The sequence below is a fragment of the Saccopteryx leptura genome, chromosome 10, assembly GCF_036850995.1.
Source record: "Saccopteryx leptura isolate mSacLep1 chromosome 10, mSacLep1_pri_phased_curated, whole genome shotgun sequence".
NCBI classification, from domain to species: Eukaryota; Metazoa; Chordata; class Mammalia; order Chiroptera; family Emballonuridae; genus Saccopteryx; species Saccopteryx leptura.
The window spans coordinates 46,705,373-46,993,730 of NC_089512.1; the positions used below are offsets into that span (position 1 = coordinate 46,705,373).

A 288,358-nucleotide genomic window follows, 5' to 3' on the forward strand; every position below is an offset into this window, starting at 1 on the left:
ACTGGCAGTTTGGTGGAGAAACCCCATTCTGGTAGGCCATCAGTCAGTGACGAGTCTGTACATAGAGGCTATACGGGATAGCTACCTAAGGAGCCCTAAAAAATCTGTGCGTGCGTGTGCTCGACAATTACACCTAAGCAAGACTACAGTTTGTAAGGTGTTAAAGAAACATCTCTATTTTATGGGGTACAAATTGCGGCTGTTGCACGCTATCAAACTGGTGGATAGACCCACACGATGCACGTTTGCTACAGATATGTTTCATGAGATCGACAATGATGCAAGATTTTTGCAGAAGATTGTGTTTAGCAATGAGGCAACCTTCCATATTTGTGGACATGTTCATTGCCATAACATTCGAATATGAGCTGCTGAACATCCTCATGCCTACATTGAGTACAAACGTAACACCCCTAAAGTGAACGTGTGGTGTGGCCTGATGCATGATAAGGTGATAGGCCCTTTTTTTTTTTCACAGAGCAGTCTGTGATGGCAAAGTCCTATCTTGACATGTTGGAATTGTATGCAGTGCCACAATTTCCAGAAGGTGTCATCTTTCAACAGGACGTCGCTCCTCCACACTACGCCACCGTTGTTCATGAGTTTCTGGATAGAACATTCCCCCAGCAGTGGATAGGCAGGGGTTCTGTCAAGCCATGGCCACCACGATCCCTGGATCTGATGCCCTTAGACTTTTATTTTGGGGGTTATGTGAAGCAACATGTGTACATTGAACATATCAATGACATTAATCACTTAAAACAGAGACTCACAGACGTTATTCACTCTGTTACACAAGACGTCCTTAACCGTGTGTGGCAAGAACTTCACTATTGTTTGGATGTGTGTAGGGCAACAAATGGAGCCCACATTGAACTGCACTGAATAGGTATGAAACTGGGACAGCTTTCATTTTATTTGGTGCAGATTTCACATTTCTATCGTCTTTTGTTGCTTTCCTGTGACCGGTCAAAAGTGCACCATGACTTTACAGACACACTGTATAATAGAGGCTTATTCTGTACCCTAAACCTGTTTTTTTTTTTTTTTTTTTTGTACAAACTGCTTAGAACCTGCACAAACCTGCAACTTACATAAACCCTTAGCTTTCATGAACTTTCTTATCTATTCAGAAATAACTAGCTTGCATAGCAACTTTTTCTTTTAATTTATTGTTTACATAGATTCTAGTGTCCCCCCGAATGCATCCTCCCTCCCCCGTGTTCCCCACAACATCTCCCTTGCTCCCCTCCCCGTTTCCCTCCAGGACTTGCTTTTCTGCTCTCTATAACATTGTGTTATGTGTGTATAATGTCCCATCCTATCATCCCCTTTCCCTCTGTCCACTTTTCCTCTGGACCCTTTGATCCCGCCTCTGTCTCTATTCTGTTCCTCAGTTCATATTGTTCATTGGATTCCTCAGGTGAGTGAGATCATATGATATTTTTCTTTCTCTGCCTGGCCTATTTCACTTAACATAATCGTTTCCAGGTCCATTCATGTTGTCGCAAAAGGTAAGATTTCCTTCTTTTTCATGGCCCCATAGTATTTCATTGTGTATATATACTTCTGCTTTTTAATCCACTCATCCAATGACGGACATTTGGGCTGTTTCCAGATCTTGGCTATTGTAACAATACTGCCATAAACATGGGGGTGCATTTCTTCTTTTGAATCATTGATGTGGTGTTCCTAGGATGACTGGGTCCAAAGGAAGTTATAATTTTTTGAGGAATCTCCATACTGTTTTCCACAGTGGCTGTATCAGTCTGCATTCCCATCAGCAATGCAGAAGAGTTCCCTTTTCTCCACATCCTCGCCAGCACTTATTATGTGTTATATTGTTAATAAGCGCCATTCTGACTGGTGTGAGGTGATATCTCACTGTGGTTTTAATTTGCATTTCTCTAATGATTAGTGATGTTGAGCTTGTTTTAATCTGCCTATTGGCCATTTGTATGTCTTCTGTGGAGAAGTGTCTATTCATTTCTTTTGCCCATTTTTTGATTGGATTGTTCATCTTCCCGGTGTTGAGTTTTACAAGTTCTTTATAAATTTCAGTTATTAACCCCTTATCAGACATATTGTCCAATATGTTCTCCCATTGTGTGGTTTGTCTTTTTATTTTGTTCATGTTGTCTTTAGCTGTGCAAAAGCTTTTTAGTTTGATATAGTCCTGTTTGTTTATCCTGTTTTTCATTTCCCTTGCCTGTGGAGATGAGTCAGCAAATATATTGCTGCAAGTGATGTCAGAGAGCTTATTGCCTATGTTTTCTTCTAGGATGCTTATGGTTTCACGACTTATATTTAAGTCTTTTATCCATTTTGAGGTTATTTTTGTGAATGGTGTAAGTTGGTGGTCTAGTTTCATTTTTTGCAGGTCGCTGTCCAATTTTCCCAACACCATTTGTTAAAGACACTGTCTTAAAAAAAAAAAAAAAGAGAGACTGTCTTTACTCCATTGTATATTACCTCCTTTGTCAAATATCAATTGTCCATAAAGGTGTGGGTTTATATCTGGGTTTTCTGTTCTGTTCCATTAATCTATGCCTGTTCTTATTCCAGTACCAAAATGTTTTGAGTACAATGGCCTTGTAGTATAACTTGTTATCAGGAAGTGTGATACCATCCACTTTATTCTTCTTTTTCAAGATTGCTGAGGCTATTTGTGTTATTTTTTGGTTCCATATGAATTTTTGGAATATTTGTTCTAAATCTTTAAAGTAAGTCATTGGTATTTTAATAGGAATTGCATTGAATTTATAAATTGCTTTGGGTAATATAGACATTTTAATGATGTTTATTCTTCCTAACCATGAGCACGGTATATGCTTCCACTTGCTTGTATCTTCCTTGATTTTTTTAATCAATGTTTTATAATTTTCCGAGTACAAGTCTTTAACCTTCTTGGTTAAATTTACTCCAGGGTACTTTACCTTTTTTTTGTTGCAATAGTGAAGGGGATTGTTTTTCTTAATTTCTCTTTCAGACAGATCATCGTTGGTGTATAAAAATTTGATATACATCTCTGATTTCTGAGTATTAATTTTATATCCTGCCACCTTGCTGAATCAATTTATCAGATTTAGTAGTTTTTTGACTGAGATTTTAGGGTTTTCTATGTACAGTATCATATCATCAGCAAATAATGATAGTTTTACTTCTTCTTTTCCAACTTGAATGCCTTTTATTTCTTCTTCTTGTCTGATAGCTGTGGCTAGGACTTCCAGAACTATGTTGAATAAGAGTGGTGAGCCTGACCTGTGGTGGTGCAGTGGATAAAGTGTTGATCTGGAAATGCTGAGGTTGCCGGTTCGAAACCCTGGGCTTGCCTGGTCAAGGCACATATGGGAGTTGATGTTTCCAGCTCTTCCCCCGTCTCTCTCTCCTCTCTAAAATGAATAAATAAAATTAAATAAAATTTTTTAAAAAAGTGGTGAAAGGTGGCACCCCTGCCTTGTCCTGATCTTAAGGTGATTGCTTTTATCTTTTGCCCATTGAGTATGATGATGTTGGCTGTGGGTCTGTCATAGACGGCCTTTATCATGTTGAGGTATGTTCCCTGTATTCCCATTTTGCTGAGAGTTTTAATCATAAATGGGTGCTGGATTTTATCAAATGCTTTTTCTGCATCTATTGATATTATCATGTGATTTTTCTCCTTCCTTTTGTTTATGTGATGAATCACATCGATTGATCTGTGAATATTGTACCAGCCTTGCCTCCCCAGAATAAATCCCACTTGATCATGATGTATGATTTTTTTCATGTATTGCTGGATCCAGCTTGCTAATATTTTGTTGAGAATTTTAGCGTCTAAATTTATCAGGGATATTGGCCTATGGTTTTCTTTCTTTGTGTTATCTTTGCCTGGTTTTGGAATCAGAATTATGCTTGCCTCATAAAAGAGCTTGGAAGTCTTCCCTCCTCTTGAATTTTTTTAAATAGCTTGAGAAGGATAGGAGGTTAGTTCTTTTTTGAATATTTGGTAGAATTCTCCTGTGAAGCCATCTGGTCCAGGGCTTTTGTTTGTTGGGAGTTTTTTTGATAACTGTTTCAATCTCATTTGTTGTAATCGGTCTATTTAGGTTTTCTGATTCTTCCAGATTAATTTTTGAAAGATTATATTTTTCAAGGAATTTGTCCATTTCACCTAGATTGTCTAATTTTTTTTTCAGAGACAGAGAGAGTCAGAGAGAGGGATAGATAGGGACAGACAGACAGAACGAAGAGAGATGAGAAGTATCAATCATTAGTTTTTTGTTGTGACACTTTAGTTGTTCATTGATTGCTTTCTCATATGTGCCTTGACCAGGGGGCCCTTGCTTGAGCCAGTGACCTTGGGTCCAAGCTGGTGAGCTTTTTGCTCAAGCCAGATGAGCCCACACTCAAGCTGGCAACCTTGGGGCCTCGAACCTGGGTCCTTCCGCTTCCAGGTCCAATGCTCTATCCACTGCGCCACTGCCTGGTCAGGCTAGATTGTCTTAATTTTTTGGCATACAGTTCTTCATAGTATTTTCTTACAATCCTTTGTATTTCTGCTATGTCAGTTGTTACTTCTCCACTCTCATTTCTAATTTTATTTATTTGAGACCTCTTTTTTTGGTGAGTCTGGTTAAAGGTTCATTGATCTTGTTTACCTTTTCAAAGAACCAGCTCTTGGTTTAATTCAGGGGTCCCCAAACTTTTTACACAGGGGGCCAGTTCACTGTTCCTCAGACCATTGGAGGGCCAGACTATAAAAAAACTATGAACAAATCCCTATGCACACTGCACATATCTTATTTTAAAGTAAAAAAACAAAACGGGAACAAATACAATATTTAAAATAAAAAACAAGTAAATTTAAATCAACAAACTGACTAGTATTTCAATGGGAACTATGGGCCTGCTTTTGGCTAATGAGATGGTCAATGTCGGTTCCATATTTGTCACTGCTAGCCGTAACAAGTGATATGACACGCTTCCGGAGCTGTGACGCGTACGTCCCCGTCACCAGAAGTAGTACTGTACATGAGTGACACCGCGCTTTGCAGTGGAACCATATACAGTACTCCAGGAGCACAGGATGCATCTGCATCCTGTACTCCTCTCACTGACCACCAATGAAAGAGGTGCCCCTTCTGGAAGTGCGGTGGGGGCCGGATAAATGGACTCAGGGGGCCGCATGTGGCCCGCGGGCCGTAGTTTGGGGACCCCTGGTTTAATTGATCCTCTGTATTGATTTTTTAGCCTCTATGTTATTTCTTTTTGCTCTGATCTTTATTATTTCCTCCCTTCTACTTCCTGTGGGCTTTACTTGCTGTTCTTTTTCTAGTTCTTTTAGTTGCAAGGTGAAGTTCTTTATTTGAGCTTTTTCTAGCTTCTTAAGGTATGCTTGTAATGCTATGAACTTCCCTCTCAGGACTGCTTTTGCTGTGTCCCATAAATTTTGAGTTGATGTGCCTGGCCAGGCAGTGGCGCAGTGGATAGACTGACGGACTGGGATGCAGAGGACCCAGGTTCAAGACCCCAAGGTCGCCAGCTTGAGCGCGAGATCATCTGGTTTGAGCAAAGCTCACCAGCTTGGACCCAAGGTCACTGGCTTGAGCAAGGGGTTACTCGGTCTGCTGAAGGCCTACGGTCAAGGCACATATGAGAAAGCAATCAATGAACAACTAAGGTGTTGCAACAAAAAACTGATTATTGATGATTCTCATCTCTCCCTCTTCCTGTCTGTCTGTCCCTATCTGTTCCTCTCTCTGACTCTCTGTCTCTGTAAGAAAAAAATTGAGTTGTTGGTATGCTTATTTTCATTTGTCTCAAGGACATTTTTTATTTCTTCCTTGATCTCATTGTTGATCCATTCGTTATTTAATAACATGCTGTTTAGTTTCCAAGTCTTTGAGTGTTTTTCAGTTTTTCTATTGCAGTTGATTTCTAGTTTCATGCCGTTGTGGTCAGAGAAGATGCTTGATAAAATTTTAATCTTCTTAAATTTATTGAGACTTGTTTTATACCCTAACATGTGGTCTATCCTAGAAAATGTACCATGAGCACTTGAAAAAAATGTATATTCTGCTGCTTTAGGGTGAAAAGTTCTGAAGATATCTATTAAATCCAGTTGATAGTGTGTCCCTTAATTCTGCTTTTTCTTTGTTAATTTTCCTTCTTGAGGATCTATCCAGTGATGTTAGTGGGGTATTGAAATCCCCTACTATTATATAGTATTGCTGTTGATCTCGCCCTTTATGTCCATCAAAGTCTGCTTTATATATTTAGGTGCTCCTATATTAGGTGCATAGATATTTATAATGGTTATATCGTCCTGTTGGATTGCTCCCTTTATCATTATGTCGTGACCTTCTTTATGCCTTACTGTAGCCTTTGTTTTAAAGTCTATTTTGTCAGATAGAAGTATTGCTACCCCAGCTTTTTTTTGTTTCCATTTGCATGAAATATTTTCTTCCATCCTTTTACTTTCAGTCTATGTGTCTTTTTTGTTTTGAGGTGGGTCTCCTGTAGACAGCATATGTATGGGTCTTGTTTTCTTATTCATTCAGCTACCCTGTGTCTTTTGATTGGAGCATTTAATTCATTTACATTTAAGGTTATTATTGATATGTAGTTGTTTATTGCCATTTTTTTTCTTTAAATCTACATTCCTCTTTTTCTAGATATTTTTTCTCACTTTGTTCTTTCTACAGAAGGCCCCTTAACATTTCTTGCAGCATTGGTTTGGTTTTGATGAATTTCTTGAGGGTTTTTCGTTTGTTTGTTTGGGAAGCTTTTTATTTCTCCTTCAATTTTAAATGACAGCCTTGCTGGATAAAGAAGTTTTGGTTGCAGGTTCTTGTTCTGCATTACTTTGAATATTTTTTGCCATTCCCTTCTGACCTCAAGTGTTTCTGTTGAAAATTCAATGTCATCCTTATGGGGGTTCCTTTGTAGGTGATTTAATGCTTTTCTCTTGCAGCTTTTAGTATTCTTTATTTCTTGCTTTGATAGTTTGATTATGATGTGTCTTGGTGTAGGTCTCTTTGTGTTCTTTTTTAGTGGGATTCTCTCTGCTTCTTAAAACTGTGGGACTCTTTCCTGCATCAATTTAGGGAAATTTGCAGTTGTAATTTCCCTTTTTTTTTTTTTTTTGTATTTTTCTGAAGCTGGAAACAGGGAGGTAGTCAGACAGACTCCCGCATGCGCCCAACCGGGATCCATCTGGCACGCCCACCAGAGGGCGATGCTCTGCCCATCCAGGGTGTCGCTGTTGCGACCAGAGCCACTCTAGCACCTGGGGCAGAGGCCAAGGAGCCATCCCCAGCACCCAGGCCATCTTTTGCTTCAATGGAGCCTCAGCTGTGGGAGGGGAAGAGAGAGACAGAGAGGAAGGAGAGGGGGAGGGGTGGAGAAGCAAATGGGCTTTTCTCCTGGGTGCCCTGGATGGGAATCGAACCCGGGACTCCCGCACACCAGGCCAACGCTCTACCACTGAGCCAACCGGCCAGAGCCTTATAATTTCTTCAATCAGGTTCTCTATCCCTTGTTCTTTCTCTTCTCCTTCAGGAACCCCTATTATGCAAATATTGTTTCTCTTTATGTTGTCACAGAGCTCTCGTAGAGTTTCCTCAGACTTTTTGATTCTCTTTTCTTTTTGCTGTTCTGCTTCTGTGCTTTCACTTATCTTGTTCTCTAAGTTGCTGATTCGATCCTCCGCTTCATCCAGCCTGCTTTTAATTCCTTCTTGTGTAGTCTTTATTTCTGATACTGTGTTTGTCATTTCTGTCTGGTTCTTTTTTGATTTCAGTATCCTTTTTGATGCTTACAATTTTTTTTTTTGCTTACAATTTCTTTATTAGATGCTCATTAAGTCCATCCATTGTAGCTTTGAAATCCTTAAGCATCCTAACAATCATTATTTTATACTCTGCATCCAGTAATTTGATTACTTCCATTTCATCCAGATCTTTTTCTGGGGATTTTTCTTGTTGCTTCATATGGCTTAAGTTCCTCTGTCTTCCCATTGTTTCTTGTGTGGCTTGCAGGCTTTTTCGAGTTGTGGTCTCCTTAACTAGTAGAGCAGGCTTTAAAGTCTTAATTTGCCTGCTTTCAGTTTGCTTAACTCAGCAGGGTGCTTGTTTACTGATCTCAGCAGGGGGCTTATTTGAAACTGTATCCAGGAATGCAGTAGATGTGACCTCTGAGAATCTGAAGGGATCAACCCCTCCCCCAGCTATGGCTGCCTTTGCACTGGAGAATGAATCAGCTTCTCAGGTCAGCCCAGGCACTCTTCTCCCCATCACCATTTGTCTTGCTCTCCCCACTTTTCTCCTGCAAGATGAGTTAGTCCTATCAGCACTCCTTGCCCCCGGAGCCCCAGGCAAGTGGCTGTGAGCAATATTTTCTGCTCTGTCCCTTTAAGGCACCCCAGCCACTTCCCACATACAGAACTTTTGCTCTTCTCCCCATTCAATGCTGTCCGTCTGTCTCCTCCAGTCTCTGCATTTCTAGGCTAGGTCTGTGGTTCTAAGACTGAGGGCCCCTGTCTCTCAGGGTCTCTCTCCTTGTAATGAGAGCCCTTCTAGACCCTCAGCCTCAGCCTCCCCTCACTCCTGGGAGGAGGGGAGCCCCCACCGCATCCCCACACTCTCTACCAGCATCAGTGTGGATTCTTCTGTGTTCCTTGGTTTTTGAGACCTGTTCTTTTAGTCCAAAGTTGGTTTTTCACGATGATTGTTCCTAAATTAACTTGTAATCCAGTTTGGTGGTGGGAGCTGGCAGTCTGTGTGCCTGCCTACTTTATTGCCATCTTGGAATCCTCTCTTTTCTTAAAAGTATATTTATACCTTACAACTTCTATTAATAAAACTATACAATCCCTTTTTAATCAGACCTCTTAATTTTAAAGATCTCAACCTTCAGTGACAAGTTAATAAAAAGCATTTTTCTTTTAAAATATGCTTCTTTTTGGAGATGTCCTCGCTCTAAGTAGCTTTTCTGACACATGATTAATATTTATAGGTTAGCCTGACCTGTGGTGGTGCAGTGGATAAAGCGTCGACCTGGAAATGCTGAGGTCGCCGGTTTGAAACTCTGGGCTTGCCTGGTCAAGGCACATATGGGAGTTGATGCTTCCAGCTCCTCCCCCTTCTGTCTCTCTGTCTCTCCTCTCTCTGTCTCTCCCTCTCCTCTCTAAAATGAATAAATAAAAAAAAATAAAAAAATATTTATGGGTTACTATACAGGGGTAGCTATGAGTACATATATATTTTTTATTTATCTTGTAGCTTTTTTCTTAGCAAAGGGATTATTCCCGCCTTCAGCATGACCTACAGAGGTACATATATTAACTCTTAAGATGACCCACTCTGGAGCTTCCCCTGACCTGAGCTCCTCCCTTTCCCAAGGTTCAATTATAAAGAAGTCCCACGGCAAGGTTCATCAAACTTCTGTCATACATAGACCAGCCAGCTTCCGGTTTGTGGCTGGAGCAGGGCATGTCATCCTCAGGGTCAACTTACAGGGGTTGGTGGGATCCGTTTGCACCATCTCCATCTCTGAGGGGGTCTTCAAGGGAGCCTAGGGAGAAGAGGTGTCGCCCTGCCTAATACAATTCTATGTGGGGTGAATTCTTCCCAGTAGGGGTGGGTGTATTTAGCTTCTAGCAAAACTAGGGGGAGTAAGTTAGTCCAGTTTTTACCAGTTTCTAAAATGAATTTAGTTAGGACTTCAGAGCTCAGGACAAGTTGAAGGAATGAACCAAACTCTGAGGCCTGTAAGCACAATGTAATTTCTAATTAATGTTGAGTGCCTTTTCTACTAGCTGTGAGACCCTAGATACAAATGCAAGCCCATTATCGGACTCAATATTAATGAGCAAGCTAAATCTGGGAATAATTTTATATAGGAATTTCTTAACAACTGTTATTGTGGTTTTATTTCTAGTAGAAAAGGCCTCTACCTATCCTGAAAGGGTGTATCCCTGTGCTGGTGGCTTTATCTCAGTAAAATCTATCTCCTAATGTTCACCTGGGAAAGCTCCTTTATCACTATTTCTTTTTACAACTTCTCTATTTTGTTTAGCGTTTACTTGGGCACAAATAAGACACTTGGACACTATGCTTTTTGCAATAGCTTCTAATCCTGGTAAGTAGTAATTTTTCTTATATAATTCTATTAGCTTAGTTTGGCCTAAATGAGTAGCTTGATGTAGCTGACTGATAACCTCTCTGCCTAGGGCTTTAGATAAGAATGGTCTCTTGTCTGGCAATTCTAACCACCCTTCTGTATTTTTAGACATTCTTTTTCTTACAGAAAACTCCTCCTTTAGTTGGTTATAAAAAGGCATCTCTGGCAATAAGCGTTCTGGTAAAGTCACTAAGATTTCTAGAGGCCCTTCTGGTTTTAAGGTGACTTCTTTGGCTGCCTTATCTGCTGCCTGATTTCCTTTGCCTCTGTTGAGTCCCCTTTCTGGTATCCTGGGAAATGAATAAGTGCTACAGTTTCCGGCAACCAAACAGCTTCTAATAAAGCTAAAATCTCTGCTTTGTTTTTAATGTCCTTACCAGCAGATGTCAGGAATCCTCTCTCCTAATAGATTGCTGCATGAACATGGGCAGTAGTAAAAGCATACCTACTGTCAGTGTAAATGTTGACCTTCTTTCTTTTGGCCCACCTCAATGCCTGGGTGAGAACAGTAAGTTCTGCCTGCTGAACTGAGGTCCCGTGGGGCAAGGCTTGGGCCTGTAGTCTCATTAGAAGTTACTACAGCCACTCCAGTATATTGAATTCTATCTAGAGCAAAACTGCTGTCATCAGTGAATAGCTGTACTTCTGCATTAAATAGAAGTACATCAGTAAGGTCTGGTCTTGCAGTTTGAACAGAGTCTAACACTTCAGAGTAGTCATGCAAGGGGATGCTTGGTTCTTTGTCAGGCATCAGGCTTGCTGGGTTGATAGCCTGCATCTGAACAAACTTAACATGAGGCTGATCTATGAGCAGGGCTTGATACTGTGTGATCCTGGCATTAGATATCTACCTAAGCAAAGTCTCTGCTGCATGTGGGGCTATCAGAAACAATTCTTGCCCCATGGTTAGTTTATCTGCCTCTCTTACTCATATGGCAGTGGCTGCTATGGTTCTGAGACAGTTTGGCCATCTAGATGCAACAGGGTCCAGCCACTTAGAGAGGTAAGCAATAGGCCTGCTCTATGGTCATGGCCCTAAAGTTTGGGTCAAAACCCCTTTTGCTATTCCCTTGCTTTCTTGAACAAAGAGCTGAAAAGGCTTTGTAATATCAGGCAAAGCCAGGGCAGGAGTCTCAGTGAGGGCCTTTTTGAGGGTTTCAAAAGCTTCTTTTTTCTTATCTGTCCAAATTAACTCTTGGGTTCCTGCTGTACAGGAGTATAAAGGCTTGGCTATCTCTGCAAACCTAGGGGTCCACAACCTGCAGTATCTAATTGCCCCAAGAAATTCTCAAATTTGTCTCTTGCTAGTGGGGGTTGGAATTCAAAGGATTGCCTTTATAAGGCTAGAGGAGAGAGTATGCTTCTCCTCTCAATGTGGTAGCCTAGATAGGTCACTTTAAAGGTTCAGACAGAAAAGACCAGCAGGGCCCTGGAATGTCCCCTGCTGGGTTTCTGCCCCTAGCAGTTAGGCCGAGGAGGTCAGCTGGCCCGCTTGTGTTGCAAAGATAAAAAGACAAATGAGTCCAAAGGACTCTTATCTCGCTGGGGCCTCCATATGTTGTATCGGAACAGTGAGATAAAACGCCTTGCCACACAATCAATTAGCCAAATTAAGAAATTAAGGAGTCTTTTAATTAACTGGCTGCATCGACCACATAAAAACCTAAGTTGTTCAAATCATTGTGGCCCCATCTGCATTTTGGAGTTAGGTTTTATAGGTAGAATTACATACTGATTGAGGAATGGGGAGGGGAGAAAGATAGTAAAACAAAGAAAGCAGTGAAACAAGCTTTCTTACAATGTTTATCAATAGGGTTAATTCAGGGAGAAACATTCTGAGAATACCTGTGACCTTGCAACGCTAACCAAGGCCACAGGATAGAAGACCGGCCTCAAGGCCAGGAATAGTTTTTTTCAGAAAAAGTAAGTTCTGCTAAAAGTCTCTCTGTTTTAGAGAAAGTTTTTTTTTGTTCCAAAAATTATTCATGTTAAGAGCCTTTCTTTTCCATACTTCAGTAGTTCAGCTGCACCTTAAACAAGAATAAAAACTTAGCTTAGTTTTGGGCAGTGAACTCAGCTTGTTGCAAGACTGTGAGTCTGTGGTAGAAGTGCCAATTTACAGGGTGTTATCTGCAGTGAGTATTCAGATCCTTGGCTTAAGCAAAGTAAGACTCAAGAGTGTCTGAGACAATATAGGTATGAGAGCTGGCACTGATATCATCAGACAAGGTTACAAGACACCTCTTAGAATTTGACACTATGCCAAACATTGCAGGGAGAAATATATGGCCAAATTAGTGAACATTTGAGGGGAAAACCAGTCTAATTGAGCTAGACAAAGGACTGCCATAAAGGTGGTGCCCAACCAAAAAGTGTCCCCTTCAACAGAACTCTTTCTGGAGAAGCTTAATGACCATGACACTACTCTCGTGATGTCCTTCCTGGGGATCATGGGAGAGATTCTCCAGAATAAGTTCTCTCCATGGTCTCAATCTCTTCCTTGTACAGATAATTTGATGATGTCTCTCAGTAAAGGGCATTCTGTGTTTACAGAGCAGCATGACAACAGGCTTCATTCTCTACTCTGATCATCTTTCAAGGATGTCATTATGACAGCCAGTGTAGAGGCAACACTTCCCCAGGAGCAGAAGAAAAGGCTTATACAAAATAAAATCTGTATTAAGTACAAAAGAAAAAGAAAGGAAAGAAAGAGAGAAGGAGAGAGGAAGAGAGAGGAAGGAAGGAAGGAAGGATGGAAGATAGGAAGGAAGGAAGGAAGGAAGGAGGGAAGGAAGGAGGGAAAGAGAGAGGGAGGGATAAAGGGAGGGAGGGAGAGAGGAAGGAAGAAAGAAAGGAAGGAAGGAAGGAAGGATTAAAAAAGAAAAGAAAAAAAAAAGAAAGATGCCTGGCTTATAGTGGTACAGTGGATAGAGTGTCAACCTGGAGTGCTGAGGTCACAGGTTCAAAACTCTGGGCTAGCCTGGTCAAGGCATATAAAACAAGTAACAAGCAAGCAATGAACTAAAGTGAAGCAACAATGAGTCAATACTTATTGGTCCACCCCCACCTCTCTCTGTAAATTCAATAAATAAAATCTTTAAAAAGAAAAAAGAAATAACCATAAACAAGTTTTTTAGCCTTTTCAAATTCTGGGAGTGGATCCGTGCCAGTTGGCTTAGTGGTAAAACATCAGCCTGGCATGTGGATGTCTTGGGTTTGATTCCTGGTCAGGGTACACAGGAGAAGCAACCATCTGCTTCTCCACCCTTGCCCCTTCTCTCTCCCTCTCTCTATCTCTGTCTTCTCCTTCCACAGCCATAGCTCGATTGGTTAATAGGGGTTGGCCCTGGGCACTAAGGATGGCTCTGTGGCCTGACCTCAGGAGCTAAAAATAGCTTGTTGCTGAGCAACAGAGCAACACCCCATAGTGGGCTTGCGGGGTGGATCTGGTCAGGGCACATGCAGGAGTCTGTCTCTCTGCCTCCCCTCCTCTTAATTAAAAAAAAAAAATTCTGGAAGTGGGTTATGAATCAATGTAATGGATCACAACCAACACCCCGCCCCCAAGAACAGAGTAGAATATAACAGAGTATATCCATTGTACTCAATGTCTATTTTATGACATTTTTTTCAATCGTGTGTATATATGTATGATATACTGATTGTTGCTTCAAAATATGTTTATAGTAATAGACTGTGGTAAAAAAATTTTAAACCACTCAGAAAAAAATAGTACAAAGTTGCAGTTATATAAGTCCAAACAAAAGACTTTAAGGTCACATTCAAATGTGATGACACATTTCTAGTTTTTTGTTGGTTTTTTTTTTTTTTTTTGAATGCTTAAAAAGTACTATGGGGGGAGGGGACGGAGTATAAAATTCATGGTAAAGATACACATTTTGATCAGGAAATGGATACTGTAGTAATTAGAGAAAACTCTATTATAGGTATATGTAAATTTTAAATTATAAAATTCTCCAGGAGCTAAGAGTTGCAAATACTATAGAGCTTTAAAATAATGTTTTATGCCAGGGTCTCCAAAAGCATGTTTTCCACAGTGACTACTACTCTATGGCTGATATGAAGATTTCCCACTCAAGTGCAAACTGCCCTAAATGACCTCAAGTTCTCTTCAAAATTGGGATCTCACTTTCAAAAGTGCAATTCACATTCTATCCAAAGGTGGACTTGGAGGGAAGTATGCCTAAAACCTTCACCAATAGCTGTATCCAAAAATCTGTCTTGTGGTAAAGTGTAGGGAATAAACAAATTGTTCCTTAGAACTCCTCTTCAGTAACAGATACAAGATCAGGATTTCAAGGAATGTCCATCCCAGTAAACCTGTGGACTTTCAATTCCAGTGGCCAGGCCCTGGCCAGTTGGCTCAGTGGTAGAGTGTAGGCCTGGTGTGCAGGTGTCCTGGGTTCGATTCCCGGTCAGGGCACACAGGAGAAGTGCCCATCTGCTTCTCCACCCCTCCCCCTCTCCTTCCTCTCTGTCTCTCTCTTCCCCTCCTGTAGCAGAGGCTCCATTGGAGCAAAGGTGGCCCGGGCGCTAGGGGTGGCTCTATGGTCTCTGCCTCAGGCGCTAGAATGGCTCTGGTTGCAACAGAGCGATGCCCCAGATGGGCAGAGCATCGCCCCCTGGTGGGCATGCCAGGTGGATCCCGGTTGGGTGCATGTGGGAGTCTGTCTGACTGCCTCCCCATTTCCAACTTCAGAAAAATACAAAAAAAAAAAAAAATCCAGTGGCCAGTACTTAACAACCCCTATTTAGTACCACACCAGAATTCATGAATTTGTAATGGAGCTGTCCTGCTGTTAGCAGCATACATGAGAAAAATAAATTACCTCTTGATCTCTACAGTAATTGGCTATGTCCCAAAGCATGAGACTTGATTATTCCAATATGTATAATTATGCAAGTTATTATAGGCATAGATTAGACAGCTCTTTTAAAGATATGGGTACAATACCACACAGTGTGACCCTGAGTCTTATGGGGTAAGATGAAAAAATGACCATTAATTTTTACTATAGTAATTTGACTAATTTAAATATTAACCTTTCACCCTACTCAATAAAGATCTTCCATTTTTATAATGATCAAGATATCACTGTCTCATCCTATGGGTCCATTCTTTGCTACTAGGATCAGAAACTTACCCCGTCCTGACAAAAAGAAGTGAGGAAAATGGCCTTTTAAATAACATTTTAAAAGCTTTTCTTTGTGTAGATTTATGTCCTTGGACAATGTTAAGCTTTGTTAAATTTTTTTTTAATTCTTAAAAATTTATTGATTTAGAGAGGGAGATAAACATTGGTTATTCCACTTATTTATGCATTCATTGGTTGGTTCTTGTAGGTGCCCTGACCAGGGATCAAACAAACCCTCAACCTTGGCACATACAGATGACACTCTAATTGACTGAGCTATCTGGCCAGGGCCTTATTTGTGAAAACTTTTTTTTTTTTTTTTTTAGTGAGAGAGACGGACAGACAGTGACAGACAGAAAGGAAGGGAAATGAGAAGCAACAACTCATAGTTGCAGCCCCTTAGTTGATCACTGATTGTTTTCTTATATGTGCCTTGATGGGGGGTGGTGGGGGATGGCTTCAGCTGAGCCAGTGACCCCTTGCTCCAGCCAGCAACCCTGGGCTTCAAGCCAGCAGCCCTGGGCTCAAGCCAGCAACCATAGGGGCAAGTCTATGATTCTACACTCAAGCCAGCAACCCTGTACTCAAGCTGGTGAGTCTACGCTTAAGCTGGATGATCCTGCGCTCAAGCCAGCAATCTCGGTGTTTCAAACCTGGGTCTTCAGCATCCCAGACCAATGCTTTATCCACTGTGCCACCGCCTGGTCAGGCATTTGTAAAAAATTCTGAGAAAAATACTTGTCCTCTTTATTTAGAAAAACGATAGGGATAAAACTTCTAATAAAAGATATAACAGCCTGACCAGGCGGTGGCGCAGTGGATAGAGCGTCGGACTGGGATACAGAGGACCCAGGTTCGAGACCCCGAGGTCGCCAGCTTGAGCACGAGCCCACCAGCTTGAACCCAAGGTCGCTGGCTCCAGCAAGGGGTTACTCGGTCTGCTGAAGGCCCGTGGTCAAGGCACATATGAGAAAGCAATCAATGAACAACTAAGGTGTTGCAACGCGCAATGAAAAACTAATGATTGATGCGTCTCATCTCTCTCCGTTCCTGTCTGTCTGTCCCTGTCTATGCCTCTCTCTGACTCACTCTCTGTCTCTGTAAAAAATAAATAAATTAAAAAAAAAAAAAAGATATAACATAGTGTTTCCTGACAAGTTCTCTCTTTGGAAAAAAAATCACAATAGATAAAATATCTGCTAAATAGCTTATCCCAAATTTTTAAATACATTTAACATTGTGCATTAAACATTCAAAGTTTCTTATCTAAATAATTGAAGATGTTTAATTCAGGGCTTCAGTCAAGAGTTTTGAACTTTGTGGTTCAGCAGACTTTGTGAATGCCTCAGTTTCCCACTTACAGAAGTGCTTCCCCATGCTTCCTTCCACATTCACCCACTCTGGTATGTGGTACAGGCTCAACTAACCTCAGAGCAAAAAGACTTGGAAGAGTTGGATCTCTTGGCAGAAGTCCCACAATCAGTGACTGGCAAATCTGGAATGTGGTAAGACATCAAGAGTGTTATCTACTCTGCTACCACGGCCCTCCTCAGCTAAAAGATTTATCAATTTTCAGTTACTCTGGAAACTGACTCCACTGACTGAAACTCTAATACACAATTGAATGATAATGACTTTCCTAATACAGAGAAATGATTACCTAAGTCATAACCAAAACACCTATAAAGAAATCAAATTTCCTGTTAAAACCTGGAGCCTCAAGAAACACATTATATTTCCAGGATCAATTAACTAGAAAGAAAGGTTAATGTGATCTGGGTTGTGTTTCTTAGAGCTAGAAATTATCCCTGTTGGAATAAGAGGGGAAAATAAGTGGCTGAATGTTGTGTATGTAAGCCCATAAGAATGCTAAAGGACTTTGAATACTGCAAAACCCAGGTACCACTGTAGCAGTGACACCACACTTGCATAGTGCTAAGCACTAGATTCATGGTAATTTACTTTGCTCATAATCTGAAAAGTCAAGTACAAATGGCTCTAATTCTCTGTGGTAGAAACATGAGAAAAGTACTGTGGGAGAATGGATTAAAGTGAATACATTGTGCCTGAGACAGATTAGACCTGAAAGTGAGTTCTGATTTGGGGCTTGAGGTATGAGAGGATTTGCCCCAGTAGTGAGATTCAGCCAGTTTGCACTAGTTTGGCAGAACCAATAACTAATTTTTTGTTGAGTTTAGTGAACTGGTTGTTAAAATGGCACTTGTAATCATAGTTGAAGGTGGGTTTTTTCAAAGATGAACATAGGGAGTCCCGGGTTCGATCCCCGGCCAGGGCACACAGGAGAAGCACCCATCTGCTTCTCCACCCCTCCCCCTCTCCTTCCTCTCTGTCTCTCTCTTCCCCTCCCGCAGCCAAGGCTCCACTGGAGCAAAGATGGCCCAGGCGCTGAGGATGGCTCTATGGCCTCTGCCTCAGGCGCTAGAATGGCTCTGGTTGCAACAGAGCGACGCCCCAGATGGGCAGAGCATCGCCCCCTGGTGGGCGTGCCGGGTGGATCCCGGTCAGGCGCATGTGAGAGTCTGACTGCCTCCCCATTTCCAACTTCAGAAAAATACAAAAAAAACAAACAAACATAGTATGTTCAGAGAAGAGAAGTTACCTGTTTCTAATATATCAAACATAATGACTATTAGTCTAATTGGCCTACCTCTAAAGGAATGGGATCCTACTCCTACAGTGAAAAGATGGTAAGGATAAATCACACAGCTGACAATACTCAAATAAAAGTGAAGAAAATTGCAAGTGAGGACAATGCCAATCAAGAAGCAATATGGAAATATCTTAGTTTTATTTTTTTTGTCAGGTATTATTTAATATTTGTTCATTAATATTTTAAAACTTGTAACAATCTAGTTTTGTGTACCTTTTATGGTACATATTTAAGTATTAAATGCATGAAATGATAAACTACCTTTCAGTATATATTTTTTATATTTAAAACGGTCATGCCTGATCATGCGGTGGCGCAGTGGATGGAGCCTCGGACTGGGATGCGGAAGACCCAGGTTCGAGACCCTGAGGTCACCAGCTTGAGCGTGGGCTCATCTGGTTTGAGCAAAAATTCACCAGCTTGGACCCAAGGTCGCTGGCTCAAGCAAGGGGTTACTCGGTCTGCTGAAGACCCATGGTCAAGGCACATATGAGAAAACAATCAATGAACAACTAAGGTGTCATAATGCACAATGAAAAACTAATGATTGATGCTTCTCATCTCTCCATTCCTGTCTGTCTGTCCCTGTCTATCCCTCACTCCGACTTTCTGTCTCTGTAAAAAAACAAAATAAAATAAAAATTTAGACCTGTGGTGGCGCAGTGGATAAAGCGTCGACCTGGAAATGCTGAGGTCGCCGGTTCAAAACCCCAGGCTTGCCTGGTCAAGGCACATATGGGAGTTGATGCTTTCAGCTCCTCCCCCCTTCTCTCTCTCTGTCTCTCTCTCCTCTCTCTCCCTCTCTGTCTCTCTCCTCTCTAAAAATGAATAAATAATAAATTTAAAACGGTCATTAGGGCAGAGGACCAGTTGTTAAATTATTTGAACCCCACCACTGATTTGCCTTACAGTAAAAGGGGATTGAAGAGGTTCCTGGAGGCAGAGGGTAGAAAGAGAGAGGTGTGTGAGAATGAGTAGGACGATGCTATGAAACACACTCATAGAATGGAGTACTTCAGAATTGCCAGAATGCAGGGAGAAATAACAAAAGCAGATGAGAAAAGAAAGGCTGTTTAGGGTCAGGTAATTAAGGGCCATTGTACTTATCCTATATTTACCAGCAGACTGTGTGAACCATCAGATGCTTTAAAACAGATAGGTGACAAGAATAGATCTAAGTTTTAGAAACATCACTCAAGGCCCTGGTCGGCCTGGCATGTGGTTGTCCCAGGTGTGATTCAGTCAGTGCACACAGAAGCGACCATCTGCTTCACGCCCCCTCTCCTCTCTCTCTCTTCTCTTTCTGCAGCCATGGCTGGAGCAAGTGAACCCTGGGTACTGAGGATGGCTCCGTGGCCTCACCGCAAGCACTCAGCTGCTGAGCAATAGAGCAATGGCCCCAGATTGGCAGAGCATCACCCTATGGCAGGGGTCCCCAAACTTTTTACACAGGGGGCCAGTTCACTGTCCCTCAGACCGTTCGAGGGCCGGACTATAAAAAAAAAACTATGAACAAATCCCTATGCACACTGCACATATCTTATTTTAAAGTAAAAAACAAAACGGGAATACAATATTTAAAATAAAGAACAAGTAAATTTAAATCAACAAACTGACCAGTATTTCAATGGGAACTATACTCCTCTCACTGACCACCAATGAAAGAGATGCCCCTTCCGGAAGTGCTGCGAGGGCCAGATAAATGGCCTCAGGGGGCCGCATGTGGCCCGCGGGCCGTAGTTTGGGGACCCCTGCCCTATGGGGTGCTGGCTGAGTGGATCCCAGTTGGGCGCATGCGGGAATGTCTCTTTGCCTCCCTGCTTCTCATTCATGGAAAATAGGAGAAACAAAAAAACAAGAAACATCACTCTAACCTTCCATTTAAAGATGGAATTCAACACATGACCTGGGGTCTCTTCTGTCAAGGATGGCACAACAATAAATCCCCTCCTGCATATTCTTCTAACAGTGTGAATTTGACACTCTTCCCATTGAGTTGTGGAGTATGTATCCCTTTCCCATGATCCTGGACAGACCTTTTTTTTTTTTAAGCATGAGAGACAGACATACAGACTGGAAGGGAGATAAGAAGCATCAGTTTTTTCATTGCAGCACCTTAATTGTTCATTGGTTTCTCATATGTGCCTTGATGGGGGGACTCCAGCCACACCAGTGACCCCTTGCTCAAGCCAGTAATCTTTGGCTCAAGCCAGCAACCTCGGGGTTTTGAACCTAGGTTCTCAGCGTCCCAGTCTGACATTCTATCCACTGTGCCACTGCCTGGTCAGGCCTGGACAGACCTTTCTGATAGCTCAATAAGAAGCAAACAGAGGTAGTGTCTCCATTTAAATATCAGTTCTCTTGTGACACTTGCTTTTGGAATACATCATCCATGCTATAAGAAAGCCTAGGCCACAAGGCTAGGCCACACGTCAGTGTTCACACTGCCAGCCAGCCTCAACTACTATACAAGGAAGCCTTTCAGACTCCAGCTTCAGCCATTCACTATCTGACTTCACGAGAAGCCCTGAGAAAGAACTTCCTAACTGAGCCCCCTAGAACTGCAAAATAATAATAGGTGATTTTTGGTTTCTAAGCCAGTATTTGGATGTGATTAGTTATGAAGTGATAACCAGGACACATGCATTTCTTGGCTCCCTTCCAAAACCCACTAAAAGGGCAGTAAATGAATAAAGATATAACCTAAAGGACAAAGAAAATACAAGAGGCATAGAATATGAAAACTTAATTTTGGAGGGTCTAACATGTATGGATAGTAGCAGCTAACCTGGCAGAAGAGAAAGCTATCAACAAAGGGCCTGCAGGAAGGGACACCAATGAGATACAAGAAACCTGCTCCTGGAGAGGCTCAGAAACTGGAGCAACAGATGTCTGGGAAGGCGAGGGTGAGACTAAAAACAAAATCTCAGTACTCAGATCCCCTAGCCCTACCCTATACAGGCAAGTGACTGTCCTTCTCTAGAAAAAAACAAGAACTACAAGAGGAACATGCCCCAACCTCTGACACACATACACATACTGACTCCCTTTGGATTCAGTCTGTAGACATGGACTCCTGTTTCTGGTCTGCAAGCTACCTCTCCATGACAGATCAACATATATGCCCAACAGAATCAAAATTCTTACTGAATTCTACCACGTTTTTATCGGAAGACTATCATTAAATGATCCTCTAATCTCAAGGCAGCTGAAAAGACCAACTGTGAAGGACCTTCAATGGCCCTGGCTCAGAATTTGGATTTTATCTGACTGGTCAGAAGTCAGAAACTGGTTTTAAGGCCCAGAACTATGCTTAAGATGCTGATTGGCCTGCAGTTTAAAAGCCATTTGTAAATTGCCAGTACTTAAGAGATTTCACATGTACAAATCTGGATTTCTGCCTTCTCTTGAGAAATCATAAAATATATCATCTCTGGGCAACATTTCAAATGCTGATGGACTGCCCCTTTAAGAGTGTACTGAGATCTCCAGGTGTCACTTCAACTATTTAACATACTAATGGTGTTTACATCAGCTTCCTAACCTCCTTTAGATTACTCTGCTAGACTCAACCTTCCCCCAATTGACCCCCACTGCCCTCACCCTCATCCAAGTTTTCACTTCAGCCCTAAGCAATGCAGAATCGTTCAACAACTTTATAAATAGAAGAGGGCTAGGAATGGCTGTTTCAGGACACTAGGCAGCAGAAGGGAGAGAGGGAGGGAGGAAATGGAGAGGAAGGAAAGAATGGGTGGGGAGGTGGTAACTGGTCCCTGTGGTTAGGAAATCAATGCAGTGGGATAGATAAAACCACACTAGGAAATTGTGGGGGAGGGACCAGAGTAAGGGGAGAACCTAAAGGCTTTGGTGTTGTTTAGACCCTCAATTCTGACTGTACCCACAGCATCCTGAAAGTCAAAAGCCACAGGATAGCATCTCAACTCTCCCCAAGGTGAAAGGCAAAATCCAAAGCAAAGCCCAGAAAAGCCTTTTTCAGGGAACCTTCGGCTTCAAGGTGCATGTCCTGTCCTGTGGGGTTGAAATAATCTCTTCATTAAGAAACTCATACAAGGTCAATCAATGAATGCATAAGAACAAACAATGTTTTCTCCGGTAACAATTTTTTAAAAAGAATAAAACTCAAGGAACACTACTATTCAACTTTTAGATTTTGAGTGTAAGCCAGCAGTCCCAAAGTGGCTTAAATCTTGAGGTGGTGCTGGGCTAGTATAGAACTACCAAGCCTCAAGATTTTCTAATTAGATGACCTTTAAAAATGAAAACATCCTGTGCTGACCCACCCCTCGTTGGAGGAGCTACTCCCACTGGCCATCACACAATCTTCCCTAAAAAAGACTTTAGTTCCTTTTTTTGTTATGAAGCAAAAAGGTAAATGCCATCTGTTTTAACTGGCCGCATGTTCCAAGCAGATATTTTGAAACCTAAAAAGACTTGGCTTATATAGCAAGAACTTAAGTGACTCGTTTATACTTTGTGTCAAAGTGTCTCTTTAAAAAATAATAAAATTTGGGCCCTGGCTGGTTTGCTCAGTGGTGGAGCGTCGGCCTGGCGTGCAGAGGTCCCGGGTTCGATTCCCGGCCAGGGCACACAGGAGAAGCGCCCATGTGCTTTTCCACCCCTCCCCCTCTCCTTCCCCTCTGTCTCTCTTCCCCTCCTGCAGCCCAGACTCCATTGGAGCAGGGATGGCCCGGGCACTGGGGATGGCTCCTTGGCCTCTGCCCCAGGCGCTGGAGTGGCTCTGGTCAAGGCAGAGCGACACCCCGGAGGGGCAGAGCATGGCCCCCCGGTGGGCGTGCCGGGTGGATCCTGGTCGGGCGCATGCCGGAGTCTGTCTGTCTCTCCCCATTTCTAGCTTCGGAAAAATACAAATAAATAAATAAATAAATAAATAAATAAATAAAATAAAATTTGGCCCTGGCCAGTTGGCTCAGTGATGGAGCGTCGGCTGGGCGTGTGGAAGTCCCATGTTTGATCCTGGTCAGGGCACATGGGAGAAGTGCCCCTCTGCTTCTCCACCCTTCTCCCTCTCCTTCCTCTCTTATCTCTCTCTTCCTCTCCCACAGCCAAGGCTCCACTGGAGCAAAGTTGGCCTGGGCACAGAGGACGGCTCCATGGCCTCAGCCTCAGGTGCTGGAATTGCTTCGGTAGCAACAGAGCAATGCCCCAAATGGGCAGAGTATTGTCTCCTGGTGGGGATGCCAGGTGGATCCCCGGTTGGGCACATGCCAGAGTCTGACTGCCTCCCTGCTTCTAACTTCGGGGGGGGGGGGGAATAATAAAATAAAAAATAAAAGATTTTTATTTATTCATTTCAGAGAGGAGAGAGAGAGAAAGGGGGGAGGAACAGGAAGCATCAACTCCCAAATGTGCTTTGACCATGCAAGGCCAGGGCTTCAAACCAGCGACCTCAGCATTCCAGGTCATCACTTTATCCACTGTGCCACTACAGGTCAGGCAAATAAAATTTAAAAACAAAAGTCTTCTAGGCCCTGGCCGGTTGGCTCAGCGGTAGAGCGTCGGCCTGGTGTGCAGGGGACCCGGGTTCGATTCCCGGCCAGGGCACATAGGAGAAGCGCCCATTTGCTTCTCCACCCCCACCCTCCTTCCTCTCTGTCTCTCTCTTCCCCTCCCGCAGCCAAGGCTCCACTGGAGCAAGGATGGCCCCGGGCGCTGGGGATAGCTCCTTGGCCTCTGTCCCAGGCGCTAGAGTGGCTCTGGTCGCTGCAGAGCAACGCCCCGGAGGGGCAGAGCATCGCCCCCTGGTGGGCAGAGCGTCGCCCCCTGGTGGGCAGAGCGTCGCCCCTGGTGGGCATGCTGGGTGGATCCCGGTTGGGCGCATGCGGGAGTCTGTCTGACTGTCTCTCCCCGTTTCCAGCTTCAGGAAAAAAAAAAAAAAAAAAAAGTCTTCTAAACAATCCATAACTTAAACAGGGTACTGAGGGCAGGTGCATTTTTTGGGAAGATAATCTTTTTTTTTTTTTTGCATTTTTCCGAAGCTGGAAACGGGGAGGCAGTCAGACAGACTCCCGCATGCGCCCGACCGGGATCCACCCAGCATGCCCATCAGGGGGCGATGCTCTGCCCCTCTGGGGCATCGCTCTGTTGCATCCAGAGCCATTCTAGCACCTGAGGCAGAGGCCACAGAGCCATCCTCAGCGCCCGGGCCATCTTTGCTCCAATGGAGCCCTTGGCTGCGGGAGGGGAAGAGAGAGGCAGAGGTGGAGAAGCAGATGGGCGCCTCTCCTGTGTGCCCTGGCCGGTAATCGAACCCAGGACTCCTGCACGCCAGGCCGGCGCTCTACCACTAAGCCAACCGGCCAGGGCTGGGAAGATAATCTATTTTTAACATCATACTACAAGATATTTGAGCCAAGTACAACTTGGAAATAGCACCTTTTTTTTTTTTTTTTTTGTATTTTTCTGAAGCTGGAAACGGGGAGAGACAGTCAGACAGACTCCCGCATGCGCCCGACCGGGATCCACCTGGCACGCCCACCAGGGGGGCGACGCTCTGCCCACCAGGGGGCGACGCTCTGCCCCTCCGGGGCGTAGCTCTGTTGCGACCAGAGCCACTCTAGCGCCCGGGCCATCCTCGCTTCAATGGAGCCTCGCTGCGGGAGGGGAAGAGAGAGACAGAGAGGAAGGAGAGGGGGAGGGATGGAGAAGCAGATGGGCACTTCTCCTGTGTGCCCTGGCCGGGAATTGAACCCAGGACCTCTGCACGCCAGGCCGACACTCCACCACTGAGCCAACCGGCCAGGGCCGGAAATAGCACCTTTTTAAGACTCAGGAAAAGCCAGGTCAGAAACTAAACGGACAGGACTCTCGGTAGAAAGTCATGGTGGATGGGCGGGCCTCTGGCACTCACTCTTCCAGTGTTTCTGTGTACCACACCTCCCCCATGACCACTTCACCACAGGCTGTCTTCTCTTTTCTCTTCCTGGGAAGAACAAGGGCCATTTTTATAGAAGAACTCTCCAAGTAGTTTTTTACTGTGACAAAGCTTGACTATGACAGAATCATGGAAATGGATAGAAGTGGGTTTTCTTCTTCTCAAAGTCCTTAAGGACAGAAGAAATAATCAGAAACAATAAACATTCCACCACTTGCTAGCAGTGTGACTTTGGAGTCATTCTCCCTCTATGGTCTCAGCCTCTTTAATTGTGAAAACAAGATAATTATTGTGGAGGTTAAACAGGGTAATATGTAAGTATAAGGAACATGCAATCTGGCATTCTGCAATTACATCTGTTCAGATTCCTAACTGTTAAAAAATAAGGCTAGTAACAATTATAGGTTTAAAAGTTTATTTTATAGATATGTCATAATTATATGATATAAACAGAAGTTTCATAAATTATTATACATAGTAATAAAGCATAAGCCATTACAGAAAATTTGATACAAAGATGTATATAAGTACTTATGAAGGTAATTATTAAACCTTCCCAGTCTGTGAAAATAAAAAGGAAAACCATTAATACTACCACAAAAGCAGTACTCTTACAAATGAAATAAATCTCCTCTTGATAATAGTAACTTAGTGCATCTATAACTATCAATCAAAATTTGATTTTCATTAACTCAACATTTATCACTTAAATGCACATTTAAAATAAACAACCTTGGATAGCATAATAACATGTTTATTCTGTGCTACATACAAAACGAAACTATACAATAGTTCCTACTCTCTAAAGCTCAAAGTCAAGTCAATTAATGATTGCAGAACAGACTGGTTGTGTGGGAGAGAAAAAAAAATGACCTTTACATACGACCTCAGAACACCTGGGGTCTCATTCAGAGCCCCCACTCATATCCTAGCTCAGGGAAGTCATCAAACCTTTGTTAATCTGGTTGAAAAAAAAAAAGGGGTGGGAAGACAATGATATGAATATTGTTTTCCATGCACTGTTGCTGGGTAAAGCATTCTTTTCAACAATGTCCATTTCATATCACTTTGTACTAGGTACTGTGTTAAGGGCTGAGATCGAGAAGGGCAAGACACATTTGGATACAGGGCTCACAGTTCAGATAGGAGCCAGGACAATGTAAGCACACACAAGGGCTGGGTACTGTCAGATATGTCATCAATCCTATGGAGCCCCTGTCCCTGTGAATAATTTTCAGGCATTGTCTAAGAGCTGGAAAAAAAAAATTATTCTAACTTGCATTCCAAATAGTGAAACAAAAGGTCTTTTGTTTTTGTTTTGCCAGTTTTTGAAATTAGATCAGTGTTTAAGGCTTGGTAAAAGTGCTTAAATGCCAGGCCCTAACCAAAGCTTACTGCTTCAGAACCCCTGGGGGCAGGGCAGTTCCCCAGACAAAAACTCTTCATTTGAAAGGTGACAAATCAATGTTAAAAGTGTCATTAATGCAAATGTGAATACTGTACTTCTTAATAGTAAAAAAGGAAACAAAGGTACAGCTAGTAGAATACAACTTGAATTCTTTTGTGTGATTTCAAATCCATCAAGTGTTACAAAGCCACTTAAAGAGTTATTAGTAGGCCCTGGCTAGTTAGTTCAGTCAGTTAAGAGTGTGGCCTCAGGCCCTGGCCGGTTGGCTCAGTGGTAGAGCATCGGCCTGGCGTGCAGGAGTCCCGGGATCGATTCCCAGCCAGGGCACACAGGAGAAGCGCCCATCTGCTTCTCCACCCCTCCCCCTCTCCTTCCTCTCTGTCTCTCTCTTCCCCTCCCACAGCCAAGGCTCCATCGGAGCAAAGTTGGCCCGGGCGCTGAGGATGGCTCCATGGCCTCTGCCTCAGGCGCTAGAATGGCTCTGGTTGCAGCAGAGCAACGCCTCAGGTGGGCAGAGCCGGGGTGGATCCTGGTCGGGCACATGTGGGAGTCGGTCTGACTGCCTCCCTGTTTCCAGCTTCAGAAAAATACAAAAAAAAGAAAAAAAAGAGTGTGGCCTCAGAACACCAATGCTGTAGGTTTGATCCCTGGTTAGGGCCTATATGAGAAGCAATCGATGAATGCACAACTAAGTGAAACAACATGAATGCTTTCTTCTCTCTCCTTTTCTCTCTCTAAAAAAATTTGTTTCATTTAACTTTAGAGAGGAGAAGAGGAAGGAAAAGAGAGAGACAGGAACATCAATCTGTTCCTGTATGTGCCCTGCCTGGGGATCAAATGAGCTATCTGGCCAGTGCTTAATCAATAAATTTAAAATAAATAAATAAATAAATTACTAAAAAGACTTCTAGCAAAAACACAATGGAGCAAGATATAGCACTGCGGCAGTGCTGACCTCAGCTGCAGAGGGTTGTTACCCGCTGATGTTATTTGCAATCTGTTTTCAGGGGAAGAAAAGCTGCTCAAGTAGCTCAAGATTATGAACCGTTGCTACTATATTTAATATGAAACAATTAACGCTTAAATGAGAATTTACTCAATACTATTATAAACAGGAGAAACTGATATAGCAAAATTTACAGTATAAACCTTAATGTCAAACTAGATAGGAGCCTGGGGTTAACTTACTGCATCAGTAGCATTTGGGCATTGGGCAGGTCGCCTAACCTATCTGGGCCTCAGTTCCTGCACCTCAGTAAAATGGAAATGACAATGCCTTGTTCACAGAGCTGCTGAATGAAATCTATAAACCACCACAGAAACGTTAATTATTGGTTAGTATTCATTTCAAATCTAGTATAATTGTAATGTTTGCAAAAAAAAAAAAAAAAACCCCACCAAAATTCATTGGCAAATTTTTATACTATATATAGAAGCAACATTTGACATTAAAAAGTTGCTTTGAGCCTGACCTGTGGTGGCGCAGTGGATAAAGCGTTGACCTGGAAATGCTGAGGTCGCCGGTTCGAAACCCTGGGCTTGCCTGGTCAAGGCACATATGGGAGTTGATGCTTCCAGCTTCTCTCTCTCTCTCTCTCTCTCTGTCTCCCTCTCTCTCCTCTCTAAAATGAATAAATAAAAAAAAAAAAAAAAAAAAGTTGCTTTGAAGGCCCTGGCCAGTTGGCTCAGTGGTAGAGCGTTGGCCTGGCGTGCAGAGAAGTCCCGGGTTCAATTCCCGGCCAGGGCACACAGGAGAAGCACCCATCTGCTTCTCCACCCCTCCCCCTCTCCTTCCTCTCTGTCTCTCTCTTCCCCTCCCGCAGCCAAGGCTCCATTGGAGCAAAGATGGCCCGGGCGCTGGGGATGGCTCCTTGGCCTCTGCCCCAGGCACTAGAGTGGCTCTGGTCGCAGCAGAGCGTGGCCCCCTGGTGGGCGTGCCGGGTGGATCCCGGTCCGCCGCATCTGACTGTCTCTCCCCGTTTCCAGCCTCAGAAAAATACAAAAAAAAAAAAAAAAGTTGCTTTGAAAAAGAATCCACAATTGCAAAGCAGTTCACATTTACATGGACATATCATTAAAATACTGTTACCTTAGGCACATCACTTGACTTTCTGGTTCTTATGCATCTCTCCTGTAAAATCTTCTTTCCAGAAGAGGATTTGACCATATCATCTCTTGAGGCCCTCTTGAGGCCCCTTGCAGTTCGGGATCTGGGGTTCACCATGACATTACAAAATTTAACTGTTTCTCCATTCCCCTTACTTCCTTGCAAGATGAGAACAAAAAAGAAGAGAAAATTGAAGTCTAAAGCATTTCCTATCAAACAGAAATAAGATTAAGGACAAAATATTCAAAGTTTGGGTCACCCTGATAAAAGGCAAAATGACTAAGAAAAAAGATCTTGGAGACAGTACTTTCATAATAAACAAGAAAAAAATTAGTTAGCAGAGGATCTTTGGCCTACAAAGAATTATAATCAAGGAGAGTCCAGCCTAAATACATCAGGGCATCTGGGATAAATAAGTGGTCTGCACCCTCCACAAAGCAAGTCAAAACCATAACTCAAAAGAGAAATACCTAAGGAAAACCTACAACCCAAGGTTTTTAGGATCAAGAGAACTTCTTTATATATATATTTAAACAGTATTGCAAAGAATTGCTTTAATATATCACTGTATACTAGTTCCAAATCGCGAGGGAAAGAGGCATGGGCTTAAGACTTGAATTAAATGTTCGTTAAAAAATCATAAACAATAGGTTTGGGAGGGTCTGACCACTTTACCGGATACTACCAGAAGCTGGTGCATCCTCGGACCTGTAAAACTTCAGTAAAAAAACTATCTGTACGGAGTAGGGCCCAAACAATTAGATACCTACCCAAAATACCACCCCCTTCCGACCTACAGGCGCTCTGCTGAGTTTGATCTTCACTCAACAAAAACAGGGTTCAGTTCGGCGAGAGGCCCTGGTGGAGGACGTCACAACGAGAACACTGCTCCCGCCTATCCTCCAGGCTCGCAGTACCTCGGGAAACGCTGCCTCGCACCGAAATAACGGTGCCCCACATTTTTAGTTTTTTTTAAACGACCAATCCACCTTTTACCGTAAGAACGGCGGCAGCCGCGCCATTTAAATTCCGTATTCGTCTGACTGCAATGCCGACCGCGTCGCAGGGTCCCCAGGCGTTCGAGGTCCCCCAGCGGCCGCCGGGCAGCGGCGACGAACGGAACCGCGAGGGGCCGGAGGAAGCAGCGCCGGCCGCGGCGTTCCGGTGCGCGCGCGTGGCTCAGCCAATCGCGTGCTCGCCCGCCCCCCACGGCCACGGCGAGGCTGGCGCTGGGAAGAGGAAGAAGAACATTCGCCCTCCTCCTACCAGCGCACGGGCGGCGGCGGCGGCGGCACCGGGGTCACGAACTCTGACCTTTCACTGACAAAAACAATAACAAACCCCCCCCCATCCCTGCGACCCCAGCGGCGCCCCCGGGCCCGCCCCTGCTTCCACTTCGGCGTCTCGTCTCTCTCCTGCTGCCCCGCGAGCCTGCGGCCTCGGGGCTCCCGCCATCCGCCAACGCCGGGAGCCCGGCCTCCCCGCGCCCTGCCTCCGCGCCGGGGGTCGCCCGCCGCCGACACGGGACCAGCTTCGAGGCCGCTTTGGCGCCAAATCCTGAGGTAAAATTGAAAAAGGGCCGGGGCGGGGTCGGTCCGGCGGCGGAGGGGGCGGGCCTGGCGCGCGGACATGGAGGCGCCGTGGCTGCGGCTGAACCCGACCCTTTTACCTTTGCCATGGGGCGGTGGCGGCGCCGGACGCTTTGCATAGTGGGCCGGGCCGCTCCCCTCCCTTCCCCGCCCGCGCCGGGAGCAGCGAGCGGGCTCCCCCTGACCGGCCCGGCCGTCGCGAGGGTGGGGGAAGAGGGGGAATGGCCGCGGCCCCGCCTCACACTTGGCCCTTCGCCAGCGCCGCCATTTTGTTCTCGATGGAGATAGCTCTGGCTGGGCCGGACTTGCCTCTTCTTCCTGTCAGCCTCCTCCTCCTTGCAGTCCCTCCTTCCCTCATTCCCCGACTCCTCGCCCCTCCGCTTCTCTTGTGCCGTTGGTGGCCGCCGCGGCCCAACCGCTGTTTTTTCAGAAGGGGGGGGTGTAAGGCGGTGCGGAGTGCGACTTCGTGAGCGACGGCTTTTCCGACCAGTTGGTGCCCAGAAGGAGGGCCGGGGCCTGTGGCTCCGCCCACTGAAGCTTTGCTGACTGGCTCCTGCAGGAGAGGGCGGTCCTCGTGGGTCGCTGGTGTCCTGGCGGGCAGGAGCCGAGGCCCGGGGGCGCGGCCTGGGGCCCTGGGGGCGCGGCCGGGGCGAGAGTCTGGGGCGTTCGGGATCCGTGCAGGGGCCTGGCGGCTTCCCCTGACCTGGAGCGCGTCGGAATGAGAAATGAAGAACTGTATAGCAATAAGGGTGGGGAAGCATCTTGAATCCACGGCGCTGACTCGTGGGAAGGATTTTTTGGGATCTAGACACTTTTCAGGGCTCCTTCCGTATTTCTGGCGCAGCCGCGGGCAAATCCTCTGAAGTTCAATTTCATAGATTGTAAAATGAGGAGAATGGGCGTTTTGCCAGGTCGGACCTCCCTTCTCAGGATTGTTGAGGTGCTGTACTCAGGAAATGGAGTCCAGGCTGCTTTGTGAAACCCAAAGCAATGTAAAAATGGTGTTATTGTTGAAAATCGTTAGTAGAAGATCCAGGAGTGAAAAGCTATAGTGTATTGAGAGCTTGAGAGAACACAGGTGAATCAGGTAATTCTCTTTTCGCACGTTAATTAAATGCTTATTTGTTTAGTTTAGGGCACTGGGAATACATCCAGAGAACCAGCTAGACCCGGCCTCTCTGCCCTCCTAGAATTGGGGTTGGGGATGAATAGACAAATGAGATGATTTCAGGGAATGATGAATTTCCGGGAAAAAAATGAAATGAAACTGAATAGTGTATTAAAGACGGCATTAGGAGACAAATTTAGGTTGAGTAGTCAGAAAAGGCTTCTGTAAGGAGGTGATGTCTGAACGGAGGAACCCAAGGAAATACGTAATGAATAGAGAGAGAACCACAAGTGGTTCTCAAGGACCGGAGGGGAAGCATTTGGTGTGATTAAGAACAGGCCGGCTGTTGGCTAGAGAGTGGTTGAAACTAGTTGATTGTTTTTTTTTCATTATCCCACTCTGTCTTCCAGGCTAAGGTCTGTGAAATATGACAAGGGTAACAGTCAACTTAATAAAAAAGAATCAAGGAAAATATAGTTGTTAACTGAACTGCTGATGAATATGTGACTGGGGGAAAAGCCTCACAAAATCACTTCCAGATTTAAATCCTTCATCAGCCCCCTTATGACCATCTTCAATTTATTTGCTGAGCCCCAGGAACTAGGTGCTAGACTGGGAATTGCAGAGATGACTGAGACATTGATAGATCTTCTCAAGTATAGGAATGTGGTTCTGTACAGGAGTTGCCCCATACACACACACACACACACACACACAATGTTTTAAGCAAAAGCTAATTAGTGTGTTGGTTATCAGGGCCAACATTTACTAGCTGTGTGACTTTGGGTAAGTTAACTCTTTTGAGCTTTAGTTTCCTCATCTGGACAATAATAGGACCTTTCTTCTAGAATTGAGGATAAACTGAGTTAATACAAATAAAGAGTTTAGAAAAGTGCTTTGCATATAGTAAATACTCATAATTGGGGTTACTGTCACAGTGAAGCACTAGCTGTTAGAGATATCGGTCTAGTTTAAAGATATAAACAATGAAATTGTTAGGCAGTGTGGTATAGAGGCAAAACACTAGAACACTTGGGTTCTAGTTTTGACTCTTCTGCTTTTGGTTATTGGCATTCAGACCAAAAATTTATTTAGAAAACAAACTAGTGGAACTAACAAAAAGTATGGATGGGGTGGTTCACAATTTACAAGTCTTGAACAAGCATTACATTGTTCAAGCCCCAATAGAACCAGTGTAATTGTGGAGGTCCATTTCCTGCTCTCTATTTAAAAACCTTTCTAAGATGTTTCATCATTTCTTATCCCTGTACTCCTAGCCCCTTGTGCTATAAACATACTGATTTGCCTTGAACTTCCTTGGCGCTGTAGCTTACCTTAACCTCAGGCTCTTCCCTCAGCCTGGAATCCTCACATGCCCTCTCCCATCCCCAACTCCACGCCCACACATACCCCACTCCTGCAGATCTCGGCTCATTCATCACTTCCTCAGCGTAGCCCCCTCTGATGCCCAGTGCCAGTTTAGATCAGATTCTTTCTCTTAACTATGTTGTTTTTTTCTGTTATAACCTTTGTCTAACTTTTTAATTATACTCCATTATATGATTTAAAAAATATTTTAATTGAATTTGTTGGGGGTGACATTGGTTAATAAAATATACAGTTTTCAAGTGTACAATTCTTCTATATATACATCATCTGTATGTTGCATTGTGTGTTCACCACCCCAAGTCAAGTCTCCATCACCATCTGTCCCCCCTCTACCCTTCTCCACCTCCCTCCTGTACGATTGCTTGATATTTGTTCCCCCATCATATGATAAGCTTAATGAGAGCAGAAATTATTTTGCTCGTTATATTTTCAGCACTTAACAGAGTGCCTGGCACTATTTGTTGAATGAATGAATAGATAATGTATGATATAAATTATCAAACCTTTTTGTGTGTGGGCTTGTTTGGCAATAAAATGTCTGTTATACCATTTGGATGAATTTAGGAAGTGGTCCCTTACAGATGTAGCACTGAATGGATACATGAATATGCATCAGATAACCCAAATGAATCTCTTTTTACTCACTTATATGTTGATTTTATGTTTAGTTTTTTTCAAGAAAAGAAATAGATAACTTAATGATTATTTGAATCTCAAAGTTACATGAAAGTTAATGAGTTTATATGGAATTCATTAATAAACAGATAGCTCAAATATATTTGTGTCATTTACTTTAACTGAAGAAACAAAAGCACCAAAGTGATTTTCTTGAAATTAAAAAGGCTGGTCTTTGTTTCTCTATCAGTGGGGATAAGAGAACAGAAAAAAGCCTTTGGTAGGTTTGCAGGAAGTTGAGAACTGAAAGTCTCTGTAGCCATTGGTTTTGAATATTTATCTTTCCAAAGATAAATTGGTTCATATAACAGAATTTTTGAAAATCACTTTTAATTGTTTTACCAAAGTTAAAGCAGACTTCAGAAAGTATGTATATATCAAGCTCTTCTGCTGGGAAATCTGGTAAATAGAACATTTTTGTTGATATTTTATATATTAACTGATTTAAGAATAAAATGTTAAAGTATTATAAAACCAGTAACAGTCACACTTTTTTTTTTTTTTTTGTATTTTTCTGAAGTTGGAAACTGGGAGGCAGTCAGACTCCCGCGTGTGCCCAACCGGGATCCACCTGGCATGTCCACCAGGGGCGTTGCTCTGTTGTAACCAGAGCCATTCTAGCGCCTGAGGCAGAGGCCATAGAGCCATCCTCAGTGCCTGGACCAACTTTGCTCCAGTGGAGCCTCGGCTGCGGGAAGGGAAGAGAGAGACAGAGAGGAAGGAGAGGGGGAGGGATGGAGAAGCAGATGGGCGCTTCTCCCGTGTGCCCTGGCCGGGAATCGAACCCAGGACTCCTGCACGCCAGGCAGATGCTCTACCACTGAGCCAACTGGCCAGGGCCAACAGTCACACTTTTATTTAAACCTTTGGTTATGATTTTTTTTCTATCCTGTTACAGGATTTTTTTTGGTATCAGTTGTTTACTCAATAATTTTAATTCCTTGAATTAATTACCCAGTAACCAAAGAACTGACAGTTTAATGAAAAAGCTATATATTGTCTTACAACATTAAATTATTTATTGCTTTCAACAGATTTTTGTTGTTGTTGTTGGTTTTGTTTTTTTTTTCTTTTTCTTTCTGAAGCTGGAAAAGGGGAGAGACAGTCAGACAGACTCCCGCATGCGCCCAACCGGGATCCACCCGGCACGCTCACCAGGGGCGACGCTCTGCCCACCAGGGGGAGATGCTCTGCCCCTCCGGGGCGTCGCTCTGCCGCGACCAGAGCCACTCTAGCGCCTGGGGCAGAGGCCAAGGAGCCATCCCCAGCGCCCGGGCCATCTTTGCTCCAATGGAGCCTTGGCTGTGGGAGGGGAAGAGAGAGACAGAGAGGAAGGAGGGGGGGCGGGGGTGAAGAAGCAAATGGGCGCTTCTCCTATGTGCCCTGTCCGGGAATCGAACCTGGGTCCCCCGCACGCCAGGCCGACGCTCTACCGCTGAGCAAACTGGCCAGGGCTTCAACAGATTTTTTTTAAATGATTTTGAAATTTTGTTTTATGAATATGCCTTTACAGGAAAAAAAACCATATGTGTAATAACCTCACTTTATTAGGAATTTTAGGAAGTCTAACATTTGTCTCCAAGGAGTCAAGTAACAGTTCAGTGCCTGTTTCTACAACCTTGAGTGGGTAGCATCTTGGAGGCTTATACATTTCCCACTATTAAAATGGGATGGGGGAGCCAACACTGAGATTGGGGGCAGTAGTAGGGGTAACTTGTCCAAATGACATAGAGCAGTCATTTCAGCCGCCTGTCCGCCAGAAATTTCATGTCAGTCCACAAAAGAGTTAACCACCTTGATGTTGTATGAAGATTATAGACCTAATGCTCTTCGTTAAATTTGCTTATGTTCAGGGTAATTTCTGCCTTAGCTGTCTACAAAATAATTCTATTTTCACTGGTTCCCAAGTGTAAAAACATTGAAAACCACTGACATCAAGAACAAGGCAGGTGGGCCTGTGTGGAGCAGAATCCCTTCAACCTTGGCACTGAACCACTAACCTTTTGTGTCTAGCTGCTTTAATGTCTCCACATATTAAAGGCTCTGATTTGGAGGTTCACCTTTGTTGGTCTCTTACCTATGTGCCATATGCTCCTTTACTACCAAAGCATCTCTTAAAACAGATACTAATTTCCCTTAATACTACATAGGAGGACTCTGTGAAGGACTCCATCTTAGAGTTCAAATCCAGCCTCATACCTGATGCAAAACTCCTCTACCAGAGTTTAGATCTTTTCACTGGTTATGGGGAACTGAAATCCTGTTGACTTTTCCTCCATATATGATTATCTTTAACCTAATGGACACATTCGTGTTTCTGTCACACATTCCTTATTTGTTGGAGTTTAACTTGCTTGAAACCTAATGACTAGAGGCTAAGATCTTCTTTGTAATTCTGTCCCATCCTGTCATTCCTTCCCCATATCCTTGTCACTTTTTTCTGTTACCTGCTCCCTCACCCTTGTCTTCAGGTGCCCTGATTACTAGAGAGTTTTAAGCAAAAGGAGCTCTATACCAAAAGTCAGGACTGCCTAGGACCTGCAACTCAACTAGCAGAGCTCACAATGATGATGAGTAGTAGGTAGAGAGGATGAAAGTCCAGCTCAGGGTGTTGGCATAGCATTGTTATGTGGAGATTCATATCCCTGGTATCTGGGAGTCTTGGAACAGAGGGATGGGAAGTGAACTGTTAGGATGAGAAAGGAATAGGTGAGCTCAGACATTCAACTGTCTTTTCTGATATACTCCTGGACTCCAGGTAGCTTATAATGATGAAAGCCAATCTCAGGGACAAATAAAAATGATTTCTTCTACTGTAATAGGAGACCTGAAGCCCCTAAATAGGAGGTGAAACCTTTCATTCCATAATTATTTTTAAAATTTTTCCTTTGATTTGAGAGAGAGAGAAGCATCAATTCATTATTGCACTCAGTTCTTCCATTTAGTTATGCACTCACTCACTGGTCAGTTCCCTGACTGGGGTTTGAACCTGTGACTTTGGCATGTTTGGTATTACTACGCTCCATCCACTTAGCAACCTGGCCAGGCCCTCATTCCATAATTATTGACAGTAACTCCTAAGATTTTTTTTTTAAGCGTGCACCCAAGAGAGAGAGATGAGACGCATCAATTCGTAGTTTTGTCACTTTAGTTGTTCATTGATTGCTTTTCATACATGCCTTGACCAGGAGGCTCAATCCAGTGACCATGGGATCCGATCGATGATCCCATGCTCAAGCTGGCGACTTTGGGGTTTCAAACCTGGGACCTCAGCATCCCACTGGTCAGGCAGTAATCCCAAAGAGTCTAATTGCTGGAAATGTTAACATGTTGATTGAGAAGAATTTTGTTACAAGTATAAAAGAGAATCTCATTATGTTCTTTTTGGATTAGTGGGAAGTGTGAAAAAAGGTATGGGGGCCTGGAAAATTGGGTGAATGCGGCTGAAGGGTGAGGTGGAAAAATGAGAAGCTGGCAGTGCTAGACTCAAACTTGAAGGCTTTATGATTTTACTGGGAACCACCTCACTTAACTTTTATTGTTCATGTATTGATAGAAGCTATGCAAAAATAAAAATAAAAACATTTCTTACCTGGCTGCCCACAAATGCACTTCAGTAACTGTGCCTGCCTCTGTGTACCGCCTTCATTTTCTTTCTCTCACCCTCCTCTATTGCTTCTGTGATAGTGCATCTTTTTGGTAGGTTGATTAGGTGAGTAAACTTGGACTTACTGAAAATTCATGTTTACCAAGCGCATACTGCAGAGTCTAGGTCAGCCCTTGGCTGAAAAGCCTGGTAATTAGAACATGTTTGTTGACTTATTTAATGCAATGCAGATTTTTTAAAATGAAGTTTATGTTTAATTTCTGAAGTAAAAGACATTTTTAAAATTTTTATTTTATTGATTTTTAGAGAGAAGAAGGGAGGGAGAGAGGAACATCAATCTGTTTCCGTAGGCAGTGTCTGTACTTCGGGACAGTGGTCTAACCCAGTGGTCCCCAACCCCTGGGCCGCAGACCGGTACTGGTCCACAGAGAAAGAATAAATAACTTACGTTATTTCTGTTTTATTTATATTTAAGTCTGAACGATGTTTTATTTTTAAAAAATGACCAGATTCCCTCTGTTACATCCATCTAAGACTCACTCTTGATGCTTATCTCGGTCATGTGATACATTTATCCGTCCCACCCTAAAGGCCGGTCCGTGAAAATATTTTCTGACATTAAACCGGTCCGTGGCCCAAAAAAGGTTGGGGACCTCTGCTCTAACCAACCGAGCTATCTGGCCAGGGCTAAAAGACAACTTTTTTAGAAAGGAAAATTTTCAAATGAAAAGATAGCATTGCATCAGAAGGCATATTAAGGCCCTGACCCAGTAGTTCAGTTGGTTGGAACATTATTTTGCTAAGCCAAGGTTGTTGATTCAATCCCTGGTCAGGGCACATACAGGAAACAACCAACAAATGAATGGATAAGTCAAGCAGCTAATCAATATTTCCCTCTCCCTCTCTCTAAGTCAATAAAAAATTTTTACGGCATGTACAAAAATGTTTATATGGGTAGGAGTCCTAAGAGCTCCAAACTAGAAACAATCTAGATGTTCATTAGCTATAAAATGGATAAATTGTGGTATATGTACACACTGTAATACTACACACAATGAAAATGCACTAACTACTCACGGTTTTCACAAAAATAATGAGCTAAAGAAGCCAGATGCACAAAAAATATATTAGATAAACTCAAAAACAAGTAAAGTTGGTCTATGGTAATAAAAGTCAGGAAAGGAGAAGGGGAAATACAGTAATTGACTATAGGGAGAGGGAGTATAAAGGAGACTTTAGGGGTGCTAGTAATGTTTTACAGATCTGAGTGGTGTTTACATTTGTGTTCACTTAGTGAATATTCATTGAGCTGTTTCATTTATGATTTGTGCACCTTTATTTATTATTTATTTTTATTTTTTTTACAGGGATGGGGGGGGATAGACAGGAACAGACAGGAACGGAGAGAAATGAGAAGCATCGATCATTAGTATTTTTCGTTGTGACGCCTTAGTTGTTCATTGATTGCTTTCTCATATGTGCCTTGACCGCGGGCCTTCAGCAGACCGAGTAACCCCTTGCTCAAGCCAGCGACCTTGGGTCCAAGCTGATGAGCCTTGCTCAAACCAGATGAGCCTACGCTCAAGCTGGCTACCTCAGGTTCTTGAACCTGGGTCCTCTGCATCTCAGTCCGATCACTGCGCCACTGCCTGGTCAGGCGATTTGTGCACCTTTATATTTGCATGTTGTACTTCAATAACAATTTTCACTTTAAAAAAGACAGTAAAATTGCCTGGCCTGTGGTGGCGCAGTGGATAAACCTTTGGCCTGGAGTGCCAAGGTTGCCGGTTCGAAACCCTGGGCTGCCCTGGCCAAGGCACATACAACAAGCAAGCAATGAACAACTAACATGAAGCACCTATGAGTTGATACTTCCCAATCCATGCTCCCCTTTCTCTCCTGTCTCTGTAAAATCAATAAATAAAGTATTTAAAAAAAAAAAGACAGTAAAATTAATCTTACTATTTTAATCACTTTGATTATTATGTAGGTAAAATTTTACTGGAAAAGTATGTTCAAGTGTCAAAAGAATCATTGTATTACTTACTATCTTGATGAAGCTGGATCAGAAATTTCTGAGAGCAATACTGAAACATAAAGCACATACATTATTAAGTCCTCAACAGTTGTCAGTAGATTCTGCAACTTTAAGTGAAATATAATGAAACCAATTTTACCATAGATAGGTAATTTGATATAAACAAGAGTTAAGTTTGGGCATCTCATCAATGTTATAACAAAATGACATTATTTGAGGGCCTGCTATATTTAGGAATTAGTGGTTGTATAAACGAGTTATTAAATGATATAGTTTATTGATATGGGCAGTTTGTTCCCTAAGATAATTTAACTGGCCCCCTTTTACTTTTTAAAATCTTTTCCTGTTTTTTTTGGAAATAATTTTGAAGGGCACTGTGGTACAAATGGTATAGTGTGTTCTTAGAGTCAAAGAGGCCTGAGTTAGAATCCTAGGTATACTTCTTACAAGCTGGAAAACTTGAAACAGTGATTAAACTTGAGTCTACGTTTTTTTCTGTATGTATCAGGAAAGCTAACAATACCTCCTCAGAAGGTATTTTAAGGATTAAATGATGCCTAGTTTGATGTAAGGCACATTGTAGATTCTCAATAAGTCTATTGCTTTCCTTTCATCCATCTATCCTTGTCTCACACTAATGGAAATGAAGAGTTACACTTGAGCCCTTGGGAAGGAGAGGAAAATCATCTACAGTGTACAATGATTTTTTTTTCTTTGAGGAAAATCTCCACACAGAAAGTTGTAGCGTTGCTACTCCACTGCCCCAGCCCCCACACATGTATATCATTGCTGTCCCTTTCTTATAGTCCGGACTTATAATAAGTTTCTTGTGGAGGGCAGAAAGTCACCTGACCCAAAAGCAAGTTATGTTGGTCTAAGTAGTGGCAGGGTTTCTGATGATATAAAGATGTATACCGAACTTGACCTTAGAGGCATTCCTATGAGCCTCTTTTCTTTTGATGAACATTATACTAAATTATATTAAATCTGCCACTTGATTTCCATTTCCTGGTTTCAAGTCTTGAGCTATGTATTTCTCATTTTTTAAAATTCTTTCGGGTTATCTAGATTCTTTAGTTTTTATTTTCCCATGAGAATAAATAGAAAGACTGACAGTCACAGCATAACAGAATTTACATTGAATACCTTGGACCTATCAAGAATTCTGTACCCATGTACTATTTTGCAAATAGTTATTAGGTATTGGGTTTTTGTTTGTTTGTTTGTTTTTACTTAGAAAATTAAAGGGTTCACATCGATCTGTAAGAGTATATAGGTTTCACCAGACCAGGCAGTGGCGTAATGAATAGAGCATTGGCCTGGGATGCTGAGGACCCAGGTTCAAAACCCCAAGGTCACTGGCTTGAGCAAGGGGTTACTGGCTCGGCTGGAGGTCCTCGCTCTTGGTTAAGACACAAATAAGAAAGCAGTCAGTGACCAACTAAGATGCCACAACTACAAGTTGATGCTTCTCATCTCTCTCCCTTCCTGTCTGTCCTTGTCTGTCTTTGTCCCTCTCTCCCTCTCTCTCTCTTCTCTCTTCTCTCTTGCTCGCTTAAAAAAAAATGTTTCAGGTAAACATTTCTATAGTATTTGAACTGTTGATTATGTTGTGTACTCATCACCCAAAGTCAAATCATTTTCCGTCACTGTATATTTGTCCCTCTTTATTCCCCCCTTCCCGTAAGCACTTCACTTTTATCTATGTCTGTAAGTCTCAGTTTTATATGCTTCTGTGTGTGAAATCATATAGTTCTTGGCTTTTTCTGATTTACTTATTTCACTCATTATAATGTTCTCAAGGTCCATCCATGTTGTCATAAATGGCAATATGTCATCATTTCTTATGGCTGAGTAGTATTCCATTGAATATATGTACCACATCTTCTTTATCCAGTCCTCTATCAAAGGACACTTTGGGGCCCTGGCCGGTTGGCTCAGCGGTAGAGTGTTGGCCTGGCGTGCGGGGGACCCGGGTTCGATTCCCGGACAGGGCACATAGGAGAAGCGCCCATTTGCTTCTCCACCCCCCCCCCTCCTTCCTCTCTGTCTCTCTCTTCCCCTCCCGCAGCCAAGGCTCCATTGGAGCAAAGATGGCCCGGGCACTGGGGATGGCTCCTTGGCCTCTGCCCCAGGCGCTAGAGTGGCTCTGGTCGCAGCAGAGCGACGTCCTGGAGGGGCAGAGCATCTCCCCCTGGTGGGCAGAGCGTCGCCCCTGGTGGGCGTGCCGGGTGGATCCCAGTCGGGCGCATGCGGGAGTCTGTCTGACTGTCTCTCCCCGTTTCCAGCTTCAGAAAAATACAAAAAAAAAAAAAAAAAAAAAGGACACTTTGGTTGTTTCCATGTCTTGGCCACTGTGAATAATGCTGCGATGAACATGGGGGTATTGGTTTATTTTTCAATATTTGTGAGATTTATCCTAGTTCAGTCCTTCCATTTTAACCAGTTATACAACTTAACAATGAATTCCAAATGCTGTGTCAGCATGTGATACATAGAAATATAGTTAAATTTCATGTGCATCTTATGTCAAAATGAGAAACCTAGTCCTGAATAGAGTATGCATTTAATAGTTTGCATTATTGCTTTCAAATTTATTTGATAAAGTGGCACCATTTCCTTTTACTGATAGTAGCTTCCATGTTTTACATGTCTGCTGTGTGCCAGTCATCTGCATATTTAAGGTCTAATCTTCACAGTAACCTCATGTGGTCTAGTATCAGAGAGATCAGCTTAACGCCAGAACCTGAGAACATAGTTTATTTGTTTAGATGAGAATGATCAAGACAGTAGATTTTTTGATGTTATATAATTATGGGCCATGTAATACATAAATATGTGAATAAATTGATTGTGAAGGGAAAGGCAGACTCACTCATTCCTATCAATAAAGACAGAGTTTCTTTGTCTCCGTGCTTATTTATTGCTATTTGATATCCTGGCTACTAAACCTGCCCCTGTGGGGAACATAGCTGAGCTGTCCTGGCGAATTACTGAGTATTCAGGTGTTTCTAGTCAGAGCCCAGCTTTCACTGCAGTAGCTCTACTTTAATAAAGAAACCCTGGTTGCAAAGTTTGTTTAGCTGTACACATTATGTGAGTCTACAAGAGCTGATTCAAAGTCACCATAGTGTTCTCTGCTTCTTGTTAAAAGAGTAATTGATCTCATTGTATTTGAAAGAATTTGTTATAAAACCTACACCAGCATAGGCCAACCAATAATAGTTTTATTTCCATCATTCTGTGGTCTTCATTATAGTTTTTATATACTATGTCTTGTTGTCATAAGTGTGCTGTACCAGAAGAACATTCAAATCAAGTTTAAGACTACACCTTTATCCCTAATCTTTGTTGTCACCACTTTGTAACTGGTCGTCCATGTATAGTCTTTCCTTCTCTGTCATCTGCACACTGTTGCCTAAAAGATTTTTTGAAGATCCAGATCACTTCATTTTTCTGCCAAACCTCTGATAGTTCTCTGTTGTCTACAGTGTCAGCCTCTCTCCTCTCCTGACCTCTCTGACTTCCCCACCAGTTTTCCTGTTGTTCCTCAGATATGCCCTACTCCTTCATACCTGCCAGTTTGTATGAGCTGTCCTCTCTGCATAGTACTTTCCCTGTCTTCCTTCTCTTTGCTTGTTGAATTTCTACTCTTCCTTCAAGACCCAGCTCCTTTCCTGTAAAACTGTCATTGGCCCCCACAGGCAGAGGGAGATGCTTCTTCTTTGGACACTCTTTGTAGCATTTACATTGCATAGCTTTTCTTGGTTTCCTTGTAAAGTTCTTCAAGAAAAAGGACTTTCTCCTCCTCCTTCTCTTATTGTTGTTAATTCTCAGCAGTCAGTTCATTTACTATTTTATAGCAATGGCATAAAAAGGATTGGTGATGATTGAACTTGATTATTTTAAAGCTACCATAGAGAAATATTCTATTGCAGTTTGGGTCCTTTCCGGGAGCCTTATTGTGTGTGGAAGCAATCTTCAAGAGTTAGGGAGCTGAACAGGTCAAGGACCAATCTTTGAAGACCTCAGGTTTTTGTACCAAGTACTGTGTTGTTTTGTCCATAGTGCTTATTAATATAGTGCCTTGGTGTATTGTAATCAGTATATGTTAGTTACTATCAGTATTATCATGCTTAGCTCTACCAGCCACAAAGATTGTTTTTAAGTGCTTTATCTAGTTTGTGGTGTCAAAGCAATAGATTTTTTTCTTTTCAGACTTCAAATGCAAAGTTATATATGCTAGTGACTGGTTTTTCAAACTATGTATGGACACAACAGACTTTTCCCTGGAGCTTCTCATTCTAGGGGGATGCCTCCTAATTGACAGCTATTGTTAAAGTGCTCTACCTTTCCTTCCTACTATGTGGTCTTTTTGTCTTTAGGACTGCCTGTGGCTGTGATAGCAGTGAGAGAAGCCCTCAAGTGAGAGTCTTACCCCTGACATTCTCTTTGTTTTTAACCTATGCACTTGAGTTAAATGTTTTCCCTCACTTTCTGATATCACCTGAGAATTTTGTTTTTACGTTGAGATATCCTTGAAGAAGCCTCTGTCTTATTTATATGAGGATAGATTATGGTTTGTGACAATATATTTTCAAAAATGATGAAGTGGAATTTTTTTTTTTAATTAAGTGAAAGGCAGGGAGGCAGAGACAGACTCCCACCTGTACCCCGACCGGAATCCACCCAGCAAGCCCCCTACCCTGCGATGCTCTGCCTGTCGGGGCTCCTACTGCGTTGCTTGGCTCCTGAGCTATTTTAGTGCCTGAGGCGAGGCCATGGAACCATCCTCTGCACCCGAGGCCAACTTCACTGGAACCAATTCAAGCCATAGCTGCAAGAGGAGAAGAGAGAGAGACAGGGCGGAGGAGGGGTGGAAAAGCAGATGGTCACTTCTCCTATGTGCCCTGACCAGGAATCGAACCCGGGAAAATATTTTTTTGAAATTATCCTCTCACTTACCTGCTGTCACAGGATTTAAATCTTTATTGATGCCCTGGCTGGTTGGCTCAGTGGATAGAGCATTGGCCTGGTGTGCGGACGTCCTGGATTCGTTCATGGGTCAGGGAATACAGGAGAACGATCATCTGCTTCTCTTCCCCTCCTTCTCCTCCTTCTCTCTCTTCTTCTCTCTCTCCTTCTCTCTCTCCTCTCTCACAGCCAGTGGCTTGATTGGTTCCAGCTGTCAGCCTCAGCACTGGGGATAGCTCTCCTGGTCTGAGCTTTGGCCTTAGGCTCTAGGGATCTGCCCCAGATGGAGATTTTTAGGTGGATCCCAGTGGGGTGCATGCAGGAGTCAGTCTCTGTTTTCCCTCCTCTCACTTAAAAAAAAAAATCTTTATCGAAAATACTTGCTTTTCAGAGTTTCTCTTTCAACTTCTTTCTCTCACTGTTTTTCTTACTCTTTGTCTTTGCTTGTTTTTCCAGAAGATTTTTCTTACTCATTGTCTTTGCTTGTTTTTCCAGAAGGTGCACATTCCTTCTTGTTCATTTTTAAGCAGTTTCAAAGCTGCTGTTGATGTTGCCTGAAGCTGTTTTGGAGGCAGAAAACCAAGAGTGAAATCAAGAATTGGAAGAATTCAAGTGTATAAAGAAAGGTTGCTGCTCCAAGTCTTGAGTGTTCTAGATGGCCTAGAAAATTGGTGTAGGAAAGAGAGCAAGAGGACGGTGGGGCTGAGAGCAAGATTTATTATAAAGTTGCAGTAGTGAGATAATGATAGTGGCACTGAGAAAGATAAGTAGAACAGTAGTGGAATAGAATAGAGAACCTAGAATTACATCCACACATGGAGGGAAGCCTGAGGTAACAGGCAGAGGTAACATTGAAGATTAGTGGGAAAAAGGATAGATTGTTTTAAAACATTCTTCTAATCAAACTCAAGAATCAATTTTTAGCCTGACCTGTGGTGGCGCAGTGGATAAAAGCGTGGACCTGGAACGCTGAGGTTGCCTGACCGTGGACTTGCCTGGTCAAGGCAAAAATGGGAGTTGATGCTTCCTGCTTCTCTTCACCTTCTCTCTCTCTCCTCTCTGAAATAAATAAATAAAAAATAAAAATTAAACCATGTTTCTCTCACTACAATCTTTAAAAAAAAATTTAAAAATTAAAGTAATTACATAAAAAAATCAATTTTTAGATTGAGAACATAAATGTTAGAGACAAAATTCTTTTTTTTTTTTTTTTTTTTTTTTTTACGGAGACAGAGAGTCAGAGAGGGATGGATAGGGACAGACAGACAGGAATGGAGAGAGATGAGAAGCATCAATCATCAGCTTTTCGTTGCGACACGTTAGTTGTTCATTGATTGCTTTCTCATATGTGCCTGTGGGGGGGGGGGGCTACAGCAGACCAAGTAACCCCTTGCTGGAGCCAGTGGCCTTGGGTCCAAGCTGGTGACCTTGGGGTCTCGAACCTTGGTCCTCCACATCCCAGTCCTATGCTCTATCCACTGCGCCACCGCCTGGTCAGGCAGGACAAAATTTTTAAACATTTATAATATATAAAATGGTACTTTAGACCAGGGTAGTCAACCTTTTTATACCTACCGCCCACTTTTGTATCTCTGTTAGTAGTAAAATTTTCTAACCGCTCACCAGTTCCACAGTAATGGTGATTTATAAAGTAGGGAAGTAACTTTACTTTTTATAAAGCAGAGTTACAGCAAGTTAAAACATATAGTAATAATTACTTACCAAGTACTTTATGTCAGATTTTCGCTAAGTTTGGCAGAATAAATCTTTATAAAACAACTTACTATAGTTAAACCTATCTTTTTATTTATACTTTGGTTGCTCCGCTACCGCCCACCATGAAAGCTAGAACGCCCACTACTGGGCAGTAGGGACCAGGTTGACTACCAATGCTTTTGACCTTTGGGTAGAACAGGATTTTTATAAATAAAACATAAAAATACTAACTATAAAAGAAAATATTGCCTGACCTGTGGTGTTGCAGCATTGACCTGGAATGCTGAGGTCACTAGTTCGAAACCCCAGGCTTGCCTGGTCAAGGCACATATGGGAGTTGATGCTTCCTGCTCCTCCTCCCTTTTTTCTCTTTCCCCCTCTTTCCCTCTGCCCCTCCCTCTCTCCCCCTCCTCTCCCTTCTTAAATAAATAATAAATACATTTTAAAAAATATTGACAAATTCAGCCTTACTAAATTTAAGAACTTGCCCTGGCCAGGCAGCTCAGTTGTTTGAGCGGCGTTTGATACACCAAGGTTCCAAGTTTGATCCCAGTTAAGACACATACAATAATCAACCAATGAATTCACAAATAAGTGGAACTACAAATTTTTTATTTTTTTTTTTGTAATTTTCTGAAGCTGGAAACGGGGAGAGACAGACAGACTCCCGCATGCGCCCGACCGGGATCCACCAGGCACGCCCACCAGGAGCAACACTCTGCCCCTCCGGGGCGTCGCTCTGCCGCGACCAGAGCCACTCTAGCTCCTGGGGCAGAGACCAAGGAGCCATCCCCAGCGCCCGGGCCATCTTTGCTGCAATGGAGCCTTGGCTGCGGGAGGGGAAGAGAGAGACAGAGAGGAAGGAGGGGGGGGGGTGGAGAAGCAAATGGGCGCTTCTCCTATGTGCCCTGTCCGGGAATCAAACCCGGGTCCCCCGCACGCCAGGCCGACGCTCTACCGCTGAGCCAACGGCCAGGGCCTGGAACTACAAATTGATGTCTTTCTCTGTCTCTACCCCTCCCCCCTCTCCTTCCCCCTCCCTCCCTCTCTCTCTTCTCCTCCCTCCCCTCCCTCCCTCTCTCTCTTCTCCTCCCTCCCCTCCCTCCTCCTCCTTCTCTTCCTCTCCCTTCATAAAACCTAAAAACTTAATTTTGTTTAAATTAAAGAACTTCTGTTCACCAAAACACCATAATGTAAACAGATGTGCTACAGAGTAGAAGATATTTATAATTTATGTAATAATGAAGAATTACTATTTAGAATATTTAGCTTTTCTAAGCTAAATGTGTTAGTTACTACTTCTATGACCTAATATCTATAATCACTGGTTGTTAGCAATATCTTGTGAGGTTGATTGGTCCTGTAAATTTAGTGTTAAAGCGAGTCATAGACAGTTTTCTGAGTTACTAAGTTGTCTTTATCAAGCAGTCGGTCATCTATATATTACATCCACTTCAACCTAAAACTTGAAGAATCAACCTTCCTCTTTTAGGGAAACCCAACACAAAAATATTCCATTCTAGTACTCTTATTTCTATACTACTCAGTAATGACATTCCCTAATGATATTTCTGTGATATTCAAATTCATATATTCCTTTATCAAACTGCAGTTAATAACAGCAACAGATTTGCTTAACAACACCTAAAAGTGATAAAATTAAATGTTGCAGCTGCATGTTTGGATTTTATTTCTAAATATATAATATACCTATTGTATATATTTATCCATTTTGTTTGAAAAAGAAATGGAACTCTAGACTTCGTACATGTAATAATTGTGTTTTTAACAATAGTTAACTTTTCTGGTACATGTGAAGTGATGATTTTTTCCTCTATTTCTATTAGTTGGAACCAAATTGTAATTAAGGGAAGAGTCTAGAGCAGGGGTCGGGAACCTTTTTGGCTGAGAGAGCCATGAACGCCACATATTTTAAAATGTAATTCCGTGAGAGCTATACAACGACCTGTGTACGTTATGCATTATCCAATAAAAATTTGGTGTTGTCCCCGAGGACAGCTGTGATTGGCTCCAGCCACCCGCAACCATGAACATAAGCGGTAGGAAATGAATGGATTGTAATACATGAGAATGTTTTATATTTTTACGTTATTATTATTTTTATTAAAGATTTGCCTGCAAGCCAGATGCAGCCATAAAAAGAGCCACATCTGGCTTGCGAGCCTTAGGTTCCCAACCCCTGGAATAGAGTGTTTCTCTATGCTTTTTCTTCTGGAAACAAGGAAAAGTAAGCAAATAAAAGTTAAAAGTCTTAACTACTTATTAAAAAGAATAAATAACCAAAAACACTACCTCCATTATTTCACACCATGTACTGTTATGTGAAGATGAATCACTGACACTGGTGACCTTGTTTCTTGTGGCAGTTGGTACAGTACCTGCTCTTAAAGGATTTTGACTCCTTGAAAGCAGGGACCAATTATTTTATATTTGTCAATCACGGTTTCATGCTCCTATTTCTCTCTCATTACAATTTTGGTAATAAAATAATCTGAAGGAGAATTAAGATCATTGAAGGGGCTAATAGTGGATATAGAATAATGTAGAAAGTCACTAGAGAGTGAAAGATGTTCATAGAGATCAGTGATTATAAGACTTTAGGTAAGAACTATGGGAAAATGTAAAATAACATTGCAAAATAGTCCAACTTGTGATTGAGGAAGGGCCAAGCGAATGAACTGTATGCATTTGTGTATATTATACACTCTTGTACTAACATATAGTTTTTTATATAAATACATACTGGAAATAATAAATACCAGAGCTTTGTTCTCCTAGTAACCATGGGACCTGTGCAGTCAATAATGAAGTTCTTATTTGTTCAGGAATTAGGTGCAAAGTGGAATCCCTTTATCCTGAATTTTTTGTGGCTAGAGTATTATAATGGAAAGGGTTTAGGGACCATTCAGGATAGCTATGTATTATGACCTGAAGAGACTAGAGTGTCTGTTTAATTAAAAGTGCTCAATGATCAATGATCACTCAAATGATCTTGATCAGGAGACTAACACAATTTTTTATCCTTATATGCTCTTTCTCAATTTTTACAAATGATCACACTCCCCCCCCCCCCCATTTTTGGAAGAACGAATTGTCTATTTTTGTAATTTAATGGAGACTTAAAAATATAAATTGATGATAAATTTAGGAATACCGTGTTCTTAGCCTACTTTAGTAATGTAATGTCCTTACTTCTTTTCTTTGTTATAGTATTTGCCTTTTAACTTAAGAGTGAGGTGTGTTAACACCTGGCCAGCATTCTCACACTGCCACTAGTAATAGGAGTACGTTTAGTTGATGATAGCAATCTAGTGCTCTGTATTCAAAGTTGATCTCAGATAGCCACCTTCTTTTTCAGCCTAAGGTGACAGGGAGCTAAACAAAAGGGTGTGAGATTCCCACGTCCTTGAGAGGTGAAACAAGCTTTTTCAACCTGAGACCTGATCATTAAAGTTCCAAATTCTTCTTTGTCTATATTTACCAGAGGAAGTCTTGCTTCCAAATTGAAATGTTTCTATTAATTAATTTTGGTACCTGTAATTGAAGAAGTTAGTGCAGTATATCCAGCTACACTTAGCCTGCTAGCTCTGTCTTCTCTAGAGGGCAAAATATGCACAAAACAATACCAAAGATGAATTTTGATTGCTGATATTTTTCAAGTAGCCTGGTTTCTCCCCACCTGATAGAAGTTGCTGCATTTTTCCAAACAGGTTCTCTAATGATCTTGCTTCACCATGGCTACAAATATGGAGGGGCTGGTTCAGCACAGAGTGGGGACCCAGCAGGTGGCTGAGGTGAGTGACGGGCTAGCACAATAGCTGGCACCCTTGCTTTTGAAAGGATAAGTACATCAGTGTGTTCTGTTGTTTGAAAACAGTCCCAATGAAGTCAGCATGTAATCAAAATCCAAAGCAGGATGCTACCATGGAAAAAAATGAAAATGACAAGAACATTTACTCCTCCAGTTCTTTGCAAGAGTAGGGTGACCTGGCTGCATATAATAGGTAACTTTAAAATTTCACCTTGAACTAAAAGAATCTGATATTTATCAAACATGTGAGTACAGGTTTAACTCCAAGGCTTTCTCTTATTCCACATTTGACACTTTGTTAATATTTTGGTATGGTGGAAAACCTGATTCTGTGCATTCTGCAGTCATTATTGACCATCTACCATGTACGTACTGGGGATTTTGCTCAGTGCATTCTCAGAACCTGGTTAAAAGGTAATTATAAAACAGGCTGAGAACTATAGCTCTGTGTGAGGAATGTAATACTGGAATTTTTTTTTTTTTTTTTTTTTTTTTTTAGATTTTATTGATTTGAGAGAGAGAGAAAAGGGATGGGGGCGCTGAGCAAGAAGCTTCAACTTGTAGCAGTTGCTTTTCACATGTGCCCTGACTGGGCAAGCCCAGGGCCTTGAACTGGTGACCTTAGCACTCCAGGTCAACTCCCAGTCCACTGTGCCACCACAGGTCAGGTGGAAGTGGATCTTCAATGACAAGTAAACATTGGTCAGACAGACCTGAGGAAGAGGGGTGGCAGAAATCAGAAACCTGTAAAAGACATTAAATTACCTTGGTATGTTTAGGCAACTTGAGGTGTAAAGAAGGGAAATAGGGCCAGATCTTTTCACTCTGTACCAGGTCCTTTGTGTAAGGTCTTCAGCCATCAGTACAGCCTTATGAGGTTGGTTTGATCATTATTCCCATTTCACAAGTGAGGAAACCAAGGCTCAAAGACAAGTAATTGGCCAAGGGCACATTGATCCAGTTCTGTTTCACTTTTTCCAAAAGCTTCTCCAGTAAACCATGTATCATACTACTACCAGGAGCCATTAGGATTCAAATTTGTATTTTTGAACCAGTACTTATATTTCTAGAGTAAAGATGCAAATTTATCAAACAATGAGCATTTAAAGAAAGGATTTTTTAAAATAAAAACTAAGTACATCCATGCCCATTTAAACCAATAATAGTAGTGAGATTTTCCAGATTTTAGATCAACCATTACCTTGAAAGCAGCAGTGTAACTAATCATCCCCTTCCTCAAGCAAATAATGATTAATATTAACTAAAGATGATGATAGCAGATGGATTTCACACATTTTTTAGTATTATATTTTTATAAGCCTATCAGCTATTAAAAAGTTTGTGGTTATTTGTTGCTTTAGTTTCTGATTGGGATAATTACCTTGAACACCATTGGTTTTTCAAATATTTGCGATTATTTTGCATTTAATACAGTTTTCAGTTGAGGCTGATTCAGAGACTAGTTTTAGCTCTCTTCCGTAAAGAGGTCATCATTAATTCTTTAGAATAGTTTAGTAATCCATAGGGCTAACCTATAGTAACTTATAGGTTAATATATTTTGTGTGTGAATTCAGAAAGATTAGTAGCTAAAAATTTTTGTCAGGTACCTTATTTCCTTCAGGAAATGGAATTTCATATAGTATTAACTTAGTGCAGCTATTGTTTTCCCATCGTAAAAAGTGTAGTTTTAGGAGATACCCAAAATAATAGAAGGCATTCTTAACAGGAGTGCAAAAACAGTCTTTCTATTTAAAATATTTCCTAGGTATCTTTGTTGTTATTTTGAGGGATAAGTATGTAGGTGTGTTCTTTGAAAAAAAATATTCTTTTAAGTGAGAGGAGGGGAGATAGAGAAAGCCATGCACCCCAACCAGTATCCATCTGGCAACCCTCATCTAGGACCAATGCTTGAATCAGCTGAGCTGTCCTGGAGCCCCAGGGCTGATGCTTGAACCAGTCGAGCCACTGGCTATAAGAGGGGAAGAGAGAGAGGAGGATGGAGGAAGGAAAAGAGAAGCAGATGGTCACTTCTTATGTGTGCCCTGACTGGGGATCAAACCTAGGAATGTCCATGCCCTGGGCTGAAGCTCCATCCATTGAGCCAACTGGCCAGGGCCTCCTTTGAAATTTTGAGCTTGATAACTTTGAACTACATATCTTAATAACTACAATCATGCACCACTTAACAATGGGGAGTATGTTCTGAGATTTTTTTTTAAGCAAGAGGGAGAGACAGACAGAAAGGGAGAGAAATGAGAAACACCAACTTACAATTGCAGCACTTTAATTGTCCATTGATTGCTTTTCATACATACCTAGAGGGAAGTGGCTCCAGCTCAAATCAGTAACCCTTTGCTCAAGCCAGTGACCTGTGGGCTCAAGTCAGCAACCATGGATTATGTCTATGATCCCACGCTCAAGCTGGTGACCCCCCGTTGAAGCTGGTGAGCCTGTGCTCAAGCTGGGGACCTCGGAGTTTTGAACTTGAGACTTCTGTGTCCCAGGTCAATGCTCTGTTCACTGTGCCAACACTGGTCAAGTCATTTTGAGAAATTCTTTTAAATTTATATATTTATATATTTTATATATTTATATAGTTATATAGTTATATAAATTTATTTATTTTTATATAAATTTATATATTTTATTTATTGATTTTAGAGAGAGGATAGAGAGAGAAAGGCAGGGAGGAGGAGTGGGAAGCATCAACTCATAGTTGCTTCCTGTATTTTTCCTGACCAGGCTAGCCCAGGGTTTTGAACTGGCGACTTCAGCATTCTAGGTTGATGATTTATCTACTGCACCACCACAGGTTAGGCACGTTCTGAGAAATCTGTTAGGTGATTTTGTTGTACAAATATCATCATGTACTTACACAAACCTGGATGGTATAGCCTACATATTATGTGCACACCTGAGCTATATGTTACAGTCCAGTGATTTTTCAACCTCTTTCATCTCTTGGCACACAAATTCATTACCAAACTACTTCAGCAAACCAAAAAATTTATTTTTTGCCAATCTGATAAAAACTGATATAATTTTGATTCTTTCACACCAGATGGTTATTGTGTTTGCCGTTGTCATTTTTTTATTTGACAGTCTAAGGCAGGGGTCTCAAACTCGCGGCCCGCAGACTAATCCACGAAGTTCAAAATATTTTGGATAAAATTAAGTAAGCCTAGGGGCCTACTTGTATTTTTCATTTCTCTAGCATCCTAGCTAGATATTAGCTTAGTTAACAGCAGTTGTGATGCGAACTACAGTTTCTGGTCGTTTTGTGACACTGAGTAAATTGCATGTACGATTATGCTTGTTGTACTGATTTTTTTTTGTTTTCAACTGCAGTGAGAAAAGTGTTGCGTAACAGTTGCCTTTTGTAGACCTAGTGCGGCCCACATGCTGAGTTGAGTTTGAGACCCCTGCTCTAAGGGGAAAGAGATCAGTGTACCTGATTTAATAGTCAAGTATTGCCGGTTTCAAAAGTCATGCCGCACACCAGTTGAAAACCACTGGTATAGTCTATTGCTCCTAGACTACAAGTCTATACAGCATGTTACAAAATAACACAAAATTAAATCAAGAGAAAAGGATATAATCAAGAGAAATAGTAAACATGAGATGTATAAGGCTGCTGTAGGCATTAACACTCTTCTGTTTTACCAGCAGACTTTATAAGTAAAAAATGTATACTCTAAAATAATGATAGAAAGTATAGTAAATACATAAATCGATAACATAGTTGCTTATTATCATTATCAAGTATTAATTATTGTACATATTGTATGTGCCATACTTTGATACAACTGACAGTTTTTCACCAGCATCATCACGAACATGAGTAATGCAGTCACTAGGCAATAGGAATTTTTCACCTCCATTATAATTACTTGGGACCACTGTTTTATATTTTGGGACCAAAATATTGTCATGCAGTGTATGACTTTATATATGGGGTGGGCAAAAGTAGATCTACAGTTGTTTGTATTAAAATAATACAAATAAAGCCTGACCAAGTGGTGGCACAGTGGCTAGAGCATTGTACTGGGACACAGAGGACCTAGGTTTGAAACCCTGAGGTCACCCGCTCAAGCACAGGGTCGCTGGCTTGAGCATAGGATCATGGACATGACCCCGTGGTTGCTGGCTTGAGCCCAAGGTCACTGGCTTGAGCAAGGGACCACTCTCTTTGCTGTGCCCCCCCCATCAAGGCACATATGAGAAAGCAATCACTGAACAAATAAGGTGCCACAACGAAGACTTGATGCTTCTCATCTCTCTCCCTGTCTTTCTGTCTGTCCTTTCTGTCTGTCTCTCTCTTTGTCACAAAAAAAGAAATTAATACAATATTTAATAAAGATTTTGTGCACTCCAGCTGTAAGCCTACTTTTGCCCACCCCTGTATATTAGACCTATTCAACAAGTAAGAGAACCTACAGTTCATCATTTCAGTGCTTAATGGTAATTGAGTGGGAATAAAGTATCTAAACTGAGGTGTTTTTAACAAGTCAGTTTTGGATAACTGTTTATTTACTTTGCAAACAGTGAAGGAGCAAATCCCTTCTTTCCTGCTCATCAGCCAAAGAAGGCACACAGGTGAATAATAGGACTCAGTATTTGCTCACCAAGAGCTCTGTGTCACAGGGTCAAACATGAGATACGGGCCTCACTAGAGGTGTGGCTTTCTATAGTGGAAAGAAGACTATAGGGATTTGACAGATTGAGTTTAAATCCAGGCCCTCCCATTTGCTACCTGGGTGACTACCTTGGGCATAAATTTTCCCATCTAGAAAATGGGAGTAATAATAGTACCTATCTCATGGGATTGTTGTGAGACATCATTGAAATAAAAATATATAAAAAGCTGCCCTGCTTTTTTTGCTCCATTAGTGAAATGCAGTAACATTTTCAATTATGTAAGTTATTTTCTCTTGAGTCCCTAGATCAGCCTTTTTTGTATTCTACTGTGTGTCCGTAAAGTCATGGTGCACTTTTGACTGGTTACAGGAAAGCAACAAAAGACAATAGAAATGTGAAATCTGCACCAATTAAAGGGAAACTCTCCCAGTTTCACACCTATTCAGTGCAGTTCGATGCGGGCTCATGCACAGATTTTTTAGGGCTCCTTAGGTAGCTATCCCGTGTAGCCTCTACAGACTCATCACTGACTGATGGCCTACCAGAACGGGGTTTCTCCACCAAACTGCCGGTTTCCTTCAACTGCTTATTCCACCGAGTAATGTTATTCCTATGTGGTGGCGCTTCCTTATAAACGCGCCAATATTCACATTGCACTTTGGTCACGGATTTGAATTTAGCGAGCCACAGAACACACTGAACTTTCCTCTGTACTGTCCACATCTCGACTGGCATGGCCGTGGGCTGCTCCACTGTGTACACGGTGTTACGTCATCATCTGCGCATGTGCACATGCTGCCACATCATCCTACAGAAACTGGGAGGGCTTTCCTTTTATTTGATGCAGATTTCACATTTCTATCGTCTTTTGTTGCTTTCCTGTGACCGGTCAAAAGTGCACCATGACTTTACGGACACACTGTATATATAGACTAGGTAAATCACAGATTCCAAGGTAAAGTACAAAAGTTTATAATACAAGTTAATAAATTGATGTCCTGTAATGTGTTCAAATTTATTCAGTTATTCAGAGAGATGAGTAGACTCTGGAACCGGATTGCCTAGATTTAAATTCTGGCCTTGCCAAATTGCAAACTATGTGGCTTCTCTGTTTTTTGGAATTATTTATGAAGAATTTGTATCAATTTTTTAAAGTCAGATAATTTTTCATGGAAAGATGATAATTGAGTTGGGTTTTTATTTTAATACTCTTTTTTAAACGTCTGGCATAATTCAGTAAAGCCATCTGGGCACAGGCTTTTCTTTTTGGGTAGTTTTTTGGTTACTAATTCAGTCTGTTTGCTTGCTATAGGTCTATTTATACAGTCTATTTCTTCTTGAGACAGTTTCAGTAATTTGTGTCTTTTTGAGAATTTATTCATTTTATCAAAGTTATCTAATTTGTTGGCATACAATTTTTCACAGCATTTCTTTATAATCCATTTTATTCCTATAAGGTCAGTTGCAATTTCTCCTCATTCATTTCGGATTCTAGTATGGTAATTTGAATCTTTTTCTTGGTCACTCTAGTGAAAGGTTTGATGATTTGATCTTTTCAAAGAACTGGCTTTTGATGTCACTGATTTTTTTCCTCCATTGTTATTGTATCTTTTATTTCATTAGTTCCCACTCTAATCAAAACCACAATGAGATACAATTCCACATCCACTAGAATGGTTATAAATAAAAAGTCAGATAACAAGTATTGGTGAGGAAGTAAAGAAATTGGAAATCTACATCACTAGTGGGAATATAAAATGGCTGCAGCCACTTTGGAAAACAGCCTGACAGTTTCTCAAAAAGTTAAATATAGAGTTTTGTATCCTGCAACTTTGCTGAATTTGTTTATTGGTTCTAACTCTTGTGTGTATGTATCTCCAGGATTTTCTATATGGATGGTATCTGTGAAGAGAGATTTCACTTCCCCAGTTTGGATGCCTTGTATTTATTTTTCTTGCCTAATTGCTCTAACTAGGACTTATTTTTTTATCTTTATTTTTTATTTTAGAGGCAGGGGGAGTAGCAGGAAGCATCAACTTGTAGTAATTGCTTCTCATATGCGCCTTGACCAAACAAGCCCAGGGTTTCATGTTACATAATCTTTTAAATATGCTGCTATATCAGTTTGCTAGTATTTTGTTAAGGAATTTTACACAGTGTTCTTTTTTTTTTTTTTGTATTTTTTCTGAAGCTGGAAACGGGGAGAGACAGTCAGACAGACTCCCGCATGCGCCCGGCCGGGATCCACCCGGCACGCCCACCAGGGGGTGACGCTCTGCCCACCAGGGGGCGATGCTCTGCCCCTCCGGGGCTTCGCTCTGCCACGACCAGAGCCACTCTAGCGCCTGGGGCAGAGGCCAAGGAGCCATCCCCAGCGCCCGGGCCATCTTTGCTCCAATGGAGCCTTGGCTGCGGGAGGGGAAGAGAGAGACAGAGAGGAAGGAGAGGGGGAGGGGTGGAGAAGCAAATGGGCGCTTCTCCTATGTGCCCTGGCCGGGAATCGAACCCCGGGTCCCCCGCACGCCAGGCCAACGCTCTACCGCTGAGCCAACCGGCCAGGGCCTACACAGTGTTCTTAAGGAATATTGGTGTGTTTTCTTTTTTTGTGTGACAGAGAGAGGGACTGATAGGGACAGACAGACAGGAAGGGAGAGAGATGAGAAACATCAATTATTTGTTGTGGCACCTTAGTTGTTCATTGATTGCTTTCTCATAATGTGCCTTGAGAAGGTGGGTGCTACAGCAGAGCAAGTGACCCCTTGCCTCAACCCAGCGACCTTGGGCATCAAGCCAGCAAGCAACTATGGGGTCATTTCTATGATCCCACGCTCAAGCCAGTGACCCTGCACTCAAGCTGGTGAGCCCACGCTCAAGCCAGATGATCCTGTGCATCCCAGTCCAATGCTCTATCCACTGTGCCACCTCCTGGTCAGGCCCTTTTTTTAAAAAAATAAAGATTTTATTTATTGATTTTAGAGAGAGGGGAGAGAAAGGAGGTGGGGAAAGAGAAGGAAGCATCAACTCATAGCTATAGCTTCTCATAATGTGCCTTGACTGGGCAAGTCTGGGGTTTCAAACCAGCAACCTCAGCATTCCAGGTTGATGCTTTACCCACTGTACTACCACAGGTCAGGCTGGTGTGGTTTTCTTTTGTCTTGATCTGATGCTGGTGTCGTCAGGGCAGTACTGGCCTCATAAGAATAAGTTTAGGAGTGTTCTCTTTTCATTTTGGGGGAAGAGTTTGAGGAGGATTGGTGTTACAGTGGTCATTCGTCTATCATGGGAGTTAGGTTCCAGAACCCCCCACAATAGGTGAAAATCTGTGAAGTAACCACTTTATATTTATTTTATTATTTATATATATTTTAAGGCTTTATAAACCCTCCCCACACTCTTATAAACACTTCCTGTGCTCTTAAACACGTTCTACACTCTTAAACCTACGTAATTTTAACAACATATAAAATTCTATATGGGAAAATGATGAATTAGCTGTGCAGTTCTGATGATGATGAAGGTAGTGATGATGAGATGAATATACTGCACAGCCAAGAAGAACATTACAGTTCATCTGCTGTACGCTATGTATTTTATTTTGATTTAATATTCTTTTAATGTTTTAATATTTTTTATATTGTTTTCAGTTTTTTTAGGCTAGAAAATGCTTAATTTACTGCAAAAATCATTAAAATAATAAGTATATAAAAATACCTATATATTGCAAAATCCCGCGATATAGCAAAAAATCTGCAATGCAAAATTATATATATACAATTTAAATATCCATGAAAAGTGAACCATGACATGGCGAGGGACGACTGTAATTCTTCTTTAAATGTTTGGTAGAATTCACTAGGCCTGATCTTGGACTTGTGAGGGTAAAGAGTGAATACTGATTCAAATCTTCTTACTAGTCTATTCAGATTTTCTATTTCTTAATTATTCAATCTTGGTAGGTCATATGTTTCTAGGAATTCGTCCATTGTATCCAGGTTATCCAGTTTTTCAGGTATACTATTATCATACTTTTGTAGTCCTTTTTATTTCTGAAAAATCAGTAGTGTTTCTGTTTATTTATTTATTTTTATTTTAGAGAGAGAAGAGAGAGGTGGGGGGAAGAGCAAGAAGGATCAACTTGTAGTTGCTTCCTATATGTGCCTTGACCAGGCAAATCCAGGGTTTTGAACCGTAGACCTAAGCATTCCAAGTCAACACCTTATCCCACGGTGCCACCACAGGTCAGGCATGTTTCTGTTTTGATTTTGAGGGTTAGACACATATTTTTTGCCTTACCATTATGGATGAAGAAACTTTAGTTTTCTTTCAGTGCCTCACACTCCACATCTGTTCCCTTCATTTTCCCAATAAAATTAGATCCTCTTTGCATAAACTAATGTTTTATGACCTAATTATGACACTATCACGTACTTCCTACTATCTCCAAAACAGTTGTACAATACAATCCTCTAAATACTTTTTCTCATACAGATACATCAGAGGACTTTTTTTATTTTTTTATTTTTTTTTATTTTTTGTATTTTTCTGAAGGTGGAAATGGGGAGAGACAGTCAGACAGACTCCCGCATGCGCCCGACTGGGATCCACCCGGCACGCCCACCAGGGGCGATGCTCTGCCCACCAGGGGGCGATGCTCTGCCCCTCCGGGGTGTCGCTCTGCCGTGACCAGAGCCACTCTAGCGCCTGGGGCAGAGGCCAAGGAGCCATCCCCAGCGCCCGGGCCATCTTTGCTCCACTGGAGCCTTGGCTGCGGGAGGGGAAGAGAGAGACAGAGAGGAAGGAGGGGGTGGGGGTGGAGAAGCAAATGGGCACTTCTCCTATGTGCCCTGTCCGGGAATCGAACCCGGGTCCCCCGCATGCCAGGCCGACGCTCTACTGCTGAGCCAACCCGTCAGGGCTTTTTTTTTTTTTTTTTTTAATTTTTTTTATTTATTCATTTTTAGAGAGGAGAGAGAGAGAGAAGGGGGGAGGAGCTGGAAGCATCAACTCCCATATGTGCCTTGACCAGGCAAGCCCAGGGTTTCGAACCGGTGACCTCAACATTTCCAGGTCGACGCTTTATCCACTGCGCCACCACAGGTCAGGCACATCAGAGGACTTTTTAGTTTCCTTTGTTCCCCCTGTGAAAACATTCCTTCTAAAAGCCTTTTGACCTTCTTGTCTAGTCCTTACTAACTGTTTCTTAAGCTTGCTCTACAACTGTCATGCGTTACATCCCTTTTGTGTTGGACTCTGTTTCCTTAAACCAGGGGTTGGGAATCTATAGCTTGCGAGCCAGATCTGGCTCTTTTGATGGCTGCATTTGGCTCGCAGACAAATCTTTAATAAAAAAAATAATAACGTTAAAAATATAAAACATTCTCATGTGTTACAATCCATTCATTTCCTACCGCTCATGTTCATGGTTGTGGGTGGCTGGAGCCAATCACAGCTGTCCTCCGGGACAACACTAGATTTTTATTAGATAATGCGTAACGTACACGGGTCGTTGTATGGCTCTCACGGAATTACATTTTAAAATATGTGGCATTCATGACTCTCTCAGCCAAAAAGGTTCCCAACCCTGCCTTAAACCCATGTTTTTTCCCTTTTTTTTTTTAATGGCAATAAATGCTCTAATAGCTTCCTAAGGAAGTCTATATCAGAGGTGAAGTATTCTTAGATCTTATATGTCTAAATATGCCTTTACACAGATATGTCTGATTGATAGTTTGGGAATAGAAATCTAAGTTGAAAATAACTTAAACTCAATTTTTTTTTATAATATCTTTTTTTTTTTTACAGGGACAGAGAGAGAGTCAGAGAGAAGGATAGACAGGGACAGACAGACAAGAACGGAGAGAGATGTGAAGCAGCAATCATAAGTTTTTCGTTAAGACATCTTAGTTGTTCATTGATTGCTTTCTCATTTTTGCCTTGAATGCGGGCCTTCAGCAGACCGAGTAACCCCTTGCTTGAGCCAGCAACCTTGGGTCCAAGCTGGTGAGCTTTTTGCTCAAGCCAGATGAGCCCACACTCAAGCTGGTGACCTCGGGGTCTTGAACCTGGGTCCTCCGCGTCCCAGTCCGACGCTCTATCCACTGCGCCCCCTCCTGGTCAGGCTTTAACTCAAATTTTGAGGCATTATTTTATTGTCTTGCAGCTTTGTATTACTCTAGAGAAAGCCATTCATATTCTTGATTCTTGTAGGTTTGTGTGTCTGTGTCTTTATTTTTTTAATATATATTTTATTTTATTTTATTTTTTTGCGAGATAGAGAGGAAGGGGGGAGGGAGATGAGAAGCATCATCTTCCCAGCTGTTCATTGGTTCATCGATTGCCTCTCACACATTCCCTAACCAGGGACTCAAGCTGAGCCAGCTACTTTGGGCTAAAGCCAGAGACCCTGCACTCAAGCTGGTGACCCTGCACTCAAGCAGGATGAGCCCACACTTAAGCTGGCAATGTTGGGGCTTCAAACCTGAGACCCCAGCATCCCAGGTCAACACTTCATCCACTGCACCACCACCAGCCAGGCTGTCTTTCTCTTTTATTCTCTCTGCTTTTACCTCTCTACCCCTTTGTCAAGATCTTTTTCTTCATTCCTGTTTTTCTGAAATTTCACAATAATGTCTCATAGTGTACTTATTTTTCATACATTGTATTGGCACTTAGTGGGTCCTTTCAATCTAGAAACTCATGTCTTCATGTTCTAGGAAATTGTTCTATATTAGTTCTCTGATAGTTCCGTCCCTCAATATTTTTCTAATCTCTTTCCAAAATTCCTCATTGATTGGATGCTGGATCTCTTGAACTAATCCTTCCATTTCCTCATCTTTTCTGTCCAATTTCCCACTCCGTTGCTTCTATTTTCAGGGAGATTTCTTGATTTTTTTTAACTTATTCATTTTTTTAGAGAGGGGAGAGAGAGAGAGAAGCAGGGGAGCATCAACTCCCATATGTGCCTTGACCAGGCAAGCCTGGGATTTCGAACCGGCGACTCAGCGTTCTAGGTCTTCATTTTGTTTACTGTACCACCATGGGTCAGGCAGGTAGATCTCCTGGTTTATATCTCTCTTCAACACTTAACAGTTGCTTGGGTATTATTTAACCTTGCTGTGCCAGTTTCTCAAACTGACAAGTGGGGTAATTACTTATTTTAGAGTGTATTGTGAGAATCAAATAAGTTAATACATATTGAAGCATGACATATAGCAAATAGTAAATTGTGGCAAATAGTAAGTTCCTGCTGCTGCTGTTGTTTCTTAAAACTTTGTTTTCATTTTTTGCTAGCTTATTTTTTAATTTTAGAAATTTCTTTTATAGCAACTTTAAGAATTTTTTTAATAATTGAAATTTTAGTGGTTGTTTAGAATTATTACATAGACATTTTTCAACTTGAACATAATTCTAAATAGCTAAGAACCATATAAGTTGTGATTCTTTCCTAAACAGTTTTTCCAACTTAAAATTTGGAAGCAAATTTTCCTTTAGAGAAATTCAAGTACCAGTATCTTCAAATGTTGACAAGCTGTTTCATCATAAGTCACCATTTAATATCATATGTGTACTCATATTTTCAATCTTTCACAGTAACAAAGTTACTAGGAAAACTGGACTAGCACCACCCAAAGATGTAATAGAGTGCATGCAATTCTGACAGGGAGAGCCAAGAACAAGGAGTAGTTTTCTTTAGAAAACAATTCTAAAACAACATGGGAATAGGGACAAGTTAAAATGTTCAAGGCATAGTAAATGCAGGACTGTAACTTGCCATTTAGTGTATGCTTTGTATAACAGGATATAAAACTACCCTCGTCTATAAAATATGAAGCTGATATGCAAGGCAATCCAAGCTCCTACATTCAGTATCCCACTATTTTCTGGTTGTGCCAAAAAGGAATCAAATGATTTTACCTCTCAAAAATTTTTTTTTACACTTTAAAAATGGGATAAGATTAAAAGCGTTTCTAGAACTACTAAAAAACTTGCAACAAATTAGTAAAACTATCCCTCTTCATTTTCCAAGAAGGGAGACAAAGACCATTGATGAGAGCCAGGTTTATTGATTTTAATGAGACTTGGCTTCATTCCTGCTTCACCAGAGGCTGGACTCGCCTTGTTTTTAGATTCTCTTTTTCTGCAGGTGAACCTTTATATAGTTTCTTGTTTAGACACTTCTGCCTGTTTTCCCTTTTGTTTGTACTTTTTTTGTCTGCCTTTTTCTGCCTTTTTTGGGGGGAGCTTGTTTCCACTTTAGCAGGAGCAGATTTAGCTGAAAACCTTGCTGATCTCTTGGGCTTTTATGTCTCTGCTTCTTCCCCGGAGCTGACTTTCCTTCTGGCATGGTAGTGGCCAGGTGGGAGGTGAGGGCAGTCCTTGAGGGAGGAGCTAGTCTGGAGCCTGTGCCAGAGTTTTGGGGAAAGCTAGGCCTGTCCCGCTGCTGCGAAAATCTCGGCTGTGGGAGAACTAACTGGATGGAACCATATGACGATTTCTCCTTGTTTGATGGATGAATAGTTTAGCGTGTCTTATTTCTGTGAGGATGTTAACTGCAGGTTTTGGCTAGGGGAGATTGCTCTTTTTCATTTTCCTTTGCATCTTACATAGTTGCCATTTTATTCGTTTCTTTCGATCCTTTCCTGTGGAAGCTTTCTTTAAATGGCTTATGATTCTTTTTGTTGGTTCACATTTTAAAGAATGAAACACTTAAAACTAAAAACACAGAAGACTTTTTGTACACGGCTAAGACTTGTCAGCTAGTTTGGTATGACCTTAATTTGAGGTGATTAGATAGGCACCCACACATTTTGTTTAGTGGTGCCCCAGAAGTCACGATATGTTTCTTTTCTGGGGCTTTTTGGTTTTCCCAGGCAAATTCTTCAGTTTCCTGTCTGGGGGGGTATATGCCTTGTTGCCAGTATTTTTATTGTTTGTTTTAAAACTGTAGCCTTCCTCATCTTAAAAGGAATGCTTTCGACAATTTGTTATTAGGTATGATTTTGCTATGAGCCTTTATTCTGTTTCTAGTTCAAAGAAAAGTTCTATTTAGCAGGTGTTGGATTTTATGAAACACTTTTTTTTTTCATCTACTGAGATGCTCATAATTTCTCTCTTTTGATCACTTTAGTGTGGTGAGTTGGATTCATTTTGTAATGTTAAACACATCTTGGTCTGGGCTTAATCTCAATTTATGATTTTTACACACACATTTTAGATAAAGTTTACTAACATTTTGTTTAGGAATTTTCCATCTGTTCATGAGTGAGATTGACTTTTTTTTTATGTTTTGGTATCAAGGTTATACTAGCCTAATAAAATGAATTGTGAAAAGGTTCCTTCCTTTTCTATTTTCTGTAAAAATTTATATAAATTGGAATTATTTGGTCCTTGAATGCTTGTAGAACTCACCAGTAAAACTATTAGGACTTGGAAAGATTTTTAACCACTGAATTAATTTATTTAATGGTGAAAGGATTCCTTAGATACTTTATTTGTAAATTGACTGTTTTAATGTTACACCTTTTTTCTAAGAATTTCTGTGTTGCCTAAGTTTTCAAATTGATTAGTATATAGTTGTTCAGAATAACTTTATTTTTTAGTGCTTGAAGAATCTCTAAGTTATAGCCCTTTTCACTCTTAATATTATTTGTGTCATCTCTTTTTTTTTCATGATTGGTTTCATCAAAGTTGTTTTATCTTCAAATTTTTTATACTTTTCTAGTGTGTTTTTTTAACTGATTTTAGAGAGAAGGGAGAGAGCAGGAAATAGAAAGAAACATCTGTTTCTGTTTGTGCCCTGAAGGGGAATCGAACAGGCAATCTATGTGCTTCAGGACAATGCTCAACCAAGCTATCCGGCCAGGGCTACCCTCAGCTAATTTCTGTCTTTATTTTTCCTTCTACTTTCTTTACAATTATCTGGGTATTCTTTTTCTAAATTCTTAGAATGGATCTTTTCTTTTTTAAAATACTTTATTTATTGATTTTTAAAGAGGAGAGATAGAGAAAGGAGCAGCAAGTATCAACTCGTACTTGCTTCTCTTATGTGCCTTGACCTGGCAAGCCCCGGGTTCTGAACTGGTGACCTCAGCATTAATAGAGGTCTACTCTTTATCCACTGCTCTACCATAGGTGAGGCCTTAGGATGGATCTCAGCTTGTTGATTTCACAGCCTTTCTTCTTTTCTAATATAAGCACTGAACTGACATATATTATTGTCTTCTCAGTACAGCTCTAGCCACCAGTAATTATCTTTCTATTTTTATAGGTTATTTTGCATTTTCTAGAATTTTCTATGAAAGGAATCATATAATATGTACCCTTTTATGTCCTGGCTTTTTTCATTCAGCATAATTATTTGAGATTCATCCATGTTATTGTATGTATCAATAGTTCACTCTTGGCCCTGGCCGGTTGGCTCAGCGGTAGAGCGTCGGCCTGGCGTGCGGGGGACCCGGGTTCGATTCCCGGCCAGGGCACATAGGAGAAGTGCCCATTTGCTTCTCCACCACCCCCTTCCTCTCTGTCTCTCTCTTCCCCTCCCGCAGCCAAGGCTCCATTGGAGCAAAGGTGGCCCAGGCACTGGGGATGGCTCCTTGGCCTCTGCCCCAGGCGCTAGAGTGGCTCTGGTCGCAACAGAGCGACGCCCCGGAGGGGCAGAGCATCGCCCCCTGGTGGGCGTGCCGGGTGGATCCCGGTCGGGCACATGCGGGAGTCTGTCTGACTGTCTCTCCCCATTTCAAGCTTCAGGAAAAAAAAAAAAATAGTTCACTCTTTTTTATAGTAATTCATTGTATAGATACACAATTTCTTTTTTATCCATTTTCCTATTGATGGACATTTGAGTTGTTTTCATTTTACTATTAAAACTAAAGATGCTGTGAGCACTGTAATTGTGAGAACTCATTCTTTTATTTCTCTTGGGTAGATACCTAGGAATAGACTTGCTGGGTCACATGGTAATTTTTAAGAAACTGCCAGGTTGCTTTTCAAAGTAGTTGAACATTTTATATTTCTGTCATCAGTGTACAAAAGTTCTAGTTGGTCTGTGTCCTTGTCAACACTTGCTATGGTCAGTCTTTTTGATATTAGGCATTTTGGTAGATGTGTACTCATTTTTTTTTTTTTTTTTTTAGAGACAGAGAGTCAGAGAGAGGGATAGGGACAGACAGACAGGAACGGAGATAGATGAGAAGCATCAATCATTAGTTTCTTGTTGCGACACCTTAGTTGTTCATTGATTGCTTTCTCATATGTGCCTTGACCGCAGGCCTTCAGCAGACCGAGTAACCCCTTGTTTGAGCCAGCAACCTTGGGTCCAAGCTGGTGAGCTTTGCTCAAACCAGATGAGCCCACACTCAAGCTGGCGACCTTGGGGTCCCGAACCTGGGTCTTCGGCATCCCAGTCCGACGCTCTATCCACTGCGCCACCGCCTGGTCAGGCTGTACTCATTCTTCATTGTAGTTTTTATTTGCATTTCTCTAATGTCTAATGATGTAGAACATCTTTACATGTGCTTGTTTGCCATCCATGTCTCATCTTTGATGAATTGTCTGTTAAATCCTTTGCCTATTTTTTTAAATTAAGTTGTATGCTTTTTTATTGAGTGTTTTTTTAATTTTTAGATTTTATTTATTCATTTTTATAGAGAGAGGAGAGAGAGAGAGAGAAAGAGAGAGAGCGAAGGGGCAGGAGCAGGAAGCATCAACTCCCATATATGCCTTGACCAGGCAAGCCCAAGGTTTTGAACTGGTGACCTAAGTGTTCCAGGTCAACGCTTTATCCACTGCACCACCACAGGTCAGACTCTTTTATTGAGTTTTTACAGTTCTTTCTATATCTGTATACGTGTCCTTTGTCAGGTATATGGTTTCCAAGTATTTTCTCTCGGTCCTTTCATTCTCTTAACAGTGTCTTTTTTTTTTTTTTTTTTAATTTTTTTTTTTAAAATTTATTCATTTTAGAGAGGAGAGGGAGAGACAGAGAGAGAGAGAGAGAGAGAGAGAGAGGAGAGACAGAGAGAGAGAAGCGGGAGGAGCTGGAAGCATCAACTCCCATATGTGCCTTGACCAGGCAAGCCCAGGGTTTCGAACCGGCGACCTCAGCATTTCCAGGTCGACGCTTTATCCACTGTGCCACCACAGGTCAGGCAACAGTGTCTTTTGAAGAGCAGATTCTTATTTTTATATTGATGGTCTAATTCACCAATTTTTTAATTTTATAAATTATGCTTTTGATGTCATATTTAAAAATCTTTATTGTAACCCAAGGCCATAAGATTTTCTCCTGTGTTTTCTCTGGAAGTTTTTTTTTTAATGTTTGTTTTATTAATTTGAGAGGTAGAGGAAGGAGGGAGATAGATAAGAGACAGGAACATCAAGCTGTTCCTGTATATGCTCTGACCAGGAATTAAACTGGAAACCTCTGTGCTTCGGGATGATGCTCCAACCAACCGAGCTTTCCGGCCAGGGCTCTCTAGAAGTTTTATAGCTCTCGATTTTACATTTATAATTCTCTTTTTGTTATTTTTAAATTTTTTTACTTAATCACATTGTAATCAGAATATCTGATCTGGTGTGTTACCTCTCTAAGTATTTATGTTCATGAATATGTTACCATAGAACTTTATAGGTTTTAAAATTTAACATAAATGAAATCACACTAAATATGGTATATAAGTTGCTTTATTTTTTAATTTGGCTCAGATATACCAATGTATGTAGTTCTTTTTTACTATAATATAGAATTGCACATAGATTAGAGCTATTTAGCCACTTCAGTCTAGAAGCAAATTTAACTTCTTTCCATGTTTTCTTGAACATTAATAGTGCTACAACAAACATCTTTCTGTATGATGCCTCCTTGGGCTCACATGTGGGTGTATATGTCTATAGACTATGGAAATAGAATTGCTGAATAAAAAGTTATCTAGGTTGAATTTAATCTTCAAAGTTTTTACTTTTTTACTTTTGGGGGGGTATTTTCTGAAGTTGGAAACGGGGAGGTAGTCAGATAGACTCCCGATTGCACCCGACCGGGATCCACCCGGCATGCCCACCAGGGGGCGACGCTTTGCCCATCTGGGGCGTTGCTCTGTTGCAACCAGAGTCCTTCTAGCGCCTGAGGCAGAGGCCATAGAGCCATCCTCAGCGCCCGGACCAACTTTGCTCCAATGGAGTCTTGGCTGCGGGAGGGGAAGAGTGAGACAGGGAGGAAGGAGAGGGGGAGGGGTGGAGAAGCAGATGGGTGCTTCTCCTGTGTGCCCTGGCCAGAAATTGAACCCGGGAATTCTGCACGCCAGGCTGACACTCTACCACTGAGCCTACCGGCCAGGGCCACTTTTTAAACAAACTTTTAGCAATCATATAGCCATATGCAAGTAGCTGGACCATTGATTAGTTCAGTGATTTATTCAGCAAGCATTTATTGAGAACTGTTAGGGTTTTTTTAAGAAATTAAATTTAATGAGAACATACTATGTGATGCCTCCTTCTAGGGGTTTTCAATTTCTTCATAACCAGTGCCCCCTTTTTATTGCAGTATATATATATTTTAATGACTCTTTCTTTTTTTTATTTATTTATTTATTTTTTTTATTTATTCATTTTTAGAGAGGGGAGGAGAGAGATAGAGAGAGAGAGAGAAGGGGGAGGAGCAGGAAGCATCAACTCCCATATGTGCCTTGACCAGGCAAACCAGGGTTTTGAACCGGCAACCTCAGTGTTTCCAGGTTGACGCTTTATCCACTGCGCCACCTCAGGTCAGGCTTAATGACTCTTTCACTATAACAAAATGATATTCATAGGAAATAAAATTATTCATATACAAATAACTTCAAAAAATCAATATACAGGCCCTGACCGGTTGGCTCAGCGGTAGAGCGTCGGCCTGGTGTACGGGGGACCAGGGTTCGATTCCCGGCCAGGGCACATAGGAGAAGCGCCCATTTGCTTCTCCACCCCCCCCCTCCTTCCTCTCTGTCTCTCTCTTCCCCTCCCGCAGCCAAGGCTCCATTGGAGCAAAGATGGCCCGGGCGCTGGGGATGGCTCCTTGGCCTCTGCCCCAGGCGCTAGAGTGGCTCTGGTCGCGGCAGAGCGAAGCCCCGGAGGGGCAGAGCATCGCCCCCTGGTGGGCGTGCCAGGTGGATCCCGGTCGGGCGCATGTGGGAGTCTGTCTGACTGTCTCTCCCCGTTTCCAGCTTCAGAAAAATACAAAAAAAAAAAAATCAATATACAGTAGTACAATAACTATATGCAAGATAAATAAAAGGAAAGCAGTTTGTTATAAAGTAATGTGTATTATCTGTAAATGATCAGACACAGCTGTCTTAGAAGATATAGTGGAGAGGTCAGATGGTTGTTCATACTTAAATAAGATACGATTTTAAGAGTAGTAAGAAGGTGAAATTATTTTTGAGATAAAATATGAACAGTGCAACTGTAATGAAATTAGTGTTAGAATAAGAAAGACTAGTATTATTTGTAATATAGTAGAAAAAAAATAGTTGACGAGGAATTGTCAAAAAGGAGAAAATGAGGAAGTATAATGTCCTTGTACCTTATGTAGAAGTATTCCACCAAAATAATTTCCTATGTTATGTTTTGGGACAGATTAGTGATGATCTGTCACAGAAAGTATCTTTCTTAAAATCTCCCTGTATTCGAGGTATATACCTTTAATGCAGGGGTCCCCAAACTTTTCACACAGGGGGCCAGTTCACTGTCCCTCAGACCGTTGGAGGGCCACCACATACAATGCTCCTCTCACCACAAATGAAAGAGGTGCCCCTTCCGGAAGTGCGTCAGGAGGCCGGATAAATGGCCTCAGGGGGCTGCATGCAGCCAGCGGGCTGTAGTTTGGGGACGCCTGCTTTAATGTCTGATATTTTTAAAAGATTTAAGACACCAGCCTGACTGGTGGTTGCACAATGGATAGTGTCAACCCAGAATGCTGAGGACCTAGGTTGGAAACCCTGAGGTTACTGGTTTGAGTGCATGCTCACCAGCTTTTGCGCAGGAGTTGCTGACTTATGTGTGGGATTATACATATGATCCCATGGTCACTGGCCTGAGCCCAGAGGTCGCCAGCTTAAAGCTCAAGGGCGCTGGCTTGAGCCCAAGGTTGCTGGCTTCAGCAGTGGGTCACTGGCTCTGCTTGAACCCCCTGGTCAAGGCACATATGAGAAGCAATCAATGAACCACTAAAGTGATGCAGCTATGAGTTGATGTTTCTCAACTCCCTTCCAGTCTCTCTGGCTCAAAAAAAAAATTTTTAGAGACCTATTCTTCTATTGGTCTTAGGAAATAGAGAATTAGAAACAAAACCATTTTGTCCATCAATAAAACAAAACATTCAGCCCTGGCCGGTTTGCTCAGTGGTAGAGCGTCGGCCTGGCGTGCAGGAGTCCTGGGTTCGATTCCTGGCCAGGGCACACAGGAGAAGCGCCCATCTGCTTCTCTACCCTTCTCCCTCTCCTTCTCTGTCTCTCTCTTCTCCTTCCGCAGCCAAGGCTCCACTGGAGCAAAATTGGCCCGGGTGCTGAGGATGGCTCCATGGCCTCTGCCTCAGGCGCTAGAATGGCCCTGGTTGCAACAGAGCAATGCCCCAGATGGGCAGAGCATTGCCCCCTGGTGGGCATGCCGGGTGGATCCTGGTCGGGCGCATGTGGGAGTCTGTCTGACTGCCTCCCCGTTTCCAACTTCAGAAAAAAATAAAAATAAAAATAAAAATAAAATAAATAAACAAAACATTCACAAAAAGCAAGCATTTGTTATAGTGTTATAGGAGGAGATAACATCTCACATTCATAGATTTAGTACCGCACTTGATTTCCTCAGAGAAATTGTCATAGAAATGCTCCATAATTATATAATACAGAGGTTGGCAAAAGTAGGTTTACCATTGTGAGTAGACAAAACACACTTTATCCTTGTATTTTTATTTATTGTTGTATTTTTTATTTGTATTACAACTTTAAACTTACTTTTGCCCACCTCTGGTATATTCATTGCCTTATGTAAGCCTCACAGTATCCTGTGAGGTCAGAGATAATCAACCTCGGTTTCACAAATGAGTAAACAGAGACTTAGAACAATTAAGGGACTTGTCCAAAGCCAAACAATAAGAGCTGACATTTTATCTAAGTGTGTCTAACAGGATGATTCAGTTTAGATTTTTAGTTTCAGAAAATAGCCTAGTTTTAAAATATCATCAGTAGCAGTTCTTTAATAGGCAAGGAGGGCAAGGAGACTGAGAATTATTTTTCACAGTAGAGTTTTATCTCATCTTACAGAAAAAAAAATTTCCTTATTTTTTTCTTAAATGAGTAGGAGTTTTTCTTTTAAAAATGAGGAAAAGAAGTATAAGGTGTAAGGTATTTTTCCCCGCCAAGAAGGAAGGAAGGGTCCGGAGCCACGAAGTGTGAAATAGTAAAAGGCTTTATTGAGTACAAAGCACGCTTCCCGCCCGATGAGGTTCCCTGGCCCCGAGGAAAGATGGAGGCCAGGGAAGTTGCAAGGAGTGACTCGTGTGAGGGATATTTAAAGGGTCCCTAGGGTGGTTGAGCTAATATGACGTGGTGAAATCTCACTGGCTGGCAGACAGTCACTTTTCTCCAAAGGGCTCCTGGGAAGTTTCTTTTGGCATGCTTGGTTGTGGGCGGTCTTAGCCAAAGTTCACGGGTCTGACCTTTCCCCATTATCCACCGACCTTACATAAGGAATACTCATTATTTCATACTTGGGTTGAAAATAAGATCACTCATGCCTTGGCTTGTTGGCTCAGTGGTAGAGCATCAGCCCGATGTGTGTAAGTCCTGGGTTCGATTCCCAGTTAGGGCACATAAATGACCATCCGCTTCTCTACTCCTCCTCCTCCTTCTCTCCCCCTTCCTCTCCTGCAACCATGGCTCAAATGGGTTCAAGCAAGTTGGCCCGGGGTGCTGAGGATGGCTTCATGGCCTAAAGTTGCTCGGTTGCTAAGCAACAAAGCAGCGGCTCTAGATGGGCAGAGCATTGCCCTGTAGGCAGCTTGCCAGGTAGATCCTGGTCAGGTACATGTGCGAGTGTGTCTTTCTGCATCCCTGCCTCTCACTTAATAAAAAAATAATAATAATAAATCACTCATGATACCAATTTCTAGCAATATTTGCAGGTTTTAAAAGGTAACTTTGGGCCTGACCTGTGGTGGCGCAGTGGATAAAGCGTCGACGTGGAAATGCTGAGGTCGCCGGTTCGAAACCCTGGGCTTGCCTGGTCAAGGCACATATGGGAGTTGATGCTTCCAGCTCCTCCCCACCTTCTCTCGCTCTCTCTCCCTCTCTGTCTCTCTCTCTCCCTTTCTCTCCTCTCTAAAATGAATAAATAAAAATTAAAAAAAAAAGGTAACTTTGGGCCCTGGCCGGTTTGCTCAGTGGTAGAGCGTCAGCCTGGAAATGCTGAGGTCGCCTGTTCAAAACCCTGGGCTTGCCTGGTCAAGGCACATATGGGAGTTGATGCTTCCAGCTCCTCCCCACCTTCTCTCGCTCTCTCTCCCTCTCTGTCTCTCTCTCCTCTCTAAAATGAATAAAAATAAATTTAAAAAAAGGTAACTTTGGGCCCTGGCCGGTTTGCTCAGTGGTAGAGCGTCGGCCTGGCGTGCAGGAGTCCTGGGTTCGATTCCCGGCCAGGGCACACAGGAGAAGCGCCCATCTGCTTCTCCACCCCTCCCCCTCTCCTTCCTCTCTGTCTCTCTCTTCCCCTCCAGCAGCCAAGGCTCCATTGGAGCAAAATTGGCCTGGGCACTGAGGATGGCTCTATCGCCTCTGTCTCAGGCGCTAGAATGGCCCTGGTTGCAACAGAGCAATGACCCAGATGGGCAGAGCATCGCCCCCTGGTGGGCATGCCGGGTGGATCCTGGTCGGGCACATGCAGGAGTTTGTCTGCCTCCCCGTTTCCAACTTCAGAAAAATACAAAAAAAAAAAAAAAGAAAAGTAACTGTTTTGGAAACTTCTTTTTTACATTTATTATAAAAATGGTATGACATTCTGAAAAAATTTAAAAGGAAAAGAAAGCCATATTTCCACCATTTTAACACATCTATCACTATTAATTACTTTTTTACCTCTCTATATAAAATAACCATTCCCACTTCTACTTCTTTCACTCTTTTTTTTTTTTTTTTTTTTAGAGACAGAGAGAGAGAGTCAGAGAGAGGGATAGACAGGGACAGACAGACAGGAACGGAGAGATGAGAAGCATCAATCATTAGTTTTTCGTTGCGTGTTGCAACATCTTAGTTGTTCATTGATTGCTTTCTCATATGTGCCTTGACCGCGAGCCTTCAGCAGACCGAGTAACCCCTTGCTCAAGCCAATGACCTTGGCCTTGGGCTCAAGCTGGTGAGCTTTTTTTTTGCTCAAACCAGATGAGCCCGCGCTCAAGCTGGTGACCTCAGGGTCTCGAACCTGGGTCTTCTGCATCCCTGTCCAACGTTCTATCCACTGCGCCACCGCCTGGTCAGTCTACTTCTTTCACTCTTTATTCTCCTTAGTATTAGTTTTCTCCATGATGCTTATCACTATCTAACAAACATGTATACCTGTTATTTAGCACACCAGAATGTAAATTGTGAAGGCAGGAGCTTTGTTTTGTTAGCTGTTTGTTCCCAGTGTCTCAAACGGTGCCTGGAATCATTAAAGTTGCTTCTGTCCTTTCTCTGTTATAAATTAACACTGATAAATATATGCTTTACCAGTCAAGGGAACTAATTGCAAACCAGCTGTTTATGGTTTAAACCTGAAATGGGATTCTTAAAAGACATTTGAGATAAAATATGTGAGGAAGGAAGGACAGATGGGTGGGTGGGTGGGTGGATGGATAACTTGGCAGTTACCAGGAGGACTGGATAAATAGCTTTGTAGTTAGGAACTATACCCAGATCTTACTGAAGCGCCTGTCCGTTGAACCCACAAGTGGGTTCGCCACTTGTGGTGCTCTATTAAAAATGTGGTATTGCAAGGTCCTTTTATTTTCTTGAGCAAGTAAGGGAGACAAGATTCATATTCAAAGTTCTGCCTTCCTGAAGGGATGCTTAGCCATTGCTTATATACATACAGTATTTGGTTAATTACATATTGATTGATTTCTTGGCCACATTTATCCTATTGAGTTCCTGTTAGCTCATCTTGTTCTTACAGCTGTATCTGCAAAATACTGTTACATTTTAACATTAGGAAGAAATAACATTTAGTAAGAATGGCCCCGACCTTGAGACCCTTGTCCTACCTAACACTCCTGCTGCCAGTGCAAAGTCTCAGGCTTGTGCATCTGATTGACCCCCTGCCTTCTAAAAGACACCAGGCCTGCAAGTATCTGTCATTTTCTGCTTCTACTGGTGGAGGTGGGCTCTGCCTGATGTGGACCCACTGAGAGTGGGAATTCCTATGTTCCACAGAAAAATAATTTAGGACCACACATTGATAAAGTGTTAGATGGATTTCCCGAAGTAGAATTAGCAGGTCACAGGGTATGAACAAATTTTTATGACAAGAGGAGCAGCCCTATTGACCTCAACAGTTGAACCTTGGAGCTTTTTGCTTACTTGGATTAATCTTTCCTTTTATACATTATTTATTGGCTGTACTTAGTGAGTAGAGTATTATGTTTCTTCAAACTTGAAAAAGTTGAGATGGAGCCGGACTGTAGTCTCCCTTTTATTAGTTTTTTTTTTTTATGTGTGCATTGCAACACCTTAGTTGTTCATTGATTGCTTTCTCATATGTGCCTTAACCACGGGCCTTTAGCAGACCGAGTAACCCCTTGCTCAAGCCAGCAACCTTGGGTCCAAGCTGGTGAGCTTTTTACTCAAACCAGATGAGCCCTTGCTCAAGCTGGCGACCTCGGGGTCTTGAACCTGGGTCTTCGGCATCCCAGTCCGACACTCTTATCCACTGCGCCACTGCCTGGTCAGGCTGTAGTCTCCCTTTTAAAAGAGGAAAATCATCTCTTTTTTTCCATTTTGATTAGTTTTTCTCTTGTGGGTTGGGTGCCTAGGTTTGTGCTAGAATTTGAAAAATGGATGATGTATTCTCTCAACTTAGATTTTTTTTAAGTTAGTACATATACTGTACAAACTTTTAGCAGTGTGAAGAACTACTGTAGTTTTCTTCCTCTCTAGCCCCTCCCCCATCCTATATATAAAGTAAATATTCAGAAAACCTTTCTTTCCAGCCTTCCCCCAGACTTTTGGTGACTGACCAGTATTTGCTTCATGTTGTTTGTCAAGATGTTAAAACAGATGACTCTCCACGTCAAACAGGAGGCTACAGGTTGGTTTTAGTGGCAGGTGCTTTTGGCTGGTAGCCAGAGAATCTGGGTGTTAGTTCCAGCCCCACCTCTAATTTACTGTGACTTTGGGAGCTCCCTTTTCTCTTCAGCCTTATGGTAAAGGTGAGGCTTAAACACTTGAAGCTATTCCATGGCCTGTTACAGTGCTGTCTTTGCACTAACTGTCTATGCTTATCTTCCTGCCAGAATAGGAGGCTGCAGGAGCTAAAACTTTGGCCTGTATTCACATGCTAAGTGGATGTAGTAAAATATTTGTTAAGTGATTTCAGTTCTTTTATTCTTGTGGGGTTTTATTTGTTTGTTTTTACAGAGTGTATGTTGTTGACTTCCCTTTGAATGAACAAGGAACTTGCAAAGACCCCATATCTTTAAAAATATTGGTTTAATATACTGCGAAGTGAAAATGCTGTGTGCAGAATGTGATATTTTTGAGTTCTCCAAATCTTTCTTCCACTCCTTAATAGTTTAAAACTATTTTGAGTTGTTTGCACTCTATGGTAACATTCTTCTGAGCTCTAAGTTTCAGGAAAGGTGGTCTTTAAGGGGAAAGGCAGCGGGGGGGGGGGGGGTATTTAGCAAAGGCAACAATCTAGGTGAAGGGAGAACTTTTGTAAAGCAAAGTACATCTTTCCTTGAAGCAATTATTCATATTATTAGACAGACTGCTTCAGCAGCTGGTGAAACAGCAGAAACATGTCAATTTTGCTTCCTTAGTTACAGGGAGTGATAGTGTACTTGACCTTCAGCAGAGCAGGGTCATAGAAAGGACATCTTTAAACAGCTCTGTCTGGTTTTGGTGAATGGAATCTGCAGTGGCAGTTTGAAAGCAAATGCCTGTGAGTTCCCTCAACTAACCCCTGGCCATTTGGGTTGGACTCTCTGGTCTGGGAGGTTGCTGAGGGAAAATGTAAATAAAGCTGCAGGGAGCCATTAGCATGGTAAGTAAGTAAAGGGTCCTGAAGAAAACAAGACTGTGATATTTGAAACTTTTTCTCATTCTGTTTCTGTAGGGAAATCTTGTAATACAGTCTATTACATAGGCATTTTTTTAGAGCAGTTGGTAAAATAGCAGTGGATTTAGACACCTGGTTGAAAGAGTTTGTAATTTAGTGTCTATTGCTATGTTTTGCACCTAACAAATTATTTCTTTATAGGCGTTTATATACTGCTCACAAAAATTAGGGGATATTTCAAAATGAATATAAAGCAATAAAAAAAGCATTTGATTTTTTTATTAAACAAAAACATCAGAAAAGCAAACAAGTCAAAGAAAGTTGTTCGATTATGCAAATAAAATGCAAAACCAACTTTTATTTCATTTGTAAAAATGCACTATACGAAAGGCTGAAAGTACTAGAGTATCTGCATGTTCCCTGATCCCCTAATTTTTGTGAGCAGTGTATTTGAGTATGCTGGGTAATTTAGATGGGACAAAATTGTTTGTTTATTGGTTTTTTCAGAAGGTTAATCTGCCTATGAATACAGAGTTTGAACCATGTTGCTCTTAAACATTTCATTGTTTTATATAATTGTAGGTAATGGTTGTTGATTTTGGATCTTTGCTTTTGTGCCAGGAAATTTAGGGCTGTAGTTTACTCTTTTTAAGCATATTATCACCTGAAAAAATGGTTAATCAGTTTTGGTATAAATGAGGCTGATTTATAATGTTCAGCTTTGGTTCCTTCTTTGACTTCATTTATGCCCCTAAAGAAGAGCTGGAGTTATCAGTCATAAAGAGAAGTAATTCTTTAGGAACATGGTACAAAGGCATTATAAGGTTTTAATTTTTTGTGTGAGGTAAGGGTAAGCACTTTTAAAGACAGTTTCTATGGATTCTTCATTCTGTGATTCAAGTTGCAGCACAAAGAGGGCTTAACTCTGCCCATTGATCTTTCACTACATTTGTTATTTAATGGTCCTTTGAAATAAAAATATAAGGAGGATGTGGTACATTTCATTTCAGGCTGGAAGTATCTCAGTTAAACCCACTTCAGCATTTACATTGTTCATTTTTTCACTGGGAATGTTATGGAGAAGTCGGAAGTTTCTGATTGAGATTTGTAACATTCAGTCTGAGTGATCAGGTATTTTTCCCACAGAGTGTGGACTTTGTTTCCCTATTAATAACCTATGGAAATGTTGCAGCCAAAACCCATACTAAGTTACAGTTTAGAAACTCTTTTTTAGTATTTGCTCATTGGCCCATTACTGTCTGTGAACATTCTCTTCACTCTAGCTCAGAGGTCAGGAACCTATGGCTCGCGAGCCAGATGTGGCTCTTTTGATGGCTGCATCTGGCTCACAGACAAATCTTTAATAAAAAAATTAATAACGTTAAAAATATAAAACATGCCTGACTAGGCAGTGGTGCAGTGGATAGAGCGTCGGACTGGGATGTGGAGGACCCAGGTTCGAGACCCTGAAGTCCTCAGCTTGAGTGTGGGCTCATCTGGTTTGAGCAAAGCTCAGCAGCTTGGACCCAAGGTCGCTGGCTCGAGCAAGGGGTTTACTCAGTCTGCTGAAGGCCCGCGGTCAAGGCACATATGAGAAAGCAATCAATGAACAACTAAGGTGTCGCAACGAAAAACTGATGATTGATGCTTCTCATCTCTCTCCGTTCCTGTCTGTCTGTCCCTATCTATCCCTCCCTCTGACACTCTCTCTGTCTCTATATTTAAAAAAAATAAAACATTCTCATGTATTAAAATCCATTCATTTCCATGGTTGCAGGTGGCTGGAGCCAATCACAGCTGTCCTCCGGGACAACACCAAATTTTTATTGGATGATGCATAACATACACGGGTCGTTGTATGGCTCTCACGGAATTACATTTTAAAATATGTGGCGTTTATGGGTCTCAGCCAAAAAGGTTCCTGACCCCTGCTCTAATTTTTCATCTTTTAGCAAATGACTTTGTGTAAAACCACAGAAAATTTTCCTAAGAATTATTTCCTTTAAAAATGCTACTAAGACAATGTTATGTTATGATGGAATAGAGGTTCTCACTCCACACAGAAAATTTATGAACTTTCCCATCGACCTCATAAACCCAGGCATTATCAGTGGAAGGCAGTACTCCTTGGTTTATATAATAAACTTTGAAGGTAGGTGTTGTGCAGTACATACATACAGGATGTCTGTGTAGCAGACAGGCACAGAGTAGAGTAAAACAAAGAAAAGGCTAGGCAGAGTCCTAGGATCAAGTAGTGTAAAAAAAAAAAAAGACTTATTATTTGTTCCTAAAATTTAAGAATGTTCACTCACTAAGCAATCATTGTGGACCTAATATATGCCTGGCCTTGGGAATAAAAGAATTAGGAAATATACCCACCTGCCATCTGGGGTAGGCTTCAACAGGCAGTTACAGTTAGTGCCCTCGGGAGAGTGCTGTGATGCGGGAGCTCTGGGAGCTCACAGCAAGATGTGTATACCATCCTGAGGGATCAGGAAAGGCTGGCCAGAGGAGCAGGGCTTCTACATATTAAAAGTCTTCGGACAGTAAACATTTGTGTGTTTTCCTTACACACTAAACATTTGTGTTAGGCAAACATGGTTAACTCTAGAACAGATATGCAATGGCACCACTCATTTTATCCTTTAAGCACAAGTCAGAAACCATGCCTTGAAGACCTGTGTCTAAACATATATACTTTTACATCCAGCTTGCTCATAATTTAATTGAGTCCTTTGGACTAGCAGTTTTCTTGTCACAGTGCAAGTATTCTGGCCAGAGTACTTGGCCAGAAAACCTGGGTGTTTGTCAGGCATTTATCTTTCGGTGTGAACTAAAAGAACCTTTCTGTTGTAATTTGAGCAGGTTGAAGGAGTAGACAGTAGGATAAGGTAAGAGCCAAGATTGTTATCAGGCACTGAAATGTAGGCAGTAGAAAATGGAAAGCATATACTTCAAATAGTTGTAAATGCATCTAATATTTTAATGCCCTGTTACCAAATTGACTTTTTATCACTGTGCTAAATGATATTTAACAAGTGCTTCTGGGGAAAAAGTAATTTTTCACCTTGATGTCTGTTCATAATACTGGGCTCTAATCTGCAGAATTTTTGAGAGATCCCATCATAGCATCACTTTGCCTTCAAGCCAGATCATATCTAACTGCCCCTGGTGTGACTAGAACACACTTGTCTTTTTAAAGACCATAGGAGTAGGGGATCCCAAGTATTTTCCCATTAACCTGTCACTTCTCAAGTTAAGCATCTCTCTGCTGAATCCCAGGAATATTTAAGGCTGTTCACCCAGTCTAAATTGATTACTGAACTACAGAGGGCTCAATGCCAACATGACCCATACCCCTTCTTAGGCAAATTTGTATAGGTTTTTGGGCTTCTCATATAAAAGGAATCATGAAATCTGCAAGTGTATCCCTAAACAGGCGAGGAAGCCAGAATCCAGGGAGATTAAACTAGTGCAGACAAGGTTGCAAAGCTGGCAAATACCAGTCTCAGTGCCCAATCCACACCTCTTCTCCTGTAACCATCTATCCCTACCCAACTCCACCCACCCCAAGATAACTCGAAGAAAGCAAGGCCACTTTTGATTTGAATTTCCAAAATGACTAATGATGTTGAGCATCTTTTCGTGGACTTATTTGCCCTATGTATATATTTGGAGAAATGTCTATTCAACTCTGCCCATTTTTTGTTTTTGGTATGCTTATTATTAAATTATAAGGGTTCTTTATATATATATTCTCAATACAACTAACTCCCTTGTCATATATATGATTTGTAAATATTTTCTCCCATTCTGTAGGTTTCTTCTCACTTTGCACAAAAGTTTTCAATTTTGACAAAGTTCATCTTATCTATTTTTTTTTATTATTTATTGTGCTTTAAGTATAATAGCTAAGAAATCATTGCCTAATTCAAGGTCATGAAGATTTACATCTATGTTTTCTGATTCTTTTTATATGATGTGAAGTAGGGTTTAATATTATTTATAATAAAATAAGAATTTTCTGTTCAAAGAGAGCCTTGGTGAGCCTTACTAATACAGTTTATCATATGTAACAAAACATTTATACACTGTTTATAATTCAAGCTTTAGAAAAAATTTTAGGAAGTTTTTGACAGTATTATTAATTACTATGTACTAAATGGAATTAATACTTAACATATTATGCATTAACTCTCTCATCAGTCCCACAAAGTAATAACAATATATCCATGTTGAATTTGAGGAAACCAAAGTTTAGAGGGTTTGTGTGACTTGCTCATGGTGACAGTACGTGTTTCAGAGCCTGGGTCTATCTGATTCCATAGCCTATTGATTGCTTTAAAACTTCTTACAGGTAAAGTGAGTATCTAACTCAGAAAGTCGGCATATTATTCCATCAGTTAAGAATTCTAGCCTGACTAGGCGGTGGCGCAGTGGATAGAGCATGGGACTGGAATGCGGAGGACTCAGGTTTGAAACCCTGAGGTCTCTGGCTTGCACATGGGCTCATCTGGCTTGAGCAGAGGCTAACCAGCTTGAGTGAGGGATCATAGACATGACCCTGTGGTTGCTGGCTTGAGCCCAGAGGTTGCTGGCTTGAGCCCAAGGTCGCTGGCTTGAGCAAGGGGTCACTCGTTCTGCTGTAGCCCTCCCCCTTGGCCCCCCGCAGTTAAGGCACATGTGAGAAAGTAATCACTGAACAACTAAGGAGCTGCAATGAAAAATTGATGCTTCTCATCTCTCTCCCTTCCTGTCTGTCTGTCCCTATCTGTCCCTCTCTCTGACTCTCTCTTTGTCTCTGTAAAAAAAAAAAAAAAGCTAAATATAAAATTATAGAATTAATTTGCAGTATGATAATAGGCTCAACCAAAATTCTAAATGTTCATTTTTAAAATTTTTTTTACTTAAATGTTAATTATTATTATAATTATTTTTAAAGATTTTTAGTTATTGATTTTACAGGGGCAGGGTTAACAAGAAGTAGTTGCTTCACTCTAGCTGTTCATTGGTTGCTTGTCGTATGTGCCTTGACCCAGCAAGCCCAGGGTTTCAAACCAGCAACCACAGCATTCCAGATTGGCGCTATCCACTGTACCACCACAGGCCAGGCTTAAATGTTAATTATTAAAGAAGGATTTAATAAGTGTATTCTGATGAAGTAATCAGCCAGCCTTTTCTTCTTAATTACAAATAGTAAACAGAGCTAGCAAATATATATAAATGGATTGTATGGATTATAGAAAATATATTCTACAGGATTTGAGCCTCATCACACCTCCAAAGTAGTTTGTCTAGCCTACCTATGTCTTAGCTAGGAGAGAATTAATTTATATAAAGCATTTTGTAAACTGAAAATCACAGTAAGAATATTGGATTCAGTTGTCTTTATATTAGGTCTATAATAAATGAAGTTTTTGTTGATAAAATTAATGCTTATGAAAGAAAATATTTTTATAACTTCCAGTAATTAATGAATCATGATATGCTTTATAAAATTAAGCTATAATTCACTTACCATAAGATTCACCCTTTTAAAGTATACAGTTTAGTTTTTGGTATGTTCACAAAGATGTACAGCCATCACCTCCTTTTAATTCATAACATTTTCGTAATCAAAAAAAAACTTCATACATTTTAGCAGTTCTTTCCCCTTCTGTTTTACCCTCAGTCCTTGGCAATCACTAATCTACTTTCTATTCCTATGGGTTTACCTAGTCTGGACATTTTATATAAATGGATTCATAGAATATGTGATCTTTTGTGACTGTTTGTTTGTTTTTTGAGGGGTGGGGAGAGGCAGGAAAAGAGAGAGACAGGAACATCAGGCTGCTCCAGTATGTGCCTTTACTGGGAAATAGAACCAGCAACCTCTGTGCTCCAGGTCAGTGTTCCAGCCCAATGGAGTTCGACAGCCAGGGCTTAATATATATATATAAGCCCTGGATATATATTATAATATATATATTCAGGGCTTATATATATATTTTAAATTTTAAATATATATAAATTTTAAAATATATATATTTTAAGACTGAATAATATTCCATTTTGTTTATCTGTTATTTGTACATGGACAGGTGGGGCACTGCTACCCCTTGACCCTGGGGAATAATGCTACTATGAACTCGTGTGTACAAATACCTCTTTGGGGTACTGCTTTCAGTTCTTTTGTGCATGTACCCAGAAGTAGAATTGCTATATCATATGGTAGTTCTATGTGTGTTTTGTTTTGTTTTGTTTTTTACAGAGACAGAGCAAAAGTCAGAAAGAGGGATAGACAGGAATGCAGGGAGATGAGAAGCATCAATCATCAGTTTTTCGTTGTGGCACTGTATATAATATATATATTATAAACAGAGAGAAGAAGGAGAGAGATGAAAAGCATCAACTTGTAGTTGCGTCACTTTAGTTTATTGATTGCTTTTCATATGTACCTTGACCCAGGGGGCTCAAACCAAGCCAGTGACCTTGGGCTTCAAACCAGTGACCTTGGAACCATGTTGATGATCCTAGCTCAAATCAGATGAACCCACGCTCAAGCCGGTGACCTCGGGGTTTCAAACCTGGGGCCTCAGTATCCCAGGTTGATGACTATCTACTTCACCACCACCTGTAAGGCACTTTATTCCTTCTTGTTGCCAAATAATATTCTAGTGCATGGATATATACCACATTTTACTTATCCATTCATCACTTAATAGACATTTGAGTTGTTTCTACTTTTGAGCTATTATGAATAACAGGATGTGAACATTTTTGTACAGGTTTTTGTGTGGACATATAATTTGCCTTCCTCTTGAGTATATATATACCTAGGAATAGAATGGTTGGTTCATATGGCAACTCAATGTTTAACCTTTGAGGATTAGCCATTCTATATTTCTGCCAGCAGTGTATGAGAGTTCCAGTTTCTCCACATCCATGTCAACATTTGTTATTATCCATCTTTTTTATTGTAGCCATTCTGATGGATGTGAGGCAGTATCTCATTGTGGTTTTGATTTGCATTTTCTTAATAACTAATGATGTTCACTATCTCATGTGCTATTGGTCATTTGTAGATTGTCGGGGAACTTTTTGTTCAACTTCTTTGCCCATTTTTAATTTTTTTGTCTTTTTAATAAGTTGTAATACTTTATATTCTGTATAGGTGTGTCCATGTATCAGATATATAATTTGCAAAACTTTACTCCCTTTTGTAAGCTGTCTTTTCACTTTCTAGAAGGTGTCCTTTAAAGCACAAAATTTTAATTTTGATGATGTCCACTTTATCTAATTTTTCTTTTGTGCTTATGCTTTTGGTGTCATATCCAAGAAACCATCACCTAATCTAAGTCCACTAAGATTTATACCAATTTTTTCTTCTAGTTTTATATTGTACTTTTAGCACTTATATTTAAATCTTTGATTCATTTCAGTTTATTTTTCCTTTTAGTGATTACACATAAAATTTAACATCTTAACTATATTTAAGTATGCAGGTTAGTGGTATTAAATACATTATTAATATGCAAACCTTCACCATCATCTGTCTTCATAACTCTATGTTGTAAAACTCAAACTCTGCCCATTAATCACTGATATTCCCCCCCCCCTCCAGCCTCCAAGATTCTACTTTCCTTTTTTTTTTTTTTTTTTTTTTTAATTTATTCATTTTAGAGAGTAGAGAGAGAGAGACAGAGACAGGGGGGAGGAGCTGGAAGCATCAACTCTCATATGTGCCTTGACCAGGCAAGCCCAGGGTTTTGAACCGGCGACCTCAGCATTTCTAGGTCGACGCTTTATCCACTGCGCCACCACAGGTCAGGCAAGATTCTACTTTCTGTTTCTATGAATTTGAGTATTGGCACCTCACATAAGTAGTCATATGATATTTGTCTTTTCGTGACTGGCTTATTTCACTTGCCAGAATTTTAAGACTGAATAATATTCCATTTTGTTTATCTGTTATTTGTACATGGACAGGTGGGGCACTTCTACCCCTTGACCCTGGGGAATAATGCTACTATGAACTCGTGTGTACAAATACCTCTTTGGGGCACTGCTTTCAGTTCTTTTGTGCATGTACCCAGAAGTAGAATTGCTATATCATATGGTAGTTCTTGTGTGTTTTGTTTTGTTTTGTTTTTTACAGAGACAGAGCAAAAGTCAGAAAGAGGGATAGACAGGAATGCAGGGAGATGAGAAGCATCAATCATCAGTTTTTCGTTGTGGCACTTCAGTTGTTCATTGATTGTTTTTTCATATGTGCCTTGACTGTGGGGCTCCAGCAGACCGAGTAACCCCTTGCTCAAGCCAGTGACCTTGGGTCCAAGCTGGTGAGCTTTGCTGAAACCAGATGAGCCCGCGCTCAAGCTGAGACCTCGAGGTCTCGAACCTGGGTCCTCTGCATCCCAGTCTGACACTCTATCCACTGCGTCACCGCTTGGTCAGGCTCTATGTTTAATTTTTAAAGGGACTTCCATCTTGTTTGCCTCGCAGCTGTACCATTTTACATTCCCACAAACTAAACAAGTATCCCAGTTTCTCTACATCCTCACCAACACTTTATTTTCTGGGGTTTTTTATAGTAGCCATTCTAATGGATATGAGATGGTATCTCATTGTAGTTTTGATATTTATTTCCCTAGACTAGTGATGGTGAGCAGTTTTTCATGTGCTTATTAGCCATTTGTATATCTTCTTGGAGAAATGACTATTCAAATCCTCTGCCCATTCATTAATTAGCTTGGGTGTTTTTTTTTTATGTTGCGTTTTAGGAGTTCTCCATATGATTTGCAAATATTTTCTCCTGTTCTGTTGGTTGCCTTTTTTTACCGTTCATAATGTCTTTCAATGCACAAATATTTTTATAAAGTTCAACTTGTCTTTTTTGTTGTTGTTGTTGCCAGTGCCTTTGGTATCATATCCATGAAATCATTGCTAAATCCAATACTGTGATACTTTTCTCCTATATTTTCTTATAAGAATTTCATAATTTGGGCCTTAAATTTAGGTCTTTGATCCATTTTGAATTAACTTTTGTATAGGCTGTGTGTTAGGTAAGAATACAATTTATTCTTTTGTATATGGATATCCAGTTTTTCCAGCACATTTGTTGAAAAGGTTATCCTTTCCCCCATTGAATGGTCTTAGCACTCTTGTCAAAAATCTTTTAACCATATATGTGAGGGTTTATTTCTATTCTCTTTTATTTCTTTGGTCTATATGTCTGTCTTTATGCCAGTATCACACAGTGCTGATGACTAGCTTAGTGGCAAATGTTGAAGTCAGAAAGTGTGAGCCCTCCAGCTTTGTTCTTTTTTTTTTTTTCCTGTATTTTTCTGAAGCTGGAAACAGGGAGGCAGTCAAATAGAGTCCCGCATGCGCCCGACCGGGATCCACCTGGCATGCCCACCAGGGGGCGATGCTCCGCCCATCTGGGGCATTGCTCTGTTGCAACCAGAGCCATTCTAGTGTCTGAGGCAGAGGCCATAGAGCCATCCTCAGCGCCCGGGCCAACTTTGCTCCAATGGAGCCTTGGCTGCGGGAGGGGAAGAGAAAGACAGAGAGGAAGGAGAGGGGGAGGAGTGGAGAAGCAGATGGGCGCTTCTCCTATGTGCCCTGGCCAGGAATCGAACCCGGGACTCCTGCACGCCAGGCGGACACTCTACCACTGAGCCAACCGGCCAGGGCCAGCTTTGTTCTTTTTCAAAGTATTTTTGGCTATTTGGGTCCCTGAGATCTTAAGATGGGTTTCCTATTTCTGCAAAAAACATCATTGGGATTTTGAGAAGAATTGCATTTAATATGTAGATTACTTTGGATAGTATTGACATTTTAGCAACAATTAAGTCTCTCAATCCAGGAACATGGAATGTGTTTCTATTTATTTATGTCTTTAGTTTTTTTCAGCAGTTTTGTAGTCTTCATTGTACAAGTCTTGCACTTCCTTGGTTAATTCTGAAGTAGTTTATTCTTTTTGATGCTGTTAAAATGGAATTGTTCTTTAATTTCTTTTTCAGATTATTTATTGTTCATGCATACAAATACTGCTTTTTTTGAGAGTGAGAGAGAAACATCGATTTGTTCTTATTTATGAACTCATTGGTTGATTCTTTTTATCTTGGTGTGTGTGTGTATGTGTGTGTAATTTTCTGAAGTGAGAAGCAGGGAGGCAGAGAGAGACTCCCGCATGCACCCGACCGGGATCCACTTGACATACCCACCAGGGGCAATGCTCTGTTGCAACCGGAGCCATTCTAGCACCTGAGGCAGAGGCCATGGATCCATCCTCAGCGCCCAGGCCAACTTTGCTCCAATAGAGCCTTGGCTGCAGGAGGGGAAGAGAGAGAGAGAGAGAAAGGAGAGAGGGAAGGATGGAGAAGCAGATGGGCGCTTCTCCTGTGTGCCCTGACTGAGAATCAAACCCGAGACTTTGACACGCCGGGCTGATGCTCCACCGCTGAGCCAACTGGCCAGGGCCTCATTGGTTGATTCTTGTATGTGCCCTGACCAGGGATCAAACCCTCAACCTTGGTATATTGGGACGACATTCTAACAAACTGAACTACCCCGCCAGGGAGAATGCTACTAATTTTTGTGTGTTGATTTTCTATCCTGCTACTTTCCTAAATTTATTTATTCTAACAGGGTTTTGTGTGGGTGTGGGGATATGTGTATGTTGTATCCTGCTACTTTGCTGAACTCGTTTATATTAATAGGGTTTTGTATGGGTATGCTTGTGTGTAATTATGTTTTTTATGTATAAAATCGTATCATCTACAGACAATTTTACTTCTTTCCAATTTTGATGCCCCTCCCCTTTTTTTGTCTAATTGCTCTGACTAGAATTTTAAGTGCTATGTTAAGTAGAAGGGTTGAAAGGCATTCTTGTCTTGTTCCTCATCTTAGAGCAGTGGTCCCCAACCTTTTTTGGGCCACGGACCAGTTTAATGTCAGAAAATATTTTCACGGACCAGCCTTTAGGGTGGGACGGATAAATGCACAAAATAAAATTATGCGACCGGCGTAAAAACTGTGGTATTTTTAAATATAATTGTCGAACTTACGAGACAAGCATCAAGAGTGAGTCTTAGACAGATGTAACAGGGAATCTGGTCATTTAAAAAAAATAAAACATCGTTCAGACTTAAATATAAATAAAATGAAAATAATGTAAGTTATTTATTCTTTCTCTGCAAACCGGTACCAAATGGCCCATGGACCGCTACCGGTCCGCAGCCTGGGGGTTGGGGACCACTGTCTTAGAGGAAAAGCTTTCAGTCCTTCACAATTGAGTATGATGTATGCTGAGGGTTTTTCATACATGACTTTTACTATGTGAGGGTAGTTTTCTTCTGTTTCTAGTTTGTTGAGTGTTTATCATGACAGAATGCTGAATTTTGTCAAATGCTTTTTCTGCATCGAGATGAAAATTTGTTTATTTCCCCCTTTATTCTGTTAACATGGTGTATTATACTGATAATGGTTTTATATGTTGAATCATTCTTATATTCCAGGAATAAATCCCACTGGTTGTACTGTATAATTCTTTTAATGTACTACTGATACCAGTTTACTGGTATTTTGTTGAGTTCATGGGCGGTATTGGTCTGTAGTTTTCTTTTCTTTTAAGGTTTTTTCTGGTTTTGGTAACAGAGTGATGCTGCCCTTTTAGGATAAGTTAGAAAGTGTTCCTTTTTTCCCCACTTTCTGAATAAGTTTGAGAAACTTGGTATTAATTCTTCTTTAAATGTTTGATAGAAATTATCAGTAAAGCCATAGGTCTAGGAGTTTTCTTTGTGGGTAGTTATAGGTCTGTTTATATTTTCTGTTTTTTCATGATTTAGTCATGAAAGGTTTCTAGGAATTTGTCCATTTCATCTAAGTTATCCAATTGGTTGGGATACAATTGTTCATAGTATTTCTTATAATCCTTTATGTTTCTGTAGAATCAATAATAATGACCTCACTTGCATTTCTGATTTTATTAATTTGAGTATTTGTTTTTCCTTGGTCCATCTAGCTAAAGGTTTGTTGATTTTGTTATCTTTTCAAAGAACTAATTTTGATTTTGTTGAGTTTCTCTACTGTTTTTCTATATTTCTTATATCTCATCTGTGATCTTTATTATTTCCTTTCTCCTGCTAGCTTTGGGTTTATTTACTTTTATTTTTATTCTAGTTCCTTAAGTTGTAAGAAGTAACATTGTTCATTTGAGACCTTTCTTTTTTTAATGTAAACATTTATAGCTGATAAATTTCTTATTGTTTATTTTATTGATTTTTAGAGAGAGAAAGGGAGACAGCAGGAGAGAGACAGGAACATCTGTTACTCTATGTGCCCTGACTGGAGGTCATACAGGCAACCTCTGTGCTTCAGGGCAGTGCTCTAACCAATTGAGCTGTCTGGCCAGGGCATATATTTTTCTTTCTTTTTTTTTTGTTTTTTTTTGTTTTTTTGTGGCAGAGGCAGAGAGTCAGAGAGAGGGACAGATAGGGACAGACAGGAAGGGAGAGAGATGGGAAACATCAATTCTTCGTTGCGGTTCCTTAGTTGTTTATTGATTGACTAGAAAGCCCGGCCGTCATACGAAATGACCGCTGTTCTAGATATTATAAATTGTAATTAAAATGATTTGTGCAAAGGTGTCTGCTAATTCAAACTGAATTACCCAGGGCAGGCGGCGAGGACGCCCCTTTGCTTAGTGCCCCACGGGGTTTCCCCCTTCTACTTGCTTAATTGCTTAAAGTAGAGTGCAATGAAGGAAACCACTGGCGGTACATTTCTTAAGAGCCACCGCTAGCTCAATAAATAAAGGTGATTTAAATAATAAAATGTTAATTCACATGTCAAAGATCCTGGTCTAGGCAAGTCAATTGGTTTGTTTCCCATGGACGAAAAAGCAAACGAACTATTAATGGATCGAATGCTATCCATGTACTGTTTGCTATTTGGATGCTGATTAGTCAATAATTTATTCAAGAGTGGTAGATAATTCTCAATTAGTGGAACTACAATGTTTCTGTACTTGCAACATTGAGAAAATCCTTTCTTGCCATGGTCAAATCGATTATAGTTTCTAACTTGCAGTGTTCACATTTAATATTCATGTCACCAGAGGAATGCTCAAAAATTAAAGTTTCTCCGTTTGAAACTGTTTTAATCCTTTTTGTGTTTCAGTCAGCATTACTCTGTCGTTTTTTTTGCATTTCTCTCCTGCCTTTGTTCAAGGGACTCATTTTGTCAAGACAGGCTTTTTTGTCTTGCATCTGAGGCAAGCCTTGTTTCTCTATGCTCATCAGTCTCATTTTGCCGAGAAAGACGCATTTGCTCTGCGACTGAAGCAAGCCTTGTCTTTCTCTGCTCAGTGGTTTCTTTTTGTCGAGAAAGCCGTTTTTGTGCAGCTTTAGCTCCTTTTCTCTCCTCTTCAGTGCTGTATTTTCTAGGAGGCATTCTTAAAAGAAATTACATTAAGACGTAGTTTTTATGTAAAACAGATGATTGCCAATGCAAACAAATGTTCACCTTCCCCCTGACCCGCTCAATTTGCATTCAGCCGTGGCAACTTCACCCCATTGGCTAGTACAGTTACGCAAGCAACCAATAAGCTATCGGCGACAAACAGACACTTAAGCCACATATAATAAAGATTTCTCATATGTGCCTTGACCCGGGGGGCTACAGCAGACTGAGTAACTTCTTGCTTGAGCCAGTGACCTTGGGCTCAAACCAGTGAGCCTTGCTCAAACCAGATCAACCTGCACTCAAGCTGGCAACCTCGGGGTCTCGAACCTGGGTCCTCCACATCCCAGTCCAATGCTCTATCCACTGCGCCACCGCCTGGTCAGGCCATAAATTTCTTTCTTAACACCACTTATACTGTGTCCCATAATTTTTTTTTTATAATAGTGTGTGGGGGGGTTGTTGTTTTTATTGATTTTAGCAAGAGAGGATAAGAGGGTGAGAGAGAGAGAGAGAGAGAGAGAGAGAGAGAGAGAGGCAGGAACATCATCTGTTCTGTATGTGCTCTGACTGGAATCGAACTGGCAACCAAGCTATCTGGCCAGGGTCCACAATTATTTATATTATGTATTTCATTTATATTCATCTCAAGTTTTTTCTGATTTCCCTTGTGATATCCTCTTTGATTCATTGCTTGTTAATTGCCACAAATTTGTGAATATTCCAGTTTCCTTCTGTTGCTGATTTCTAACTATATCCTGTTTTGGTCGTAAAAGGTGCTTTGTATGATATATATCTTTTGAACTCTATTGAGATTCAATTTCTTGCCTAACATGTGGTCTGTCCTGAAGAATGTCCAGTGTGCCCTTGAGAAGATTATTTGTTGTTTCTGGGTAAATGTTCTGTATAATATGTTAGGTCTATTTTGCTTATTGTGTTAAGTTCTCTATTTCCTTATATAACTTCTCTGGTTATTCTGTCCATTATTTAGATTGCGGTATTGAATTCTCTAACTGGCCCTGGCCGGTTGGCTCAGCGGTAGAGCATCGGCCTAGCGTGCGGAGGACCCGGGTTCGATTCCCGGCCAGGGCACACAGGAGAAGCGCCCATTTGCTTCTCCACCCCTCCGCCGCGCTTTCCTCTCTGTCTCTCTCTTCCCCTCCCGCAGCCAAGGCTCCATTGGAGCAAAGATGGCCCGGGCGCTGGGGATGGCTCCTTGGCCTCTGCCTCAGGCGCTAGAGTGGCTCTGGTCGCAATATGGCGACGCCCAGGATGGGCAGAGCGTCGCCCCCTGGTGGGCGTGCCGGGTGGATCCCGGTCGGGCGAATGCGGGAGTCTGTCTGACTGTCTCTCCCTGTTTCCAGCTTCAGAAATGAAAAAAAAAACAAAAAAAAAAACAACAAGGAATTCTCTAACTATTATTGCAGAACTCTATTTCTGTTTTTCAGTTCTTTTAGTTTTTGCTTACATATTTTTCTGATTTGTTGTTAGGTGTGTAAATCTTATAATTGTTATATCTTAATGCTGTATTGAACCTTTTGTTAATGCATAGTGTCGTTTTTTGTTTCTTTTAACAGCTTAAAATTTTAAAGTCTGTTTTATTTTAAATTAGTACAGCCACCTCAGCTCTCTTTTGGTTATTATTTGCATGCATATCATGTCTTTCTTTCATTTTTAGTCTGCTTATGTCTTTGGTTCTAAAGTGAGTCTCTTGCCTGGCCTGTGGTGGTGCCATGAATTGTGTGGATCTAGAATACTGAGGTCACTGGTTCAAAACCCTGGGCTTGCCTAGTCACGGTACATATGATAAGAATAAATCAAATGAATAACTAAAGTGAAAGAACTATGAGTTGGTATTTCAAACTCCCTGTCCTTCTCTCTCTCTCTCTCTCTCTCTCAAATCAGTAAATCTTTAAAAAAATAAAATGAAAATAAAGTGAGTCTCTTGTAGACAGCATATAGTTGGATCATGGGTTTCTATACATTCTGCCAATTTTTCTTTTGATTAGAAAGTTTAATTTGCATTTAATTACAGATGAGAAGAAATTTATATCATTTTGTTATTTGTTTATATATAGCCTATAGCTCTTTTGTCTCATTTCCTGCATTTCTGTCTTTTGTCTTTAGTTGATTTTTTTTGTAGTGAAATATTTAATTCTTTTCATTTCCTTTTGTATGTATTCTAAAGCTATTTTCTTTGGGGTTAATATGGGGAGTACATTTCATATCCTAAAGTTATAACAAAACTAATTTGAATTTATTTTATTCCCGCTTAACTTCAGTGACATGCAAAAACTTTTCTCCTTTAAATCTCTGTCCCATCAATTTTGGTTGTTTATGTCACAAAATTCTATTTTTATACATTGTGTACCCCAAACTTAATGTAATGATTCTTTTAAATGCATTAGTCTACTAAATGATGTAGAGAAAAGATTTGGAGTCTCAAAGTTACTATAATACTATATTTTAAATTAACAGTTTTTTTTCTTTAACCATATTAGTCTCTTAATCATATAAGGAAAATATACAGTTCCAAGCCACCATTACAATAATACCAGCTTTTATAATTGCGCACATATTTTCCTTTATTGAGATCTTTATTTTTCCATTCAGCTTTGAATTACTGTGTAGGGTCCTTTTATTTCACTTTGCAGGACTTCCTTGAGTATTTTTATGGAACAGGTCTAATGATTGTGAACTCTCTCTGCTCTTGTTTATCTGGAAATGATTCAATTTCTCCCTCACTTTTGAAGAACAGTTTTGCCAGGTACAGAATTCTTGATTGATGGACTTTTTTCCTTTTTCTTTTTTTTTAAATTTATTGATTTTAGAGATAGGGAAAGAGACAGAAATATCAATCTGTTTCTGTACATGCCCTGACCAGGGATCGGATTGGCAACCTCTGTGCATTGGATGATGCTCTAGCCAACCAAGATATTCTGTCAGGGCTAGATATTTTTCTTTGAGTACTTTTAGTATATCAGACCACTATCTTCTGGCCTTCAAAATTTCTGCTGAGAAATCTGTAAATAATCTAACTGAGGATCCCTTGTATGTGATGAATTGCTTCTTGCTACTTTCTAGATTCTCCTTTTGTCTTTTAAAAGTTAGACTATAATGTCTTTTTTACTTACTTGGATGTCATTGAGCTTCTTGGATGTTTTTATTAATGTTTTTCTTTAAAATTGGGAAGTTTTCAGCTCTTCTTCAAATATTCTGTCTGCCCTGTCTTTCTTCTTCTTCCAGATTCCCACAAAGCATCTGTTGCCTCAGTTGTTGTCTACAAGCCCCTTAGGCTCTGGTTACTTTTCAGTTTTTTTCTTTCTGTTCTTTAGACTTAGTAATTTCTGTCATTCTGTCTTCAACATCACAAATTCTTCTGGCTGCTCAAATCTGCTTTTAAGCCCTAGCCCGTTGGCTCAGTGGTAGAGCGTCAGCCCAGTTTGTGGAAATCCCAGGTTCAATTCCTGGTCAGGGCACACAGGAGAAGCGCCTATCTACTTCTCCACCCTTCCCCCTCTCCTTTCTCTCTTCCTCTCTCTCTTTCTCTCTCTTCACCTTCCGCAGCCTAGGCTCCATTGGAGCAAAGTTGGCTCGGGTGCTGAGGAGGGCTCCATGGCCTCCACCTCAGGTGCTAGAATGGCTCCAATTGCAGCGGAGCATCACCCCAGATGGGCAGAGCGTCGCCCCCTAGTGGGCATGCGGGTGGATCTGGTCGGGCACATGTAGGAGTCTGTCTGACTGCCTCCCACTTCTCACTTTGGAAAAATACAAAAAAAAAAAAAAAAGAAAAAGAAAGAGAAAATCTTCTTTTAAATCTCTAAATGAATATTTTATATCAGTTATTTTACTTTTCAGCTTCAGAATTGGGGGGGGTCAGTTTTTATTGAAGTTTCCATTTTGTTAATACATCAGTTTTTGACTTTTTCTACATCTTCCTTTAGTTCTTTGAGCATCATTTAGACAGTTCTCTGAAAGTCTTTGCCTAGTATATCTGACATATCTTTTTCAGGGATAATTTCTGTTACTTTATCTTTTTCCTTTGAATAGGTCATAATTTCCTATTTTTTGTTGTTGTTGAAAACTGGACATTTCAATCTAGTAATGTGTAGTATCTCTGAAAATCAGATTCTCTCCCTTTCCCAGGATTTGCTGGGTTTTGTTACTATTTTTGTTGTTGTTGTTGTCATCAGATGTCTTTGTGCCAAGGATTATCCTGACATGTAAACTTAAGGCCTAAGGCCTTTTCAGACTTGTGTTTTCCCCTAGGCATGTACAGTCCCTTTCTAATTTCTTCCTTTATATGCAGTTGTTTTTGAATGTCCTAGTCTTTAATGTCTGGCTCCTAAAAAGGAAAAAGAGAAAAATGGAGAGATGGGGAGGTGGGAAGAAACAACCCAGTTCTTTAAGTCCCCTGGAATTCACTTCAGCCAAAGATGGAGGGGCTTGCAACAGTAGGGGGAAGTACAATGACAGCCTTCTCTGTGCCTGCACATCTGTAATCAGAAGCAGCAGGCAGCATATCTGGAGGACAAGGGTCCTTTTTGCCCACCTTGGCTGCCACAAGCTGTGTGCAGGCTGCTGCAGGAACACAGTGCACAGCTGCTTTCTTCAGCTGGGTGGGGTTGGGGGATAGGTAGCTGCTGTTGTTCTGAGAGCTGAAATTGAACAAAATTAACTGCAGTTTATTGTCCAGGCCTACTCTTTATCAGGTTGAGAGCATCCCTTCTAGTCATAGTTGAATGTTTTTTACCATGGAAAGGTGTTGGATTTTGTGAAATACTTTTTCTGTATTCAGCAAGATGATCATGTGGCTTTTGTCTAATTCTTTTAATGTGGTGTATTAACATTGTTTGATTCATATGTTGAACCACTTAGTCATGGTGTATAATCCTTTATATGCTTCTGTTTGATAGTGTTTTGTTGAAGATTGTTACGCCTATGTTCATAAGGAATATTGGTCTGTAGTTTTCTTGTGATATTTTAGAATTTGTAGGAGCACTGGTTCATGATATACTTTTATTCAAGGAAAAATACAATACCTGCTCATTTCAGGTGCCCAGGTGACCCCCTCACAACTTTGAGTCTTTTCTTTGATGAGTATTGACTAAGTTCCAGATCTTTGTGTTACTGATGGGGTTTTCTTAGCACCATCCCAGTAGGGCTGGGAGGTTGCCAGGACTCTTTTATAGGTACTAATCCCAATAGTTTTCAGTGCAGTGTCAGTTCTGTTTGCCATCTTCTACAGTTTTGTTAGAGCATTCCTTCAGAAACTGTCATCTTAAAGAAGTGATTTATAGCTGGCTTTGGAGACAGTGAAAATATCCAAAGATCATCTCTAAAAAGTCAATTTTGGTAACTTTTTGTTTGAAGTAGTACAGAGTAGAACTGAAATTTTCTTTGTGGTTTTTTTCTTGCGTTTACAACATTAGAAACAGCTGTTTTATGGTTGTATTTTCTTTGTGCCATCCTGTATCAATATCTCATTGATTCCTTTATCACCCTGGGTCCATACTCTAAAAATACACTAGTTTATCATTCAAAGCCACTGTGAAAGCAAAAGGCATTGCCCTCAGGCCACTGCTGGCATCTTTCTGAGCCCCCGTTTGATCCAGCCCACTTTTTTATTCACAGGTACCACGTACACAGACTTCTCGGCCAGAATCTCCAGGGATGACCAGCCCCTCCCCACGCATCCAGATAATCTCCACCGACTCTGCGGTAGCCTCACCTCAGCGCATTCAGGTACCTGCACCACTCCCACTTGGTTCTAGCTACCTGTCTAAGGGTTTCACTAAGTAGTTGTACCTTGGGCATCAAGTACAATACAACTTTTTTTTAAAAGATTTTATTTATTGATTTTAGAGAGAAAAGAGAGGGGCAGGGGAGCAGGAAGCATCATCTTGCAGTAGCTGCTTCTTGTGTATATGCTTTGACCGGGCAAGCACATGGTTTTGAACTAGTGACCTCAGCATTCTAGGTCGAGGCTTTATCCACTACACCAGCACAGGTCAGGCACAACTTGATTCTTTAAAAAATAAAAGAGGAGGCCTAACCTGTGGTAGTGCAGTGGGTAAAGTGTGGACCTGGAATGCTGAGGTTGCTGGTTTTGAAATTCTGGGCTTGCCTGGTTACGGCACATATGGGAGTTGATGCTTCCTGCTCCTCCCCGTCCCCCCTCCCTAAAGTGAATAAAGTCTTTAAAAATAAATAAATAAATAAAGAAGTTAACATTTTTTGAATTGTTTGAATTATGTACATAATAATAATACCTCAGGCCCTGGCCGGTTGGCTCAGTGGTAGAGCATCGGCCTGGTGTGCAGGAGTCCTGGGTTCGATTCCCGGCCAGGGCACACAGGAGAAGCGCCCATCTGCTTCTCTACCCATCCCCTCTCCTTCCTCTCTGTCTCTCTCTTTTCCTCCTGCAGCCAAGGCTCTATTGGAGCAAAGTTGCCTGGGCACTGAGGATGGCTCCATGGCCTCTGCCTCAGGTGCTAGAATGGCTCTGGTTGCAGCAGAGCAACGCCCCAGATGGGCAGAGCATCGCCCCCTTGTGGGCATACTAGGTGGATCCTGGTCAGGCACATGCGGGAGTCTGTCTGACTGCCTCCCCGTTTCCAGCTTTGGAAAAAGTACAATAAATAAACATCACATCACATCACATCACCATCACATCACCACCACCACCACCACCACCACCACCACCACCACCACCACACCTCACCTCACCTCATCACATCATCACATCATCACATCACATCATCACATCACACACAACAAACATAACATCACATAACACATAACATATAACATAACATAACATAACATAAAACATAACATAACATAACATAAAACATAACATAACATAAACATACAACAATATAATATAATATAATAATACAATATAATATAATAATACAATATAATACAATATAATAATACAATATAATATAATATATAATAATTTAATATAATTAATATAATATAATTAATATAATTAATATAATATAATATAATTAATATAATAATATAATATAATATAATATATATAATACCTCATAAGGTTTTTGTCAGGAATCAATAGTATATTGCTTGTAAAGTGCTTAGAATAGTGCCTGGCACATATTAATGGTTAGTTTGTACTTAATTCTATGTAATAACTATTATTACCAGTATTGTTGTTATTAACTAATCAATACTCACTTATAGGAAGTTTAATCTTCCCCAGGGCTCTGAACCTGCCCCTGGTTCACTGAACAAAGAGAAGCTTTACGTATTGAAAGTATTGTAGGATCAACAAACTGAGGTTAAAAATTCAGTTATCTCAACAAGCTGAATCAAAAGGCCCATCGCCCCAAAAAAACCATGAATAGAGATAAATGGCAGAAAAAAACATTACTTATGAGTTTGAGAGAATACCAGGGTGGACAGGTATTTGAGTGAATAAGTAAAAGAATTGCTTTCATTTACAATTTATTTCAAGCTCAGCACAAGTGAACAATATGGCAGAGTAACTAGATAATTTCTGTAGTGTTTGCTCACTCTGAAAAATGATTTTATGGACTATATTACAAACTAAGCATACTGTACTAATAAGTAAAATTGGGTAAGTTAAAAATTATAGTCCCATTATGTCTATATTGCATAATATTTTATTATAAATATAGGAGTTTATATACTTGTCATTATTTTAACTTTATACCAAGTAGAAAACACATATATGGTGTTTGGAAATTCATTAACAATGGCCTGACATTAATGTCTTACTATTCACCAGAATTAGGAACTTTATACACTGTAGCTAAATTATATTTTCTCTTTTACTTTTTCTTATTTGCTGATTGTGACTTCAAAATGGGTCCTTTATAGTTCTATACGTAGTAGGTGTTAGAATCCTGCCTACATAATTCTCCTGATTGGGAAAGGAGCTAACTGTACATTTAACCATGCTGTTAACATCATGGTCTCACATCCATCTGAGGGCAGATGAGAATGTAGTTCCCCCAAGAGACTCTGTCAGTTTCTAGTGTATGTTTCAAGAGTGTACATTTCCCCTGTATTGGTATAAGAAGAATCTTTATGCCTGGCCTGCAGTGACACAGTAGATAAAGCATCAATCTGGAATGCTGAGGTCCTCGCTTCAAAACCCTGGGTTTGCCTGGTCGAGGCACATACGAGAGCCAACTATGAACTGCTGCTTCCTGTTCCTCTCCACCCCCCACCTTTTTCTCTCTCTAAAAATCAAGAAATGAAACCTTAAAAATAAAAAATAGCGTCATTCTAGCATTGTATCCTGTACAGTTAAACTATTCCCATTGTCTGGTACTCAGCCCATGGTAACATTGCTGTCCTGGCTGGAATGTAGTAAGGTTGTGTAGACTAGATGCTTGGCGTTGGACTTTCAGTCTCCAGAGAAGATAACCTGTTAGCATGAATTTTCTGTATAACAAATAGAGTTGAAAATCTTTTTATTGAAAATTGTTAATAAAATTAGACATACCTAAGTGCAACTGAACTGATTGCATTTCAAAGTTTGGTTTATTTAAAGGAAAATTAAGGTTACAGGATGATTTCTAGGCCCTTGATGTTGGTGCTGATGGCTTTGCTGAAGTTTTTGTTTCTAGCCCTGACTTCAGTGATGATTCTCCCATGCCTTAGGGCAGGGGACAGGAACCTTTTTGGCTGAGAGAGCCATGAACGCCACATATTTTAAAATGTAATTCTGTGAGAGCCATACAACGACCCATGTACATTACGCATTATCCAATAAAAATTTGGTGTTGTCCAGGAGGACAGCTGTGATTGGCTCCAGCCACCCGCAACCATAAGCATGAGCTGTAGGAAATGAATGGATTGTAATACATGAGAATGTTTTATATTTTTAACATTATTTTTTTATTAAAAATTTGTCGGCCCTGGCTGGTTGGCTCAGTGGTAGAGTGTCGGCCTGGCGTGCAGAAGTCCCAGGTTCGATTCCTGGCCAGGTCACACAGGAGAGGCACCCATCTGCTTCTCCACCCCTCCCCCTCTCCTTCCTCTCTGTCTCTCTCTTCCCCTCCTGCAGCTGAGGCTCCGTTGGAGCAAAAAGACAGCCCGGGTGCTGGGGATGGCTCCTTGGCCTCTGCCCCAGGCGCTAGAGTGGCTCTGGTCATGACAGAGCAACGCCTGGGATGGGCAGAGCATCTCCCCCTGGTGGGCGTGCTGGGAGTCTGTCTGACTGCCTCCCCGTTTCCAGCTTCAGAAAAAATACAAAAAAAAAAATTTGTCTGTGAGCCAGATGCAGCCATCAAAAGAGCCACATCTGGCTCACTAGCCATAGGTTCCCAACCCCTACCCTAGGGCCTAGGAAGGAAATAAGTACTATGATGTTTAATGAATAACAATGCTTAGAAACCAAATAGTAGCTTCTGTAATAAGGTAGGGAGGGAAAGATGAAACAATAGAGTGACAGGCTAGGCAACATTTAGAAGCTTTGACTCTGAATGGAATAGATTTTTTAAAAGGATAAAATGAGGTAATTCCTTTAATCTTATAGAAGGTAACATCAATAAATGTTAGCAACTGAATTACAATTTAAAAAAAATTTTATAGAATAAATAAAATACTAAAAATAAAATAAACTCATGGAAAATAGTACATAGAAATCCATTATACCCTTCTTCCAGATTCACCAATTGTTTTTTGTACACATTCTGATTGTATGTATATATATATTTTCTGAATCATTTGAGAATTAGAGACATCATGCCTTTTTGCCATGGATACTTCAATACTTATAAGACATTCTCTTACATAATCACAGTAATAGTTATCAAAATCAGGAGATTTAATATTGAAACATGCCATTATTTAATCCACAGTCCATATATTAAAATGTATCAGTTATCCCAGTTAAATACTTTATAGCTATATTTTTCCATTCCAGGATATTTTTCCATTCCAGGATTTATATTACTGATTTTTAATAATGATAATTAAGGTGTGGCAATCAGTACAAGACCAAAATAATCTAGTTATGCAGGCCAGTGGAAGGTGAGCTGAAACATAGACTCATGTTCACCAGTATTGTTATCCTAATGGCTGTAAAAGGGCTTTGGGGCCAAGTAGGAAAGGTGTCAGTTCACAGAGTGAGATTGGGAGGTAGCCTTGTAGCTGGGGTTGAGAGCTGATGTTTTTTGGGATACAGGGTTCTAGCGTGGGAATTGTGGGAGGAGATGGGGGATTAAGAAGAGTCATAGGAGAACACCACTTATCTGAGAATGAAGCTTGATCTGTGTCATTGAATCACAACAAAGCTTTCAGTAAATCTCACAGGTTTTCATCATGTACATCATTCCAGGCCCGTGGTTTTCAAATTGTGTTCCTTATTGCTTCCCAGATTACATAAGCATTAGATTCAAATTTTATTTTTTAGTCTATCTTTCAAAGTGATTATGATAGATTTAAAGGAAAATATACTTGGACATGTCATGTAACAAATTTGACACTCTGGAGAGCATCAGTGCACTCACTTGTACTGCTGTGTTTATTCTCCTTGGGGAAGACCTTGGTTTAAAACTTCTCTTGCCACCTTTGTGTATTTTTTTCCTTCTTTTCCAAGTTGAGAAGAGGGGAGGGAGAGAGACAGACTCCTACATGCACCTTGACTGGGATCCGCCCAGCAGCCCCCATCTGGGGCTGATGCTCTGCCCATCTGGGGCCATGCTCGCAACTAAGCTGTTTTTAGTGCCTGAGGCAGAGGCTCCACAGAGCCATCCTCAGTGCTGTGGCCGATGTGCTAGAACCAAGTGAGCTATGGCTGTGAGAAGGAGAGGTGCGGGGTGAAAAAGCAGATGGTTGCTTCTCCTGTGTGCCCTGACCAGGAATCAAAATTGGGATATCTACATGCCAAGCCAACGCTCTACCACTGAGCTAACCAGCCAGGGCCTCCACGTTTGTGTTTTTAAGGTTTTCCCGAGATAGTTTTCCATACTCCCCATTTCAAGTTAGTATTTTTCAGGAGAGCATCATTGTACTCATTGTTTGACCTAAGGTAATGTTTAAATTTGAGCTTATAAAATACATATATATTATAAAATAGTTCTTTTAGCTACTTAAAAGGTTTCAAGTTTTACTAAAAGAACTTTTGCTGTTTATATATTTATTTTTAAATTTTTCAATCTTTATTACGATCCCCTGAGGAAGGCATCTTGGGCTCTTATAACACTCCCTTTTGCCTACGTCTCTCTTTTACCAGTTTTTTTATTCCTATACATCCCTTCTTTGAGCTACCTGTACCTGTTCTCTGCCATTTCCACATCCACAACCATCTTATGTTTCTTTCTCACTCTTATGTTCTAGTGGACCCCCTCAAGTACTGCTAGAAGCTGTTACTTGTTTGTAGGCATTGAATGGCTAATAGTGCATGCCATTAAAAAAATCACACCAAACAGGGTACAGAGTAAAAGATGAGTCTACTTTTCCTCTTCTTCCCTGTTTCCTAAGAGGTAACCACTGTTACCATATTACTATTTTCAGAGACAGGCTCTGCATATACACTAACAAGCACATATATAAAAACATACAGCATATATATATTTTTGTTTTGTTTGTATTTTTCTGAAGTTAGAAGCTGGGAGGCAGTCAGACAGACTCCAGCATGTGCCTGACTAGGATCCACGATCCACCCAGCATACCCACCAGGGGGCGATGCTCTGCTCATCTGGGGCGTTGCTCCATTGTGGCCAGAGCCATTCTAGTGCCTCAGGCAGAGGTCATGGAGCCATCCTCAGTGCCCGGGCCAACTTTGCTCCAGTGGAGCCTTGGCTGCGGGAGGGGAAGAGAGAGAGAGAAGAAGAAGGAGAAGGGGAAGGGTAGAGAAGCAGATGGTTGCTTCTCCTGTGTGCCCTGACTGGAAATCGAACGTGGGACTTCCACACACTGGGCCAACACTCTACTGCTGAGCCAACTGGCCAGGGCCTACAGCGTATTTTTAAATGTGTGTCAACGTTTTGCCCACATTTTTTTACACTTTACTCTTTTTCCTTAATCTCTTTTCCTCTTTTTCGTAAGTGGTGATTTGTTGTCCCATTTCATGGATACTGCAGTTGAATAACCTGCTTAATTTAGCACATGTGAGAGTATTTCTGTACAGTTAATTCCTCAAAGTAAGATTGCTGGGAGAAAAGGCATGTCCATGTGTAAATTTTTTTATTGAGTATACAGTAGGTCCTCACTTAACATCATCAATAGGTTCTGCAACTTTAAGTGAAACAATGTGTAACAAAACCAACTTTACCACAGGCTAATTGATAGAAACAAGAGTTTAATTCTTACAGCATTTCGTCAACATTTTAAGGAAACAACCTTGAATGTTGTTGGGGGGGGCACTGTAATTGACATATAGCATATTAGTTTTCAGGTGTGCAACATAATGATTTGATATTTGCCTGTATTGAGAAATGATCACCACAGTAAACCTAGTTATTATTTATTACCATACATAGTTACATTTTTTTCTTGTGATGAGAACTTTTAAGGTAACTTTCATACATACAATAAAGTATTATTAACAGTAGTCACTATGTTATACATTACATCCCCATGATTTACTTATTTTATAACTGCAAGTTTGTACCTTTTGACCAGCTTTACCCATAGCACTCACTCCAAACTGCTGCTTCTGGCAGTCATCAAACTGTGCTCTTTATCTATGAGTTTGTGGAGATTTTTTATTTGTTTTGTTTCTAAGATTCCACAGGTAAGTGAGAATATACAGTATTTGGACATTTTATTAATTTCTAATTCATGAGCATGTAATATCTTTCCATTTATTTATGTCTTTGATTATTTTTTTATTAGTGTCTTACAGTTTTCAGTATATAGATCTTTCACCTCCTTGGTTAAATTAATTCCTTGGTATTATATTCTTTTTGATGCAATTGGAAATGGGATTGTTTTCTTAATTTCTCTTTATGATAGTACATCATTAGTGTGTATAGAAATGCAACAGGTTTTTGTATATTGGTTGTCTGTCCTGCAACACTACTAAATTTGTTTATTATTTCTAACAGTTTTTTTGATGGGGTCTTTAGGATTTCTTATATATAATATAATGTCATCTGCAAATAGTGACAGTTTTTCTTCCTTTGCAATTTGGACGCTTTATTTTTTCCCTTGCCTAATTACACTGACCAGGACTACCAATTCCATGTGAGATAAAAATGATATGAGTAGGTATCCTTGTGTTGTTCCTGATCTTAGAGGAAAAGCTTTCAGCTTTCACGATTGAATATGCTGTTAGCTCTGTGTCCATGTGTAATTTTGACAGTCATTGCCAGTGTGCCTTCCAAAGAGGTTGTACCAACTTCTACCAGCCTGATACGAGAGTATTTCTTTCCCCACACACCCAACTGTATACTGTGTTTCATATGCTTTTTTAAAAAAAATCTTTATTTTTCTATTATAGTTGACATACAATGTATTAGTTTCAGGTGTACAACCCAGTGATTAGACATTATATGACTTACTAAGTGATCATCCTGATAACTCTCACATACATCTGACATCATATATAGTTATTACAATACTGTTAACTATTTTCCCTATGCTGTACTTTATATCCCTGTGACTATTCTGTAACTACCAATTTGTACTTCTAATCCTGTCCACTTTTTCACCCATCCCCCTAGCACCTCTCCTATCTGACAACTTTCAAAATGTTCTCCGAGTCTGTTTCTGTTCTGCTTGTTCATTTATTTTGTTTTTAGATTCAATTGTTAATATATTTGTATTTATTGCCATTTTATTGTTCATATTTTTTTATCTTTTTTCTTCTTCTTAAAGACCATTTTAACATTTCATGTATATTGTTTTGATTATGGTGAACTCTTTTAGCTTTCTGGGAAGCTCTTTATTTGTCCTTCAATTTTAAATGATGGCTTTGCTGGATAGAGTAATCTTGGTTGTAGGACCTTGCTTTTCATTACTTTGAATATTTCTCGCCAACCCCTTCTGTCCTGCAAAGTTTTTCTTCAGAAATCAGCTGACAGTCTTATGGGAGCTCCCTTGTAGGTAACTAACTGATTTCCTCTTGCTGCTTTTAGGATTCTCTCTTTGTCTTTAACCTTTTGCCTTGTAGTTATGTGTCTGGTGTGGAACTGTTTCTGTTAATTATTTGGGGGACTCTGTGTGCTTCCTGCACTTGTATGTCTATTTCCTAACCCCCTGGTTTGGGAAGTTTTCTGTCATTATTTTTTCAAATAGGTTTTCAGTTTCTTCTCTCTCTTCTCCATCCAGCACCTCTATGATACAAATGTTGGTGTGCTTGAAGTTGTCATAGAGGCTCCTTATACTATCTTCATTTTGGGGGTGTTTTATCTGTTTTGATTGGATGTTTTTTGCTTCCTTATATTCCAGACAGCTGATATGATACTTGGAACCATCTACATTACTGTTGATTCCCTCTAAATTATTTTTTTTTTTAAAAAAACGGATGGAGAGTCAGAGATAGGGACAGACAGACAAGAAGGGTGAGATGAGAAGCATCAATTCTTCGTTGTGGCACCTTGTTCATTGATTGCTCTCTCATATGTGCCTTGTCTGGGCACTACAGCAGAGCAAGTGACCCCTTGCTCAAGCCAATGACCTTGGGCCTAAGCCAGCGACCTTGGGCTTCAAGTCAGCGACCTTTAGGCACAAGCCAGTGACCATAGGGTCATATCTATGGCTCAAGCCAGCAACTCCGCGCTCAAGCCAGTGACCTCGGGGTTTCAAATCTGGGCCCTATGCATCCCAGTCTGACGCTCTATCCACTGTGCCACTGCCTAGTCTGGCCAAATTATTCTTCATCTCAATTAGTATAGCCTTCATTTCTGACTGATCCCTTTTTATGGTTTCTATATCCTTTTTCATGCTGCTGAAATTCTCCCTAAATTCCTGAGCATCCTTATAACCATTGTTTTGAACTCTGTATCTGGCAGCTTGGGTGCCTTCATTTCATTTAATTCTTTTGTTTGTTTGTTTTGTTTTTTTAAATGAGAGGAGGGGAGATAGTAAGACAGATTCCCGCATGCACCCCGACCAGGATCCACCTGGCAACCCCATCTGGGGCCAATGCTTGAATCAACCAATCTATCCTCAGTGCATGGGGCCAATGCTCGAACCATTCAAGCCATTTGCTGCAAGAATGGAAGAGAGAAAGAAACAGGGGAAGAGAAGCAGATGGTGTCTTCTCACCTGTGCCCTGACTAGGAATTGAACCTTGGACTTCTGCACACTGGGCCAACACTCTTATCCACTGAGCAAACCGGCCAGGGCTCATTTAGTTCTTTTTCTGAAGATTTCTTCTGTTCTTTCATTTGGGACATGTTTCCTGGTCTCTGCATTTTGGCTGCTTCCCTATATTTGTATCTATGTATTAGGTAGAGCTGCTATGTGTCCCAGACTTGACAGAATGGCCTTGTAGAGGAGGTGTCCTCTAGGCCCAATGGCACAGTCATCCAAGCTGGACACTCTAGGTACCCCTCTGTGTGGGCTGTGTGAACTTTCCTGTTGTAGTTGAGCCTTCATTGCTATTGGCATCACTGGGAGGGATTGACCCCCAGGCCAGTCAGCTGGGAGGACTGACTACAAGTACAGCAGAGGAGCTGCTGTGCAAGAGTCAAACCTACGGAGCAGGACTTCCTTCATGGGGCTTTGGTGTTCACCAAGCCCATCCTTTGAGTGTGTCACTCTTTGAGATGCTAAAGTTGTAATCTGACATAGTCTGAAGCTGTCAGCCATGTATACTGTCTTTGGGGCCGCCTCAGTTGAGCAAGGTCAGCCACCAGTTCTGCCCTGCCACCCAACTCAAGCCACAGAGTGATGTGCAGATGGCTGCTACTTCTGGGTTTGGAGGTGCCCAGGAAAGGCCAAGCTGTGAACCAAGGCTGGCTGCCACTAGTGCCAGGCATGAAGTAATGGGTTACACAGAGGCCAGATACTGCTTGTTTGAAAGGTTTTAGGAAAGTCAGAAGCATGAGACAAAAGAGGCCAAATGTATGGAACAGCCACTGGAAATGTCTTTGGGTAGGCCCGCAATTTGGGTTGGGCAGGGTGTCAGGGAATCAATCACCTAGGCAGGGTCAACATTGACAGCTAGTTTGAGGAAACTCAGATATGTTGCCCGCCTGCTGGCTCTGAGTGGATGGAGGTATCAGAAAAGGAACAGTCGCCTCTGCCAGCACTTTTGTCTGGCAGAAAGCTGCCCTCCCAGCTCTTACATTGATGCCAGACAATCTGGTTCCTCCCTGTATGTCCCTGGTTCCTTTCAAGCTGCTGCCCCAGTGCTTGAGCTCAGAAGGAATGAGTCCAAGTAAGTCCACATGTGGGTCCTTTAAGAGGACTGCCTGGGATTCCTGCAGCCCTTCATTTTACTTAGCCACAATCCCTGTTGGTTTTTACAGCCAAAAGTTATGGGGAATTTTCCTCCTGGCTCTAGAACCTCATCTGGGGGGCCTGGTGTGGGGCTGGGATCCATTGCTCCTCAGGAGGGACCTCTGTAGCAGAGATATCCCTCTTGATTTTTAAACCATCACACGTGGGTGTGGGACCAGCCCATTCCACGTTGCTACCCCTCTTACTAGTTTCCATGTGGCTTCTTCAATCCCCTAGTTCAGGGGTCGGGAACCTTTTTGGCTGAGAGAGCCATGAACGCCACATATTTTAAAATGTAATTCCGTGAGAGCCATACAACGACCCGTGTACGTTACATATTATCCAATAAAAATTTGGCGTTGTCCCGGAGGACAGCTGTGATTGGCTCCAGCCACCCACAACCATAACATGAGTGGTAGGAAATGAATGGATTGTAATACATGAGAATGTTTTATATTTTTAACGTTATTATTTTTTTAATTAAAGATCTGTCTGCGAGCCAGATGCAGCCATCAAAAAGCCACATCTGGCTCGCAAGCCATAGGTTCCCAAACCTTGCCCTAGGTGTAGGACTTTCGTTCAGCCAGATTTCAGGGGGTTCTGAATAATGGTTGTTCTGTAGTTACTTGTACTTTTGATGTGTTTGTGGAAAGATTGGAGTACCTTGTTTACCTAGGCTGCCATTTTGACTGGAAGTGTGTGTATGTGTGTGTATATATATGCCTTTTAATATTTATGTTTTCTAAGTGAAATGATACATCATTGCTTTATAAATTTTGCATTTCTATTATTTATTCTGTTTTTGAATATCCAAGCTGCTACTCAAATTTTATATAATTATAATAAGAGAAGGCTCTTTTCCCCATCCTTTTCTGTACCACTTCCTGTTTACTTTTCAATCAATAGGCTTCTTAAAATTTTGTCTTAATTTTATTTTGATTATCTTATTACATTAAATGTACTTTATAATCCAAAGGCAAGTATATATATATATCAAAATATTAGGTTTTTTCAGAACCACTGATCTGCAACATTTCAGATTAGTCAGTCAGCTAAGTATCTGTTTTATAGGAGAATTCATATTCATAAAACTTACAGGAAATAATTCTGGGCTAATTTTTATGGTATTGACTAATTATTTCTTGCACCTTTTCTGCTGGACTGCTCAATGTTGGTGTTTCTCAGAATTCTGTTCTGGGTCCACTTTCTCCTGTCTGTATTTTTCTAGCTGAACCCATGGCTTTTAAATGCCATTCTTTCTATGGTCCAGACCTCTGTTGTGAGCCCCATTTAGTTAAAAATATTTAAAATTTTTCTTTGAGACTTTTTTTTTTACCTATGTGTTATTCAAAAGCGTGTTAATTTCTAAATATTTGGGATTTTTCTAGCTATCTATTACTGCTTTTTTAAAGATGTATTTTGTGGCTCAGAATATGATGTCTTAGTGAATGTTCCGCACGAGCTTGAGAAGAATGTGTATTCTGATGTTATTAGATGGATTATTTTATAACTGTCAGCTATTAATAATGCTATTCTGGTCCACTATATCTTTATTTTCTGCCTGCTTTCTTATTAATTACTGACAGAGAAGCAGTGGCATCTCCAGCTGTAATATATACTTGATTTCTCTGTTTCTCCTTGGCAGTTCTATCAGTTTTTGCCTCACATATTTTGAAGCTTCACTGTTAGGTGCATACACATTTAGAGTTGTTATGTCTTTTGGGGGAATTGAGCTATTATCATCATGCAATGTCCCTCTTTATTCCTGATATTTTCCTTGTTCTGCCATTTTTTTTTCCTTTTTTTTTTTTTCTTTTTTCTGAAGCTGGAAACGGGGAGAGACAGTCAGACAGACTCCCGCATGCGCCCGACCGGGATCCACCCGGCACGCCCACCAGGGGGCGACGCTCTGCCCACCAGGGGGCGATGCTCTGCCCATCCTGGGCGTCGCCATGTTGCGACCAGAGCCACTCTAGCGCCTGAGGCAGAGGCCACAGAGCCATCCCCAGCACCCGGGCCATCCTTGCTCCAATGGAGCCTCGGCTGCGGGAGGGGAAGAGAGAGACAGAGAGGAAAGCGCAGCGGAGGGGTGGAGAAGCAAATGGGCGCTTCTCCTGTGTGCCCTGGCCGGGAATCGAACCCGGGTCCTCCGCACACTAGGCCGACGCTCTACCGCTGAGCCAACCGGCCAGGGCTAAATTAATTTTTAATATAGACACTCCAGCTGTCTTGTAGTCTTAGCATGGTATCTTTATCTCTGCACTTTTTTTTTTCTTTTTTTCTTTTTTTTTTTTTTTTGGATTTTCATTAGTGTTTTTTTTTGTTTTGTTTTTTTTATTGTATTTATTTTTAATGGGGTGACACTTTTTTTTTCTAATTCAGTGAGAGGAGAGGAGGCAGAGAGACAGACTCCCACATGTGCCCCGACTGGGATCCACCCGGCAAGGCCATGAGGGGCAATGCTCTGCCCATCTGGAATGTTGCTCCTCATTGAGCTTATCTTAGAGTCTGATGCCGAGGCCATGGAGCCATCATCAGGGCCACAAGCTAACTCGCTCCAATCGAGCCATGGCTGCAGGAGAGGAAGAAAGAGAGAGAGAGAGAAGCAAGAGGGGGAGTGGTAGAAAAACAAATGCGTGCTTCTCCTGTGTGCCCTGACAGGGAATCAAACTCTGGACTTCCACACACTAGACCAGTGCTCTACCACTGAGCCAACAGGCCAGGGCCTATCCCTTTGCTTTTAATTTATCTGTGTCTAGGGTTTCCCATAGATAATTTATAGTTGGGTCTTCTTTTTTTAGCCATATGCTGACCATTCACATTTGAAGTGATTTTGGATATACTTGGATTAATATTTTTTTATTAAATTTTTTATTTTATTGTGTTAACATGGATTCAAGTGTCCCACTCAATATAACACCCCCAACCACAAGCTCCCCATTACAAACCCTTTGCCCACTTCCCCCTAACTCCCTCCCGCCCCCCTTTCCTCTGGGATTTGCTCTCCTGTTATCTGTATCTATGTGTTATATAGATATAATTTCACTAATCCCTTCACCTTCTCTGATCCCGTCCCCTCATCCCCCTTCCCTCCGACAGCTGTCCCTCTGCTTCCCCTACCCTGCCTCTGCCTCTATTCTGTTCCTCAGTTCACCTTGTTCATTAGATTACTTGGATTAATATTAACACATATGTGTAACTGTTTTCTATTTGTTGCCAAAGGCTTCTTTTTCTGCCTTCTCTGGTTTTGATTGAGCAATTTTTTTAAATTTTATTATTTTTTTTTAGAGAGAGAGACAGGAAGGGAGAGAGATGAGAAGCATCAACTCATAATTGTATCACTTTAGTTGTTCATTGATTGCTTCTTATATGTGCCTTGACCAGGGGGCTAAGGCCAAACCAGTGTTCCCGAGCTCAAGCCAGTGACCTCAGGGTTTTGAACCTGGGTCCTCAATATTCCTGGTTGATGCTCTATCCACTGTGCCACCACCAGTCAGGCTGATTGAGCAATTTATATGATCTCTTTTATTTCTTCTGTTAGTGTATAAGATACACTTTACAAATGTTTTTAGTTGTTGTCCTAAAGTTTGCAATAAACACTTTTAACTAATCTAAGTCTACCTTCAAATAACACTATTCTGTTTCATATATAATACAGGTACAGTACCTTGTAACAGGATTTCCAGTTCCCTCCTCCCTCCCATTCCTTGTGACATTGTTGTCATTTATTTCACTTATCCACATGCTATAATTACCCAGTACATTGGTATTATTAACTTAATTTAAACAATTATTTTTAGATGATTAAGAATAAGAAAGAAAAGATTTTTACTTTATCTTCACTTAATTGAGAAAGGGAGACCAACTTCATTTTTTTTGCAAGGGAGAGATGAGAAGCATCATCTTGTAGTTGTGGCACTTTTCATTGTTCATTGATTTCAGTGGGGGGGTTTCCAGCTGGGCCAGTGACCCCTTGCTTAAGCCAGCGACCTGGGCTCAAGCTAGTGACCTTGGGATCATGTCAATGATCCCACACGTAGGTCAGGGACCCCGTGCTCCAGCTGACAATCTCAGGGTTTCGAACCTGGCACCTCATTGTCCCAGGTTGACACCCTATCCACTGCTACCCCACCAGTCAGGCAGAAACAAAATTCTTACATCTTTATGACGGGAAGTAGTTTAAAAATGGGAGCAAGTTGCCCACCTAGTTAGATTCTTTATCTTCCACAGGATGGCAAGGTAAGACAACTTTCTCTTTTGTAGTTTGCATTTTGAAAAGATGGCTTCCAAGTCCTTGAGAAAACATTCCTAAGGTTTAAGACTGATAAGAGACTTATCTAACCATTATGAAGATTTACTTATATATGAAAAGGATATAGCAGGAGTTCTAAAAGGAAAGGAAGAGGGGAGAGAAGTCTCTTCTCTTATTTTCAACAGGGAGAACTAAGCCTCTTATCTTGAATTTGTATTTGGCCTTATAAACAGGATGTGCCTAGATATAGTTTTCAGCATTTTTCTGTTTGGATGTCTTAAGCTTCATGGATCTCTGGTTTGATGGTCTTGCATTAATTTTATAAAGTTCTCAGTCATTATTACATCAAATATTTCTTCTTTATTCTCTTTCTGGTATTTCAGTTATATGTATGTTACTGTATTTCCCCATGTATAAGATGATCCCATGTATAAGATGCACCTTAATTTTGGGGCGCAAAATTTGAGAAGAAATTTTGTGTTATATAAAGTTATCGACCTCAAGTTTTATTCATCATAAAATTCATACAATTCTTCATCACTGTCAAAACTCCCATCCATTAGCTTGTCCTCATCTGTGTCTGATGACAAATCACTGTCTTCAGCAATGAGTGCAAAAACAAGTGCGAAAAAGCAGGAGATGCAAGTAAAAAAATCTACAACCACTGTATAAGATGCACCCAATTTTTAGACCCCACATTTTTTGAAAAGGGGTACGTCTTATACATGGGGAAATATGGTATACTTTTAAATTGTCCCATAGTTCTTGGATTTCCTGTTTCTTTTTTTTTTCTTATTTCATTTTTTTCCCTTTGCATTTTAGTTGGGAAGTTTCTATTGACCTATCTTCAGGCTCACTGATTCTTTCCTTGGTTGTATTTAGCGTGCTGATAAGCCATCAAAGCATTCTTTATTTCTATTACATTGTTTTTGAATTCTGCCATTTTCTACTTTCTGAGAATTTCCACTTCAGCTTACATTTCTCATCCATTTTTGTGTGTTGTCAACTTTTTTCCTTTAGAGGCCTTAACAGATTAATCATGGTTATTTTAAATTCCTGGTCTCATCATTCCAACATTTATGTCCTATCTGAGTCTGGTTCTGATGCTTATCTTGTCTCTTCAGAATATGTTTCTCTTGCCTTTTGGCATGTCTTGTACATTTTTTATTGAAGGATAGATATTATCAGCTATATTAGGTAATAGGAGCTGAGGTAAAGCCTCTAGTTATGAGAATCTGTGTTAATCTGGCTAGGAGTTGAGCTGTTTAAAGTTTGCTGTAGCTGTAGGTACCTGAAGCTTCAAATTCCTCTAGTGTCTTTGTTTTTGTCTTCCCTGTTGAGTTAGGGCTTCCTTTAGATATTTCTCCTCAGAGAGTCTATGTGTTGAAGCTCTTTGAGCTGTAACCTCTGTTATACTGTAGCCCTTTTGGTGTGATGGGAGAGGAAGCATTCTGTAATCTTGTGATGAAATCTCAGTTTTTTTGGTGGTCCTGTGTCCTTGGGATTTGACCTTTACAAGTGTTTCTTAATTACCCCTACCCACCCTTCATGAGTCAGCAAGGCTAGAGGGGCCTAGAGTTTTCCCAGATGGAATAAGACTGCTGTAAAGTCTTTCCCATTGGCGAATAGGCCTTGGTTATGGAGAACACTCTTGAGTTAATTTTACAAAAATTACTTTTCCCCTTCCCCTGCCAGAGCCACCAGGGGATCTTTCTCACCTCTTCCCAGTGAAAACCAAGTGGGGTCCCTGGAGCTAAGACTGTGACTCCCTATAGTCCATGCTAAATATCCAGCAATTCATTATAATTATCATTTGCATGTCCTTCCAGTTTAGCTTCTGCTCCAAGTACGCAGATCTCAGACTTTGTGAATTTACCTCTGCAGATTTCAGGATGGAGTTTGCTTTGCCCAAAGAAAGTCATTGATTGGCTGCAGTGATGACTTCTCTGTTTTTTACATGTTGAAGTTGAAACTAGAAGCTTACTTTGAGCTCCAAGCTCATTTATCTGGTAGTTTACTGCATATATGTACTTGGATATCTCATATTTGGCAAGCCAAAACCAGACATCTGAATTCTTACCAACACATGCCTCTCCACCACCCCATTACTCAGGCTAGAAACCTGAGAGTCATTCCTGAGTCTTCATTCTCCAATCGTCACATCTTCACCTACCTGCACATGTTGTCACTCTGCCCTCAAGTGTGTATATATCTCACAGTGATCCTCTTCTTTCCAGGCCCACTGTCAGCTTTCACTCTAGTGGCATGCCAACAGTTCCTCAGCTTCCACTTTTTTTGTTTTGCTATTTTTTTTCATCCAGCATCTAGGAAGATCTGTTTAAAATGTAAAGCATTTATCATTCCCTTAGTTAAAACACTGAATCTTTTTAGAAAACACTTTTATGTTATTATTATTATTATTATTATTATTTGTATTTTTCTGAAGCCGGAAACAGGGAGGCAGTCAGACAGACTCCTGTATGTGCCCGACTGGGATCCACCTGGCATGTCCACCAGGGGGCGATGCTCTGCCCATCTGGGGCGTCGTTCTGTCGCAACCAGAGCCATTCCAGTGCCCGAGGCAGAGGCCACAGAGCCATCCTCAGCGCCTGGGTCAACCTTGCTCCAGTGGAGCCTTGGCTACGGGAGGGGAAGAGAGAGACAGAGAGGAAGAAGAAGGGGAGGGGTGGAGAAGCAGATGGGTGCTTCTCCTGTGTGCCCCAGCCAGGAATCGAACCCGGGACTCCTGCACGCCAGGCCGATGCTCTACCACTGAGCCAACCGGCCAGGGCCTCTTTTATGTTATTCAGGGAAGAAAGTGTGTCAAATTACATATTTAGCCACGTAAACTTTGTAGGGATTGATTTAGTGGGGCTAAATGGAGAAGTTAACTTGTTTGATCATTGACTATGAGCAACACTATTCGTATGAGTTAAAATTTATACTTAAATAAGATTTATTTACCTTATTTTCAGTCTGTTGAGATTTTTAAACAGCTTGGTTTTTTAAAGTATTGATTTTAGAGAGAGAAAGAAACATCGATTTGTTGTACCACTTCTTTATGCATTCATTGGTTGATTCTTGTATGTGCCCTGAATAGGGATTGAACCCACAACCTTGTTGTTATCAGAACAGTGTTCCAGCCAACTGAGCTACCTGGCCTAGGCCTGATTTCATTTACCATTTTTTGCATAGGTCAAAAACATTTTTTGTTTCTTTTTTTCCCCTTAAGTGACAAGCAGGGAGTCAGAGTGACAGACTCCCGCACATGCCCTAACTGGGATCCACCCAGCAAGCCCCCTGCTGGGGTTTGCTCTGCCCATCTGGAGCACCTGAGGTGCCGCCAGGGAACCATCCTCAGCACCCGGGGCCAACTTGCTCCAACCAAGCCATGGCTGCAGGAGGGGAAGAGAGAGATATAGATAGAAGAGAAAGGAGGAGGGGTGGAGAAGCAGATGGTGGCTTCTCCTGTGTGCCCTGACTGGGAATTGAAACCCAGGATGTCCATACACCAGGCCAACACTTTACCACTAGCCAACCAGCCAGGGCCTCAAAAACATTTTAAAACAGATTTCTTTTACTCTTTATTTTTAATTTAATCATCTCTATTATTTTCTGTTATGCTCTAATATACTCTGACCTGTATGATCTGACAAATTTTGTATATATTTGTATACATGTGTGTGTTATGTAAGAGAGATATAAAATAGTAAAAGAAACTCAAAGACCTGATTTTAGGAGGGAAGATCCTCTTGAATAGCTCTCACTGTACTTTGAAATTCAAATTCCCAGCTGGGCAGCCCATATCCCTCTCTGGGCTCCTTGGGTCACTCTTAATTGTCCACGGGCTTTAGATCAACTCTGAGTTCCTTCCTCTTAGGGCTTTCTATATGTCAGAACATTTCCTATTTACTTCAATGGTTTTCCTTAAACCTTTATCTTCAGTCTTGAATCTTGTTTTAAACACCACTTCCTCCCAGAGGCCTTCCCTTGACCTCTCTAAAGTTAAGTGCCTGTGTTATTCTCTTACCCCAACCTGATCTTTTCACTCATGTATCATAAACTGAAATTGCTAACTACTTGATGTTTATTATTTTTTTCATCTTTTCCACTAAACTAAAAGCTTCATGAGAGCAGGAACCATCTTTATAATGCTTGTAATCTAGCAAAACACCTAGCCCAGAATAGACCCCTGTAAGTATTTGAGGAATGAATGAAAGAGTGAGGTGAGCTGCAGTAGCAAGTTTTGATTTTACCTCTGAGAGAGAAAGACATGAGCTGAAAAGGCTAAGACAAGACTTCCCAAGTGAGGAGAGAGTATTTGAGGGCTTAGAGAGAGGAAGTACTTTAATCAAGGTCCTATTATGTTCTGGGCAGTGTACCAACTACTTTTACACACATCTTATCATTTCACTTTCCTAGTAATCCTTTTTTTATAGCTATGTAAACAGAGGCTCAGACAGCTCGTATAACTAACTGCTCCACACCAACACAATTAGAAAGCCGTAGAGCAGCGGTTCTCAACTATGGGTCGCGACCCCGGCGGGGTTGCCTAAAGCCATCAGAAAATACATAATGCATATCAGGTATTTACATTCCGAATCATAACTGTAGCAAAATTACAGTTATGAAGTAGCCACCAAAATTATTTTTTGGTTTGGGGTCACCGCAACATGAGGAACTGTATTGCGGGGTCACAGCATTAGAAAGTTTGAGAACCACTGCCGTAGAGCAAGCATTTTCATCTGTGGCTCTAGCTGCAAAGCTCTATCTCAGAATCCCAAACTCAGGTGTTTATAGGACCAGGTGGCCAAGGTAGGGCTTGGGATGAACCAGAGAGCCTGTGCTCCATTTAAAGATCTAAAGAGGCAGCTATGCCCAGCCAACCAATGCCATGGGGGGGGGGGGGGGGGGGGGGGGACTTGGCCCTGGATGGCCAGAGCTTCCAGTTTGTCAGGAAAGCTGTAGATATGGTTTTTATAGTAAATACTCTATTTTTAGATTTTGGTAAGCAGTTTTTTAAATTTTTTAACTTTGGGAAATCAAAACAAAAGTTATCCATTGGCTGGATTTTGCCTTCAGCAGTCCATTTACAGGCTTTTCTTGACAACAAACATGATGAGCCCAGCCTGGCTGGAGCTGAGTGTGGAATAGAATAGCAGTGTGTCAGGTCACACTGAGGTTCTTTGAGAACGGAACTAGAGGGCCTTGGGCTAGTAGAAAACAGCTCTGCTGTAATGTGACAATGCATTTCTAAAATTTCCCACGCTATTCAAAATTGTGCAGTGGAAACCACTGAGTTTATGAGAACCTCTGTTGTCACATGACCTTTTTATAAGGACACCAGTCATTGGATTTAGGGCCCACCCTAACACCCTAATTCCAATGTGACCTCATACCAACTTTGATTACATCTGCAAAGGCCCTGTCTCCAAATAAGGTAACATTCACAGGTCCTGGCAGTTAGGACTTAACCATCCCTTTTTGAGGGAGCATGATTCACCCCACAGTACCGCTCCTCCACTCCTCCATAGGAGACTTAAATGTTAATGAGTCTGGATACATCCTCCCAATCTGGTTTTTCCTTGGTCCCATTAAACAGGCGTATACTTGGTCATGTTTGTTAGCAAGGTCTTGGTTTGCCTAGTGGTCGGTCACCTTAGGGTTCCATTAGGTTGTTTGGGGTTTGTTTGGTTTTTTTCTGCATACATGTTTAGTTTTTTTCATAGAGGTGATCTCTGAATGGAAGATGTAAATGTCTTGGGAGGGAAGAATAAAAAGATTTTTAAATGTTTGTAAATAATTCATTGAACTCATGTGAGCCTGAATCTTTGGGGAGAAAAAGTAAAATCTGGGCTTTGGGATATATTATATAGTCACCAACAGCAACTGTCTCTGTCTAGACCCAGTCACCCCCCCCCCCCCAGTCTAGCCCCATACCTGCCTTGCCTCAACCAAGAGTACTAGGGAATAGAATAAAAGGAAGTAACATCCCAGTTACTTTGTGTGCTCGGTTGCAGCATGCATTATTTCTGAACATGCGAAGGGCAAAGGACTTACTAGCCTTCCCTTGGTTGTAGTTGGTAACTGAAGACCCGTCTCAATTACCTGTTTCATTTCTCAACAGGGAAAACAGTTTAGGAAGAAAATAAGAAGTTATAGACTTGAAAAGGAAGGTCAGACATTTGACTCAGATCTCAATGTAATAAGGGCCTTTCAAAGACCATATGCTTATCTGTTAACTAAGGCACAAGTCCCTTCTGTGGAGTCTTGAGAGAAGTGTTTGTCATTCACTCTGCAGCCATTTAGTTGAGCATTGGGTAGGAAAAAATTTTTTAAAGAGAATTCTTTAATTATCTTTTTGTTTTATTTATTTATTTATTTATTTATTTATTTATTTACAGGGACAGAGAGAGAGTCAGAGAGAGGGACAGATAGGGATAGACAGACAGGAACGGAGAGAGATGAGAAGCATCAATCATCAGTTTTTTGTTGCGACACCTTAGTTGTTCATTGATTGCTTTCTCATATGTGCCTTGACCGTGGGCCTTCAGCAGACCGAGTAACCCCTTGCTGGAGCCAGCGACCTTGGGTCCAAGCTGGTAAGCTTTGCTCAAGCCAGATGAGCCCGCACTCAAGCTGGCGACCTCGGGGTCTCGAACCTGGATCCTTCCGCATCCCAGTCCAACGCTCTATCCACTGCGCCACTACGCCACCTCCTGGTCAGGCAAAGAGAATTCTTTTTTTAAATGATTTTGTCTGATGTTTTACTGTTCCGGGGGACTCTAGGTATGCCACAGATTATAAGAGTGAAAGGTACTTCTTTTGCTTCTGTCTAAATCTGTTCTTCTTCAGCCTTAAAGATTTTTTGACCTGTAAGTGGAAAATGATGATTTACTGAGATTTGTGCCCAGCCATCAGCTAAAGGTTTGTTTTGCCTCTGCTGTCCCCAGTCTGCTGTTCTTTCTGGTCTTGCATTTGCTCTGCCCTCAGCTTGTAGCACGCTTTGCCACATCTCTGCGCAGCTTCCTTCCTTCATTCAGGTCTTTGCTCAGTATCACTCCCTCAGAGAAGTCTTCCTAAAGTTGCCCCTTGGCTACTTCTCCATGGCACGCTCTGTCCATTTACCTAGCTTTTTAGTTTTCTCCATGGCACTTACACTGACTGATATTCTATAATATCAGTGTTCATGGTCTGTTTCCCTTGCTAAAAGTTTAGCTTCACAAGGTAGGACTTTAGTGGTATTCATGTTTCTATCCATAGTACTGAGAACAGTGCTTGACACACAGGGTGCTCAATAGATGTGTTAAGTGATTGCATCTTTTTTGCCTGTGTCATTTTCTTTTGAACCAACCAGCATCATCTTATTTTCCGTTTTGAACAGTTGGCAAAGCTCTGTGTTACATTCAAATTTCCTGCCCAACTCTGGAATTCCATATCACAAAGCAACATCTATAAAGATGTGGCACAGATGCCAGACCTGCCCATAAATGTGCTGCAGGGAACTAAGTTCAGCCTGAAATGCAGCACAATTCCGCTTGCCCAAGGCTGTGCCACAGCAACCCCAAGACTCCTGTTTGAGGTGAGGGCCTGTTGGTATCCTCAGGGAGAAGGTAGGCAGTGCTCTAAGCCAGGCACTTAGCCTGGGAGAGAGCAGGACGTGGCCTGTAACAGCTTCAAAGAACTTTATGAGTGGGAATAAGAGAAGTTACTCTTGGCCAGAGCAGCTGTTTTAATTGTGATTGATGCACGCAGCAGCGACTCTTGGAAGAGGCGGTCTCTGACAGCTGGGCTTCTGAGTGGAGGGAGTCCCAGGAGGAATAAGGGTCAGGACTTCAGCAGAGTTAGCACCTTCACTGCTTCCACATGTACACTATTATTAAAGTCTTCTTTCCATGTGCTGGCCCTAGGGAGACAGCCCTGAATGAGGCGTGATCCCTGTCCTTAAAGACCTCTGAGTCAGAAAGTGGGAGACGGTGGTATATGTCAGCAAGGGACTTCCTGTAGTCTGACACCGCAAGGCAAGGTTATTTACAGGGCCTTCCCTTCAGAAACAGCCCTTCTTGAAAGTGGTCATTTCCAGGTATTTTTATTTTGTTGGTCAGCATTATTTCAAAAAAGTTGTTTACATTTTTTATTAGGCCCAGAACCAGGAAATTATTTTTTAAGTCAAACCTATCACCTACTATTCATTACTGTCTTCATTTTATTTCTAAAAAGGCTTTTCTTTTTCCAGTTTTATTGAGATATCATTGACATGCAGCACTGTATAAGTTTAAGGTGCGCAACATAATGACTTGACTTCCATGTATTGTGAAATGATAACACTGTAAATTAACACTCATTATTGCATGTAGATTCAGAAAAAAAGAAAAAGAATGTATTTTTTCCTTGCAATGAGAACTCTTAGGATCTACTCTCTTAATAACTTTCAAATATACCGTTCAGCAGAGTTAACTGTACTTGTCATTACCAATGTACTTACCAATTCCCCTTCTCCTTACCCCCAAAAGACATCTTAATCCTAAAAATAGTGGGATTGATACCATCCTAGAATAAAGTTAGCTTTATGAAAATTATATTCTGAAAAGTTCACTTTGGGGTTTTTTCTCATTTCACTATGCACTGGTGAAACTGCATCTTGGACCAGCATTGAATCCAGGACAGCATTTGGGCAGTCACCACTTTGAGCATCACCTGCAAAGTGCATACGTGGCACGATGCTCCGTGAGAGCAGCCTCCATGTTGTGTCTTGTAGATTGTGACAGACCAGCAGACAGGACAGAAGATTCAGATAGTCACCGCAGTGGACACCTCTGGATCCCCCAAGCAGCAGTTCATCTTGACCAGCCCAGATGGAGCTGGAACTGGGAAGGTGATCCTGGCGTCACCAGAGACACCTAGTGCCAAGCAGCTCATATTCACCACCTCGGACAACCTCGTCCCTGGCAGGATTCAGGTAAGTAAGGCCTTTTGACAGGTTACTTTCCACACTTCTGCTACTAGACTTGTTCCTGACTCTAACCTCTGCCTTGGAGGCCAAATCCATCTCTGGAAGGTCCTTTGGGGACTGGCAAACATGCCAGGTTGCTGCTTTGGGTAAAGTAAAAAATCAGCTAATGAGGCCCTAGCCAATTGGCTCAGTGGTAGAGCATCGGCCTGGTGTGTGGAAATCCTAGATTCGATTCCCAGCCAAGGAACACAGGAGAAGCACCCCCTTTTCCCTCTCCTTTCTCTCTGTCTCTCTCTGTCTCTGTCTCTCTTCCCCTCCCACAGCCAAGGCTCCCTTGGAACAAAATTGGCCCAGGTGCTGAGAATGGCTCCATGGCCTCTACCTCAGGCGCTAGAACGGCTCCAGTTGCAACAGAGCAATGCCCCAGATGGGCAGAGCATCGCCCCCTGATGGGTTTGCCAGGTGGATCCTGGTTGGGCACAAGTGGGAGTCTGTCTCTCTGCTTCCCCGCTTCTCACTTCAGAAAATTACAAAAATAAATAAATTAATTAATTAATTAATTAATTTTAAAAATCAGCTAATGAATGGCAAGACCCAAAAGGCAGCCAGCTATAGTGCTTAGATGGGGTGAGAGTTGAGCTGGACAAAATTAGTGGTGCACAGGATGACTGTTACGAGCAAGCCGCACTGAGGCCACTTAGTTTTTAACCAAGGCCACATGGTGGCAGCCCTTAGCCCAAGATATTTTAGGGATACTACTTGGGGCTGACCAGTCAGACAAAGACTGACTTGTTTCTAACTTTCACCTTATCCATGTCAAGGTGGTCAGGCTGGGTCCAGCTCTTCATTGTGTCCACATTTGCCCCTTTGAACTGCTGTTTCTGAGACCCTCTGCTCTCATCTCCATCTCTGCCCTGCTTCTCCCTGCTCTGGCAGGGTGGGGTGGGCACAAGGGCAGGAATAAGAAGGGGAAGAGCAGGGCTTGAAGGAAAGCAGGGTTGTTGGGAAGCACTGAATTTCCTAGCTCAACACTTAAAGGAACAAGACACGTGAGGGCAGTGTCCCATTGTGGCCAAGCATGGAACGTGTTTAGTCAGGGTCAAGTTAGATAGAATTTATATTTTTGTTTGTTTTTAATTTGTTAAATTTTGTAGTAAAGTATAACAAAATTTACCATCTTAATCATTTTTAAATGTTCAGGTCAGTGGCATGTAGTACATTCACACTATTGTGCAACTACCACCACCATTCATCTCCAGAACTCTTTCTTATCTTCCCAAACTGAAACTTTGTGCCCATTAAACACTAACTCCCATTCCATCCTCCCCACTCCACCCCCAGCCTCTGGCAACTACCATTCTACTTTCTGTCTATGAATTTGTCTGCTCTGGGGACCTCATGTAAGTGGAATCCTAGAATAATTGTCCTTTTGTGAATGCCTTATTTTACTTATCGTAATGTTTCAAGATTCATCTGTATCATAACAGGTATCAGAATTTCTTTCCTTTTTAAGGCTAAATAACATTCTATTGTATGTATATACCTCACTTTATCTCTTCATCTGTTGGGGAACACTTGGGTTGCTTTTACCTTTGGGATGCTACAAATAATGCTGCTAAGAATCTATGTGTTTAGGGGTGGACTTTCTACTATGGAGAAAATTAAGGATGGAAAGGATTTTTTTTTCTTCTGATAGAGCTGGGTTTAGAACACCAATATGCTCAACTTTCAGAAATGTGCTTTTGAGACACTGCATAGTGCAGTTAGTAAATACTGCCTCCTCGTCCTTCCTTTCTCACAATACACTCTGATCATTTAAAGTCAGAATTCCTCACTGCTTTATAAAAAATTTTACTGATTGATTGATTTTAGAGAAACAGTGAGGAAGGGAGAGAGAGAGGTGGGGAGAGGGAAGCATTTTATTTGTTGTTCCCCTTAGTTGTGCATTTATTGGCCACTTCCTGTATGTGCCCTGAATGGGGATCAAACCCACAACCTTGGCATTTCAAGATGACACTTGAACTAACTGAGCTAACCAGCCAGGGCCTTCACTGCTTATTTAGACTACTACTTATTTGTGAAAGGATGGCTGTTGATCTTGCGGTGTGTTTTACGTAATGATTTCTGAATATCCTCCAACCATGCACATATATCATTCTAAGGCTTATATTTGGTACATTTTTTAACGGTGGCAGTTTTCACTTTCTCATGTTGGTATCAGTTACATATTCTTCTAGATGAGTAGCACTGTTTATCACATGGAAAGTCACCTACAAGTGAAAAAAATAGCAGGTTTTGGAAGTCACCTGTTTTTGTTATTCTACTCCCAGCTGCCTCAATGAGAGACCTACTTCATTAATGCAGTTTATTTTTCTGCCAAATGTACCTTTCTGCATACTTTTAAGTTGTTTCATGGGTATAGAGAGGCAACCAGGGAGACCTTCGGCATTTTCATATCGAGTCTTCTGTGTGTGATTCCCCACTTAGCTCTGATAGGAGAGCAGATAAGTGAAAACCAGTGCTTGACCCTGGACCAACCCTTCCAATGATGAGGTGCAGTTCAGATAAGCAGCAGGGCCATTCTGGGTGTCATATTAAGTGGTCACGTGGAATTTTTTCAGTTCTTCCCATATCATCTCTCCTGAGTATCAGGCAAGCATCTATAGAAGCTCTAGTTTCCCTCCCAGCTTATGACACCATTTGCCCTATGAGAGGTGTCCTGCTTAAAAACCCAAGATTTATAGTTAACCATTACTTTGCTTAGTAATCTATTTTTTATTATTATTGATTATAGAGAAAGAGGAAGGAAGACAGACAAAAACATCAATCTGTTCCTGTATGTACCCTGACCGAGGATTAAACCCACAACCCTGGGGTATTGGGACAATGTTCTAACTGACCAAGCTATCCAGCTAGAGCAGTTATCTAGATTTTAATCTGAATCCTGCTTGTTTCCTGATTCTTCTTAGATCGTCACAGACTCTGCTTCTGTGGAGCGTTTGCTGGGGAAGGCTGATGTCCAGCGACCCCAGGTGGTAGAGTACTGTGTGGTCTGTGGTGACAAAGCCTCTGGTAAGTAACCCTAGGTCATGCTAGGTGCACATTATGGACCAATGTTATAGACCAAATCAGTGGGGGGAGGGTGGAGAGAGAACATTTTCTATAGGGTTGTAGGTTTCAGAACGTGAACCCCACTTTTCTTACTGTGGTAATGATACATGTAAGCAAACCAGTTTGCAAGATTATTAGAATCAAACAGGAAAGTCAGAAAACTATTTCTGTGATTTGTAAATCATGGTTGAGTAGTACTGAATATGTATTACTAAGAAAGTAATCATTTTCTTGAATCTAGATAGTATTTGCACAGTGCTTCGCTATTTCACAAGATGTGTTATTTGTTCCTCCTTCATCCCATAAACTGTCTCTGTCATCCCTTCGCTGTAACCTAGTGTGATAGACTGCTGAAATGGAGGAGATGGACACATGTGATTCTGGCTGCAGTTTCAAGGTTAGGAAAGGCCCCCAAAGGCAGTCACATCTGTGAGCTTTGGAGGTTGAATGTGGTTGTGTCAGGCAAAGCAGAAGGGCATTCCAGCTGGTAGAGCCGGACTCAGTTTGAAGTCCACACTTACGGTGTCTTTGGGGAAAAGCTCCTGGACATATATGATGGGTACAAGGAGAATGTAGATGATGTCTAGCCCAAAAGTTCAGACTTTGGCCTGCTGACACTGAAGGCTGTAGAAGATAAGTGAGGCAGAGAGGAAGGAATGGAGAAATATTTAATAAATGTCCAGTTCCAGTGATACTAGTGCCACAGGCCTGAGTTCTGTGGTGGCTGCATGGTTCTATGTTATTCTGTGGTCACAAAATTCAAAGGGACTTTGGACACTTTGTAGTTTTGTTTGTTTGTTTTAAGGAGTCTGGACCAAGCCTCTTAGGAAGAGAGTATCAGGCAAGCATCTATAGAAGCTCTAGTTTCCCTCCTAGCTTATGACACCATTTGCCCTATGAGAGGTGTCCTGCCTCTGCTCCCACCCCTTTCTTGATAAACCTAGCCCATCCTACCCCTTTGAAGCCCTCACCTTGCTTCCTCTGTCCTCATCCCCCTTTTATACAGACCTTGATGAGCATTTGTTGCTTTCTTAAAGGCCTGTTTTGTTTCTTAAAGGCCTGTCTTTCCCACCAGAATATGCTCTTTTTGTTAGAGCAAGACCATGTCTGACCCCTCCTCTATTTCCCTACCTTCTTGCTCAGCAAGGAGAGACACTCTGCAAACTTTTGAACAAATGAATGAAGCATGAACATAAGGTAAAGGGCACAGGATCTGCTTAGCTTCCCTGTTTGTCCATCCCTTCTGGGGTATAGGAACAACCTAGTCACAGTGCCATTTTTTCCATATATTAGAGACCTCTCTAAGGGCCAGAAAGCTCAAGGAAATACCTGCAAAGAAGGAAAAATAATGCTTACATAGTAAGATTCTTTTAATACAACTGTTCATATATATATATAATTTATAAATAATCTTTTAAAGATTTTTATTGTTTTAGAAGAGGGAATGAGAGAGAAAGAGGAAGAGTAGGAGGAATGGGAAGGATCAACTTGCAGTAGTTGCTTCTTGTGTGTGCCTTGACTGGAGAAGTAGAGGGTTGCCATTTACCAGGTGTCATGTCACCTGTCTGGGTTTAAGTTTTTCAATCATGACCTCCCAGAGATGCTATAGAGATTATAGAGAAATTATGTGAAGGACCTGGGCTCCATGTTTAATGACCAGATCTGTGGCTGTCCACATAGCACTGGCATCTGACACTATATACATTGTCTTAAGAACAGGACCTGTGAGCCTAGCCTGCGATGGTGCAGTGGATCAAGTGTCAACCTGGAATACTGAAGTTGCCAGTTTGAAACCCTTGGCTTGCCCAGTCAAGGCACATACGACAAGCAACAAGCAAGCAATGAACAACTAAAGTGAAGCAACTATGAGTTGATACTTCTCGTTACTTCCTCCACCTCTGTAAAAATCAATAAATAAAATCTTAAAAAAAAAATAAAGAACAGGGCCTATGACAGGTCACTTCTCTTGGTGAACTGCTTCATGCACTCCTTATCCTTTTAGGTCGTCACTATGGGGCTGTCAGTTGTGAAGGATGCAAAGGTTTCTTCAAAAGGAGCGTAAGGAAAAATTTGACCTACAGCTGCCGGAGCAACCAAGACTGCATCATCAATAAGCACCACCGGAATCGCTGTCAGTTTTGCCGGCTGAAAAAGTGCTTAGAGATGGGCATGAAAATGGAATGTGAGTAGCAGTATAAAGAAGCCACATGAATTAACAAGGAGGGAGAAAGTGAACATGAGTCTATTAAATAAGGTTTCCAAATCTTGCTTTAAAATACTAAGAAAGCCTGACCTGTGGTGGCGCAGTGGATAAAGCGTCGACCTGGAAATGCTGAGGTCGCCGGTTCGAAACCCTGGGCTTGCCTGGTCAAGGCACATATGGGAGTTGATGCTTCCAGCTCCTCCCCCCTTCTCTCTCTCTGTCTCTCTCTCTCTCCCTCTCTCTCTCCTCTCTAAAAATGAATAAAGAAAAAAAGAAAAAAAAATACTAAGAAAAACTCATTTAGGCCCTGGACAGATAGCTTGGTTGGAGCACTGACCTGAAGCACAGAAGTTGCTGGTTTACTGCCCGGTCAGGGCACAAATGCTAACAGATCAGTGTTCCTGTCTCTCTCTCACTCTCTCCCTTCCTCTCTCTAAAATCAGTAAAATAAACACCAAAATATATATATACATATATACATATATACATATATATATGTATATATATATATATATATATATATATCCATCCATTCAGGCTTCATGTTTGTTTACCTCCTAGATCAGCTCAGTGCTTCAGCACCAACACTGCTGGTGTTGCTCAGTTCCCATGGTGTGTGGAAACCTATCCCCAGTAAACCAGGAGGCAGCACTGTGGAGTAGGGTAAATGCAGGCTTTGAAGTAAAGCTGATCAGATCAAACTACAGCTCTGCCACTTAGATGCTGTGAGGCTAGGGAAGACATGTAGCTTCTCTAAGCCACAGGGGCCACCTCTGTAAAATAGAACACCTTACCTTACTTAACATATTGGATCTGGGGTTCAATCTTTCTTTTAAAAGATCTTTATTTTCTCCAGTTGTTTCTGGCATGTATACCTTTTATTTTTCTTTTAAAATCTCATTTATTGATTTTATAGAAGGCAGGGGGAGCAAGAAGTAGTTGCTTCACTCTAGCTGATTCACTGGTTTCTTGTCATATGTGCCGTGACCAGGCAAGCCCAGGGCTTCGAACCGGCAACCTCCGTGTTCCACGTCAGCACTCTGTCCATTGTGCCATGACGGGCCAGGCATGCATATCTATTCTTATACCAGACTACTGAAGGGAGAAGTTGCTAGGTTGATAGAAAACTGACACCACTAAACAGTTTGCAGAAGTCATGCAGGTTTGAGGTGGACGTTAGAATTGTTCCTTTACTATGTATGGCATTGGACAAGCTCTCTGTTAGAGACCCACTTGAAGATGGGTATTTCTCATCCTGGAGAAAGTCTCTTTCGTTACTAAATTAAAGTAAAAGCCCAGAGGGCTCTGTATGCCCCACAGGGCTGTACAGATGCTGTGCCACAGTTCTTCGCAGGTAGTGCCCACCCTCTTGAGCTCTTTTTCACCACCTTTAGATTTGATGAGATTGCTTAGCTCTGACTCTTTCTTTCCTTTGGCTGAAAAGTCCACTGTGAAAATTGAGCTTGACTTTCTAAGTAAGACCCCTTTAAATGAAGGATATGGTTTTTATTGATTCAAATCTTTCCTCTAAATATGAATATTTATGTTATGATTTAAGCTGTACAGAGTGAACGGAAGCCCTTTGATGTACAACGGGAGAAACCAAGCAATTGTGCTGCTTCGACTGAGAAAATCTATATCCGCAAGGACCTGAGAAGTCCTCTGATTGCCACTCCCACATTTGTGGCAGATAAAGATGGAGCAAGGTCAGTCCGGTTTTGACAAAGGGTAACACTACCATCAGCCTCTGTTCTGATCAGAGGAGGAACCGATGTCTCTCAGAAAGGGGGCATATACGGCTCCCCGCCTGCCTGCCACAGCCATCAGCCTTGTCTTGCCTCATCCTACCCTTTTTGGAGTTGCTCCAGTCAAATCTGTATAGTCCTGAGGATGGCTGATGGGTCAGAATTTTTTAAGGGCTCAGATTATGTCCTGTAGTTGGCATTATTCATACAGGAAAACAGTTCTGTAATTCAAGATTGGGACTTTTTTGCAGTTTAAACAAAAGGTCTAGTCCCAGATAGTGCCACAAGTTAATTTATATGTTCTTTTAAATTAAATCTATTGAATTGAATTTAAAAGGAACTGAGAGAGGGGAAAAAAAGAAAGCCAAATATCTAGAACTAGAGTTGAGAATACCTTGATGATATTCTGAAGATCAAGTTAACGTTATTTGGCAGAGCAGCCAGAGTCCACAGTCAGCATAGAAGCCCTGGGGGTATGCATCTCTGTCATTCTGTCTCAGGCTATAGACCTGGCTGTGTGCACATCTCATTGCAGAGAGAAGGGGGGTTGTTCAGTCACTGGCTGGCTGAGTCTAGTTAGAGCCTTTCTGGTACTCAGCCCCACAGATGTAGAAGGGACAGGGAAATAGAGCATGATCATACTGTGCATTAAATGTTGGAAGCTACTCTGGGTTTCTTTATGTCTTAAATAGACAAACAGGTCTTCTTGATCCAGGGATGCTTGTGAACATCCAGCAACCTTTGATACGTGAGGATGGTACTGTGCTCCTGGCCACAGATTGCAAGGTGATCTTATGCCCTCTCCCCCACCCCTATGTTGCAGTGCACACTGCTTTTCTAAATGTGTGCGCCACCTTCTTGGCTTTCAGAGACCATGTTGAAAGCATGTCCTTCTGCTTCTCAATTTACTTCATGTGATTCAGCTCCCTGTGATTTGTTTTAGAAATGCTGATGGATTTTCAGAAAGTCAGTCAGGACTGGCTGGTCATAGTCATTATAACAGGGTCTAGAGTTCAGTTTGGTGAAAGTTCTATGGTTCTATTAAGATTTTTCCACCTGATACACACATTGGCAAACTACTAGCATGCTGAAAAAATAGCTATTTATCCTAAGATGGCCTTTTACAGAAGCCTTTAGTTCCTTTATATTAGATGATCAGCAGGAGCAAGTTTAGCCAGGATTCTAACAGTTCTAAAACTGCTAGGGCAAATCAGTCATACGGAATTTAACTTGTTGAGAACAGAGATGTTTGTCCGTCTGAAAGAGAAACATCTGGCTCCTTGAAGATAATGAAAGAAGAGGGTTTTATCCAGGCCATGGAATCCATTGTCTTTCTCATCTTGTTCCTGGTGTGATCCAAGTATTGAAGTATCAGCCAGCCACAGCTGAGGTTCGATTTTCCTTCTCTAAAAGGAGTGACTCGGTAACAAAGCACTACTGGCATTGCTGCTGTCCCTAGAGCCATAGCTATGCACATTGATGTGCACACTTAGTGCATTAAAAAGCTTCCTCTTTGGGGAAAGAAAAGGCAAAAATGAGAACCATTGGTTGGCACAGAGAGCTGCCCTCCACTCCGTGATCTTCAGGCTGGCTTTGAGCTTCCTGTCTTTGGTCAATGGTGGTATGTATGGCGTGGGAATTACAATTGGCTGATTGCTGTCACCAAGGAAACATTTGGACAGTTACTGACTGGCTAGTGGAGTGGGGAGGAAACTGAGACTGAAAGGAAGGTGCGAATAACCTTAAAACTCCTGACTACCAAAGGTTTTCACAGCAACTGTTATGTTGTGCCTTTTTATTAATAACATGATTTTAAATGGCTATACCACATTTTATTTATCCATTCATCAGCTAATGAATACTTGGGTTGTTTCTACTTTGTGTGTGTTATATATAGTGTTGCTATTAACATTTGTGTACAAGCTTTTTTTGTGGACATGTTTCCATTTCTCTTATGTATATACTTAGAAGTAGAATTTCTGGTCATATGGTAACTCTGTGTTTAAACTTTTGAGGAACTGTCAGACTGTTTTCCTCAGTGATTGCACCATTTTACATTCCCACCAGCTCTGTTTGAGGATTTCAGTTTCTCCACAGCCTCTCCAACACTTTGTTGTCTTGTCTTTTTTATTACAGCCATCCTAGTGGGTGTGAAGTGGTATCTCATTGTGGTTTTGATTGATATTCCCAGTGATGTTGGGCATCTTTTCATGACTTATTTCTATGTCTTCTCTGAAGAAATGTCTATTTAAATCCGTTGCCCATTGTTTAGCTGGATTATTTTTTTTTTAAGTTGTAAGAGTTGTTTTTCTTAGATATTTTGACAGCTAATTATCAGATGTATGATTTGCAAATACTTCCTCCCATTCTCTGGGTTGTCTTGTGTGTGTATGGGGTGGTCTTTTACTTTCTTCATGTCTTTTGAAGCACAAAAGTTGAAGTTTTGGTGATGTCTAGCTTATCTTTTTTTGATCTGTCATTTTATCACATGTGTAGGTCTGTGTAACTACCACCACAGTCAAGATATAGAACTAATCTATCACCGAAAAGATCTTCCTCCTGCCACCCCGATGTAGTCATACCCCTATAGAAGCTGTTTTTAAACCAACATTGTACATACTTCATTGGCCTGAGAGTCATTTGTGTGCGGCTGTGTGTATTCATCTTTAATCTTAATACTTTTTGTTTATAGGCTGAAACAAGCCAGGGAGCTTTGGGCACACTGGCAAATGTAGTAACCTCCCTTGCCAACCTAAGTGAATCCCTTAACAATGGTGACACTTCAGAAATGCAGCCGGAGGACCAGTCTGCAAGTGAGATTACTCGGTATGAACCCATGAGGGTAGAGGAGTCCCTCCTGACATTCATAGTCACTGCATTGTGAGGGTGGGTGGCAACAGCATTTTGACACCTATCCTTTATTTAGTCAAGGATTGTAAAATTGTCACAATATCCCTGCATATCTGTCTCCTTTCACATTTTAAGTATGGGAATATGGAAACACGTATATAAAAAAACAATCAAAATTGCTTTTCATTCCAAAGAGTGAAAAAGGACATTGAGTAACTCATTGGAAGAAGGGAGACATCTTCAGTGGACAGCTGTTACTTCTATCAGTCACTGTTTATTGTGCTTGAATATTAATAGCTCACCCCCTTTTCTCAATTCTGTCTTAACCTTTTTACTTTTCATGAATATTTTTTCCAGCTAGTAAGCCTAGAGCTTACATCTATTGGGATAGGTAGATACTACCTGACAAATAGTGTTAACTGGTTCCAGATGTCTGCAGCTGGCCTCTGAGGGTATTTCTTCTCTGCAGCATGGCTCTTGTGTTTGCGCCTTCCCTATGGGAGTGGCCATTCCTACCCATCTTACCAGGCCAAGCAGGCACACTTTTTTTTTTTTTTGTAATTTTCCAAAGTTAGAAGTGGGGAGGCAGTCAGACAGACTTCCCGCATGCACCCAACCAGGATCCACCCAGCAAGCCCACCAAGGGGCGATGCTCTGCCCATTTGGGCTGTTGCTGTGCTGCAACTGAAGCCATTCTAGCACCTGAGGTGGAGGTCATGGAGCTATCCGCAGTGCCCGGGCCAACTTTGCTCCTGTGGAGCCTTTGCTGTGGGAGGGAAAGAGAGAGACAGAGAGAAAGGAGAGGGGGTGGGGTGGAGAAGCAGATGGGCACTTCTCCTGTGTGCCCTGGCCGGGAATCAAACCCAGGACTTCCACACACCGGGCTAATGCTCTACCACTGAGCAAACCTGCCAGAGCCTAGGTGCACTCTTGACCACACAAGTGTGCTGGTTCTTACATTCACTTTTTTTGTTTGTTTGTTTTGGTTTGGTTTTTTGTATTTTTCTGAAGTTGGAAACGGGAAGGCCGTCAGACTCCTGCATGCACCCAACTGGGATCCACCCAGCATGCCCACCAGGGGGCGATGTTCTGCCCATCTGGGGCGTTGCTCTGTTGCGAACAGAGCCATTCTATCGCCTGAGGCAGAGGCCATGGAGCCATCCTCAGCACCTGGGCCAACTTTGCTCCAATGGAGCCTCAGCTGTGGGAGGGGAAGAGAGAGACAGAGAGGAAGGAGAGAGGGAGGGGTAGAGAAGCAGATGGGCGCTTCTCTTGTGTGCCCTGGCCGGGAATCGAACCCGGGACTCCTGCATGCCAGGCTGATGCTCTACCACTGAGCCAACCAGCCAGGGCCCTTACATTCACTTTTAATCTGATAGCAAAACTTAGATCTGATCCAAGGAAAGAGTATGGGATTTGAGTTAAGGTAGAATTCTGGTTCTACCACTTAAAATGTGGTTAGTCTTGGGAAAGTTACTTAGCCTTTTTAAACCTTAGCCTTCACATCTGTAAAATGGAAAAAATTCTACCTTGGAGAGTAGTGGTAAAAAATTAAAAATTTCATACAGAAATAGTAATATGTAGCTTAGTGCCCAAGGTGATCTATAGACAATACAAAGAAGCTTTCATTGTTAGCCCTTCTCTCAGCAGGTAGAACTTAATTATCTTTCCCCAGTGCATTGTTTTTTTAAATTATATCTAGCTAGAGTTCATGTCCCCTAAAAGCTGAGGATTTACAACACTTACTTGCTTCAATTTTGCTCACAGGGCATTTGATACCTTAGCTAAAGCACTTAATACCACAGACAGCTCCTCACCTCCAAGCCTGGCAGATGGGATAGACACTAGTGGAGGAGGAAGCATCCATGTCATCAGCAGAGACCAGTCCACCCCCATCATTGAAGTTGAAGGCCCCCTCCTTTCAGACACTCACGTCACATTTAAGGTGAGTGTATTAAACATAACCACATGCCCCCAGCCTGCTGACAGAGGGGCTCTATACCAAAGCTGATCTCAACTTAAAAGTCAATTTGAACCGAGCTCATTTTCATATTGTGGCATCTGATGAAGATATTGTATTCTAACCCTTTGAGTAGTGAGATTTTTTCATGTTCGCTGACCCCAGGAGTGAGGTTTGTTTTTTTTTCCAAAAAATGAGATTAGTTCCAGTTACAGTTTTATTAACTTAAAATCATGTTTGTTTGATAACCACTTTATGGAAACAAGAAGAACATACATTTGCCTTTTTTTAATGTTGCCTTACACATTTTTAAAATAAATTGATCTTACTCTGGATGGTCAGGAGGCCAAAGATGTACATGAACATTCGTACTACTCAAAGGGCTAGAACTGTATGCCCATTATGAAGCATTTTCACACATCTTTTGTTCATAGTGGCATTTGGCTCTAAAGGTAACCCTGACAAGCTGATGTGGCCTTCTGATGGTGACCTGGCTCCAGTATGGACTGAGGCAGGTCCCTTTGTCTGCCCACTGGTCCTGACCACTTGCCCTCTAGTACTGTAGAAGGTAGACTTCAGGTATTCTTGAAGGGTACTGCGAGGTCCTCATAGGTCTTCCTCATACTCCCCTCCACTAGCCTCACTTCTAAGGACACTTCCAGCTTCCCTGAAGCCCTCTTAGTCTGTAGGGCTCCAGATTGAATCTTCCTGTTCTCCCAGCGTTCTTTACTAGAAAGATCTGTTTAGTCACTTAGGAAGATTGGGTCCTTGTCCAGAGGTACCGAGGACACAGATCACCAGTGGGATTCAAGCTTCAAAGGCATTAGAGCTCCGTCAGTGAAGCCCCTGAAACCCGGGCCTGACATTTTGCTAGTAGGATCTTCTCCTCCTACCATCTGGATTTCTGCTCACCTCTCACTCACTGTTGCCTTGAGGCCACCTTCCAAATGTCTACTAATCCAAGAAGTTGACCTCTTTCTCCCCAATTTGATTTAGACTTTAACCTGTGATTCAAAATGGAGTGCCTTGGTTGAGGCAAGAGTTGAAAAGAAGTCCTTGTATGGGTAAGCTGGGGGGATCCCCATCATTCCACATTCCGAGGACCATCAAACCCTAGTTCACTGGGCAAGAAACCATGGGGAGCTGATACCAGCACCTCCTGCAGAGGACAGGCTTCCTAGAATCGGTCCGCATAGGACCCTCAACATCAGAGACAGTGGCTCTGGCTGCCTTGATGTTGAAATGCAACAGGAATTTGTATTAACAAACCAGGTTATACCCTGTCCTTCCGTCACCTCCTGTGCTCTACCTTTTCTTCTCCAGCTAACGATGCCCAGCCCAATGCCAGAGTACCTCAACGTGCACTACATCTGTGAGTCTGCATCCCGCCTGCTCTTCCTCTCCATGCACTGGGCCAGGTCAATCCCAGCCTTTCAGGCACTTGGGTAAGTGGCATTCCCCTCTGTAGGAGTAGCCTGGAAGATCTCTGAGGACCCTTCCAGTTTGTTCCTATAACCTAATTTTCTTATTAGTCAGTGGACTAGTAGCAGAGGACCATGGTTGCCACTTCTGCAGTGTTCCTCAAATCTCTATCAAGCCTCCTCCATGTGCTAAGGACTTAGAGCTAAGAGCTGGGGATAGAGTGGAATAGAGGCAGGAGTCATCCTAAAATCTGGAGACACATAGGAGCATGCTGTATCTGGGGGGGTGTCTGAGATAAGGAAATACAGTTTTGCAGTGCACCAGCCATGTTATCCTAAGTATAAATTACCCAAGGCAGGGCTGAAAGCTGACTTGGATGCCCCTTCTTCCCAGCCCCTCCTCGGCAGGGTTTGTGACCCTCCATTACCATGCATAGGTGTGGGGTATGTCTCCTTTCTTCAGTCTACACTCAGCTTAGTCCTTTGATTGCTGCATCCTCTCATGACAGAGCCACGTCAGGACAGCTTCAGATTTAGATGGCTGTATTAAATGATGGTTCAGTCATACCTATTGAAGTTTTTCATTACTTAAGTTCAAAGAATCTTTTTTAAGAGAATAGTTTATCCTTAGAGGAACTTAGAGATCCTTAGACAGTAGTGTTCTTAGAGAATGATCCCGTATAAACCGTAGACCCTCAGCACATACTTGGTGAGTCCACTTGTTTGGGGCATGCTGGGGTTTGGAGAAGGGCCAACTTGCACCTGCACTCACCCTCACCTCTGTGTACCCAGGCAGGACTGCAACACCAGTCTGGTGCGGGCCTGCTGGAATGAGCTCTTCACCCTTGGCTTGGCCCAGTGTGCCCAGGTCATGAGTCTCTCCACTATCCTGGCAGCCATCGTCAACCACCTACAGAACAGCATCCAGGAAGGTAGGGCCGGGATGTGGGGGAGTAGGTCTCTGTCTAGGCTGGCCTGTTGCAATTTGGCTAGCCTTAGTGTCCCACACCATCCATAGGCAGAAGGAGGTTGAACTTTCAAGTAATAGGACCTTCACCAGTCAGAACATTTACATTTCTACCTGATTGGCTTTTTTATATATAATGAATATGAAAGATAGGGGAGGGAGGATAATTGAAAAAAGTTGGCAACTTCCTGCTACACAGTCATGTAATGATGTGTTCAAAATAATCGCAATTTATGTTTTTATCTTCATTAACATGTATAATAGCTCATAAATCCTCACAACCCTGTAAAGTAGACACTGTCATCTCAGTGTTACATATGGGGAAAATGAGGTTTGGGCAAGGTCCCTAGCTTGTCCCAAATGAAATAGCAAGAAGAAAAGCTGAGGCATCAACCTAGGTCGTGTAGACCCTCTGGTCTAGGACAGTTACCTCACCCAGCTCCTTGTGAACAATGACTCTCTTCTAAGATCTGTGACAGCCACCTAACATTTGGTTGTCAGATCCCAGTGTGTCAGGACAGCCAGTGCAGTCTGTCCACATGCTGTATGTCCTCAACACATTGAAGACATTGACTAAGTGGAGCATTTCCAGGGTTCAAGACTAACACTGACAGTCTAAACTTGCAGCTGAAGGGAAATTCAACTGTACTTGTAATTGAGCAGCCCAGGTGTTAACATCAAGTACTGTCAGTTACCTCATCACACCTTTGTTTTTGTAGTTATTCCTTTGGAATAGTTATAAAAGGTAATTTTGTTTTTAAACCCTGAAACATTTTATTGAATTTAAGTTAGATTAGTTCACTAATGAGCTTCGAGTTTTATTTTTAACTGAGAATAATACTGATACCCCTCAGCAAAAGATTATCTTAAGGGTAAATCAGATAACATATAGTTATTTTGACAACTAAAATGCCAACATTTCAGGTTGGCAAATATTTATTAAATGCCTGCAGAGACTTAGAAAACCTAACCATTAATAAGGATGCATGTAAGGATCTTAAGCATAGAATAAAAGGAATTACCAATTATACTACAGACCAGGGTGGAGAATCGCTGGTCCAGGGGTTTAGTATGGAGGCCGAGTGTATAACAGTGGAATTGGGGTACATGTTGTCGTATCCCGTTCAACTGGAAAATAAAGATCTTAACCACCTTAAGATAACTGGTTTTTCATTAAAACATGAAATTATTCTTTTTCCCTCCTCCCATCCAAGTACTAACCAGGCCTGACCCGAGATCAGACGAGATTGGGCGTGTTCAGGGTGGTATGGCCATAGACTTTTTCCTCCCTCAAAGAAGCTTGCGTTACTGTTCTTATCAACCTTTCTTAGGGAATCTGTGATGTTGATTTCTAGATAAACTTTCTGGTGACCGGATAAAGCAAGTCATGGAGCACATCTGGAAACTTCAGGAGTTCTGTAACAGCATGGCGAAGCTGGATATAGACGGCTATGAGTATGCATACCTTAAAGCTATAGTTCTCTTTAGCCCCGGTAAGATATGCGATGGTGGCGCATGACTGTTTTCCACCTATGTCCACTGATGTTTGTCAGCATGAATATATTGTGAAGTCTGCAGTATACAGAGCCCTGCAACATTGTGACTTAATGTTCTCATAATAGGTGTGCTTTGCTAGCTTACATATATTCTTTTAAATTCTTGCCTGTACAGTCTCAAAGAAATGGCTTTATATTCTGAATAGACTTAATCCATATCCTAATTAAACCACTGGCCAAACAGGACTACAGCATACAAAATAGTTTTTTTACCATTCTGTATCCTTTTTGTTTTGATTTTTGTTTTGCTCTTTGCCAATTTTCAGGTTATGTTAGCATATATAAAACATTACAGATCGAAACTGCACAAGTTTACCCATAGTCTCTGTGGAGGGCAGTAGCAGCAGCTGCTACAGGGCACACAAAAAGGTGTGGTCACAGCAGGCAAAGAAGAAACAGCAGGACTGGTGGTGGAAAGAGACGGCTGAGATGGCCTCACTCACTTCCCCTTAGCTGTTAGGCTGTTATCTCGGAGCCTCCTGGGAGGTCACTTGGGAGACTGTTGACCTTAGCATTGTGCTCAACAGCTGGGGTTCTACACAGCCTAACCTTTCCCTTCCTCCTTAAGCCTCCTTACATAAACAACAAAATAGCTAATAAAAATAGGGAAAATTATGTGATATCTAGAAAATAAATTTCTAATTTCATGTGATAGTTTTAAAATCAATGTGTTTTTTTAAAGAGTAATGAGAAGTGAATGTCCAGAACTAGCAGCTGGGGCACTTCCTGGGCACCTCCTGGCCTTGGCTTAGCACAGGAAAATCCAGAGTTCTAATCATAACTTCCAGACACGATCAGCCTTCAGAGTTCAATCTGCTGTACTTGAGAAATGTGTCAGAAGTTTGGTTAAAAATAAGCACTAAGAAATCTGGGTCTTGGCCAGTGGTTCAGTGGATAGCGTCAGCCTGGTATAGACATCCCGGGTTTATTCCTCCGTCAGGAAAAGCGACCATCTGCTTCTCTTCCCCTTCCTCTCCCCTTTCTCTCCTTCTTTCCCTCCCACAGCCAGTGGCTCAATTGATTCAAGCATGGCCCCAGGCGCTGAGGATAGCTCCAGTGGAGCCCCATCAGCCTCTTGCACTAAAAATACTCGGTACTTGAGCATCAGTCCCAGATGGGGTTGCCGGGTAGATTCCGGTCAGGGCACAAGCGGGAGCCTGCCTCACTATCTCCCCTCCTCTCACCTTAAAAAATAAAAATCTGTGAGGTTTTCCAAACAGAGGGCAATTTGGGGGCACTTTTCTCTTTTTAGATCATCCAGGTTTGACCGGCACAAGCCAGATTGAAAAATTCCAAGAAAAGGCTCAGATGGAGTTGCAGGACTATGTTCAGAAAACCTACTCGGAAGACACCTACCGGTGAGATGCACAGGCACCCACTCTTGCTCGGGGCAGGGAGGAGTGTGATTGGATCTATAGTTGCAAATATAAATTGTTAGCCTTCCCGTTTCTAGCAGCCTGGTAAAGCCTCCATTTGATGATGCCTTAATTCTTAAATTTTATAGGTGGTAATGAAGTACAGAAAGTGCCAGTGGGGAAGGGTCAGGAATATCAGGCCATCCCAGTGTTGCTGGGTAACGGTGGGCATAGAGACCTTGGGTGCTCCTCTGTGATTTGTGGTTAGAGTCGATGCTGTCTGGTCTCCTCTGGGCCTAACATGAGGGGCTTGAGTCCTCATGGAGACACCCTGGTCCAGAACCGCTGGAAGCTCTGCCCTTCTGGTTCGCATCCACTCAAGAGGCAATGCTAGAATACTTGACAGAAAAGTTTTCATTGACAGAAACCAAATCTGAGCCCTGTAAAGCAGTGAGTGGGTTGTATAAAACAGTCATTTTATCCTTAGATAAATTGACTTTAGAAAATTAATTTGTATTATTTGTAATGGTTGGGCAGCAGGCTTTCTCATGCAGACTTGAACAGGAAAGTTCTGAAATTGGGCAGAGTGCTTAGAAGGCTTTTCAGCTGAGGACTGGAGGAGCTCTTTCACTTCCAACCCACTGGAGGCTACATGAATTTCTGGGGCCCTATCAAGCAAATTATTTTCTTTTCCCTCCCCATCCTGTCTCCTCGAAATACATGCTAGAGCAAGGGAAGGTGCCTGGGCTCCACCTTCCCCAATTTGCATCTCAAGCCCAGGAGAACCATTTCTCTGGTGTGATTGGGGATGGGGGGTTGTGGCTTGCCCTGCTAGCAGAGAACCTACCTTTGCTTTAGGCACACCTCCATGGCTCACAGGCAGCTTTGCCAAAGCCGGATCCATTTTCTATTGAGATCACTAAATACCTCATCATGAATCTAGAATAAATTCTTTAGCTTCAGTACATACAGATTGAGACTGTCAAGTAATGCACTCAACCTGGAACACATCCATCCAACCAGGCAAGGCAAGCTATCCCCTGAAGAGGCCATGGGCCTACTCCTACATAGTGCCTATAGCCAGAAGAGGCTAAAAATATCCCTCTAAGGCAGGGGTCTCAAACTCGCGGCCCGCAGACTAATCCACGAAGTTCAAAATATTTTGGATAAAATTAAGTAAGCCTAGGGGCCTACTTGTATTTTTCATTTCTCTAGCATCCTAGCTAGATATTAGCTTAGTTAACAGCAGTTGTGATGCGAACTACAGTTTCTGGTCGTTTTGTGACACTGATTAAACTGCATGTACAATTGTGCTTGTTGTACTGATTTTTTTTTGTTTTCAACTGCAGTGAGAAAAGTGTTGCGTAACAGTTGCCTTTTGTAGACCTAGTGCGGCCCGCCTAACGGCTGTGATCTTGCTCTGCGGCCCACATGCTGAGTTGAGTTTGAGACCCCTGCTCTAAGGGCTGCTGGCAGAGCCACAGCATACTACAGTCACCTTGACAATAGCAACTCTTTTGTCTTTGAAAGTAGATATTCTGAAAAAAATCCTGAGTCACTCCTTGTCCAGTCAGGGACCCAGGGGGAGAAGGGAGCAAGCGAAGTGATTTGGGACCAAAAATGAGAGAAGGGAGTCTTTCTCATAGAATTCAGAAACTTATCCAAAGACAGTTCCCTTAGGAACAGCCCTAGAATGGTTTACATCCTGTTTATACATTCATCTTATTTTTACATTCTGCCTTTTCCATCCTTATGCTTTTTTTCATACCGTTTGTTCTTCCTGAAATACCCTTATTTCTCCCATTCTTTGCATCTCTGCTGATAGACATTTTAGCCAGCCTCTAAGGCCCAACTGAGATGTAGCATGCTCCAGGAAGTCCTTCTTGATTTGCCTTTGCTGACTTCCTGACACCCTACAGCTGGTCAACCCCTCCAGGTCTGTGGTGGTAACCCCTTACACCTTTGTGCGCCCTGCAAGACTCAATGGTTGGATGAATGGATGATGGTGAGGGAATGTTGCTTGCATAATACGGAGATAAATATATAATATTTTTTAAACAACATACAATGTTCACTGTAGAAAAAGATTAGAACATTCTGGAAAGCAAAAAAATAATAATTTAACTGGAAATACCACTGTCTAGATACCTGTTAACATTTTATGTACTTCCAGAAGTTTTTCATGTATGTGTAATTAGCATCATAAAATACAATGTTTTATAACCATTTTAAAAAATAGTGAGTATACATATTACTCTTCTTTATTTTCTGTGGCCGTGGAGATACTGTAATTTAAGATTTCCTGTTGATGAAAACATAGGTTGTTTCCTGATAGGCCAGCACTGCCGTGCGTGTTCTCACACACTGCTGTGTGTACTGGCTGTAGAATGGCTTTAGACAGTGTCCTGTGACCCTCCAGGAGAGGATCATGGTGTGCCCTCCCAACCCAGAGTTTCTTCAAAACAAAAATAATTTTACTGTTTTATTTTAAATTATAAAGCTAAATGAATACTGGAAGTTAGGGCAGTGCAGAACAAGTTTTTATATGGAAGATCACTTTAACTCCCAGTAGAGGCCAACCATTAGCATTCTAGTGCACAGCCTCCTGAATACTCTTTGCTCATGTGCACAGAAATAAATATGCACAAGTGCCATTGTGCTTGTTTGCTGTTTCACAACCTCCTTTCAAGTTTTTATTCAGCTACATGTCATGGATTTCTTTCCTTATTAATGAATATAGATCTTTATTGTCCTCTGCAATAAGTATATATTGGTCCCATTATATAAGACATCTGTCCTCTATTGATAGATTTCCACTTTTTTTTTTTTGGTCGGGTTGAGGAGAGCTGTTATAAACAATGAAGGGAATATATTTGTACATACATCTATCTTTGCACTCACTTTTATTTCTTTTTCTCATGATAAACTCCTACAAGAGAAACTGCTGAAACCAGAAAAACGAGAAGTGGATAGTGGATGGATCTGTTGTTTGGTTCAGTACTGAGCAGTGCAGATAGAGCCCCTGGGAGCCTGTCCAGGACAAAGTCCTGGAATCCCTCGTTCTCTAATGACCCCCCCTCTTACAGATTGGCCCGGATTCTCGTCCGCCTGCCGGCACTCAGGCTGATGAGCTCCAACATAACAGAAGAACTTTTTTTTACTGGTCTCATTGGCAATGTTTCGATAGACAGCATAATCCCCTACATCCTCAAGATGGAGACGGCAGAGTACAATGGCCAGATCACCGGAGCCAGTTTATAGTGCGCCCCACACAGCTGCTGAGGAGCAAAGGGTCCTCCTGGGATGGCTCAGAGACACAGAAAATGAAGTAGTAGTATTTTGGTATGTGCAAATATTTCCAGTATGTTCATTACTTCCTACCTGGTTTCTTCTTATCTCTTAATCCCTGACAATAGCAACTAAAAGACTAGTAGGATCCTTTCCTGCCATAAGAAATGTTTTAATGCCTTTTGATGAAGCAGCAGGTTTTGGAACAATCTTTTAACTCAATTTGTATTTAGAAATTCTCAAAGGGCAAAAAACAAAGTTTTATAATGTCAAGAGACTAGTATTAAAACTAAAAGAACCTAAGAGAACAGTATGTGTGTATATATAGTAAAAATGTCCTTGGAATTAATAGCTACTAATTACCAGGGTAATAACATTAGCACTTTCTAAGCACTTCTTTTTGATGCATAAAGTTAGTAACATCTTGTCTATGCGCAGGGCAAATGGAAAATTGTATACATCTTGCCAAAATGCTAATGATTTTTGTGAAAATGCAATAGGGTACAGGAGACAATCATTTACTTTTAAGAGAAGAAGGCATCATTCCTAATTGTGTGCACACTTTGGTGGTATTGAACTAAATTCCTGTGAGCAAATGAAAATGTGCTTATCTGTATCATGCAGAAAGTGGGAGTGTGCTAGCACAATTGGTGGCGACCCAGCTAAAAGCTTCCTCAGTCAGAGCTGATGCTTGTCAGGTTCCCTGCCCTCTGGTCCTGGTCTGTGAGAGGCATCTTCTGATGACTGATTCTCAGAATTGGATTGCGACCAGACATTAACTGCCAATTCCTGCAGCAATTGACACCATCCCCAAATTACCTCCACCATTATGGACAATGAAGCCTTCTGACCAAAAAGTGCAAGTTGGGCATTTTGAACCCTTAATAGTAGTATTTCTTGAATACAATCTGAGGGTGGCTGCAATTTTCAGATGGAGGGATGTAGCCTCCCTAGAAGTGTGAGGGTTCCCCTTTGGGATTCTATTCCAGATGCCCCTTGAAAAGGGCCTGTTTTCCTGCAGTTCAATAATACTATGGGGGTGGGGTATGTATACAGGATCTTGCTGCCTGGTTAGGGCAGTGGTGGTGAAGCTGAATGGAAGGGTGCTCTCTTGACCTTAAATATCAGGGTTTTTCAGAATGTCTCCAGACTCAGCATCTCTGCTGGCAAGTCTTTTAATGGTACTGGCCCACCGTGCACTTTGATTCCCCCAGGTGTGTGCCAGCAAACCCTGGAGCATTTAGATGATGGATGCAGAAGCAGGCTGCCTGCTCCTTATAAAATAACCCTTAATTCCCAAAGTTATCTTCTTTTTCATAACTTGTAGCAACCATCGTTTACAAGAACTGAATGTGGTTATAAGGAAGTTCTATCTAGAGAAGAGCACCCATAAATACCCATGGAAGTGAGCTGCAGCGAGCATTTCCTATTTGGGAAAGGTGTTGTGCCCAAGACTGAGACAGGTACTTTGCATTTTCTTTTTGTATAGCCCAGAATAATAAACTACAATGTAAGGTTAAGTTTGCATCTCTTAAATCTTTTGATCAGATGATATCCAAAAAGGTCACAGTGCACTCCCTGCCTCCTGGGCACTCTGGGTCTGGTTCAGGCCCTCAGTCATGGTGGGCACTTCACAAGTTGTGTGTGGGTGTTGGTCGAGCCAGCCACTGGCTTACATCATAACGGGATGCTTTATTCTGAAGTGTTAGCAGCACTTTATGAAAGTCATTAGTGAGAATTAAGTGGGAGCAGTCTAACCAGTTCGAATTCCAGTTTGGATCTATCATTTATAGTTCATGCCTTGGAAGCAAATTTTGAAGAATAGTGAGGTGCCCATTATAAAATAATGGAAAGGATTTAATCTTCCTGGCTTAAATTTTTGTTTTCTAACTATGAAATGATTTAAATTTCAAAATTAAAACAAAAACTGGCCAAGACAATGGAATTAAGGCAGGTCTATATCATTTCTGCTTGTGAAAGGTTTTAGCAGAGGGTATTTTGAAGCACGTTCATGCATCTTACACAGCGAATTGTCTATTTTTCTTTTCTTTAATTTTTAAATGTAAGCATGTCTGTTGATCACAAAGTGGCTCCCTAGAAATATATTGTGTCTCATCTTTCAGATTTAAGTTCTCAGTGTTGGTGAAAAGGCCCACTGGTCAGCTCCCTCATTCCCAGGGGCAGGCCCTGGGAATCCTGTGTCTACTAGACTTTTAGATTCTGGCTGCCTTAAGATAATGGGTCAGGTTAGCCAGGACCTAGGCTGCAGTCCTGATGAAGCCACTGCTTATATGTTGGGAAGAGAAGGTGATAACTAGCAGGAAAGTGAACACTTGAATAGGAAAGTGCCACACTCCAGCAAGATAGCCCTGGAGAAAAGTCAGTTTAGCTTAGGAAGTTGCTGATTCTTACCCAGTCCTTTTTCCTTGAGTCCCTTCACTGGTGGTGGCTGATCCCAGTGGACCATTTGGAGGTTTGAGCACTCCTCATTAGTTTCCCAGATCCGTTTGGCCTTACTGTGAAGGTACCTGTACCTTAAAGATCTGGTCCATACTACCTGAATTCTCCCTGCCCCAGATCATTTCAAACATTTGACAGCAGGTCTATTCCATTTCTTGCCAATCTAGTTCAAACAAGTAAGCTCAAAGTCAAGATTTATTGAAAGGGATTCCAAGCAGATATTTGGGCTCAACTTTCATGAGGCTTTTAACCCAGGTTAGTAGTTTCAAACTCTAGATTTAGTGAAGTAGGCCAGCCCTACACCTGAATCTGAGGGAAATAAAGCAGGAGTGGGATTCTTTGCCATGTAGCCTACTCACACGTATCCTACTGCTGGCCTAGCCAGTCATCCCTCAGTGAGAAGAGGTGCACTGGCTCAGGGGGGCGGGGGGACAGGCAGACACCGTTGCTCTGTAAGGAAATGGACTCTTTCTAGTGGTATCTATATGTTAGACAGGCATTGTTGAAATTTCTTTAGTTCATTACATATAACCATAAAATAGGACAGGAAGAGACTTAGATAAAAACCAAATTACTCATGCAAATTAATACTTTCCAAGTTGTGCCTGGAAAGTATTTTTAAGGCAGTGTGTTACCACCCTTCTAATTTGAGATTTTTGTATGTTTATTGGGGGTTATTTATTGTCTATCTTTGTGGGATTCTTTTCTTGTTTGGGTTTTATATTTAAGTTCCTGTATAGTCCCTTGTATGATGTGTTATATAATATCCCTTGAGGGATTTTCTAGCTTGTCAGTGTCAGTATTAAATGTGGACTCTGTTCTGAGGTAGTTGCCACCAGTCTTTGTGATAGCAATGGACATGTCAAACCTGGGCTGCCCAGCATGGTGGCAATGCACTCTCTAGAGTGAGCTTCCTTAGTGGGTTTGCTTATTTGGGCAACAGCCATGTCAGGGAGCCAAGAATCAGGAGGACTCTAGTTGTATGTAGTGCTTTTATTATAGGGAAAAAACATCATAATCCTTAGGGGGTAGTTCCATCAGAAGAGTCTCACTCTCTGCCTGACAAGCAGCCCTTGGCTATGGATCTAAGTTCTATGACCTGGTTAGATTATAGAGTCCAGAAGCACGTGGCAGTCCTTTCCACTGGAAAGGGCCAGATGTTCAGTGGGGCTATAAGTGACATTTCAATTCTTCTCTGAGTCCAAGTCATGACAAGAGTCATCTTCTGACACTCACCTTTATCTTGGGAGGTCAGTGCCCTTTAGATCCTGGTAGGGTTTGAGCAGGCAGGACAGATGACCCCGTGCTTTTGTCCCACTTCCATTTCCTAGATTGTGTGGTTCTTTGAAAATGTTTTAACTTTGATGTGAATTTGCAATCAAGACAGAGTGGGTTTGGGGTCTCTTGTACACAGGGCTCTAGACCTCCCCGTGTGCCTCCCACCAGTGTGCACATCTGTGTGTCCAGCCCTGAGCTCCCCTCAGCACATTGTGCGTGTACAGATTTATAGGTTTGTATGACTGAGTGAATGTACATGTGTTTATATCTTCTATATATGTACAGTGTATATAGTGTATGTGTACATAGATGTATATTATGTCTCCAGACATGTAGCCACATATCCAAACTCTCCTAATGTTTTAAAGAGATCTACGATAAGAGTTGCTAAAGTAAATAGATGTGGGTGTTCCACGGTCCCTCAGCAGGATGGATTTGCTGAGATTTTAACTCCATTTTCCTTTGGGTGAGTCTGGCTGGGAAAGGCCATGAATCTCTACTCTGTACCAGGGAAAGTTCCAGTCAGAAAAGGTCCTGACAGGAGAACATTGCTGTTTTCTCTAGAGTCAGACAAGGACTAGGAAGCCGGAATACAGTTTATCCTAATGTCCAAAAACTAGGTGAGGATCTTTAACTGTTTGTCAACATACCTATTTATTGCCTAACTGGAAGGAACTTGGTAGCTTGAGCTGCTGGCCTTCCCAGAGACTGGCTGTCACATGGTCAGTTTCAGAACTGTGTTATGAGGCCTGGCTCCCTCCAATGTAGCAATTTCCCCACTTGTTCTAGACTCAGTCAGCAGACGGTGGGCACTGCCCTGTGACTAAATATTAGTTCCCATCAATCCAACGCCAGTCGGGGGGGAAAAACCTACCAAGTATTTTTTAAAAATAAGCATAAATGTTATGGCTGACTTTATGGCATATAAGTTACAAATTTTAAATTACTCTCCAACTATAGCATGTGAATGAAATCCACTGCCTTTTCTAAATTATGATTTTAAATTTTCAGATAAAAATTGCATTTTAACATGGACATGTATGCCCTTACAGCTACAGATGCCAAATTTTCCTTGTCCAGGTCTATTCTGGTGAATTTTCCCCCTAAATCGGGCTTTAAACTGAGACTCAGCAATCGGGAGCCAGGCCCCGCCCAGCAGTAGTTACTCATGGACCTGGTAAGCATAGGGGCCTAACTGGTGGGAAGGTTGAAAGCTGGCCTGCTGAAAGAAATCACTGCATTACAGCAAAAACATAATCCACGGGTTGCTTTTTTTTTTAATAGCTGTTGAAATGTTTGAAAACACTTCATTGAGACCATAGTACTCAGTGCCTTTTGTGAGACTGAGCCATTCAGCCTCCAGCTTCCCCATCTGTGATGTAAAGAAGCTCCTGCTGTTTCACTGGCCTACCAGCAGTGATTGTCACCTTTCCCTGTCCTTTCCTGTTGTGACAATCACTATTGAAGGTAGCTTTTCCAGTTCAAGTAATACAAATGGAAGCTTGATAGTCTCGAAATGAATATTTAAAATAAAAAATTTCCGTTGGGGCTACTTTTCTTAGCAGCAATCTAAAAATAAAAAGAGCTTTAAAAAAGTATCTTGGGGTAGGGAATGTCAGATATTTTTAATGCCCAGCTATACTTTAAGAAGCCAACAATTTTGGTGTCTTAAAATGTATACATACAATATAGAAAAAAGTGCTCAGCAGCACTTATCAATTGACAGACTGTGATAAAGCTTAATATTTGAATAACATTTGGAAGTAGACTTTACATGAAAAATGGCTTTTCTTTAGGAAAGTATAATCAGTTGTCATGTTAACAACCAGAGCATTCATGGACTCAAATGCTGCTGCCACATACAACTCAAGTGCTGGAATATTTTTCTATATCCTCCCAATTATCTTGTATAAACCAGTGTTCAACTAGTTTTATAACTAAAAAACTGCACATTTTTCATAGTACAAACCATAGTTTTTACCTGTAGTTTGGACCTGTTAAAATGTAGCTAAGTATATTACCAGCCCTTTTAAAAGACATCTGTTAAAGGAAAATTTGGATGTTAGATTTTCTTGGGACCGTTTCTGTAACCTCTGCCCTTTCCAATATAGAAAGTATTGTTTATGCCATTACATTTTAATTCCAGGTTTAAAACCTGTTGAAAGCTGTAGCTTAAAATCAGCTTTGTTTATGTGATGGCATTTAAAAAATAGCATGTTCTTTTTAAACTGAATTTTATATCTAATCAATGTCTTCAGTCTTGAAGAAGAATTTGCATTGTTGTGTTTGTATATAGAGTATTGCAGTGCATGAATTAGCTTTATGCATTTTATTAAATGCTGTCTCAATGTGGCATTATTGTTGTGGCTTAATACTACTACCTAAATGAGGTTTATACTATTAAAAGTTAATTAAAGACTAACGTGCATCCTGCTCATCATTTTTCCTCATAATAGTAATAACAATAATGCCTGACCGCCAGAAGCCCCCAGAGCGCTCTCACCTAAACTCCAAGTAGATGGTGAGGAAGTGTCCTGAACTCAGAACCCTATACTTCACCTTAGACTCAGCCAGAGTAACTTAGCCCCTTCCATTTGATGAGCCACTGGACTGACTGACGTTTCTGGAGCAGGGCCTGGGCTGCCAGATCTCTCAGATTGCCATCAGAGACATAGCCAGGCCTCAGACCAGACAGGACATATTCTTAAAGTTTCAGAAGTCATCTGCCCTCTAATTTTCAGATTAGGATTCTGAAGTACAAAGTCAAGATTTCTTGGCAGAACCCACTGGCAGCCAAATAACTTTAAATGGTTTGGCCAGGTAGTACTGAAAATGAAAAGAAATTTGGTCACTTCAGCAGAACAAGGTTGAAAACCATGTGACAAACATTGGTTATGCAAATAAAATTAAGAAACATTCTGTCAATCATAAAATCCTCATAACCCCTTAATAATTTCTTACTATTCCTGTAGCTTTTAAACCCATCTTTTGCCTGACCTATGGTGGCAAAGTGGATAAAGCAGCAACCCTGGAACACTGAGGTTGCCAGTTTGAAACCCTGGGCTTGCCTGGTCAGGGCATATATAGGAGTTGATACTTCCTGCTCCTCCCTGCCTTCTTTCTCTCTTCTCCCTCTCTCTAAAATGAATAAAGTCTTTAAAAATATTTTAAAAAATAAGCCCATCTTTTGGCCCTGGCCAGTAGCTTGATGGATAGAGTGTTGGCCTGGCATATAGATGTCCTGGGTTTGATTCGTGGTCAGGACACACAGGAAAAGTAAGCATCTGCTTTTTCTCCCACCTCCCCCTTCTCTCTTCCTCTCCCACATCCAATGGCTCAGTTGGTTTGAGCATGGCTCCGGGTGCTGAGGATGGCTCCAAGGATAGCTTCTCTGGAGCATATTAGCCTTGGGCGCTAAAAATAGCTCTGTACCCAAGCATCATCCCCAGATAGGGTTGCCAGGTAGATCCTGGTCAGGCTCATGAGGGAGTGTGCCTCACTATCTCCCTGCCTCTCACTAAAAAAAAAAAAAAAACACACAACCACATCTTTTATTATTATTAAAGTAGGAAATGAAAGACAAAGGTTTAAAAAGCTAGTGCCCCCTAGTAGTGTTTATTTCCATGAATCATTATCTGCTGCCTATGATGAAATAGTTCACACAAACATAACAGGAATGCCAGACATTTATTTCTTTAAAGAGGGGTCTACTAGCTGGGTTCAGGGCAATCTTAGCTACCTTTTTGTGCCTGTGGACCATGAAGGGAAGAAATACTTCACCAGCTATGAGGACAGACCAAAAGGAACAAACTGAAAACACCTGGTGGCCCAGTGGAAAGCCCAGTCAGCTGGTGTGAAGGCCATGCTACAGTAAGCCAGGTTGGAATGGTTAGAAACATTGCAGGAACTGAAACCAGCACCCACAGGAGGGATTAGAATGAAGGGTAGATTTTTCTAGCCACCCTTCAAAATGGTGATGGGAGAGAAGGCACAATGAACAAAACTGAAGCTTTCCAGTTACACATTAGACCCCTCATGCCCACCACACCTCCCAACCCCCAAAAGCTATCAACCTAAACACAGATCTGGTACATAATCACAGTAAACTGTAATATAAGCATCAAATGTAAAAAGAACCAGATTTCTCAATTTAATGGGATAATCTCCAAGTTTCAAACAAAACACATTCTGGTCTTACATCATTTTCCATAGCCAACTACCTCTTGGGGTAATGCCCTTATTCCCATTTTACAGAGTGTGTTAGGCCTTGACCAAGGCTCTATCAGAGAGGAACTCAGACCTTAAACCTGCTCCTCCAAGCCCACCTTGCTGCATTCCATTGGGCAAAGTCTGCTGGTCTCTGTTTCCACTGCTCTTGTAATCCAGCTTGCCCTTTACTTTTGACCAAGTAAACCTGTTCTTAAAGTGACCCAAGAGGGCTGTGGTGTTTCCTAAGGGCTAAAACCAGCAGTGGCAGCAATATCTGTGACCTAAGGAGGAAAGAACTACTAGACAGACCCTCAGTAACATCTCACCCTCTTACAAACATTAAAAGGAGAACTGAGCAAGACGGTTAACTGAGACACAGCCTCTAGCACCAGTCCTTCAGGAAAGGGCCACAAAGTCTTTTTTTAACAGAGATAGAGGGACAGATAGACAGGAAGGGAGAGAGATGAGAAGTATCAATTTTTCGTTGCAGCTCCTTAGTTCATTGATTGCCTTCTCATATGTGCCTTGATGGGGGGGGGGTGTGTGTGACTACAGCAGACCGACTGACTCCTTGCTCAAGCTGGCGACCTCAGGGCCTCAAACCTGCGTCCTCCACGTCCCAGTCCGACACTATCCACTGCACCACTGCCTGGTCAGGCGTGGGCCACAAAGTCTTGCAGGCAGTGACTTCTTTCATCCTTCATGGTCTGTAAACTTACCTAATAAGCAAGGGGCTGGCAGTGGCTGGCTCACCAGTGGGCACATTCCTAAGGGAGGCTGGTCTGTCTGCCGGCCACTGGAGCCTCCCGCATCTCTGATGCACCCACAGCCAGGCCCCTCAGGAGGAAATGGACAGTTGGCTTTAGTTTAAGTGAGCACTCTGCACTGGAATTTCTGAAAAACACCCAGAGAGCCTCAATAGAGGGACAGCCGCAGATGGCTCCAACCAGAATCAACCAAAGCTGCACTTGATTCTCCAGAGCAGGGTCTGGAAGAAGAGTTAAAACCAGTGGCGAACAGTCTGACCAGGTGGTGGCGTAGTGGATAGAGCATCAGACTGGGATGCAGAGGACCCAAGTTCAAAACCCTGTGGTTGCTGGCTTGAGTCTCCAAGTTTCAAACAAAACACATTCTGGTCTTACATCATTTTCCATAGCCAACTACCTCTTGAATGCTGGCTTGAGCCCAAAGGTTGCTGGCTTGAGCAAGGGGTCCCTCACTCTGCTGTAGCCCCCCAGTCAGGGCACATGTAGGAAAGCAATCAATGAACAACTAAGGTGCCACAACAAAGAATTGATGCAACTCATCTCTCTCCTTTTAGTCTGTCCCTATGTCCAAGGTGCCTTCCTGCTCCAAAGCCCTGTTCCCATACAGGCCTTCCTTCTTGTGCCTGTCAGACCAGATACACACTATGCTGCTGGAGTGATTAAGGAGCATTTTATTTTCATCTCCCTGGGAACAGAACCAGGGGCCTTCCTTGTGTTCAAGGTAACCTAGCCCACAGGCCCAGGGCCTTAGTCCTGGGCACTGGCTTTCAGAGTTGCTTTGTACTTCCCTGTCATCTCCTTGGGTAAGGGCACCAGGGCTGGGCAGGGTACCTGCCCTTCCACCTCACAGATGCACTCCCGCAGGCAATACTTCCGAGGTCCAAAGTGGGCTGGATGAGAAAGCTGCTTTTTCTCCTGCTCCTCTTTCTTGAGGGTTTCCCTGCCAAAAAACACAGACAGCAACAAGGTGTGGGCAACGCTGCTTTGGAAGCACTGGACTTCTTGGAGTGAACCCCACCATCAGCCAGGGAGACCTGGATCTCCTGTGTCTCCTCACATGTTCCTCATTCCACAGACCTATCCCTCCCCTCACCACAGGCAAGGCCATTAATATCCGAGCAGTGTCAGGCCCCAGAGCACGTGTTCCCCTGGGAAGCACACTCACCCCAGGCCCACACAACAATAGAGAACCTTCAACCGACAGCCAGGGGCAACCCCACTTCTGACTCATGGGACACTCAAGATAGTAGAGGCCTGGAAATGCCCCCATTTCCCTTCTCAAAGACGGACATTCTTGGCTTCCTACCCCTTCCTCCATGGAAAGAAAAGGGACATGTCACCATAGGCCCCAGGGCTTGACACCCATTATCCCCAAACGAGGACATGTTTCTAGCCACACAGGGCAAGTATTTTGGCTGCATCTCAGCTTCCCATTGACCCCAGGAGGGAGGAATGACCTTTATCCCCTCTTCACAGTGGAGGAAGTTCCAGCTCACAGAGGCTCAATGACTTACAGTCACACATGGTAAGCAGCAGAGCCAGTTGGAACAGACACTTCAGCCCACACTCCCTGATGAGTGGCTCGCTGTCACAGAGCCTGCTGCCTGGACACCCCTCCCAGCACATCCCATTCCTCTCTCCAAGTTTCTGGTTTTGGAGACGTTTGTTCCCCTCCAGGTCAACCCCAGCAACTCACTCATTCTTCCCCAGGATTTTTCTGATGTGCTCCATTATCTCTTTATTGCTCTTGGTCTCCATATCCACGAGAACCTGCTCACCAGAATCTGGAAACGGGAAGTAAAGGGTGGGGGCAACCTCATAACTCAGAAGCATACTCCTCAGCCTCAAATTGGTTGTGATTTGGGATTTGCTTTTGAAATATTTTTACAATAAAGTAAATATGTTTGTTTATATAACCCATACTATTACTACCTTTCTTTTTCCATATTTCTTTAGACATGAGCAGACATAAATTTTAAGCATGTACAAAAGCATACTACTTTAATCGAAATTCCACGTTCATGGACAGAAAGATTAAATATGGCAGTCCTCCCCAACTGGTCTATAGATTCAATTCAACCCCTATCAAAATTCCAGTGGGTGTTTGTGCAGAAAGTGACAAATTAAGCCTAAAATTCATGGAAAACAAGGAAATGGAAAGATGTTCATTTCCCAACTTCAAATTTACTATAAGCTACAGTAATTAAGTCACTACTTAAGAACAGACTACTTTAGGCCCTGAATCCAGAAATAAACACTTATATTTAAAGAAATGATGCTGGGACAGCTGGATATCCCATGCAAATAAATGAGTTTAGACCTTTACTTCCCAGCATTGAAAAAAACAAGCAAACAAAAAACCCTCAAAATGCACCAGATCTAAATGTAAGAGCTAAAACTTCTATAAAACTTTTTTCTAAGTGAGAAGAGGGGAGATAGTGAGACTGACTCCCACAAGTGCCCCAACCAGGATTCACCCAGCAAACCCCACCCCACCCTACCCCATCTTGGGCCAATGCTCCAATCAGTCGAGCTGTTTTTAGCACCTGAGGCTGATACTCAGACCAACCAAGCTATCCTTAGCACCCAGGGCCAATGCTCAAACCAACTGAACCAATCAAGCCACTGGCTACAAGAGAGGGTGAGGGAGAGAAGCAGATGGTCACTTCTCTTGTGTGTCCTGACTAGGAATCAAACCCAGGATCTATGTCCATAATGCCGGGCCAGTGCTCTATCCACTGAGCAAACTGGCCAGGACCTATAAAACTTTTTAAAGAAATAGAAAATATAACCTAGGCAAAGATTTTCAGATATGACATAAAAAATATGATCTAGGCCCTGGCCACATGGCTCAGTGGTAGACTGTCAGCCAGGCATCTGAAGTCCTGGGTTTGATTCCTGGCCAGGGCTCACAAGAGAAGTGCCCATCTTCTTCCCCAGCCCTCCCCCCTCCCTTCTCTCTGTCTCTCTCTTCCCCTCCTGCAGCCAAGGCTCCACTGGAGCAAAGTTGGCCCGGGCGCTGAGGATGGCTCTATGGCCTCTGCCTCAGGCACTAGAATGGCTGTGGTTGCAATGGAGCAATGCCCCAGATGGGCAGAGCATCACACCCTAATGGGCATGCTGGGTGGATCCTGGTCGGGCGCATGCGGGAGTCTGTCTCTTTGCCTCCTCCCAGCTTCTCACTTCAGAAAAATACAAAAAAAAAAAAAAAAAAAATCCACAGAGAAAAATCTGATAAATTGAACTTAAAATTCAAAATTTTTGTACTTCAAAAGGCACCATAAGCCGTACCCTGGAAGAGGGTTCATAATGCATGTAATCTGATAAAGGACTTGTATCTCAACTATATAAAGAATATCAAAACTCAGTACAACAATCCAAAAAAAATTGGGCAAAATATTTGAACATTTAACCCAAAAAAAGCTAATAGGCATACTCTTACTCATTAGGAAAATGAGAAAACTAAAACCACAATGAACCTGACCTGTGGTGGTATAGTATATAAAGCACAAAGCTGGAATGCTAAGGTCGCCGGTTCAAAACCCAGGGCTTGCCCAGTCAAGGCACATACAAGAAACAACTGTTAGTTGATGCTTCCTGTTTTTCCCGCCCGCCTTTCTCTCTCTCTAAAATCAATAAAATCTACAAATCAATAAATAAAAATAAAACCAGAATGAGAGTGGCTAAAATTGTTGTTTTTTTTTAATGTTTATTTTATTGATTTTAGAGGGAGATGTAGGGAGAGACAGGAACATCTATCTATTCCTGTATGTGACCTGAGCAGGGATTGAATCAGTACCTCTGCGCTTTGGAACAATGTTCTAACCAACCGAGCTATACAGCCAGGGTTTAATTTTTTGACAGAGAGAGAGAGAGTCAGAGAGAGGGACAGATAGGGACAGACAGACAGGAAGGGAGAAAGATGAGAAGCATCAATTCTTCATTGCAGCTCCTTCACTATTGCTTTCTCATATGTGCCTTGATGGGGGGGGTGCTACAGCAGAGCGAGTGACCCCTTGCTCAAGCCAGTGACTCCACATTCAAACTGGTGAGCTCATGCTCAAGCTTGATGAGCCCGTGCTCAAGCTGGCGACCTTGGGGTTTCGAACCTGGGTCCTCCGCATCCCAGTCCAATGCTCTTATCTACTGCGCTGCTGCCTGGTCAGGGCAGGCTTAATTTTTTTTAAATGGACAGTATAAAGTGCTACTGAGGATGCAGAGTGACACGAACTTTTAATACATTGCTGGTAAAACACAAATTAGCCAACTTAGTGATTTAAGACAAAAAAGGCCCTGGCCGGTTGGCTCAGCGGTAGAGCGTCGGCCTAGCGTGCGGAGGACCCGGGTTCGATTCCCGGCCAGGGCACACAGGAGAAGCGCCCATTTGCTTCTCCACCCCTCCGCCGCGCCTTCCTCTCTGTCTCTCTCTTCCCCTCCCGCAGCCAAGGCTCCATTGGAGCAAAGATGGCCCGGGCGCTGGGGATGGCTCTGTGGCCTCTGCCCCAGGCGCTAGAGTGGCTCTGGTCGCAACATGGCGACGCCCAGGATGGGCAGAGCATCGCCCCCTGGTGGGCAGAGCGTCACCCCTGGTGGGTGTGCCGGGTGGATCCCGGTCGGGCGCATGCGGGAGTCTGTCTGACTGTCTCTCCCCGTTTCCAGCTTCAGAAAAATGCAAAAAGAAAAAAAAAAAAAAAAAAAAAGACAAAAAAGAAAAATAGATTGGGAAGGAAGGAATAAAACTTTGCAAATGACATGATTGTGTATATATTGTAGAAAATACTAAGGAATTTATACCCTGGCCAGGTAGCTCAGTTGGTTAGAGCATCATCCCAGTACGAGGTTACAGGTTCAATCCCCAGTCAGGGCACATATAAGAATCAACCAACGAGTCCTTAAGTAAGTGGACCAACAAATCGATGTTTCTCTCTTTTCCAAAATCAATTTTAAAAAGGAATTTAGAAAACAAAGCTACAAGATATAAGTGGATTTATAGTAAGGCTGCAAGACACAGTGCATATACAAAAGTTAACTGTACTAACCAAAAAAGTAGAAAATGAAATATTTAAAAATAACATTTACAGTAATCATAAAACATACTCAATATTGTTAAAATGTCCATTCTCAGCTCTGGCCGGTTAGCTCAGTTGGTTAAGAGCACTGTCCCAAAACAAGTAGGTTTGATCCCCATCAGGCACACAGAGCAACCAATGAATGCACAACTGAGTGGAACAACAGATGAATGCTTCCCTTCTCTCTCCCCTCTTCTCTGTCTCTTAAAAAAAGAAAATCCATTCTCCTCAAAATGATCTATAATGTAATTCCAATCAAAATCCCAGCAATCTTTTTTCTAGAAACTGCCAGACTATGAAGTTTCTATGAAAATCCAAAGAACCTAGACAAACTAAAATAATTTTGGGGGGGGAAAAAAGAACAAAGTTGGCCCTGGCCAGGTAGTTCAGAGCATCATCTCAATACACCAAGGTTGCAGGTTCAATCACCAGTCAGGGCACATATAAGAGTCAACCAATGAATGTATTAATGAGTGCAACAACAAATTATTGTTTCTCTCCTAAATCAATCACCAAAATTTTTTAAATGAATAAACTGATATATGGATGAATCACAAAAAGATGAATAAAAGCTAGACACAAAATACGTAACTGAGATTCTATTTATGTGAACTTCTGAAACAACACTAACCTATATATGATGAAATCGCAACAGTGGTTGCCTCTAGTAGAAGGGGGAATTGGAAAATAGCATTAGAGAACTTTTTGGAGTAACAGAAATGTTCTTCGTCTTCATTGGGAAACTGATGACACAGATACATAACGGTCAGAACTCATCAGTCTATGCACATTAGAGCATTAGACCTGTGCATTTATTATAAATAAATTATACCTCAATAAAGTTAATTTTTTAAATACAAACAAAAATATGTACACGAAATTGTCATACCATCACCATTCTCTTTACCATCCATTTACCTTGCTGTCTTTTTTTTCATGGCACTTTTTCTTTTTTCTCTCTTTTTTTTTTCTTTTAAGCAAAAGAGAGACAGGAACAGACAGGAAGGGAGAGAGATGAAAAGCATCAACTCATAGTTGCAGCACCTTAGTTGTTCATTGATTGCTTTCTCTCATGTGTCATGACCACCGGGGGGGGAGGGGTCCTCCAGCCAAGACAGTGACCCTTTGCTCAAGCCAGTGACCATGGGGTCATGTCTGTGATCCCACATTCAAGCCAGCGACCTCAGGGTTTCCAACCTGGGTCCTCAGTGTCCCAGGCCAACATTCTATTGGAGGCAGCACTTATCTTCTAATATACTATCTTGTTAAGTATCTTGTTCATTCTGTCTCCTCCTGCTAGAGTATCATCTCTGCAAGAGCAGAGATGTTTGTATGGCTCCCTGGCACCCTGAGCACCTAGAAGAAGAGTACTTGGGTCCTAGCAGACACTCACTACATATTTGCTGAATGACTTGGCCATTCTTGGCAAGAAATAAAATGAGAGAACATTACATATTTTATTTCCCAATCTATACTTCATTTGATTCTCTTAACCATGTAAGGTGGATGTTTTCCTTTACTTGAGAAATAAAGCAATGGAAATGTTTCTTGCTCAGGGTTAGAATGAGAGCTGAACCAAAACATATAGTCTTATGACTTTTCTGGGCACTGAGCCCAATTTAACTGGTCCAGAGAGGACACACACAGACATATACTTTTTTAAATTGATTTTTTGAGAGTGAGGAAAGGAGAAGCGGGAAGGGGAAAGAGCGAGGGAGGGAGAGGGAGGGGGGAGGTGAAGGGAGGAAGAGAAACATCGATTTGTTGTTTCACTTATTTATGCATTCTCGTATGTGCCCTGACTGGGGACTGAATCCGCAACTATGTGTGTATAGGGACGACATTCTAACCAACTGAGCAACCCAGCCAGGGCTACAGAGATATACTTTTCAAAAGAATGTGGCCAGCACTAAGAAGGGAATGGGGGTGGGCCAATCTAAGCATGTAGGGAAGGTTTCCTGGGAGAATTGGTACCCAAGATGAGTCTTGAGGGGTTAAAATTTTTTAAATATACAAAGAAAGTAGAAAGGGGATTTCAGCAAAGGGACCTGCACAAGCGAAGGAATCAAGCAAGATGTGGCAAGAGAATTTGGAAAAATTAGCCTGTACAGGAGATGTGAGGTCAACAGGAGAGGAGGCTGGAGAGGGAAGAGGTGTCCAGATCTCAACAGCCATTGAAGGCAAGATGATAGGAGCAAAGTTGGTTCCCAAGAGCTTGTACCGCAGATCACCTGACTGCTACGATAGAAAAACATGGATGGGAGGAAAGACAGTTCTACTCCACAGCAGAGAGGCCCCACACTCACCTAAATAGAATCGAAGGAAGGGTGATGGTGTCATGTTCTTAAACATCATGATCTGCACCCAAGGGTTTTTGTACTGTATTTGAGGTATGTTGAAAAACACAAATTTCCTGCAAAAAAAAAGAAATGACACAAGAGTTTTTAACCCAAAATTTTGCATACCAGTGTATTTATATTTCTAGGAAAAAGGTCCAGAACTTTTATCAGATTCTCAGAGGATCCCGTCCCCCCCAAAAAGCTAAGAAAATCAGCTTTCAGGAATGCATTAATGCATTCCTGGGCGTAACAAGTAACCACCCTCTGGGCGTGGGTGCTCAGACTCCTGGTTAGTCTGTCATCTGAGGAAAAAGAAGTCTGCATACCTACCTCACACTGCACACTAAGCTAAAACTCATCACCAAAGCTATGGAATGTCTGATGGTGGTTATACAGGTGTTTTCATATGTAGAATTCATCAGGCTGTATACTTATAGGTGTGCACTTCATGTAGATAATACCAAAATTTAAAAACATAGAAAGAAATATGGGGAATACTTTTACAATCTACAAGTAGAAAAATCTTTAAACTTAGAAGGTTTAAAATATACCTACATTAAAATTTTTGCATGGCAAATTTTACCAAAAATAAAATCAACATTTACCAAACCAAAGGAAAAATATTTGTAACACATAAAACAAAAGGCTAATTCCCATGATAGTTTTCTGCACACCATTAGTCAGATTTACTGGCCCTTTAGCTCAGTTGGCTAATTAGAGCATCATCCCGCTATGCCAAGGTTGCGGCTTCAATCCCCAATCAGGGCACATACAAGAACTAATGAATGCATAATAAGTGGAACAACAAACCTTTGTTTCTCTTTCTCTCTCTCTCTCTCTCTCTCTCTCTCTCCCACCTTCCTTCCTGCTCTCTAGTCAATTAAAAAAATTTTTTTTAATTTACAGTTCAACAAGGACAAAAGGCAAAAGCCACAAATAGGCAGAAAGCCAAATAGCCTATCATCACGTGAAGATTCTCAGTATCTTCCCGATCAAGTCATGTAGATTAAAATATGTGTAATTGTTTTTCACCTCTTAGATGGCTAAAAGTTGGGGGGTTTTTTTAGTTATAGAAGTGAGGAAACATTTCCTTAAAAGATTGGTTTAACCTCTTTAGAGGTCAGTTTGGAACCAGCAAAATTTTAAAAGCATAGATCTTAACTCAATTTCACATCTGCTTTTAGATATTTCACATTTGAATGAAGAGACATGTGTGAGGTTTACTACAGCATTACTTGTTACAGCAGAGGAACAGAAAACTTACACGCCCGTTCACAGAAAGCTGATTCGATCATTACAATACTGCATGGCTGGATCCCTCTCCACCTACCCTCCATCCTGAATGGCTAACCTCTGTGGGCTAAAGAAACAGGATTCCTTCACTATGGATCCTGTTGAGTTCAGCCAAAAGGGAGCACTGGCCAAAGGCTGGAAGGAGGAAGTAGAGTCAAGGTGTTTATTTCCCTGGCTCGTCCCCTGGCTGAATCCCAGGCTTCTATCAGGCAGCCCTCTCCAACTCCCCCATACTTCTGCAAGCCTAGACCTGGCTCTTGCACTGTTCCCTGTGGTTTCTTTTCCCCATCCTCTCCACACCTTAGTAATAATCTGAATTTAAATGCTCCCTTGCCACTCTGCCCCATACTCCAGAGGGCAGAAAGGGCTCAGTGGTAGGCCCAACTACCACTTCCCAGCTGTGTGACTCTGGGCAAGTTAGTGCTGTGCTTCAGTGTTCATGCCAAGAAGACGGCAATGCAGGACTTCATAATTGGGGCAGAATCTGAGTTGAAACAAAAGAAAACCAATGACAATTCCAGGGAAAACAAAAACCTTTGCAAAACCAAAAAGGAATAATAATAATAGTACTCTATTTGGCTCAACTGTGTATAGTGTTCACAAAATCATATTAATTTTTTTTTTTTTTGTATTTTTCTGAAGCTGGAAATGGGGAGAGACAGTCAGACAGACTCCCGCATGCGCCTGACCGGGATCCACCCGGCACGCCCACCAGGGGGCAATGCTCTGCCCCTCCAGGGCGTCGCTCTGCTGCGACCAGAGCCACTCTAGCACCTGGGGCAGAGGCCAAGGAGCCATCCCCAGCACCGGGGCCATCTTTGCTCCAATGGAGCCTCAGCTGCGGGAGGGGAAGAGAGAGACAGAGAGGAAGGAGAGGGGGAGGGGTGGAGAGGCAGATGGGCGCCTCTCCTGTGTGCTCTGGCCGGGAATCGAACCTGGGACCTCTGCACGCCAGGCCGACGCTCTACCACTGAGCCAACCGGCCAGAGCCAAAATCATAGTAATTTAAACACTGAATACTGCTCTATCCAGAATTCTGAAATGACTATATTAGGAAGAGGAAAATTGGGGGCAGGGCGTCAGACAGTACACGTGCTGAGGACGGGGAATGCCAATGGTAGTGAAAGATAAATCTTCATCTGCCATAGTGAATGACAAGATACTGAGTAATGTCTAAAGCTAAGAAAGAAAGAAGTAGCTCTCGACGTAAGATATTTATATGGAGGTAAAACTAATTAAATGGTTACAGTGGAAGGTTACCGCCTCCAGGGGAGGAAGTGGAAATAGAGTGCTACATATAGCTTTGCAGGTCAGCATACAGGGCTAGAAGCTCAAAGGCTGAATTTACCTTCCTAAGCCTAAGCTCAATTCCCACCCCACTGCAGAATATCCCAACATCACAGAGGTCTGTACAAATTAACCAAAACATACCCATGTAGCAGTTTTCCACACTGAAAAACTACTAGGACAAAGACGGAACAGGAGCCCTGGCCAGGTAGCTCAGTTGGTTAGTCTCATCCCACCACACCATGATGCAGGTGTGATCCCCGGTCAGGGTACGTACTAGAATCAACCAATGAATGCAAAAATAAGTGAACAACAAATCAGTGTTTCTCTCTCTTTCTCTACCTTCCCCTCTCTCTCTCAAAAGATTAAAAAAAAAAAAAAGATTGAACAGGATCTTTAAATGGTTCTTGTTGAAGCATGGGAGGAAAGCATGGTAGGTAACCTTTAGTTGAGCACTGGCTATATATGCCAGACACCTTACTAGACACTTGATTCCTTTTTTTTTTTTTTTTTTGACAGAGACAGAAAGAGGGACAGAGAGGCAAGAAGGAAGAGAGATGATAAGCATCAATTTTTCATCACGGCTCCTTAGTCTCCTTAGTTGTTCACTGATTGCTTTTGCTTTCTCATGTGCCTTGATGGGGGGGGGGGGGGGGGGGGATGTTACAGCAGAGTGAGTGACCCCTTGCTCAAGTCAGTGACCTTGGGCTTCAAGCCAGCGACCATGGGGTCATGTCGATGATACCATGTTCAAGCCAGACCTCAGGGTTTCAAACCTGGGTCCTCCACACCCCAGTCCAACACTATCCACTGCACCACCGCCTGGTCAGGTGGCACTAGAGTCTTGAATCCTCAGAGCAACCCTGAAATGCAGGGTTTTACAACTAAGAAGGTCAGAGAAATTAGGTTAGCTGCCCTAGGTCAACAACTAGTAAGTGAAAGGGTCAGGGCTGTGATTAGCATTTGGACTCCTTCCACACTGTTCTGTCATTATCCGACCCACCTACATCCTAAGGCTCAGGGCTAGACACATTAGAACTCAATAAATGCTAGCAACTGTTGCTTTTCCTGTTGCATCTTTTTTTATTTTTTTAAGATTTTATTTATTGATTTTAGAGAGTGGCATGAGAAAAAGGTAGGCAGGGGTGGGGAGCTGGAAACATCAAATTTGTAGTTACTTTTCGTATGTGCCTTGACCGGGCAAGCCTGGGGTTTTGAACCTGCGACTTCAGCATGCCAGGTCGACGCTCTGTCCACTCTGCCACCACAGGTCAGGTTCTTACTGCATCTTAAAGGCAAGAACACCTGGCACAGGTGAATAGGGACTGAGCCTTCAAGCACTGAACAAGGCAGCTCCTCACACCCAGCAGATAGCCCAAGGGCTGTGGCTACCCCGGGGCTGTAGTGGAAGGATACTGAGAGCACATGAACAAGCAAAGGCCTTTGGGGCCAGAAAGTGCAAGTCAGGTAGGCCCAAACCCAAGGGCACGAAATCACAAAAAGGGCACAGGCAGGAAAGTAAAGTCCTTAACAGGGGTGGGATTCAGCCAGTTTGCACCGGTTGGGCAGAACCAATACCTAATTTTTTTGTTGAGTTCGGTGAACGGGCTATTAAAATGGCACTAGTAATCAGGGTTCTCTCTAAGGTGAGGCCTGAGCAGCCACCCAATGTGGAAATCACAAATTTACATTCCTTTTTTTTAACGTTCATCTGTGCAACAGCGTATTCTAAGCACCTATAGTAATGTTCATTCCGTCCATAGGTGAGAAAAATTTGATGAAACTATGCTTGTAATATTTATTCATTTCATAAAACTCATTATACCTTTGATGAAATACTACATTTTAATTCCCTTTTATTACTTCAGTAAACAAACATATAAGGTAAAGAGATAAAGTTTCAAAAAAACAGGGGGTGACAGGCTGTCATTGGAAATACCTTAAATAACAGGTTTATTGTTTTTATCAGGTATTATTTAATATTTTCATTAATATTTTAAAACTTATAATCTAGTTTTGTGTACCTCTTTTATTGTTCTTAATCTTAAGTATTAAATGCATGAAATAATAAACCAGCTTTCAGTATATAATTTTTTTATACTTAAAATGGTCATTACGGCAGAGAACCAGTTGTTAAATTATTTGAATCCCACCACTGCCTTACCACTAGAAACAGGAAATACATGATGGTTATTTGTACCCTATTTCTAGAGGGTATTAAAATACGTACTTGAGCAGGTGAGAATAGGCATGCAGGCCTATTTTGATTGGCTGGCTACTTAAATACCAGAAAGTTACATAAAAATCCGAATTTCTGACTTCTGAAATTCTCCTGGGACAGACAGTTAAGGTGAAGCCAAGCAGTGAATGGCCCCTTGAGATAGGGGCAGGTTTTACCAGTTCACACAGGCCCATCCAGCCTGTCTCCCTCCTTAGCCTGGCCGCTGCCCTGAGATTCCTGGCGTGGATGTGTGCACAATGGGTTATGAAGGGTGCCTATTCACCCCTCAACTCTTCTAGGAAGCCCTCATCGCAGCTGATCCAATGTAAGCAGGTCCAAGTTCTTGGGTTTATCGTGGAGAGCAAACAGCTAAGAGGTTGCTTATGGCTATTCTGGGTCACTGTGCACTGAAGGCTCCTCTCCATGGGTACCACGCCTTCAGAGGAAGTTGCTCTCATGTCCCATTCTGATCCATTCCACACATCCAATCTCAAAGTTTCCACAGGACACGATTTTTTTCTTAGTCACTGTTGAAGTCTCAGCACACAGACACAGGACAGGGCAGGGGGACTAGCTCTGAGCAGGCACTCAATTTATACTTAATACCAGAAAAACCAAAGCCCAGCTGTTGTCTCAAGGTTCAATTCAAACCTTTTGCTTGTAAGCTTCCGTTCAATGACTCCCTACTCGACTCCAGGCGGAAACCACTGTGGAATTTAGGGCAGGGGCGCTGCCGCCACTACACTCCCCCAAAACAAAAAACACCTTCAAAGCCGCCACCACTAGCTAGCTGCAGTACCTCGGACAAGCACGTTATCTCTCTGTACACTTTTCATCCCCAGAGTGTGGATAACAGTGGGGTTTCTGTACAAACAAAATGAAAAGAATGCACAAGAAACATTCAGAACCGTGCTGCACGTATAAGAACTCAATAAATGCCGGAAGCTGTTACTTCTCTCATTGCATCCCACATCGGCCCTGGGGCATTGGTTATCCCCTTTTGGGACACTGAGGAGGAGCAACTCGCTCAAAGCAGCAGCAGATGAAAAGGGCCCCACCAAAGTCCGTCGCCCCTGGCTGGGCTCCACACCGACAACTTGTCACCCTCCGCACTAAGGGCTTGGGGGACACAGGCGGTTAAAGAGACTGTGGCCTCCCCTCCTCTGCTCCCCACCTCAGCCGGCCGGCGTAGCCCTGCTGTCCTCTGCTCGCTGTGGAATCTGGAGCAAGCTGCTGCACAGTCTCCAATTGTGTAAAATGGGGCAATAGCACCAACCTCCGGGGACAGCCCAGGTCTCCTCGTTACTAGCACATTGCTCCAATCAGCCGGGTGGCCTCAAAGGCTCGGACTCACCTGGCGCCTTCGCCTAGCTTCCCGTGTGTGTTGTAGTTCACGGTCATGACCTTCACCGAGTCCTTGAATACTACGTTCCCCTGAGCCAGGTACTGCAGGGTGCGACGGATCGGGAAGCGGCCCTTCATGGGCATGGTGGCAGTGGCCCTGCCGCGAAGTGAGCGGCGATAAGTGACCACAGCAGGAGACGCCGCCAGCGGCGGCCCTCGCGCAGCTGCTACTCCGTGCAGCTTCCACTTCCCGCGCAGACTCACAGGAGACTGCTACCGACGGCTAGCGCTGGTGCCGCGGGGCATCTTGGATCCTGTAGTCCTGGCTGGCTGGCTGTGCTTTGAGGCGGAGCTTGGGGTCCGGGGAATATACACTTGAGCGTTAGACCACACTGCTACTGAAATGTTTAGTTTTCCTGTGTATTCGTCTTCTCCACCACAAGGGAAAATATTTTTAAATAGGCTCAAACTCAATCATTCTGACAAAATTACAGCAGAAAATAAATCAGGAGAGCTGAGTTTGGATACCAAGTTGGGGAATAACTTTCTGTTCAACTTCAAATAAATTAGTTTACCTCTCTCAACTTCTCCAGTTTTGTTTTTTTTCCTTGAGTAAGAAGCGGGAGGCAGAGAGACAGGCTCCCGCATGCACCCCTGAATCCACCCGGCAAGCCCCCTATGGGGAGATGCTCTACCCATCTGGGGCTGCTGCTCCGTTGCTTGACAACTGAGCTAATTTAGCACCTGAGGTGAGGCCATGGTGCCATCTTCAGCGCCTGGGGCCAACTTGCTTGAACCATTGGAGCCATGGCTATGGGAGAAGAAGAGAGACCGAGAGAGAGAGTGAGAGAGGAGGAGGGGTGGAGAAACAAATAAATGGTTGCTTCTTCTCCTGTGTGCCTTGACCGAAAATCAAACCCAAGACATCCACATGCCAGGCCAATGCTCTACCGCTGAGCCAACGGGCCAGGGCAACTTCCCAGTTTCAAAATGAAGGGTTTGAACTATTCAATTTCTAACATTGATTAAAAAAACTAATTTACAAAAGGCAAAAGAAAACTTTGGGTATACCCTTTCTAGATTTAGCCACTTAACAGATATAGAACTCTAGGTTCATGGGAAAGGGGGGAAATCTTTTAATTTTTCACTTCACTGTCTTCCTGTATAGTTTCTGACTAGTAGTCAGTTGTAATTCTTATCTTTGTTTCTCTATAGGTAAAATAGTTTTTTCTTCTGGCTTTTTTCAAGATTTTCTCTGTCTTTGCTTTGTGCAGTTCAAATAAGACTTACATAGATAACCTCAGCATTCCGGGTTTACGCTTTATCCACTGTACCACCGCAGGCCAGGCTTTTTTTTTCTTTTTTCTTTTCTTTTCTTTTCTTTTTTTGCATTTTTCCGAAGCTGGAAATGGGGAGGCAGTCAGACAGACTCCCGCATGCGCCCGACTGGGATCCACCCGACATGCCCACCAGAGGGCGTTGCTCTGTTGCATCCAGAGCCATCCTAGTGCCTGAGGCAGAGGCCATAGAGCCATCCTCAGCACCCGGGCCATCTTTGCTCCAATGGAGCCTTGGCTGTGGGAGGAGAAGAGAGAGACAGAGAGGAAGGAGAGGGGGAGGGGTGGAGAAGCAGATGGGCACTTCTCCTGTGTGCCCTGGCTGGGAATCGAACCTGGGACTCCTGCACACCAGGCTGACGCTCTACCACTGAGCCAACCGGCCAGGGATTTTTTTTTTTCTTTTTTAAGAGAGAGATATCTTCTTGTTCGTTATTCATGCCATCACTGATTGATTCTTGAATGTGCCCTAACCGGAAACAAACCCACAACCTCAGCATATCAGGACTTAACCAACTAAACTACCTGGCCAGGGCCACCTGTATTTTCTTAATGAGATAGGACTATCTTTTATCATAATCTTTAGGGGTTTTTTTTGGGGGGGTTGGGTTTTTTTTTTTTTTCTTCATAATCTTTAGTTTTGTTTCTATTTCTGAAATAGCTCTGGGGAGAGAAAAGTGAAAGGAGAGCCTTTTGTTATAATTTTTTTTTAAGTGAGAAGGGGAGAGGTACAGACTTTGCATGCGCCCAGATCCACCCAGCAAGCCCCCTACCAGATGATGCTCTGCCCATCTGGGATGCTGCTCTATTGCTCAGCAGCTAAGCTGTTTTAGCACCTGAAGTGAAGCCATGGAGCCCTCCTCTGCACCCGGGGCCAACTTTGCTTGAACCATTTGAGCCATGGCTGCAGGAGGGGAAGATAGATGACAGGTAGGGGTAGAGAAGCAAATGGTCACTTCTACTGTGTGCCCTGACAAGAAATCGAACCTGGGGCTCCCACACACTGGGCCAACGCTCTATTACTGAGCCAACGGGCCAGGGCCACCTTTTATTATTCATAGCAGGCCCTTGATCATACACACAATTTTATGAGAATGAAGTGACTTTTGGAAAGCCCCTAGAGATGGGCTTTGCCAGGAGAACCATGTGATTAGCGTGTTGAAACTTGCAGCCTAATGCCCCCAACTTCTGACTTTCAGGGAGGGAAGAGGGGTTGGAGGCTAATTATTAATGGCCAATGATTTAATCAATTATGCCTCTTTAAGGAAACCTCCATTATAAACAAAACAAAATACCCTAACCGAAGGGCTTGGGAGAGCTTTTGGATAGGTGCTGGGAGAGTGGTGTACCCAGAGAAGTCACGGAAGCTCTCCACCCCTCTGCCATACCTTCCCTATGCATCTTTTCCATCTGACAATTTCTAAGTTGAATTCTTTTGTAATAAACTGGTAATCTAGTAAATAAACCATTTTCCTGAGTTCTGTTAGTCATTATAGCAAACTACCAAACACAAGAAGGGGATTGTGGGAACCCCCAATTTGTAAATGGTGGGTCAGAAATACCAGAAGCCCACACTTGTAAATGGGATATGAAGTGGGGTGGTCTGTGGGATGAGCCCTTAATGTTGTGGGATCTGACAGTAACTCCAAATAGATAGGGTCAGAATTGAATTAAATGGTAGGGCACCCAGCTGGTGACAAAGAACTGGTCAGTGTAGAAAAAAGCCCATACATACATTGAGTATCAGAAATGTATCAGTGGAGTTCATAGAAAAGCAAAACTTTTACCTTTTCCTCAGATAACACAGGAAGGGTGGAGGACGGGTGAAGTGGGTCAAATGCCCTTTCTTCTGGTGGGATTAGACTCTGGTAAGGTCTTTTCCCTGGTGGAATGCTGAGCTTAATTTACAAAGATTACCCTTCTGCTTCCCGTGCCAGAGCCACCAGGGGATCTTTCTCAGCTCTTAGCCGTGAAAACCTGGAGAGGTTCGTCAGGAGGTGAAACCCATGAAAATGTGGGACTTCCCTTAAACTGTAGCTCCCCAGTTTCTCACTCATGCTAGTCCACACTCAGCCTCCAGCAATTCATCACAACGTTCCTAACAGCTATGGTTCCAGTGGCTTCTGCTCCAAGTAAGCAGACCTCATTCATCTGTGACTCTGAATTCACCTCTTTCCAGATTTTGAGGTGGCAGCTTGTCCTGAAAATTCAGTTCTCTGATGGTTCCAAGAAAGTCATCGATTTTCAGTTTGTCAAGCTTTTTCTTGTAAGGACTGGAGGGACAACTTTCAATCAGAAGCTGTAACCAGAAGTCCATTCTGAAGTTTTTTATTTATTTTATTATTTTTTTACAGAGACAGAGAGTCAGAGTGAGGGATAGACAGGGACAGACAGACATGAACGGAGAGATGAGAAGCACCAATCATTAGTTTTTCGTTGCGCATTGTGACACTTTAGTTGTTCATTGATTGCTTTCTCATACGTGCCTTGACCGTGGGCCTTCAGCAGACCGAGTAACCCCTTGCTTGAGCCAGCGACCTTGGGTCCAAGCTGGTGAATTTTTGCTCAAACCAGATGAGCCCGCGCTCAAGCTGGCGACCTCGGGGTCTCGAACCTGGGTCTTCCGCATCCCAGTCTGACGCTCTATCCACTGTGCCACCACCTGGTCAGGCCTGAAGTATTTTTTAAAACTGTGCTAGGCTACCAAAGAGTTTTAGGCAGATGAACTTTTGATCTGAAATGCCACAGGAGGCGCTTCCTATGGATTAAATACCCCATCCCACATTAGAAACATGAATGTCCATATATAAAACAGGCCAGCGCAGTTTGGGTTTCAGAGTCAGAGAGACCTAGGCTGGAATCCCAGTGGTATAACTCTGGGCCTGCTTACTTGCACCCCACTTATTCTTTCATCTCTACACTGAGGTTGTTGGGAAGATTAAATAGGTAATCCATGCCTAATACTCAGCATTCTGTCTGGCCCATCGTGAGCACCAAATATTATCTCCTTCAGGTTTAGTAATCTACACAGGTCCTGGAAAGGTCTGTTTCAAAGGCTCAAGAGATATCAATGTCAGAAACCTACTTAACAGCTCCTAGAGTGCCCATTCTTGCCACCTTCAAGCCAGACATAATGCTTGTACACTCCCACTGTGCCAGACCCAGACCAGACCCTCCCTGCTGCTTTCAGCACAGTGGGTCAGGCAGACCAGGCTTAATTTCTCATTCCACCACTGACATTGTGACCCCAGCCAGGCTAATCTCTTTCAACCTGTTTCTTCATCTGTCAGATGAATACCCCACTAAGTACCTCACAGGTCTGCTGGCAAAACTAAATAATGTGTGAATATGTAGTAGTGCCGCCTGACCAAGTGGTGGCACAGTGGAGAGAGCATAGGACTGGGATATGGAAGACCTGGGTTTGGGCCCCGAGGTCGCCGGCTTGAGCATGGGCTCATCTGGCTTGAGTGTGGGGTCGCTGGCTTGAGCGTGGGATCATAGACATGACCCCATGATCTCTAGCTTGAGCCCAAAGGTCGCTGGTTTGAAGCCTGAGGTTACTGGCTTGAGCCCAAGGTTGCCAAGAGGTCACTTGCTCTGCTGTAGCACTCTCTCTCCTCACCTGCCATCAAGGCACATATGAGAAAGCAATCAATGGGCCCTGGCCGGTTTGCTCAGTGGTAGAGCGTCAGCCTGGCGTGCAGGAGTCCCGGGTTCGATTTCTGGCCAGGGCACACAGGAGAAGCGCCCATCTACTTCTCCACCCCTCCCCCTCTCCTTCCTCTCTCTCTCTCTCTTCCCCTCCCTCAGCCAAGGCTCCATTGGAGCAAAGTTGGCCCGGGCACTGAGGATGGCTCTATGGCCTCTGCCTCAGGCACCAGAATGGCTCTGGATGCAACAGAGCAACGCCCCAGATAGGCAGAGCATCGCCCCCTGGTGGGCATGTCGGGTGGATCCCGGTCGGGCGCATGCGGGAGTCTGTCTGACTGCTTCCCCGTTTCCAACTTCAGAAAAATACAAAAAAAAAAAAAAAAAAAGAAAGAAAGCAATCAATGAACAACTAAGGCAGGAGTCGAGGACCTTTTTGGCTGAGAGAGCCATGAACGCCACATATTTTAAAATGTAATTCCGTGATAGCCATACAATATGTTTAACACTAAATACAAGTTAATGTGTGCATTTTATGTAAGACCAATACTTTTTTTTTTTTTTTCATTTTTCTGAAGTTGGAAACGGGGAGAGACAGTCAGACAGACTCCCGCATGCGCTCGACCGGGATCCACCCGGCCCGCCCACCAGGGGCGACGCTCTGCCCACCAGGGGGCGATGCTCTGCCCATCCTGGGCGTCGCCATGTTGCGACCAGAGCCACTCTAGCGCCTGGGGCAGAGGCCACAGAGCCATCCCCAGCGCCTGGGCCATCTTTGCTCCAATGGAGCCTTGGCTGCGGGAGGGGAAGAGAGAGACAGAGAGGAAAGCGCGGTGGAGGGGTGGAGAAGCAAATGGGCGCTTCTCCTGTGTGCCCTGGCCGGGAATCGAACCCGGGTCCTCCGCACGCTAGGCCGACGCTCTACTGCTGAGCCAACCGGCCAGGGCAAGACCAATACTTTTAAAATTTATTATTTTTTAATTTTTATTTTATTTTTTTTACAGAGACAGAGAGTGAGTCAGAGAGAGGGACAGACAGACATGAACGGAGAGATGAAAAACATCAATCATTAGTTTTTCATTGCGCGTTGAACACCTTAGTTGTTCATTGATTGCTTTTTCATATGTACCTTGACCGCAGGCCTTCAGCAGACCGAGTAACCCCTTGCTGGAGCCAGCGACCTTGGGTTCAAGCTGGTGGGCTTTTGCTCAAACCAGATGAGCCCGCGCTCAAGCTGGTGACCACGGGGTCTCGAACCTGGGTCCTCTGCATCCCAGTCCGACGCTGTATCCACTGCGCCACCGCCTGGTCAGGCTGTAAGACCAATACTTTTAAAGTACAATAAGTCTCTGAATTCTTTTTAATAACATTGTTATGCTTTTGCTAACCAGTGATGAATAAAGTACTTCTTACCATTAATGTGACTTCTGGTGCTGCATGGTTTTGCTGATGGCTTTGTAGTCTGGTTGATACGTGGTGAGGTTAAGCTTCATGCAGGCGTTGAGACTTCCATCCGTTAAACGTGGTCGTAGGTTGGTCTTAACGTTCTTTAGATGTGAGAAAGACTGCTCACATGCATACGTAGAGCCAAACATTGTCAGTACAGCAATACTCACATGCTGCAGTGTGTGGTATGTGACGGGAAGCACGTTCCTAGTTTTTTTTGTTTTGTTTTGTTTTGTTTTTACAGAGGCAGAGATAGACAGGAACGGAAAGAGATGAGAAGCATCAATCATTAGTTTCTCGTTGCGCGTTGCGACTTCTTAGTTGTTCATTGATTGCTTTCTCACATGTGCCTTGACCGCGGGACTTCAGCAGACCAAGTAACCCCCTGCTGGAGCCAGCGACCTTGGGTCTAAGCTGGTGAGCTCTTTGCTCAAGCCAGATTAGCCCGTGCTCAAGCTGGCGACCTCGGGGTCTCGAACCTGAGTCCTTCCGCATCCCAGTCCGACGCTCTATCCACTGCGCCACCACCTGGTCAGGCAGCACGTTCCTAGTTTTGATAATCAGCTGGTCCGCGGGTTGAAGTTTTTTCATTTCTCCCCACTTGTGTTTGCTGGCCAACTCTGCTTGCTGTCATGCAAGTCTTTCTAAATCTTCATTCAGTGACTTGAACTTATTCACTCATATGTCTGAGGCCTTCAGGTCAGCAGCTTGTAGTTCAAAATCTCTGACGGAGACACCGGGGATGTAACTCAGGTCAGTGCTGTCCACTGCACACTTGTGTGGATGCGTGATGAACTTAAAAGACAAGTGCGCTCACGAAATTCTCCAAAGCGCGCTTTGAATGACTGCAGATTAGATTTGAAGCCTGCTAGCTGCTGGAGATCAAGATGTTGAGCAGGGTCACTTGCTGTGCATGCATCTTTACACTCTCCAAGTTTTTCAAAGTGTAGTAAATGACCTGTTTAAATGTCGGTGATGAAGAGTTCCAGCTTGTTTTCAAATGCAAACACTGCTTTGAAGGGATAAGGCTGTATTTCCAACACCTTGCATTTTCACATTGAGCTGGTTCAGATGTTCAGTCATGTCCACAAGATAGTAGAACTTCAGGAGCCACTCAGTGTTAGCTAACTCAGGATGCTCAACATTTTTCATTTCAAGAAAAGTACGGATTTCGCTCAGACAAGCCACAAAATGGCTGAGCACCTTCCTTCTTGACAACCAACGCACATTTCTGTGCAGCAGACCAGGATAATTATTCCCAACTTCATCCAGCAGTGTTTTAAACTGGTGATCATTTAAAGCTAGGGCAACAATAAAGTTGACCACCTGAATGACCAGCGACATCACCTCACCAAGCTGCTCGCCACACATCTGAGCACAAAGTACCTCCTGATGTAGGATGCAGTGAAAACTTAGGATGGGTCTCTTTTCATGTTCATGAAGAAGCATAATGAATCTTTCTGTTTTTCCCTACCATGCACGGAGCACCATCAGTACACACCGAAATAAGTTTATCCATCGGTAGATTTTTTTCTTTAGCGAACTCAGTGAAAGACTTGAATAAATCCTCCCCTCTTGTTGTCTCTTTCATAGGCAAAACAGCAAGTGACTTTCCTCACATAGTGTGTCACCGACAGCATACCTTGCAATCACGCTGAACTGGGATAAATGGCTTACATCTGTTGACTCATCCAAAGCTAGAGAAAAGAGTGGTGCTGCATTTATGTCCTTCACTTGTGTTGCCTCAATTTGATTTGCCATCATGATGGTACAATCATGAACAGTTCTTGCCGACAGAGGCATGTCTTTTATTCGTTTGATTATCTTGTCTTTATCCGAAAAGTCGTCAAAAAGTTCATTGGCAACATCAAGCATGAATGTTTTGGCATACTCCCTATCTGTGAATGGCTTTCCATTTCTCACAATTGCTAAAGCACCAGTAAAGCTAGCCAAATTCCAGTCACCTTGTTGGATCCAAACATGGAGTTGCTGCTGACTAGCTTGCACTCTGCACAGTAGCTCGACATGCTTTCTTTCTGCTGTCCCCTGCTGGATATTTCGATGCAAATGTAGTATGGCGTGTGTCGAAGTGCTGCTTTATATTTGACCATTTCATTGATGCAATTTTATCATTGTATATTAGACACACTGCAGAACCTGCTCTCTCCACAAAGGTGAATTCCTCTGTCCATTCCTGCTGAAAAGTACAATACTCATCTTTTTTTCTTTTAGCCATCTTCTTCGTCAAAAGGGTTTCTGCAATTAGCTAGCTGACAACTTGATTAAAAGGAGGGAAGTTTACTTCCTGACCTCACAACGACTTGTGTACGGTATGCATTATCCAATAAAAATTTGGTGTTGTCCTGGATGACAGCTGTTATTGGCTCCAGCCACCCGCAACCATGAACATGAGCAGTAGAAAATAATGAATGGATTGTAATACATGAAAATATTTTATATTTCTAACATTATTTTTTTTATTAAAGATTTGTCTGCGAGCCAGATGCAGCCATCAAAAGAGCCACATCTGGCTCACAAGCCATAGGTTCCCAACCCCTGAACTAAGGAGACTAAGTAGCCACAACGAAGAATTGATGCTTCTCATCTCTCTCCTTTCCTGTCTGTCCTTATCTGTCCCTCTCTGTATCACAAAAACAAACAAACAAAAAAATGTAGCAGTGCCTTGCACAAATGGCAGCCAAAAGATCCCTCAACCTTGCTAGGCCTATTTCTACCAGTGCAAACAGGGCTAACAGGATTGCAAATGGTTTTACACTATGCTGTGTAGAAGTTATTTTATCAACACTACACGAGTAACTGAGGACAAGGGCAGAACTGGAAGTCACATTTATCCCGGAAAGAATCCAATGACCTTGATTCTGTCTGGAGACCTTAAACAGGTAAAACAAGAGCTAGGTCTATGTTCTGACACTCACAAGGTAAGAAAATGGGGAAGGTATATTATCTGGGTGACTCTCTTGAAACATATGTACACACAAACACACAAACCCCCAACCACTAATATCTGTTATTTTATTTTTTTAAAAAGGTTCCAATACAAGGCCCCAGAGTAGTGCATGCAAATCAATGACCTTCAAATTCTCCAGCATTGTCAGATGACCAGCATAATCTGCTCACACAGACTGTAACCTGGTAAAGAGACCAGTTGCTCACTTTGAGTCCCATAATCTAACAATGCAAATGTCCAACCTACCACATGGCTCATGACTCAGGTACATTTTAGTATCTGAACAGGTAAAACACATTGAGTGGCAAGTACATTAAGTGCTCTTAGTGTATTAGGGAAAAATACAAACAAGGCATAAAAGGGAAAAGCCAAAGTCTCTTCTATATATGATCTGTTTCCAGGGAGATCTGCCAATGCAGTCTCCAGAACTTGCTCATATTCTGATGAGAGGGTACCATTTCCTTTGAAGGACTGCAAGAAGGGTGAAATATTCACATGAGGCAAGAACTTGAAGTTGTGGTTGCAATTCATAGGCCATCTTTTCCCTGATGTTAACCCATCTCTGTAAACCCAACTGTGTGCCTGTGTATGAACTCGGGGAATGGTACTGCTGAGGGATAGAGAATTCTAACTCCTGTTGTGTCTGTGATTCCAGGAGAATATAGCCATGGAAGTAGTCAATGGAAGAATTCCTGTAAGGTAATAAAAATAAAAAGCATTTCTGTCCCCACATCTGGTCGCAGAACCCTAAGAGGCAAAGATATAATTTAAAACTTTTGTTAACTTAGGGGAAAAAATGGGGAGAAGAAAGTAAAGAGGAACAAATATACGGTGATGGAAAATGATTTGACTTTGGATGATGAGCATACAACGTAATCAACAGTTCAGATACTATAGAAATATTTACCTGAAACCTATGTACTTTTATTGATCAATGTCATCTTTTACATTTAAAATGTAATCTTTTAAATAAAATTTAAAAATAAAAAAAGAATTCTTGGAAGAATAGGGCCATGGAAGAATTCAATCACATCAGAGGGTTTTAGTTTGGTTTAGGATATTCAGTGATTTTTCTTTTTTAGTTTTAAAAATGTTCATGTGTGGTTCTCAATGCTCTTAGTTACTTACTGATTGCTATCTATGGTTATTTCAAGGAAAGATATGCTTAGTAAACTAGTCTTAATTGAAATCACCAGCTAATTAAGAGAGAGATATATTCTCATAAGAAAAGTAATTATGATGAAAAGCAGCATTTAGGAACTACCTGCTTTTCAAGAACTTCCTCTTCTTCAGTCAGACATAAGTGACAGATTGAGCAGGGAGGAAAATGCAGCCATTCACGAAGCCATCCAGAATTACAGCATGAAAGGCATGGACCTCAAGGAAGAAACGATGCCTATACCAGGCAGCCTTTTCAATGCCTGAATGCCAACTTCCCAAAACTACTGGTTGGTACCAGCTGACCTTAGTAACCCACTCGTGTTCCTTTGTGAACAGAACACAAATGCAAAGGGTTTTACACACACCTCCACTGACTCCCCATTCCCACGCCCCTATACACTACCTTTTCATTCAACCAAAGATCCAGTGGGTACTAAAGAAAAGTAATCGTGTCAACACAAATACAGATTTTTAATTTTTGTTTGTTTTTGTATTTTCCAAAACTAGAAGTGGGGGAGAGGCAAACAGACAGACTTCCTCCCACATGTGCTTGACTGGGATCCACCCAGCATGCCCACCTGGGGGCGATGCTCTGCCCATCTGGGGCGTTGTTCCATTGCTACTGGAGCTGCTCTAGCACCTGAGGCCGAGGCTATGGAGCCATCCTCAGTGCCCGGGTCAACTTTGCTCCAATGGAGCCCTGGCTGCAGGAGGGGAAGAGAGAGACAGAGAGAAAGGAGAGGGGGAAGGGTGGAGAAGCAAATGGGCACTTCTCCTGTGTGCCCTGACCAGCAATCAAACCCAGGACTTCCACACGCCAGGCTGATGCTCTACTGCTGAGCCAACCGGCCAGGGCCACAGATTATTTTTATATCACAATGTTTTTCAAACATTCCAAAATCAACAAGAGTCTTCCCAGACCGTTAACAAAATGAATTTTAGACCTCACACCAGTAACCAGTGAGAGTATGACCCAGAGTTAGTTCAAGGGTATAAAGTGACTAGTGGTCAGTTATTGTTCATTAATTAACAAGTGTAGTTGAAGGAACCTACCCAGAGCTGAGCACACATGGGTATCATCATGTCAGATGTCAGTTACAGGTTATGTTCCTATAAACCAAAGCACCAAAGCTAAATTAACAATTTCCCTTTTTGCCCTTAGTTGGTGAAGAGGTCAAGTATTGTCGTGCTACCAGAATTGTTCTGGGTTGTGCTTCTTCAAACATTTGTTTCTTTTAACTATTTTTTTTAAAGTTTATTTGTTGATTTTAGAGAGAGAGGAGCAGGGGGCAAAGGAGGAAGAGACACAGAGAGAGAGAATTGTTGTTCCATTTATATGCATACACTGGTTGATTCTTGTATGTGACCTGACTGGGAATCAAATCCACAACCTTTGGATCTCAGGACGATGCTCCAACCAACTGAACTACCCGGCCAGGGCAAAGATTTGTTTCTTGATGCTAAACATTGGGAAGAAAATATCTCACCAGTGCCCCAGGTCAGGACAGGATGAGCCAAAGGGAAGGCAGCTAATCAACAAGCCTTGGAAATTTTGAGTTAGCTTCTGACTTAGGGAAGTTTCCATTCTCCTGACAATGTTCTACAAAAGCTTCCTGATTACCAATTCCTAAATTATAGACTGTGCCCTCTCTGAAAATTGCCAGGTACAAGTAATTTTGCCAAAGTTCTAGGTTTCTCCAGGGTCAAATGTTCCATAGTCAGAGAACAAAGCAACATTTGAGTGGAAACTGTTCTCCCAAATAATACTACCTTGATCAACCAAAAAGTTAACTCCTGATCAGACTACAGTCATATTCCAGCGCTGGGAGTTTAACTTTCTAACAGAGACAAGAACTTAAACTGAGAAGAAAACAGACCCTGGTGAAACCTCATTCCCATTATCCTCTCTTAAAAAGAGGTGCTGGACTCCCTGGTTCTAAATGAGTACCTTCCTAGTAATACCTCCTCTTCCACTGCACAGGCAGGATGTGCCCAGCAGGGCGGAGGAGGCCCCAGTGAAAGGAGCCCACAGCCTCCCAGGGCAGACTTCTGCCAGAGGGGAGTAAGGTTTAAAGGAAAACCACCTGTCAGTCTTGGCTAACGGAAGGGCCCTATATAAGGCTGCCCTGTAATACTGAATAATACCAAAGACTAGGCAGGAACAAACGGACCCACATGTGCACAGCAGGACCAAACAGAAATGCATTTAGTTATATCTCAGTAGCAAAAATTTCAAGTCCCTTCTAAAGGGAAAACCCAATTTTTTAAAAAAGCCCAGGAGAAACAGCAAATGAATGCTGATTCTTCCTGTTTTAGTTCTCCATTTTATTACTCGACTATAGTGGAAAAACCTCCAAGCGCACAGATTTCCTCTCCTACCATGCGTGCATCTTAATTCTCACCTTCTTCCTTCTCATCAGTCCCACACCCTTCCGTGCTCCACGGCCTCCTGCAGGCCGGCCCAGGGTCAGTCGGCGCCCCCCTTCTGCTGGGCCAGCGTGCGCTTCAGCTCCCTCAGGTTCTCCGTCAGCACCTCCACCTCATCCAGGCGGCCGCACTGCTTGGCATCAAAGATGTACGCCTTGATGTTATCGATCTGCTGGAGAAGGAGCTCCTCCTCTATGGGCTCCTCGCCCTCCGGTCCACTGTCACTTTCTATCTCAAAGGGGTTAGTACAGGTGGCTTCCTCGAAGGGGTTACCAGGAGCAGGAGGGCTTAAGAGCCTCTGGTGAGGACACTCATCTTCCTCGTCAAAGGGGTTGGGTGCCGGGCTGTCTGAGTTAGTGAAGGGATTCCCTACCACTGCCGACTCTTCCTCTTCTTCCTCGAAAGGATTGTACTCTTTGAGGATGTGGGCTGCAGGGCTGAAGGAAGGCTCCGCAGCAGGCGGGCTGGGAGAGTCCTCTGCTGTGGGGTTGGAGAAGTCTTCCTCCTCGAAGGGGTTTCGGGAGGGCGCCTCATGTTGCTGTGATACGGTGCTCTGAGGGAAGAATTCCTGGCCAAGGGCCGGGGGCCCAGACCACACTCTGACAGGCTCGACAGCTGAACTGGGTGAAGGGGTCTTGGGAGACGCACTGCTCTGAGCCAGGGAAGAGCCCAGAGCCAAAGCATGAGCAGGGCGGGCACGAGGCTCTGTGCTGGGCTCTGGCTGAAAGGGCCGGATTTCTCGGAAGTCCAGGGACCGGGTCTGTGCGTGCAGGGATGCTGCCTGGAACTGCTCCCTTTCCCGTTCCCACTCCCGTTCACGCAGCATCTGCAGCTGTTCCCGCTGCAGGTCCTCCTCCTCAGCCTGCCTGCGGGACAGCTCGATGGCCTTCTCCGTCTGCTGCTGGTCGTACTCATCCTGCAGCTGCCGCAGGTTCTCCTGCAGCGTGCGCACTTCGTCTGTCCGGCCCGCGGCCTTGGCCTGCCTGATGAACGAGGTAATGTTGTGGATCTGCTGGAGGAGGGGGTCCGAGTCCTCGCTCTGCCCTTGCCTTCCCGACAGCGGGAGCCAGCCCTCAGCCTTTCTCAAGGGGGCATGGCCCCCTCGAAGGAATGCCACTTCCCCATTGGCACGGGATGGCAGGTCACTGCGTCTTTCCGCAAGCTTTCGCTGGGACTCCAGAGAAGCCTGCGGAGACATCAAAGCCAAGGAGAAGAAACAGTCACCAGGCCAACAGCCCATCAGCGGCCCTCCGCGGCCCTGCTATCCCTGCACCCGTGAGACACCAGCTGCCCCCCTCAGGACTAAGACACTCCACTGCTAAAATCAAACCATGCTTCTGTTTCAGACGGACAAACCCTCATTTTAAAATAACAATAATAGTGAGTTAAGAGATAAAATTTTCTCAATATTAGATCCACTGACCATTCACTTGTCTAACAGCACTCATCTACACCAGAATCTCACACAGCATTAAATATATACATTATTTTTTGTTGAATATTGCATATTCCAAAGTGTTCTACAAAGAACTCCCTGGTGTCTGCACCCTCTGCAACCTGTAGCAGAGGGAGAACAGCCAGTCTCACGGTATTCCGGACAGAGAAAACCAGTAGGACCTCCAAAAGAAAAACAGGACTTGCAGAGAAAAAACAAACAATTCTGATTTCTACAGATGAGAGCGAGGCCAGAACAGAACAGAAGAAAAATGGAAACCAGAGAGAGCACAAGGTTCTGATTTACAACCGCACAGGACCTCCTGGGAGCCTGTGGAGGCCTCTGTGCTCCACAGCGCCCCGAGGGAGCCGACACCAGCAGCCCCGGGCTTCACTCACCTGTCCCTCCAGGATCTTCTTCCTTTCCATCTCTTGCTTCCTTTTCTTTTTGAGTTCCTCAAACTGTTCTTTGGTTGGCAGTGACATCAAACCAAGCAACTTCTCCTATAGGGTGTCACAGACAACTTTACACTTAAACCTTCCATGTTTTACATTTGTCCACAGCACTTTTCAACAGACGCTATATATTTTAGTTGTTTCCTGTCTATCCCCGTCTCTAGAATATAAGCTTCATGAGAACAGGAATGTTGCCTTTTTGCTCAGGGCAGGATGTTCAGCACCGAGAACACTGCCTGGTACACATCAGGCACTCACCAAATGACTGCGGAATACAGTATAGCCACTAATCAAAGGAGAAAGGGCCTAATCTCTGTGATACAACATTGGAAAACTAAACCAATAAGACTATTAGTTCTCTCTGTCATGGAGCCCAAAGGTGACTAAATGGGAGTCTCTGAGGGGCTTCTGAGGTAGTAACACTCAGATCTAACCATCTAGCTTTAGTCTGCCCTTGAACAACCAGCTGTTTCCTCCTAACCAATGGCCCAGGAAGGGTCCCTGAGGAGCTTATCCCAAGAAATGCTACGCACATGTTTGTCCATCAGGCAACACTCATAATGACAAAAATGGGAATCAATCAAATGCCCAGTGAAAGGGGAATGGTTAAATAAAGGATGGTGCATATGTCAAAGCAGTACTCTGTAGCAGTATTCAGGTGAGAGGTATTTGAGGACAATGTAAAAAAGTACTATGATATAAAATGCAGTGATAAAAAGATATGAATTCGCAAATATACACTATAACAATTTATATAACAAATGCAAACAGGAAAAAAAACCCCAAATAATGCATGATGGCATTGGGGATATAGGATTAAAAGTAGTTTTTATTTTTCTCTGAAATGAGGCATAATGCATTTATAATCTTAAAAAATAATAAATGTGCACATAGAAAGAAAAGAAACAAGACATTGGTTTGCTCTGCCTCCTGAATGGTAGATGAGCAGGGGAGGTAAGGGGTAGGGGAGCAGTTTCTGCCACCCCAGGGGGGCTTTACCTGCACAAAAAGTGTAGCTGAGTATCTGATCATCCTCTGCAGCCGCAAAGTGTTTGGATGTGGTGGAGGGTCCTGGTTCAAACCTAACGTTAAGATCTTCTTACTGAATCAGAAAAACACATCAATGTAACAAGCGCTGTCAGCCTCAGAAACAAGGGTGAAAGGTCTCAGAGTTGCCAGGCTTGCATGCTGGGAAGATTTGTGGAGGAGACAGATTAGTGACTCCACTGAAGTATCCTTGAAGGCAAAGCCTGTTTCTTACCCTTTGGCTGTACCCAAGGTCCCTAACACAGCACATGGTGCATGACAAACACTTGGCCATCAAGAAACTGACTATACATGTCGGGGCAGCTTCATAGGTGAGTGACATGTGCAGCCACACAGGGTCTGGTGCTTAGTAGAGCCTTGTGCTTGGTTTTATAATCTGCTGTCACTGTCTTAAAATTGTTAATAATTTTGAACAAGGGACTTGCATTTTCATTTTGCTCTAGGCCCCGCAAATTACAAAGCCAGACCTGTGTGTACAGGTGGACAAGGATTCTTCACCTCAGTTCTTTCCCTGGGTCATTGTACTTTCTACACTGCAAAGGGCTGATATAAACCCAACAAGCAGTCCACAGCTGAAAAGCAATTGTTGACCTAAAGAAAGAATCTGGGTTTCCATCCTGATTCCACCACATTTGCTACTATGGTGCATTCTCTCACCTATAAATCGGGGATGTTAATCCCTCCTTCACAGGGTAACTTAAATAGAATAAATGAACTAAATTATATTTCCAGTGATATTCCTGGCACACAGCTGGTGTTCAATAAACTCCTATTCCTTTAATAATAATGAGCACTAGAAATCCTTACCCAAAAGTTACTGAGACGTGTTGCGTGCCAGAGCTGACAACTTCCTCAGCCTCCTCCTCACACATACTGCTGTCACCAGGACTCTAGGTAAACTCAAGCCTGCTAGATGCCCAATACCTCATTAAAGCAACACCTTCCTCACTCAAGGCAGCAGATAAGACACCACCAAACAGCCCTCACCTTAAGGCGTCTATTAGCTCGTACACTTTCTGCACTTCCACTCGAAGGTCATTGGCGTGTTCCAGACTGTAAGTTGTCTCTCCAGCACTAAAGAGAAATCATGGAGATTGTTTTATTTTAGGTTTTTAAATTTTTTATTTTCAGGAAGTATACAGCCAGGATTCATTTTGTTTCTACTGTAGAAAAATTATGAATTATTAAAGATTTAATTGCATGGAAATAAAATGGGCTTTCATACGGTTTATATATAACATATCTATGAGAAGCTAAATTAGCTTACTGACTGAATATTTTATATTAACTGAGTTTAATTTTCACATTATCAATTGTTCTTTTTGTGTGTGTGTATTTTTCCCAAGTTAGAAGCAGGGAGGCAGTCAGACGGACTCCCACATGTGCCCAACCATGATCCACCCAGCATGCCCACCAGGGGGCGATGCTCTGCCCATCTGGGGCATTGCCCTGTTGCAACCTGAGCCATTCTAGTGCCTGAGGTGGAGGCCAAGGAGCCATCCTCAGTGCCTGGGCCAACTTTGCTCCAATGGAGCCTTGGCTGTGGGAGAAGAGAGAGAGGAAAGAGAGGGGGAAGGGTGGAGAAGCAAATGGGTGCTTCTCCTGTGTGCCCTGACCAGGAATCGAACCCAGGACTTCCACACACTGGGCCAACGCTCTACCACTGAGCCAACCGGCCAGGGCCATCAACTGTTCTCTTTTTAGAGGTTTTATTTATTGACTTTAGAGAGAGGAGGGGGGAGGAGGAGGAAAGAGAAAGGGAGGAGGAACAGGAAGCATCAACTTGTAGTAGCAGTTGCTTCTCGTATGTGCCTTGACCAGTCAAGCCGAGAGTTTCGAACCCACAACCTTAGCGTTCTAGGTCAACATTCTATCCTCTGTGCAACCACAAGTCAGGCACATCACCAATTGTTTTCATGGCTAATATACTCACTGAACAATTTTTCAAAATTATTTAATATAACTGAAAGACAAAATTCTCCAATATATATGAAATAAGTGAATGTATATTAATTAGAATTAGAACACTTGATTTCTTTAAGAAAAAACATTAATGGTTTAATCATTAATTGTCTACACATCAAAGTTGAGAAAATGAATTCACTTGGAATTTGTTTCAATTTTACTAGCAAATAGCATACTACTTAAAAACTATTCTAAGTCTTATCACATTGACTAGAGAGTATAGTGTAAGAGGACTCTAAAGGTCTATGGCCTCACAAAGTGAGACATGGTTAATTCTCTCCAAGTTGCATTTCAAACTCTTGTATAATGTGTCCGTAAAGTCATGGTGCACTTTTGACCGGTCACAGGAAAGCAACAAAAGACGATAGAAATGTGAAATCTGCATCAAATAAAAGGAAAACCCTCCCAGTTTCTGTAGAATGATGTGGCAGCATGTGCACATGCGCAGATGATGACAGAACACCGTGTATACAGCGGAGCAGCCCACGGCCATGCCAGTCGAGATGTGGACGGTACAGAGGAAAGTTCAGTGTGTTCTGTGGCTCGCTAAATTCGAATCTGTGACCAAAGTGCAACGTGAATATCGGCGCGTTTATAACGAAGCGCCACCACATAGGAATAACATTACTCGGTGGGATAAGCAGTTGAAGGAAACCGGCAGTTTGGTGGAGAAACCCCGTTCTGGTAGGCCATCAGTCAGTGACGAGTCTGTAGAGGCTAGATGGGATAGCTGCCTAAGGAGCCCTAAAAAATCTGTGCATGAGCCCACACCGAACTGCATTGAATAGGTATGAAACTGGGAGAATTTTCTTTTTATTTGGTGCAGATTTCACATTTCTATCTTTTGTTGCTTTCCTGTGACCGGTCAAAAGGGCACCACGACTTTACGGACACACTGTATATAATGTAGTACTCATTCCTTTTCAAAATAAGTACTAATTAAATGGAAGCCACTTTTCATTTTGCAACACCATAGGGACAGACTCATGCTTAGGCCCTCTGAGGACTAGCTCTTAAGCTCATCACCAAAATAAATGCAACTTAATTTGCTTTGGCCTACTTCCCCTAAACAATTTCACAATAAGATGCATGAAGTCATTTACTGAATGAGTTGGATATCTACATCAGAGTAGAAAACACTTGGCTTTTCTCACTCAAAGACTAATCAGAGACAAGAGGAGCAACTGGAAAGCTGACCAAGGGATCCCCAACAGCCATACACAGCACAGCACTGTAGCCCCGGCCCATGCTCCTGGGTCTCATGAACAACTGCTCCCTACATGAGAAAAGCACTTAAGACTCCAAATCAAGAAGGGAGGAGAGGGGGGGAACTCCATTCAGGGTAGATCAAGGGACATCATGGAAGGCCAGAGGTGGTTTAACTCCAGTCTCAAGAGAAACAACAGCAGTTATTGTTGATCTCAGAACTGTTCATTTGTAAATCTGTCATCCCCACCAGACTACTGAACTCCAAGTGCAGTGATTGTGGATTTTCATTTATTTATTTATTTTTATTTTTACTTTTATTGAGACAGACTGACATACAGACAGGAAGGGAGAGAGATAAGAAGCATCAACTTGTAGTTGCATCACTTAATTGTTTATTGATTGCTTCCCATACGTGACTTGACTGGGGGGGGGGCCTCCAGCCCAGCGACCTTTGGGTTCAAGCCAGTGACCATGGGATCATGTTGATCGGTCCCACGCTTAAGCCGGTGACCCTGTGTTCAAGCTGGCAACTTCAGGGTTTTGAACCTGGGACCTCGGTGTCCCAGGCTGATGCTCCACCCACTGTGCCACCACCAATCAGGCAGTGGCTTTTTATTTTTATGTCCTCAGTAACTAGCACATGGGCCAGGCTTAATCAGTGTTTGCTGAGAAGAGAAACACTTCAGAAGATCTTGCAGCTATTAAACCAGCCTCAGCACTGGCCACTCAACTCCCCTTCTGAGGCAGCAGCAATTTAGGTTGAATAAGCAGAAAGAACTGCTGCATTTACCTGTTCTACCATCTAGAAACAGTCCTGGTTGAAAAAATTATTGGTGTGTGCTATAACTTGAGGATCCAATACGGTTGTTTCATTATCTTTCACTACATAGTCTGCAAAAAGAGGGACTAGAACTGGGAAGACTTGGGCTTTCCTTCTTTTCTTTTTTCTTTTTGTGGCAGAGACAGAGTCAGAGAGAGGGACAGATAGGGACAGACAGGAAGGGAGAGAGATGAGAAGCATCAATTCTTCGTTGCAGCACCTTAGTTGTTCATCAATTGATTTCTCATATGTGCCTTGACCAGGGGGCTACAGCAGACCGAGTGACCCCTTGCTCGAGCCAGTGACCTTGGGCTCAAGCTGGTGACCTTGGGGTCTCAAACCTGGGTCCTCCACATCCCAGTCCAACGCTCTATCCACTGTGCCACTGCCTGGTCAGGTGGGCTTTATTTCAAATATTCAAGTCATGTAGAAAATAACAAGGTTGACCCAAATCTGAAATCACTTCCTCTGGTCACAATCATGTCAACCAACTCCACTTTCTTCAGAACAACGATCACATCTGGAGTTAGCTTGTTCATTACTTGTTCACTTCGATCTGGCCTGTGCTCCCACAACAATAAAGCCCCACAGGAGAGCGCAGTCTTCACTGTCCGTCACTGCAGCCCCAGAACCTAGATTAGTGCATGTACTATAACTAGTGCTTGAGAGAGTAAGAGAATAAAATGCACTAAAAGCCCTTTAGAACCAGCCTTTTAGGGGAAGCAGTAGGAGTCAGACATGTGGAAATGTGCTCATAAACGGTAGTTCCCCAACTGGCTAGGGAGGTCCACTGACCCACAATTGTGTCTGAGGCACAAAGGAAAAAAACAACAGGACTCAGGGAGAGGAGCCCTTGGTAGCATTTCATGAGGAAAACACTGAGTGCTCACTCAAACTACCAGGAACACAGCTCCCCTGCGGGTGTCCATGTGGAAGACAGTCCTGCTCTAATGTCAAACCAATGTGTGGGACAGGAGGAGGGGTGCTGATTCCAGAAAGCTCCACAGAAGAAAGGAGCACGAAACAGGTTCTTCAAGCCAAGGACTCTCCATTTCGAAGAGGTATATATCAGGGTCACCTGGGGTTTTCCTTCCAACCTACTCAAAGAGACAGCAGATTGAAATTCTTGCTCAGTGAACTGCAGGTAGAAAATGGGTCCTTCCCTGTTGTTCTTTAGAAACAGTACTCTAGGTTAAGGAACAGAAAGAAGAAGACTAGGGTCTAGGAGTGTAAATATAAGGCGGGAGGGGCCCTAAGACAATGGTGGCTGAGAGGGTTCAAGAAATAGGGTTTGTTCCTCTTCCACTGTCTGCTGCCAGGGGCTGTAGACATCCAGTTGTTAGGATGGAGGGAAACAGGGACAGGGTCTACAATGATTCCCCTACTTTTTGCTATTCTTTTCCTACTTCTTTGCCTCTCCCTGAGGGCTGGGAAACATTGGGGGAGGAACAGGGAAGGTAAGATGAGCCCCAAAGTAACAGTAGAGGTAGGAAGAGATATAATGGAAAGGGTGTTTTTGCCGCAAAATAACTGGGTTTAGTCTTCCATGTTTTGTAAGTCAAAGATTCACAGACTCAAGAGTCAGGAAACTCCTTCAGGACTATACAAACAAAAAAAGTTCAGTTTCTTTACATGTAAGACCCACATGGGGCCTTGAACATGGTCACTGACATGAAGGAAAAGCCACGCTTACACCCTTTGTTTTTTGAAGCCATTTTACAATATTGCCGCCATAAAAGTCCAAATAAAAATATAGGTTTGGTCCAAACAAGGCACATCTAATTCTAGATGCATCACCGCAGAAATGACAGAAGGACAACACAGACTTAAAACAAAGGCAGACAGTCCTCAAATTGAGAATACTGGATGCCATAATTAATTCTTTTCCTGCAGGTTAGGTAAAGACTGCTGGGGTCTGATTTTAGTAGTAGTACCTCAAATTCTAGCTCACATATTCAGAAGGAGCATGCTCTTAATAAAAAGTCAGCAAATTTTTTTCCATGAAGAGAGGCACTGAGCCTGACCAGGCGGTGGCGCAGTGGATAGAGCATCGGACTGGGATGCGGAGGACCCAGGTTTGAGACCCTGAGGTTGCCAGCTTGAGCGCGGGCTCATCTGGTTTGAGCAAAGCTTACCAGCTTGGACCCAAGGTCGCTGGCTCGAGCACAGGGTTACTCAGTCTGCTGTAGGCCCACGGTCAAGGCACATATGAGAAAGCAATCAGTGAACAACTAAGGTGTCGCAACGAAAAACTGATGATTGATGCTTCTCATCTCTCTCCGTTCCTGTCTGTTTGTCCCTATCTATCCCTCTCTCTGACTCTCTGTCCCTGTAAAAAAAAAAAAGAGAGGCAATGAGCTGTGACTGCTAATGAACATGGGGTTTCTTAGTGATCATAATGTTTAAAAATTAATACAGTGGTGATGGGTGTACAAATTTGTGAATATATTAAAAGCCAATGAACTGTACAGTTTAAAAGGGTGAATTTTATGGTATGTAAATTATATCTTCATTTTAAAAAAGCAGGTAGAAAGCTAGATTTGCCCATGGGCTAACGTTTGCCAAGTCCTGCTCTAAAGTCCTGCTCTAAGCCCTGACACCTCAGTGGCATCTACCCAGCTGTGAGCAGAAGGCACAGTGCCCTTGCTCACCTCCAGATGCTGCACTTGGCAGTGGTGCCTACTGTCCGAGACCTCTCCCAGACCTGCTTAATCAGAACAGCTGGGACCACCTCAATATGGCTGCAGAGGACTGTCGCAGTGCCACACAGAGACCTGGCAGAGTCTCTGCAGCAGCCATAGAGGAAAAGCACAGACACAATTAGGATTTTCACCGTCAGTTTCTGAAGCTCTGACCTAAAATGCCAGAAAAGGGCTACCACCACGGAATTAGAAAAACAGAGGAATAGCTTACTTTAATGATGCTGCCATCCTGATGTATTCAGGAGCTTTTTGGTCAACTTTCTCCATACAAAGTCGTAATTTCTAAGAGCAAAAAAGAAGAGGTAAGTGATGCTCTCAGGTACAGAAAAGCCTACCTAGCCTACCCAGAAGTTATGCTGCATCAACAGAGATATATTTAAAATGTGTAGTTTTCTAAAATATATAAATGCAGATAGTGGTTTTTTGTTTTCTTTTTACAGTTGTGATCAACTTCCTGACTTACAGACCTACTTTACAAGTAGAAAATCTTGCAGGAAGGAAACAGGAGCAAGACCTTCCAGAACACAAGCCAGAGTTTAACAAGACAGAGAAAAGGAGTTAGTTGCTATATTTTTTTTTAATTGATTGATTTTAGAAACAGGGAAAGGGAAAGAAGGAGAAAGGAAGGGGGGTGGAGGGAGGGATGGAAACACTCATGTGTTGTTCCACTTAGCTGTGTATTCACTGGTTGCTTCCTGTTTGTGCTGTGACTGGGGATCAAACTCGCAACCTTAGTGTTTTGGACAATGCTCTAACCCACTGAGCTAACATTCTTTCTCTGCTAGGTGATGCAAGACACCACCAGCACAAGGCATGGCCAGGGCTTACTTAAAAAAAGATGAAAGCAAAATGCACAATGGTAATTTACAAAATGAGTTATCAGGTCATGGACTCCATAAATAATGGCTACATCTGCAGCTCAGCACTGGGCTTAATTAATGCCATTTCTAGTAACATTAGCATTTTTATGGTGATTCCAGAAACACAGCCATCATGACCTGCAGAACTGCTAACAGGGACCATTCAGTGATCATCAAACATACACCCCTGCTCTGCTCAGAGTGTTGCATGACTTCTTCCTCTGCCAGGGCTCATCTCCTCCTCCCCATGTTCTTCCACCTCCCTGCCCTGCCTCCTCAGCTTGCAGGTCTCACCCGGCCATTAGGAGGCCCAGCCTCTCTGCCCCTCAGTCCTGTGATTTTGCACTACACTACATTCCTCTCAAAGTAGCATCTACTAAAGATGTCTGAGGCCACTGGTGATAATGAGAGCTGAGGCATCTAAACAGACTTAAAAGGGGAAGCTCTAAACCTATATGGGTAATTACTCAAACTTGTAAAGACTGAAGCTTCCAAGGGTCACAGGGCTCTTCTGACCAACTGTTCACCACCAGCCCCAGCTTCTGCCCTCACCCACAGTACTTGTCCACACCACATGGCACTACCCTCTCTCCTCTTGTCCCTGGGCCACAAAAACCTCCCACCTCCATTTTCAAAAGGGCAAGAAAGTGGGGGCACAAGTTTGTGGCAACACACCCAGGATGACTCAGTGGGTCACCCAGGGCCCTAACTAGGAAATCATACCATGGCCCTCTAGCAGAAACTAAAAATGAGTCATAGGGACAACTTTCCAAATCATTCTCCAAAATCTGCAGGCATGTATGTAACGAAGTCAAATCTGCCTCTCAAATCAGACCCAGGACTGCACAGAGTAAGTTACCTCATAGAGCTTCACAATGTCAGGGATGTGCTCCTTCTCGTCAATCTGCTGCTCTCTCTTGAGCAGCGTGTCCTTGCAATGTGTACAGCAGCGGATCCGGTCATCATCCTTCTCGTCCAGGACAGAGCTGACACTGCTCACACTGCTGATGCTGCCCCGGCGGGAGCCATGGACACTGTTGGGTGACTGGCTGGGGCTGGTGTGGGAGGTCAGAGAGTCCTTGCTGGCACTGGTGAGCTTATCTGTAATGCACAACACAGGACAGGCAGCAGTGAGCCCAATCCTCCACCCACCCCACTGCCTACGACAGGAGGGGAGTCCGTGGGTGCTCATCAGGTAAGAGCAGGCTCTGCTTATGGGCAAGAAGCACCCACATCTCTGCCTTCCTGGGGTCAGGTTCTCTGGTGGGAAGGATGCCCATTGCCAGCCAGGAAAGAGCCAGACTGTCTTCGAGGTTCTGAGGACAACCCCTAACCTAGCCTTACCATCTACTGCCCCTTCCATCTGCCACACCTCGGATATAATACATGTTCTCCCTGGACTGTCCTGACAGCCTTCCCCACTCCTGAAATTCTGACTCGTACACTTTCCAAAGTTCAGCTCAAACGCATGTTCTCCAGGAAGCCCTCCCCTTTTCCTTGAGGCAAAAATGACCTGCCCTTCCTACCAGCAGTTCTTACCACATCACCCCTCATGCAGAACTTTCCATTTTTCTGTGACTCTTTGAGGGCAGAAACTGTCTTATTCATACTTGTATCTCTACATATACAACCGGGCCACTTCAGAGCAGCTGCCCAGTAAATGTTGGTTAATTAGTCCAAGAGAGAGGTGAATAGTTTCCAAAAAACATAGCTTATAAAGTCTCAGGTGAGACAGGGAGTCAGTTGGTCTCAAGGACAAAGGGTAATGTGTGCCTGGTGGATGTCAGAGTTTGGCAGAGGAAGCATCTGCTTCTGCCCCATGCTGTCCAGAGCTCCACAGCCAATAGCACATGCAGAGTTAGCAGAACCCTCCAGGGTTGCAAAACCACCCATATCCTGGAATTGGCCGAAAGCCCATAAAATCATCTTGAGCAACTTTTAACTAGCTGAGATTCAGAGTTTTGGACATCTGGTTCCACCTAACCTTTGTAGCCTCATCCCCACAATTCCCAAACATGTCCTCCACATTCCTCCAACTATCCTGTTTGCTCATTCACTAACCTTCCACAGGGCCTTTCCAAATTCCATGCCTTTGCTGTGCTCTTTATCCAGGACACCCTCCTGCCCCATCTCTTTGTAATCCTAGCTGTCTTTCAAGACTCCTCTGAAGAAAACATTACCTCCCAATACTAAGTATCCATGCTTTTGCTCTTTCCCCACCTCCACAACACTCAGTGTCTCTCGTATTGTGACATTACAGTCTGTTCTATATGACAGTGATTGTGACTTTCATCTCAAAGGAAAGGATTGCCTGCTATTGATTTTTCAAGACCTCTCCTACAGTCTCCTCTCAAAGCCTCACCTGCCACTTGTAAGCAGAGCTCATAAAGATTTAGTCAGTTTTCCTGGGTGCCTGATGCAACTTCTCTCATTGTACTTATCTCGTGTGTGTGTGTGTGTGTGTGTGTGTGTGTGTGTGTGTGTGTGTGTGTCACAGACAGAGAGAGACAGGAAGAGGGATAGATAGGGACAGACAGGAAGGGAGAGAGATGAGAAGCAACAATTCTTTGTTGCAGCACCTTAGTTGTTCATTGATTGATTTCTCATATGTGCCTTGACCGGGGGGCTACAGCAGACCGAGTGACCCCTTGCTCAAGCCAGCGACCTTTGGGTTTCAAACCTGGGAACTCCACATCCCAGTCCGACGTTCTATCCACTGTGCCACCGCCTGGTCAGGCTATACTTATCTCTTTATAAAGCAATTATTTGTTTGTGAGTCTATATCACCTGCTAGATGCTAAACTCCTTAGGGAAATGCCTTATAGACCAGAGGTGGGCAAACATGACTAGTAAGCCAAGTCCAGCCTGTTGTTGGTGGATCTTGAGCTAAGTATAGATTGTACATTTTTAAAAGGTTGTTTTAAAAAAAAGAAAAAAATGTAACAGAAACCACATGTAGCCCACAAAACCTAAAATATTTACTATCTGATCTTTTACGAAAACACTTTGCTAACCCCTGTTGTAGACTATTGTATCCCTGACCCCTAGCATAGTGCCTAGCCTGTACTGGGCTACATAGAATCAACAAATGAATGAATCACGATCCCAAATGCCATTAACATAAACAAAAAAGGTCAAAAAATCACCCAGCGGTGATTAGTAAATGAGCTAGGCTCAGGAGGAAATTAGGGTCCAGGGCCCCACCTCCATGTTACCTACTTGCCAAGGGAAGGCTGATGAACTCCATACACTTCTTGCACATAATAGACCCGCAGAGGCGACAGTGGTGGCGGCGGTTACGGATGCTAAACTTATTCCCACAGTCTGGACAAAAAGGGACATCCTGGTCATTGACCCAAGGCACCACGGACTTTTCTATTGCTTTGAGAAAAACAAAAAGAAAGCCAAATAAATAAAAAAGCAAGCTATGTAAAAAATAGATTTGGTCAGAGAGAAGGATAAACAGAATAAATGTGAGCGAAGTTCTTAGGATTACCTCGGATCTTAGCTGATTCAGTATTCGTTCTGTCAAATGCAGTGAGCTGACAAGAAAACAATGACAAATGGAATTAATCAGGTGATGGATACACTTCCCACAGGCAAAAGGCATCAAGCAGAAATGACCACATCCACATTTCTCAAGTTTCACCTGTCATCCTAACCCCACAATCACTAAAGCAATTTCACATGGGATAATCTAGAAGGCACCTTCCTTTCCATGACCCATTTCTAATCTCTTTACTGTCAGTTAGCCCGTTAAGCCAGTATTTTTCAACCAGTGTGCCACGGCACACTAGTGTGCCGTGAGACATGGTCAGGTGTGCCATGGGGAAATTAAACATGGGTCCCCAAACTACGGCCGCCTGCCGGATATGGCCCTTGGAGGCTATTTATCCCGCCCGCCGCCAGCCGCCTCCAACATAAACATTCCCCTCACAATCCCTCCAGCTATCAGTGACAGGAAGAGTGGAGGCGACCACTAGCGATGAACCAATAGTAGGCCGCCTCTCATCCACACCCAGGAAGGTCCCCGCTCAGGCTGCCGCGTACTTGTCATTGTGTGGCCATGGCGAGTAGTTGAAGCTGCTACTCCTCCCCATGGTCCCGATTTCTAATCCTGGTCAGGACTGGAGGTAAATGTTGCCACCACTAGATGAAGCCTCAGCCTCAGCTGGTTATGTCTATCCTGATGGTGTATATAGATATTTGACCTTTTTCTTTTTAAAAGAGGCCCCCGCAGAGGGTGATATACAATGCATCACAATGTTAATTAACTTTAAAGCTAAAGTTTGCTGATCTTCCTTTGGACAGTTTTTGGTTATCTGTTGCCAAGGAGTTCCCCATTCTGGCCAACAAAGCTATTTTGACATTGCTCCCGTTTTCAACCACATAGCTATGTGAGCTGAGCTTCTCAAGCTTGACTGCGATAAAAACTAAAAACAGAGAGAGACTGAGAACTGTTGAGGAAGAGCTTCGTGTGTGTCTTTCTACCATTCCTGCCAGGATATCCCTTTTGTGTTCATCGAAACAGGCCCAGGTTTCACACTAAGTGAGTATTAATACATTTAGAAACTATATTATTAACTATATGTATAATATGTACTGTGTTAGAGTGTCATTTTGTGTCATTTTGGTAGGTGGTGTGCCCCAGGATTTTGTAAATGTAAAAAATGTGCTGCAGCTCAAAAAAGTTTGAAAATCACTGCATTAAGCAATAACCTGGGGTAAGCTAAGATGCAGAGGGGGTGGCTCCTGAAAGCAACGGAGAACCTCCGATTTCCCACAGTCCTTCTTGCACAATTACACTAGCCACATATTTCCTGCAAAGTACACATAAAGAACCGTACCTGCGGTTGCTACCATGCCCACCACACAATCCGGCTTATACACAAGAAGCATTTCTAGGGTCAAAGTAAAAGAGAGTGATCGAGGTGTGAAACACGCACTCCTATCCCACAGGACAACGGCGCAGCCAAGATGCTCCTGCATTTGAGGCTGGACCCAGCTGAGTTCTCCTTACAGACCTAGTCACCAGCTTCTCTGTTTTCCAACAAATGATATCACACACTATGCCCTATTCTGTGATTATGCCTAGGACACCCAGAAGAGGAAAGAATCTGAAGACAGAAAGGTTTTCCAGCAGCCAAGTGGGCTTTGTAGAAAGGAAAAGGGAAACTGCATAGGTAGCAAGTCTGTCGACCTGGGCTATTCCATTCAGTAAAACCAGCCAAGCTAGAATTGTTTACTACATGCTCTGTACTTACAGAGCATGCTCTCTAAATGAGGCATTTCTCTGCCAACATCAGATACTGCCCACATCAGTTATATACAATACATATAATACATGCTGCAGGAATGTAATCCCCCCCCCCCCAGTAAATTTATACTTGCAGAAAAAAAGTGTTTTAACAATGAACTTTACCTTCTCCAACCTGATTATTAACTTATTGACTTCAACAACATAGTGGTCAATCCTGGCAGCTCGGTGTTTTTTGAAGTCAGAAAGATGGCTTCTCACAGCACCTAGGAGAGGAGGTGGAGAGATAAATGACTTGTCATTTCTCTGAGGAAGCCTCTCTACCTTAGTGCTTATCCTCAATAAAATTTTAAAAGCAAGTAAAAATTCTAGGATTTTAGAGTCTTATTAAAAATTCAAAAACTAGGAAAATATCCACGTATCTTTTCTTCTCTGACCAGACCCTTAACATCTCCCATCCAAGTACTAACCAGGGCCGACCCTGCTTAGCTTCTAAGATCAGACCAGATCGGGCACTTTCAAGGTGGTATGGCCTTAGACCAGACTCTTAACATCAAATTAAAATTTACTTTCAAGTTCTTAGGGGGTGAATGTAAATATTAACTTCTAAAATTTGCCATTCACTTGACCTTCCCACAACTTGTGACTTCCTTTAGTTGGTGAAGCAGGTAAGTTAATCAACAAAGCACCCTGATAATTTAACATTGGTAATCATGAAATAAACTATCAAAAAGCTAATAAGAATGCAAATGCTTGAAATTTCTTTCATGTTCCTAACTGGCTTTCAGCTGTAACTCTCATAATTACATGTATATAATATTATTTTTAAAGCCATTTTCTCCTGCTATGATGAAAATTGTAGCCACTAGCCACATGGATATAACAGAGGGAATCTGGTCATTTTTAAAAAATAAAACATCGTTCAGACTTAAATATAAATAAAATGGAAATAATGTAAGTTATTTATTCTTTCTCTGCGGACCGGTACCAAATGGCCCATGGACCGGTACCAGTCTGCGGCCCAGGGGTTGGGGACCACTGGATTAGAGCATTGGCCTGGGGTGGATCCCGGTCAGGTGCATGCGGGAGTCTCTCTACCTTCCCTCCTCACTTAAAAAATAAAAAGGAAATATGGCTTATGTATGGTTGAAGAAATCACTTTTCATTTATTTCATTTTATTTAAATTTAATTAAAAATTTTTATTACTGATTTGCGAGAAAGAGAGAGCAAGGGAGAGAGTGAGGGAGGAGAGAAAGAAGCATCAGCTCATAGTTGTGTCACTTTAGTTGTTCATGGATTGCTTCTCATACATGCCTTGACCAGGGGGTCTCAAGCCATGCCAATGACCCCTTGCTCAAGCCAGCAACCCTGTACTCAAGCTGGCGAGCCTGCACTCAAGCCAGATAAGCCCATGTTCAAGCCAGTGACCTCACGGTTTCAAACCTGGGACCTCAGCATTCCAGGTTGATGCTCTATCCACTGTCCTACCACTGGTCAGGCCATTTTACTTAAATAGTTACATATAGTTAGTGGCTATTGTATTGGATAGTACAATTCTAGGATTTTCTTCATCCCAAAAGACACATTATGCAGTGGCACTATAAGAATATGGTAGATGACCCTGGATAAATACTTCCCTTCTTAGAGCTCACTTCCTCACCTATAAATGGCAATGAATGTCATTATGCATTCTATATCACAAGACTTTTGTGGAAGGTGAACAATAAATATGAAAAGAATTAAAAAGCACTGTGGAGGAATCATTATTTATCTACTGCACAGAGAGAAAATATTATATTCATGATTGTTATCATTCAAAAAGGACATGTAAGACTACCTAGTTCAACTCTGTATGGCATGATCTTTTTGGTAATAGCTTTATTGATATTAGTTGCATACATACAATTCACCGTTTAAAGTATACAAATCCAATGGTTTTTAGTATATTTAGAGTTGTGCAACCATCACCAAAATATATTCTAGAATATTTCCATCACCCAAAAAAGATAATTATTTTGAAAGTAAGTAAATGATACCATAATTATGTGTTTCAGAAAATTAAATGCAAAAACCAGTGCCTCTCAGGAGCCAGGTAACATCCTATGTGAGAGGAGATAGTCCAGTCAATGGGATTTGTGCCTGGGCTTATGTCACAGACCTGGATTCCTACCCTGGGCAGGTCCCCATGGGGCACAGTAAGGATTAAATGAGAGCACACATGGAAAGCATTTAATGTAGTGTCTAATTCAAGGCGGATGCTCAGCTCACTCTTGATCATTTTCTCTCCCCCACTAAAACATAAGGTTCACAAGAAGCTTAGACCATTCTGGTTTACTAATTCTTCCTCAGCCAACTCTTAAGACATTACCTAGAACACAGAGATGCTCAATAAACATTTGCTGAATGAATGAACAGAATTTCTTACCAAGCTCCTGGGGTTCCCACATGTAGGGATCAACCCCTCCATAACTGAAAGACTCATATCCTTGGGTGCCTGACTCTGCTTGGTCATCTCCTTCTCGTTTCAACAGCCTGTTCTTTGCTTTTTTAGCCTTCTGGACAAGACCTTGAAAAACGGAACAAATACCATCAATGATTCTATTAAGGACATCCAATGAAGAGTAGAGGAAATCTCAAAATAAAACAGTTGAAGCCCTGGCCGGTTGGCTCAGCGGTAGAGCGTCGGCCTAGCGTGCGGAGGACCCGGGTTCGATTCCCGGCCAGGGCACACAGGAGAGGCGCCCATTTGCTTCTCCACCCCTCCGCCATGCCTTCCTCTCTGTCTCTCTCTTCTCCTCCCGCAGCCAAGGCTCCATTGGAGCAAAGATGGCCCAGGCGCTGGGGATGGCTCTGTGGCCTCTGCCTCAGGCGCTAGAGTGGCTCTGGTTGCAACATGGCGACGCCCAGGATGGGCAGAGCGTCGCCCCATGGTGGGCGTGCCAGGTGGATCCCGGTCGGGCGCATGCGGGAGTCTGTCTGACTGTCTCTCCCTGTTTCCAGATTCAGAAAAATGCAAAAAATAAAAAAAAATAAAAAAAACAGTTGAAGAAATAATTGTGCTTTATATAAAAATGCTCAAGAAAATTTTGGATCCCCAATAAAATGCAATAATAAGTATTCAACCATTATACTACAAATACCAGTGCAAGTTGGTTTATGTAGTGAATATATAGCTTAATTACTGCTCATTGTCAAATGAAAGAGGCCCAATTAAATGGAAGTCTTAAAATCAAATTCAGTGAGGGAACCAAGGTGGTAGTCTCTTCCACATCTTAATTGAGGAGGTGGTTACATGATTATATACATTTTCCAAAACTTACTGAATGGTACACCCAACTTATGTGTAAACTGTACTTCAATTAAAATAAAGGGATTTTTATTGTTGTTGTTAAGTAAGAGGAGGAGAGATAGTGAGACAGACCCCGCATGCACCCCAACCAGGATCCACCTGTCTTGGGACAATGCTTGAATCAACTGAGCTATTTTTAGTGCCTGAGGCTGACCCTCAGACCAATGAGCTATCCTCAGCACCCAGGGCCGATGCTTGAACCAACTGAGCCACTGGCTGTGAGAGGGGAAAAGGAAGAAAAAGGGGAGAGAAGCAAATGGTCACTTCTCTTGTGTGTCCTCACTAGGAATCGAAACCAGGGTATCCATATGTTGGGCTGATACTCTCTCCACTGAGCCAACCAGCCAGGGCCTAAAATAAAGCTTTTAAAAATTAAATTCTATGATACTAATTTATTTACCCTAGGGATTCCTGAATAAACACTTCCTGTTTACCTCCAGGGTGAGATTCAGCAAAACTATCATCCCCAGGCTGCTGTTGTCTATAATTCTTAACTGTACATAGAGTTCTTTTTCCCCTATCACTTATCAAATGTATGTGTTGAGGATACTGACAAAAAGCTTCAAGAAATAGAGGCCCTGGCCGGATGGCTCAGTGGTAGAGCGTTGGCCTGGCGTGCAGGAGTCCCGGGTTCGATTCCCGGCCAGGGCACACAGGAGAGGCGCCCATCTGCTTCTCTACCCCTCCCCCTCTCCTTCCTCTCTGTCTCTCTCTTCCCCTCCTGCAGCCAAGGCTCCACTGGAGCAAAGTTGGCCCGGGCACTGAGGATGGCTCTGTGGCCTCTGCCTTAGGCGATAGAATGGCTATGGTTGCAACAGAGCCTCGCCCCGATGGGCAGAGCATCGCCCCCTGGTGGGCATGCCAGGTGGATCCCAGTCAGGCGCATGCGGGAGTCTGTCTGACTGCCTCCCCGTTTCCAACTTCAGAAAAATACAAAAAAAAAAAAAAAACAACCCAAAAAAAGCTTCAAGAAATAGATATGTGACCTAACACATAACACAAAAATAACTAGACTTGGTAAGAAGAGAAAATGAATGTTTCCAGAATCAATTCCTTATATTTACCAGGCACAAGGCAAAGTACTTTCAAATACGTTACACCAGTTGGTGCTCACATAATGAGGCAGGTGGTAGCCCTACTTATAAATGAAAACATGACATCAAAGAGGGGGAAAAAAGATTACAGAGCTTATAGGAACCAGGTTAGACTGGAAACCTCATGTCTGAAATAAGAGCCCCAGTTCTCCCCAGCTAGCACTGATTTGAAAACTGTGCTTCTGCAGAACAGGGGGTCAGCCACCTGAGCTGATGTGGGAAGACTTGCTGTTAAAATGAAACAAGTCAACTGGTAGGAAAAAGAATTCTCAATTCTAAGCTGCTGTCATTAAATGTTCTTTAATCTTAGGTGACTGCTATCCATCCTTTTCTGCCACTAGAATCCAATAGAGCCTGACCAGGTGGTGGCACAGTGGATAGAGCGTCAGACTGGGATGCGGAGGACCCAGGTTCGAGACCCCGAGGTCGCCAGCTTGAGCGCAGGCTCATCTGGCTTGAGCAAAAAGCTCACCAGCTTGGACCCAAGGTTGCTGGCTCAAGCAAGGGGTTACTCGGTCTGCTGAAGGCCCGCAGTCAAGGCACATATGAGAAAGCAATCGATGAACTAAGGTTTCGCAACAAAAAAACTGATGATTGATGCTTCTCATCTCTCTCCATTCCTGTCTGTCCCTATCTATCCCTCTCTCTGACTCTCTCTGTCTCTGTAAAAAAAAAAAAGAATCCAATAGAAAATATCAAATTTAATATAATGTGCTGTAATTTCTTTTATTTATTTTAGAGAAGAGAAGGAGAGAGAGAGAGAGAAAAAGAGAGAAGGAGCAGGAAGCATCAACTCCCATATGTGCCTTGACCAGACAAGTGCAGGGTTTCGAACCAATGATCTCAGCGTTCCAGGTCCACACTTTATCCACTGCGCCACCACAGGTCTCTTTTACATTTAATAGATCAATATTTCATGGAGTTCCCATGATTTTGAAGTATTCTGTCACTTGAATAACATAAAAAAAACTCCCACAGCTTTTCAAATGTAAACATAGACATGGAGTGGCTTGGCAGGCAGAGGGGTGAAATGAGTAGTTATAGACATATCATTGTTAGGCATTCAGGCTAATAAGCAGATTTCCTGATTATCAGTCAGTCTGGGATGGCTTTCTCCCACTGGAAAAATAAGGTCCACCAGAACTAAAGGGCACCCTCTAAAATACATTAAAGCAGCCTTTTTTAACAGAGGAGAGGGAAGTACCTGATATAACAAAGGGTCTAGCAGACAGGAAACTGGAGTTAGCAAACACCAATTCCTTTTTACAAACAAGACTAAACTGTGTGGAGTTAAATAAGCAGTACATGCCATTTAACCTTTAGGAGGCATAGAAAAATGGCCTGGCAACCTTCCCACTGAGGGTGTAGCCCTTCAAGAGAGGCCAATTAAAAACAATCCCATATGTTTTAAAAATACAAAGCAGGAGCCAAAGCTGTCAATCACTTTTTCCTGTAGGTTACTGTAGATGTGCTAAACTGGGGCCCAAACCCATTGACTGGCCACTTATTAATAATGACAAGTTTATGTTTTCTTATTTAAACTGCCTCCAAAACCTGAAACCAAGGTATACTCTTTTAGTTTTAACATTTCATTTGCTTTAATTAGCAATGTCATAAAATTTCTAAAAAATCAAGACCAAATGAAGAGGTGATTTGCTTTTCAAAGGACTTCTCAAAAATCCTTGATGTCCTTGATTTATTTATTTATTTATTTATTTTGTATTTTTCTGAAGCTGGAAACGGGGAGAGACAGTCAGACAGACTCCGGCATGCGCCCAACCGGGATCCACCCGGCACGCCCACCAGGGGGCGATGCTCTGCCCACCAGGGGGCGATGCTCTGCCCCTCCGGGGCATCGCTCTATTGCGACCAGAGCCACTCTAGCGCCTGGGGCAGAGGCCAAGGAGCCATCCCCAGCACCCGGGCCATCTTTGCTCCAATGGAGCCTCACTGCGGGAGGGGAAGAGAGGGACAGAGAGGAAGGAGAGGGGGAGGGGTGGAGAAGCAGATGGGCGCTTCTCCTGTGTGCCCTGGCCGGGAATCGAACCTGGGACCCCTTGCACGCCAGGCCAACACTCTACCACTGAGCCAACCGGCCAGGGCATGTCCTTGATTTTTAAAACTTGACTTTCCTGCCTGACTTGTGGTTGCGCAGTGGATAAAGCATCAAGCTGGAATACTGAAGTCACTGGTTTGAAGCTCCAGGTTTGCCCAGTCAAGGCACATATGAGAAGCAACTGTTTCTCACTCCCCACCCTTCTCTCTCTTTCTCTCCTCTCTCTAAAATCAATAAATAAAATTTTAAAAATAAAAATAAAATTTTATTTTCCTGATTGTGAAACAGATAATTATACCATAATTAAGAATTTCTTCCTGATGAAAGAATGCTTAACGCAATCTCTTAGTTCTTCTGAGGTAGAGATGGGGGTGGGGGGGGGCAACGACAAGTGCATACTTTGAAGTTTCTTTCACAAGGAACAAAATATCCACTCTACTTAGTATTCTCTAAATAGAGTCCCATATCAATTATTTCCTAAATAACCTTAAACATTTACCCTCTAATAAAAGAGGCATTATAAAAGGAATCTAAGAACATTCTATAACCTCTCTATTCACTGGCATCAAAGTCGTAGTGATGTCACAGTATACAACCCAATTCAGTGGACACTCTGAAAATCATGGAGGCCCTTTAGATGTCCAAAGTAAACTTAGATAATGTTTGTTTGTGTCCAGGTGCAGCACCTGCTGAGATTGGAACACAGGGCCTCACATGCCATGTGGAAAGAGTAGCACTAGACTCAGAGGTGACAGAAGACCTAAGTTCAAAGCCTAGTTCTGCCAATCTCTGTGTGACCTTGGCTAAATTATATAATATCTCTGAGCCTCACTTATCTCTTAAATGAGACCAACCATTTTCCTGCAGGGTTGCTAGGAGATCAAATAAAATAACATATGTAAAAGAACTCTGAAAACTGTAAAATGCAAAAGTTGTTTGTTTTTTGGTGGGGGGCCTTCTAAAGTTATGCCTCTGCACCAGCCTCTACAGCCAGAATCCACCTGGTCCATCACAGCCCTCAGGGTGTTTTTTTGGAGGGGTGGGAACAGAGACAGAGAGAGAGTCAGAGAGAGGGACACATAGGGACAGACAGAAAGGAAGGGAGGGAGATGAGAAGCATCAATTCTTCATTGTGGCTTCTTAGTTGTTCATTGATTACTTTCTCATTTATGCCCTGACCGTCAAGGGGGAGGGGCTACAGCAGAGCAAGTGACCCCATGCTCAAGTAAGCAACCTTGGGCTTCAAGCCAGTGACCTCTGGGCTCAAGTCAGCAACCTTGGGATCATGTCTATGATCCCACACTCAAGCCGGAAACCCCACACTCAAGCTGGTGAGCCTGCGCTCAGCTGGATGAGCCCACAACTCAAGCCCGGAAACTCGAGGTTTCGAACCTGGGTCCTCCATGCCCCAGTGCAAAGCCCTATCCACTGCACCACCACCTGGTTAGGCATAGCCCTCAGGATTTTGAAAATGCATTATGTTGTCATGTTTCTAGATAGAACTTGTAAGTGTTGATGCTTTCAGCAACTCTTTTTTTTTCTGAACTTAAAAATGTGATGATATAGAGTGTGACTATTAGATTACAGGATGCATGTGACTCCCATGTGTGGAGGCCAAAGTACACTTAGGGATAGACGATTATTCCTTTCTCCCACCCAGCAAAGATCTGTGGATAGAGCATCCAGACCTTTTGTCTCATTGCCTTCAGAAATGCTACCAGCTATAAGAAGCACTTAGCTGAATCACTAAAAAGTGAGTTCCACAGCAGCAGCATTATATTTAGGAATTAGAATCTCAAGTCCAGGAAATAAACATGATGTATAGTCAAAATTATTTTTAAAAATTCTTTCTGCAACTCTCTGAGTACTTGGAAGGTCAAAAAACAAGTTTTAATTTTTTGGATGGTTTTTCTTTGCTTTTTAACTATGACCCTCCTTTTCCTGGGCTGCAGGGGACAAAGTCTAGTTGAAGAAAGATAGTCTAATTTTGTGACAAGTAAATGAGACAACAATGTGCCTCCCTCTACTTTCATAGCAAAGGAAAGGAATTCCACTCCAAAACACTCTTAGGCTGGCAATTAGATAATTTAAACAGTTTAGCAAGAGATAGCCAAGTACAGTAATTGTGATTATTAGGTTCAAAGCCTAGCTCTGCCTAATTGTGTGACTTTAGGCAAGTTATCGAATCTGTGTCTGATACCCTCATCAGTAAAATGGGGCTCATAGACACACAGCTATTATGAGGATTAAATGAAGTTAATACATGGAAAGACTTTGAATAATACCTGGCACATGGTAAACACTACATATATGTTTGTGACAATTATTAATTTATGATTATCATGTTCTGGTGGCACCATGGAAGCTGATGAAAATTATTCCATGAATTAAAGCTCCTGCTGACAAATGGAATAAGCAAGATCTTCCCCTCTTACTTTTAATTTGTCCTTTGACATCACGGTCTTCCCCAGAGTGCTCCTCTTCATAATGTGACTGAAGCTGATAGAAAGACTGCAGGTCCTTCAGGCACAAAGGGCAGAGGAAGCCCTCTCGCACTTCCCCTGGGTCATCCAGAGAAGCCATGGGAGTATCCCTTCAACCCCCACAATGTAGGGGCCTCATGCCAAGAGTCAGTTTGATTCCTCCACAAGGAATAGGGCTCCTGCAGCATTAGCTCAACCAAGCAGCACATAGATGATAGGGAAGTGGCATTATGGCCCTGCATTGAGTTTTCTTCTCTGGAGTAGAAGAAGCCTTGAGAAAGAAAAATAAGAGAGAGGGGAAAGCCAGTCAGGCAAATCAGCAACAACTGAGAATTTTCTTTGTTCTTTTCACAATTCTATAAAGGTCCTTAATGTTTGTTTAGTAAAAGTTTGAGAACATAAGCTGCTTTCTCAAATCGTTAGAGAAAAAACACAAAACCTAAGAAATGAGAACATCAACAATGGCAACAAGTGAGAAACAGACTTTAGAAGATGAGAAAGGAAAATTCAACATCAGCAAACACAATACTAAGGCAATTCTCTAACATTTTGTTCTAAATGGTCCAACTTCACAAGTTGTATACCACAGGGAAAATGTCTGAAGTACTTTTCAACAACCATTAGTTTTCTTTGACTGTACCTTGATAATTTGTCCAACCACATATATTGAGCTCTTGCATCTGTGTCAAAAATGCAACTATAAAAAAGAGATTGTATCTGCTGCCATAATAAAACCCAAACCAAACCAAACAAAAAATCTGACCTTCAGTCTAAGAAGGAGCATTAGAAACCTAGTGGTCAAAAAGAAACATCTATTCTGTGTCTTATATTTGTAGAGCACTTTCTCTCCAGTGAACTTACTAGATTTTATAAACCAGTAAGTGACAGTTGATTGGGAAGTCTCATGTTCTCACTGCTTCAAAAAGAAAAGGATTTGATGCTTAAACAATTCAATGTTTAATAAGTTAACATTTCCAGTTTTACATGGCAAAGTCACTTACAACGTCGTCTCAGAAAGACTCCCAGACATAAAGAGAACTCAGACAAAACCATTTCACAAAAGCAGAGAAATTTCTCCCCAAAAGCATGAGGCCAGAAACCACAGTAGACAGTGAGGGGGAATGTATGACCCTCAGCTTTGGGTGGACTTGTCAATATGGCCACTGAGGACAGACTGCCTGGTCCTCAAAGCTGAAGGGTGACAGAGTGACAGTGACCCAGAAAATAAACAAGTGAAACACCAGGTCCCTTTTTCCCCCCCTCTAGGCTCAGAGACCGAACGATTCTATACAAACAGATCTCAGCCCCTTTATAAGGCGGTCAATGAAACAGCAGTTCCAGTTCTCTCCCCAGCCAATGGTTCAGCTGACAGCTGTAACTCTGCCAGTCCCCTTCCTTCCTGTGCACTTACCCCTAACAACCGCAAATCAAATACACACACACACACACACACACACACACAGCCTTCACATCTCAATCAAACCTCAGTTCCTCAAAGAAATGCCTCTTATTTAAGGGATTCTCCCATTTGACAGCCCCTGCACTGTTCTCAATTTATAGTCACAAGTATATAAAGTGGCTGAATACTTAAGACTGTAAGCTCTGTGAGGGCACAGACTAAGTCTGTTTTTCTCACCACATCCCCTCGGTCTAGACCAGCGCCCGCCACAAACCACTAAGAAATTCCATAAAACTCTAAGATCATATAAGCAAACACACACCATAAACCAAAGAAATCTACCACAAACCACCATGCCAGGCCCTACAACCACAGCGTACGCAAACCTTTACACTAAACCATGCACAAATAAAGATAAAAACTCTCTACCTTGCACCTATACCTCCGGCCTGCACGCCAGGCGGCCACCGACTGGTCAGACCACACAGCACACGGCCGCACTCATCACGGCCTCCGGACTGCACACAGCCCGCCTCAGCACGACAACGCACACGTCGCAAAACCACACACTGCCCGGAAGACTCAATCCCAGAGCAGACAAGACAGCTCCACACTACGCACAGACAGCGCTGGAAACGCTACCAACAACTCCACACAAACTCAGAGCCCACGCCTTAACCGCACACAACCAGAGAACCAAACACCACCAGCTGGGAGGCAACCGGCCACCCATCCCTCAGTCGCACAACCCAACATATCTGTACACGCCCCGCGTAACCACACAACCAAAGGGAGCCCCCTCAAGGCAAGCACACACGAGCGCACCGTACGGCCCGAAAGCCACACTGCCCACCCTGCACACCACACCCACCGCCGCCGCGCCATCCCACTCCCGCTCGGTTCCGTCCGTCTCCGTGCCCTAGGGGAGTCGCGCCCCTGGCCCTCAGGCCAGAACCGGCCCTCTGTACCCGATGGGGCTCTAAGAGGCTCGCAGGCCTACCCAGCCCGCGCCCCAGGATCTGGGCCTTCACGGTCCCTCACACAGCCGCGCAGGAGATCTCCATCCGCTGCTCGGCGCTCGACAGGAGCGCCTGCGGCGGCGCCGAAACCCGAAAGCAAGAGCTCGCAGGCGCCCGTAGAGCGCCGAGTCTTCGAGAGCGCGAAGGGGGCGGAGACAGATTCGCACAGCGCTGGGCGCCGGTGGCTTCTTCACAGGCGCGTAAGAACCAGCCGGGTGGGGCGCGGTAACTTTGTGATGTTTGGACGTCCCAGGAACTTACGTCCGATCGTTAAAGACAGCCTCTTCCTTTCCACCCGTTGTAGGAGTGGAGAAACAGACGTGCTCCTGCAGTAGTTCTTTAGCTCTTGACCTACTTGTGCAATGAATGATGAGGCAGCAGGGGTGGGGGTTGGGATCTTTAATACCTCCTAACCTACTCCCAACTACAGTTCTTTTTTTTTTTCTGAAGTGAGAAGCCGGGAGGCAGAGACAGACTTCCTCCCTCATGCGTGGGACCGGGATCCACCTAGCAAGCCCACCAGGGGGCGAGGCCAAGGAGCCATCCTCAGCGCCCAGGCCAACTTTGCTCCAATGGAGTCCTCCACACGCTGGGCTGACGCTCTACCACTGAGGCAGCCAGGCAGGGCTACAGTTCTAAATTAATTCGAGTTGGTTAGAGTTCCTGAGACCTAGAGACAAAAGGAATATTCAGGAGACTTGGAGGATGTGGAAAGATCCATATTAGAACCACAGGAGAGCCGAACTTAGAAGGAGGAGTATCCATCCAGTCTGTACAGTATGGTCAAATCTGTGGCATTTCCCAATGCAAATCAAAGCCACAATGGGGTGGGGTGGAATTAGAGAGAAGTGGTCAAAAGGTACAAACTTCTAGTTATATATAAGCGCTAGCAATGTAATGTGTAATGTGGTAACTATAATTAACACAGTATGATAAGAGTAAACCCTGAGTTCTTTTCTCATAAAGAGAAAAAAAACTTTTTGTCTTATTTTTATTTTCATTTTATATATATATGAGAAGATGGATGTTAGCTGAATCTATTGTGGTCATTGTTTTACAATATATATAAATCATATGTACATCATACTGTCTGTTTTGTGTGCAACAGAGACAGTGAGACAGGAAGGGAGAGAGATGAGAAACATCAATTCTTTGTTGCAGCACCTTAGTTGTTAATTGATTGCTGTCTTGAGTGCCTTGAGGGAGGGGGCACGCTACAGCATAGCAAGTGACCCCTTGCTCAAACCAGCAACCTTGGGCTTCAAGTCAGCAACCTTTGGGCTGAAGCCAGCGACCATGGGGGTCATGTCTATGATCCCACGCTCAAGCCAGTGACCCTGCATTCAAACTGGTGAGCCCACACTGAAGCCAGCGACCTCAGGCTTCCAAACCTGGGTTCTCTGTGTCCCGGTCCGACACTATATCCCCTGCGCCACAGCCTGGTCAGGCCATGCTGTCTGTCTTAAACTTAGTGAAGGATCTCAATTATTTTTCAATAAAATTGGGGGGGGGCACTGTATATGGTGTGATTCCCACATGGACAAAAAACAAACAAAACAACAACCAAAAAACCCACAATGACATATACCTCACACCTGTTAAGAGTGGCTGTTTATCAAAAACACAAGAGATAACTAGTGATCAAGAAGATGTGGAGAAAAGGGAATCCTTATGCTCTGTTGGTGGAAATGTAAATTGCTGCAGCCACTAGAGAAAACAGTATAGAGGTCTCTCAAAAGATTAAAAATAGTACTACTGCCTGGCCAGATAGCTCAGTTGGTTAGAGCACTGTCCCAAAGCACTGAGGTTGCTGGTTCAATCCTCAGTGGAACATATACAAGAGCAGATCGATGTTCCTGTCTCTCCCTTTCTCCTTTCCTCTCTCTTTAAAATCACTGCAATAAACATTTTTTTAAAATAGAACTACCATATGATCCAGCAATTCCACTTCTGAGCATTTAGCTGATGAAAGTGAAAACACTAATTCAAAAAGATATATGCCCTCCCCCATGTTCATTGCAGTATTATTTACAATAGCCAAGCAGTGGAAACAACCTAAATGTCCATCAATTGATAAATGGATAAGAAGATGTGAAATGTATATAGAATATTACTCAGCCATAAAAAAGAATGAAAGCTTGACATTTGGGACAACATGAATGGACTTTGAAGGCATTTTTATGCTAAGTGAAATTAAGTCAGACAGAGAAAGATAAATACTATAAGAGCTCATATGTGGAATCTTAAAAAACAAAACAAAAATCTGAGCTTATAGATTCAGAAAACAGACCCATAGTTGCCAGGAATGAGATGGAGGAACACTGATTCTATTGGGCCTCTATCACCTTCCATTTAAGGACATGGGACTCCCAGCATGGGGAGCATTGAGATTTTGCAAGGCAATTGCCAGTGGAAGGGCAGTGAGCTAGGTAGGGGTCCAGAGACCTCAGTTCTAGCCCTGGCCATTCCTTACTGTGTGAGTTTCAACAGGTCTCTTCCCCTCTCTTGGCCTCAGTTTTACCATCTGTACAGATAAAATGGGTTCCAAAGACTTTCAAACTCTTTTATTTTTTCAGTCTGATAGCCAAAAAAGTATTTTTGTTTAACTTTACAGTTTTAACTTTACAAGGTGACTCCCTTTTGTGTATTTGCACAAACAAGAGACTTGTCGACCTCTCAAAAACAAAACAACAGACCCAGCTTTGCTGTCTTGGCTCGCAGTAGCCAGAACTTAGGGAGTGAAAACACCTTAAATGTCTGGAGCTGGATAAATCTCAGAACTGGCCATGCATATAGCCTGGTAATGAATCTTTTATTAAACCATCACAATTATGCATGTCATTTAGGAAAGCTAGTGTCACATTCACCATTTCATTTGCTCAAAAAAGTAACAATGTGGCCTGTAGATTGGGAATTAATTCTGGAAATCATGATGGATCAACCACTGCTATTCTCTTGATACTTTTCAGAATGATGGTGACGCCTGACCAGGCAGTGGCACAGTGGGTAGAGCATTGACCTGGGACGCTGAGGACCTAGGTTTGAAACCCCTAGGTTGCCAGCTTGAGCGCAGGGTCACCAGCTTAAGCCTGGGATCATAGATGTGACCCCAAGGTTGCTGGCTTGAGCCCAAAGGTTGCTGGCTTGAGCAAGGAGTCATTCACTCTGCTGGAGCATCCCGGTCAAGGCACATATAAGAAAGAAAGAACAACTAAAGTGCCACAACAATGAGTTGATGCTTCTCATCTCTCTCCCTTCCTGTGTGTCTGTCCCTGTCTGTCTGTCTCTCATGCCTGCGTGCATGCTCCCATCCCCCCAAAATAGAATGATGGTACCAAAGACCTTCCTGTTTGCTTTAGAGTTTATAAAAAACTTTTGTTATTTAAATCCTTTGAGAAACTCTATTGTTAGTGATTTACTGAGTGATTTACATATATCAGTCTATGTGCTTTACATGTCTTAACTCTAAATTGTCATACAACCCTATGTGGTACAAACTAATATTGTTCCAATTTTTTTGAGCTTCTTAAAAATTTTATTTATTGGGATCAGAGAGAGAGAGGAAGGGAGAGACAAACAGAAACATCGATTGATCTGTTTCCTGTATGTGCCCTGACCAGGGATCGAACTAGCAACCTTTGTATATTAGGATTATGCTCTAATCAACCAAGCTATCAGGCCAGGGCATTGTTCCCATTTTATAGGTGAGGAATCTGAGTCACAGAGAGGTTAAATGACTTGCCCCAAATCACACAGCTGGTAAGTGCTGAACCCAAAGTCATCTAGTCTTGAGACTTTCACAACCCCCATTTTTCCTTCCTCTGTGAAGACCTGATCTTTGAGCCTTCCTGCATCTCTAAGAATTTTCTAGGATCCAACCATGTACTTGTTATAGAGATAGAGGGTGTGAGGACAATCAGGCAAGATGGTTCCAGTCTTCAAGGAGGCTACAGATGGCAGGGGACACAGCCACTCATAAGCCAGTTAATTTAAGAGAGAACAAGAAGTTTGCACATATGTGCAGATCCTTGGCATCAAAGCAAAGGCTGATGACATCTCCTGTTGGAATTCAAGGAAAGTTTCCCAGAGGAGGCAGCACATGAGCAGAGCCCTCAGGTAGAGATGATTAGGGGCCTTCCAGACCAGAGTAACAACAATGCAGAGACATGGTCATGGGGAAGGACACGTGACCTTTGAGAAACTTAGAAGACTTCATTCACACTTAGAGCGATAAGATTAAGGCACTCCTCCTTTTTCCCTGCACTGTAGGGAACCACATCCAATGGTAGAATCTTGGATAGCTGGCTCTCTTCATCTTTGTCTCCACCTTAGGGTTCTTTCTGTCTCTCTGTCTCTCTCTTTTTCTGGCCCTTGATTGTCTAAGTTCACCCCCAGCAGCACAAGATATTTTGGCATCACATTGTCATCCCTGAGCAGGAAAGGAAAATCAGGATGTAGGTAAGTGTTCGTCAGGGGAAGGTGTGAGTCACAGCATGTACCTCCCCAAAGATCTGGCTTCCCTCCAGGCTGACCCAGGCCCTACTTTTCCAGGCCTCTGCAAACTGCTGCTGTGTTCATCAGCAGGCAGGTTGAGGGGGTAGGTAGAGGTTGGCATACCCTATCCACTGGCACAGGGAAGCAAGAGTAATGACGGAAGAACTGGAAGGCAGAGCCTGGTCTAGAGAATTGGCAAAGGGTGTACCCAGCTGGGTGGTAGCCAGGGAAAGCAGGTGGCAGCTGCTCAGGGTTAGGAAGGAAGCATAGAACGAAGGAAGAAAGAGAGGCAAAGAGGGAATGGAAGGAAAGGAAAGAGAGGGAGAAAAGCAAGAAAGGAAAGAAGGAGAAAAGAAGGACAAGAAAAAGTTTAGAGGTAGTCAGACATCATGGTTATAAGCACGGACTCTAGAGCCAGTCACTGCGGTTTGAATCCCAGTCGTATAGTTGTGCAATCCCAGGTGAGTCAACTTAAATTCTCTGAGCATTCGTTTCCTCAGATGTAAAATGAGTTAATAATAGTTCCTACCTCCTAGGCTGGTGGATTAAATAGGTTAATATTTGGAAAGTGCTGTAACACCACCTGCCACGTAGGAAGGACTATGTAAATGTTTGTTAAATAAAGAAAAGGGGAGAGAGGTGTCATTCAAATGCCTTGACAGTTGTGTCAGGCTGAGTCAGACACTGCCATAGGAGGTGTGAGGATCCAATATGGCGTCATGGAAATATCTTTGAGAGTCATGACCCTGCCAGATGGGAACTGAGAATGGAATCAAATAGTAACTACATCTATTGAATCCAGTGGGGCAAGGAGGTGCAGAGAGGCAACCTCAACAGACCTGAAAAATAGGAAATATGAGATTGACTTGGGGGCATATGAGCTGCAAGGCCACCCAATTTGCAAGTCATGGGCTGGCATCTCCTTTGACAAAGCAGCGCCACTGCCAACCCATAGGGGCCTTTGGTGAATGGGAAGGAGTCCTCTTCCTTCCAACAGATGCAGCCCCATGTCAGGACTCAAGCCCTGTGCTTGATGAGTGAGTCACGAACTAGATTTCTGCTCCAACTCACGCCCTTGATTGTGCTGTACACACCTACAAAATGGTCGCAAGATCAGGAACAAGATTAAGGGCCCAGCACGGTCTTCAGGTCATGAGGAAAAAATCAAAATGGTTGTCTGCAGCTTCAGATCTCATTCCTCTGGTCTAACTCTCTGGAGATAGGTATGCTCAGCCAGCTTAGAATAATTCCAATCCAGATTTATATACATGGTATTTTAGTTATTTAAGGCATTTAAGATAACTGGAAGTATAGAGCATCTAACACTTAGTCTTGTGACACTAGTTTAAAATGGATGTTGGGCAGATAAAATATATTATGCTCACTTTATTAAAGATGGCGCTGTCCACATGGATGCCCATTGCCCAGGTGATAATATTAGTTGCCCTTCTTGCTTGGGATGGGTGTGATTATACTAATGTGTTTTGGGGGAGGGCTTTCATGCCAAAAGGTTTTAAAAGGAAGAGAGATCATGTTGTTCCAGGGAAGAGGGATTACATTCTAGGAAGAGCCTATGGAGGCAGGGTAGGGAAGCCACGTGGAGGAGGCAGCCAGAACGGCGGATTAGGAGAAGCAATGGGGAACAGAGGTGAACAAGGTTGGTGAGGTAGAAACTTTTGTTCTAGGAAACTCAGATGAGTCAGTGGCTTTGGGAGCCCTGAATGGAAAGGGAAGTGTTTCCAACTGTGTGTATTTTCTCACCTGCTGGGTGCAGGCTAGGATCAAAGTAATGGCCCACCAGTTCTTGGCTCCGTTGTTTCATTATCGTCTGTCCGAATCAAATGCGAGCCTGCACGGGCCAGGCGGCTCTGATGGTGGCCGTGGCTACTGGCTTTACAATGGATAACTCAGAAATTGACTTAGACCTGAGATTTTAAGTTCATTCAACAGCCTATGTACTGAGCACCTGCCTACATGGGCATCTGAGCTAAATCTGACAACAGTTCTTGCCCTCATGCAGCTGACATTCTAGTGGAGAGACACAGACAATAAAAAAATATAATGAAAAGGAGGACAAAAATAAATTGAAGAAAACAATATCATAAATAAAAGAAACTTTATTCATTGCAACAATAATACACTATAATATGATAAATGCATAATAAAAACATTTGTAATATTTTATATTGTAATTATGTTTACATACCTATTAATTTTTTTTTTTTTTTTGTATTTTTCTGAAGCTAGAAACGGGGAGAGACAGTCAGACTGACTCGCGCATGCACCCGACCAGGATCCACCCAGCACGCCCACCAGGGGGTGACGCTCTGCCCACCAGGGGGCGATGCTCTGCCCCTCCGGGGTGTCACTCTGTTGCGACCAGAGCCACTCTAGCACCTGGGGCAGAGGCCAGAGGCCACGGAGCCATGCCCAGCGCCCGGGCCATCTTTGCTCCAATGGAGCCTTGGCTGCGGGAGGGGAAGAGAGAGACAGAGAGGAAGGAGAGGGGGAGGGGTCGAGAAGCAGATGGGCGCTTCTCCTGTGTGCCCTGGCTGGGAATCGAACCTGGGACCCCTGTACGCCAGGCCGACGCTCTACCACTGAGCCAACCGGCCAGGGCCTACATACCTATTAATTTTTAATAATAATTGTAAGAAAAAAGTACTCATTCAGTAAAACTAAATATCAAACAAAACCACTAATTTGGAGTGATATTTGGATATATTTATCATTTTCTAATTTAAAAAATGTCTGTTTTATGCAACTATTTAACCAAAATATGTTATTAATAGATATGGTTTGAGATTAGATTTCCACTTTAAAACTCGAATTTTGGGAAAATACTTGTAAACAAAATTATATGTATTTGGCAGTTATTAAATAGATAATGAATTAATAAAATGTGAATTGTGCTTACCTGTCTATGATTGAATATTCACTGAGAAAGAAATGATCGTGAGTCTACAATGTCTTATATGCTGTGTCGTGTTTCAATAAGAAGTACACAAAGCCATTTGCGTGCTTGGTGTATCACGCTGTCTCTCAAGGTCTCCTGTGCGGAGTGCATGCATCTTATAATCATGTCTCGCTGCACTGTACTGATCCTTGACAAATCGTCATGTCAAATACAAATATCACAGACAATGGATCGACTCTGCATCGATCGAATACGGACATTTACAGATTAATCTTCCAATATCAAAAAGGAGGACATGTAGGAGGACACTTTTCGAAGGACTTACAAAAGGACTATCCTCCCTAAAGGAAGACAATTGGTCACCTTATAAATAAGTATATTATATAGTACAGTATATTAAAAAGTATTAAATACTGTAAAAGAAATAAATTTTGAGCAAAGAAGATAGGACATGCCAGGTCGCAGTATCTAGCAGGGTAGTCAGAATAGAACTCACTGAGAAGGCACCATTTAAACAAAGACCTGAAGACAGGAATAAGCCATGTTGACCTCTTGGGGAACAACATTCCATGTAAAGGAAACAGCCAGTGTGAAGTCCTCAAGGCATGGAAGTGCTTGGGAGATTGAAGAACAAATAATGAGGCCAACACCCATGTACATAGCAGTACTGTTCACACAGCCAAAAGATGGGAACAACCCAAGTGTCCACCAATGGGTGAATGGATAAACAACATGTGAGTCTATCCATATAAGGAAATATTACAACATGGTTGGATATTTTTTATAATGCTTAGAGAAATAAGAGACACAGAAAGACAAATACTGTATGATTCCACATACATGAAGTACCTAGAATAGGCAAGTTTATAGGGACAGAAAATTGAATAGAGGTTACCAGGAGCTGGGGAAGAGGTGGAGGGGAAGTTGGTGTTTAATAAGTACAGAGTTTTTGCCGGGGATGAGGGGATAGTTTTTGGTATAGATAGTGGTTCTGGTTACAATACAGTGTGAATTTATTTAATACCACTCAATTGTACACTTTGGAATTGTTAAAATGATAAATATTATGTTGGGTCCATTTTACCACAATAAAAATTGGTGATGAGACCAATGTAGCTAGAACAGAGGGAGTGAGGGAAGGAGTTAAAGGAAGGTCCAAAAGTTCCATGGGAGTGGTCAGGTCCTGGACATTGTAGGGACTTTGGCCTTTACTCTGAGTGAGATGGGTGCCAGTGGAAGGTTCAGAGTAAGGGAGGAACAGGATCTGACCCCTGGCTTCTGTGTTGAGAAGAGATGCAAAGGGCAGAAATGCAAAATGTGATCAACACATAGTAAATACTTAGTATCTGTTGAAAGATTGCATGTTGAGTGCCTGGAAGGGAGCACAAACTGTCACAGTCGTTGCCTCTGGGGAAGGGAGCTGGTGTAGGAGGGAGCCCTCCTTCTCACAGCAAGCTCTATACTCGTGGGCTGTGTGTACAGGGTGAGCAGATGGCTGTGAAAAGCCTAGCCAGCCATCAGAGGGCGCCATATGGCCACATAAGAACCATACAGACAACTTAACTTTTCCAAGCCAACCTGGTTCTGTTAGTTCATGTCTGATGCCTTCAGAGGCTCCCACCTGCTGTCTAGCAGAGGAGGATGAGCACCTCAGCGACCTGTGGTGGGAAGTCAATTCCCCCTGCCAAGCCCTTGCACTGCTGAATTGATCCCCTTTCTCAGGCAAGGAGGTGCTTATCTGAGCAGTCAATGACAGTATAGAGCTCAGATTGCACGGCACTGGACTGGCCTCGTACCTTCAATAGAGCTCATGGGTTCTTTTCTCTTGGGGACCCAACCCCAAAACCTGCTTCTTCCACAGCCTTTCTATTGGAGTAAATGGCACTTCCATTCAGCCAGGTGCTCCAGCCAAAAACGTTGAGGTCATTTTTGACCTCTCTCTTTCTTATACCTCACTTCTGATCCATCACCAAGCTTTTGCTTTGAAATGGATCTAAAATATGCCCACTTCTCCTCACCTTGCTGCAACCCAACCATCTGGATGACTGCCGTAGCTTCCTCCCTGAAATCCCTGCCTCTGCTCTCACCTACCCCCAGCCTTTGCTCCCTCCTGCTCAGCACCCTCCCATGCCCCCCACCAAAGTCCTCACAGTGGCCCACAGAGCCTTGCATAACCTGACCCCTGTACCCCTCCCCAGGGCTCAGTATGCGGGCTCAGTGGCCTCCTGCTCCTGCTCTCACAGGTGGATGCTCTACCTCCAGCATCTGCTGGTCCCGTGCATGGGACAGTTCTTCTCCCAGATTCCTAAATGCCTGTCTCCCTCAACTCCTCAGGCCTCTGCACAAATGTTACCTCATCCTGACCATACAATCGAAATAGCACATCCCAGGCAGCCCAGAGCTGGGGTCCAGAAGAGACAAACTGTCACTCTCAAAGCACTGGCTTCCTTTTTGTACTCCAGGAACCCCATTTACCTCTCCTTGTTCCTGGCTGCTCGCAAGCACCCCGCCCCCTTTACCTTCTGTGCCCATGCCCTGGATTAGTTTTCCTCATTACCTATGCATATGTGTACATGTTTATTGATTGCCTCCCTCTGACAAGGATGCTAGCTACATGAGACTGGGAACTTGGTTTCATTTGCTGCTGTATCTGCAGACTCAAACTATGCTAATACATAATAGGTCCTCATAAATGTTTGTTGAAGGACTTATTGAAACAATGTGTGATCTTGGGGAAGTTGATGTATCTCTCTCAGCCTCCATACAGAAACTGGATGATAATCATCCATACCTCGCAGAGTTGTGGTGAGGATTGAAATTGTGCATATAACACAGGTCACACGGTTTCTGATGGGCAGTAGGCAATCAATAAAGGTCAGCTGGCCCTGGCCGGTTGGCTCAGCGGTAGAGCCTGGCATGCAGGGGACCCGGGTTCGATTCCCGGCCAGGGCACATAGGAGAGGCGCCCATTTGCTTCTCCACCCCCCCCTCCTTCCTCTCTATCTCTCTCTTCCCCTCCCGCAGCCAAGGCTCCATTGGAGCAGGGATGGCCCGGGCGCTGGGGATGGCTCCTTGGCCTCTGCCCCAGGCGCTAGAGTGACTCTGGTCGCGGCAGAGCGACACCCCGGAGGGGCAGAGCATCACCCCTTGGTGGGCAGAGCGTTGCCCCTGGTGGGTGTGCCGAGTGGATCCCGGTCGGGCGCATGCGGGAGTCTGTCTGACTGTCTCTCCCCATTTCCAGCTTCAGAAAAATACAAAAAAAAAATAATAAATAAATAAATAAATAAAGGTTAGCTGTTGTCATTTTTATGAAGCCATGGATGGATGCAATATTAAATAAGATAATGCTAGATACTGTAACAAACCAGCCCCAAGATTTTGATGCCATAACTTAACATATAGTGACCAGTGAAGGTGTTTCTGCTTAATGGGTCGGTGGGTAGAGAAGGAGGTAGAGAAGACCTATCTCTATGCAATCATTCATTCCCTTGGTGATTGCAGAACAATAAAGCCAGTGCCATCTTCAGCGCATGGCTCCGAGGCCACCCAGGAGTTGATTGATGTCCAGTCAGGAGATGGAAGAAGAGAGAATGGAGAAAGTCCATCCGCTTTCAACCTCCTAACCAAAGCATCAGTTTCTCATACCTCCATTGGCAAGAACCAGTCACACAGCCCTTCCCAGATATGAAGAGGGCTGGAAAATGTCATCCCTGGCTGAACAGCTACATCCCACAACAGATCCATGCCACACAGAGAAGCACACATTTCTGGTGGGCAGCTAGCCATCTCTACCTCAGATCATTTTTCAGATGAGGTCTATACTCCATGAAAAAGTCTCAGCCTTGAGCCTCTGCCAGGCTGTTGAATCACCAACTTTAGCAGGTTGGTGTGGACAATGGTGGATATTTCACATTGTCTCAACCTATTTTAGGGCTGGACTTCTGCCCAGTACCGTCCTGCCCTATAGATCCGACAATCCAGCATATCTCACCACAGTGAACTTTGTGAGGAGCAGAAGACACCAAAAGTGATAAACGAAATGGAGAAGAGTCTGCGAGAAGCCAAAATTTACCCCACACATCTAGGGCTCCTCCCAGTGACATTGTAGGTAGCCAACAAACCTCATTCCTCATCATCTTTTTCTCTTTTTAAAAAAAATTAAAAGTTTATTTTATTTATTTTAGAGAGAGTAAGGGAGAGAGAGGAAGAGACAGGAACATCCATCTGTTCCTGTATGTGCTCCGACTGGGGAGCAAACTGGCAACCTCTGTGCTTTGGGACGATGCTCTAACCAACTGAGTTATTTAGATAGGGCATCTTTTTCTCCTTTTACATCATTATCATCACTATTGAGTGGAAATCGGTTGCTCTTTCTTGGCTGACATACAACCCTCTTTCTACTGGTAACAGCTTTATCTCCTTGGGAAACCACCCTCCCTGTCTCAGTGTATGTGGGTCAGGTAGTTTCCTTAATGCTGTGCTACAGAATTTGTCATCGAATCCACAATTTTCATATGAGATTTAAAACCCAGCTAGGTCCTGCCTTTGAGTAGCCTCCCATAGTCCCACTAGCCTTTCATCTCAGCAGAGCCTCCTTCCTTCTCTAACGGCCCTGTGTCTACTCCTGGTAAGCCCCTCAAAATGATTGGTGCACAAGTCATCTTCTGGGATAAGAGAGGTTTCCTCTGGCCAGGCACTGGCCCACAGAAACTGAGAGCTAGGAGGTTTGTTTGGAGAGAAAGTAAACTATTGCTGTGTCACAAATAACCCTAACTTTGGTGACTTAAAATAAATACCCCTAACCTCAGTGACATAAGTGTTTATTTTTGCTTACAAGTCCACAGATTGGCTAAGCAGTCCTGGTCTGGTTTAGCCCTCTCACACATCTGAGATCAGCTGCAGACCAGGTATACAGCTTTGCTGATCTTAGCAAGGGTTTCTCACATGTTTGGGAGTTGACAAGTCTAGAATGGCTTTGACTGGGATAAATTAAACGAGCTGTCCTCCATGTGGTCTCTCATTTTCCAGTAGGTCAGCCCAGGTTTGTTCACAAAAAGATAGCAAGCAGAAGCATGCATACTCTCTTGAGACCTAAACTCAGAACTATCATACTCACTGTTCTGGAGGCTGGAAGTCCAAGTCTGAGGTGTCGGCAGGGTTGGTTTCTTCTGAGGTCTCTCTCCTTGACTCCTAGACAGCTGTTTTCCCCATTTCTTCACGTGGTCTTCTTTCTGTGCATGTCTGTATCCAAATTTTCTCTTTTCATAGAGACACCTTATAGTGTTATTAAGGCCCATTGTAGTGACTTCATTTTAATTTAATTACCTCTTGAAAGATTGCATCTCCAAATACAGTCACATTCTGATATCTCAGGGTTTAAGATTTCAACATATGAATTTTGAGGAAACACAATTCAGCCCATAACAGATAGGGACTGTGGCCATTTTGTGCTCAATGTGCCACAGACACCAAGCTATATTTTGAATAAAATGATGATCCTTCAAGGTGTGTGTTAGTCACCAATGAGGAGCTGAGGCTCAGAGAGAGTGAGTGACTTGTGGAGCCAGTATGGGAAGCCTTGATCCTCCTGACTGAAAGGCTCTCTCACATTTTCTTTCCCCACAAAGGGGCCTGGGACAGGCCCCAGGCTGGACATAGTTCATCAGGAAAACAAATTGTTCTTCTTTTTTTTTCTTTTAGTTGAGAGAGAGAGGAAGGGAAATAGAGAGAGGGTGGACTAGAGGGAAGGGAAAAAGAAGGAGAAGCATCAACTTGTTGTTTCATTTTTGTACCCACTGATTGCTTCTCATATGTGCCCTGAACTGGGCTCAAACCAGAGAGCTTGGGGTTGAGCTGGGACCCTGGGATGGAACCAATGATCTCAGTGCTCCCAGATGACACTGTATCCACTGCACCACTGGCCAGGGCCCAGTTTTCCTCTTGAACAAGCTGACATGGAAAACAGGGTGAGGGCCTGACATATGGTGCCTTCAGGACTCTCCCTCCCACCCTGTCTCACAGCAGAGCAAACAGAAAACATCCAGTTATCCCTTCTCTTTCCCTGAAAGCATGCAAGTTATTTCTTGGCACTGTCAACCTTAAATTTAGGGTGCTAGGTGCACTGTATGCCCTCCTAACCCTCCCAGACGAAGGTGGCACTTCATCAATTGTGAGTTCCTAGTTTCCCAGGTCTATTACTCCACCAGACTGCGAACTTCTCAAAGGAAGACTGCTGTCTTAGTCTTGTAGCAGTCATGTCTTAGCTGTGAGAACTTGGGCCAATTATTCAACTTCTCTTTGAATCAGTTTCCTCACTTGTCAAATGGGGGCAATAAGGACCTTCCTCAAAGAATTTTGTGAGGATTGAATGAGTTAATAACATATGCAAAGCATGTAGAACAGTATCTGGAACAAAGTCAGCACTCAATAAATGTGCGCTATTACCTATATTATTTTTGTTATCATCCCAGTGCCTTACATAGGACCTGGCCCAGGAATTATTTGCTGAATGAGTAAATTGTTAAATTATAAAAGACCTTCAAGTTCACAAGCAGAAGACTAGTATATGAACGTAGGCAAAATTTTAGCTAGGACAAAAATAGGAATATCATCAAGCATTTTAATTACAGCCTCCTCCACACCTTGGTGCTGTCTGGCTGCTGCCTTCACTGCCTTTGGCTCCTATTTTTGTTTGGTCTGGGTGGCACTTGGAGGATCAGCATTTGGGTCATTGCCTCTGCCTGCATTCTGAGCCCCTGTGCCAGGCCTAATGGCCTCCCACCCCCTCCCAGCTGCCTGCTTTAAATAACCTCCTCTTGCTAATAGCTAATATGAAGCCTGGAGCAGAGTTTATGTAAGCTGGCCAACCTCTTAAAGTCCCAGCAAATCTTACCAGAGTAGGAGCATGAGACTCCTCTCACCAGCAGGGGACGTCCAACATTTGTCTTCTCCTGAGAGACTAAAGGGAGCTCTGGGATTTATGAAGTTGGTTCCACACCCTTATATTGTTTGGAACACAAGCTAAACATCAGGATTTTTAACACTCCCTATGTGATTCAGATGTTCACCCAAGATCGAAAATCATAGCCCCAGAGCCTCTGTTTTCCTCTACCAAGAGCTAGTGGGCTCTTTCTAGGTGTTATGCACTGGTCTCCTCTTCTTGATCTGCCTCTTATAGATGGTGGCATCATTTCCAAGCTTCTGGTTGTCCCCGTACCTCCTATACAATTTCCCCCTCTCTACAAACTGCCTATTATTTACCTTGAACACAACTCACTTTTAAATTTTAACCACATTCTAGGTAGATAAGAAATTATGGGTTGGATATATGTGTCTATTTTATTTAATATGCATTTAAGTAAATGCTAAGTTATTAAAACTTAGACCCATGTACAAGTCGGAATCATATCTTTTTTTTTTTTTTTTTTTTTTGCAGAGATAGAAGTACACACCTGGGAGGGACCAAAGGGGGGTCACCCATTGGTGTGAGGGATCAGGGAATAGAGATGGCCTCCTGGATGCACATAAAAGGAGGCAAGGGGATCCTCTCCCCAGTCAAGGACAGCACGTGTCAGCTAAAAATGCTTAGAATACCTCTTGGAGAATGAATAACCCAAAAACTAGTAAAAGCAGCTATCTCTGGATCTTCCAGATCTTTTTTCCACTTTTAAAAAGAAATCATTATAAAATAAAAAGACTACATTAACAGAAGGAAGTATCTAAGCTGAAGATGCCAGTGCCAGAGCTCTAATCTTAGCTGATAGTATCCAACTCTATCCAAGCAGGAGAAGTGCAGAGTTGGGGTGGGAACACCCAGTGTTTTGGTCACTTACCTCAATGTGGGACACAGGCTTCCTCAGCTCTCAGCCAGGGTATGCCCAGAAAGCAACCTTTTATCTGAGTTTTGGCCCAGTAGATGCTTTCTGAAGACATGTTGGCTGTTCACCCCATCTTTAGGTGCTGGGTCCTATGAGACAGGCAGGTTGAGTGTACCCAGGGCAAGTAGAAGGCCAGGAAGTCTCCAGAGGAACTAGAGGAAGCCTCATGGGGGAAACTTTGCAGCAAGCTCACAAGGTCTAGGGGTCCAGAGGATAGAGCAAGGACTCACAGGACATCACGGGCAATCACAGGGCACTAGTCTCAGCTCAGAGAGAGCAAATGCTTTCTTCCCTGCAGAGCTGTGCTGGGTAGGAAGGTCATTCCTGAGAAAATAAGGTCCCCATCCTTTGAGGTGTGCAAGCATGGACTAAGAAAATGTGTCAGGGAGAATTTTCCTACCCTCCATTACCTTTAAGGCTCTTTTTTTTTTTTTTACAGAGACAGAGAGAGAGTCAGAGGGATAGACAAGGACAGAAAGACAGGAATGGAGACAGATGAGAAGCATCAATCATTAGTTTTTCGTTGCGCGTTGCGACTTCTTAGTTGTTTATTGATTGCTTTCTCATATATGCCTTGCCTGCGGGCCTTCAGCAGACCAAGTAACCTCTTGCTGGAGCCAGCGACCTTGGGTCCAAGCTGGTGAGCTTTTTGCTCAAGCCAGATGAGCCCGCGCTCAAGCTGGCGACCTCGGGGTCTTGAACCTGGGTCCTTCCACATCCCAGTCCAACGCTCTATCCACTGCGCCACCGCCTGGTCAGGCCCTTTAAGGCTCTTTTAATACTGAGCTTCTGTGATTCCAACTCTCTGACATGAGTCCTTCCTCCTCCTCCCTTGCTGGTGGGAAAAATGTGAGAGAGGCTAGGAGGTATTCTCCTGGTCCAGGCCAATTTCCCTGCCTCCCAAAGAAGAAACTAGGTAGGTGGAGAGCCCTACAGTGGACCAACTAGGGAGGCCCTCAGAGTCATTCAGCATCAAAGGTCATTGTCTGGTATAGACGTAGGGACTTGGCTTTGCAGAAGTGCCTTTAGGAACAGAGGAGATGGTAGGAATCCTTGCTACCTCCAAGCCAATGCATCTCAATAGTGAGTTGGCACCTCGGGAAGTACAGTGGCCTCCAACTCAGGCCTCTTAGACAATTTGGATCTTCAAGATATAAAAACTGCAATGAATTTAGTTTAATTTAAAATACATTTTAGCCTGACCTGTGGTGGTGCAATGGATAAAGTGTCGACCTGGAATGCTGAGGTCGCCGGTTCAAAACCCTGGGCTTGCCTGGTCAAGGCACATATGGGAGTTGATGCTTCCTGCTCCTCCCCCTGTTCTCTCTCTATCTCTCCCTCTCTCTCTCTCTCTCTCTCTCTCCCCTCTCTCTCTAATAAAAATGAATAAATAAAATCTAAAAAAGTAAATAAATAAAATACATTTTAGCCTGACTGGTAGTAGCACAGTGGATAGAGTGTTGACCTGGGATGCTGAGGTCCTAGGTTCGAAACACCGAGGTCACAGGCTTGAGCATGAGCTCATCTAGCTTGAGCACAGGGTCCCCAGTTTGAGTGTGGGATCATCAACATGATTCCATGGTTGCTGGTTTGAGCCCAAAAATCACTGGCTTAAAGCCCAAGGTCGCTGGACTGAGCAAGGGGTCACTAACTCAGCTTAAGACTCCTGATCAAGGCATATATGAAAGGCAATCAATATACAACTAAAGTGATGCATCTATGAGTTGATGCTTCTCATCTCTTTCCCTTCCTCTCTCTCTCTCGCTAAAAAATAAAATAAAATATGTTTAATAGTTTGTACTTTTGTGATGGGTGATGACACTCATATGGCCCAAATTCAAAAGGTAAGCAAGATCATCTAGTGAAAAGTACATTTCCCTTCCATACTTGCTCTCCATGGCAACCATCAATCCTTAGTGTCCTCCAGATATAGTCTGTAAACATGCAAACACATACACACATCTCATGAAATAGGGCTTAATTACCTAATAAATATAGAGGTTGGGGTGGGGGGTGAGGATGTACAGGCTAGGGAGTTAGACAGGCCTAGTTTCACACATCAGCTGGTAATATTTGCTCATACCTCCCTGCTAAGAACAAACCTTTGCTTCCTGAGTGCCAGATCACTGTTCTGTGATCTTTCTGTGTATTTCCTCATTTAATTCTCACCAAGGTCCTCTGAGAAGCAGACACCAATTCGGGGTTAGACATGGAAGAGATTTGTTGGGAAAAATACTTGTGAGCGATAATAGGGAAGGAACTAAAGCAAATATGAGACACCTAGTAAATTAGAATGTTAGGTAAACAATAAAAAATTTTTACTATAACTATGTCCTGTGCAATACTTACATTAAAAAACTATTTGTCGCCTGACCAGGCGGTGGCGCAGTGGATGGAGCGTCGGACTGGGATGCGGAGGACCCAGGTTCGAGACCCCGGGGTTTCCAGCTTGAGAGTGAGCTCATCTGGTTTGAGCAGGGCTCGCCAGCTTAGACCCAAGGTCGCTGGCTCGAGCAAGGGGTTGCTTGGTCTGCTGAAGGCCTGCGGTCAGGGCACATGTGGGAGGGCAATCGATGAACAACTAAGGTGTCGCAATGCGCAACAAAAAACTGATGATTGATGCTTCTCATCTCTCTGTTCCTGTCTGTCTGTCCCTGTCTATCCCTCTCTCTGACTCTCTCTCTGTCTCTGTAAAAAAAATAAAAAAAAACCAACTATTTATCATTCACCTGTCATTCAAATTTAACTGAGAATCCTGTACTTTATCTGGAGGCAACTGAAGGAGTCACACAACCCAGTCCCCAAGACCTATAATTGTTTTCTTACGTGGCAAAAGAGACTTTGCAGATGCGATTAGATTAAGGCTATTGAGATAGGGAGATTATACTGGATTATATAGGTGGGCCCTAAATGTAATTGCAAGAATCCTTACAGAGAGGCAAGAAAGTCAAAGAAATAAGTGCAAGATGTAAGAAGAGGACCGTGGAGAGTTCTGTTTCACAGAAAGGGGCCTGTTGCACTCAGTTGCTCAGCTGCTGTCTGGAAGCAGCAGCCTGTTGGAACCCAGTCTCCATGCAAATGTTGTGCTTCCTTCAGAGCTCAGCAGCTGAGCCAGTCGATGACACTCCCCATCCTTGAAAGCTTAGAGGCACATTTTTTGGCTACCATAAACCACAACCTTATTGTTCTCAACCTACTACAAAGAAACTAACACACAGAAAAGTTAAGAAACTTGCCAAAGTCACACAGCCTTTAGGTATTGTTGCTGGGATTGGAATCTAAGTAGTCTGACTCTAGAGTCCAATGCAATTTCACCATAATTTTAGAATGCGCTCCTCGTGTGCCTTTGAGTAAAATCTTTCTCAAACTGTTTTTGGAATCAAGTAGAGTATATTTTAGAAGAAGGTTAATTAAAGCCTGACCAAGCGGTGGCGCAGTGGATAGAGCGCCGAACTGGGACACAGAGGACCCAGGTTCAAAACCACGCGAGGTTGATGGATTGAGCGCAGGCTCATCCGGCTTGAGTGTGGGATCATAGACATGACCCCATGGCTACTGGTTTGAGCCCAAAGGTCACTAGCTTGAGCCCAAGGTCTGCTGGCTTGAGCAAGGGGTCAATAGCTCTGCTGTAGCCCCCTCCTTCAAGGCACATAGGAGAAAGCAATCAATGAACAACTAAGGAGCTGCAACGAAGAATTGATACTTATCTCTCTCCCTTCCTGTCTGTCTGTCCCTATCTTTCCCTCTCTCTCTGACTCTGTCACACACACAAAAAAAAGGTACAGGAGAGAGCTCTGATGATTAACTTGAGGAGAGTGCCATGTCATGTTGTGGTATTTAAAGAATTTTAGGACAAAGCATTTATATAAAACAATAGGAAACAACAGTGTGAGAGTGTGTATGCATTTAAATGTACGCAAATATGCAAATACTGAGGCAACTACTATTGGAATTTGTATTTACCTCTGGGCACTCAACATGCATCCTTTCAGCTGATACCTACTGAGGTTTTACTAGGTGCCAAGCAATCTTGGCATTTTTCCCTTCTGCATTCCTTCTCAACACAGAAGCCAGAGGTCAGGTCCTGTCCCCCTAGTGCTTCCCCATGTGGCCCTGTGAGACATGGTTTGCACCCTCTTCTTGGGAACTATGAGTAACAAACTATCTTTTTTTTTCAGAGACAGAGAGAGAGTCAGAGAGAGGGATAGACAGGGACAGAGAGATGAGAAGCATCAATCATTAGTTTTTAATTGCGTGTTGCAACACCTTAGTTGTTCATTGATTGCTTTTTCATATATGCCTTGACCGCGGGCCTTCAGAAGACTGATTAACCCCTTGCTCAAACCAGCGACCTTGGGTCCAAGCTGGTGAGCTTTTGCTCAAACCAGATGAGCCCGCGCTCAAGCTGGCAATCTCAGGGTCTCGAACCTGGGTCCTCGGCATCCCAGTCCGACGCTCTATCCACTGCGCCACTGTCTGGTCAGGCACAAACTATCTTTTCAATGGCAGTCTCTCCATTTGTTGGCCTCACCATAACTGAATAATAAAATATACATTTTAAAACACTGCCCCACTTCCATACTTGAAACATCGCCCCTCAGTGCCTGTAATGTGGAGGCCTGACAGTCCAGATTCACCCCCGTATACTGTGTGAAGTGAACATATCAAATGAGCAGCCTGCAAGGATGATTGTGCAGCAATGGCCATTGGTAGCACAACCCTTTGTCACCCCCTCGTCCCTTCCTCATCCTCACCAGCAGTGCCCAGGGCTAACCACCTTCAAATTGTGGACTGTGGCTACCTCTTCAGAGGGATATTGGGAAGTGGGAGTTATAAAAAGAGATTTTAATTATTGCTCTACATATCTATATATTACATATATTTTTAATGATACTCTATTAATTTATTACTTGAATAAATTTAAAATATTAAAAATAATGATAGACTTAAAGGGAAAAGAGAAAGAAAGAAGCATACTAAGTCAACAGCTATGTTTTGGCAGAAGTGGGGTAGGTGAGGGCTGCCTTTTTCTGGCTTGTCATTGGTTTTTTGAAGTTTGGCTCTAAATAAAAGACCTCTTACTCAGACTTGTTGGCACTTACTGCTTTTGACGCCAGTGTCACGTCCAGTGAGCTCAGCTCCTGCTGGCTTCCTTCTCCTCTCCCTAGCGGTTTCCAGGAGTCTTTCATCAAAACACAGTTACAGCGATCATTGATCTCTGCCTCACACCTTGCCCCCACTCATCATGAATCTCCAGGAGCTAGATGCATCCTGTGACAGCTGCCCCCTCAGAAAGCAACACTCAAGTGAGCCCTCAATTATACAATTAGTTCACATGGGTTCAAATACTGGTTTTGTCACGTATTTGCCATGTGATCTTAGGCAAATGGTTTAAACTCTCTGAGCTTCCACGTCCTCGTATGAAAAATGGGAATAAAATAAGATATATCTATCTCATAAGATTGTTGGGCATTTGAAAGTATATGAGACAATTTGACATAATTCTTTGAGTAAACATTCAGTTTCTTTTTTTTTTTTTTCCAGAGACAGAGAGAGAGTCAGAGAGAGAAGGACAGACAGGCAGGAAGAGGGAGAGATGAGAAGCATCAATCATCAGTTTTTTGTTGTGACACCTAGTTGTTCATTGATTGCTTTCTCGTATGTGCCTTGACCGTGGGGCTACAGCAGACCGAGTAACCCCTTGCTCAAGCCAGCGACCTTGGGTCCAAGCTGGTGAGCTTTGCTCAAACCAGATGAGCCTGTGCTCAAGCTGGCAACCTCGGGGTCTTGAACCTGGGTCCTCCGCATCCCAGTCCGACACTCTATCCACTGCGCCACCGCCTGGTCAGGCAACATTCAGTTTCAAATGTAAAATTTTGTTATTATTAATCACCCTGTTCACTTGTTTTCTAAATTAACACTTATTGAGTGCTTACTGTGTACCTAGCCCTTTGCTAGTGCTCAGAGCTGTAAAGCAGAGATTAAACCAATTGTTCTTTGTATGTCAGAGGCTGGTTAGGAGCCAGTGACAGCAAGAACTTGCTAGTGTGAAAGGTTAGTAGATTTCAGTAATGGAGGATGGGGGACTGAGGGACACGACTCTTCCAAACAGAGGAGAACCTGGTTCAGAAAACATTTGGACTACTGAGACCTTTGCAGCATTCTAAATCACACTGGCAGGGTGCTTGGCAAGAAAAAAGGAGAATAGAAGTATTTTTCCAGACAACGTTTGGCGTGTCTGAGAGGAGCCACATGAAATTTGTAACTTTCCTGAAGAGGCAGATGACTGGCAGTTTGATTCTCAAGCCCAGCAGGTCCCAGCCTGGCAGGATTGGGACGGACAAGAGGTTGATGAGAAATAAATTGGACAGGTGCTGAAATTTCTTTTTTGTCAATAAAAGAAAGTTACAATTTGAAATTGATTGAGTGTCTCCAGGAAGTGGGAGAAGGGGCTGTGATGGAAAAAATTCTCAGCTATAACAACTCCATTAGCTGCAGGCACCCAGGGAAGCCAGCTGCTCAGCTGGGACCCTGGCTTCTGCAGCAGGTGCTGGAGCTAGGACCATGTAGCAGTTGATACAATGAGGCATTTCAAATGCAGAAATCTAATGTGGTTCCAGAAGACAGGATGAGACGGGTGGTTCTCCAACTTGAGTGTCAGAACTCCGAGGAGAGCTTTTTTTTTTTTTTTTTTTTTTTTTGTATTTTTCTGAAGCTGGAAACGGGGAGAGACAGTCAGACAGACTCCCGCATGCGCCCGACCGGGATCCACCCGGCACGCCCACCAGGGGCAACGCTCTGCCCACCTCCGGGGCGCAGCTCTGCCGCGACCAGAGCCACTCTAGCGCCTGGGGCAGAGGCCAAGGAGCCATCCCCAGCGCCCTGGCCATCTTTGCTCCAATGGAGCCTTGGCTACGGGAGGGGAAGAGAGAGACAGAGAGGAAGGAGGGGGGGGGGTGGAGAAGCAAATGGGCGCTTCTCCTATGTGCCCTGGCCGAGAATCGAACCCGTGTCCCCCGCACGCCAGGCCGACGCTCTACCGCTGAGCCAACCGGCCAGGGACCGTGGAGGGCTTTTACCAGCAAAAATTACTGGGTCCCAATCCCAGAGTTTCTGATCTAGTAGGTCTAGAGGTGGGGCCCAAGAATTCACACACTTCTTACAAGTTTCTGGATGATGCTGGACCATACTTTGAGATTCACTGCTCTAGATGAAACCCAGAATTCTGGGGCCAGGTCCATCCAGCTCTGGTTGGTGGAAGCCCAGAAGAGTTGCATGATATAATGTAGAAGTCACAGAAGACTTCCTGAAGGAGGAGGTACCTAAGTTAAGTCTGAATTTGGGATTTCCCAAGTCAAAATAGAGGCAGAAAGAATTCCAGGGTAAGAGACAATATTGTGTTGGCTGAAAAGAATAATAGTTTTATCTGCACAGTGTGACTGGAGTGTGTGGGTGATGGGAGCTGAGCCAGGAGCAATGGGCAGCATCCACTTCTCAAGGGCCTCAAATCACAGACTAAGGAACTTGGCCTTTGTCCTGGGGGCTGAGGAGTGTTGTTGAAGGATGTCAGCCTGAAGGTGTAACGTGATCAGAGCTGACTTTTGAAATAATTTATTTTCAAGGTAAAGGAGTAGGTGTTCAGTTATCATTATCTCTCCCTTCCTTTCAGATGAGGAAACTAGGGTAGGGAGTAGAAATAATTTGCCTAACAGCATGGTTTGAGAATGGCCGAGCCAGGGCCCACCCTGGTTTGCCTGGCACCAGTGTGCACTTCTACCCACCACCCCCACGGGGTTTGGAGCACAGAAGACCCAGGGGTCCTAATCCTGGCTCTGTCCAAGCTCCCTGGGACCTCAAATTGTGATCCTCCCTCTCTTGGTCACTAGGAGGACCAACTCGTAGAGCATTACAGGTTGTTTACCTTAAGTGCAGCTCAGAAAAAGTCTGTGGGTTTGGGGCTGAGGAATCATGGGGGTGGGTGCGAAACGGTGCCAGCTCAGAGGGTCAAAGCTGCAGCTCTGCACTGGCAACACTGTCCTCAGAAGTGTGATGTTCCCTGAGTCATTGCCCAGACACAAAGGAACTGCAACCCCTGCCCGCTTCCTGCCGGCTCCCTGTCAGAACTGCCGCTCCCCTCTTCTCTAATGAGAGCTCTTCTTGGTAGAGGCAGCAGGAGCCCAGCCCCACTTTCTGACTCGGCTCTCAGCAGGTGCTAATGAGGAGTTTGGAGAGCCGTGAGATCACTAGGACCCAGGGCCTTGAGGAAGATGATAAAAGGGGGCCTCATTAAGGTAAGATCCAGGAAACAGGCATCCTGACCCCACAGAGGAGTCCGGTACCTGGTACTCTCCCGGCAGACTTTACAAAAGCAAGACGTATACACTTATGATATCCCCGCCCCAGCAGGCAGGCATGCTGCTCCTTTTACTTTCAAACCAGTGGTTCTTGGCCTTCCTGAATTATAGACTCCCCTGAGAAACGGATGAAAGCTCGAAACCCTTCCCCAAACAAGAATTAAATGCAAACTAATAAAGTAATAATCCCAAAAGCTAGCATTTATAAATAATGTACTATGTGCCTGGCATTGAGTTAAATGCCTCATTTAATCTTCACAACATCCTAAATTTAGCTATCTCTGCTTTGCAGGTGGGAGACTAAGACATAGAGAGGTTGTTAGCTGTTGGCAGTCACACAGCTAGTTAGTGGTTGAGCTCAGACTCAGACTCAGGTCTGCTGGATTCTAAAACCTACCTTTTAACTGGTTTACAAACACGTACACATGAACAGAACTTTGGAGGCAATTTTTGGACATGACATATTCAAAAAGACTTGAGAAGCATCCTTTCTGACTGCTAGGGACATAACTCAGCCCTGCCCCTCCAAAGATCTCACAGTTCAGTGGGGGACAGCCATGCTCCCTGATGGTTGGTGTTGTAAAGCGGAAGCTGGAAGCATAGAAGAGAGTCATCCAACCCAACCAGGGGTATTGGGAAGGATATCCCAGAGACATTAACTCATTAAGTCACAGGGTTTTAAAGGTCTAGTGAAGAAGAGCATTCTTAGTAGACAGTGGTGGGGACAAAAATGGTAGAGGCCAGAAAGGGTGTGGTATGTTTGGGGACACTGCACAACTAAGAGAAGTGACAACGAAGGGTAGAGCATGAGAGTTGCGAGGCTGAAATGTCAGGTTCCATGGCAGTTAGTGTGCTTTTGGTCACAAGGTAAGAAATCCCAACTAGAAGTGGTTTAAACAGAGTAAATTCTATGATACTATATAACACGATGTCTAGAGGTGGGGTGGCTTCAAAGTTGATTAATTTTATGTGGCTCAATGACATTGTCAAGGACTCAGATGTATCTGTTTTCTGCTCTGCCATCCCCAGTGGGCTGACTTCTATCTCAAGCTTGCACCCTTAGGGTCAAAAAGTGGCTGACAGAGTACCAGATACCACTTAAGAACATTATGACATTAAGCAGAAGAGGAGGGATTATTTTTTTCCCATGGTGACTTTATTTTATCAGTAAGGAAACCTTTCCTCAAAGTCCCCATCTTTCCCCCACTGGCATCCCATATTTCACTAAGCAACACAAGCACCCCTAACCAGATCACTGGCAAGAGAATGGAATTTTCCTGATTGGCTTAGACCCATTGAGATTTACCTTTTCAGAGATGCACGGCTGCTTGACACAAAAACAAAACCAAGAAGAAATGCGAGCAGTGACTGTTGAGATGGCAGCTAACAGTGTCTGCCACAGGTCCTGAACACGAAAGGCTCTCATTACAAAGGAAATGAGAGGTCATCAAGGTTTTAAGCAGGGTAACATAGTAAAGTTCATGGGTTTTTTTTGTTTGTTTGTTTTTTTAATTTTTAAAATTTTTTTTATTTTTCTGAAGTTGGAAACAGGGAGGCAGTCAGACAGACTCCCGCTGCGCCCTACCGGGATCCACCCGGCATGCCCACCAGGGGCGATGCTCTGCCCATTTGGGGTGTTGCTCTGCCGCAACCAGAGCCATTCTAGCACCTGAGGCAGAGGCCATAGAGCCATCCTCAGCACCCGGGCCAACTTTGCTCCAATGAAGCCTTGGCTGCGGGAGGGGAAGAGAGAGACAGATAGGAAGGAGAGGGGGAGGGGTGGAGAAGCAAATGGGCGCCCCTCCTGTGTGCCCGGGAATCAAACCCGGGACTCCCACACGCCAGGCCGACACTCCACCACTGAGCCAACCGGCCAGGGCAGTAAGGTTCATGTTTTTAAACAATCACTCTGGTAGCCAAAAGGAAGCATATTAAAAGTCAGGAGATGCGATGGGGAAATAGAAACAATAGTAGACCAGGTAAGGGGGGAGAAGAGCTGCCCTAGACTCAAGGCTGGGGCAGTGGACTGGAAAGGAAAAGGTAGGGGAATTTTTTTTTTCTTTTTTTCTTTTTTTTCTGAAGCTGGAAACGGGGAGAGACAGTCAGACAGACTCCCGCATGCGCCCGACCGGGATCCACCCGGCACGCCCACCAGGGGGCGATGCTCTGCCCATCCCGGGGCTGCTCTGTCCTGACCAGAGCCACTCTAGCGCCTGGGGCAGAGGCCAAGGAGCCATCCCCAGCGCCCGGACCATCTTTCGCTCCAATGGAGCCTCGGCTGCGGGAGGGGAAGAGAGAGACAGAGAGGAAGGAGAGGGGGAGGGATGGAGAAGCAGATGGGCGCCTCTCCTGTGTGCCCTGGCTGGGAATCGAACCCGGGACTTCCGCACACCAGGCCGATGCTCTACCGCTGAGCCAACCGGCCAGGGCCGGTAGAGGAATTTTTAAGGTGCTCATCACTCTTGTTTTTAATTTCCAAGTTTTTTCTTGTTCCCTGACTGATTCATTTCTATATCATCTTGTCCTTGTTTTATGAATGCTATATTTTATCTTATCTGTCTGAGGAAAATAATTAGAAGTTATTTTCTTTATTTTTTTTAACATCTTTTTCTGTTTTCAGAATTATCTGTTTCATCTGGGACCCTTTTTTCCCCTTTATCTTAGTCTCTTGTGTGGGTTGCACATTTTCTTGAAACAATGAGATCATCCTTGATTGTTCATTCAGGAATAAGAGGAGTTAACCTATGTGATTAATCAGCCATCTTCAACCAGCAATCTCCTGAGATATTTAAAATACAGAATCAAGAGGAGTTACTGGGTTAGAAAGAAGCACAGGTGCACAAGTTCTGAAGAGAGAAGCATTCAAACTGTCTTTAAAAACAAGCTTGAGTTATTAACACTGATATTTGCTCAGTATCTGACCCTCTCTACAGAGCTCTGTAAGGAGAAGATCTGAAACACACAAGACCTTGTGAGGTACCTGAAGAGAGACAGCCTATTCTTGGTGACTGTAATTTTAGGAATTGCTTCCGCACCTGTGACTTATTAGGAAACTGTCTACACAGGGTCAAACCTCTTAGAAGTCAAATACCTGGTGTCAGGAAGACTGGAGTCATTAGTCATCCATGGGTTGCTTGCCTCATCTTGGACAAGTCATTTAATGGCTTTGATCTCAGTTTCCCTATCTGTAAAATGGGATAACTGTCATACCTGAATTGCCAAGCTGTTTGTGAGAATAAAATGAGACACTACGTGTAATATGCCTAGCATGGGCATTGTATGTGATCAATAAACGTAAGTTATTACTATTATTGTGGTCAGTACTAAGGCACCATTCGCTCCTCAAAGGCTGAGCCCATTGAGAAGGTAAGCCAAGCTCTCTGTTTGGCTCTTCGTTCATAGCAGGTGTCAGGAGAGGAGCAGAAGCCCTTTCTCCTTCCAGAGGTTGCCCTGGGCTTGGGTTTGAGGGGTTCACAGGAAGCTGGTGCTGTGGTGAAAGAGGAAGGCTCTGTTAAGAAGTAGTGCCAAGTAAGAGTAGAGAAGGGGCTGCTGGGAAGGGAAGACAGAGGCAGAATTTAAATCTCAAAGTGAAATTAGATTATGGACTGTCATAATCTACAATGTAATGGTTAAGAGCCTTGGTTTTGAGATCATATAAGAATGGGTTTTAATCTTGGCTTAGCAACTCACTAGCTGTGTGATGTTCAGCAAGTGTCTTCTCTTGTCTGAATCTCAGTATCCTCATCTGTAAAATGGGAATAATCTCAATATTTACCTGACAAAGTTATTATAGGGATTACATGTGATAACATATATAAAGTTCTGAGTTCGATGGGCCGCATACAGTGACTGCTTAGTAAATATAGCTGCTATAATAACAATATTTCCCCTTGGTATTAATGGAAATAAGGAGGTTATTAAAGTCTTCCATGATTCTGAAAGCCAGACTGGCCTCTGTTTTCACTATGATACTATTGTTATGACTACTAGTAAGGCCGTATCTATCAGAGGCCCTGGCAGTAAACAGCTACCCACTGCAAGAGGTACCTAAAAAGAGCTTAATGATGAAACGTTTTATCCTGAGGAGGGCAGAGGTAGGAGAAACACATGAGACAGTGCAGCACTCCAAGGCAAGCAACAGTAGGAAGCCCTGCAGAATGAGAGGCCGGAACCCAGAGAGGGCTGGCACTATCAGGATGGGTGGCCCCGCAGGAGCTGTGGCCTAGGAGGAAGGAAGCCCAAACTTCAGTAGGAAAGGAGAGGAGCAGAAGCACCCCCGCCTTCCTCTCCTCCCTGCTCTGATGTCCTGAACCACACTGAATCTGAAGGAACAGGGAAGCCGCATGGGGCATTCTGTAAAGATCAGACTGCTGGATATACACAGGTCAGAGAAGGGATCTTGTGGGGCAAACAGAGGAAATCCCAAAAGCCAAGGAAGTTGATACCTATAGTTCACCAAGCAACAGCCAGAAGTAGAAGAGGGCTCAGTTGGGCCTTAAGAAATGTTATTGACAAGAGCAGTTATAGCTTTGGGGTGACAAGGAAACTATAATAGACAGTGACCGGAGCTCTCCACAACATGCCTCTCTAACCTGGGCAGTGACCCTGGCAAGTAGTTGGCAGGAGTAAGGTGGGAGAAAGGAAGGAGTATTCCCCACTTGAAAACATGCTAACATAGTGTGACATTTATAAACTGTGTTAAAACTTGTTTTTTTCTTTCACCCAACCCATGGTGGCGCAGTGGATAGAGCATCAGCAGTTTAAGTGTAGGGTCGCTGGCTTGAGCGTGGGATTATCAACATGATCCCATGGTTTCTGGCTTGAGTCCAAAGTCACTGGCTTGAGCAAGGGGTCACTGGCTCAGCTGGAGCCCCCACCCCCCAGTCAAGACACATATGAGAAGCAATCAATGAACAACTAAAGTGCCACAACTATGAGTTGATGTTTCTCATTTCTCTCACTTCCTGTTTCTTTCAGAAAAAATAACGAGAGAAAAAAAACTTGTGTTGTTTTAGAAAGAAACACAAATGATAAGAACAAATGGAATTTATTGGCTTGTGTAACTGAAAAGCCGCAGATAAATGTATAACTGGATCTATATGCTCCAGGCTAACATCTTACCAGTTTTGCATCCTACCAGTGAAGGGAAAGAGAGAGGTACTTGCCAAAAATTCCAACAGAAGTCCTGTAGCTGGCACTCATTGGCCTGGCTTGACCTGCACCCAGGGGTGGGGAGGTGGCCTGGGTTTAGCTCAGAGATAGGGAGTAAGGAGCCTTCATCCGGGCTCTGCTATCTGAGCAAAGCACTACATCTCTCTGTGCAGAAGTGATCTTATCATGGGTAACTTAAGATGATGTCATCAAAACAGGTAAGCCATTATCTCATGTACCTCCTAGTAAGTATAAGCAATGCTGGAAGTAGGGTGTAGAACCTTGGCTAGAGCACAGGCTCCAGAACCTGGAGGCATAGGTTGGTAGCTGAGCTCTGCCATGTCCCAGCTGTATGGCCTTGGACAAGAGAGTCTCTTCATGTCTTAGTTTCCTTGTAGGGATAATTATAATGGTTACACCATGGTGTGAAGACTGAATAAGTCAAAGTACATAAAGCACTTAGCAGAGTGCCAATCACACAGGAATAGTAACCATCAGTTCTTATGATAGTGTACAACAGCGCTTCTCAATCTTGGCCTCAGCACCCCTTTATGCTCTTAAAAGTTATTGAGGACCCCCAAAGAAGTTTTGACTATGTGGATTATATCTATTGATATTTCTCATATTAGAAATTAAAATGACAATTCTTTTATTTGCCCATTAAAAAATGTTTATTTGCCCATTAAAAAATAGCTAACCTATTATGTGCTAAGATAAATGAAATCTTTTTATGGAAAATATAGTTTCCAAAGAAAACAATTTAGAGAGAAAAGTGGCATTGGTTTACATGTTTACAAATGTTTTAAATGTGTGACACCTGGATTTTCTTATCTGCTTCTGCATTTTTTTTTGACAGAGACAGAGTCAGAGAGAGGGACAGATAGGGACAGACAGACAGACAGGAAGGGAGAGAGATGAGAAGCATCAATTTTTAATTGAGGCTCCTTAGTTTTCTTAGTTGTTCATTGACTGCTTTCTCATATGGGCCTTGACTATGAGGCTACAGCTGAGCAAGGGACCCCTTGCTTAAGCCAGCAACCTTGGGCTTCAAGCCAGTGACCTTTTGGGTTCAAGCTAGCAACAATGGGGTCACGTCTATGATCCCATGCTCAAGCCAGCAACCCTGCGCTCACGCTGGATGAGCCTGCGCTCAAGCCGGTGACCTCGGGGTTTTCAACCTGGGTCCTCCGCATCCCAGTCCGACGCTCTATCTACTGCACTACTGCCTGGTTAGGCTGCTTCTGCACTTAATCAACAGATTCAATTTTGGTTTAAGTAGATGAAGAAAACCTGGCCTCACATAGATATCTGGTTAGTAAAGTGAAGACCCTGTAGCTCCCCTGAAAAGGGATCCTAGGGGGTAGGGGGAGGGAGCAACACTGAGAAGCGCTGGTGTATATAATGTACGAGAGCCAGCATTCTATAGCTGTTCAGCTGTCTGGATATAAATCGAAATGTGTGGGCAAATCACCTAACCTCTCTGTGCCTGTTTCCTCCTAAAAGAAGGTTAGACTTACTACTTATGGAGTGGTTAGAGCAGTGCTTGGTACATAGTAAGTGCTCAGTAAACATGCACTGTTCTGATTATTAGCTATGAGTCTGGCACTAGTAGGGTCACTCTTTTCTTCCTAGGCCAGGCATCCCTTCAGTGACAATGTTTAACCTCTCAAGAATGGCCTGTGTTCCATGCTCTTCAGAGCTGCCCTGAGACCCTGTGCGTCTCCCAAGGAATATTGGGCTGAGCCCAGTATGTGCCCTGTGCCATCTCTCTGGCCATAGGCCCAAAGCAGCTGTGCCTACATGTGCCTGCCAGCCTTTGGCATCTTAGCTGAGTTTACCTGTGTTGGTGCCGGGAAGCTCTCCTTCCCAGCAGCTGGTGATTAAGAAGTCACTATCCATAATGGACGAGGCCTAATCAGCCTGCCAATAATTACCAGGCCCAGAACATGGCCGTGATTCAGAAAAGCTGATCCCCAAAGACTAGAGTCACTTAAATTCTGGCACTGACCACAGGTCCCCTTGGTAACCCATAACTCTCAGCACAATTTCACCATTCAGCTAATTGATGTTCTCCAAGGCAGTCAGCTCATACCGGCCAATCGAAATGGGCTCTAATTGCCAACATCCTTCAGGTAAGAAGCCCCACATGTTCTCATGCCACCCAAGAGGCCCAAGCAGGAACTGAGTCTCTTGACAAACCAGTTCTCTGATTGCATTTAATTAATCAAAATAAGATTTATAGAAAGGATTAATTAAAGAACCTATTAGAGGAAGGCATGGTGTTGGGATATTTTACAGCAAAGCAGGACAGGCGGCTTTGCTGAATTCATGAGAAGCAGCTCCTTGAAGTAATGTTCTCTAACTTTTTAAAGCTGCCTGAGTGAGGAAAGCACAGGTAGAGAAAGACACTGGACTTCGAGTCTCACTGAACCGGGGTGAGCCCAGTGGTGCTATCCATGCAAGACATGCAGCCTTAGGCAAGTCTCTTCACCTCCCTGAGCCATAAAGTGAGGGTACCAATGCTGGGTGGAAAGTCCCTTGCACAGGGCTCTGTACATAGTAGGTTCTAGGTGACATAGTGTGGAGATGACACCTGAAGAGGGCTGTTTGGTGTCTTCTGAAGTGTTTTAAAAGGTAGAGTAATTGGGTAGATGTTACACTCATTACAACATAAGCTGTCAGCTCTGTGCCCTCCTTGGGACCAGCTTCACAGGTTTGTGGTGACAGCATGGTACCCTACTACATTTGAATTTGCCATACCAGGTCCCTATCAGGCAGACCTGGTTGCAAATCTCAGCTCCACGTTTGCTCTGTGGCCTTCATTTATTCCCTCAACAACTGTTTACTGAGAACTTGCCCTGCACCAGGCACTTTCCTCAGTGCTTGGGGCAGGAGGGGTCTATGCTACATGGAGCACAGAGTTTGGGGAAGGAGGAGCCACTTATGAACAAATCACCCAAGAAGACTGTGGTGGATGCTGCTGGTACCTCATTCTGTCTCCTCAGCTCTCACCTTTGCAGTACACATAATGTTATACTGAGATTCTTCACCTAAGAGCCTTCTTGTTGTCAGGGCACAGGGCAAGCTGGAAGTGCCAAGGAGTCAACATCCCCAGGAGCAGCCCTCAATGCCTGATCAATTGAAATCAGAAGAGAATTTTCAGCTTCCTCACTCTGTGGAGTGGGATGATTCTGAAGCCTGTTCTACAGTTTGCCAAGGAATAGCAACTCTCTAATGCAGGCATGGCCAATATACGGCCCGCAGGCCAGATCCGACCTGCGTAATGAATTTATACGGCCCGCGATTAAATTTTTAATATTCTTCACACAAGACTATACTTTCAGGGATCATTTCTATAGTTTGTTAATATTCTCCACACGACACACTTGGAAATGAAATAAGTGGTACTTTTAAATCGTAATACATAAACTATGATATCTTCAGTAATCTTCAGCTCAACTTATATTTGTGAACAAACTTTTTCTTTAATGAATCTAAATAAAAGTACAAGATCAAGATTGAATGATTTACATTTAGAGGCTGTGTTAAGAATAGCTACTACAAGTATAGAGCCAGATATTAAAAAAATAATAGTCGATGCAAAGCGCCTCAACACATCACATTAGTTTTTTTGTTAATTTTTTTGTACTAAATTACTTATATTTATTCATAAACAAATTAAATAATAAAATTTTGTTTACTTAAACAAATCATTTTTGTATTTAACATTTTAAAATTTTAATATTTCGTCTAGCCCGTGAAAAAAATTTTCTTTCTAATCTAGTCCGGAGGCAAAAACTGTTGGCCACGCCTGCTCTAATGCATGCCTCATTCACTATCTCAGGATCTGATGCTTGGGAAACCCAGTCTAAGACAGATCCAATTACAAATTGTGATAGCTGCAAGGTGGGAGATGGATACAGTGCCACATCCCATAAAGTGTTGTCTGAAGTGACAATTCAGGAGGAGGAGAAGTTACCTGTGTGAATAACCAGGATTCAGCAGAGCAAACAGAAATTGTTTTGGAAATGTTAAATGAAAAGGGTGAACACAGCCTGACCAGGCGGTGGCGCAGTGGATAGAGCGTTGGACTGGGATGCGGAGGATCCAGGTTCGAGACCCGAGATGGCCAGCTTGAGCACGGGCTCATCTGGTTTGAACAAAGCTCACCAGCTTGGACCCAAGGTCACTGGCTCAAGCAAGGGGTCACTCGGTCTGCTGAAGGCCCACGGTCAAGGCACATATGAGAAAGCAATCAATGAACAACTAAGGTGTTGCAACAAAAAAAAACAACTGATAATTGATGCTTCTCATCTCTCTCTGTCCCTATCTATCCCTCTCTCTGTCTCTGTCAAAAATTAATTAATTAATTAATTAATTTTAAAAAATGGGTGAACACAGCAAGCATTCAGCTCCTTGTACTGTCATGGCCTCACAGGTGTGTCAGAATCTATCTGTTCTGTCGGACATGTGACCTGACTGGCTGACACCTGTCTTGTACCAGTTGTGGAATATTTTGACTATTGCTCTTGGAATTAGACACTTATGAAATTATCAAAAGGCTTAGGGAACAGAACTGTAGAATGATACCACAGAAGCTACCTAACAGGGAAGTTCTCTGTTTCCAATTAGAAAAGTGGGAAATGGGGAGGTTGCCATAGGGATTATTAAGTTCAAAAACTCACTACTTGGGCCTGACCAGGAGGTGGCGCAGTGGATAGAGCATCGGACTGGGATGTGGAGGACACAGGTTCGAGACCCCGAGGTCGCCAGCTTGAGCACGGGTTCATCTGGTTTGAGCAAAGCTCACCAACTTGGACCCAAGGCCCCTGGCTTAAGCAAGGGGTCATTTGCACTTGGTCTGCTGAAGGCCTATGGTCAAGGCACATATGAGAAAGCAATCAATGAACAACTTAAGTTGTCGCAACAAAAAACTGATGATTGATGCTTCTCATCTCTCTCCTTTCCTGTCTGTCTGTCCCTATCTATCCCTCTCTCTGACTCTCCCTCTGTCTCTGTAAATAAATAAATAAAAACTCTTTAAGAGTTTTCCTTTAAAAAAAAAACTTACTATTTGGAATACAGCAATAAAAAGGAAGAAACTACTAAAACATGGTGCTATATCATGAACAAACTTCGAAAACATTATGCTAATGGCCAGAAGCCAGGACAAGAAACCACATATTATATGATTCTATTTGTATAAAATGATAAGAAAAGGCAAATTTATAGAGAGAAAGTAGTTAGTGGTTGCCTGGGGCTGAGAGTAAGAAGAAAGATTAATTGTAAATGAGCAAAGGGATCTTACTGGGGGTGTGAAAATGTTCTAAAACCGATTTATTTATTTATTTATTTATTTTTATTAAGTGAGAGGCGGGGAGGCAGAGACAGACTCCTGCATGCACCCAGACCAAGATCCACCCAGCAAGCCCCCTACTGGACAATGCTCTGCCCATCTGGGGCTGCTGCTCTATTGTTCAACAACTGAGCTATTTTAGTGCCTAAGGTGAGGCTATGGTGCAATCCTCAGTGCCCAGAGCCAACTTGCTCAAGCTGTTTGAGCCATGGTTATGGAAGGGAAGAGAGAGAGGAGAGAGAGAGAGAGAGAAGGGGGAAGGGTGGAGAAGCAGATGATCACTTCTCCTCTGTGCCCTAACAGGGAATCAAACCCGGGACTTCTACACACTGGGCTGATGCTCTACCACTGAGCCAACCGGCCAGGACCCTAAAACTAATTTATGATGACGATTGTACCACTAGGTAAATTTACTGAAAACCATTGTACACCTGAAATAAATATTATGATATGTGAATAAAAATTTTTAATAATAAAAATAATTTGTAGGCCCTGGCCAGCTGGCTCAGTGGATAGAGTGTTGGCCCAGTATATGATCATCCTGGGTTCATCCTTGTTCAAGACACGCATAAGAAGTCACCATCTGTTTCCCTTCCCCTTTCTCTCACCCTACTCTCTTCCCCTCTCGCAGCCACTGGCTTGTTGGTCTGAGCATTGGCCTCAGGTGCTGAGGAGAGCTCGATTGATTCAAGTACTGGCCCCATATGGCGGTTGCCGGGTGGATTCAAGTCAGGAAGCATGTGGTATCTGTCTATCTCCCCCACTCTCACTTTAAAAAAAAAAAGTAATTTGTTTAAAAAGAAAAGAGCCCTGGTCGGTTGGCTCAGTGGTAGAGCGTCGGCCTGGTGTGCAGAAGTCCCCGGTTCGATTCCTGGCCAGGGCACACAGGAGAAGCGCCCATCTGCTTCTCCACCCCTCCCCCTCTCCTTCCTCTCTGTCTCTCTCTTCCCCTCCCGCAGCCAAGGCTCCATTGGAGCAAAAGATGGCCCGGGCGCTGGGGATGGCTCCTTGGCCTCTGCCCCAGGCGCTAGAGTGGCTCTAGTCGCTACAGAGCGACGCCCGGGATGGGCATAGCATCGCCCCCTGGTGGGCGCACGCGGGAGTCTGTCTGACTGCCTCCCCATTTCCAGCTTCGGAAAAATACAAAATAATAATAATAATAATAATAATAATAATAAAATAAAAAGAAAAGAACATACTACAGTAGCTGTGAAGCTGGCCAGAAAGCTTCTATCAGCAACTGACTCTAGATATTCCCAGAGATGGACTTTGGACACCAGAAAGCAGATGATGCAGAAACAACATACATCACGACTGCCTTGCTTTCCAGCAGAAATAGTCACAGCAGCCTTCCAAATCTCACATGGGAGCATCTAGCTGCAAAGGAGTCTGGGAAATGTAGTCCTTGCTTTCCAATTCCCACAGTACAGAAAGACACCCTAAGAGGTAACATGGGGAATATAAGAAATAGGAGAAAAGAGGGCCCCAGACAGAGGGAATGACATGAAGGAAGACCCTAACGTCTGTTCAGGAAACAAAAAAGAGGCCAATTGGATGTGTCATGGTAAGAAGCTTGAATTTTATCCTAGGTGAGATGGAAGCTACTGACAGGTCTTGAGCAGAGTAGTTGCCATGATCAGATGTGTACTTCAATAAAGTCCCTCTGGCTGTGTGTAGAAAATGGGTTTGGGGACAACAGTGGAATCCAGAGACCAGCAAAGAGGCCATTATGGTCTTGAGATGAGGAATGGTGGTGACCAGAAGCGAGGTGGTGGCATAGAAGCTAGAAGGAAATGGGTGAATTTGAGACATATCTAGCACATTGTAAAAAATTGGATGATAGGGATTAGAGGCAGAGAGACAACCCCCAAGTTTCAGACTCATGATCTTAGAAAAACCTTACTTCTTTCTTGGGTTAACTTTTTTCTAAAGTTGGGCAACTATGATGGGTAATTCATTCATTCAACAGATATTCACAAATCATTTTCTATGTATAGTGGATGTAAAAGTGCTTTTCCCAATGTCTGGCCCCAGAGGAAATGCTCAGGAAAAACTTTTTTTCCTTTATCCTTCAAAACTCAACCCTAGTGTCCCTTTCTCCAGGGAGGATTTCTCAATTCCACCCCAAATCATACCGTTTTTAACACTGCTAAGCTGTGGTAGAGTGCCTGTGTGGGGAGTAGGCTGAACCAGGGGGAGGGGAGAACTGGAAAGGCACAAGGCCTGGGCTAAACAATGGGGGAGGTGGGCGGTGGCAGAGAGGGAGGGTCCAAAACACTTCAGATGTCCATGTTAGCAACTCCAGGATCATGTTATTTCTTTCCACAGGGCCTTTGTTAATGCACTTTCCTTCTGCCCAGAATATCTTTCCTCTTATTTATCCTTTGACTCAGCTTGGATGTTTCCTCCTCCAGCAAGTCTGCTTTGCCCAATCATCTCTCCTCTGTGCTCTCCTTGCCTTCTTTGCTCACCACATTCAATACTTCTCACACTAAGTGGCCATCATCTGTTTGCTTGTCTGTCTCCCGACAAGGCAGGAAAGTCAGGCTGGGGAACTAACTAGAAGTGACCTGAAGCTTTCAACATCCATTCAACAAATATACTGCTCACAAAAATTAGGGAATATTTCAAAATGAATACAAAGCAATAAAATATCCCCTAATTTTGTGAGCAGTATATTTATGGAGCACCTACTCCGTGCCAGGCCCTGACCAGGACAGCTTTGATAAAGGCAGACACATATGGAAAAGGGAAGATGAGAAGGATTTCAGTGGAGAGAGAACAAGGGAGGGGCGTTTGTATTAGTCATACTGCATTGAGTGCAGTAACAAATAAACCCCAAATCTTAGTGACTTATTAATACAACACAAGTTTATTTCTTGCAAATGAGAAGTCTGATCTGGTGATGCCAGGGTCTGGAATCTTTCTGTCACATGCTCTGCCATTTGAATATGTGGCCTTCCAGGCTTCTGTATCAGAAATAAAAGAGGTGATGGAGGTTTAGGGGCTCTAAACTGCCTTAGCCTAGGAATGACACCCTTCTTTTCACAGCCCATTGACTAGGACTAGTCATATGACTCCACCCCAACTGTAGGGAGGCCACAGAAATTCATGGACTATCTCTGCCACAGCCTCCTAGGCTAAATGAAAGTCCTGTGTGTGAGAGGGGTTTGGGAAGCAGTACATAGACTCTAGGATTAAGCCACAATGCCTGGTATGGACCCACAATAAAACCCACTGACTGAGGTTTTGGTTTTTTACTTTTTTTTTCTTATTTTTTTGTGATTGGTTTTAAGTGTCTTTAGATGGCCTCTTTGGTTTGCCCCAGTCTCCATCACTCCCTCTTGTCCTGTACCCAGCCTGCCTCCCTTCCTGGACCCAGAAGGCCTCTGGTTTGTGTCCCCAACCATAGCCTTTGCCCTCATTTTGCCTGCTAGATGACCCAAACTGTTGATTCATGCCACAGAACTATATAGATTACAAACCTGAGCCAGACCAGCACTCTCGCCAAACCAGGCATATTCAAGGCAGGGTCCTAAGCTGGCTTCTCAGACCCATGGCTCCACCTTAGCCAGCTCTGTGTCTTCCAGCAAGCCCTTCCACTTCTCCAGGCCCAGTTTCCCCAGGTGTCCAATGGGCTCCAGAGTCTCCACCTACCTCCCAAGCTTGTTCTGATATGGGGGCAGTGGAGAAGACTTTATATCCCCCAGGGCCCCCGATTCCTTCTCACCAGAGCTGGGAAGCTCTAGTCCTGTCCCCTCTCAATGCTGAAAAGAAAAACTCCTAACCAGCCGAGGCAGAAGTGCAACAACAGAGCTCCAAGTTTATCTAGATGTGTGTTTTATTATCATTAGAATGATTATCACTGACAAGGGGAAGGTGTCAAGCAGGTTATATAGAAGCCATACATCCAGATGTTCATATATTCCCACACACATTTATTCCATGGCTACCACACAACACAGTACCACAGGGGGACTCCACCTAAAATGCTTCCCCCAAGCAGAACACAGCTGTGGGTCAGGTGCTGCCACTCACAATCCAGATCACTGAAGAAGGGGAGGAGACCTTGGGTTCTAGGGACAAAATTTACATGTGGCAAATCCAGACACATTGGGCAGGGAATAGAAGTTAGATTTGGATATCACCACTTCAATTTCACCCCACCCTCACTGGCTGCTTGCCCCAGAGGCACTCTGCCTCTCTCTGAAAATTCCTTAGAAGACACAGAAGGGTAATCTTAGTCAGGGCGAAGGCTGGGGAGCAGGCCTGCAGAATGGGGTCTCTGGGATCTTTCCCCTTACCAGCAATGCAAAGTGGAGTAATATGGGGTTTTAACTCATAGGATTTTCTCATATCCCTGAAGGAGGGGTGCAAGGCCAGGGGTTTGGGTGTGTACATACAGGGGGGCTCAGGTTTATGACCAGGGATCTTAAGGCAGAGGGAAAGAGGGGATCACAAAGGGATATGGCACACAGGGCTCAAGACATTCTTAGACCCCAAACTCGACTTTTTACAGGAAACTGGGCTCACTCCTCTAGGGGCTCCCCAGCCCAGGCCGTCCGCCGTCCAGGGTGCTGCCGCTTTTCCTCAGGCCCCTGACCCCTGCTCAGGTCATCCAGGAGCCCCAGCAGGAGGCTGGTTTGACCACAGGCTTCCTGGAGTCCACATAGGCCTCCCAAGGCTCTCTTGCCTGGATGCTGGCGTTTCTTGGGCATCTGCTCTCCCTCCTTCTCCTCCTCTTCTTCCTCTTCTTCCCAGCCCCTTTGGGCCTTAGGATTCACCAGCCGTCTGCCTGGGTGCTGCCTCTTGGTGAAAGTATACCCCAGCCAGGAGGAGCGCCGGCCAGGGTGCTGCCGCTTCTGCTGGGCCACATCCACTGACCACGTAACAGCATCCTCCCGCCGGCCTGGGTGCTGACGTTTGTGGGGTCCCACAGCCTCTCCTTCTTCCTCCTCTTCAACTCCCTCTTCTGCCTCCTCCTCCCTTTTGCCTGGATGCTGACGCTTAGAGAGCCAGTCAGGTCGAAAGATCTGGGAGTCTGTGGAGAAAGAAAGAGGCCAGTGAAAGAACCCCTGATCCCTGAGTGCCCACTCCAGCCATCTTCCAGTCTAGGCAGAAGTCCCTGCAGCATTCACCCAGAGTTATGGCCTTGCATCTGTCTCTCAAGTCTCACAGATACACTCACACAGATGGTCAAAGGCATGACTTCTGGTTCCAATCCCAACTCTGCCACTCCCTGGCTGTGTGACCATAAGCAACTCACTTAACCTCTCTGAGCTTCAGTTTTTTTCTGTGTAAAATGAGGGGTAATAAAGTACTTATCTAAGAGGTTGTTAAGAAGATCAAATAGTGTGATAAGGTATTTAAAGTGCTTAGAACTATGAGTGCCTGGCATATTTTAGCCTCATAAGTAGTAAACACCCAGACTTTCTTTCTCCCAAGCATAGATTCTTCCCCACTAAAGATATGCTCTCTGTGAAATATCCTTAGGGCTGAGATGCAAAAGGAATGGTCCCAGGAAAGGGTCAACTCATGACCCTGCTAAGGGTGTGGCCAATGAGTTTCTGAGCAAGAGGCTGAATGACCAAGTCGCTCCCTCTCCTCTGATCTGGGTTTCCCCCAGCCCTCTCCTGGGCCTCCTCTCGCCAGGCAGCCGGAGATAGACCCGCCTCTCACCTGATTCGCGATTTCCCTGATCCCCTGGCAGCCGCTCGAGGTCCTTCGGGAGAAGGAGGAGGCGCTCCGCCCGGCGCAGGAGGTCGTCCAGGCTCGGGGGCTCTGCGGCAATCGCCTCCTGCTGAGCCACCTCAGGCTGTGCTCGGCCTCCAGGGACACCCGTCAGAGCCAGGGTCAAAGCCATGGCGAGCAGCAACCAAGGGCCAGGCATGGTGGTGTCTGGAGTCGGGAGGACAGAGAGCTAAGCCCGCCACCCCCCTCCCTGTACGCTGCATCTCCCCCTTTCCCGTCCCAGCGGGTCCTCGAGGCCGAGTAACAACTCATTTAAACACTCTTCCGAAAGCAGGACTACCTGTCACCTTGGTGGAGGGGGGGGGGGGGCGAGGGCAGCAGGAGGCTCTACCTCGGGTTCTAGATGTCGTCACCCATGCTTGGAGCGCCTGTTTGCGCGAGCCAGGAGGCCGTGGGAACCCGCCGCCACCGCCACTGAGCGGTGCTCCTTGACCCCGGGGCAGCCGGCGCCGGCGCAGACTCGGCAGAAGTGTAACCACGACTGCGGCGCCGGCCCGACGGTCACGGTGCTCAGTGCCGTGTCTCGGGCTGAGACTCTCCCCAGGGTTCCCAAGGCAGCCTTCTTATCCCCACACTCCTTTGCCAATGTTCTAATTCCAACGCCACGCTCTTGTTTCTAATGCTAAGGTTACGTGACTAAAGTCGCCAGAGATCGAATTCTGACCCTAAAGTCCTAATTCCCACGCTAAAATTCTATTTCTAGCGCTGAGACTGAGATTCTAGGCTCAATTCGATTCTAACGCGAAAATTCACTTCTAACGTCGGGATTTGGATTCTAATTCTCAGGTTCTCACGCCGACACCCAGACTGCCTCGCTGCGCCGCCGCGTCCCGGCAGGCAGGGGTGGAGTGGCGAGTCTTCCGTACGACGCCCAGAATCCAGGACGTGAGTGCACAGGGGTGACCGCCACCGGTGCGCCCGCGCCAGGGAAGAACCGGAGCAGGAACGCAGCGCCCCACCTGTGCGCCGATGCAGCCGCTTCTCCCGGGGCGCACTGGAGGGTGGGAGGAGAGGCCCTCTGTCCCGGACGCCGCCTGAAGGGGGAGAGGACGGAGGGGGTTACCTGCCTGGCGCGAGCTCCGTGGGACCGGTCCGGGATCCTGGGCCTGAGAGTCCGCAATTTCGGGGTCTGGAGGCGGTGGATCAGAAGTCCTGGAGCGCTCGCAGGACCCCTGACGCCCGTGGCCGCTGCTCCGCCGGGCCGTTGCTTATATCCGCGCGAGGCAGCGGCGCCGGTGAGGTCAGCCGGGAGGGGTCGCGGCCACCGGGAAGGGGCGCTGACGGCAGCGGGCCCCGCGGGTACCCCGCCCGCCCGCCTGCCAGCTCCACCGGAAATCTGGGGCGGGGGCGGCGAGACGGGAGGGAGAGCGAGCTGACCCGAGCTGCAGGATGGGGTGCTGGTGCGAGGTCATTTCTGCACCCAGCTCTGAAGGTCTGTTGTCTAAGAGAACACACATGTAGGAACAGAGAGACACAGAGAATCACACAATTAAAGAGACACATGGGAGAGAATAGGAGGTAAAGACAAAGACTGAGAGATGCATATATCTCTATGAAAGAAATATAGATACAGAGCAGACATACAACACACACACACACACACACCAAAGAGACAGAAAGACACACAGATAGAGACAGAGAGAGGAAAAAAGGAAGAAGAATGGGGTAGAGGGAGAGGGAGAAATTAGGGGATAAGTGGGATCTGGGCTCTGATCTTGACTGTCACCTTTGGCAAATGCCTCCCACTCTCTGGGTCTCAATTTTCCTCATCTATACAGAGGGGGACATTCTTCAGAATGCCAAAACTGGCGGTCTGTGGACCACCACCAGTTTATAGACTGTTTTGTGTGACTCCCACAGTTGTTGTTTTTTTAACCTGAATAACCAATATATAAATGCCAGGAAAACTCAGGAAAAATTCTGACTTATGACTTCTATTGGAAAAGAGTGGACCTACACTTCTTAACAAAAGCCCACTGGACCAGAGCCTGCATACTCTCCACCACACTCTTCACCACTCCCTACTATCTCCCATTGTGTTGCGCCAATCACCAAGAAGGGACATTGGAGTTTGTGGATCCTGGACCACAAATCTGTTAGGATCTATCCTACCCAAGCAAAGGAGGAGAGGGACTGTTGGCAGGAGAAAAGCATAGATGCCAAGAAGCTTGTCCCCCAATCTCTCCCCAAAGTCACATGATACGTTGGAAGAGAACTCTGCCACATCTAGTTCTGGGCACAGCCTCCAACCTAAAGCATTTGATGGCTCCCTTGCCAGTCCTGGAGGCACAAAAGTTAGCCAGGCTCACTTAGAAGAAACCACATTTTAGACAAAACATCTGTGAAGGCATCTCCTACCTCTGGGCAATCCTAACATTATTCTGCCTTCACATTCAATATTTCTTCAGCCTAATAGTTTGAGTATCTGTTGTATACCTAGACCATGCTAGTGGTCTGGCAAGGGATTCCAAAAGTATTTAATTATTATTCCTTCCCTTGAAAGACATCAACTTCTTGGCATGTTCACCACCTCATTGCATCCTCACATTAGCGGGTAAGATAAACAAGATAGACTATTAGTCCCACTTTATTGATAGGGACACAGAGGCCTAAGGAAGCAGAAGGACTTTGCAGGTTAGAGAGGGAAGGGAACTTTCAGATCACCAGCTAACAAATCCTATTCTTGTTTTTAGATGAAAAAGACTGAGGCATACTTTGTGTCCCCAAGTTCAGATGGTTGGCTGAGGTAGATTGCAAATCTGAAACCCTGCCTTGCTCTCCCAGACAGACTCCAGAATTTGAAGAACTGCCGACCTAGCTAAGCATTTAATCATACAGACAGATCTGTTATTTTCACATACAGTGGTGGAAGTGTAAATTGATACAACCTCTTTGGGTGGCAACCTGAACATTTAACACACATACCTTCCACAAGACAATTACAAATTCATCTTACAGACACACATGCCTGCGCATGAGGATGTGTACACAGAGTATTCGGTGAAGCGTGGTTTGTAGAAGCCAGAATTGGAAACAGCTTGGATATATGTCCACCAGGAGGTGTCTCTTTAAATCAACTAGGGCCCATAGAAAACTATGGGGTATTATTGCAGCTTCAGAAGAATGAGGCTATTTCATATGTATACATATGGAACAAATTCCAGGAAAAAGATAAAAAAGCAGAGTGGAGAATGATGTGCACATCATGTAGGTACATCTTTGTGGTGGTGCGGGAGATAGACTGATATGTTCTAACGCAGAGACTGGGGTGCACAAGTACAGTGCAAAAGGGGAATGGGGGAGCTCAGGTAGGGGAGGACAGTGCAGAGAGGCTTGCTTAATGCTGTTTGAATTTTTTTTTCTGTGCATTACCTAACCACAAACTAACAAACCAACAAAAAACACAACCGAATCTCTCTGAGTCTGAGGCTCAGGAGTGATAAGTGTGGATGTATATACAATAGCTGCCTGGGCCGGTTGGCTCAGTGTCAGAGAGTCGGCCTGGCGTGTGAAAGTCCCGGGTTCGGTTTCCAGTCAGGGCACACAGGAGAAGCGCCCATCTGCTTCTCCACTCCTCCCCCTCTCCTTCCTTTCTGTCTCTCTCTTTCCCTCCCGCAGCTGAGGCTCCATTGGAGCAAAGTTGGCCCAGGTGCTGAGGATGGCTCCATTGCCTCCACCTCAGGCGCTAGAGTGGCTCCAGTTGTAATGGAGCAAGGGCCCCAGATGGGCAGAGCATCACCCCCTAGTGGGCGTGCCAGGTTAATTCCAGTCAGGCACATGCAGGAGTCTCTGCCTCCCTGCATCTCACTTCAGGAAAAAAAAAAAAAGCTGCCTGGTAGGGAGTGAGGGGGCTGGAACATTGTCCCCTGGTGCATTTCTGTAATCAGAGATTTGAGTTGCCTGTTAGGAGGAAGAGTTCCTAGACAGTGGAGGAGGAGGAAAGGGAGTTCCCACATAACTCAAGGGACCAGAGAGGATGGATGATACATTCATATGAAGTGTCCTCAGCAAGCCAACCCTCTCCTACCCTCCCTCCTTCTTCTCTTTTCCTGCTCTTCCTTCCTTCTTTCCCTCAGGAAATATTCACTGAGCCCCTAGTAGATAACAGGACCTGTTCTAGACATTGGGCACTGTATTAACCATGTGTTTCTGATGTGTTGACCTCTGGGTCTTGCTGACTCTGGAGAGACTGCCTCTTTAGCCAATTCCTAGAGATAGGGAAGAACTCACCTGGAAGCATCTTTCATATGCAAACAAACCAACCAAAGCCACAATGCTACCGCTCTCTAGGTACCATCTTTTTGTCCTAATCACCCAGGGCCAGGTTATTAATCAGACTACTAGGGACAGTCCCTATGCCCCAGAGCTCACTGAAATTATTTAAATTAGCCACCTTGCCCATTCCTTCCTGCAGAAACCACAATAAAGTTTCTCGTAGGTCTTTCCCCCCAGTTCACTGCTCCCTCTGCCTCCTGATGGACCCTGTGGCCCTCCGTGGTGTGGTTTGTTCCCTTCTCTTAGGAACTCTGAGTAATAAACTACCTTTCCAATAGCAGTTATCTCCTGATCAATTGACCTCACCATGCCTAAATAATACTAACATCTACATTTAAAACAAGGAGCTAAAAGTCTAGTCACTATGTTGCAAATATATATTTAAATTAAGTGAGAGGTAGGGAGGCAAAGACAGACTCCCATATGCGCCCCTACCAGGATCCACCCAGCAAGCCCTACCCTGCAGTGCTCCGCCCATTCGGGGCTGCTGCTCCGTTGCTTGGCAACTGAGCCATTTTAGTGCCTGAGTCAAGGCCATGGAGCTATCCCCAGCACTGGGGCCCACTTGCTCCAACTGAGTCATAGTTGTAGGAGGGGAAGAGAGAGAAAGAGAGAGAGAGAGAGAGAGAGAGAGAGAGAAGTAGGAGGGGTGGAGAAGCAGATGGTCGCTTCTCATGTATGCCCTGACCGGGAATTGAGCCTCGGACTTCCACATGTCGGGCGGACACTCTACTACTGAGCCAACTGGCCAGAGCACAAATATTTTTCTAACTTCTTTTTGTTTCCTCTGACAATACAAGTGTGTCTGTACTGTAGTTGCTTATCAGATTAATACAGTTATGTTTTATGATTTTGAAATGACTAATGGGATAATTTAATAGTAAGTTTGTACATTAATTTTTTAAAGATTTTATTTATTGATTTTAGAGATAAGAGAGAGAGAGAGAAAGAAGGGGGGAAGGAGCAGGAAGCGTCAACTCACGATAGTTGCTTCCTGCATGTGCCTTGACTGGGAAAGCCCTGGGTTTCAAACTGGTAACCTCAGCATTCCAGGTCGATGCCCTACCCACTGTACCACCACAGGTCAGGCTGTACACAATTTCTAACTCTCAGGGCCCACCCCCACCCCAACATACACACACACATGCACACACATATTTCTGCAAAAGGTCTGTTGAGTTTCTGGGTGGGCTTTGATATTTCAGATCCAGCCTCCTCTGAGTTCTCTCTCAAAGCCTCTATGCCAGGGGTCCCCAAACCTTTTACACAGGGGGCCAGTTCACTGTCCCTCAGACTGTTGGAGGGCCGGACTATAAAAAAAAACTATGAACAAATCCCTATGCACACTGCACATATCTTATTTTAAAGTAAAAAAACAGGCCCTGGCCGGTTGGCTCAGTGGTAGAGCGTCGGCCTGGCGTGTGGAAGTCCCGGGTTCGATTCCCGGCCAGGGCACACAGGAGAAGCGTCCATCTGCTTCTCCACCCCTCCCCCTCTCCTTTCTCTCTGTCTCTCTCTTCCCCTCCTGCAGCCGAGGCTCCATTGGAGCAAAGATGGCTCGGGCACTGGGGATGGCTCCTTGGCCTCTGCCCCAGGCGCTAGAGTGGCTCTGGTCGCAACAGAGCGACGCCCCGGAGGGGCAGAGCATCGCCCCCTGGTGGGCAGAGCGTTGCCCCCTGGTGGGCGTGCCGGGTGGATCCCGGTCGGGTGCATGCGGGAGTCTGTCTGACTGTCTCTCCCCGTTTCCAGCTTCAGAAAAATACAAAAAAAATAATAATAATAATAAATAAAGTAAAAAAACAAAATGGGAACAAATACAATATTTAAAATAAAGAACAAGTAAATTTAAATCAACAAACTGACCAGTATTTCAATGGGAACTATGGGCCTGCTTTTGGTTAATGAGATGGTCAATGTCTGGTTCCATATTTGTCACTGCTAGCCGTAACAAGTGATAAGACGCGCTTCCAGAGCCGTGACACCGGAAGTAGTACTGTACGTGAGCACTGCCGCCACATACAGTACTCCAGATGCATCCTGTGCTCCTCTCGCTGACCACCAATGAAAGAGGTGCCCCTTCTGGAAGTGCGGCGGGGGGGCCAGATAAATGGCCTCAGGGGGCCGCATGCGGCCGGCAGGCTGTAATTTGGGGATCCCTGCTCTATGCTCACTGTTCAGAAATGTCCTCCAGCTATTTTAGAGTCTTTATCAATCCTGAGCTACAGAAGGACCCAAAACAGCCCCACCCAGTTTACCTTTTAATTTTTATGGTGTTTTTAAATTAAACTCTTTATTTTGAGATCATTATAGAGTCACACGAAATGATAAGAAATAATACAAAGAGATTGTGGGTTCCTTTTACCCAACTTCTCTTAATGGTTATATCTTACAAAACTACATAGTACAACATCACAAGCAATATATCAACACTGATACAATTCTCTGATCTTATTTAGATTCCCCTAGTTTCATTTGTACTTGTGTGTGTGTGTGTGTGTGTGTGTGTGTGTGTGTGTGTGTGTGCAAGTACACATGCAGTTTATTCTATGCAACTTCATTATGTGTAGGTTTTTATATATCCCACATGGTGGCTTTTTAATTACAAAAATATGGTACCTTTTATATACTCTTTTTTTTTTTACAGTCTGCTTTTATTGTCAAAATAATGAAGGATGTGCTCACTTTGGCAGCACATATACAAAATAATGAAAGTTTTATCTTCTCTAAGATTATAAAAATTATCTCAGGAATTCAGAAAGATGAGTCCATGTTGTGCTTTTCCATGGAAACCTGCTTCAGAAATCTCTCTAATCCAGATTCCCCCTTACTCATCAACTTCGTTGATGCCAAATGCCCTGGAAACTTTGCAGTTCTCACTTCAATCATTGATTTGTTTCCTTATTCAACAAGTATTTCCAGTATACGCACTGGTGTCAAGCATGGTTCCAGACCTGGGGCACACAGTGGGTATGAGTCGGGGGTGATGTACAAGATAAAGAAAAGGTAGGAAGGGATCAAATCTTATGGGCCTCGTTGCCATGGAGAGTAAAGAGTTTGGGTTTATTCTCAAGACAATGGGAAAATAGAGGGTTTAAATTGAGGAGAGAGATGTGGCCTGTTTTAACCCCTCAGAGCATCCCTTTGGCCCCTTGGTTAATGATGAGTATGCAGTTTCAAGAAAGAAATAGCCCAGCTAAGTGAGAAGCCTCTAGGAAACCCTTGCCCCTGCCTCCCTCGCCCTGCTCTGTCCACCTCTCAGGCTCTCCTGCCCTGCCTGCCTGGGAAGTGAGTGTGCTCCGCCAGGCTCAGCACGAGTCTGCTCTCATGCTGTGCGCCTTCCCCAGGTCTCCTGGTCCCCTGCATTGTGCCTGGCCCTATGTGGATGCCTCCCAAGTCAGCTTCTCCACAGAAAACTGCACAGTCCTCCAAAGGGGTCCCTCCCTAGCTGATGCCTTTGCCAGCTGCAAGTGAGCTCAAACACAACCTAAACTGGCATAAGCAAAATAAAAAAGGCTGTAGTGCTAGCAGCACGTGACCAACAGCATATACTTGACTGGCAGAAGGTATGGCAGAACCTAAGGCTCAAATGGTGCCATGAGGAGTCTGTTCTTTTTCTCCACTCGTGACCTCTATTTTCCTCTAGATAATTACATTATCAGGCTGGCTGTCCTCAAAGGTGGAAATGTGGCCATAGATATCGCCAGGATCACATTTTCCCAGCTGAATTATAGTTGTCCCTCGTCAGATCACGGTTCACTTTTCACGGTCTCACTGTATCGCGGATTTTAAAATTGTATATATCTAATTTTGTATCACAGACTTTTCATTATATTGTGGGATTTTGCGGTATATACGTATTTTAATACATTTATTATTTTTAATTATTTTGCAGTAAAATAAGCAAAATAAGTGTGGGAAAGGTTTATGAGAGTGTGGGGAGAGTTTATAAAGCCTTTATATATATTTATATAATAAAATAAATATAAGGTCTCTACTTCATGAATTTTCACCTATCGCGGGGGGTTCTGGAGCCTAACCCTCGTGATAGACAAGGGACCACTGTACCGTAAAAGCAAAAGAGTCCTTCTTTTTCCCAAAAGTCCCACGGTTAGCTCTCCTTGGCCCAGCCTGAGTCACATGCTCATTCCTGGACAGGTCCCTATAATTCAGATTGGTCAGCCTGACCAGGTGGTAGCACAGTGGACAGAGCGTCAACCTGGGGCACTGAGAACCCAGGTTCGAAACCCTAAGGTTGCAGATTGAGCGTGAGATCATAAACATGACCCATGGCTGGCTTGAGCCCAAGATCACTGGCTTAAGGAAAGGGTCACTGGGTTAGCTGGAGCCCCCCAGTCAAGGCACATATGAGAAAGCAATCAATGAATCACTAAGGTGCTGCAACTACAAGCTGATGCTTCTCATCTTTCTCCCTTCCTGTCTGTCTCTGTCTATCCCTCTCTCTGCCTCTCTCTAAAAAAAAAAAAAAAATTAAAAACTAGAGGCCTGACCTGTGGTGGCACAGTGGATAAAGCCTCAACCTGACACTGAGGTCGCCGGTTCAAAACCCTGGGCTTTCCTGGTCAAGAAACATGTGAAAGATGATGCTTTCTGCTCCTTCCCCCTTCTCTCTCTCTCTCTCTCTCTCTCTCTCTCTCTCTCTCTCTCTCTCTCCTCTCTGACTACATAAATGAATAAATAAATTTAAAAATTAGAAAAAATAATAATTCAGATTGGCCAACTGTAGGACTGGAGGGTGGAGTCAATTCCATCTGAACAGCATGGATTGAGGGACTTCTCTTAAGGCATATTGGGGTTCACCTACTAGAAAAGAGGCTGAATAATGAGCTGGTAAACAACAACTCAGGTCTCCTATGTATCTCCTATGTGCCCATTGCATGGATAAAAAAACCAAGACTCAGAGAGGGGAAAGGCTTGACTACATCCCTCAGTGAATTACTAGTAGCAACCACCTCAAGACCAGTGCCCTACCCAGTGTCCTTCCTTCACACTGCCTGGGTCAAGGCTTTCTTTCTTTCTTTCTTTCTTTTTTTATTTATTTATTCATTTTTAGAGAGAGAGAGAGAGAGAGAGAGAGAGAGAGAGAGAAGGGGGGGAGGAGCAGGAAGCATCAATTCCCATATGTGCCTTGACCAGGCAAGCCCGGGGATTTTGAATCAGCGACCTCAGCATTCCAGGTTGATGCTTTATCCACTGCACCACCACAGGTCAGGCCAGGGCTTTCTTTAAAGGAACCAAAAGCAATCAAATTCTGCTGAAACTGGAAGACTGGATCTACCTTTCGCCCCACATCCTGTCCCCACCCCCAGGGATCTTGGTCAGGTCTTGGTGGCAGTAAATTGCCAATAAGAATCATCATTTTTTAAAACTTTGGGGAAACCTGCCCCCAAATAACATTAAATGTTTGAGAAATTAACCTCTAATGAGGGGTTTCAGACACCATGGTGGGAAGGAAGTGCTATTTGGGTTCCAAGAAGACTACTTTGATTCCATGTAGGCCACCTTTGGTCACCGCCCAGCTTCCAGCAAAGAGCCAACTCAGTCCACTGCCTCCATACATGTTTACTAAGTGCCAACTGCCTGTAGGCAATGCAATAGGTGTCAGGGAATAAAGGGGACAGCAAACCTCGCATCATTCCATGCTGCTTGTAGGATCAAATCCTTAGCCTGACATTTAAGACCCTTCATAATTTTGGCACAGTCTAGGATCTTCTCTTGACAGCGCTCCCCTAACACCATGGCCATATTGCCCCCCAACATCAACCAATGAAACCCATTTTACAAACATTCTATGCAATTCTACACCTCGTTTTTGCCCCTCTCCTTATCCCCTGCCACCTGTGAACCACTTACTCATTCTTAAGAGCCTATTGCAAGTGCCCTTTCATTCATCCATTCATTTGCTCATTTAATAAACATTCACTGAGTAGAAATGTGTTGAGTTTTAGGGTCATTAAGAGGATCCAGACAGAAACATTGCTCTAAAGATGTTAGCAGTCTGGGAGGGGAGAAAGATGTGTCCACATAAATTGCATTACAACCTGACTCTGGTGGCACAGTGAATTAAGTGTTGACCTGGAATGCCAAGGTCACTGGTTCAAAACCTGGGCTTACCTGGTCAAGGCACATATGAGAAGCAACTACAAGATGCTTCCTGCTCCTCCCCTTGCCTTTCTTCCTCTCTCTGTCTGAAAATCAATAAACAAAATCTTAAAAAAAAAAAAAAAAAAAAAAAGATCAATTGCATTACACTGTACCCGGGATGTGGCCATAGATCCAGCCTCTAGGGTGTGAGATGGCTTGTTGGACATGTCTTGAGTTAATTTGGATAAAAGGGCATGCCAGAAGGCTTTATATGACCACCATGGCTGGAACAGGTGCCCATCATACTATCTTTTCTTTCCTAGCCTTTATTAAGTGCAAATCAGTATGTCTTTATTCCTTTCTTGTTTATTATCTGCCTTCCACAGCAGAACCTCAATTTCATGTGGACAGCTATTTGTTCCCTTTTATTTATCCAGTTCCTGGCACATAGATGACATCTAATAAAGATTTGTTAAATGAGTGACTGAGTGACTACATCAGTAAGTACATTCAGCCTAGAGCAAGTGAGCCTAAGCTGCCTGGTCCAGTCTTTTGAGGTGAGAGAGAGCACAAGGGTAGCCTCTTTCTATCACCTCTGGACACATACGAGAAAGGCAAGATATTTACCAGGAGAAGGAACAAACTAGGGAGCAGTCTTAGAGGCACTTAAGGAGAGACCTGAAGGTCAGAGCAATCAGTGAAAGCTTCCTGGAGGCAGAGGGGCAGAAGCCAGGCCCTAAAGGTTGGAAAGAGTCAAAACAAGCAGAATTAGAAGCAAATGAGCTCAAGCTGATCAAGGACTTGCTGCCTCTCCCATTCCTAAGCAGAGTTGCCTGGTCCGGGTCTCCCCTCACCGGAGCAGCCCGGTCCGGAGATGGATAATATCCAGGGACCATTAGGATGCTCACTCCCTGTGAGATGCCAAGCAGAGTCTGCCCCTGTCTGGTCTCAGGGCCAAGCCAGGCTTCCACACTCACAAGCTGAAGCCATGAGCCCTCACCAACCCAGACCCTGTGCCTGCTATGAGATCTTAAATTCATGCTGAGAGGCCAATTGCAGGTCTGTGTGGTCCCGATTGCTTCCAAAGAGCAATTTTCTGCCCAGCTGGAGATTACTGAGAGGGACTCATGCTCAGAGAGGGCACTGGAGGCTGTCAGGACACCACTATCCCACAAGGCTGGCATGGAGCTGAATGTATAGGAGCGATTTCTGGACTCTGTTATTGATGTATTCAGATGGCATGGGCATGTGTACATATGTGTTTGTATATGTATCTCTGCATGTGTGTACATATGCAGTTTGTATGGTTTTTTTGTTTGTTTTGTTTTGTTTTTTTTACAGAGACAGAGAGTTAGAGAGAGGGACAGACAGGGACAGACAGACAGGAACGGAGAGATGAGAAGCATCAATCATTAGTTTCTCGTTGCGCATTGCGACACCTTAGTTGTTCATTGATTGCTCTCTCATATGTGCCTTGACCGTGGGCCTTTAGCAGACTGAGTAACTCCTTGCTCGAGCCAGTGACCTTGGGCTCAAGCCGGTGAGCTTTTGCTCAAACCAGATGAGCCCGCACTCAAGCTGGTGACCTCGGGGTCTTGAACCTGGGTCTTCCACATCCCAGTCCGACGCTCTATCCACTGCGCCACTGCCTGGTCAGGCACAGTTTGTATGTTTTGTGTGCACACATTTATACATATCTATGCCTTGATTATACATGCGCACATGTGTATCTGCACTGTGGGTCTGTGTCTATATGATATGCCCAGGTATACAGACCAATGTGCACATGCATGATATCTGCAGCTTAGTTTGGGGCAGGGTCTAGTAATCATCTTCAGTCAAGTTGGTCACTGGTTACCCCATCTAGTAAGAAAACATGGCTGCCTAACCTGTGGTGGCACGGTGGATATGATGTCAACCTGGAACACTGAAGTCGCTGGTTCGAAACCCTGGGCTTGCCGGGTCAAGGCACGTATGGGAAGCAATTACTATGAGTTGATGTTTCCCATTCCCCCCTTCTCTCTCTCTCTCTTAAGAAAAAGTAAAAAACATGGCTCTAGATCTAATGTTGCATCCATGAATAGGAATCTCAGTGCCTCCTTCATAACATGCCTGTTTACTCTTCCAATATCTGTTCTCTGCTAGTTAGTCTGGTAAATTAGCATGTATCACTGTAGCAGAAGGAATCCTCTTGAGAACAGAGTGTGTTTTTATCTCCCACAGAGCTTAATACAAATTGGGTGCTGAGGAGAAGATGAATTGGATAGGGACAACAGAGAAGGACTGGTGTATAGAAGCCAACTCCTGGGTGCCCTCAACACATTTTCTCACTTAATTCATACAACCCTATGAAGTCAAGATGATTCTGCCTATTTAAAAAAATGGCAGCATGTATCATAGAATTGTACACTTAAAACCTATATAATCTTATTAACCAATGTCACCCAATAATTTAATTAAAAACAATAATAAATAAATCAATTTTATTTTATAACTACAAAATAAGTAAATAAGTAAAATAAAGAAATGAAGGCTCGCCTGACCAGGTGCTGGCAGAGTGGATAATAGCATTGGCCTGGGATGCTGAGGACCCAGGTTTGAAACCCTGAAGTCGTCAGCTTGAGCATAGGATCATATAGACCCCATGGCTGCTGGCTTGAGCCCAAGGGCACTGGCTTGAGCAAGGGGTCACTGGCTTGGCTAGAGCTCCCTGGTCACAACACATATGAGAAAGCAGTCAATGAACAACTAAGGTGTCACAACTATGAGTTGATGCTTTTCATCTCTATCCATTCCTATCTCTCTCTCTCTCTCACTAAAAAAAATAATTAAAAAAGAAAGAAAGAAAGAAAGAAAGAAAGAAAGAAAGAAAGAAAGAAAGAAAGAAAGAAAGAAAGAAAAAGAAATGAAGAGTCAGAGAGGTTATGTGACTTATTTAACTCAAGTGTATGTTATTCCAAAGCTTTTTCTTCTCTACTCCTCTGGGAGGAAATGACCAGTGGTGACACAGTGAATAGTGTCAACCTGGGATGCTGAGTTCCCGGGCTCAAAACCCCGAGGTCACCAGTTTGAGCAGGGGCTCACCAACTTGAGCATGGGGTCGCTGGCTTGATGTAGAATCATCAACATAATCACAAGGTTGCTGGCTTAAACCCAGGGTCACTGGCTTGAGCAAGAGGTCACTTGGCTAGAGCTCCTGGCCAAAACACATATGAGAAGCAATCAATAAACAACCAAAGTGATGCAACTATGAGTTGATGTATCCCGTCTCTCTCTCTCTCTCTTTCCTTTTTCTTTTCTTTCTTTCTTTCTTTCTTTCTTTCTTTCTTTCTTTCTTTCTTTCTTTCTTTCTTTCTTTCTTTTTTTTTTGTGGCAGAGACAGAGAGAGTCAGAGAGAGGGACAGACAGACAGGAACGGAGAGAAATGAGAAACATCAATTTTTTGTTGCAGTTCCTTAGTTGTTCGTTGATTGATTTCTCGTATGTGCCTTGACTGGAGGGGCTACAGCAGACTGAGTGACCCCTTGCTCGAGCCAGCGACCTTGGGTCCAAGCTGGTGAGCCTTGCTCAAACCAGATGAGCCCACGCTCAAGCTGGCGACCTCGGGTCTTGAACCTGGGTCCTCCACATCCCAGTCCGATGCTCTATCCACTGTGCCTCCACCTGGTCAGGCTCACTCTCTTTCTTGCTACAAAAAAACAGTTAATGTGTTAGGATGATGATGAATACAAAGAATTTTTTTTTCCTTTGTAAAATTCTCTTTATGTTTTGCTTACATCTTCTCCCCATTAAACTAAAGGAACTTTTAATTTTAATAGAAAGTATTCTGAAGGAATAAATACCTGAAGCCACTCTTCAACCCATTATTTAACGTCTCAAAGCTCATAATGGAAGAAGTGAGGCTCTGACTTTGAAATATGTAGCTTATCTTTGGAGCATCTCCAGAGGATATGTGTTAATTCTGATGAGAACGAAAGTGCTTTGGGTGGGCTGGGGTACAGGCAGGTGATGCACAGCTTGCCGCCTGTGTGTACCAGTCACTGGCAGATCAGACACTTCCTCATCCATCAGACCCACTAGAGATAACAAGCCCCCACCCCTGCCATTGTCTCTCTTATTACAGGAGAAAAATGAAAACCAACTCCAAATCACCTTGGTCATTTAAGTATATTTATCTTGTTGTCAGCCATAAGTAGGCTCTATCCCAATGTTCTGGGCTAATTAGAGTTTGTCCTCAGAGTATATGGAGTTCACACCCAAATATTGCAAGCAGGGGAGGAGGTATTAATCTGCTGCTAACATTGGGCCATGAGTCAGTCTGACAGCAGGTGGAAGAGGAGGGGCCCAGTGGGTGCTGACAGAGACTTTCAGTTTGGCCCAACAAGATGTTCACTGCCCCTCCTGAAAGTCCAAATGTTCCTTCTCATGGCTCCATGAGAACCCACTTTGGGTCTAGAGTGGATGCCATAGTTTTTTGGCTGCCTGTATCCACCTTTTGACTTCCAGTCAGCAGAAGAACCCCTTTTTCCTTCTGGGGTATTACCTTATCCCTACCCTGTGTGGCCTTGATGGGATGCCAGTCACACTACCCCACCTCCCAGTACAAGGGATCAGCATGTGGCCCAAGTTTGGCCTATGGAACCCACTTCCTCCTGGGACTTAGACTCTTGGGTGGGGAGATGCCAGAGTTGGGGGTGGGGCATTTATGTTGGTAGCAGCAGCACTGGGAAAAGATGATTGAAAAGTCCCTGCTGCCTGGACCCCTGAAAGACCTTCTTGGCCTTGAGCTGTCAGTCTTCCTGTGGAATACATCTCTTTTTCAGCTAAGTTAGCTAGAGCTGCGCTCTGTTGTTCGCAATTCTGACTGATAAGGCGTCTTCCTTTGTACTGCGACCTCATGAGATTCTGGCTGTGATTTCAGGAAAGAAAGATGGAGGGAAGGAAGGAATTGGAAGGGGAATACTGAGGACTGGGAAGGATAAGGGTATATAATTGGGTCAAATGGATGTCAAGAACAACAAGAAAAAAATCCCACTTCGGGGCCCAATCATATCAGAAGTATTTTCTATAGGATCATAAATCATTCACACAAGAAATTTGGAAGGCATCAGCCTGGCGTGCAGGAGTCCCAAGTTCGATTCCTGGCCAGGGCACACAGGAGAAGCACCCATCTGCTTCTCCACCCCTCCCCCTCTCCTTCCTCTCTGTCTCTCTCTTCCCCTCCCACAGCCAAGGCTCCATTGGAGCAAAGTTGGCTCGGGCGCTGAGGATGGCTCCATGGCCTCTGCCTCAGATGCTAGAATGGCTCTGGTTGCAACAGAGCAACGCCCCAGATGGGCAGAGCATTGCCCCCTGGTGGACATGCCGGGTGGATCCCGTTTGAGTGCATGCGGGAGTCTGTCTGACTGCCTCCCCCTTTCCAGCTTTGGAAAAATACAAAAAAAGAAAAAAGAAAAAATTTGGAAGAAAGTCTTATTTCTGTTTGCATAGGCCACTATTATTTTTGTCTGGTCAGCCTCCAGTCCCCTTTCTTCTTATAACAAGAACTTGGGTTTACAAAGGATAACCCATCTCCCCTTCCCTTGAACCTGTTGGTTTGTGTGGGGCTGGCACCACCTTGGGATTAAGGCCTGGCCAGCCAGGGTATGAATCCACCCAGCTATAGGGATTGGTTCAAGGACAGATGTCTGGCCAAGTTGTACCAATGAGACTTAAACATGGAACTTTTACTGAAGCTATGTGGGAAGAGGTCTTCTTTTCATGCTGTGGTTGTGGAATGTAAGCCAAGAACCACAGGGGCCCTTTTCACCACCTCATGGGAAGATTCTGCTTGTGAATGTTGTCACCATAAAGTTAATTAAACCATGAAGTGAAAAGTAACTGGTGTTTTGTGACATTGTTTGGACATGTCACTGGATGGAGATAAGTTCCTTTTTTGTTTAAGACAGTTTTGACTGTCTTTTATGTTACTTGCAACCTAATAACTAACAAATGAAACTCAAAGAGGTGAAGGGATCTCAAAGTTGGGCTATGGCTCCTCCCAGGTCAGGATGGGAAAGAGAAGCCACTTCACAAACCAAATTCCCCTGCTTTAGCTATCTATGCCTTACACTCTGAAGTATGCCAGTATTTGAGCACCAGTTCAGCCACTAATTCACTGGAAGCCTTAGGTACATTATTTAACATCTCTAGGGCTCAGTTTTCCTTTTGTAAAATAAGGATGATAATAATGCTTAAACACAAATAATAATAAAAGTTTTTCAGTCTACTAATTGTTTACTACATGCTAGTCCTTATACAAAGTGTTTTCTTTGCGTTATTATTATACATTAAATCCTCACAAAAAATTGAGTGGTTGTAAGTATTATGTTTATTTCCATTTTACAGAAGAGAAAGCTGAGACCCAGAAGGTTGGGCAACTTGCTGAGGTCACTAGGTGGAAGACCAAGTCTTTGACTCTTAGCCAAAATGTTACACAACCTCTCAGATGTTGAAAATGCAGCTGGCGAGGAGGGGGCAGGGGGCAGGGAACTTTGTCCTGCCTGCTGGCTCACTGAGATCCATCTCCTATTTGAGCTATTGTGGACCTTACAGGGGGAGCTCCAATTCCGCCTGAGAAGTGTCCTCATGGGGAAGTGACCCAAAGTCTCATGAGTCTCTGAGAGGACAAAGCAAGGTCAAGGTCATTCACAAAGTCAGGATCATGGGACTTGGCCTGGCCCTGTGGACTACATCTGACCTGGACTTTCAAAAGATGAGTCATTGCCCCTAGTTCAAAAAAGGCAAAAGACAGGCCAGAAAGCTTTTTTTTTTTTTTTTTTTTTTTGTATTTTTCTGAAGCTGGAAACGGGGAGAGACAGTCAGACAGACTCCTGCATGCGCCCGACCGGGATCCACCCGGCACGCCCACCAGGGGCAACGCTTTGCCCACCAGGGGGCGATGCTCTGCCCCTCCGGGGTGTCGCTCTGCCGCGACCAGAGCCACTCTAGCGCCTGGGGCAGAGGCCAAGGAGCCATCCCCAGCGCCCGGGCCATCCTTGCTCCAATGGAGCCTTGGCTGCGGGAGGGGAAGAGAGAGACAGAGAGGAAGGAGGGGGTGGGGGTGGAGAAGCAAATGGGCGCTTCTCCTATGTGCCCTGGCCGGGAATCAAACCCAGGTCCCCCACACGCCAGGCCGACGCTCTACTGCTGAGCCAACCGGCCAGGGCAGGCCAGAAAGCTTTTAAGAGTAATAATATTTGGACCTGGCCAGGTAGTTCAGTTGGTTAGAGCTTCATCCCAACACACCAAGGTTGCAGGTTCAATTCCCAGTCAGGGCACATACAAGAATCAAACGATATATTCATAAATAAGTTGAAGAACAAAATCAGTCTCTCTCTCTCTCTCTCTCTCTCTCTCTCTCTTTCTGAAATAAATAAATAAATAAATTTAAAATAGTGTTTAAATTTTAAAATGGTACTGTTTAAAAAGGACAGGCCTGACCAGGCCATGGCGCAGTGGATAGAAGACTGGGATGAGGAAGACCCAGGTTCGAGACCCTGAGGTCGCCAGCTTAAGCGTGGGCTCATCGGGTTTGAGCAAAGCTCACCAGCTTGGACCCAAGGTCGCTGGCTCAAGCAAGGGGTTACTCAATCTGCTGTAGCCCTATGGTCAAGGCACATATGAGAGAGCAATCAATGAACAACTAAAGTGCTACAATGAAAAACTGATGATTGATGCTTCTCATCTCTCTCCATTCCTGTGTGTCTGTTCCTATCTATCCCTCTCTCTGACTCTCTGTCTCTGTAAAATAAATAAAATAAAAATCAATAAAAAAAAAGGACAGCCTGGCCAGGTGGTGGTGCAGTGGATAGAGCGTCGGACTGGGATGCAGAAGACCCTGGTTCGAGACCCCGAGGTCACAAGCTTGAGCGCGGGCTCAAAAAGCTCACCAGCTTGGACCCAAGGTCTCTGGCTTAAGCAAGGGGTTATTCAGTCTGCTGAAGGCCCACATGAGAAAGCAATCAATGAACAACTAAGGTGTTGCAACGAAAAACTGATGATTGATGCTTCTCACCTCTCTCCGTTCGTGTTTGTCCCTGTAAAAAAAAAAAAAAAAAAAAAGGGACAATAATGTTTGAAGCAATTGAGTGAATGAGTCAAAGAGGTAGTAAATAAGTGATTAAATCTACTAACAAGTAAGTGACTCAGTGAGTGACTGAGATACAAGTCAACATATGTTGCTCTATGCAGCTCCAGGGCAGCTGGGAGGAGACAAGACAAAAATAATATAAACAACTAGAAAACAATTATGTGCCTGACCTGTGGTGGCGCAGTGGATAAAGTGTTGACCTGGAATGCTGAGGTTGCTGGTTCAAGTCCCTGGGCTTGCCTGGTCAAGGCACATACAGGAAGCAACTACTAAGAGTAGATACTTCCCGCTTCTCCCCCCTCTTTCTCACTCTCCCTTTCTCCCCTCTATCCAAAAATCAATAAATAAACCTATCTAGGATTTACCATCTCTGATGCTTCCATCTTCACTTAGCCAAGATTCACTTAGCCAGGGTCAGATAGATCTAGGGCATAAATTCTGAGGGGAGAAATCACAAGTAAGAGTTGCTCTTAACTCTAGCCCACAACTGGGGCAGAGAGGTGGGACAGAGCCATCTGTCATCACATTCTGGGTCTGGCCATGTTAAAGGCCAAAACTGAGCACATCTCCAGGGCTGCTACTCTGAGGACCCAGGTGGCTACTGCAAACAGATTTTCCTTTATTGGTTTTGGGGCCAGAGAACTATTCAGGACAGTCACGAATGATGCTCAGATAAGCAAGGGCTTCTGAGGATTGGAGCAGGGCCACAGAAAGGACTCTGGAACATCATAGACCTGGTTTTTACTCTTAAGCCCACCACTACTTTGTTATGTGACTGTGGGCAACTAATGCTACCTCTGAACTACCAGGGCAGTAAAACATACCTCACAGGGTACCACAAAGAAATGTGGAATGTGCCTGGCATCATGCTTGCCTGAAACAGAGTAAGTACTTGGTAAATGACACTTTTTTATTTCCTGAATTTTCTCTAATGGGCACTTTGCTCATCAAAAACAAATATAGCTTGACCAGGAGGTGGTGCAGTGGACAGAGCATTGGACTGGGATGCAGAGGACCCAGGTTCAAAACCCCAAGATCGCTGGGTTGAGCACGGGTTCATCCAGCTTGATCCATGGGCTCACCAGCTTGAGCGTGGGATCGTGGGATCACAGACATGACCCCATGGTCACTGGCTTGAGCCCAAAGGTCACTGGCTTGAAGCCGAAGGTCGCTGGTTTGAGCCCAAGGTTGTTGGCTTGAGCAAGGGGTCACTGACTCTGCTGGAGCCCTCCAGTCAAGACACATATGAGAAAGCAATCAATGAACTAAGGAGCTACAAAGAATTGATGCTTCTCATCTCTATCCCTTCCTGTCTGTCCCTCTCTCTGTCTCTGTCACAAACACACACACACACATACAAACAAAGAAACAAATATAGTTCATTTAAAAAAAATTAAAACAACAAAACTGTGTCTGCTTATGGTCTGGAGAGAAAGAGTGTATTGGTAAGAATCTTGCCAGGAAATTCATGGCATCCTCAAATTGGATAGTTTGAGGATAATTTAATAAAAGGACTATTTATGAAAGTATGGGCAGGGTGCATGAGGATAGTGCAGTACCCAGGGAAGGTGAGAGGAGACCCGCAGACCAGTGCGGCTAGTAATTCTGGGTCCTGAGGGAGAACGGTGCGGAATTAAGAAAATAGATTCACTGAGAAAAGAAGATGGGATCGGGAGGCCTACTCAATGCTGATGGCAATATCAGAGAGAGAGAGCCCCTCGTCTTTGCTTTATTAATAGCATAGACAATTAAGGCCTTTAATCCAATATACAAATAGGGAAGTCTCTGATACAAAGCCACTCACCTGAGGCATAAATTGGATTTCCTCATAAGAGTGTACCACCCTACATCATGCAACAGTCAAGGGTGTAGAGAAAAGCTTAGTGTTGAAAAGATCTTAGTATTAAGAAAATGGAAAAGGCTCAGTCCCAAACCAAGCCTTAGGCTGCAACGACCCTGTCAGCCTACAGCCCATCTCCCACATATGCCTCTTTTTTATATTTTTTTAAATTTAGCTCATGTGCGGAGATTTGCACTCATCTGATTTCCCAGATTCTAACACAGAGGCAGATAGGAAAAATACAGAATAAACAGAAGATTAGCATAGCCAATGTTAACAGATATCGAAACAAGTATCTTAATACATTACAGGGATTAAAGCCTTTAAGCAAATTCTTAGTCAATATAACAGGATATATAATAGAGTCTTTGCTGTTTTGAATGTCCTTAATATGTTCACCAAGTCCATGCTGACACAATGATGATTCCGCATTCCCTGCAAATGCAACCCAATCCCAGTTCAGTCTATTAAGAGCTGTCACAAGGAGCAGGAATCTAGAAAACACATCCAGGAAAAGTCCAGGAGTCCAGCAACACATCCAGGAAAAGTCCACATGGCACTGGAATTGTTGTCACATTTCTACACTTTGCAGCTAGAGTCCAAGTCCCAATGACCACTGCTTCTAGCTGGTAACGATTCAGGTAGACTGGAAAAGCCATCTGCAGGCATGTGTGGAAATGATGTCCCTGTTCTCTTTAGCCTGGAGAGATGAGACCAGGGGACCCTTTCCTGGAGTTTTGCAGCCATGGAGGTGGTGAGGAGAACCTTGGAATACACTATGCAGGGTGGCAGAGGTAAATTTGTCTAAATTAGAAGCAGACCCCAGCCTAAAATAGGCATGGGGCATTGAGGCAAGAGAATTAAATAAAGCAGCAGAAAATAAGACAATCAGCCCTGGCCGGTTGGCTCAGTGGTAGAGCATCGGCCTGGCGTGCAGGAGTCCCGGGTTCGATTCCCAGCCAGGGCACACAGAAGAGGTGCCCATCTGCTTCTCTACCCCTCCCCCTCTCCTTCCTCTCTTTCTCTCTCTTCCCCTCCCCCAGCCAAGGCTCCATTGGAGCAAAGTTGGCCCGGGCGCTGGGGATGGCTCCATGGCCTCTGCCTCAGGCACTAGAATGGCTCTGGTTGCAACAGAGCGACGCCCTAGATGGGCAGAGCATCGCCCCCTGCTGGGCATGCTGGGTGGATCCCGGTCGGGCGCATGCGGGAGTCTGTCTGACTGCCTCCCCGTTTCCAGCTTCAGAAAAATACAAAAAAAAAGAAAGAAAATAGACAATCAATACTGACGTGAGATGGGGCTGATGGTCCTGGGCACCTTTAGCCTTCAGTGGCAAGTCCCAGCAGGCTGGACAAGGGTAGGTTCACAGATGGCTGGAGCAGGGCTGGAAGAGACTGAATCTTCCCTTAGGGGAGCAAGGGGGTAGCCTACCTTCCAGTGTCCCTTTTTCTCAAAGCAAAGGCATGTCCCTGGTGGGGGCCAAGAAGCAAGGCAGCCTTTAGTTCAATGACCTTCCTTACTACTCTTGAAGCAGGGCCCTGAAGGAGTCCTATGAGGCCCCTTCACGGTGTTGGAGCCTTTAAGGGTGTATGCCAAGAACTGGTATTTTGCCTGATCTCTTTTGGGTTTTGTCTGCCTCTTTGCCATTATAGACCTTAAAACCTATGCTCAGAAGATCTAACTGAAGGGTTTGAGGGTCCTTATCTGCCTATATAAACTTTTTCCGTATATCTAGAGCTATTTGGAAAAAGACAAAACAGCGTTATTAGCTGGATCAAATAAAAGAGGGTAGAAGTTTGCAGGAGAAAGATTTGGCATCTCCTGTACATCAGCATTCAAAAAAAATTTTTTTATGTAAAAAGCATGATAAAGTAGACTTGCAGGAGTTCCAGGATATGATTCCCCCCCTTTTTGTATTATTTACAATTGACCTTTAAGCATTTGAGCACACTTTATAATATTTTGACTTCAAAGATTATAAGAAATACTTGTCTTTGTTAACTATTAACAAAATATAGTAAATGCATTTTCTTTTTTCTTTTTTTTAATTCTTCTGAAGCTGGAAATGGGGAGGCAGTCAGACAGACTCCTGCATGCGCCCGACTGGGATCCACCTGGCACACCCACCAGGGGGCGATGCTCTGCCCATCCGGGGTGTCGCTCTGTCGTGACCAGAGCCAGTCTAGCGCCTGGGGAAGAGGCCATGGAGCCATCCCCAGCGCATGGGCCATCTTTGCTCCAATGGAGCCTTGGCTGCGGGAGGGAAAGAGAGAGGCAGAGAGGAAGGAGAGGAGGAGGGGTGGAGAAGCAGATGGGCACTTCTCCTGTGTGCCCTGGCCGGAAATTGAACCCGGGACTTCTGCATGCCAGGCCAACGCTCTACCACTGAGCCAACTGGCCAGGGCCAATAAATGCATTTTCAAGCAATGTTCCCATACTTATTAAAACATTTCCTTAACATTAATTAACAGGCTATTTAAAGAGTATATATTAAAGCTGGAAAATTCCAGTGTGACTTTCATTATTTTCCTATAGTAAAAAAAGAATCTTTACACTTTTATTATGCAAATCAATGCTGCTTCAAGCCTTTCAGCTTGCAGCTTGCAGTTTGGAGCAGCCTGGCTAAATTAGCAAGTCTTTAGGATCCACATTCCATTTTATTTAAATTTAAATGAGCATGCTTTACTTATTCCAATTAAAATTATATATCTGTAGAAATGAAATCATTTTATTTTTTCAATATTAGAGCCAGCATTTCCAATTTTTGCATGCAAGAACTTAATTCAGGCCTTAAAAATAGACACACTTAGACATTAAACAAAGACTTCACATACAATCACACAAGGATTTTAGAGATTAAAATGTGGCCTGCTTGATCTTACATAGGACTATTTTAATAGGAACGTAATAAGGATAAATATCAAACAGAAGTCTCTCTCAAAAAATCTCAAGGCGACTGTATGAGATTTCAGTTTAGCAACATTCAAACAGGCACCTCCTTCACCCTCTTTCCAGGCATGGAACAGAAAAGAAATAAAATGATCTAAAACATTAAAGAAAATTAGATAATAATACAACTTTATTTTTATTTTTTTATTTTTTTGTATTTTTCTGAAGCTGGAAACAGGGAGAGACAGTCAGACAGACTCCCGCATGCGCCCGACCGGGATCCACCTGGCATGCCCACCAGGGGGTGACGCTCTGCCCACCAGGGGGCGGTGCTCTGCCCCTCCGGGGTGTTGCTCTGTTGCGACCAGAGCCACTCTAGCGCCTGGGGCAGAGGCCAAGGAGCCATCCCCAGCACCCGGGCCATCTTTGCTCCAATGGAGCCTCGGCTGCGGGAGGGGAAGAGAGAGACAGAGAGGAAGAAGAGGGGGAGGGGTGGAGAAGCAGATGAGCACTTCTCCTGTGTGCCCTGGCCGAGAATCAAACCCGGGACTTCTGCACGCCAGGCCGACGCTCTACCACTGAGCCAAAGGGCCAGGGGATAATAATACAACTTTAGCCCTGGCCGGTTGGCTCAGCGGTAGAGCATTGGCCTAGCGTGCGGAGGACCCGGGTTCGATTCCCAGCCAGGGCACACAGGAGAAGCGCCCATTTGCTTCTCCACCCCTCTGCCGCGCCTTCCTCTCTGTCTCTCTCTTCCCCTCCCGCAGCCGAGGCTCCATTGGAGCAAAGATGGCCCGGGCGCTGGGGATGGCTCTGTGGCCTCTGCCCCAGGCGCTAGAGTGGCTCTGGTTGCAACATGGTGATGCCCAGGATGGGCAGAGCATCGCCCCCTGGTGGACAGAGCGTCGCCCCTGGTGGGCATGCCGGGTGGATCCCGGTCGGGCGCATGCAGGAGTCTGACTGTCTCTCCCTGTTTCCAGCTTCAGAAAAATGAAAAAAAAATAAAAATAAAAAATAATACAACTTTAAAAAGCATCCCAGTCTTCTAATCATTCTCAACAGAGAAAGGAATGAGAGCATAGTAAAATAAGCCTTATACAATTGCTCTTGTGAAGTGAGTCTCTCATCCAGAATCATGGTGTCTCATCAATTGTTCAGGAACCCACCGAGGAGCCTCAGCAGACCTAGGAAAAACACACACATATCCTCGGCCCCATAAGAGAACAGAGTCTGGCCCTTGCCAGATTCCTGTGAGCAGGTCCCTCCATTGCACTTCAGGGAAGGCTTTCCTTGCAGGGTTCCAGAGTTTCTCTGCTGCTGAATGACCCTGTACATCAGTATTCAAAAATTTTAAAGTAAAAAAAGCATGACAAAGAAGATTTGCAGGAGTTCAATGGTATAATTCCCCTTTTTTTATTTTTTCTAATTGATTTTTAAGTGTTTGATGTGCACACTCTGCAATGCCTTGACCCTGGGGATTGTAAGGAATTCCCATCTTTAGGTCAAATCCAAAAGTCTGACAAAATGTAGTAAATGCTTTTCCTACATATGCAGGAGCATTGTCAGTTTTAATCAGTTTAGGAAATCCAGTAATAGAAAATACATACAATGAGCTATAACATGCTTAGCAACCTGTCCTGTTCGGCAGAGGCTACTATAAATCCAGAATAAGTGTCCACTGTAACGTGGACAAAGGACTGTTTGCCAAGTGAAAGTATATGAGTAACATCCATTTGCCAAAGCTGTCCTGGTAGGAGTCCTCGAAGGTTAATTCCAAACGAAGGGACAGATTGTAGTATAGGACCCCTTGGACAGGATTTAACAATCTGCTGTGCTGCCTCCCAAGAAAGTTGAAACTGTTTATGCAGGGCTGCAGTGTTCTGGTGATGAATAGTATGAGACTGAATTGCTTGATCTGTCATGGTTGCTCCAATAATTTTCTTTTGGGTAGTTTGTGTAAGGTATTTTTCCCCGCCGAGAAGGAAGGAACGGGCCAGAGCCGCAAAGTGTGGAATAATAAACGGCTTTATTGAGTACAGAGCACACATCCCGCCCAGCAAGGTTCCCTGGCCCCGAGGAAAGAAAGATGGAGGCTAGGGAAGTTGCACGGATTAAACCGCGTGGGATATATTTAAAGGGTCCCTCTAGGGAAGTGGAGCTACTATGATGTGGTGAAATTTCACTGGCTGGCAGACGATCGCTTCTTTCCAAATGGTTCCTGGGAAGCTTCCTTTGGTGGGCTTGATTGTGGGCGGTCCTAGCCAAAGTGGGCGGGTCTGAGTTCTCCACATGACTATCCCTCTATCCACCGACCTTACATTCTGACCTTTTGTGTTAAATAGAAAAAGGGGTGCCATTTATTCGTCTGGCTACTTCCTGCTGAATAGGGGCATCGTGGGGAGGGGGAGATCAGAAGGTGGTGGCTTTGCGGGGTATCAGGAGGAACATCTGTGTGGCTGTGACTGGAGAAACTTCGCAGATGCGGTCATGTAAGGATTTAAAAAAAGAGAGGAGTAATAGGGGAATTTGCAGGGTCCAGCCTTTTGGTGAGCTGGAGATGGATGAAGTCCAGTGGTTCCGATTGCCAGCAGTCCTATAAGGAGGCAAGCTTGAGGCAGAACTGCATGTCAGGAGTGGCGTAAAAAGGGGAAAGGAAGAGGGTCCCATCCATTCCCATAACTGAAACCTGTGAGGGAACTAGAGGTCCAGAGTATAAAGGCAAAAACAGAGAAGGCAGCCCCCATGTCCACAAGAAATGAGATGGACTGACTTACCCACTTGTTGCAGAACCCTGGGTTCTCTGAGTCCAGGCCGTGTCCTAGGAGTTTGAGCGATGCACCCACCTGGCTGGATTGGCCTTCCATTTGGGCGGCTTGTCCTCTACGTAGAGGTGCTGAGGAAAAAACCTGTTGCCCAAAGGGGCAATCACTCTGCCAGTGACTGGGCTGCTTGCAGTCAGGGCAGGGCTCAGTGGGCAGCCGCTGGCAGGGGCCCTGCCGGGACCAGTGGTCCTGCTTGCCACACTTAAAGCAAGCTGCTGGTGGCTCTGCTGGTCTCAGGGTTGCCACAAGAGTCGGGGTTTGGAGCATTACCTTCTGCTGCATGGGGGCCTGGCGAACAGGCCTGTTTCTACTAGTTGGGACCGTTAAAAACTTTAAATGCCATGTTCACAGATTCCGGATAGGGGTTTGGGGGATTGGGAATAAGAGGAGGGCTCGTGCAGAGCCCGGCACCCAGATCCCACAGGAAAAATGCTGGAGCCAAAGGCAGGACAGGGCAGGAACTTCCTGTAAGAAAATTGGGGTTGGACGTCCTGAAAACCGGTGTAAGAGCCAATGCCAGGCTGCGAAAGGCCTGATGGAGGCGGGACTAGAGAACACAGTGAAGGGAGGGGCCCCTGGCCAGCAGGGGAGGAGAAAGAGATGGTAGTAGATGGCGAATAAGAAACAGGTTTTTGCGAAGGGAGGGGAGAGAGAGTTTGGAGTCCGCAGAGAAGGAAAGATTAGGAATAGAGGTTTTAGGTGAGGTTTCTCTGGCCAGAAAAAGAGCCGTGCAGTGGAACAGGCAGCACAGAGATTAAGGACAGGTGCGCGAATAATTAGAAGCCGTGTATGTAAGAGATCTCCAATCAGTTCCCAGCTTTTTTGGTGATAGTTAAATTGGTGAGGGTGTTAACACCAAAAGTCCCTTCAGGAGGCTAATTGAGTGGGTTCTGTGGCCTGGCCACAGCGGAGAAGAACAGTTTCTTCTTCCTTAGGGAGGGAGATTCCTGTGCGCTCACAGCTGCCCTCAGTTCTCGGAGTGGTCAGACTTGAGTATTAGCATCCTAAAAACTCAAGGTCCAGCCACGGACAAAAGTGGATGTGCTTGGGGACAAGCACACGCTCGCTCGGATGGAAAAGAGTTCCCTGACATAGCTACGGTTTCAGACAGGGAGTCTTGGAGGAAAGAACTGAGAGGAAAGCTGGAGGCAGGGGACTTACCGCACCGTGCGCCGAAGTGGGTTGGAGATCGGAGATCCTGGTTCTTTCTTGGAGGGGAGGGGAGGGGAAAGGAGCGGTCCTTGCAGACTTCTAACTCCTTCCAGGTTTTCAGCACCAAAATGTAAGGTATTTTTCCCCACCGAGAAGGAAGGAAGAGGGCCGGAGCCGCAAAGTGTGGAATAATAAACGGCTTTATTGAGTACAGAGCGCACATCCCGCCCGGCAAGGTTCCCTGGCCCCGAGGAAAGAAAGATGGAGGCTAGGGAAGTTGCACAGATTAAGCTGCTTGGGAGATATTTAAAGGGTCCCTCTAGGGAAGTGGAGCTACTATGACGTGGTGAAATTTCACTGGCTGGCAGACGATCACTTCTTTCCAAATGGTTCCTGGGAAGCTTCCTTTGGCGGGCTTGATTGTGGGCGGTCCTAGCCAAAGTGGGCGGGTCTGAGTTCTCCACAAGACTATCCCTCTATCCACCGACCTTACAGTTTGATCAACAAGGGCATTCCCTTGTGCTAAAGCTCCAGGGAGCATGGAGTGAGCTCGAATATGTCCTATAAAATATGGAGCTCTATGTTGACGTACAAGCCTTTGAAGAAGGAGAAATTGCTGAAATAGTTCCTCATCAGCAGTTGTCCCTAAGATAGCAGTCTCTATAGTGGAAACAACCATAAGTAAATATTTGCAGTCTGTATACAGATTAAAGGAGGAACATGGCACATGCTGAAAAGCCATGATAATGGCATGCAATTGTTGGGAACTGAAATATAAACAGGGTGTTTTTATATCCAGGGGACAGGTGCTGGGCCTAACCACCCATCTCACCTGCCCAGTTAACAAAGAGCTATACCTGATTATTGCTTATCCCACTCACGTTCTCCGGAACTTCCAGAGGCTGGAAGCTAGTTTCTTATTGGTGTAAAGTTAGATCTAAATGGTATGGTGAGGGTTGTTTTTCAGTTGTCTTGGAAACAATTGAATTGCTAATGGACCATGTTTTTTCCCTGAATAAAGATGGATGAGCTTCTGGGGGCAGCCATTGCATCGGCTTAGGAGCAATAGAAACTGTTTGCCGTGCAGTCCTCCCAAACCCATCTTTATGTATATATCTTTAATTCTGTCTGTCATTTATTTAATTCCATACTTTTTCCTGTTCGAGGACCCCGTAATAGAATTGCGACATGTAATTCTACTCTTTGAGCTGATTTTAAGGCAACTGCTTCAGTAAAAACTTGTCCACTGATTATTAAGCCTGCTATTCCTGAGCTGGACCCATCAGTAAAGACTGTAGGTGCTTCAGGAATGGGCTCATTAACAATTGTCTTAAGAAAGACAAAGATAGTAATTAATGAAAATTGAACTATTTTGTCAGCTGGGTAGTGAGAATCAATTTGGCCTATAAAATTTGCAAAAGCAATTTGCCATTTTGTGGAAGTTTTCCAGAGCCATTGTTGTTGATCCTTTGAAAAAGGAACAATAATTTGAGGCTCAAAACCTATAAACTGTAAGAGTCACCTATGCCCCTTGATAATCAAGGAGGCGACAAGATCAAAATACGAAGATAAAACTTTCTTAGGAGTATCAGCTAAATGAATCTATTCAATAGGACCTGAAGCTTGCCACAATAGTCTCATTGGAGTGTAACTAGAGGGACAAATTATAAGGCAATTGATTCTTCAGGATTTATGCATTTTAGCTGTACTTGTTGCAAGGCTGGTTCAGTCAAGCCTCTAAGAATATCAAAAAGTGGCCCTGGCCGGTTGGCTCAGCGGTAGAGCATCGGCCTGGTGTGAGGGGGACCCGGGTTCGATTCCCGGCCAGGGCACATAGGAGAGGCACCCATTTGCTTCTCCACCCCCCCCTCCTTCCTCTCTGTCTCTCTCTTCCCCTCCCGCAGCCAAGGCTCCATTGGAGCAAGGATGGCCTGGGCTCTGGGGATGGCTCCTTGGCCTCTGCCCCAGGTGCTAGAGTGGCTCTGGTCGCTGCAGAGCGACGCCTCAGAGGGGCAGAGCATCGCCCCCTGATGGGCAGAGCATCGCCCCTGGTGGGCGTGCCGGGTGGATCCCGGTCGGGCGCATGCGGGAGTCTGTCTGTCTCTCCTCGTTTCCAGCTTCAGAAAAATACAAAAAAAAAAAAAAAAAAAAAAAGAATATCAAAAAGTGGCTTCAGTTCCCCGATAGTTCATTTCAAGGAAGGTCTAAGCCAGGGGTCCCCAAACTATGGCCTACGGGCCACATACAGCCCCCTGAGGCCATTTATCCAGCCTCCGCCACACTTCCAGAAGGGCACCTCTTTCATTGGTGGTCAGTGAGAGGAGCACATTGATCATCTCATTAGCCAAAAGCAGGCCTATAGTTCCCATTGAAATACTGGTCAGTTTGTTGATTTAAATTTACTTGTTCTTTATTTTAAATATTGTATTTGTTCCCGTTTTGTTTTTGTTTTTTTACTTTAAAATAAGATATGTGCAGTGTGCATAGGGATTTGTTTATAGTTTTTTTTAGTCTGGCCCTCCAACGGTCTGAGGGACATTGAACTGGCCCCTTGTGTAAAAAGTTTGGGGACCCCTCGTCTAAGCCAATTAATGTCTCCTAATAATTTCTGGAAATCCTGCCCTGGCCAGTTAGCTCAGTGGCAGAGCGTCGGCCTGGTGTGCAGGAGTCCTGGGTTCGATTCCTGGCCAGGGCACACAGGAGAAATGCCCATCTGCTTCTCCACCCCTCCCCCTCTCCTTCCTCTCTGTCTCTCTCTTCCCCTCCCGCAGGCAAGGCTCCATTGGAGCAAAAGTTTGCCCGGGTGCTGAGGGTGACTCTGTGGCCTCTGCCTCAGGCGCTAGAAAGGCTCTGATTGCGGCAGAGCATCGCCCCCTGGTGGGCGTGCTGGGTGGATCCCGGTTGGGCGCATGTGGGAGTCTGTCTGACTGCCTCCCCGTTTCCAACTTCAGAAAAATGCAAAAAATAAATAAATAAATAAAATAAAAATTTCTGGAAATCACTTAAAGTTTGCAAATGATCTGTCCTGATTTCTAATTTTTGTGGATGAATTTGTTGCCCCTCAATAATTTGTCCTAAATAAGAGAAAGGTAAAGATTGCTGTACCTTTTCAGGAGCTATATAAAGTCCTAATTCCTTCAAAGAATATTCTAGTTGTTGCAAAATGGTCAACAGTGTCTTGTCTGGACAAGCAATAAGAATATCATCCATATAATGAATTATGTACGCCTTAGGGTGCTGCCTTCGTACTGGAGAGATAGCTTGAGCAACATATTTTTGGCACAAGGTAGGACTGTTAGTCATACCTTGAGGCAAAACTCTCCACTGCTATCACTTTATTGGAGCCTGGAAATTAAGTGAAGGAACACTGAATGCAAAACGCTTGCAATCATGAGGGCTTAAAGGAATAGAAAAAAGCAATCCTTCAAGTCAATAATTACAAGGTGAAAATTCCATGGAATGGCAGTAGGAGAAGGGAGTCCCAGCTGGAGAGAACCCATAATTTCCAGTCTTATTTATTGCTCTCAAATCTTGTAATAGCCTCCAGTTTCCTGATTTTTTTTAAATAACAAATATAGGCATATTCCATGGGCTATTAGATGGTTCAATGTGCCTGTAAAGCCAGTAGCCAGGGCCGCCAGCACAGCAGCCCGGCCCATGCAGGTTTGCATTGGATTCGGACAGTCGATAAAGAAACAACGGAGCCAAAAACTGGTGGGCCATAGTCTTTAATTCTAGCTTGCACCCAGCGGGCAAGTAAAAACACACACTGGGCTCCAAAGCCCACTCACATTCAGTGCTCACAAAGCTACTGACTTTTCCGAGTTTCCTAGAATCAAAGGTTTCTAGCTCACCAGAATTATTCACCTCTGTTCCCCATCTCCTTCCTTCTCCCTGCACAAACTCTGCACTAACTGGCCTCTCACTCATCACTCTGCCATCTTGGCTGCTTCTCCTGGCCTCCTCCACGGGACCTTTCTCTGCTCTCTGCTCTGCTCTCTCCTCTAATGATAATCTCAGGAACCAAGAGAGCAAGCTCCCGTTCCGCCTCCATTTTATAGTGTAGATTCAAAACTTTTAATCTAATATACAAAATAGGGAAGTCTCTAATACAAAGTCACTTCTCCGAGGAATGATTGGATTGTACCACCCCAAATCAAAAAGGGTGGGAAAGGCTTAATCCCAAAACCAAGCCCCAGGCTACAACGATCCTGCCTGCCCACAGCCTGCCCCCAACACACAATATCGCCCCCAATATCACCTGGGCGACGGCCTCCACGTGGGCAGCGCCATCTTTAACAAAGTGAGCATAATATATTTTATCTGCCCAACAGTGCCCAAGCTATAACTGCTCTTGTACCAATCGAGCAGCTGCCTTAAGTTTCTCCTGAGAAAGGGGCCATTGGTCTACCCATACAGGATTATCTGATTTCCAAGTAATTGGGTCTGCACAATGCATTATTGGGGTAGCAGGAGCTACCAAGGCCCCTATGCTAAATTTTGATATCCTAATCCACACTTTCTGGTATTGGGTGCCACTTCTATGGGGGTGAAAATTTCCCGCTGTTCTTTCCCTAGTCCCTTAGTGGGCAAAAATCCTTGACCAAGCATTTGAGTACTGACTAAACTATTAGGACTGGCAAGCAACACTCCCATATTTTTCAAAACATCTCTACCCCACAAATTAACTGGCAATCCAGGGAGCACATAAAGCTGAAAAAAAGTCCAGAATGACCTTCTTTATCTTCCCATTGTAAAAAACTAGAGCTTTGTTGAGGGGATTTACTCTGCCCTACACCTTGTAATTCTGTGGCTGCTTGTAAGGCCAGGAGCCAAGGCCAGGGCCACCATCAGAGCAGCCCAGCCCATGCAGGTTCTCATTGGATTCGGACAGTCGGTAAAGAAACAGCGGAGCCAAAAACTGATGGGCCATTTTCTTTAATTCTAGCTTGCACCCGGCGGGCAAGTAAAAAATACACACTGGGCTCCAAAACCCAATCACATTCAGTGCTCACAAAGCCACTGACTTATCCGAGTTTCCTAGAATCAAAGGTTTCTAGCTCACCCGCCTTATTTTCCTCAGTTCCCCATCTCCTTCCTTATCCCAGATACAAACTCTGTACAAACTGGCATCTCACTCAGCACTCCACCATCTTGGCTGCTTTTCCTGGCCTCCTCCACGTGGCCGCCTTCCGCTGCTGGCTCTACTTTCTCTGCTCTCTCATGCTAATCTCAGGAACCAAGAGCCCAAGCTCCCGCTTCGTCTCCATTTTATAGTGTAGAAATCCAAACCCTCAATCCAATATACAAAACAGGGAACTCTCTAATACAAAGTCACCCTCTGAGGCATGATAGGATTGTACCAACCCACATCAAAAATGGGTGGGAAAGGCTTAATCCCAAAACCAAGCCCCAGGCTACAAGGATTCTCAACACACATTAATATCACCTGGGCAATGGCCTCTAACAAAGTGAGCATAATACATTTTATCTGCCCAACACTGCTGCATAAGTGGGCCAGAAAGGAGGCCAATGTAGTTTAGCAATAACAGATACATCAGCTCCAGTATCTAAAAGTCCTTTAAATTTACGCCCTTGTATTCCATTTCAGGGCATTCCTGACCTATTGTTTGAATCCAATAGACAGCATCAGTGGAGCCAAATCCTCGATTCTCTCGGGGTCCCTTTTGCAGGGTTTGGCCTTGTCTTAAAAGAGGTAAAAGGATTAATTGAGCAATTTTCATGTCAGGGGAGATAGTGTCTGTATTCCTCAAAGTGTGAGCCATTACTTTAATGTCCCCTGTATAATCCAAATCTATTACTCCAGGGAAAACAAAAAATTCTCTCATAGTTAAACTACTTCTGCCTAAGAGTCTGTTGGGCAGATGAAATGTATTATGCTCACTTTGTTAGAAAAGGCGCTGCCCATGTGAGGCCATTGCCCAGGTGATATTAATGTGTGTTGAGAATCCTTGTAGCCTGGGGCTTGGTTTTGGGATTAAGCCTTTCCCACCCTTTTTGATGTGGGGTGGTACAATCCAATCATGCCTCGGAGAAGTGACTTTGTATTAGAGACTTCCCTATTTTGTATATTGGATTAGAGGTTGTGAAGCTACAATATAAAATGGGGACGGAGTGGGAGCTTGCGCTCTTGGTTCCTGAGATTATCATTAGAAGAGAGAGCAGAGGAGAGCAGAGAAAGGCCACGTGGAGGAGGCCAGGAGAAGCAGCCAAGATGGTGGAGTGCTGAGTGAGATGCCAGTTTGTGTAGAGTTTGTATCTGGGATGAGGAAGGAGATGGGGAACTGAGGAGAATAAGGCTGGTGAGCTAGAAACCTTTGATTCTAGGAAACTCGGATAAGTCAGTGGCTTTGTGAGCACTGAATGTGAGTGGGTTTTGGAGCCCAGTGTGTGTTTTTACTTGCCCGCCGGGTGCAAGCTAGAATTAAAGAAAATGGCCTATCAGTTTTTGGCTCCATTGTTTCTTTACTGAATCCCGTGGGCCGGGCTGCTGTGATAGTGGCCCTGTCCCTGGCTTCTGGCTTTACAGAGTCCTACTGTGTTACTAGGAAGTGGCCCAAAAATTCCAGTGGGTATAGCTTGAAGTCCCATCTCTGGAGTTAATATGAGTTGGGAGTTGGGACTGAGGTCCAATACAGCACTGCCTGTTTGCCTGGGATAGTTGGGCAGTGTTTGGCCTGCTGGAATCATAATTTGCTGAGGAAACACCGACATGGCCCCTATTGTTTGATGGGGACAGGGAGGCCCCATTGTCTGTTTCCCTGAATTAACTGCCCTTCAGTAGTATATTTAGACTTACACTCATCCACCCAATGTTTCCCTCTCCTACAACATGGGCAGAGGTCCGGAGCCTTAAGGGCTGGCCATCCTTGAGGGAGAGGCCGAGACTGATATGTGGGGGGAGCAGGGAAGTTTTCAGCAAAATGCCCCAAACCCCCGCATTGGAAACAATATCCACGGGCAGAAGTACTTCCCTGACCTTCCTTCTTTCATTTGTTCTGCCCTTTATCAAAGTATCGTCTTGGAAATCTTGCCTTAATGTTTGTAGTAAAAGCAAGACCTTGCATGTATGAAGTCCCAACATCAGTGCATATTCTGATATAGTCCTTTATATCTCCTTTCTTGCATTGAGGCTGAAGTGCAGCCTGATAAGCCGAATTAGCATTTTCATAAGCTAACTTTTTAATTAAAATCTTTCCTACATTTTTATCCTCTACTATTCTTTCAACTGCTTGAATTAGCCGTAAAACAAATTCTTGAAATCGCTCGCCTGCACCTTGTCTAATTTTACCAAATTCATCTGTTTTGGCCCCTGGAATAGGCAGGCATTTCTATGCCTTTGTGGCTATCTGATTAATTATATTATAAATAGCTAGTTGATACTCTGAGTTGCCATATGGGCATATTGTCCTTCTCCAGTTAACATCTATAATAACAGCAACCTCCTCTTACTGATTTTTCTCATCCTGCTCCACGGCCTTCTCATGAAAGTCTGACTTCCACAGCAAATAATCATCCCCGGAGAGACAAGCATGAGCAATCGTCTTCCAGTCATTTGGGGGAAGAGCCTTTGCACTAATAGTATCTAATAAACCAAGTGTAAAAGGAGCAGTAGGCCCATACTGAGCACAAGCAAGTTTAAGTTCTTTCAGAGTTTTAAAAGGTACAGGTTCATGTTCTCGCACTAGTTTCCCCTTATCGTCCTGTCTTTCTACAACAGAAAAACAGGTAAGGTCATTTATTATTTCCCCTATATTTCGAGCCTGGTCTATAGATTGTTGGAGAGGAGATTTCCCAGATTTTGAGCTATAGACTCTGGAATCAGCCTGATAAGGGTACGGAGGAGCAGAGGGTTGAACGTAGGAAGGAGCCAAGGGCAGTGGAGGCCCCACAGTTAAGGCAGCCATAGCCACAAAATTTTTATCCCCCGAGTCATCCTCAGACTCCAAGTTGTTCTCATATTCACATCCTTTCGTTTCCAGCTCACCCTGATACTCTTCAGATAATTCGTCCTCATATGGAAAATTTCTACAAAAAGGCCCGTTACTTTTGATCCTAACTGTCCCATAATTTATTACTCCTGACTATACTCTCCCCAAAAACTCACTGTGCACACTTGGGAATTCCGTCACCTGCCTTTAGTTTAGTTTCTCGTACCCAGGCCCCACGTTGGAAGCCACTTGCCACGGACCAGCACAGCTAGTAGTAATTCTGGGTCCTGAGGGAGAACAGTGAAGACTTAAGAAAATAGACTCATCGAGAGGCCTATTCAATGCTGATGGCAATATCAGAGAGAGCGAGCCCCTGGTCTTTGCTTTATTATATAGCATAGACAGTTAAAGCCTTTAATCCAATATACAAATAGAGAAGTCTCTGATACAAAGCCGCTCATCTGAGGCATAAATTAGATTTCCTCACAAGAGTGCACCACCCTACAGCATGCCACAGTCAAGGGCAGGGGTCCCCAAACTTTTTACACAAGGGGCCAGTTCACTGTCCCTCAGACTGTTGGAGGGCCGGACTATAAAAAAAACTATGAACAAATCCCTATGCACACTGCACATATCTTATTTTAAAGTAAAAAAACAAAATGAGAACAGATACAATATTTAAAATAAAGAACAAGTAAATTTAAATCAACAAACTGACCAGTATTTCAATGGGAACTAAAAATAAGACAGCCCCCGTCCTTTGGGGGTAAAATTAATATAAGACAGGGTCTTAAAATAGGGGAAACATGGTGTGTAGTAATGTGGGGGGAGACTTTTGGACAAAGGGAGGTTATAGGGGCCATTATGTTGTTGTACATTTGGGGGAGTATGGGGGCCATTGTACTGTGTAGTAATGGTTATAGTGCTCTGCCTTTCTTCCTACTTCTGCTGTTATTTCACACTGCTTCTGGTGATGTGGGGCGCCGCAGCTGCACACTGGACGTGCGTCATATAATGCGTGTGTTCTGTGTCACCAGAAGTAGTACTGTAAGTGAGCACTGCGCCAATGAAAGAGGTGCCCCTTCCGGAAGTACAGCGGGGGCCTGAAAAATGGCCTTAGGGGGCCACATGTGGCCCGCGGGCCGTAGTTTGGGGACCCCTGGTCAAGGGTATGGAGAAAAGCTTAATGTTGAAAAGATCTTAGTATTAAAGGATCTTATTATTAAGAGAGTGGGAAAGGCTCAGTCCCAAACCAAGCCTTAGGCTACAACAACCCCACCAACCCTACAGCCGTCTCCCACAAGACCGGTTAGCACCTCTAAGCCTAAAGGGGCAAGAGGAGGCAGCAATTACCAGAACCCAGAGTAAAAGGGTGTTGGATGGAGAGGGTCTTGAGGGGGTTGTAACGTTCAGTTAAGGGACCCCACAGAGAGTCCCCAGAGGATTAAATACTACAGCCTCTTTTTTCTCCCACCCTCTGATCTCCTCTGAGACTCACCATTGCCCAAACCCAACCGAAAATCAGGGGCTAAGGAGCCATTGATAAAGGTTGTTTTCCCAGGCATGGAGCAGGGTAGGGAAGGTTGGAGAGTGGATCTGGAGGGTCAGATAGATCTAGCACAAGGGGTTTTTAAATGCTCTGTTCATAAATAACTTAAAGCTAGTCCCCATAAACATGTTCTCAAGCCCCCTCTGCCACCGTCTAGGCCCACTTTTACAACCAGTGTTCCACAATGCAGAGAGAGGAGTGCAGTGATGATGACATTCTGATGAACAATAAGCTTGATCTTTTCAGGTACACAGCCTGGGGTGGGTATGGGACATTAAGATGCTGCCTGCTGTAAAGAGGACGGGTGGGGCTGGATGACATGTGGAGGCACCCTGTGATTGATGAGCTGATGAATTCAACAGGGAAATTAAAAGAAATTAAAAAAAGAAAGTTTAATAAATTCTGGCTGGAGCCCTCCCTACACCATTACTGATAGTCATTTTTCAGTTTGTATCCAGAGAAGTCACAAATGGATTCACTGCAGCTAACAGAATGATGGAAGCTTGAGTTTCAAGCTCCCTTTACAAAGTCCTGGCATGTTCACTCTGGGCTTGGGATGGAGGACTGAGTGTTGAGCTGCCTTAGCTGAGTCATAGCCAACCAGGCTGGTGCCATCTTCTAGATGGAATGAAGCGAGCAAGACGTGGGATGCTGCAAAGGTGGTAAAAATGTCACATTCAGCACACACAGATATACACATGTGAAGACTAATATGGGGACTCAGACATACATACGGATGCATATGCAGATACCAAAGATGTATAGACACACAGGAACACTCAACAAGGATACACATGGACACACAGAGTCCTAGATACAGAGATAAACACATTCAATGACACACACACAGGGCTGTGAGGACTGAATGAGACAATGATACCAACTTTCAAGTAAAAGGTTTGATAGGCAAGACACCCACATCTGTTGCTTCTGTAAAACCAAAAAGGAAAGGAAGTCCATTGACAACATAATGAACTAGATTTTAAACAAAAGAATGTCTAGTGGTGAAGAAGGGACTTCCCCAGGTCACAGCCAACTATACATGGGTCAAGCCCAAAGTGGAGCTACAATTACAACTCACTTACCACCCCCTTCATCCTCTCCATGCCCAGAATTCAGTCTTTTGTAGTCAATCCCCTCAACCCCATCCAACCTCATCTCTAGTGCTCCTCTTCCCATTATCTCAGCTCCAATCCTACAGTTTGCCCACTTTCCTAGACACACATGTTGTTCCTGCCACCAAGTCTTTATCTGTGCCATCCCTTCCTCTGAGGCTGCTTACCTTCTCCCTCTAACTCTACAAATCATATCCCTCCTTCCACCACTTGAGTCCTACTTCGAAGCCTTTCCTGACATCAGTGACCTCTCTCCATCCTGCTCTATAAAGTTATGAGTTTTCTTATACTTCTTCACACCTGAAGCTCAGAGAGGTAAAGTGACTTACCTAGGATCACATACCTCAAAAGTGGTAGAGCTGGGATTTGAACCCAGGTTTATCTGAATCCAAAGCCCAGTCTCTTTTTGCTATCCTCACTAAGGTCTGAGAGAGTGGGGTTACATTTCATGCATATTTAATGAATTCCAGTGTTTATTATTATAAGCAATGCTGCAGTGAACATCTTCATGTTTTAGATTATGTCTTTAGCATGAATTCTCAGAAGTGAAATTAATGGTAACAGTGTGTTTTAGTCAGATTATAGCAGTGTCAGGTTGCTATAATAAAATACCACAGACTGGGGAGCTTACAAACAACAGAAATTTATTTCATACAGTTCTGAAGGCTGGAAGTCTGAGATCATGGTGCCAGTATAGTTGGGTGAAGGTGCTCTTCCAGAATGCAGACTTCTCATTGTGTCCACAGGTGATAGAAGAGGGCAATGGATCTCTGTGGGGGTCTCTTTAATAAGGGCACTAGTCCTATTCATGAGAGCTTTACCCTTATGACCTAATCCTCTCAAAGGCCCTACCTTCTAATACCATCACATTGAATATTAGGATTTCAACATAAGAATTTGGAGGAGGACACAAACATTCAGACCATTGTGTGGACAAGGCCCACTGGGGGTGAGGACGACAGAGACACAGAGACCCAACTCTGGGGACCAGGTTCAGTGACTCAGATCCACTTTATTCAGGAAGTAAGCTAGCTTATATACACAGGTTCAGCCTATAGGGTGTTATAGTGTGTTCTTCAAAACCAATGACTGAAAAGATCAGGGAGCTGCCTGGTTAGTGCTGAGTCACTTCCTTATAGCAGGCGAGCTCCCTCCTGGTTGTGCCTAGGAGGGTTTCAGGTGCTGGAGTATTCTCACAGCATTGCCTCAGCCACAGCTGCTAGGAATGCGCTCTGCGCTCTACCTACACTATTGCAAGGTGTAGGAGCATTCATTCATCCAACTGATACTTCTTATCACTTCCACTGCTACCAGTCTGGTCCATACCATCATTATTGTGCACCTGGATGTCTGCAGAGATCTCTTAACTGGACATACTACTTCCCCACTTCTTCCTGTGGTAATTGAGAATTAGTCCCAATTATTCACCCCTTCCTACAGCCACACCCTTGCCATGACTTCACCATGGTTAGAATGGATTTTCCTGCCTCTTAACTTTGGCCTTGGCCCATTAATTTGCTCTGGTCAAAGAAACAGAGCAGAAGTGAGCTAGTTCTAAGTCTGACACTTGCCTTCTGTGCTTTTGTCGTAAGAACATGCCTCAAATCACCCACACTGCTCCTGGGAGAAGGATGAGAGACATGTGGATCAGAACCACCTCAACTGCACACCTGTCAGAATAAATAATCATGTTTTAAGCCACTGAATATTGGGGTGATTCATTATGCAGCATTATTATGGCAATAGTTAATCTATCCTCCATATACTGTCAGAGTTCTTTTTAATCTTTTTTTTTTTTTTACAGAATTTGTGCTTTGTGTGCTATAACCTTTTACCATTAACCTGCCTATCCACACCAAAGCCTTGCCACTCCATGGCCCATGGCACCCAGGAATGAACTGAGAGTATGGGACAAAGAGGTAGTTAATCTGACCATAGTATGCCCAGATCTCTTCCAAGTTCATTAGGGTTGACCATGACCAACATGGTCACAAAGAGGAAGTGGGAGAAGCCTGAAACCCTCACCAGAAGGGGAGGAGGAGGAGCATATCTCTAGCACTTGACAGGTCTCATTTTACTCTCCCAAATATCTCACTATGGGCCTCACCATCCCCATTCACACAGGAGAAAACAGAGGCTCAGAGAAATGCGATGACTTGCCCAGGGTGGCAAGGTGAGGACGTGGCAGGAGTGGGATTGGAACACTGTCTGGTCTGTTGCCAAAGTAATTCCTAACCTCTATGCCTTGGCTGGCCTGACCCTGGATTATCAGATGGGACCTTTACCTATTACCACCCCCTCTGCTTCTGGTTGGCCTATACATATGGCTACTTATTTATGGCTGCGTGACCTCAGGCAAGTGACAGCACTTCTCTGGGTCACTAGATGGTAACCTCTATGAGGGCAAGGACTTTCTTTTGCTTATTGCTCTATCCCTTCACCTGAAATAGCCTGGTACTTAATAGGTGCTCAGTGAATGAATGACTAGGTCTGTGTGTCTATCTCTTCATCAGAATGCAGGATGTTTTCTATGAAACACTGGACAAAATGGTGCTTGAATTTGGAGGTTATTTTGATAGCCCTTGTGTGTAGGGAGCCCCAGGAGTCAGACTGCTTTGATTCCAGCCCAACTGTGACCCAGTAAAAGTGACTTAAATGTTCCTCAGTTTCTCCTCTATCAAATTGACCTTATAGTGCCTACCTCAGGGATTTGTTAGGGATTATTTGAGATGTATGTGCAAAATGTCTGGTCATTGCACAATCAGTGCTCAATAAATGGGTCCGTTATCTGGACTAGTGGTAAATGTTTAAGCTAACTGACCAGCAGAAGAGATGACTGACCAGAAGCCTCAAAACCCCTGGAGGATAAGGTCTGTGTCTCCATCCAGGCCCTGACCTGTCACAGGGACAGTATGAGTGGCCAAGTGTCCTGCTCTGGGGAAATGAGGTAGAGGATAGGATGAGAGCAGATTTCTAGTTTCTTTATTCCTTGTCTGAATTAAGTACCTGCTGAGCTGCCCTTGAAAAGAAGGGAGGCAAGGGTTATGGGCACTTATGATGAGCAGAGAGCTTATCCAGGCAGGCTGGCCATTGATCACCTGGCTTCCAGCTCACTCTAGCACCAAAGGAGGAGGGAAGGGGAGCATGTGTGTCCCCAGGAGCTGCATAGGAGTGTTCAGGTGTCAGCAAGGCCCTGGAGTGAAATGGAGCATGGCAAAGGAGATGGCCAGGGTACTCCCCAGTGTGTGTGCAGTCATGAGGGAGGGCAACAGTTAAAACACAAGGAGCATCACCACGCAAGGGGATAGTCTTAACCCTACCAAGATTGAAGTACAAAAAGAAAAAAAAGATTGAAGTTCAGAGAGGGAAAATTACTTGCTCAAGGTCACACAGCTGGCATAAAAGATATGACTTTTAGTCTAAAAACCAAACATGCAAAATTGTCACTCTCTCGATTGAAACTTCATTTCTAACCCAAGCTCCCTTTCTGCCAAGAAGTAGAAACTTAACTTGATCACTTCAGAATCTCCCCATCCTTATTACTCAGTCCTCATCTGGAGTTCCCATTGTTGGGCAAACAAGTGTGTTAGGTTTGCTCACTTGTACTTTGCCTGATTGGTGCTTGAATACCAGTCGTGTTGTCTATGTAAGGTGCTTACCCTCAGGGCAGCCATTTGTAGATTGATGATTGCCTGCTGCCATTGGAAGGGGCCATTTTTTACTTTTTTTTTAATTTTTTAAAATTTTATTTATTCATTTTAGAGAGGAGAGAGAGAGAGAGAGAGAGAGAGAGAGAGAGAGAGAGAGAGGAGCTGGAAGCATCAACTCCCATATGTGCCTTGACCAGGCAAGCCCAGAGTTTCGAACCGGCGACCTTAGCATTTCCAGGTCAACGCTTTATCCACTACGCCACCACAGGTCAGGCTTTACTTTTGTTTTCCAAAGAAGAGGTCCTCCCCCTCTCCTGTCTTGTTTTGCTTGTGAATAGAGAGAGAGAGAGAGAGAGAGAGAGAGAGAGAGAAGTGGTTTTTGCTTGCTCCTTCACCATTGCAAGATTCTAATAAACAGAATGGCCCACCATCCTCCGACTCCACAGTTCCTTTACTATCTGCCCAAATTCAATGTGAACCTGCATGGCCACGGTACCTGGCCTTATACCCATCTATACTGGTGTTCTATTGTTGCATAAGGAATCACCCCAAAACTTAGTAGCTTAAAACAATAACAATCTATTATTATTCTCTTGGACAATTCCGGGAGCTGACAGGGTTCAGCTATGTGGTTCTTGCTCAGCTATGTGCTGTTGCAGTCAGACAGTGGCTGAGGTTGGAGATATATTGAAGGCTTTCTCAGTCAGCAGCTAATGCTGGCTGTTGGCTGGGACCTTCGCTGGGGCTGGGGCCTAGAACACCTATACATGGCTTTCCTAAGCCACCTGGGCTCCCTTACAGCAAGGTAGCTGGGTTCCAAAAGCAAGTGACCCAAAATAACCAGGCCAAGGTTGTGTCAGCCTTTACAATGGTCTTATTTGTGCTGCTGTCACCTGCCACACTCACTGGGAGGGGACGTAAGTCCTACCTCGTAATGAAAAGAATATCAGTATCCCTTTGCAATATGAGCCTATGGGATGAGACACCTTGTGGCCATCTTGCAAACATGATCTGCCACACTATCTCTCCCTGAGCTAGCCTTGTCCTCGCATGTTCTGCAGTCATTGGTCTACAATCTGCAAGCCCTGGGTCCTCACTACCACATCCCCTTGCCTGGGCCTCTTGGGCCACATCTATGTCTTTAGTAATATGAAGATGATTTGCTGCTTCTCACACTAAACTGGAGCACCAGCGACCTCATAAGGCCCCCTCAGGGCCCTCTGTACCCCACTCCCATTTCTTCCACTCCTTCACCAGGCTGGAAAGAGTGGGATATGGGGCCCATAGCAGTGAAGGTTCAGACAAGAAACAGATGACCCAAGATGTAATAAGCATTCAGTAAATGTTACCTTCTGTTCATATGATCATGATAACTTACTGTGGGAGCCCTGGCCAGATAGCTTGGTTGTTAGAGCACCAGCCCAAAGCACAGAAGTTGTGAGTTTGATCCCTGGTCAGGACACATTCAGGAATAGATTGATGTTCCTGTCTCTATCTTTCTTCCTCACTCGCTAAATCAATAAATTAAAAATAATAATAATAAAAAATTACTGCGGGAACACAGAGGAGGGAGAAATGACTTCTGCCCAAAGTGTAGGAATAGTTAGGGTAATTCTAACAGAGAAGGTGACATGGATTGGATTTTATCAGCCAGAGAAATGAAGAGGAGGAACAGTCACGGGACAGAGTACTGAAAGTGCAAAAGGAGGGGGGGGTGAGGGCTACAGAACTCCCATTTGTGAAACTCAGCCAGGGAGGGGCCTGAGACTGCAGGCTGGGCTGGTGAGGAAGGCCCCACCTGCAAGTCTTCCCAGGTGTGTGAGCACAGAGCAGGGGAGGGCAGGCTGGGGAAGGAGCCCTTTGTGCAGGTCCATTTTGGCCCCGCACCTTGCCACCACCCCAGCCCTGCCAGGGTGGGCGTTCACAGCTCTAGTACTCTGGTGAAATGAAACAGGCAGGCGCTTGCTCTTCAGAGCCCTTCTGGCAGGGAGGGGGGAACCACACAGAGTGTTCACTGTGTCTTCCTAGGTTGGCTGAGTCAATTAGAGGTTTTGTTAGGAGGTAGCGGAGCGTGTAATGATTCTCATTGTTTCGGTAGGAGCATTGTGTTTAACGTAGATAACTCGACAGCTTGTTCTGACGGAGTCCCGCTATCTGGGCACCCGTACACTCCCTGCCCGTCACCAACTCCTCCCACTCTCTGCACGGTCTGCACTGGGGCTCCTCAAACTCCCTGAGTTTCCAACTCAGTAAGTCTGGGTGGGTCCCACGTGATTCTGATGCTGGTGGCTCAGAAACATACTTGAGAAGCCCTGATGAAGAGATAGTTTAGAATGAGATCTCAAAGGACCTTGAATGACACTTAAAGGAGTTCTATTTGTCTGACTCTAGTCTACCTCATTTGTACTGGCTTGATGTCGGGCTTTGTCTTGGCAAAACACATTTGTTCTTCCAACAAATGTTCATCAACACCTGCACAGGGCCAAGCCTTGCTCTAAGAACCATGAAAGGGACAGGTACGGGAATAGGAACCCGAACTGTGACAGAGAGCTGCTCTCGGTGCTGCCCCAGCCCAAGACATGCAGGGACTCCCCCTGCTTCTCAGAGGCGGGGTCCTTAGGGCTGGGCCTGGAGGAATAAATGAGAGTTCGCCAGGGAAGAAAACAGGAGGGGGGGAATAAGGGTGGGGGGAGGGAGGCAGTTTGGACTTTATTCTTTTCCCATAGGGTTTGGTTTATCCCACCATGGTGGCCCTCCTTGTGCCCTGGCCTCTCAGAGTCCCATGGTGGCCCAGGGACTCTCTTTTCTCCTGGCTCTCTAAACTTACCATTGCCATGCCCCCTCCCCTCACACAAATTCAAAGGCTTGCTGCCTTGAGTCCTGGGCAGAGTGGGAATGTCAGGATGACAGCCTTTCTCATTGTCACACGATTAAGCGTTCCAGCTATAGCACAGCCCTGTGAGGGGACTTTTTCTCTTCGCTGGGCTTTACATTTTTTTTTTCCATGTCTGGCTCTATTATTCTCATATTTAATTAATGTTCCACTTGACTAATAAGATAGAACAGAAGCAGCTGGGGTTGCCTGAAGGCTGGGGGCTGGGATAATTGCACATCTTAGGAAGGAGGGGAGAGCTTCAAGCGGCTAGCAGCCTTACAGGGGGGAGGTTAATGTGGATGGAGGCTCAGCCACACTGCAGGGAGGAGGGAACCCAGCAGGGTGAGCTCAACCCAGCTGCACCTTTACCCTGGGTGGACCCTTCTTAGGACCTGTCTCCCCTCCTCTTAAACTCCTACCAACTCTGTGGTCTCCTCATTCTCCCACCTCCCATACAGGTGGGGCAGTGGTTCTCATAACTGAGCAGAGACACCCAGGATGTGTCCTTAAAAATGCAGGCTCCTGGCCCTACTCCAGGAAGCTAGTGGATGGAAGTCCAGGAATCTGAATTTGGCTGGTCCAAGTGCTTCTGATACAGGCAAAACTTGAGCAAACTTTGGGAAATCATAATTTGGACAATAAACTCGATTGACCTCTTTTATAAAAGGGGAATAGTCATAGTCCACCCCAGAACCATGTCTGCCTGGCCTCTGCTGTCCCCAATGCTTGACTCCAAGTGAGAGACCAAGAAGCACTTGTAGCGTGGTTTTCTCTGAGCAGCTCCAGTAGGCAGAGTCTTAGGGAAGAAGCTCAAAGGTATTACCTGGCTCTCCCCTCCTATACTGTTTGAATGTTTTAACAGGAGCCTGAAAAGTAATATCTTTTAACATTTTAAAAACTTGTTAAATTTTCTATTAATTTGATAAATGACCAGAATGGCCTTCTTAAAGATTTGAATAGAGAAAGTGTTCTCTTCATAAAGCTTTTGTAAGAACAGAGAGTACGGAATCTAATTCAGCAAGGCCTGGGGACCCTGTGCACCACCATCCCTTGGGAGTTAAATGTCCCCCTCTAGGCCTCCTGAGTCAGAGTTCCTGGGGCTGGCACTGTCCTTTCTAACAAGCTCCCCAGCCACTGTGTGGTAGATGGTCTGTGTCCACCAGTGCTGAGAGAAACGCAGCCTCGGGTTAGAAACACATATCTGACAGACACCCCGAGGGCAGAGACAGAGCATCCCCCTTCTTCTGTACTTGTTGCAGCTCTCAACTTCAGTCTAGGCAGCTCTCAACTTCAGTCTAGGCAGCTCTCAACTTCAGTCTAGGCCCATGGGAGCTCAGAAAAGACTTAGTGATGCCCTGGCCAGATAGCTCTGTTAGTTGGAGCATTGTCCCAAAGCTCAGAAGTTGCTAGTTTGATCCCCAGTCAGGGCACATACAAAAACAGATCAATGTTCCTGTCTGTCTGTCTGTCTGTCTCTCTCTTTCTCTCTCCCTCCCTCCCTCCATTCCTCTTGCACTAAAATCAATAAATACAAACAAACAAAAAACTAAGAAAGAAAAAAGACTCAATGATGAATTAAAAGTGTACTAAGGGCCCTGGCCGGTTGGCTCAATGGTAGAGCGTCAGCCTGGCGTGCAGAAGTCCCGGGTTCGATTCCCGGCCAAGGAACACAGGAGAAGCACCCATCTGCTTCTCCACCCCTCCCCCTCTCCTTCCTCTCTGTCTCTCTCTTCCCCTCCCGCAGCTGAGGCTCCATTGGAGCAAAGATGGCCCGGGCGCTGGGGATGGCTCCTTGGCCTCTGCCCCAGGCGCTGGAGTAGCTCTGGTCGCAACAGAGCGACGCCCCGGAGGGGCAGAGCATCGCCCCCTGGTGGGCAGAGCGTCTCCCCCTGGTGGGCGTGCCGGGTGGATCCCTGTCGGGCGCATGCGGGAGTCTGTCTGACTGTCTCTCCCCGTTTCCAGCTTCAGAAAAATACAAAAAAAAAAAAAAGTGTACTAAGGATCAGAAAGAGGCAGTGACATCCCTGAAGCCACACAGCAAGCATATGGAAGATAGCAGAGGAGGGTGGTTAAGAGTCTAGGCTTGGCCTGACCAGGCAGTGGCACAGTGGATAGAGCATTAGGCTGGGATGCAGAGGACTCAGGTTCAAGACCCCAAGGTCGCCGGCTTGAGCGCGAGCTCATCTGGTTTGAGCAAAGCTCATCAACTTGGACCCAAGGTCGCTGGCTTAAACAAGGGGTTTCTTGGTCTGCTGTAGTCCCACGGTTAAGGCACATATGAGAAATCAATCAATGAACAACTAAGGTGTCGCAATGAAAAACTGATGATTGATGCTTCTCATCTCTCTCCATTCCTGTCTGTCTATCCCTCTCTCTGACTCTGTCTCTGTGTAAAAAAAAAAAAAAAAAAAAAAAGAGTCTAGGCTTGGAGACAAACATGCCTTGGTTAAAAAAAAAAAGAAAAGCCTGACCAGGCAGTGGCACAGTGGATAGAGCGTTGGACTGGGATAAGGAAGGAACCAGGTTCAAGACCCCAAGGTGGCCAGCTTGAGTGCTGGCTCATCTGGCTTAGCTCACCAGCTTGGACCCAAGGTTGCTGGCTCAAGCAAAGGGTTACTCAGTCTGCTGAAAGCCCAAGGCACATATGAGAAAGCAATCAATGAACAGCTAAGGTGTCACAACGAAAAACTGATGATTGATGCTTCTCATCTCTCTGCATTCCTGTTTGTCTGTCCCTATCTATCCCTCTCTCTGACTCTCTCTCTGTTCCTGTAAAAAAAAAAAAAGAAAGAAAGAAAAGAAAAAAAATAGTTCTTCCTTTGATCGGCTGTGCGGCCTTGGGTAAATGCTTTCATCTCAAACAGGCCAACCGGCCCATTTATAAAATGGGGCCATTCATCCCTATCTCAGAGAGTTAGAGTGACATAAAATAG

At 43.6% G+C, this 288,358-nt stretch overlaps 4 protein-coding genes across 19 annotated transcripts; 1 reads left to right on the plus strand and 3 right to left on the minus strand.

Annotated features, from left to right (window-relative positions):
- The first annotated feature begins 29,640 nt into the window (after positions 1-29,640).
- Positions 29,641-144,924, plus strand: NR2C2 (nuclear receptor subfamily 2 group C member 2). 7 transcript variants are annotated; one of them, XR_010747248.1, is made up of 16 exons: positions 29,641-29,981; positions 49,247-49,330; positions 94,349-94,459; positions 118,120-118,320; positions 121,284-121,386; positions 123,428-123,607; positions 125,187-125,334; positions 126,066-126,159; positions 128,066-128,199; positions 129,991-130,168; positions 131,507-131,628; positions 132,397-132,536; positions 133,927-134,064; positions 135,380-135,485; positions 138,569-138,824; positions 140,098-144,924. XR_010747248.1 is itself a non-coding variant. In XM_066351888.1 (16 exons), exons 3-16 carry the CDS (start codon positions 49,271-49,273, stop codon positions 138,741-138,743), a joined length of 1,890 nt encoding a protein of 629 aa, XP_066207985.1. In that variant the 5' UTR covers positions 29,641-29,981; positions 43,211-43,250; positions 49,247-49,270; the 3' UTR covers positions 138,744-144,924. The 7 variants fall into 7 exon arrangements, 6 of the variants coding, with proteins under 6 accessions (XP_066207985.1, XP_066207986.1, XP_066207984.1 ...); XM_066351888.1 differs by adding an exon at positions 43,211-43,250 and having other exon boundaries at positions 138,569-144,924; XM_066351889.1 differs by lacking the exon at positions 49,247-49,330 and adding an exon at positions 43,211-43,250 and having other exon boundaries at positions 138,569-144,924.
- Positions 144,925-148,135: 3,211 nt separating this feature from the next.
- On the minus strand, positions 148,136-161,308 carry MRPS25 (mitochondrial ribosomal protein S25). The gene is made up of 4 exons (XM_066351894.1): positions 161,048-161,308; positions 154,860-154,966; positions 149,181-149,268; positions 148,136-148,424 (listed from the first exon to the last, which is right to left on the minus strand). Exons 1-4 carry the CDS (start codon positions 161,179-161,181, stop codon positions 148,232-148,234), a joined length of 522 nt encoding a protein of 173 aa, XP_066207991.1. The 5' UTR covers positions 161,182-161,308; the 3' UTR covers positions 148,136-148,231.
- Positions 161,309-170,487: 9,179 nt separating this feature from the next.
- Positions 170,488-201,354, minus strand: RBSN (rabenosyn, RAB effector). 6 transcript variants are annotated; one of them, XR_010747247.1, is made up of 13 exons: positions 201,028-201,354; positions 198,710-199,028; positions 192,201-192,341; positions 189,940-190,040; positions 188,014-188,059; positions 187,737-187,898; positions 185,377-185,618; positions 183,869-183,939; positions 177,949-178,035; positions 176,914-177,016; positions 175,858-175,962; positions 174,000-175,210; positions 170,488-171,128 (listed from the first exon to the last, which is right to left on the minus strand). XR_010747247.1 is itself a non-coding variant. In XM_066351877.1 (12 exons), exons 2-12 carry the CDS (start codon positions 198,855-198,857, stop codon positions 174,065-174,067), a joined length of 2,352 nt encoding a protein of 783 aa, XP_066207974.1. In that variant the 5' UTR covers positions 198,858-199,028; positions 201,198-201,354; the 3' UTR covers positions 170,488-174,064. The 6 variants fall into 6 exon arrangements, 5 of the variants coding, with proteins under 5 accessions (XP_066207974.1, XP_066207971.1, XP_066207972.1 ...); XM_066351877.1 differs by having other exon boundaries at positions 170,488-175,210; positions 201,198-201,354; XM_066351874.1 differs by having other exon boundaries at positions 170,488-175,210; positions 201,157-201,354.
- A 37,895-nt stretch (positions 201,355-239,249) lies between these two features.
- Positions 239,250-242,349, minus strand: TRH (thyrotropin releasing hormone). Of its 5 annotated transcripts, none has more exons than XM_066350859.1 (3): positions 242,143-242,349; positions 241,004-241,222; positions 239,250-240,365 (listed from the first exon to the last, which is right to left on the minus strand). In XM_066350859.1, the coding sequence occupies exons 2-3, from the start codon at positions 241,212-241,214 to the stop codon at positions 239,854-239,856; spliced, it is 723 nt and encodes a 240-aa protein (XP_066206956.1). In that variant the 5' UTR covers positions 241,215-241,222; positions 242,143-242,349; the 3' UTR covers positions 239,250-239,853. The 5 variants fall into 5 exon arrangements, with proteins under 5 accessions (XP_066206956.1, XP_066206961.1, XP_066206960.1 ...); XM_066350864.1 differs by having other exon boundaries at positions 242,139-242,274; XM_066350863.1 differs by lacking the exon at positions 242,143-242,349 and adding an exon at positions 241,829-241,921.
- Positions 242,350-288,358: the final 46,009 nt, after the last annotated feature.

What these genes read in the sequence shown, in the direction of transcription:
- RBSN (XM_066351877.1), bottom strand. Translation starts at nt 198,857, where the DNA reads ATGGCTTCTCTGGATGACCCAGGGGAAGTGCGAGAGGGCTTCCTCTGC. An exon ending in GAGCTAATAGACGCCTTAAG is followed by an intron (nt 177,017 to 177,948) that starts GTGAGGGCTGTT and finishes TTTCTGATTCAG; the next exon opens with TAAGAAGATCTTAACGTTAG. An exon ending in AGAAGATCCTGGAGGGACAG is followed by an intron (nt 175,211 to 175,857) that starts GTGAGTGAAGCC and finishes ATGTCTCCGCAG; the next exon opens with GCTTCTCTGGAGTCCCAGCG.
- MRPS25 (XM_066351894.1), bottom strand. Translation starts at nt 161,181, where the DNA reads ATGCCCATGAAGGGCCGCTTCCCGATCCGTCGCACCCTGCAGTACCTG. An exon ending in AAGCTAGGCGAAGGCGCCAG is followed by an intron (nt 154,967 to 161,047) that starts GTGAGTCCGAGC and finishes TTTTTTTTGCAG; the next exon opens with GAAATTTGTGTTTTTCAACA. An exon ending in AAAATCCTGGGGAAGAATGA is followed by an intron (nt 148,425 to 149,180) that starts GTGAGTTGCTGG and finishes GTTTTTTGGCAG; the next exon opens with GGAAACCCTCAAGAAAGAGG.
- NR2C2 (XM_066351888.1), top strand. Translation starts at nt 49,271, where the DNA reads ATGGCTACAAATATGGAGGGGCTGGTTCAGCACAGAGTGGGGACCCAG. An exon ending in CCTCACCTCAGCGCATTCAG is followed by an intron (nt 94,460 to 118,119) that starts GTACCTGCACCA and finishes TGTGTCTTGTAG; the next exon opens with ATTGTGACAGACCAGCAGAC. An exon ending in TCGTCCCTGGCAGGATTCAG is followed by an intron (nt 118,321 to 121,283) that starts GTAAGTAAGGCC and finishes GATTCTTCTTAG; the next exon opens with ATCGTCACAGACTCTGCTTC.
- TRH (XM_066350858.1), bottom strand. An exon ending in TCAGGGAAATCGCGAATCAG is followed by an intron (nt 240,366 to 241,003) that starts GTGAGAGGCGGG and finishes CTTTCTCCACAG; the next exon opens with ACTCCCAGATCTTTCGACCT.